Source organism: Bombina bombina, chromosome 1 (assembly GCF_027579735.1).
Source record: "Bombina bombina isolate aBomBom1 chromosome 1, aBomBom1.pri, whole genome shotgun sequence".
NCBI lineage: Eukaryota > Metazoa > Chordata > Amphibia > Anura > Bombinatoridae > Bombina > Bombina bombina.
Window position 1 is genome coordinate 575,214,308 of NC_069499.1, and position 288,358 is coordinate 575,502,665.

General features: G+C 38.4%; 1 protein-coding gene across 1 annotated transcript; it reads left to right on the forward strand.

The window, feature by feature from the left end:
• Window positions 1-10,749: 10,749 nt before the first annotated feature.
• On the forward strand, window positions 10,750-208,969 carry VWC2L (von Willebrand factor C domain containing 2 like). The gene is made up of 3 exons (XM_053690976.1): window positions 10,750-11,139; window positions 65,451-65,580; window positions 208,789-208,969. Exons 1-3 carry the CDS (start codon window positions 10,750-10,752, stop codon window positions 208,935-208,937), a joined length of 669 nt encoding a protein of 222 aa, XP_053546951.1. The 3' UTR covers window positions 208,938-208,969.
• Window positions 208,970-288,358: the final 79,389 nt, after the last annotated feature.

Consider the following 288,358-nt stretch of genomic DNA (forward strand, 5'->3'; position numbering starts at 1 on the left):
ACATGCACACACACACATACACATGCATAGATACATACACACATGCATGCATAGATACATACATACACACACATGCATACATACACACACATGCATAGATACACACACACACATACACATGCATATATACACACATGCATAGATACATACATACAGACACATGCATACACACATACATACACACACATGCATAGATACACACACACACATACACATGCATATATACACACATGCATACATACACACACACACACATGCATAGATACACACACACATGCATACATACACACATATACACACATTGCATAGATACATACACACACACACACATGCATACATACACACATATACACACATGCATAGATACTTATACACACATGCATACATACACACATGCATAGATACATACACATACACACACACATGCATAGATACATACATACACACACATGCATACACACATGCATAGATACACACACATACACATGCATATATACACACATGCATAGATACATACATACACACACATGCATACACACATACATATACACACACATGCATAGATACACACACATGCATACATACACACATATACACACATGCATAGATACATACACAAACATGCATATACACACATACAAGCACACACACACATACACATGCATACATACACACATGCATAGATACATACATACACACACATGCATAGATACATACATACACACACATGCATAGATACATGCATACACACACATACACACACATGCATAGATACACATACACATGCTTACATACACACATGCATAGATACATATACACACACATGCATAGATACATACACAAACATGCATACACACACATACATGCACACACACACATACACATGCATACATACACACATGCATAGATACATATACACACACATGCATAGATACATACACAAACATGCATACACACACATACATGCACACACACACATACACATGCATAGATACATACACAAACATGCATATACACACATACATGCATTGGATCTAAAAGATTGCATTTTAAATCGAATTGTTTTTTCTTTTTCTTTTCCTGAAACAGATGTTTTCATGCTTGTGAGGTGTATCACTGTGAATCAATAAAGCAGATGGAGTTGTGCATATTGGCCAGTGAATAATCAGTCCTTATGGGACATGAAAGTTACAATTTAACTTTCATCGTTCAGATGGAGCATTTCCTTTTTTAAAAGACTTTTACATTTACTTCTCTTATAAAATGTACTTAATCCTTTTGGTATTTTTTGTTGAAAAGCATGGCTAGGTAAACTGAGGAGCAGCTATACACTACTGGGAGCTAGCTGCTGATTGGTGGCTATGTATCGATACTTCTTGTCATTGTCTGACCAATGCATTCAGCTAGCTCCCAGTACTGCATTGCTGCTCTGGAGCTGACTTATCTATGTGTTTAACCCATTTGCAGGGGTTTAATAAATAGTAATATGCAAGCAATAGTGCAAGAATACAATTATTGTAACATATTAGTGCATTTTGTCATCTTCTCCTGTCATCTTCAAAATTAAAATAAACAGCTTTACTATAACTTTTATCATGCAAAAATAAAATAAAGCTTAAACTGTGCTCTTTCATATGCACAATATACATTACTGTCCCTTTAAAACAAAGTTTCCATTGCAGCAATGACATTGCTAAGCCTTTTACTGTGTTGCAAAGTCAAACTAAGCTAGAAGCCATGACGCCACCCCTCATAAGATGTGAAATACTAGCAACTTACAGTAAAAGAAATAAAACCACTTCTGGTCACAAAAACATATTTGTCACTATTTGTATTTTATTTAAGCTCTGCTGGCACTGTGGTAGTACAGCTTCTGTTCTTCATTCTTTAAATAAAAATAAACATCTTCTAATAATAATCGCTTAACAAGCAAATGTCTTTTATTTACAGGGAACTGCAGTAAACATTCCCATACCATACTGCATCATTTTTTTGGCCACTTTAGTCTTGTAGTATTCTTTGTATGTTTCTCACTTTACTCCATATTTGTCCTGTTGTTAACCAAAGGCCTAGTAGTGAGTGTCCCAACACTGGAGGGGACGTTTATTTCATCCTGCGACTGTTTTATCTCAGCTAAGTCACAACAAAATTAAAAAATCCTGTGTTTTAATGCACCTAAAGGTCTATTGAGTTAAGACTAAAAAGCACAGGCCTGTGCAAGCAAAAAACTAAAAACTCAAAGCATAAGGATAACTTGGTAAATTTCTAATCAGATCAGATTTAATTGGATTCTCCTTAACCATAGCAAAGGTTTATACATTGCCAACATCCTCCAGAAATGTCCATGAAGTTATAAACTGTTTAATACATGTAATATATGACAGTAATTCCAGATAGCTGTATATTATTTGGTAAGATAAACCCTAAAAGCACTTTTACAGACAATTTGCTAACCGTAGTGTATATGGTGCCCCTCAGTGTGTCTTTATATACTTGTGGCTGAGACTAGGTTGTGTTGCCTAAACTTTAGTAGAGTTCATCAAGATTTATCTCAGATATTGTGTGTGTGTGTATGATTTATGGCCACTACAAGCTTGTGTTTAACTGCATATATGTTTGCTAAAATGAAGTAACCTTTAACCTGATAAATGCTGGACATTTCTGTACAGCCTTATATTCAAACGCATACCTTATGGCTGTACTTGCGATCTCACTCTTTATATTAATGTATTAATGATTGAAGTGACTTCTAATTTAAAAAAGAGGATAAATATCATTTTAGTGGACAAAGCAAGCATGCGTGTTGTCACCTTTAGTGCAAGTCTCATCTCTCTCCTCTTTTCTGCAGGTCAGCTTGTGGCCCTGGCCAGTAATGATGGGACAGTTAAGCTCCTGACTTTACAGAATGGGCAATTGACCAGCTTGGAAAAACATGAAGATGGTGTTCAGTGTGTGCTATTTGGCCACAATGAAGGTTTCCTGGTCTCCGGAGGCTCAGATGGAAATGTTAAACTTTGGATTTAAAGAAGAGCATTGGATTCCCTCCCACCCCCATGTATGAAGTGTTTTGAATTAAATTATTTGATGTGTATACTTAATAAAATATATTCATTTTGAAATCATCATGCGTGCTGTTACCTTTTTGCAACCAAGAAGCAAGTAATAGATGATAGTTCTTCCACTAATATCTGTGTTTAGCTCTTTTTATACAAAACTTGTCAGTAAAGACACTAAAAGTGTTTGGTACTAGACGAAAACAATGTTTCTCGTGACAACATATTTACTTGCTGATCTACCCCAAAACTAATGTGTAACCCAGCCCTTATCTTCTATACATTCTCAGTGTGAGAGTAGCTGTGCTAATTCTTATGTGTGTGATACCAACATATGTTTGTGAGTTGTTGAGATCTGCATGGCTGTGTATCTTAGGATACAATCTTTTAGCGCTACCCTTTCAGAGGAACCGTAGTTCTTTGTGTGAAATTCCTCTCTCTCTGTATGTTATGATGATGAGCGATTGTCTGCCATGTGTTTCATGCTGTTCATCTATATGCCTGTGTGACTCTGCAGAATCCGCAGTGTAAGTCACAGTGTGCTGAACCGATTGCAGCTGTCAGACTTGTATGTGTCACTGTGCTTAGCCGTATCCCTGCTGTGTGTGTCACTGTGCTTAGCCGTATCCCTGCTGTGTGTGTCACTGTGCTTAGCCGTATCCCTGCTGTGTGTGTCACTGTGCTTAGCCGTATCCCTGCTGTGTGTGTCACTGTGCTTAGCCGTATCCCTGCTGTGTGTGTCACTGTGCTTAGCCGTATCTCTGCTGTATGTGTCACTGTGCTTAGCCGTATCTCTGCTGTATGTGTCACTGTGCTTAGCCGTATCCCTGCTGTGTGTGTCACTGTGCTTAGCCGTATCTCTGCTGTATGTGTCACTGTGCTTAGCCGTATCTCTGCTGTGTGTGTGTCACTGTGCTTAGCCTTATCTCTGCTGTGTGTGTCACTGTGCTTAGCCGTATCCCTGCTGTGTGTGTCACTGTGCTTAGCCGTATCTCTGCTGTGTGTGTCACTGTGCTTAGCCTTATCTCTGCTGTGTGTGTCACTGTGCTTAGCCGTATCTCTGCTGTGTGTGTCACTGTGCTTAGCCGTATCCCTGCTGTGTGTGTCACTGTGCTTAGCCGTATCCCTGCTGTGTGTGTCACTGTGCTTAGCCGTATCTCTGCTGTATGTGTCACTGTGCTTAGCCGTATCTCTGCTGTATGTGTCACTGTGCTTAGCCGTATCCCTGCTGTGTGTGTCACTGTGCTTAGCCGTATCTCTGCTGTATGTGTCACTGTGCTTAGCCGTATCTCTGCTGTGTGTGTGTCACTGTGCTTAGCCTTATCTCTGCTGTGTGTGTCACTGTGCTTAGCCGTATCCCTGCTGTGTGTGTCACTGTGCTTAGCCGTATCTCTGCTGTGTGTGTCACTGTGCTTAGCCTTATCTCTGCTGTGTGTGTCACTGTGCTTAGCCGTATCTCTGCTGTGTGTGTCACTGTGCTTAGCCGTATCTCTGCTGTGTGTGTCACTGTGCTTAGCCTTATCTCTGCTGTATGTGTCACTGTGCTTAGCCGTATCCCTGCTGTGTGTGTCACTGTGCTTAGCCTTATCTCTGCTGTGTGTGTCACTGTGCTTAGCCGTATCTCTGCTGTGTGTGTCACTTTGCTTAGCCCTATCCCTGCTGTGTGTGTCACTGTGCTTAGTCGTATCCCTGCTGTGTGTGTCACTGTGCTTAGCCCTATCCCTGCTGTGTGTGTCACTGTGCTTAGCCGTATCTCTGCTGTGTGTGTCACTGTGCTTAGCCCTATCCCTGCTGTGTGTGTCACTGTGCTTAGTCGTATCCCTGCTGTGTGTCACTGTGCTTAGCCCTATTCCTGCTGTGTGTGTCACTGTGCTTAGCCGTATCCCTGCAGTGTGTCACTGTGCTTAGCTGTATCCCTGTTGTGTGTGTCACTGTGCTTAGCCGTATCTCTGCTGTGTGTGTCACTGTGCTTAGCCGTATCCTTGCTGTGTGTTACTGTGCTTAGCCGTATCCCTGCTGTGTGTGTCACTGTGCTTAGCCTTATCCCTGCTGTGTGTGTCACTGTGCTTAGCCCTATTCCTGCTGTGTGTGTCACTGTGCTTAGCCGTATCCCTGCAGTGTGTCACTGTGCTTAGCTGTATCCCTGTTGTGTGTGTCACTGTGCTTAGCCGTATCTCTGCTGTGTGTGTCACTGTGCTTAGCCGTATCCCTGCTGTGTGTGTCACTGTGCTTAGCCCTATCCCTGCTGTGTGTGTCACTGTGCTTAGCCGTATCCCTGCAGTGTGTCACTGTGCTTAGCTTTATCCCTGCTGTGTCTGTCACTGTGCTTAGCCGTATCCCTGCTGTGTGTGTCACTGTGCTTAGCCTTATCCCTGCTGTTTTTGTCAATGTGCTTAGCCTTATCCCTGCTGTGTGTCACTGTGCTTAGCCGTATCCCCAGGGTCGGTTCCAAGGGGGGGCATTGGGGGGAAATGCCCACTCAAATGGAATGCTGTTCCCCCTCAAAAAATATTGATATGATCATACTTTAAAAATAAATAAAATAATGAATTGTTATGTAATGCTGCTTGTTGGGGGCGGAGTTATCTGCCCAACTGTGAGTTCGCATCACGCATCTGCAAGGAGCTCCGTGTTTTAACCTCTTATTTGGAATTGAAAGTTAGAGACTTTTTGGACTTGTCTTTAACCCTATTAATTTTACCTATCGTGAGTTACTCATTTTCTTAAACAATAGACCATGATAAGAATATGATTGTATTATATAAATATAAGTTATTTAATGGTGTGATGTACAAAACGCCTAAAAAGGGCTAAGGTGACTGGGGTGATGTGAGTTCCTAAACTGGATATAGTGGTCCTTGGAACTAATAAGATGTGGAAATGGATTTAATACAATACAAGTTCACAGTAAATACAATAAAACAATCAAATGATGCAGTTAAAACAATCCAATGGAAAATCAAATCGGCAAAATAGAAAAAATATCTTATATGGATCCATAATGTATAAAACAAAACATGGGTTAACATAGATAAATGTTTGCAATGAGAAATGAGTAGCTAGGATCAAATAGTGTCCAAAGGAAATTCAATATTAGTGTCCAAAATATAAAAAAAGGGGGGGGGGTCCAAAGTGAGTTGCAATAAATGTATCCAAATGTCAAATAAATCAGTCAATCAATCCAAACAGTAGTGGTAGTGTAGAATTTTTTTTAAGTGAAAACATATGAAAAAGTGAAAAAAATGAATGTCTGTGTATTAACACAAAAAATATATTGCAGTGCTTCTCCAATAGGGTCCTAATAGTGTGTGTCCTCCTGTATAATTCTGAGAGTCCTATAAAAGATTAAAAGTCATGGTGTAGATAGTACATAAAAAAGTAAGGGGTATTGAAAATATGCTTACCAGCTATGTTGACGCATTTCGGCCCATATAAGGCCTTTTTCAAGACATATACGTCTATAAATGGCTACCGGCTTATATCGACGCCTCAAAAGTGCACTGTGATCTTAGGCCAGGTTTTGGATCATGGTGATTAAGGGATGAATTGTTTGTTTTTAAGGAGCTATTGCACTGGGTTTAATGGTTCTGTTTTAGTGCACTGCATACGATTTAGACGTCCACCTTTTACCTAGTGATTTAGCACATATTCTCCAAATGTTAATAGTGTGGGATAAGCCAGCCAGAAGCTTACACTTTCCTGCAGAATATGTAGGTCTGCTCTTATTTTGACTCTCATACATGCTTTGTAAATGCTTCCCTCCTCTGAAAAAATGCCCCCATTTCATTCGTTCTGGAGCCGACCCTGCGTATCCCTGCTGTGTGTGTCACTGTGCTAAGCGTATGCCTGCTGTGTTTGTCCCTGTGCTTAGCCGTATCCCTGGTGTGTGTCACTGTGCTGATCACTGGCGTGCAGTTTGTGCCACTCTGCTGAGCTCGCCTTGCGGTGTATCACTGCGCTGCATTACGTTTTGTAGTAGGTGTGTTTGTCACTGTATACTTAACTGAGCTCTACTCTGCTCATGGTTCTGATTACTTCTCTGCATCGCATTCTGTGTTGTGTTTTTGCTTCTTTTTTTCTTCGCCCTCTGCTCTGCAACATCATCTCTGTCTATGGTGCGGAGATGTACAGAATGCTGAACTGGCCGTGGTGCTGCTGACTTAACCTCTTTGAACTGTCCTCGGTGCTGAACTGCAAGGAACCCTGAGCTGTCCATGGTGCTGGTCGATCCCAATGTGTATTGTCCCGACTGTTCTGGAGTGTTTTTCTTTCCAAGGTGCAGCTTAAATGTCCATCTGTTGTACTGCTGACCTATATGTGATTTAACTGTGTATGGTGCTGCCATAAGTGATGAACTGGTGGAGGCTGCTGGTGCTGGGCAGTTCCTCCTCCTGTTGGAAGTAGGTACAGGTTGGTAAGATCTTCGTGCAGTGATAAAGTTATGCGTTTTTGTTCCTTGCCGTGGATGGGCTGTAGGCGGCTGCTGAAGCAACATATTGCCATGGTGCGGGAGGTGTTCCAGCCTGGGCTTGAGACGATTTCCATGCTGTTGATGTTGGTGCTGCTGAAATCCTAACAAACACACACAGACGCCTCTACTGCTGCTACTGGCTGAGGGGAGTAGAGTAACAAGGACTAAAAGGGCACCATGAGCCCGCTGATGGATGGGCTATGCATTTCACAAAGATGTATATTTGAATAGCACAGCTTGGACCTCTCAGGGGATTTTGGCCACATCTCTGTTCTTCAGCAAGGGATTTTGCTATGTACTATGGAAGGGAAGCAGAAAGGGATTTTCACTTTTTCTTCTTAAAATGGGTCCTTCAGGCATTAAGGATGGGCTAGCTGCAGACCAATGACCTGCTTGTGAACTTGTCCTGTAAATCCTAAAATGATTTCCTCTGGTAAGGTAAGAGATATACAGCTAATGAATAGATTCATGTTTGAAGATAGTTAGATAATAGACAGATAGAAATAGTTTAATATTATGCCCCCCCCCCTCTCCCATAAGTAAAGCAGATAACCTGTAGAACTTAAGGGTTTATTAAGAGCTTGTACAACAGGTCTTCCTATTTTTCCCCAGTCTGGAAATGTATTTTTGACTTGATTAGAGAATATTTACCTCTGTGCCACGTTACTGCAGGAGAAGACAACAAATCGTTTAAGAAAATATTTTAATGTCAAACAAACAAGCAGCTGTAATAGCCACAGTCTCTCTCTCCTGTCTGGAGGTTCAGAGAAAACTGCAGTGTCAATGTGCGTCTTCTGCACTGAGTCACGGAGAGGCTGCTCCTCTCTAGCTGCATAACATTACACATAATGTGTGTGCCGGATTATTCTTAAGAAATGATTCAAGGTATAACTTTTTTACTTTAAACCTAGCAGTTTTACAAAATAAATATGCGTTTTACAAACAGCTATTCTTGTAGATTGCACTAGAAGAATAAAGATATTTGCCTAGTGCCAGTGACACAATGACGCATCTCCCATTGCTAAATGAGCTAAGTATATCTCTGCTTTTATAATTGCGCATATACCTGTGGCATTTAAATGTATAACTGTAATTTGTAGATTGTCATTAAGATTGAAAGGTAATAAAAAATCCACAAATCTACATTCGATGCTGTCTACCGATAGAAGAACACTCACAAACCTTTCTCAGTGTTTTAGCCAAATTACTTCATTTATACAAATTGTCAATCTGCGCAAAAAATGCTAGCAGATTGTGTTGCCTTTCAAGACAAAAACTATACACACAGCTTCTCTCAAACCTCTATTAACCCCACTATAAAGTGTAAGTATATACAGGAATTTAGCATTTCTTAGTCGTTAGAGCGCACCAATATAGTTAAAGTTTAATTAATATTTACATCTTAGTGTCGTTTTGAATGATGTAAATATTATTAAATACATTTGCTTACGCTTAAAGCGGACATGCCCAGCATAATCTAATGAAATGGATATGATCCGATTCCTTCAGTATTTTCTGGCAATATCTATCTGCAGTTAACAACACAAATGACATTACTCTGAGACCAAACAAATAATGCCACATTTCACTATAAACTGAGTGCTGCTGTTACAGCTATAGATCATGGTTATGCATATCTAGGGGGAGCTTCTATAGTTTTCCCAGGAGGAGGAAGATGGAGGCTTAAGTCCCAGTCCAGGTCAGTTGCAAAATACAGCCTTTGTAGTTTCAGTGTGTCTTAAAAAGTCATTAAGATGCTCAGTAGCAACGCTATTTAGCCCTTGAAATATACTCTGCAAGCACCCTGGGGTATCATGATTCTACTAACGAATTAATAAAAAAAGAATTCTCCCTTCTTACACCATTCACTCATTCATTATTTTTTATAAATATACCAAAACACTATTATTCCCTCTCTCTCTCCACTCTCTATATTTCATCTTTGTTTCCTTCCTTCCTTCCCTTTCATCTCCATTTCGTTCTCTTTTCTTTTCATTCCCCTCTTTCCCTCTCTCTCTTTGCTCTTTTCCTTTATTCCCTCTATTTCTCTCTTGTTCTTTTTTTCAATCCTTGCTTTTTATGTTTCTCCTCTCTCTCCCTCCCTCTATCTGTGTATTTTCTCTTACTCCCTCTTCTTTTCTCTTTCTCTCCTTTTTCCATCCTTGCTTTTTTATATTTCTCCTTTCTCTCTTTCTTTCTCTCTCTCTCTTTCTCTCTCTCGATCTCTGTTTCTTTTCCCTCTTCTTTTCTCTTTTTCTCCACTTTCTTTCTTTCTTTCTTTCTTTCTTTCTTTCTTTCTTTCTTTCTTTCTTTCTTTCTTCTTTCGTTCCTTCCTCCCTTCCCCAGTGCTTCCTTTTCTCTCTTTCTTTCTTCCATCATTTTTCTTTCTTTTTCTCTCATTTCTTTAATTCATTAGTTATTTTTCTGTTTTTCCCTTTTATTCCTTTCTTCTTATTTTTCTTTCTCCCCCAGAGTGTATGCTAAATAAGTATTGTTTAATATTTTTAATTGCAGAGTATTACTGTTCAGATCCCCCCCCCAAAAAAAAAAAAATATATATATATATATTGTATTGTATTGTAAAATCATCTGGGTAAGCTTTAGTTCTGCATAAAGTAAATTAATTCACTCAGGTTTAACCCATTGGCTGTCAACAAAAGCTGCAATGGATCTTAACCCTCTTTTTTCAATCAGGAGATTCTATTTCAAGGGATATTATGGTCACAATTTAAAATTCCCTTTAGTAGAAAATAAACTGACTGAAGTAGAAAGACTCACCTGAGGTCATACAGAGCTGACTCCCTTGTTACACTTAAGGATCAAGTTAACTACTGATCATATTACCCACTTATCTAACAAATAATTACACTTCTTAAATATTTTTTTATAACTAATAAAAAAACAGTGAGTGTGTAGATATCATCTGAGCTCACTGTAGATATTTCCATTCAATTTTATACTATACATTCACTGTGATGGCCCCAGTGATACAAATCCCTTTAGTTATTTTATGAAGTTTGTAAGGCATACATTTGTTAGCAGTATTACTAATAAGTCAGGAGCTATTTAGCATTGTATAATATTATGACATATTTATATTGAAATATCTCTTATTATCTTGCATGGTCTGTTGTAGTAAACCTACACTGTATACCCCATCTCCAGCTCACATGGCAGTAGCTGGACAGAGTTCCTAGAGGTGCACACAAGGCCTGGGTAACTGGGATGGCTCCACATATCTCTGCAGCCTCCATGATTCTTTTGGCCATTGCAGCATCAGCATCCTCTGCGTCTATCAACCAGGAAGACTACCCAGCAGATGAAGGCGAGCAGGCCTCTAGCAATGATAGCCTGATCTTTGATGACTATCGGGGAAAGGGCTGTGTGGATGACAGTGGTTTTGTATACAAGCTTGGGGAGAGATTTTTCCCTGGACACTCTAACTGTCCATGCGTATGTACTGAGGATGGACCTGTGTGTAACCAACCTGAGTGCCCTAAAATTCACCCAAAATGCACTAAAGTGGAACATAATGGATGCTGTCCGGAATGCAAAGAGGTGAAAAACTTTTGTGAATATCATGGAAAGAACTACAAAATCTTGGAAGAGTTTAAGGTAAGCATCTGGTCTTGTTACACTTTTTAATATAAAACAATCAGAGATATGGTCATGTATTAAAAAAATATTTTTTGCCGAAACTGGAGCTTTAATAAATCCTTTATTTCAGGATTTTAAAAGCTGTCTGTAAAAATGTATTATTACAACACAGGCTTTCATGCGCATTCTGTCATCTTGTACAGGAAATAGTGGTGGTAAAGATATTTAAATCTACCTGTGCCCACTAATGAAGTGGCTGTGACTCTAAAGTTTAATGCTGTTTTGTCCTTACATCTGCTTGAAAGGGTAGGGGGCGAAGGACTGAAGATTGATATATCAGGAGGAAGATGATGAATGAAAGAAAATTGTCTCCTACATCTTTCATTTTGTTACTATCTCAATTATATTCTTCTATGCCCTCCCTTTTACCCTCTGTCAATCTTCTCCCCTACCATTCATCTCTCCCACTTTTATGTTTCTGGTACCCACTCAGTTTTCTTCTACCTTTTCTTGTGCTTATTCGCATTTTCCTCTTACCTTCCCGCTCCTCCCTCTCTTATTTCTATTTTTTTTACTTCTCTCTAATCGACTGTGCCTCTTAACTCACTGTCTCTATCCATCCTGTCTCTTTCTCACTCCCATACTGTGAGAATTTCAATAGAAACAATTTTGCTACATATTTAGAGCGGTTTATCTTCCTTCATTATTGTTCCAGTAGGTTACTTATATAAGGGTACTCCTTATTACTGTGGTGATTATGACCAGATTCTTTTATTATGTGGCACACACATAGTGCACTTTAAAGATACAAGTAGACAGCAAACCTCTGATTCAAGAGTATTTCATAACTGATGAAAAACACACACAAATCATTGCACTTACAGCATTGCTAAAAACTGCAGCACAGTCACTTGGTGTCTACACTTAATTCCACAGAAGTACCCTGGCACTGGGCCCCAGGTTCCATCTGTATATGGTCCTTAGAGTTTCAAAAAGACACAGGTCCCTCATATGTCTCTCCAGCAATCTCCTATATATGTAGTCCCTCTAGTAACTAAAAACCTCTAATAATTGTGTTTTATTCAGTAAATACTCTTTAATCAGAGGTGTGCCGCCTCCTTGTATCTTTAGATTTAACTGTAAACTTTTGAACAGGACAAAGCGGATTTGTCTGGATTAAAGCAGCGATTTGAATTAAGAAAAAAAAAATTCTCACTCTTTAGTTATATCTTATTTGACACAGAAAAATACCTAATTGAATATAGGTTCTTTTATTTTACATAATATAGAGCGCCTACCAAGGTTTTTATTTATAGCACACTGGGCACTGCCGCTAAAAACAGCGATGGACCGTGATTCAGGAGCTAAAACTAGCTCAATTGATCAGCTGATCAGTCTGATTAATCTGCTGACTTTCTAACTCAATATCTACTTTTGGGGTAAACTCCTGACACAAAGAAGTCACTTCTTAACTCTGAACATGCCCTACTAGCACTGATCTCCTAAGTAAAGTGACCTTTCCTATCATGCTCAAAATCTCCTGGGTGAGATAAACTCATCTTTAAGGGACAATGTACCCTATATTTAATTTGTTGACAGTGATCAATTTTCCTGTTGTAGTACATTAAACTATTTACAATTAGATAATTTACCTTTATATCAACATTTGAGATATACACTTTTGCCTGTGGTATCCCTACCTATATTGAAAGTTTCTATACTTAAGTGTAAACTAAAGAAAAGCTGTGTAAACATTTCCAGCAGAAAAAAATACACTCCCAGTGGGAGGTATGGGAGATTAGTAATAAAATGTTAATTTAAAAATTTTCTCTGTAAGTATTTGACTTTGGTATACAGACTGAGATAATATAAAAAAGCATGTGTGTATAAAGAAAGGGATAAAATAATATCTGATTTCCCTGCAAACTTATTTTAATGGGTTGTGGTTTCAAAGAACAAACCCAGCAATTTTATATAAAATAAATGAACTTAAATAATCAATTTATCATACATTTTATACACTGCAGCTGGTATAACAAGTTATTGAAAACACATTAACCCTTTTTGCTGATAAGCCTTTTTATACCCCAGTGCTGAGCCAATTTTGAGCTTTTTTTTGCTATCTACATTTAAACTCTATTGTAAGCCAAATTTCAGTAAGCGACCCACACAAATTATATATTGTTTTTATTGCTTAGATTTTAGAATACTGTGATCACCTTACTAAATTGTCATTAAGGGTAGCCACATGTGAAATAGGGGCTCATGCGGCTTTTGGGGGTTTATTTTGCATATAATGTAACATCCCCAAGCAAATCCCCATGTTTTTTTTTACTTTAATTTTAAAACATCTGCTATCTAGTATTGCTCCAAGACTACCAGTGATTTTCTTTCAAATGAGGGGTCTTAGAGTTTTGCAGCTGATTAGGCAGCTGAGATTGAGGGGTTTGAAAAATCTCCCCCCATCCAGCTCCCTTGCAGCTACAGGTGCATTGTGGTACGTGGTGACATCACCAACACTCTCTCCAAAAACAGCTTTTGATCTGTGATCCCCCTGCATGACGATAAGGGTTTATCAAGCGCCTACAGGCCGCGATGTACATGATGTACATAGCATATAAAAACTATTTTACTTTACAGGATTTAAGCCTATCCATCAGGAAGGTTGTCTACTAGCTGAGGATATCATCTGTATCAAGGATTTCTGGTGCTTATCCCCAAGAACAAAAGATATACTAGCTTTCCAGGGCATCCATGTGAGAGAAAACTTGTGTCTAATCTACTAATTGACTCACTTTTCACCACACAGGCATCTTTATGCAGAGTCAATATGTTCTTAGTCAAAGGTGTAGATTTATTAATAGTTGAGTGGACATGATTCTCTATAGTGCATCTTGTCTGCTCGACCTCACTAAATGCCGACAGCATATGCTGTAGGCATTAAACAATCACAAGCATTTCTAGTGAAATGCTTGTGCAATGCCGCCCCCTGCTCACTGGCAGCCAATCTGCAACTAGCAGGGACTGTCAATCATTCCAATCAGTTTGGGATGATTTCAATCCGTCACCTAAAAGGTGGTGGACAAATTAAGGAGCAGCGGTCTTACGATGGGGCTCCGAAGCCGCATTCACTGCGTAATAAATGGAGCCCAAAGATTCTAAGCCACCTCTGTAAATATATGTGTGAGTTGCAGCATTTTATAATTAGAATACTAGAGTCAGGGGTTGATTTACACCATGGCCTCACACATTGGACACTACCTCCATTTTCAACCCATTTGGTGATGTTACAACTATCATATACAATTTTGCAGGCCTCTGACATAAATCTGCTTGGAAAATTGCTTATACCTTTCTCATATGACAAAAAGTTTACTGTAACACTAAAGCAGCTATACAATATGTAGCACAAACTATATATTGAGTATTAGAAGCGCACCCTGGTTATGAACAACGCTATTATTTATGAGCCATTTATATTTGAACCACAGATATAGTATATAACTTAATAAGATAGAACAGATTTGTTGGTATGCTATGAGTTTGGCATTTCAAAAAGAGTATATTAGCGCTGCGGAATCTGTTGGCGCTGTACAAATAACTGATAATAATAATAATATGACATCATTTTCATATACTAAGGACTCTATAGAATAAAGAGTAATAAAGTATTTACAGCTATTAGTTTTTAATCTTGATGCAGTTACACTTCAAATATATAGCAGCCAGCTATGAATTTGCCTTTTTGAGGAAAAACTATTTCACTAGGCAGTTGCCTGTTTTACCTAATGAGGAACCTGGTACTGAATTTCCTTAAATGTTCCTTAAACAACACAATCACTCAGATATACACAATAACTGTCACTATCCATTCCATGCAAACAAAAACGGGGATAAATGCAAGCAACAGTTGTGTCTGGCAATCCCTGTTTTGTGTTGTTGTTTTTTTTTGCACTGTCATTTATACCATCTGATTCATTTTGAGCAATTGAAGTTGGCATTAAATGTACCATCACCGAGTATTTTTACTGCTTTCCCTACTAACTGCTCTCACATAAAACCCTCCATTGGGAAATGTATTCACATCACTCATACTAAACTTGCTAACAGGAGGTCGCAGTCAATTTTACAATCCCTAGCAAATTAGGTGAGGAATGTAAATGAGCCCTGGAAATAGCTATCGTCTCATTAGTGGTGATCGCAAAAATGGATTATGTCAGTGTATAGATTATTTGTACATAACTTTTTTTATCTGAGGTGTGTTGTGCAAGTGAATTACTATTAGCTATAGTAAAACTTCACTGCATATTACACCAGTCTAAAAAAAAAAACTAATTTAAAAAGTGCTGTTTTGCTGCCCATGGAAAATTAAAACAAAACCTTAATCTTAAAAAATAAAAAAACACCCCCCCATAAAAACTGTACACAACCCCGAAGATGGTATTCACCAAAGATGAATCCGGGCGGCAGCGCTCCATCTTCATCTGTCTGATCTTCTTATTCTCATCCCGGCAGTGGTCAATTTTGATTCCAGCGGTCTTCATCCAGCTTCAGATCATCAACACAAAAAATCCTCTTCATGCGGTCACCAGCCGCACACTGAATTTTGAATGCAAAGTACCCCTTTTATATATACGGGTACCCTTGCATTCCTATTGGCTTATTTTGATTGTCAAATTCCAATCAGCCAATAGAAAAAAAACTTTCATTCTATTGGCTGATTTGAACATGAAAATCAGTCAATAGGAATTCAAGGGTACCCATATATAAAAGGGGTACCTTGCATTCAAAATTCAGTGTGCGGCTGGTGACCACATGAAGAGGATGTCGGTGTTGAAGATCTGAAGATGGATGAAGACCGCTGTCGTGATCAAGATAAGAAGATGGAGCGCCGTTGGAAGTACCTTCTTCAGGGTTTAGTGTTAGGGTTTTTTTTCGGGTGGATTTTTTTAGGGCAATTTTTAGAGTAGTTTTTTTGGATAGATCTTTTTTTGGGGGGTAATGTTAGAAGATTGTTTTTTACAAAAAGAGCTGATTCACTTTAGAGCAATGCCCTACAAAAGGCCCTTTTGTAGTTTAGTGCTAGAATAGTTTTTTATTTATTTAGGGGTGGGTGTTTTTTTTAAGTGGGGTTTGAGAATAGACATAACTCTTTTTTTAGTTTTGGTAATTTGTTATTTTTTTGTAACAGTAGTTTTTTTTTATGTTTGCAATGTGGTGGATTTAATAGTGTAAGTTACTTTGCGATGTGGGGGACTTTGCGGTGGGCTATGTGATGGTTTAGGGTTTATTAGATTTGGGATCTTATGGTGATTCAGGTTAGAGCGCAAGTATGGGTGTTAGGTTTTTAATTCCGTTTTTTTATTTTTCTCCATTAACTTCTATGGGGAATATGTTATCACGCGAGCAATATTATAATTGCACTAGAAGTAAGCTGTTTGCCCGTGTTGGGCTAGCGTGCGAGCGATAGCTTTTTTCTTTTAACTTGTAATACACGTGCTAACTGACAAGCACAGTTTACTTTTAGCACAATTAGCGCTCTAGCAAAAGCATTATCTGGCCCAGTGTGAATAATGAATGTGTCAAAATTAAACATTCATTATTCAGATAGAGTTTGCAGTTAAAAAAAAAACAATTTACTTCTGTTATCAAATTTGCTTAGTTCTTTTGGTATCATTTGTTGAAGAGCATATCAAGATTGCATGGGCCTTGTGCACTATATGCCAGTGCTAATGTATTGATAAATTATAGCACAATGGAACATTCTAACTACTTCTTTTTTACTAGATTAGAAGAAACGCAGCTACAAGCCTAGTGGGCTAAGCCTGTAAATAACACAGCCATTGTTTGTATCATATATTATATTGTATGAAAGAAATGGCAGTAACGTGGTCAGATTGCATCTATAAAAAAAAGTAATAGGAACGTCAAATCAGTACTTGATATCTTGAGGCTGATGCTGCCAAAAATAAGACAGCAAATAACAAACATCCCTTTGTAAGGATAAAATGTATATATCCAAGCACAGAGAATGATGCATGCTGGGCAATTATCAGTTAAGGTTTACAAGTAAAATATACACATAAGTCATAAGCAGTAGAGTCCACTCTGTGAGACTTTTTATGCACATAACCCTGTTTTTGTAGTTTTATCTATGAAATTTGTCACCTGGTTGTCACAGACAGAAACATATCATACTCTCTAGTTTCTCCCACGATTCCCTGTTGCATTCAGGTTAACATTGAAGAGTGTAGCTTAATTAGGCGTTATACATTTACTGTGTCACAATGAGCCTGGCTGATGTCAGCCAATGTCCTTGACAAAGTTGTGTTTAAAATAATTGAGACAATTGAAGAGACGGTTCAGATAATCCGTCAAACTGTACTTAGATTATTTTAACTCAATTTTAAAGGTAAAGCGCTTTGCACAACATGGAAATAGCTTAATCTATAAATGTTTATTTCTGGTAAATTCTAATGCCTAGATTTAGAGTTCTGCGTTAGCCGTCCAAACCAGCGTTAAGGGGTCCTAACGCTGGTTTTGGCCGCCCGCTGGTATTTAGAGTCAGTCAGGAAAGGGTCTAACGCTCACTTTCCAGCCGCGACTTTTCCATACCGCAGATCCCCTTACGTCAATTGCGTATCCTATCTTTTCAATGGGATCTTTCTAACGCTGGTATTTAGAGTCTTGGCTGAAGTGAGCGTTAGAACTCTAACGACAAGACTCCAGCCGCAGAAAAAAGTCAGGAGTTAAGAGCTTTATGGGCTAACGCCGGTTCACAGAGCTCTTAACTACTGTGCTCTAACGTACACTAACACCCATAAACTACCTATGTACCCCTAAACTGAGGTCCCCCCACATCGCCGCCACTCTAATAAAAATTTTTAACCCCTAATCTGCCGACCGCACACCGCCGCAACCTACATTATCCCTATGTACCCCTAATCTGCTGCCCCTAACATCGCCGACACCTACATAATATTGATTAACCCCTAATCTGCCCCCCCAACGTCGCCGCTACCTAACTACACTTATTAACACCTAATCTGCCGACCGGACCTCGCCGCCACTATAATAAATGTATTAACCCCTAAACCACCTCACTCCCGCCTCAAAAACCCTATAATAAATAGTATTAACCCCTAATCTGCCCTCCCTAACATCGCCGACATCTAACTTCAAGTATTAACCCCTAATCTGCCGACCGGACCTCGCCGCTACTCTAATAAATGTATTAACCCCTAAAGCTAAGTCTAACCCTAACACTAACACCCCCCTAAATTAAATATAATTTAAATCTAACAAAATAAAATAAATCTTATTAAATAAATTAATCCTATTTAAAGCTAAATACTTACCTGTAAAATAAACCCTAATATAGCTACAATATAACGAATAATAACTATTTAATAGCTACCTAGTTAAAATAAGTACAAAATTACATGTAAAATAAATCCTAACCTAAGTTACAATTAAACCTAACACTACACTATCAATAAATTAATTAAATAAACTATCTACAATTATCTACAATTAAATCAACTAAACTAAATTACAAAAAAAACCAAACACTAAATTACAAAAAATAAAAAAAAGATTACAAGAATTTTAAACTATTTACACCTACTCTAAGCCCCCTAACAAAATAACAAAGCCCCCCAAAATAAAAAAATGCCCTACCCTATTCTAAAATAAAAAGTTAACAGCTCTTTTACCTTACCAGCCCTTAAAAGGGCCTTTTGCGGGGCATGCCCCAAAGAAAACAGCTCTTTTGAATTAAAAAAAACCATACAATACCCCCCCAACATTACAACCCACCACCCACATACCCCTAATCTAACCCAAACACCCCTTAAAAAAACCTAACGCTAAGCCCCTGAAGATCTCCCTACCTTATCTTCACCACGCCGGGTATCACCGATCCGTCCAGAAGAGGGTCCGAAGTCTTCATCCTATCCGGCAAGAAGAGGACATCGGGACCGGTAGACATGTTCATCCAGGCGGCGTCTTCTATCTTCATCCATCCGGCGCGGAGCGGGACCAATCAGATTGAGCTCGCATTCTATTGGCTGTTCTGATCAGCCAATAGAATGCGAGCTCAATCTGATTGGCTGATCCAATCAGCCAATCGGATTGAACTTGAATCTGATTGGCTGATTCAATCAGCCAATCAGATTTTTCCTACCTTAATTCCGATTGGCTGATAGAATCCTATCAGCCAATCGGAATTCTAGGGACGCCATCTTGGATGACGTCACTTAAAGGAACCTTCATTCGTCGGGAGTCGCCGGAAGAAGAGGATGGATCCGCGTCTGCTGCTTCAAGATGGTCCCGCTCCGCGCCGGATGGATGAAGATAGAAGACGCCGCCTGGATGAACATATCTACCGGTCCAGATGTCCTCTTCTTGCCGGATAGAATGAAGACTATTTTACAGGTATTTAGCTTTAAATAGGATTAATTTATTTAATAAGATTTATTTTATTTCGTTAGATTTAAATTATATTTAACTTAGGGGGGTGTTAGTGTTAGGGTTAGACTTAGCTTTAGGGGTTAATACATTTATTAGAGTAGCGACAAGGTCCGGTCGGCAGATTAGGGGTTAATACTTGAAGTTAGGTGTCGGCGATGTTAGGGAGGGCAGATTGGGGTTAATACTATTTATTATAGCGTTTTTGAGGCGGGAGTGAGGCGGTTTAGGGGTTAATACATTTATTATAGTGGCGGCGAGGTCCGGTCGGCAGATTAGGGGTTAATAAGTGTAGTTAGGTAGCGGCGATGTTGGGGGGGGCAGATTAGGGGTTAATAAATATAATATAGGTGTTGGCGATGTTAGGGGCAGCAGATTAGGGGTACATGGCTATAATGTAGGTTGCGGCAGTGTACAGAGCGGCAGATTAGGGGTTAATAATAAAATGCAGGGGTCAGCGATAGCGGGGGCGGCAGATTAGGGGTTAATAAGTGTAAGGTTAGGGGTGTTTAGACTCGGGGTACATGTTAGGGTGTTAGGTGCAGACTTAGGAAGTGTTTCCCCATAGGAAACAATGGGGCTGCGTTAGGAGCTGAACGCTGCTTTTTTGCAGGTGTTAGATTTTTTTTCAGCTCAAACTGCCCCATTGTTTCCTATGGGGATATCGTGCACGTAAGCAACGCTGGTATTTAGAGTTGAAGTGCCGGTAAATTAGGCTCTACGCTCCCTTTTTGGAGCCTAACGCAGCCCTTCAGAGAACTCTAAATACCAGCGTTTTTAAAAGGTGCGAGGGGAAAAAAACATGCGTAGCTATCTTACCCCTTCTAACGCAAAACTCTAAATCTAGGTGTAAGTGAGTTATTTAGGTAAATTGACAGTTTTTACTAATAACACAATGTATCAGCTTGTTTTAGCCTTCATTTACTAGAACAGATGTTTAAAGGTTCAAATGATAAATATTTAAACACTATAGTGACAAAATTAGTACCAGAGTTCAAAAAAGAGGGAAACTTCTGGTTTCACCTGTTTTTTAATGTTAATTAAAACTATTTGTTCCTATACAATATGCTACATAGCAACTAGATAAACGAGTTTACCCACAAGGTTTTTTGGTGGGCGCTTATACTTGAAATAATTTCCCACAAATTTATAAAATGTGTAATTTATGCCCATACCAAAAATGTGTCATTTATGCCCATACCAAAAACGTGTCATTTATTCCCATACCAAAAATGTGTCGTTTATGCCCATACCTAAAATGTGTCATTCATGCCCATAACTAAAATGTGTCATTCATGCCCATACCTAAAATGTGTCATTTATGCCCATAACTAAATTGTGTCATTTATGCCCATAACTAAAATGTGTCATTAATGCCCATACCTAAAATGTGTCATTTATGCCCATACCAAAAATGTGTCATTTATGCCCATAACTAAATTGTATCATTTATGCCCATAACTAAAATGTGTCATTAATGCCCATACCTAAAATGTGTCATTTATGCCCATACCTAAATTGTGTCATTTATGCCCATAACTAAAATGTGTCATTAATACCCATACCTAAAATGTGACATTTATGCCCATAACTAAAATGTGTCATTCATGCCCATACCTAAAATGTGTCATTTATGCCCATACCTAAAATGTGTCATTCATGCCCATACCTAAAATGTGTCATTCATGCCCATACCTAAAATGTGAAGAGATGTTTTTCAGCTTTACATCTCTTTGATTTTCTTTGCTCATCACTCCACCCCTTTCAGTTTTACTCACACTGTTTGCTACTCTCTTGTCAGACATATTCGACATTGCAAAAAGGGGATTGAGCCTCAGAATGTAATATGTGCCTGTATGTGCTGCAGCAGTTAACAAGTGGTGTCTGGTGCAGCTGCATCATCTGCCCAGGAGTGGAATGGTGGAATTTAATGAGCTCTACTACTGTACAAGTGAACCTGTTCAAAACCTTTATCTAGATACCCTAGAGCAGTGCTTTCCAAACTTTGTGTCGGGACACACTAGTGTGTCGGCAGCAGTGTGTAGGTGTGTCCCTGCTTCAGCACAATTTTTTTTTTCATTTTTTTTTTTGGTTTCTGACTTTCCGCCTGCCTGCTACGCATATCACATGGTTGACACGTGATTGAAACCTAGTGGGTCACAGATCATCTTAACCAATTGGCACAGCTCAGTGGGAACTGAAACTGTTCCCATTGGCGGCACATTGGCTCCTGACTGCACGTGTAGTCTCCTTAATTGGCTCGTGACTGCATGTGTAGTCAGGGAGTGGGACAGCAGTGTGTTTACAGCACGGGCAGTAGTCAATCAGACTCACCGAGCTCTGAGGGCGGCAGCTTAAATGCTGAGCTGAAGTCAGTGGGGTTTTTTTGCAACTAGCTCCCAGGAGTAGTGCATTGCTGCTCTTGATATATGGATAGGAAGTGGAAGCTTCATGCTTGATGATGAAATGCGAGTGTCTTTATCTAATATTCCACCAAATATTCAGAAACTGTGTTCATCCTACCAACCTCATACATCCCATTAAAATAGCAAGTAGATATTGATTATATTAAACTTTTTTTTATTCTTGCACATACTTACTGTTACTTGTAAATACATTTAATTATTTTATCATTTATGTATGTGTCCGTATCTCTTAAAATAAGTTAGTTTAATCTACTTTTTGCTAGTACAACTGAATTACTGTGTCGCGAAATTGTGTAGGTCTAAAAAGTGTGTCACTAACATGAAAAGATTGGAAAGCTCTGCCCTAGAGAATTAGCCCCTCTTTATGGAGCAGACAGTGAGTGATTGAGCTATTTGAACTCTGTAGTAGCCTTTGAAATTAACTTCATCTATAGTCATTCTGGAATTCTTTTACTATCATCTCTCTACAGTCAACAACAACTTGCCTGAAAAAAACTTGGTAAACTTGCAAAGATTACATGTAGATTATTTAAAGGCATGTTCCAGTTTAACAATAAAACTAATTATTTTATTATAAGTATCTGTCCAGTGAGGAGCAGGCATATTGACATATGCAACCACTGGCTGTAGTGTAATCTGGTAGAGCGATGTAGACTAGATGTTGAACACCTTTGCAGGAGCTAAAGATAAAGCAAAAAAATTAGCCTGTTTAAAAAGATAGTTTCAATATCTCATTTTGTTTCAGAGAAACAGAAGTATCCCAGTGGTCCAGCCCTGAAATCCCGGGAATACTCCTCTGAACGAGGAACATGGCAACCCCAGATAATCGTTTTGGCGGTCTTTGGGCCTTGTCAGTGAGGTGCAACAATATCCCACTAGGCACATTGGGCAAGGTTCTGGTTCTCCCCATAACCCTTAGGGAGACTTTCCCCAGGGTCATAATACAAATATACAAATAGAAAGTGCTCAACTAGACTCTAGAGAAGAGCAGCAGAAAAGGAATCACTGTTTCCTGAGGTAGATTGAGGGTCCCTCTGTGTTTTTATTTTTTATTTACATTTGCTTTAATATTTTCTCAAACCTCCTCTTTACATATTTTGGTTTGTCTTATACGTACATACATCTTACATGCTGAAAAATGCCCTACTTATACTGATCTTTATAATGGTGACAAATACTGCACCGTTTAAATCAACACATTTAACTATTCTATCAATATTAAACTCAAACTCTCCCATAATATGTTAAATTAAGTCTATTTTAAAAACCAAAATGCTATGCAATGCACAGTCATTTATTTTGCTCACTTTCCTGCAATCTGTCTCCTAAAATTGTGCTTTTCCCACCCCCTTAAAGGGGATAAAGTGCATACAGTTTACATAAATATGCTGATGTTAACCTGACCCTGCTGCATGCTTCAAAGTGATTTATTGCTCAGCTCAAGCTTATTAAACACCTGTACCTAACTGGTCACATTATATATAGTCAGGGATTTTGTAGGCATAGTCAGGCGCATGATTAAACAATCATACAAGAATGCTAATTATAGGAGCGCCAAAGGCTAGAGTATTACTTAGGTCAACTATATAAATAGCTAAATCAACTAGTCAACAAATCCCCAAAAGTAAATTTTTTTGAGTCTTGAGAAAGGCTCTTTTTATAGGGCTGAAACGCGTAGACGTGTTCAAAGTTGACTTTGAGAGGCTGTAGATTCATCTAGGATTGCACATTTGGGTGAGTTGATTACCGATAGCCCCCATTTTGCAAACACACTTGGTAGAGTGTTATTTCTCTTTTTTCCTATAGGTAAATATCCGGATTTTTAGTGCTTTCTACTTCATCCAACAAGGAATAACGGTCACATTGGGATTCAATTATCTTTAACTGGAACATTTATTGGGACTTTTTGGGACATCACTGATGTCAAATTACATTTTCATTAGAACGTTAGTGTGCCGGCACATATAAAATAACATTTTAGTTAGTCACTATATTATATGACAATTTTATGATTTTTAGATATTCTTATATATCCTTAATATTGTTATTTGTTCATATTTTGATACCTGTCACAATTTATTCCCCATTTTTATAATACGGTTAATAACATATGGTGATATTTATATAAGGGTATAACATATGGTGAACACTGTTTTATTGTTATACATTTGTTTACATCCCATTTGTGGTTTTTAGGTGAAGATAATTTATCCATTATATGATATTATTATTTTTTATTTTTCACTTGTTCCTCAATCATTTAGACCACTGAGGTCTTCTTTTTTCCTTGTGTATATATTTTGTTTATATTTGGCATATTAGCATATGTCCCATTAGGAATCTGTTCCTTATTTGGAGAACATCCAATCCTACACCTTAGTTCTATAACTTATTTTTTAATTTACTTAGGGACTATTTGTCAAAAATTTGTATCCTCTTATTTTTATTTTTATTTATTATACTTTGAATTAAATACATTTTATAAATGTACTTTTGGTGATTTGTTGACTAGTTGATTTAGTTATTTATATAGTTGACCTAAGTAATACTCTAGCCTTTGGCGCTCCTATAATTATCATTCTTGTAATTCCTTTAATAGACTTTGTTAGGAAGTCTCTTATAGTGAGCTTGTATTTACCCTAGGCGCTGGCAACTATACCTTTTTAAACAGTCATACAAAACAAGTGCTAAAGATTACCAAATGAATATGTACTGTAGGTTGAAACACAGACAGTAACTGAAACAGAAACAGCTGTGTCAGAGGAATAAAACTGGGTTGGAAACGACCAAACTCGGCTATCAAGATGAAGCTGCTGAAGACAGTTTAATTTCAAGTTCTACACCATGGCAAGACTGTTCACAGCAACAAGACACAAGGTAGTTATACAGCATCAACAAGATCCCTCCCAGGGAGAAATTTCAAGGCAGACAGGGGTTTCCAAATGTGCTGTCCAAGCTTTTCTGAAGAAGCACAATGAAATGGGCAACACTGAGGACCGTAGACACAGTGGTCAGCCAAGGAAACTAAGTGCAGCAGACAAAAGACACATTATTCTTACTTCCCTTCACAATCCAGCAAAGCCATCAGATGGCAGAAACCAGTGACCCTGGTACACCCATCTACTGTCTGGAGAAGTCTGGTCAGAAGTAGTTTTCATGGAAACTTGCGGTCAAAAAAACATTCCCCCAACATGGAGAAAAGGCCAAGAGACTCAACAATGCAGGAATAAACACGGAAACTGGGGTGCAAAAAATAGCTTCAAAGTAAAGTGTATCAAGCACTTGTGTATCCAGTGGGTGCACAAGCCATTCAGAACTTCCCAAAAAAGTCCAAGCAGATAATCCAAAACAAAAGAAGAATGGCAGCGCTACAGTATCTCAAAAGTTATTTAAATAGCAGAAGGCAGTTTGTTCACCAAAGGGCTGGAGTGCAGTACAAGAATAGGTGTCTGCTGGCAACAGTGAAGCATGGCGGAGGTTCCTTGCAAGTTTTGGGCTGCATTTCTGCAAATTAATTTGGGGATTTGTTCAGAATTAATGATCAAATCAATGCTGAAAAGTACAGGCAGGTACTCATCCATCATGCAGTACCATCAGGAAGCCATCAGTTTGGTCCCACATTTACTCTGCAGTACGATAACAACCCCTAACGTACAGCCAAAGTCATTAAGAACTATTGTCAGCCTAAAGAAGAACAAGAAGTACTGGGAGACCCCTGGGAGCCAAATTATTAAGCTCGCTGGAAACATAAGTTAAGAAGCAGCAGTCTTAAGACTGCTGCTCCTTAACTTATCTGCCACCTCTAAAGGCAGACAGCAATTATCCTGATAAGATATGATCAGGATGATTGACACCCCTGCTAGCGGCCGCAAATATGCAGGGGGTGGCATTGCACAAGCATTTTACTAGAAATGCTTGTGCAATGTTGAATGCTGACAGCGTATGCTGTCGGCATTTAGCAATGTCGGGCGGACAAGATCCGATTCAGAGGGTCATGTCCACCCACATCTTAGTAAATCAGCCCCCTGATCTCAACATCTTCGAGTCTGTCAGGGATTAAAAGAAACAGAAGCAACTGAGGCTGCAGAAATCCCCAAGATGTTTGCAACAATTTATATGCCAAGTTCCTTAAAACATGGCGTGCAAAGGTACCTCAAAGAATTGATGCTGTTTTAAGACTAAGGATGGTCACATTGATTTTGAATTTTCTTCTGTTTGTTCACTTTGTATTTTGTTAATTAAAAAAATATATATAGCATTCTTACGTTACAGTATTTTTTTCCACACATGCTTAAAACGTTTGCAAAGTACTATATGTGAGTGTTTGGTCAACACTGGGAACAAACAAGGATGAGGTGAGTAAACTTCCCATACCACTGGATAATACATATACTCTGAATGCTCACCAGCACAGATAGACATCTCATTGAATTGGGCACTTAACTCTATACAAGCATGGTTGGAAAGCCCAATAGGAAAAATTGTATAAAATTATAAAACACAATACACAGAATAGCCATCACTCAGATGCACACAGCTAGGCTAAAAGAATACAATTAATTGTTATAGCATTTGGACAAACAGTGATTGGCTAAAGGAACTGCATCTATCTTCTTACATGGGTTCCTAACCCACACACACATATACAGTATATACCTGTGTATATATTTCTTCTCATGATGATGAGGATATGTGGGCTAAACATTAACTTGTTATCTTACAAAATTACGCTGGAAATCTATACTATAAAATATGTGCAAAACATGGCTGGGATGTTTTGTATCTATATATTGATATTACTCATTGTATCATAGTCACCATCAGTAGTGCATGCTGGAGTAAAAGAAAAATATTAATAATTGTTATATCTGGGAGCAGAAATTCAATCCTATGCTGTAAACATATAAATCAAGCACACTGCTACTGTGTGAATTCATAGGCAGTGTTAATAAAGGGCTTTACATCTTTCTCACTCACCTGTACACAAAGGGTGATAATATATTCATGGAGTCAATAAAGATTGTTTTCTTTACCAGTCATTAAATCCTCTGCAAACATATACTGACCTCCATATGTACAGACAGCTGCTCAACCAAGCACAAAGTCACGTGCCTCTAGTCACTGACTCACTCAAGTACACACAACTGCTGATGCACTTACTAAATACTGTTGTATTGGTTCTTGCTTTCTGGGATCCCAATGGAGCCTGCATGTTTGCGTCTGCCTGACAGTTTCCATAAGATGGGCATCATGAGACCTGAATGTTCACAATTAACAAGTACTGTTGAGGGCCCATGGTCATAAAGCTTCACATTACAGAATGAACACAATTAACCAGGGTTAAAACAAATAAAGCATGCCCTACCTTTGCTAAAAAAAAATCAACCACTATAAAGTCCCTACCATTAAAAAAATTGGTTATGGGCGAGAATTTAATTTTTTTTCTTTCTCACTTTTGTTGTTTTTACTTAAAGGGATAGTAAACCCACAATTTTTTTTAGCATTTTTTAAAACTTCATATTTAGTTATTAAAATCCGCAAATAATACCTATTAGCCATTTTTTAGCATTTACATCCAATTTGCTAAATGAAATTTAAATGCTGCCAAACCCTTCTTTTGCATCATTATGCAGCCGAATTGCCGATTTCTACCTAGGTAGAACTGATATGGAGTCACGCATGCGCATTTGAAGTAACTTCTTGCAACGCATGCGCACTAGTATGTTACTTGTCTTCTAGTTCTGCAGCTTCAGCCGCACTGGTCATCAACACTTCGCCAGATGCGTGACGTAGGAGTGGGCGTGGCGCATCAGAGTGATGAAGATGGAGAGATGCTGTGGCAGCAGTTCACATCGTAGGAGTGCACAGAGCAGAATGACAACTGGAAATAAACATTATTGACCCAAAACGTCAGCTCAGTTATTACATAATATATGCGCTTGCGATATTGTAGGTATGCAGATTCCCTGTGCATTGCACATGCGACCACTCACACAAGTTACAATGCCGAAATTGAGGACCGTAGCTCATTGAAATATTCAAATTTCATGATCAGTGCTGCAGAGCTATTGGAGGAATAGCTGGCACAGATTATCTGCAACTCCAGCCTACATTTATGGGCGGTCGTTACTGCTGTTTACACGGGCAAATAAAATATAATTTTATTTACACATTAAAGCTTTGTTTAAGTTAAAGTGAATGTAAATTTTGATGTTTAAGTGCCCGGTTTTTAAAACTTTGATTAACAACAGGGGCACTTTAATTCATCAAAATTTACATTTCACTCCTGTTGTGACAAAAAACTTACCTTTTAAACTTCACAGCAGCTGCTGCTTCCTCCGGTCTCACAAGCCATTTCTGATGTCAGAAATGATTGATAGGTCATCCTCCAATCACAGATTCCCCCCCGGGGGATTCAGTGTCTGATTCACTGCTGTGATTGGAGGAAGCCAGATACCTCATTTTAGACCCAGGAAGAGGCTTTAAAACAGGTGGAGGAAGCTGGCGCTGCTGTGAAGATTTAAAAGTAAGTTTATTTTCACAACAGGAGTGAAATGAAAATATTGATGAATTAAAGTGCCCCTGTTTTTAATCAAAGTTTTAAAAACCGGGCACTTTAGCATCAAAATTTACATTCACTTTAAGAATCAGTAGTTTTTAATCTAGGCCACCATAACTAAGTGATTATGTATTCTGTATTACATTCCAAAAGTAAATATTTCTAACCCTTTAAATGAACATAAAAGTAAAAATGTAACTTTTGCGATTCAGGTACAACATGCAATTAAAAAAAAATTCAATTTCCTCTATTAAAAATGTATCTCTTTCTCTTGGTATCTTTTATTGAAATTTAGCTCCTTTCAATTTATAGTTAGGCTCTGCAGTTGTATGCATGATACAAGCCTATGAGCCTACCTAGGTTTAGCTTTCAACAAAGACTTCCAAGAGAAATAAGCAAATTTGATGATACAATTAAACTGGAAAGTTGTTTAAAATGACATGCCCTATCTGAATCATGAAAGTTTCATTTTGACTTTAATGTCCCTTTAAATTTCAGGAAAAATGAATAATAGAAGTATATTTCAAGGCTATTTCCCCTCACCCCTAAACATTTTAAATTAATCTTTCAAAATGTTTTTTGTCCAATTATGATAGACAAAATAAACATTTAAAAACAATTTTTTTTTTTGATGATTGTAATTTAACTTTTATCATTTTAACATTTAACTTTTTTGTTAAACTTAAAACTTTTGTGTTTATTAACATGTAAACTGAGCATAACTAAAAATGTTATCACAGAAAAAGAATCCTTGCAAGATGTGTGTGACGCTCAAAACGCGCGAGTAGGGTTTTTGAGAGGAGAAATATTCACAATTTTAAAACTCCCAAAAGCTTGCTAGTGCTATTCAAATTAATTTGTAATATGACAACTTGTCCTATACCCTGCATGTTGACACTGGAATCAATCAATTAGAAACCACCTAGAAGCAGCCTCTTTTAGCCCAGTTCTGCTTTTCACAAAGTATGAAGTATATCAGTCTGATTCCGCCAAGTAAGGTCAGTCCAGCCCTGAAATACCAGGCAATTCTCCTTTGAACAAGGTAAATGACAACAGCAGAAGATCGTTTTGGTCTCCTATGGGCCTTGTTAGTGAGTTATAGACATATTCCTCTAAGCTCCACTAGGCAAGGAGTCCACAACTGGTTTACCCTATCACCCTTAAAGGGACACTGAACCCAAATTTTTTCTTTTGGGATTCAGATAGAGCATGCAATTTTAAGCAACTTTCTAATTGACTCCTATTATCAATTTGTCTTCATTCTCTTGGTATCTTTATTTGAAATGCAAGAATGTAAGTTTAGATGCCGGCCCATTTTTGGTGAACAAACTAGATTGTTCTTGGATAAATTCACCCACCAATAAACAAGTGCTTTCCATGGTTCTGAACCAAAAAAATAGCTTAGATGCCCTTTTTTTCAAATAAAGAAAGCAAGAGAACGAAGAAAAATTGATAATAGGTGTAAATTAGAAAGTTGCTTATAATTGCATGCTCTATCTGAATCACAAAATAAAAAAATGAGTTCTGTGTCCCTTTAAGGAGACCTCCCCAGGGTCATTATTCAAATGCATACAGAGAGAAGTGTTCTACCAGGAATGAACAACAACTCAAAAGCTTGTTCTATGGCGAGTCACCACCTAGGAACAGCCTCTTTTAGCCTGCTGTTCATTCCTGGTAGAGCGTTTCTCTCTCTGTATACATTTTTATTATGACCATGGGGAGGTCTCTCTAAGGATGATGGGGGAAACCAGACATGGACTCCTTGCCCAGTGTGCTTAGAAGAATGGGGCTGCAACTCACTGACAAGGCCCATAGGATCATCTGGGGTTGTCATGTTCCTTGTTCAGAGGAGAATTGCCTGGTATTTAGGGGCTTGATTGACCATGTTTGGCGGGATCAGACTGATATACTTCAGGAAAGCCTTCTTCTGTGAAAAGCACACTGGTCAAATAGAGGTTGCTCCTGGGTGGTAAATCACCATAGAACTTGCTGATGAGCTGTTGTTCGTTCCTCTTCTCTCTGTATAAAAATATCTAAGAAGCCAATACAAGTCCTAAGACTTCCGGTGGGATTGGTCAGTGAAGATCACACAGCCTGTAACTAAACAGAGATTCAAGGGTTCCGGTTCCTGTGGGAGGAGCTAGTGCTGCACGAGGAAGCCTGAGTGTTGGTGCTGAGAGCTTGATTCAAACAACCCTCTGCATTTTGCCCGCTGCTGAAGGCCGTATACCTTCCTAGGGCACTTGCACCTACCTTAAGGTGTGTAGCTGGGAGCTGTGGAACAAGCTGTTGTGGCTCGGTCGCTGAAGCCAGACCCATAATTTATGTGACCAGAACTGCGCTGGAGCCCTGCATGTGGAGCCTTACCTGGAAGTGTGCTCCATGAGGTTGCTAAATTATATCACAGTAGATGCGACGGAAGACAACCTGACGACCAGTGGCAGTGCTGCTGTGGTGGAGTACCTCTTCAGGAGGATAAGTCTATTTGCAGGCCATAGGTAGATGTGTTGCTGGTGCCCCTAACAACACGTCCAGGACCACGGCGCTGACTGGTGGAACATACTCCCTGGAGGAGTCGACCATTTCCCTGACAGTGAGGAGCTGCAGTGAACGTGAACCTGCTAAAAAGCGCAAGTACTGCCTAAATAACTTTAAGTATAAAGCATTGTCCCAGTTCACTGACTTTTTGTCAGCCGTTTAGGAATCAGTCCAGGGTTTAACCCAACTGCTAGCGTGAAAAGTAAAACATGCTAGCACACTGAGAAATAACCAGGACGTGACTCACTCAGGAAACAAATAAGGTAGGATACAAAAATAATAAATGTTCTTTTAAGCAGGATAGCAACAAAAGAGTTAGCCTCCCTTTAAGTAGATTTGAATCCAACAGACAACTAAGTTCCTTTAAGCAGGTTTGAAGTAAATGAAAAGAAATGTCCCTTTAAGCAGATTTTCAACAAACAAATGATAAATGTTTTCTTTAGAAACTTGTAAAAGTAAATGTCCCTTTAAGCCGGTTTGCAACAAACAAATGATAAAGTTCTCTTTAGCAGCTTGTAAAAGTAAATGTCCCTTTAAGCAGGTTTGCAACAAACAAATGATAATGTTCTCTTTAGCAGCTTGTAAAAGTAAATGTCCCTTTAAGCAGGTTTGCAACAAACAAATGATAATGTTCTCTTTAGCAGCTTGTAAAAGTAAATGTCCCTTTAAGCAGGTTTGCAACAAACAAATGATTAATGCTCACTATAGGCAGGACTGTAGCAAGATTTAAGACTGTAGCAGATTCAGACAGGCAAAGGAAAATATATCCAGGAATAAGTTTGAGGGTCAAGGCATAAGCAAGGTCAGGCAGGCAATAGTCATTATCCAGTAGACAGTTTGAGGGTCTAGGCATAAGCAAGGTCAGGCAGGCAATAGTCGGTATCCAGGAGTCAGTATAGGGATCAAGGAAAGCAAAGTCAGGCAGGTTCAGATTGAATACTCACAACACCGGAGTGAATCCAACAAACGGGCCCCGAGTAAGAGCTCCCGCCGTGGTTTAAAGGCAGGAGCGGCGACGTCATCAGAGGGAGTGTCAGAGGACACGTCACGTTGCTAGGCAACGTGACGTAATTCACACAGAGAAGATCCGGGAGCCACGGCGATGAATGGAAGGATCATGACACTTTTTACTTCTGCTTCAGTTTGTTTGCCTGAATAGTGGACAGCATTTAAGTCTATTCCTACAAGCTTTAAAAGGGCAAACAAAGAGAAGGAGAGGTGCAAAGTAAAGGAAATAATACAAGGTGTTATAATCATTCTTTGGTACATTTTCCTCAAGGAGCTATAGAACTTTTTCTTCCCCAGAGGCTAACATTGGATATCAGGCCTGAGGTTGATGTGCTATAGGCATTATTACTGTTGATAACATTTGGATATATGCTATAAGGCCTCTATAAGCTATTTCAGACTACATAGACTTTAAAGTTGATGGACAATGTAATGTGCTTTAGAGTCTAATGGTTTCACTTCTTTCTTTCCTTGCCCTAAATTCAGAAAAGTATGTGCTTTGTATACTCCTATGTATGTATAAAAGATTTGTGGTATAATAGCAGGTGAGAGCATAAAGGAGTTGGGGTGATAACATATCTTGAAGAAATTTATTTTAAAGCTACTAGGTGCTATAAATGGTAATTATTGAGTAACTAAGGGTGCTTTGAGAAATCTAAATAGATTGAATAGTTTCTCTGATAATATCACAGTAGTTAAAAATAGCTTTAGTACTTTCTTTTAATAATTTAGGCCAACAAACAGATTATGATATACACATGGATCTAAAACGGTCATCCTTGTTTTTCCCCCCTCCTATTTTCTAAGGTTGATAAGAAAGAGAATAACTCTATTTTTCATGGCAGATTATTTATATTTTTACACTTGAAAGGTTGTATAAGGATTGCATAGGCACTACGAGGTTGTTTAACAGTGCATCCTAGTAGTGTGTCAAAATGCATGTCCTTTTATTTTTTGTCTGTTTTGAAGTTTCCTCTTGATCCTTTGCTCTAGTGTTACAGAGGTAGCTCTTGCTCTTTTCTACACTGCTCAAAAAAATAAAGGGAACACTTAAACAACACAATGTAACTCCAAGTCAATCACACTTCTGTGAAATCAAACTGTCCACTTAGGAAGCAACACTGAGTGACAATCAATGTCACATGCTGTTGTGCAAATGGGATAGACAACAGGTGGAAATTATAGGCAATTAGCAAGACACCCCCAATAAAGGAGTAGTTCTGCAGGTGGTGACCACAGACCACTTCTCAGTTCCTATGCTTTCTGGCTGATGTTTTGGTCACTTATGAATGCTGGCTGTGCTTTCACTCTAGTGGTAGCATGAGACGGAGTCTACAACCCACACAAGTGGCTCAGGTAGTGCAGCTCATCCAGGATGGCACATTAATACGAGCTGTGGCAAGAAGGATTGCTGTGTCTGTCAGCGTAGTGTCCAGAGCATAGAGGCGCTACCAGGAGACAGGCCAGTACATCAGGAGACGTGGAGGAGGCCATAGGAGGGCAACAACCCAGCAGCAGGACCGCTACCTCCGCCTTTGTGCAAGGAGGAACAGAAGGAGCACTGCCAGAGGCCTGCAAAATGACCTCAAGCAGGCCACAAATGTGCATGTGTCTGCTCAAACAGTCAGAAACAGACTCCATGAGGGGGGTATGAGGGCTCGACGTCCACAGGTGGGGGTTGTGCTTACAGCCCAACACCGTGCAAGACGTTTGGCATTTGCCAGAGAACACCAAGATTGGCAAATTCGCCACTGGCGCCCTGTGCTCTTCACAGATGAAAGCAGGTGCACACTGAGCACATTTGACAGACGTGACAGTCTGGAGATGCCGTGGAAAACGTTCTGCTGCCTGCAACATCCTCCAGCATGGCCGGTTTGGCAGTAGGTCAGTAATGGTGTGGGGTAGCATTTCTTTGAGGGGCCGAACAGCCCTCCATGTGCTCTCCAGAGGTAGCCTGACTGCCATTAGGTATCGAGATAAGATCCTCAGACCCCTTGTGAGACCATATGCTGGTGCAGTTGGCCCTGGGTTCCTCCTAATGCAAGACAATGCTAGACCTCATGTGGCTGGAGTGTGTCAGCAGTTCCTGCAAGACGAAGGCATTGATGCTATGGACTTGCCCACCCGTTCCCCAGACCTGAATCCAATTGAGCACATCTGGGACATCATGTCTCGCTCCATCCACCAACTTCACGTTGCACCACAGACTGTCCAGGAGTTGGTGGATGCTTTAGTCCAGGTCTGGGAGGAGATCCCTCAGGAGACCATCCGCCACCTCATCAGGAGCATGCACAGGCGTTGTAGGGAGGTCATACAGGCACGTGGAGGCCACACACACTACTGAGCCTCATTTTGACTTGTTTTAAGGACATTACATCAAAGTTGGATCCGCCTGTAGTGTGTTTTTCCACTTTAATTTTGAGTGTGACTCCAAATCCAGACCTCCATGGGTTAAAAAATTTGATTTCCATTTTTTAATTTTTGTGTGATTTTGTTGTCAGCACATTCAACTATGTAAAGAACAAAGTATTTAATTAGAATATTTAATTCATTCAGATCTAGGATGTGTTATTTTAGTGTTCCCTTTATTTTTTTGAGCAGTGTATAAAAAAGGCTAGATTACGAGTTTTGCGTTATGAGGGGTGCGGTACTATCTTGCACGTTTTTGTCACCGCTCACCTACAGCGCTGGTATTACAGGTTTTCCTACACCCGGCGTTATTAGGCAAGAAGTGAGCGTAGAGCAAAATTGAAATTAAAGGTGAAAATTACCTATTGGCTGATGCAATCAGCCAATAGGATTGAGCTTCAATCCTATTGGCTGATCCAATAAGCCAATAGGATTGAGCTCACATTCTATTGGCTGTTCCAATCAGCCAATAGAATGCAAGCTCAATCCTATTGGCTGATTGCATCAGCCAATATGATTTTTTCACCTTTATTCCGATTCGCTGATAGAATGCAGCCAATCGAAATTCAAGGGACGCCATCTTGGATGACTTCATTTAAAGGAACCTTCATTCTTCGTTAGGAATTATTTAGGTAATGATATAAATTTGTATTTAGATTTATTTTAATTATATTTAAGTTAGGGGGTGTTATGGTTAGAATTAGGTTTAGGGGTTAATAAATTTAGTATAGTGGCGGCGAAGTTGGAGGCGGAAGATTAGGGGTTAATAACTGTAATGTAGGTTGCAGCGATGTTAGGGACGTTAATAATATTTAACTAGTGTTTGTGAGGTGGGAGTGCAGCGGTTTAGGGGTTAATATGTTTATTCTAGTGGCGGCGATGTCCGGAGCGGCAGATTAGGGGTTTATGCTACAGCTTTGTAGCGTAAAACTCATAACTACTGACTTTAGAATGCGTTACGAATCTTGCGGGATAGGCTGTACCGCTCACTTTTTGGCCTTCAAAAAAAGCTTGTAATACCGGCACTATGGAAGTCCCATTGAAAAAAGACTCTACGCAAATTGCGTAAGTTAATTTGCGGTACGGCCAAAAAAGTGTGCGGGACAGCTGTACCTACAAGACTCGTAATAGCAGCGGTAGTGAAAAAGCAGCGTTATGAGCCTTAACGCTGCTTTTTTACTCATAACGCAAAACTCGTAATCTAGCCGATAATTAGTAAACAATAATGAGAGACATGGTCGGTTAGGAACCCTCACTAGATTGGGTTTTGGTGTTTTATCTAAAAAAAAAAAGGAGAAAAAAACCCAAAACACAATATGAATTAAGTAAAAGCGGAATCAAAGTGGAAAGTACACAAGCACATCCACATATATTAAGCGAAGTAGGAGCTTAAGGGGTCAGCCCCGCCCCCCCGTATTCAAATAGCTCTCTTTTATATTATATACTATCAACACCGGGACACACGTATTTAGAATAAGATAATATTTTAGTGTTTCTTCACTATCCATAGGTTTATAAATAAAAAACAAAAACATGATAAGTGCACATGGATAAATATATCACAAATATTAAAGTTAACTCTCCGGCCATGCCTGCTAAGCAAAAAGGAAAAAAAAAACCTCTGACATACACTTAGATAATTCAAACGAGACAAAGTTACAAAAAAATGATATACAGACAATAGTAACCCAGATATCTGACATTTTCCTACAACAATTTGAGTTGTTAAAAACTCAAATGACAAGTTTAATGGCAGAACTAAGACAATTTTCTAATCGGCTTACTGAAGTCAAGAATAGAGTGTCAGGAAATGAGGACGTATTAAATAAACAAGAACAAAATATAGATGACCATAGTGAAACTTTGAAAATGCTGCAAGAAAAAGTATATGAGCTAGAAGATCGCTAGCGGCGAAATAACCTTAAAATCATAGGCCTTCCAGATAATGGAGATTACCCAGATTTGATCTCTTTCTCTAGTACAATACTTCCCCTAGCTGTTGGTATTTTGCAAAAAGACCTGCCAATACTAGTTGAAAGGGCCCATAGACTGGAACCAATTAGGGATAATACAAGAAACAGGAATTATAATAGACGAGTTATGGTCAAGTACTTAAAGGGACATAATACTCATATGCTAAATCACTTGAAACTGATGCAGTATAACTGTAAAAAGCTGACAGGAAAATATCACCTGAGCATCTCTATGTAAAAAAGGAAGATATTTTACCTCACAATGTCCTTAGCTCACCAGAGTAAGTTCTGTGTAAAAAGTTATACTTCACCTGCTCCCAGCTGCAGGTAAAAATAAAAAAAATGAAGAAATGAACAGCAGCCAATCAGCATCAGCAGTGCTCAGTTAATAAACTCTTACTGTGATCTCATGAGATTTGACTTAACTCTCATGAGATTTCATAGTAAGCTTCCTTTACCTGATTGGTGAAATAATATGAGAGTTCACGAGGCTCATCCCCTAAGCTGTCCTAGGACAGACATACTAATATGCTGCTTAGAAATCCTTTACAATGGGAGGTGGCTACTGAGGAACTTTTGAGGTAAAATATCTTTCTTTTTTACATAGAGATGTTCAGGAGATATTTTCTAGTCAGTTTTTTACAGCTATGCTGCATCACTTTCAAGTGTTTAAACATTTGGGTATTATGGCCCTTTAAATTACCAAGATAAAATTAATATTTTAAGGCTCTATAGAAAGATGGATAACCTGTATATAGATCAATACAAAATATTAATGTTTCAAGACTACTCCAGTGAAACTACATTCAAAAGGAAAGAGTTAGCTCCCTATTGTATTAAACTGATTAAGGCAGGGTTCAAGGCCAGACTTTTATACCCTGCCAAAGTGATAATCGAGGAACAAGATGTTAATAGTACTCTTAACAATGTGATAAGAAGCCATGGAATTTATTAAAAATAAGAATGTACTCTTCTGACAGAAATGCAGGTCTCTTTTCTTTTTTTGGGTTTCTCTTTCCTTATGTATTAATCTTTTCCCTGATTTGGGAGAAGACACAAGCTATATGCTAGCTCCAAGTATAGGAGTATTATGGGTTTTTTATGTTTTAATTTAGTTTTTAGGCAAATGTAAAACTATATTACTAGCTTTACATGAATTTCAAAAGTTAAACCAACTTAGTAATAAGATTTTGAAATATATAAAGGTTAAAACTGTGTATGTTTTTTATGGTGTTCATTCTACAAATGCTGTGGTTAGATCAATTTTATATATGAGGGAGACCTTCCCCCCCCCTCTTTCGCACACCTTTTGCCTATCCCCGCCTCTTCTCTATGGCTTTTTAAAAATTAATATTCTTATATGAGGAAGGATAGGATTAATTGTCTTTCGTGGATTATAGGCGGGGTAATGTCACCTATTAAAAGAAAATGAATAATTAAACAACTTGCTAAATATAAACCTGATGTTGCTTTGCTACAGGAGACATACTTAAAAAAGGAAGAGGTAGAGAAATTCAAATGTAAATGGGTAGGCCAGGTTATTGCTTCAGATTGCTCCAAGAGGAAGAGAGGGGTCGCTTTTTTATTTAATAAAGATTTAAGCTATAACATTTAGAATATACAAACGAACCCACTTGATAGATGGATAATTTTGCATGTCAAGATCTTTGGTGTTAATTATATATTATGTAATATATACGGCCCTAATAGTTTAGATCAGGCTTTCTGGGATGCTATTATTGTTAAACTCTCTCCAAATCTAGATCAGAACATAATTCTCGCAGGAGATTTCAATTTAACTCCTATACTTTCGCTTGATCAATTTTCACCCAACCAGAGATTGCTGGCTCCTCAAAAATCAAATCTTTTTTTTCAAATATGTAAAAATGAAAAATTGCATGATATATGGCGCATTCAGCACCCAGATACCAAATCTTTTACATGCGAATCTAGGTCCCATAGATCCTTTTCTCGGATCAATTTCTTTTTAGTTTCTAGCCCTCTTCTCAAAGTTGGAATTAGGGCTCAGATACATTATATTGTATTAACTGACCATGCTATAATTTCGTTGGAGATTGAACCTCAACCTGCTCCAGTGGAAACAATAAGCAATTTTTATTTTCCAAAACACTTAATAAATAATATACCATTTCAAAATTGGTTACAACATAAGTGGCAGGAATATAGTGCGGATAACTATCTATATTTAGATAAACCAGAAGTTTTTTGGGAAGCCGCGAAGGCGTATTTTAGAGGCGAGATAAAAGCCTATATGATTATTGCCAAAAAGAAACTTAGAGCACGCAAACTACAGCTGGCAAATACGGTCACCAATACCTATAGAAAATATATAAATACGGCGCTTAATTTTTTTTGGGACAAATACAAAACAACCAGACAGGATAGGGATCTCTTCTTAAATTCTAAAATGACGAGTGAAGAGATCAGAATGAATACTCTGTACGCCGGTCGCTATTATAAATCTGCCAAATATTTAGCCAGACTTGATAAGGTTAGGAAAAAGAGCAATACGATTGAACATATTGTTGTTTGCGATAAGAATTACACAGAACTTACTGACCTAAAGAGTACTTTTCTTAACTACTATCAAAATATATATGCATCCAAAGTAATTGACCTAGAGAGTAATACAGCTTTCTGGAATAAGATCACCTGTCCTGCAGTTCCACCGGAGCAGGTCGAGCTAATAAACTTACCTATAACGCCAGAGGAAGTTTTGAAGGCTATAGAAGAAGCTAAACTTGGGAAGGCCCCAGGTCCGGACCAACTCTCTTTTGAGCTTTATAGATTACTTAATTCAGCGATTGTCAATACGCTTACTAATTTATTTAATGAGTATTATATTAAAAAAAAACAATGTCTCTATTCTTCTTAGCGTCAATTATTACTCTTATCCGTAAAAAAAATAAACATCCGTCAGATCCTGGGTCATACAGACCAATCTCTTTATTAAATACAGATTATAAATTACTTACTTCCATTGTTGCCAACAGATTAAGAAATCCATTACTGGAAGTTATACATTTAGATCAGTTGGGCTTTATAACAGGTAGATCTCCTACAGAAAATATACATAGGACATATATGATTCTTGAGCATCTCTGGAACAAGTTGCACAAGGATAAAATATAATTTAAACAGGATTTTGTTATGGTTCTAATTGATGCTGAGAAAGCTTTCAATTCTATAACTTGGGAGCATCTTTATAATGCCCTGTCAAACTTTGGCTTTTTTCGAAACTTAATAAATTTCATTAAAGCCATATACAATTTCCTATCTCTGCTATTCTGGTCAATGGCAGTCAAACATCTTTTTAAGTTAAACAAAGGGACTCAACAAGGCTGCCCTCTTTCCCCTCTTCTCTTTAACATCGCTATAGAGCCCTTGGCAGTATATCTCAGACAAGAACTGTTGGGAATAAGTTTGGGGACCCAAGTATGTGTCCTCTCACTTTATGCTGATGACCTATTACTTTATTTCAAAAACACTAAAAAAATATTCCAATAGCCCTAAAGATATTCGATCTTTTTAGTGCAATTTCTGGATATAAAGTAAATGCTGTAAAATCAGAAATTCTATGGATATACAAAAATAAGGATAGTTTTACACAACATAACTTTAGAGAAGTAGATAGCTTCAGATATCTTTGGATCAATCTACATAAAGATCCTAATATGTGGTATAAACTTAATTATACATCTTTCTTCTAAAATATAATATCCAAATTGCATCGCTGGAGATGAGATCGATCCACTCCGGAGCACCCTCGGACCCATGCCTGCATCACATTTTCAACAAAGCGGGTGACACCATCGCCCCCGAGCTCTGCAGCACCATCAACTGCTCCATCGAAACCGGCACCTTCACGGACGATTGGAAGCACGCAGAATTAAAATCCCTACTGAAAAAACCCACGACTGATCCCAATGATCCGAAGAACTACTGCCCAATCTCTCTGCTCCCCTTTGCGGCCAAAGTCATCGAGAAGTCCATCAACGCGCAACTTGACTATATCGAAGCCAACCACACCCTGGACCCCATCCAATCCGGTTTCAGGAGCAACCACAGCACCGAGACCGCCCTCCTCGCCGCCACACATGACATCCTCGCCCCAATACTCAACCGAGGAGAGACCGCCGCCCTCATTCTCCCAGACCTCTCAGAAGCATTCAACACTGTCTCCCACCTCACCCTCCGCAACCGACTACACAATGCCGGCATACGCGACAAAGTCCTGGAATGGCTCACCTCCTTCCTCAGTGGCAGAACCCAGAAAGTTAGACTCCCACCCTACAGCTGCGGTGTACCCCAAGGCTCTTCGCTGAGCCCCACCCTATTCAACATCTACTTGGCCCCTCTCGCCACCATCACCCGATGACATGACCTCAACATCGTCTCCTACGCTGACGACACCCAGCTAATCATCTCACTCACCAGTGACCCCACCACTGCCAAGAGAAACGTCCATGAAGGGCTGACAGCAGTCGCCACCTGGATGAGCTACAACTGTCTAAAGCTGAACGCAGACAAGACAGAAGTTCTCCTCCTCGGCCCCACCACATCTGCTTGGAATAACTCCTGGTGGCCCACTGCCCTCGGACACCCTCCAACCCCCACCGACAATGCACGAAATCTAGGCATCATCCTGGACTCATCGCTCTCCATGGACCGTCAAATCAACACCGTCTCTTCTGCATGCTTCCACACACTTCCCCTGCTGCAAAAAATCTTCAAATGGATCCCATCCGAGACCAGGAAGACTGTCACTCACGCTCTCGTCAGCAGCCAACTGAACTATGGTAACACACTCTACGCCGGCACCACCATTAAGCTCCAAAAGAGACTACAATCCATCCAGAAAGCTTCGGCCAGAATAATCCTCGACATCCCTCGTCAATGCCACATCACCAAACACCTGCGGGACCTGCACTGGCTCCCCATCAACAAAAGAATAACCTTCAAGCTTCTCACCCACGCATTCAAGGCCCTCCACAACATTGGTCCCGAATACTTGAAACACTGCGTTACCTTCTACACCCCTGCCAGACAACTTCGATCGGCTGACCAAGCCCTCGCAGTCATCCCCCGCATCAGGAAAACCACAGCGGGAGGCAGATCCTTCTCTCACCTAGCAGCCAATACTTGGAACACCCTTCCGCTGCACATCAGACAAGCTACTGCCCTAACTAAGTTCAGAAAGGACCTCAAGACCTGGCTCTTCGACTGAACTGCAACCCTCAGCACCTTGAGACCCTTACGGGTGAATAGCCACGCTTTACAAGAACCCAATAGATGGATAGATAGATAGTACAATTCCTTGATGAGGGGCTTGGTATGCAAACTTTTGAGAGCATTGCCACTGAGTATAATTTGTCTAATAAGTGTTTCTACGCATACCTTCAACTCCGACATTTTATTCATAAGAAAATGCAGTTGGAGCCTTTGTCGGAACAATTTGAAAGAGTAGGTGATTTCATTAACCTATCTAGACAGGGGAATAACTCAATTTCATTATTATATAAAATTCTACTAGCAAAACAAGGCTAACTAAATCTGGAGCAGTTTTTACTACACTGGACTAAGTACTTTGAGAGATTGATAATGATATAATCAGTAAAGGTATTAAGTGGGTAAGTGGTGCTCCCCTTTCTTCCTCATGGAAGGAATCTCACCTGAAACTTCTTAATAATGCGTATATCTCACCGAAAAGATTAGCTTGATGATCACAAGAACAACAGGGTTACTGTTATAAATGCCATTCCCCTGCAGCGGATTTACTCCACTGCTTTTGGTATTGCCCAAAAATAAGACAGTTATGGCAGAAAGTAAATTTTTGGTTAAATAAAAATACAATAGATCATTATCTTTTTGAGCCAAGATCTATTTTTTTCTTGATCTCTGATTCACAGTGTTATAATTTGATTAATACTGTTATTCTAATTGTTCGAAATTTGATTTTGAAAAACTAGAAAACAGAAATCCCCCCCATCCTTTAGATCGTTTCTTGAGGCAATTAAAACATAGATTATGTTTGAACAGCATAACATATCCAGTATACATAATAAACAAATACAACGTTTCTTCAATAAATGGTTGGAAATTATACAGACCTATCCTATACTGACACAATACATACTTACAAAATTATTTCATAGGTCTGAGTATTTTGAAAACTTAATCTGTACACTGTTGGCATTTAACATTGCACAAGCAGTTCTAGTGAACTGCTTGTGCAATGCAACCCCCTGCAGATTCGTGGCAGGGGGTGTCAATCAGCCCGATCGTATAGGATCAAGCAGATTGATGAGCTCAGCCTCCGAGGCAGCGGACCAGTTAAGGAGCAGCGGGCTCCATAACTGCTGTTTCTGGCAAACTCGAAGGCGCAAGCGGAAACAGGGGCATCAGGGGCTATTCAGCCCTTGATAAATCGGCCCTTGGTGTCTTAAAAGTGTGCAGTTGTGCTTTTTTAATGTGCCATAATTGGACTTAATAATACTAGTTACCATTTAAATTACCAACTAACAGCAGTTTACTTCAAAATAGGCATTTTTGCTATTTGTCTCAGAAAGAGCTGCATCAAGGTTCTGTCTATTCAAAAGTACTGAATTTATCTGATATCAATGCAATTCTAAAGCATATTCTGAGATTAATTTATAAAGCGCATATTAACATAATAAAATCAAACGCATGTTTATTTCACTTTAGGTGTAAATGCTGTCAGTGTTATTTAATAATGCACTACTGGCATAGAATGACCTGATATACAATCTGCATGTTGCCAAGTTCCAGCAGCTGTATTATAAAACACTGGGAAAATATATATTTATTGTAAGGGTTTCTGTAGAATTATGAGCACAATACACAGAGAGATCTGTTTGTATTATGAATGCATCTTTCAGCAGTCTTGGGCCAGTGCTGACCTTGGATGTGTGACCTCCTTGTCTCTATGCTGCTGGATGTGTCACTAAGTCAAAAAGCCCCAGGGGCTGGAAACTGCAACTTATATTGTATTGCGCCACTTGTACGTTTGACATTTACAAGCTCACTATGGTAACTTAATCCCCCCCGGCTAGAAGCATGGCCATTCAATTTGAATCAACCAACTTATTTTACATTTCTATTTCTCTGCTCATTTCTTTAGCTACAGACATTATTCATAATAGACACTAGAATACTTTGTTGGTATTTTTTTTTATTACATCAGGAATATATAATTTGTATTTTTTTTCCTGAATGTATTCAGACACATATACCATCGACCCTCACACACAACCGTACACACACTACCTTACTACCAGACACCACACACAACTGTACACACACACTACCTTACTACCAGGCACCACACACAACTGTACACACACACTACCTTACTACCAGACACCGCACACAATCGTACACACACACTACCTTACTACCAGATACCACACACAACTGTACACACACACTACCTTACTACCAGATACCACACACAACCGTACACACACACTACCTTACTACCAGACACCGCACACAATCGTACACACACACTACCTTACTACCAGACACCACACACAACTGTACACACACACTACCTTACTACCAGATATCACACACAACTGTACACACACACTACCTTACTACCAGGCACCACACACAACTGTACACACACACTACCTTACTACCAGACACCGCACACAATCGTACACACACACTACCTTACTACCAGACACCACACACAACTGTACACACACACTACCTTACTACCAGACACCACACACAACCGTACACACACACACTACCTTACTACCAGATACCACACACAACCGTACACAGTCACACTACCTTACTACCAGACACCGCACACAACCGTACACACACACTACCTTACTACCAGACCCTAACACACAACCTTTCACACACACTACCTTACTACCAGACACAACACACAACCGTACACACACACACTACCTTACTACCAGACACCGCACACAACTGTACACACACACTACCTTACTACCAGACACCACACATAACCGTACACAGTCACACTACCTTACTACCAGACACCGCACACAACCGTACACACACACTACCTTACTATCAGACCCGCACACACAACCTTTCACACACACTACCTTACTACCAGACACCGCACACAACCGTACACACACACTACCTTACTACCAGACACCACACACAACCGTACACAGTCACACTACCTTACTACCAGACACCGCACACAACCGTACACACACACTACCTTACAACCAGACCCTCACACACAACCTTTCACACACACTACCTTACTACCAGACACTCACACACAACCTTTCACACACACTACCTTACTACCAGACACAACACACAACCGTAGACACACACACTACCTTACTACCAGACACCGCACACAACTGTACACACACACTATCTTACTACCAGACACCACACACAACCGTACACACACACACACTACCTTACTACCAGACACCACACACAACCATACACAATCACACTACCTTACTACCAGACACCACACACAACCGTTCACACTCACACACTACCTTACTACCAGACACCACACACAACCGTACACAGTCACACTACCTTACTACCAGACACCACACACAACCATACACACACACTACCCTACTACCAGACCCTCACACACAACCTTTCACACATACACTACCTTACTACCAGACACCACACACAACCGTACACACACACACACACACACTACCTTACTACCAGACACCACACACAACCATACACACACACACTACCTTACTACCAGACACCACACACAACTGTACACAGTCACACTACCTTACTAACAGACACCGCACACAACCGTACACACACACTACCTTACTACCAGACCCTCACACACAACCTTTCACACACACTACCTTACTACCAGAAACCACACACAACCGTACACACACACACACACACTACCTTACTACCAGACACCACACACAACCGTACACACACACACTACCTTACTACCAGACACCACACACAAGCGTACACAGTCACACTACCTTACTACCAGACACCGCACACAACCGTACACACACACTACCTTACTACCAGACCCTCACACACAACCTTTCACACACACTACCTTACTACCAGACACCACACACAACCGTACACACACACTACCTTACTACCAGACACCGCACACAACTTACACACACACTACCTTACTACCAGACACCACACACAACCGTACACAGTCACACTACCTTACTACCAGACACCGCACACAACCGTACACACACACTACCTTACTACCAGACACCGCACACAACCGTACACACACACTACCTTACTACCAGATACCGCACACAACCGTACACACACACTACCTTACTACCAGACACCGCATACAACCGTACACACACACTACCTTACTACCAGACACCGCACACAACCGTACACACACACTACCTTACTACCAGACACCACACACAACCGTACACACACACTACCTTACTACCAGACACCGCACACAACTGTACACACTCACTACCTTACTACCAGACACCACACACAACCGTACACACACACTACCTTACTACTAGACACCACACACAACCGTACACACACACTACCTTACTACCAGACACCACACACAACCGTACACACACACTACCTTACTACCAGACACCGCACACAACCGTACACACTCACTACCTTACTACCAGACACCACACACAACCGTACACACACACTACCTTACTACCAGACACCACACACAACCGTACACACGCACATACCTTACTACCAGACACTGCACACAACCGTACACACACATTACCTTACTACCAGACACCACACACAACCGTGCACACACACTACCTTACTAAAAGACACCACACACAGAAACCCAGGGCCCTAACAAATGTCACCAGTGGAAAAACTGCTCCAATAAAACCGTACACACTCACTACCTTACTACCAGACACCACACACAACCGTACACACACACTACCTTACTACCAGACACCACACACAACCGTACACACGCACATACCTTACTACCAGACACTGCACACAACCGTACACACACACTACCTTACTACCAGACACCACACACAACCGTACACACACACTACCTTACTACCAGACACCGCACACAACCGTACACACTCACTACCTTACTACCAGACACCACACACAACCGTACACACACACTACCTTACTACCAGACACCACACACAACCGTACACACGCACATACCTTACTACCAGACACTGCACACAACCGTACACACACATTACCTTACTACCAGACACCACACACAACCGTGCACACACACTACCTTACTACCAGACACCGCACACAACTGTACACACTCACTACCTTACTACCAGACACCACACACAACCGTACACACACACTACCTTACTACCAGACACCGCACACAACCGTACACACACACTACCTTACTACCAGACACCACACACAACCGTACACACACACTACCTTACTACCAGACACCGCACACAACCGTACACACTCACTACCTTACTACCAGACACCACACACAACCGTACACACACACTACCTTACTACCAGACACCACACACAACCGTACACACGCACATACCTTACTACCAGACACTGCACACAACCGTACACACACACTACCTTACTACCAGACACCACACACAACCGTACACACACACTACCTTACTACCAGACACCGCACACAACTTACACACACACTACCTTACTACCAGACACCACACACAACCGTACACAGTCACACTACCTTACTACCAGACACCGCACACAACCGTACACACACACTACCTTACTACCAGACACCGCACACAACCGTACACACACACTACCTTACTACCAGACACCGCACACAACCGTACACACACACTACCTTACTACCAGACACCACACACAACCGTACACACACACTACCTTACTACCAGACACCACACACAACCGTACACACACACTACCTTACTACCAGACACCACACACAACCGTACACACACACTACCTTACTACCAGACACCACACACAACCGTACACACACACTACCTTACTACCAGACACCACACACAAGCGTACACACACACTACTTTACTTCCAGACACCACACACAACCGTACACACGCACACTACCTTACTTCCAGACACCACACATAACTGTACACACACACTACCTTACTACCAGATACCGCACACAACCGTACACACACACTACCTTACTACCAGACACCGCATACAACCGTACACACACACTACCTTACTACCAGACACCGCACACAACCGTACACACACACTACCTTACTACCAGACACCACACACAACCGTACACACACACTACCTTACTACCAGACACCGCACACAACTGTACACACTCACTACCTTACTACCAGACACCACACACAACCGTACACACACACTACCTTACTACCAGACACCACACACAACCGTACACACACACTACCTTACTACCAGACACCACACACAACCGTACACACACACTACCTTACTACCAGACACCGCACACAACCGTACACACTCACTACCTTACTACCAGACACCACACACAACCGTACACACACACTACCTTACTACCAGACACCACACACAACCGTACACACGCACATACCTTACTACCAGACACTGCACACAACCGTACACACACACTACCTTACTACCAGACACCACACACAACCGTACACACACACTACCTTACTACCAGACACCGCACACAACCGTACACACTCACTACCTTACTACCAGACACCACACACAACCGTACACACACACTACCTTACTACCAGACACCACACACAACCGTACACACGCACATACCTTACTACCAGACACTGCACACAACCGTACACACACACTACCTTACTACCAGACACCACACACAACCGTACACACACATTACCTTACTACCAGACACCACACACAACCGTGCACACACACTACCTTACTAAAAGACACCACACACAGAAACCCAGGGCCCTAACAAATGTCACCAGTGGAAAAACTGCTCCAATAAAACTTCATTAGTTTCTGAAAGTGATAAGATGAACAATAGATAGTTATTAGGAAGATATTATACACAGGTAATTAATAGATCTTATTATGGAGTAAGGTAAATTGAGAGACGGAATCTGTTATCACAATCCTAATAAGGTTCAACTCTAAAATGAGTTTGGAGGGGCAACTTTTGTTTGCTTGATGTTACTGTACATGGGGAGGCTCTGTACTCACCTGTGTCTTTTGTCTCTGTGCGGATTGTTCTGTCCACTACCTGGGTGATAGTCTCTGCTCCTGGCCATATCCTGACCTGTTATTTTGTGCTTATTCCTGCTGCAGTGTGCTGGGTGTCTTTAACTGCCATTGACCATTACCAGCTGCTATTGTTCCTACCATTAGTATATTGCTAACTAACGCCTAGATTTAGAGTTTTGCGGCCAAAGGGGTGCGTTAGCTACGCGTGCTTTTTTCTGGCCGCACCTTTTAAATACCGCTGGTATTTAGAGTTCACAGAAGGGCTGCGTTAGGCTCTAAAAAAGGAGCGTATAGCATATTTACCGCAACTTCAAATCTCGATACCAGCGGTGCTTACGGACGCGGCCAGCTTCAAAAACGTGCTCGTGCACGATTCCCCCATAGAAAACAATGGGGCTGTTTGAGCTGAAAAAAAAACCTAACACCTGCAAAAAAGCCGCGGTCAGCTCCTAACGCAGCCCCATTGTTTCCTATGGGGAAACACTTCCTACGTCTGCACCTAACACCCTAACATGAACCCCGAGTTTAAACACCCCTAACCTTACACTTATTGACCCCTAATCTGCCGCCCCCACTATCGCTGACCCGTGCATATTATTTTTAACCCCTAATCTGCCGCTCCGTACACCCCCGCCACCTACATTATCCCTATGTACCCCTAATCTGCTGCCCTAACATTGCCGACCCCTATATTATATTTATTAACCCCTAATCTGTTGCCCCCAACGTCGCCTCCACCTAACTTCACTTATTAACCCCTAATCTGCCGACCGGACCTGAGCGCTACTATAATAAATGTATTAACCCCTAATCCGCCTCACTCCCGCCTTAATAACCCTATAATAAATAGTATTAACCCCTAATCTGCCCTCCCTAACATTGCCGACACCTAACTTCAAGTTTTAACCCCTAATCTGCCGACAGGAGCTCACCGCTATTCTAATAAATTTATTAACCCCTAAAGCTAAGTCTAACTTTAACCCTAACACCCCCCTAAGTTAAATATAATTTTATTCTAACGAAATAAATTAACTCTTATTAAATAAATTATTCCTATTTAAAGCTAAATACTTACCTGTAAAATAAATCCTAATATAGCTACAATATAAATTATAATTTTATTGTAGCTATTTTAGGATTAATATTTATTTTACAGGTAACTTTGTAATTATTTTAACCAGGTACAATAGCTATTAAATAGTTAAGAACTATTTAATAGTTACCTAGTTAAAATAATTACAAAATTACCTGTAAAATAAATCCTAACCTAAGTTACAATTAAACCTAACACTACACAATCAATAAATAAATTAAATAAACTACCTACAATTATCTACAATTAAACCTAACACTACACTATCAATAAATAAATGAAATACAATTCCTACAAATAAATACAATTAAATAAACTAACTAAAGTACAAAAAATAAAAAAGAACTAAGTTACAAAAAATAAAAAAATATTTACAAACATTAGAAAAAAATTACAACAATTTTAAACTAATTACACCTACTCTAAGCCCCCTAATAAAATAACAAAAAAATGCCCTACCCTATTCTAAATTACAAAAGTTCAAAGCTCTTTTACCTTACCAGCCCTTAAAAGGACCTTTTGTGGGGCATGCCCCAAAGAATTCAGCTCTTTTGCCTGTAAAAAAATACATACAATACCCCCCGCAACATTACAACCCACTACCCACATACCCCTAATCCCCCTTAAATAAACCTAACACTAAGCCCCTGAAGATCTTTTTTTGTTATTTTATTAGGGGGCTTAGAGTAGGTGTAATTAGTTTAAAATTGTTGTAATTTTTTTCTAATGTTTGTAAATATTTTTTTATTTTTTGTAACTTAGTTCTTTTTTATTTTTTGTACTTTAGTTAGTTTATTTAATTGTATTTATTTGTAGGAATTGTATTTCATTTATTTATTGATAGTGTAGTGTTAGGTTTAATTGTAGATAATTGTAGGTAGTTTATTTAATTTATTTATTGATTGTGTAGTGTTAGGTTTAATTGTAACTTAGGTTAGGATTTATTTTACAGGTAATTTTGTAATTATTTTAACTAGGTAACTATTAAATAGTTCTTAACTATTTAATAGCTATTGTACCTGGTTAAAATAATTACAAAGTTACCTGTAAAATAAATATTAATCCTAAAATAGCTACAATAAAATTATAATTTATATTGTAGCTATATTAGGATTTATTTTACAGGTAAGTATTTAGCTTTAAATAGGAATAATTTATTTAATAAGAGTTAATTTATTTCGTTAGAATAAAATTATATTTAATTTAGGGGGGTGTTAGGGTTAGAATTAGCTTTAGGGGTTAAAAAATTTATTAGAATAGCGGTGAGCTCCGGTCGGTAAATTAGGGGTTAATGTTTGAAGTTAGGTGTCGGCGATGTTAGGGAGGGCAGATTAGGGGTTAATACTATTTATTATAGGGTTATTGAGGCTGGAGTGAGGCGGATTAGGGGTTAATAACTTTATTATAGTAGCGGTGCGGTCCGCTCGGCAGATTAGGGGTCAATAAGTGTAGGTAGGTGGCGGCGACGTTGTGGGGGGCATATTAGGGGTTAATAAATATAATATAGGGGTCGGCGGTGTTAGGGGCAGCAGATTAGGGGTACATAAGGATAACGTAGGTGGCGGCGCTTTGCGGTCGGCAGATTAGGGGTTAATTATTGTAGGTAGCTGGCGGCGACGTTGTGGGGGGCAGATTAGAGGTTAATAAATATAATATAGGGGTCGGCGGTGTTAGGGGCAGCAGATTAGGGGTACATAAGTATAACGTAGGTGGTGGTCGGCAGATTAGGGGTTAAAAAAATTTAATTGAGTGGCGGCGATGTTGGGGGGCCTTGGTTTAGGGGTACATAGGTAGTTTATGGGTGTTAGTGTACTTTAGAGCACAGTAGTTAAGAGATTTATGAACCGGCGTTAGCCCAGAAAGCTCTTAACTACTGACTTTTTTTCTGCGGCTGGAGTTTGGTCGTTAGATTTCTAACGCTCACTTCAGCCACGACTCTAAATACCGGCGGTAGAAAGATCCCATTGAAAAGATAGGATACACAATTGACGTAAGGGGATCTGCGGTATGGAAAAGTCGCGGCTGGAAAGTGAGCGTTAGACCCTTTCCTGACTGACTCTAAATACCGGCGGTAGCCCAAAACCAGCGTTAGGAGCCTCTAACGCTGGTTTTCACGGCTACCGCCCAACTCTAAATTTAGGCCTAAGCCAGTTAGTATGCATACTGACCATTACCTGCTGCTATTAGTATATTCCTAGCTAAGCCAGTTAGTATGTACACTGACCATTATCTGCTGCTATTAGTATATTGCTAGCTAAGCCAGTTAGTATGCACACTGACCATTACCTGCTGCTATTAGTATATTGCTAGCTAAGCCAGTTATTATGCACACTGACCATTACCTGCTGCTATTAATATATTGCTAGCTAAGCCAGTTAGTATGTACACTGACCATTACCTGCTGCTATTAATATATTGTTATCTAAGCCAGTTAGTATGTACACTGACCATTACCTGCTGCTATTAGTATATTGCTAGCTAAGCCAGTTAGTATGCACACTGACCATTACCTGCTGCTATTAGTATATTGCTAGCGAAGCCAGTTATTATGTACACTGACCATTACCTGCTGCTATTATTATATCGCTAGCTAAGCCAGTTATTATGTGCACTGACCATTACCTGCTGCTATTAATATATTGCTAGCTAAGCCAGTTATTATGTACACTGACCATTACCTGCTGCTATTAATATATTGCTAGCTAAGCCAGTTAGTATGTACACTGACCATTACCTGCTGCTATTAATATATTGCTAGCTAAGCCAGTTAGTATGCACACTGACCATTACCTGATGCTATTTGTATAGTGCTAGCTAAGCCAGTTAGTATGCACACTGACCATTACCTGCTGCTATTAGTATATTGCTAGCTAAGCCAGTTAGTATGCACACTGACCATTACCTGCTACTATTAGTATATTGCGTAAGGGGATCTGCGGTATGGAAAAGTCGCGGCTGGAAAGTGAGCATTAGACCCTTTCCTGACTGACTCTAAATACCGGCGGTAGCCCAAAACCAGCGTTAGGAGCCTCTAACGCTGGTTTTCACGGCTACCGCCCAACTCTAAATCTAGGCCTAAGCCAGTTAGTATGCATACTGACCATTACCTGCTGCTATTAGTATATTGCTAGCTAAGCCAGTTAGTATGTACACTGACCATTATCTGCTGCTATTAGTATATTGCTAGCTAAGCCAGTTAGTATGCACACTGACCATTACCTGCTGCTATTAGTATATTGCTAGTTAAGCCAGTTATTATGCACACTGACCATTACCTGCTGCTATTAATATATTGCTAGCTAAGCCAGTTAGTATGTACACTGACCATTACCTGCTGCTATTAATATATTGTTATCTAAGCCAGTTAGTATGTACACTGACCATTACCTGCTGCTATTAGTATATTGCTAGCTAAGCCAGTTAGTATGTACACTGACCATTACCTGCTGCTATTAATATATTGCTAGCTAAGCCAGTTATTATGTACACTGACCATTACCTGCTGCTATTAATATATTGCTAGCTAAGCCAGTTAGTATGTACACTGACCATTACCTGCTGCTATTAATATATTGCTAGCTAAGCCAGTTAGTATGCACACTGACCATTACCTGATGCTATTTGTATAGTGCTAGCTAAGCCAGTTAGTATGCACACTGACCATTACCTGCTGCTATTAGTATATTGCTAGCTAAGCCAGTTAGTATGCACACTGACCATTACCTGCTACTATTAGTATATTGCGTAAGGGCATCTGCGGTATGGAAAAGTCGCGGCTGGAAAGTGAGCGTTAGACCCTTTCCTGACTGACTCTAAATACCGGCGGTAGCCCAAAACCAGCGTTAGGAGCCTCTAACGCTGGTTTTCACGGCTACCGCCCAACTCTAAATCTAGGCCTAAGCCAGTTAGTATGCATACTGACCATTACCTGCTGCTATTAGTATATTGCTAGCTAAGCCAGTTAGTATGTACACTGACCATTATCTGCTTCTATTAGTATATTGCTAGCTAAGCCAGTTAGTATGCACACTGACCATTACCTGCTGCTATTAGTATATTGCTAGCTAAGCCAGTTATTATGCACACTGACCATTACCTGCTGCTATTAATATATTGCTAGCTAAGCCAGTTAGTATGTACACTGACCATTACCTGCTGCTATTAATATATTGTTATCTAAGCCAGTTAGTATGTACACTGACCATTACCTGCTGCTATTAGTATATTGCTAGCTAAGCCAGTTAGTATGCACACTGACCATTACCTGCTGCTATTAGTATATTGCTAGCGAAGCCAGTTATTATGTACACTGACCATTACCTGCTGCTATTAACATATCGCTAGCTAAGCCAGTTATTATGTACACTGACCATTACCTGCTGCTATTAATATATTGCTAGCTAAGCCAGTTATTATGTACACTGACCATTACCTGCTGCTATTAATATATTGCTAGCTAAGCCAGTTAGTATGTACACTGACCATTACCTGCTGCTATTAATATATTGCTAGCTAAGCCAGTTAGTATGCACACTGACCATTACCTGATGCTATTTGTATAGTGCTAGCTATGCCAGTTAGTATGCACACTGACCATTACCTGCTGCTATTAGTATATTGCTATCTAAGCCAGTTAGTATGCACACTGACCATTACCTGCTACTATTAGTATATTGCTAGCTAATCCATTTAGTATGTACACTGACCATTACCTGCTGCTATATATATATTTCTAGCTAAGCCAGTTAGTATGCACACTGATCATTATCTGCTGCTATTAGTATATTGCTAGCTAAGCCAGTTAGTATGCACACTGACCATTACCTGCTGCTATTAGTATATTGTTAGCTAAGCCAGTTGTTATGTACACTGACCATTACCTGCTGCTATTAGTATATTGCTAGCTAAGCCAGTTAGTATGTACACTGACCATTACCTGCTGCTATTAGTATATTGCTAGCTAAGCCAGTTAGTATGTACACTGACCATTACCTGCTGCTATTAATATATTGCTAGCTAAGCCAGTTAGTATGTACACTGACCATTACCTGCTGCTATTAGTATATTGGTAGCTAAGCCAGTTAGTATGTACACTGACCATTACCTGCTGCTATTAGTATATTGCTAGCTAAGCCAGTTAGTATGTACACTGACCATTATCTGCTGCTATTAGTATATTGATAGCCAATGCCAGTTAGTATGTACACTGACCATTACCTGCTGCTATTCATATATTGCTAGCTAAGCCAGTTAGTATGTACACTGACCATTACCTGCTGCTATTAGTATATTGCTAGCTAAGCCAGTTAGTATGTACACTGACCATTACCTGCTGCTATTAATATATTGCTAGCTAAGCCAGTTAGTATGTACACTGACCATTACCTGCTGCTATTAGTATATTGCTAGCTAAGCCACTTAGTATGTACACTGACCATTGCCTGCTGCTATTAATATATTGCTAGTTAAGCCAGTTAGTATGTACACTGACCATTACCTGCTGCTATTAGTATATTGCTAGCTAAGCCAGTTAGTATGTACACTGACCATTACCTGCTGCTATTAGTATATTGCTAGCTAAGCCAGTTATTATGTACACTGACCATTACCTGCTGCTATTAGTAAATTGCTAGCTAAGCCAGTTAGTATGCACACTGGCCATTACCTGCAACTTTTAGTATATTGGTAGCTAAGCCAGTTAGTATGTACTCTGACCATTACCTGCTGCTATTAGTATATTGCTAGCTAAGCCAGTTAGTATGCACACTGACCATTACCTGCTGCTATTAGTATATTGTTAGCTAAGCCAGTTGTTATGTACACTGACCATTACCTGCTGCTATTAGTATATTGCTAGCTAAGCCAGTTAGTATGTACACTGACCATTACCTGCTGCCATTAGTATATTGCTAGCTAAGCCAGTTAGTATGTACACTGACCATTACCTGCTGCTATTAATATATTGCTAGCTAAGCCAGTTAGTATGTACACTGACCATTACCTGCTGCTATTAGTATATTGCTAGCTAAGCCAGTTAGTATGTACACTGACCATTACCTGCTGCTATTAGTATATTGCTAGCTAAGCCAGTTAGTATGTACACTGACCATTACCTGCTGCTATTAGTATATTGGTAGCCAATGCCAGCTAGTATGTACACTGACCATTACCTGCTGCTATTCATATATTGCTAGCTAAGCCAGTTAGTATGTACACTGACCATTACCTGCTGCTATTAGTATATTGCTAGCTAAGCCAGTTAGTATGTACACTGACCATTACCTGCTGCTATTAATATATTGCTAGCTAAGCCAGTTAGTATGTACACTGACCATTACCTGCTGCTATTAGTTTATTGCTAGCTAAGCCACTTAGTATGTACACTGACCATTGCCTGCTGCTATTAATATATTGCTAGCTAAGCCAGTTAGTATGTACACTGACCATTACCTGCTGCTATTAGTATATTGCTAGCTAATCCAGTTAGTATGTACACTGACTATTACCTGCTGCTATTAGTATATTGCTAGCAAGCCAGTTATTATGTACACTGACCATTACCTGCTGCTATTAGTAAATTGCTAGCTAAGCCAGTTAGTATGCACACTGACCATTACCTGCTGCTATTATTATATTGCTAGCTAAGCCAGTTAGTATGCACACTGGCCATTACCTGCAACTATTAGTATATTGGTAGCTAAGCCAGTTAGTATGTACACTGACCATTTCCTGCTGCTATTAGTATATTGTTAGCTAAGCCAGTTAGTATGTTCACTGACCATTACCTGCTGCTATTAATATATTGCTATCTAAGCCAGTTAGTATGCACACTGACCATTACCTGCTGCTATTATTATATTGCTAGCTAAGCCAGTTAGTATGCACACTGGCCATTACCTGCAACTATTAGTATATTGGTAGCTAAGCCAGTTAGTATGTACACTGACCATTTCCTGCTGCTATTAGTATATTGTTAGCTAAGCCAGTTAGTATGTTCACTGACCATTACCTGCTGCTATTAATATATTGCTATCTAAGCCAGTTAGTATGCACACTGACCATTACCTGCTGCTATTAGTATATTGCTAGCTAAGCCAGTTAGTATATACACTGACCATTACCTGCTGCTATTAATATATTGCTAGCTAAGCCAGTTAGTATGTACACTGACCATTATCTGCTGCTATTAGTATATTGCTAGCTAAGCCAGTTAGTATGCAAACTGACCATTACCTGCTGCTATTAGTATATTGCTACCTAAGCCAGTTAGTATGTACACTGATCATTACCTGCTGCTATTAATATATTGCTAGCTAAGCCAGTTAGTATGTACACTGACCATTACCTGCTGCTATTAGTATATTGCTAGCTAAGCCAGTTAGTATGTACACTGACCATTACCTGCTGCTATTAGTATATTGCTAGCTAAGCCAGTTAGTATGTACACTGACCATTACCTGCTGCTATTATTATATTGCTAGCTAAGCCAGTTAGTATGTACACTGACCATTACCTGCTGCTATTAGTATATTGCTAGCTAAGCCAGTTAGTATGTACACTGACCATTACCTGCTGCTATTAGTATATTGCTAGCTAAGCTAGTTAGTATGTACACTGACTATTACCTGCTGCTTGTAACCAGATGCACAAAGTCTGCTTTCATTACCGTCTTTCTGTACCTGCTGCCACAACTGCTGACCACTTGTATGGTGTTGATTAATAATTCATGCCATTGTTACCTATGCAATGGCAAAAAGACATACCAATTATTGCCAGAGATTAAGTTCCCAATCAAATGTAAAAAGCATGGAAATTCCAAAATTAAACTCCCCACCAAAGATGTATATAATAATATTATATTATTATATTCTGTGGTGGGGAATATTCATTTTGGAATTTTCATGCTTTTTAACATTTGATTGGCTCGAGAACTCGGCATTAGCACATGTTTGTTTTGATTTGTTTTGCCTAGTTTTCCAATGTTTCTAGATTTTTAATTCTATAAAATATATATTTATGTGCAATGGAGGTGTGTATGTGTATTCTGCCTTCCACCTGCATTCATACATGTTACAATTCACTATTGTTTAGTGTGTCTAGGTTTGTGTGCATTGTATTTGACTAGTGTGTGTGTACGTTTGGTTAATGTTTGTGTAGTGTTTCTAGTCTAGGTGCAGTGTGTTGTTTGTATAGTGTTTCTAGTCTTTTGTGCAGTGTGTTGTTTGTGTAGTGTTTCGTCTTTGTGCAGTCTGTTGTTTGTGTAGTGTTTCTAATTTTTGTGCAGTCTGTTGTTTGTGTAATTTTTCTAGTTTTTGTGCAGTGTGCTGTTTGTGTAGTGTTTCTAGTCTTTTGTGCAGTGTGTTGTTTGTGTAGTGTTTTGACTTTGTGCAGTCTGTTGTTTGTGTAGTGTTTCTAGTTTTTGTGCAGTCTGTTGGTTGTGTAATCTTTCTAGTGTTTGTGCAGTCTGTTGTTTGTGTAGTGTTTCTAGTTTTTGTGCAGTGTGTTGTTTGTGTAGTCTATAGTACTATACAGACCAACTTGCACAACTTTCTGCTGCCAATCACTACATTTATTTTTTCAGCTGTTTGCTTCTATTAAACATTTTCAGAATATAACAGCATAAGACAACTTTAATAAATGTTCACATCTCAACTACCACTGTGTATTTTTTCATTACACAAAAAAGTGGCAGCTAGAAAAATGTATCAGGATTCATAAATGTTGGTGTACAGTATTCTTGTTTTTGTCTTATCATTTCCCTATATTTTTACATATTTTTAGTATGTAATTGCTACAAAATAAAAAAATGTACTTCCAGATTTCTGAATTCCAGTCTGTGATGGGTCCCAAATTTTTTTCAAATTTAAAATAAATTAGTTTAATTCAAATATACAAGCACCATGGAAACAGGATCGGACATTCAACTGTACATTATAGCTGTTTATAAGTCAGGAAAGAAAAAGTTCCTAGTTCACTGTATATAAAATACTGTGAAGAAAAAACCCTAAAGTCTCTATTATGAGATGGATGGATGGATAGATAGATAGATAGATAGATAGATAGATAGACAGATCCAGCACTACTGTATGTGTGAGTGGATATTGACGATTTTCTGTCATGTTTGGTCATCTCATAAAGAACGTCTAGATTTTCCAATTATTTTCAAAGTGCAGTGGCAATTTGATGAAGTTTGTTTAATTATTAGATTTTTTTAGACCCCCTACTATTTTGTATATAGATGATACATTTAGCATGTGTTTTCTCATAGTAACATAGTAAATGAGGTTGAAAAATGACTGAAGTTTATCAAGTTCACCCTATACAAATCTAATATAATTATAAAAAAAGCTCCAATTGAGCTTCAATTAATCCCATTAATATCATATCCCTGAATTATGTTTCTTGACAGAAATGTATCCAAACCATTTTTAAATGTATCTAAGGTATTGGCATGTACTACCTCCTTTAGTAGTGAGTTGCACAATTTTTATGTTCTTACAGTGAAATTTTTTTTCCATTGCAGGAGATTAATTCTCCTTTCCTCCAGCCTTAAATTGTGACCTCTTGTCACAAACAATTTTCTTGAAATAAACCAAGCTTCCGCCATCTCTGTAATTGGGCCTTGAATATATTTATATAAAGTAATCATGATAAATGATGCGAGGATCTGCATGGGGGGAGGGAGAGGGGAAGATTCTGAGGGCGGTGACTGGAGGAGAGGCGGCCAAGGAGGTGAGGGCGAGAGAAAGGCGATGGTGAGACTCTGTGGTTAAGGAGACTGGAGGAAAAGAGGGGGGGGGGAAATAAAATAAAAAAAAGCCCAATGCGACTGAGGTGATGAAACATATGGATATACTGTATTCTAATGAAAATGCATGTAACTGTTTCAAATGGTTTTGTATTTATGGTTGAATTTTCACTGTAAGTTGCAATGGAATAAATAAAGTATTGAAAAAAAAAAAAAAGTAATCATGTCACCTCTTAAGTGCCTTTTTTTCTAGAGAAAACAGACCAGGTTTGACTAGCCTCTCGTCATAGCTTAAATTCTCCATTCCCTTTATTAACTCTTTCTAAGTCTGCAATGTCTTTTTTTGAGATCAGTCCCCAGACCTGCACTCCATTCTCAAGGTGAGGTCTTACCAGGGATTTATATAGTGACAGAATTATGCTTTCTTCACTTGCATCAATGTCTCTTTAAATACATGCTAGTGTCTTATTAGCCTTAGAAGCTGCTGCCCTGCATTGTGCACCCATCTTTAGCATGTTATTTATTACTACTCCCAAATTCATTTCCTCCTCTCTTTGGCTAAGTGTAGCCCATTTAAATAAGAGATTGCCTGCTTATTTTTACTTGCAAAATGTAGAACCTTGCATTTTCCCATCTTAAATCTCATATCTCTTCTAATTTGTGCAGATCCCCCTGTAAAGCAAGTTCGTCCTGCTCTGTCCTAATGACCTTTCATAACTTTGTATCATCTGCAAAAATAGAGATGTTGCTAATTTATCCTTGCTCCAAGTCATTATTAAAAATATTAAAAAGGGCCCAGTACTGATCCCTGGGGGACTCCACTGATTACCTTTGTCCAATCTGAGTATGATTCGTTTACTACTACTCGTTGCTCCCTGTCATTTATCCAGTTATTTATTCATGAGCTAACATTTTCGGCTATTCCCAGTCCCTTAATTTTGTACATGAATCTCTTATGTGGCACTGTATCAAACGCGTTTGAAAAATCCAAGTATAACCCCCTTTTTAATTGTACTATACTTTACTTTTCCTAGGAATGTTACCATAGGCAGTCAAGTGACACCAACCATAACAAAATACACTAGAGCTTGGTTATACTGTCATGGTCCCATTAGATGTGGCCAGTAGCGGACCTACTCGACAGAGGGACCTTGTGCAAAAAATATTTTGGGCCCACCAAAAGGTAACTCTGTATAATGATTTTGACGATATACACCTGCAACCTGTACTAATAAAAGGCTCACCTGTATTATGAGTGTACGCATTCTTCACAAGCCTATTAATAGACTGACTGCTTTGCCCCCCCCCCCCAGCCTTTGGGCCGCGGTACCACTGCACCTGCTACACCAATGGTAGTTTTGCCCCTGGATGTGGCAGCTCCAGGTGTAAACCATGCAATTATACACAGGCAGTGAAATCTTTTTATTCATTTGTAACAGGAGAAAATCTGTAAGACTGAGAGTTGCATCATTTTTTTTACTTATATCTTTATCTCATATTCTTGATATTGTGCTTTATATATACCAGGAAGGAGTTAAGAACACAAATCAGGGAACATTTTGGCTAAATTAGTACTTCATTGCCCCACTGTATCTTTGTATATAGTCAACTGGTAGGAACCCGGTCAGCAACTGAAGTAGTAGAAATGCCACCAAGAGCTAGAGACTTGTTTAGATATTTGAGTACATATGAAATATTTGGATGTTTAATTTGGGCACTAGTGTACTATTAGGTTTTAATATTTATTGTATAAAGAATTAAACTTTGTTAAAACATGCAATATAATTGGGATGCACCATGGGGGTATATGATTCAATAAAATGTTATCACAAAGACTACAAATACAACACAAGAGCAATAAATGACTGTCTCAATCTCTAATAGATACAGTTTATGGTTTAATTCACTTAATAGTATATAATGTTGATTTTTACTTTTATTTTTTCCCTTTAATATAGGGTTTGGAGCTGTAAGGAAATGTCTACTTAGGGATCAGATGTGCACGGAGGGATATGATTAGTGGAAAAACAGACATCACAATCAGTGTTTTACTTTGATATTTAGCAGCAGGTCAGGATAACACATGGAAATTCCATGTGATTGACTAAAAAAACCATTGTTGAGCTGCAGATATCAGGCGCATGCAAGGCCTAGATAAGTCCAAATTAGCCCCTCAATTACTTTGCCTTTAATATTTTAGTAATGTAAAGAACATAACGATCAGTAACTATACTGTAGCTGCCTACTGAAAACAAGGATTTTTGAGGAGAGAGAAAGAAAATAACTTTACAAGTACAACTAACTATCCTGAATAGTCCAGCACATGTTTCATGTTTCCTGCCATACTGGAAAGTCCGCTAATAAGACTAACGTTTGTGTCCTTTCATGCTTGTGATTTTGGAAGCAGTAATGTGCATTATTGTAGCCCAATAACCATTTGTAAGTTCAGTAGTAACACATATGCCACTTTACACAAACAAGTATTATCGCTTGATATGTTGTGTTGCTTTGTGCTGACATTCACAGTAATATTTTTTTATAAACAGAATAAGCTTAATAACCCAATCTTATAATGGCAACTTTTTCTAATGTAAATATAAAATCATGAACGCAGCTTTTAAAGCCTATTTATCTCAATTGCAAGAACTGTATTTACTGTTCTTTTCACCCACAAACCTTTGTCAGAAATTAATGAATTACTTTTCTCTCCATACAATTAGATATAACTGTTAGTGGGTTCAAGAGCTCAGATGTGTCTTGTATGATCAGAAAGAGAAACTCATCTGTTTGAGACTGGTTATTGTAAGTTGAGACAAAGTCTAATTATATTCTAAAATCTATTAGAGCTTGTCACATGACAACTTCGCTAATTTATCGTGCGCCCACAAATAGGTAAATTTGCCTGTTAGCGGGTGCGTGATAAATAACCAGCCATTACAAGTGTCTGGTTATTGCTACCGCAAGCTCACAGTAGCAATTAGAGCTCAGAGAATTAACCAGAGTTCAGATCTCTGGTTAATTTCTAAAAGTGCACCCAATAAAAAAATACTACACAGAGCTTTTTCTAGCGGGGGGGGGGGGGGTGTTAGAATAAAAACAGCACTCAAAAGTGTCTTTACATTACTGCCTAAGAGAGCTGTGTTACCGGTAAATATATATGTATATGCAAATATATATGTATATGCTTATACTATATACATATATATTTATGTGTTAATATGAGTATATACACATATTAACACATACATTTGTGCTGTATATATTCATATGCATATATAGATATATATATATATTTTCTATCCATCACTGCGTGATTTACAACCTTCAATGTGGTAGTTCTCATGCTATGTCTTAGCAATTAGCACTCTGAAAATTAACTAAAGGTCAGACCTCTGGTTAATTTTAAAAATGTGCCCCAATTGCCCCCAAACTTAAGTGTGAGCGTGTATAAAAATAAAATAAAAACTGTAGCATCTTTAATTAAAAAAAAAATGCACAAAGCAGTGTTTATGGGTGCACTCCACTTATAATCTGGCCCTAAATGAGTGAAACTGTCTTAATTATGAAATATCCAGAAAATGCGTATCCATTTGGATAGGGCTAATACATGAAAAACTACGAGAAATGTGCTTTTTCACAGACGTGGGTGGTTTCAACAAGGGTTTTGTAACTATAATTAATTGCTCCGCTTGTTTGCCCGTTTGTAGGCTTGCAATAAATAGCCAGCCATTATAAGTGGCTGGTAATTGCTACCGCAAGCTCACGGTAGCAATTAGAGACCAGAAAATTAATCAGAGATCAGAACTTAGGTTAATTTCTAAAAGTGCCCCAATTGGCCCCAAAATAAAAAATCTTTTTTTTTTTTTTTTTTTGAAAAACGAATTTTTTTTTATAAAAACACACTGCACGGACCAGTTTCTAGGGGTTAAAAGTGTCAGATGTGAGATGTTTTAAAAAAAATGCCACTGAAATGTGCATTTACATTGCCGTCTAAGGGAACTGTGTGTTCCCAGTAAAAATAAATGTATATGCTTATATACATATATATTTATGTGTTAATATGTGTATATAGAAGCATGTTCTCATGAGTGCAATGCTTTCATGCAATGCAAATACAAGGTGGCATTTGCATTGCACCTAACTCGTAATACCAGCACACATTAGCATGAGCTGATATTACTCTGTTGAGCGCAAATATCATTTTAGCGTAAGCGATATTTTGCATTCAACTCGTAATCTGGCCCAAAATAAGTGAGTGAATGTAAGTGAAATATTTTATTCAAAAGATTAACAAAATACAATAGACAGGGTCTAAACTACCCAATGATGCATTTTATACTTGCCCATTCATGGTTCCACAAGGCTTTGCAGAGATTTACACTGAAGCAAAATGTATTACGCCAATGCGATATTAAAACATGGTGACTACTCGAATTACTGTTGAAGAGGAAAGTGTAAAGTATATTAGAGGGACACTGAACCCAAATTTTTTCTTTTGTGATTTAGATAGAGCATGCACTTTTAAGCAACTTTCTAATTTACTCCTATTAGCAAATGTTCTTCATTCTCTTGGCATCTTTATTTGAAAAGCAAGAATGTAAGTTTAGAGATGACAACCCATTTTTGGTGAACAACCTGGGTTGTTCTTGATGATTGGTGGATAAATCATCCACCAATAAACAAGTGCTGTCCAGGGTCTGAACTTTCTTTTTCAAATAAAGATAGCAAGAGAAAGAAGAAAAAATGATAATAGGAGTAAATTAGAAAGTTGCTTAAAATTGAGTGCTCTATCTGAATCTCGAAAGAAAAAATTTAGGTTCAGTATCCCTTTAATGCAAGTTTTTATTTCACTTAAAGGGACATTAAACCCCAAATTATTCAAAAAGAGAATACAATTTTTAAAAAGTTTCCAATTTACTTCTATTATCAAAATTTAATTCTCATGTTATTCTTTGTTAAAGAGATACCTAGGTAGGTAGTGTGCACATGGCTGAAGCCCTACATGACAGGAAATAGTGCTGCTATCTAGTGCTCCTGTTAATGTATAACATTGTTGCAAAACTGCTGCTATATAGTGCTGCAGACACGTGCACACTCTTGAGCTTACATTTCTGCTTTTCAAATAAGGATAACAAGCAAACAAAGAAAATATGATAATAGAAGTAAATTAGAAAGTTGTTTAAAATTTTATGTTCTAACTAAATCATGAAAGAAAAAAAAATTGGGTTTTACATCCATTCAATGAATTACACCAATTCATGATTTATTTGAACACTTTCATGTAATTTTGCATAGTTGTATTAGTAACTTATTTTTTTTTTAGCATCCAAACACTTAAAAGGAATTATGGAAGAACATTCTGACAATGATATTGTTGTTGTGCATAAAGATTTGTATTTTAGATTTATTTCACGAGCAAACAGCTGTGTTTGTTAGCGTGGGTGAATCACATACACTCATGTAAAAAAAACACTACACACTGCTCTTCCAATTGATTGGAATAGACTTGATACATTCTTAATATATGTTTTCTGCTTTTAAAAAAAAGTTGTTTCTTTTTTATACTTTTTAGATCTTTTGTGCAATGAACTTTCTAACTGGAAAACGGGTTATTGATCTATTGGTCAGGAAAATATTTGTGAGGGTGACTGAGATACCCTTCAGTGGGTAATAAGGACTATTCACTCAGCTCTGATACTGGGCAGGGACACGCCCCCAGCTAACATGAAAATAAATAAGTAGTTTTATTTATCTGTAGAAGCAAGACATGAAATAATGCATTTATTGGAAGTTTCACTAACCATTCTCTCTTCTTCAGCCCTCTCCGTGTGAATGGTGCCGATGTGAACCCAGCAATGAAGTGCATTGCATAGTAGCAGACTGTGCCGTACCTGAGTGTGTGAATCCAGTCTATGAGCCGGAGCAATGCTGTCCAGTCTGCAAGAATGGTGAGTATTTCCTAACTGATTGAGCAATATACTGACTTTTAGTTCATATTTCTTACAGCCAAAGGGCAGGGCACATGGAGGGGTCACACACCATGGATAATTGATATGTAAGAGCATATGAGTGGGGAGGTATCACGCCATAGAATTTGATGCCCCCCTAAATCCTACTGTCAGACCTAATTAGCTAGGGAAAAACATGTCCTTTTGTTACACTGTTGAATTGTGATGTGGCTTTTATAATGATGAGCCATGGATAATCTTACCCCCATGGCTGTTGGTAATCTCTCTATACACTGTTGGTTACTACAAATGCCCAATGCAGGTTACACCACTGGCCCTCATGATTCTCAGTACTGTGAAAAAAACCCTGAAACTAATAATTTAACTCATGTATGGTGATATTATGGGCCTGATGGTCTAAAGCTGTCTGTTCTAGCGAGATGGTCTAATATGTCTTGTCAGTACTATAAGGTTCCTCAAAAAAATTAGAAAGGCAAATTTTATCCAGAGAGGTGTAGAGACACATACATTGTAGTATTATGCTCAAAAACAGCCCCCAAAGATTTTTTGTTATTTATCTCCATGCCGATGAGGTCTTGATTATCAGCCCCCTATGTCTTGAAGTTTAAATAGCTTTAAAATCTCCCTAGATTCTATAGTCAGAAGAGAATGATTCAATATTAGTTGAGTTTGCAAAGGATTGTGAATTAGCATTACAATTATTTGTCTACTGCTGTTGTAGGCTTAAGATAGATAGATAGATAGATAGATAGATAGTAGATAGATAGATAGATAGATAGATATAATATAAATATATGATGATTTTAAATCTGGATCATGGAATATAGAGAAATACTTTGGTAAAATATACTGTAAGTCAACAAGTGTAATTTCTTAGACCTTGAAGGCCGTCTCTTGTCTAAATGCATTTTGACAGTTTTTCACCACTAGAGGGGGTTAGTTCATGGGTGTCATATACTGTAGATCAGGGTTCTTCAAACTTTTTTCCCCAAGACCCAGTGTCATGATACCACATATCTTTGCGACCCTATTTTTATACTTTGTTTGAAAATATTAGTAACTAATATTCAACAAGATAGCTGCAATTTTTGCAAAATGACTAAATGTGTGTGTACTTTACTCCTGATTGTAGTCAAACATCAAAGTGTTGTAAAACGTAATAACACACACTCTCATGCCACAGCACAGACACACTACACACACTCTCATGCCACAGATACACCACACACACACACTCTCATACCACAGCCACAGACACACCACATACACTTTCATGCCACAGACACACCACACACACTCTCATGCCACAGACACACCACACTCACTCTCATGCCACAGACACACCACACACATTCTCATGCAACAGACACACCACACACATTCTCATGCAACAGACACACCACACACACTCTCATGTAACAGATACAAACACCACAAACATTTTCATACTACACACACACACACAACACACACATTCTCATACAACACACACACAAGCTGCGACCCAGTACACATGGTGTTGCGACCCAGCAATGGGTCCCGACCCGTGGTTTGAAGAACCCTGCTGTAGATAACATTGAGCTCATGCACGTGAAGTTACCTAGGAGCCAGCACTGACTGGCTAAAATGCAAGTCTGTCAAAAGAACCGAAGGGGGCAGTTTGCAACGGCATAGATAGAGGGTAATTATAGAGGTAAAACTTATTATAACTGTGTTGGTTATGCAAAACTGGAGAATGGGTAATAAAGTGATTATCTATCTTTTTAAACAGCAAAAATTCTGTGTTGACTGTCTCTTTAAGCAAAGCTTTTTAGGTAGAGGAAAATGAATAGGCCTGTTGTATACTATTTTCTTATACAGGCAGCAAACAATGTCTTAGCCTATTTGCATAGAAGTCCCCATATCCCTCCTGACTGCAGTGAAAGCAGCACTGTGCTGTGATTATGGCAAAACACAGTGTAGGAGATGTGTTGTAGTAATGTAATGTATCAGGGACGCAACCCATGAACTAGATATAGTTTTTGTTAGTAGCCTCCTTATATGGAACACTGTGAATTAGGTAGTAATGAAGCTGAAATTCTGCATTGGATATACTGGTGCATATCTGCATATACCAGCAAGACACTGTATAACATTGTATTACTGTGTTGTAACACACTGGTTTACAGTGATGGCTATAAGTCAGTGTGTTTAAACATTTTTATATGGAGAGTCAGTCACTCTCTATAACATATTACTGATGCATGTGTTCTGCTCAGTGGTGCTTAGAGCCTTACAAAACCATTGTCAGTCTAAAGAGAACTAGTGCTCTAAGCAAACACACTTCAGAGATCTTTACCAATGAAACTAAAATCCAGTAATTTAATGTTTTCTGTGCATGAACTGAAGTTGTACATAGTAAATATAATGATATATGCAGAATGGATAAAGATATGAAGAGCAACAGGTTTGACCTTTTCATGGCTGGTAGAGCAAATCCTTGTGGTATAATAAATTATCAGCGTTTATACAAAGGACAGACTTTGGACTGTCAAAAATAGTATTTTCATTTCCTTAAATCAAAGTAAACATGCAAAAACACAGACTATGTAAAAAAACAGCAAACAACTTACTTGTATTTTTGCAAAAGGAGTACTTTTAGAAATTCCCAGTGTAACTATTGCCCTCATGGAGTTGAGGAAGCAGGTATTCTGAGATCTTAAATTGTATTTTGCCTCTTTTGAGCATGGACAAGAAATTGCTTACTGTCTTAACAGTAAAACAGCTCATGTTGCTCTAGCAGATTATATATGGCTTCCTGTAGAGACCCAAGCCCCTTTGAGGAAGTAATGGACCCTTCAGAAATTAAGTTATAAAATAAATGAAAGACAAAATCCTTTTAAAATGATAATTAATACATATTGCAGTGTTTTATTTTTAAATGCAACCTACTGCTTAGTGTTTTTTCATTATTACTACAATGAAACTGACAGTTTTATATCACTTTAATGTAAATAGCCTATTAGTCTGTATATGAAAACTTTACAGAGACCGCTAGCAGTTTAGAAGACTTCAAGGTACAAATCTGAAGTGGATGAATATTCGTAAATTGTGCCAAAATCAATGAAACATGCTAACTCTGCACCAAAGACTAACTTTACCCAAGACAAGCTGAGCCTTCTCATATAGGCCCCTGAGAAACGGTCTTTCTGTCCTTGTCGGCCTTGAAGTCCGTTGGTCTATCAATATATTCTAAAAAAAAGGGGCAGACCTGCAAAGTGTCTCCCCTAGGATATAATGGGCAGCACTATGTTAACATGACCAACATTGCCACTTGTCGGTACTTTCAGCGGGTGGGGAGCGTAATGTAGGTGTTTTTTTTTTGCAAAAGAGCTTTGATCACTTTAGGTTAATGCCCTACAAAAGGTCCTTTACGGCTATTGTAATTTATTTTAGAGTTCAAATTTAGGGTTTTTTCTTATTTTTTTTATTTTTTTAATTTTATGTGGCATGTAGTTTGTTGTTAGATATAATTATTTTTTATTTTGAATAATGTATTTTTTTTGTAACTTAGTGGGTTTAGTTTAGAGGGGGGAGGTTAGTTTAGAGGGGGGTAGTTTAGAGGAGGGTTTAGGTGTTAGTGCAGTTCAAGTTTGCATTGGGAGGTGGCGGTTTAGGCTTTAATCGCCTAACCACCTCCTATACCTGTATGGGGGTTGATTGGGTGATTATTGTTAGTTATTATTTTGTAGGCTTTAATCTCCTAACCACCTTCCATACCTGTATAAAGGTTGTTTAGGTGATTAATGATGGTTACCATTTATTATCAACTAACCAAACCTCACACCTGTATAGGAGTTTATTAGGTGATTATTGATGGTTATTATTGATTAGGCCTTTATCAACTAACCACCCCTCATACCTGTATGGGGGTTGATTTGGTGATTAGGTTAGGGCAGCTTAGGGATTAATAGTGTATTTATCTACACTTTTTAAAATATTATGCATTGTTATGTATCATCATCATTACTTTTTAATTTATATGCAAATATTTAAACATTATGCATTGTACGTGACAATGCATTGTTTAAATATTGAATATTTATGTTTTGGGTCTTAACTTCAACAGTTAGTTTTAGGTTATTGCAGATTAATAAAATGTTTAAATAATATGCATAGTCATGTACAATGCATATTGTTTAAATTATTGTAGATATCTTTAAATAAATGTAATGGTTGCTTAATATTATTGTGTAATATGAAAGTTACTCAGCAATCCTATTTATTTATGATATACAAATATATCCAACCATTACTTTGTTACGGTATTTTAACTGGCAAAGTGTACACTTCCTTAGGTATGTATATATTGAAACATGCTGAGATCTGTTTCCTGTGTCATCAATTAAACACTGAACCACTACGTTGCATACTGGGATATTATAGTTTAGGAACCCTTTTACCTTGAGTCATTTTGAAGGATAAGCAGGGACTTGCCTCTGATACTTTCTCCGCAGCACTTCTTTAGTCAGTGTAACGCTCCTTGGTATTTTTGGCGTTCCTCCGTGTTCCTTTGATGCTTATAGTGACGTCACCAGCACATGACTCTTCATCCACCAATGCTAGTTAGGTATACCGGCTCACACCCACAGGAAATAGCCAATGAACTATCCAAAAAACACGCTGGAGTTATGCACAAAATTCAAAAGAAAAAACTGGATGGTCTTGTAATATTATTTTAAAAAGTTCAAATTTTATTCCATTCCAAGAATTTAAAAAAATGATATAAGGGGTACATCCAAACCATAGAGCAAAACATACAAACTGGTGCGCAGTCCTAGACTGGCTAGGACTGCGCACCAGTGTGTATGTTTTGCTCTATGGTTTGGATGTACCCGTTATTTCTTTTTTTTAATTTCTTGGAATGGAATAAAATTTGAACTTTTTAAATAATATTACAAGTCCATCCAGTTTTTTTCTTTTGAATTTTGTGCTTAATATTGATTTAACATAAAAATATTTTTTCAAATATATATTTATGTTTGAAACAATAGCAAGTAACTATTAAATCCCTTTTTTGAAGATATCTCCAATAGTTTAAATAATCTACGTTGTACATGGAGATGAGATAAACCTTGGAGGACCGGAAAAACCTCTCCGTCCTAGCCGTGCTTCTGGAACTCAGCGGCGGACTGCAATTGAGCCCTGGTCTGCCGCTACTTAAAAGGAGTGTCGATTGAGTAGGGTGCAAGGGATCAAGTCAGTTTTTTAGTATGTTGTCGGCAATTTAATGAAGCACCTAGGGATACCACTTGTTTGTGGATGCTACCTTCTGTGAGGAATGAGGTACCGAATTTGAAGTGTGATGCCGACAAGGCCATCAAAGCAGTTTCCCGATGGTCTGTCGATGGTTTGAACATCAGGGCCTAATAGAAAAGTTACATGGGCACTGGGCAGAAGTGTATATTATCTTATATGTTTCTAAAAGAGAAGCTACCTCTGACACTTAGGGAAGTCTCCCTAAGTGTGATGCGTGGAATCCAGACGTGGACCCGTTGCTCAGTGTGCCTAGAGGGATATGACTGACGAGGCCCACAATAGGCCGAAACGTACGTCTGGGGTTTTGCTGTTTTTCTTGTTCAGGGAGGGATTGCCTGGTATTTCGGGGCTGAACTGTACTGTGAAGTTAAGATCAGACTGATATGCTTCAGGAAAGTTCTTCTCTGTGAAAGCACATGTTGAGCAAAAAGAGACTGCTTCTTGGGTGGTAACTAGCCATAGAACAAGCTAATATGCTATTGTTCGTTCCCAGGTTGAGTGCTTCTCTGTTTTTATTTATGAAAATTATGACACTTAGGGAAGTCTCCCTAAGTGTGATGTGGGAATCCAGACGTGGACCCGTTGCTCAGTGTGCCTAGAGGGATATGGCTGCACCTCACTGACGAGGCCCAGAATAGGCTGAAACGTACGTCTGGGGTTTTGCTGTTTCTCTTGATCAGGGAGGGATTGCTTGGTATTTTGGGGCTGGACTGTACTGTGAAGTCAGGATCAGACTGATATGCTACAGGAAAGTTCTTCTCTGTGAAAGGCACATGTTGAGCAAAAAGAGGCTGCTTCTTGGGTGGCGACTAGCCATAGAACAAGCTATTATGCTATTGTTCGTTCCCAGGTTGAGCTCTTCTCTCTTTTTATTTATGCTGATGTTATATGTGTCTAACAGTGGAGCTACAAGATATTGTTTGTCATAAGTGATATTATTAATTTAAGATCTCAGTGATATAATTGATGATGCCATCTAAAATGCATATGGGATCACCATGGGTGTCATAGGCATTTTTCCAGGAAGAAGCTAAATAAAAAAAAATCTGAGTTATATTCAAGCGCCTGCTACTTTCTTGTGTTTGTTTGTTCTGCTAAAAATCTCTGTAATTGATATATGCAAGGTAGAGGTGAGCGCCAATAGAAGGCTGAGGGTAGGGTGGGGAACGCTAAAATAGGCTAAAATTAGCTGATAGAATGTAAAATTAAAAATTACAAATTTTTTTATTCCATACAATAATTATAATAATAAAAAAGAACAATATACACTGATAGTTGTTTATGGATCCATGTTACAAATGGTAGCAAATTACAGTGTTAGGTAAAATACAATACAATATAATAATAAAAACAATTGTAAATACTGATAAATTCAGTGGCTGATGATATAGCCTTTTATGCTGAGTATCTGTTAAATGATTAACACCTTGGTTGAGTCCAGTAAGTGTAAGATGCTCCTGGTAGATAGTGTAGGGTTAATTGTAATCCAATATTGTGCAGGAGAAAAAAGTAGCAAGATTTGGGTGTGATCAGTGTCCAATACAACAATTTAGAAAAAAGTGGTAGAAAAAATGTGTGTTCACTCTATGTGATGAAAAAATGATGATAAAAAATGATGAAATCCCTCCAAAAAAATGTTATAAAAAAATGAAAAAAGGTGAAAAAGGATAAAATAGGATAAAAAAATAGTGTCAATTTCGAAATCCGAAGTGATGTTGGTGATGTCAGTGCAAATCAATCAATCAGTGGTTCAGTATTGATGCAATGTTTTGAAAAAATAAGATTATGCAAAAAGAAAAAATCCTGAAAAAAAGAAAACAAACAATACTCTAATATATGCAATCTGTACAATAGATATATCAGTATTATGCTTACTCAGATCTGTCGACGCGTTTCGGCCATATACCTCTGGCCTTTATCAAGACTGATAAACTGAGTAAGCTCACAGTATTTATAAGAGTTATGGCTGATGTTTTGGCGCCAAACACTAATAGGCCACGCCCCCTTCCTGTTTGGTAGCATTATGGGTATGGGCGAAAGCATTGTGGGTATGGGCGAAGGCATTTATTTTGCTTGTGTTATTGAGGTCATTACTAAGTTTTTAAAGACATGTGTAGTTATAAATTGTCTTTCCATTGTATATGGCTAGTTTGTGTGTGTCCTAATATGGATTTGTTGTTCATACATATACTTCCGGTTTCGCTGGTGGATCTAGCCCTTACTTCCTGTTTAGCCCTTACTTCCTGTTTAGCTACCCTATGGGACGTTTTAGTCCTGGTTGTTCATATCAATTCTTATGCTAATGTGTGTGAGTAATTTTATTGCGACTTATCTTAGCGATCTGTTTATATGGGCTCTATTCTTTCTCTCTAATTTCTAAATCATGCATGTGTTGCTTTTGTTTACCATTTATTGTTTACGGTTACCATTTCCGGTTCCGGTTTGTATCAATGCATGTGTTGTTTTTGTTTACCATTTTCTTGCTTCCGGTTACCATTTCCGGTTCCGGTTTTTATTGCTCCTTAGTACTTAACATTTCTGACAGTAAAAGCCAACATTATATGATGACTATGCAAATGAGTTTATTTCAAACATGTGTGTTGAAGAGAAAAAAATCAAATGCAGTAGGAATCGAATGTGCGACTGTGCTATATAATAAGTCAAATCGTAATTCTGGATTGAATCTTCAAACAAAAAGATGAATTTGTGAGCAAATGTGATGGTGTACAGACACAATGAAAAGCTATGATCTAAATGCGTTAGACTATATAAAATCCATTTTGAGATATAATATGGAGAATACGTTGATTTTACAAGGATGATAAAACTAGTGGATATACACTAGAGGATAAATACTTATTAATAAAATCTACATATATAAAATCCCATATAAAATGCTAATGCTTATGAAAGGCTTAAAGCTTTAAAAGGTGTAAATACAATTTTGATAAAAAATATAAAATATATATAAAAAGTGTATAAAATGTGTATAAGAGGGGGGCAACACAGAGAGAGTACACTAAAAGTAGGGTGTCACCTATGGTGAGGAGATGACATAAGGAGGGTATAAAAGAGTATATAAAAATATATAAAAAAATATAAAAATATAAAAATATATATGCGGACCTCCTAAAATTGGGCACCAGATGTTGACATCTGTTAATCGGACCCAGATATTAATAAAATATGAATAAAACCAGACAAAATAAAACAGGATAATGAGAAACTTGTGGCTGCGATGGCTGATCTCTAAAAATGAATGAACTCATGTTTAGTGTCGTAGAGTCCTGACTAAGGAACTATATGTTTATATGTGGAACACTATAATGGATGAAGGACATCTGACTGAAATGGGGGGAGGGTAATATGATAGATCTTTGTGGCGGATAGTTGCTTAGAGTGCTATACTGATCAGTGCTTAGCTTTATTTCGTGAAACTGAACAGATGAGATAGGTCCTCCTTATTATTTAGGCCCTTAGGATATAGACAATTTAGGGAAAATATCCATTTGGACTCTTGTAGGAGTAGTTTCTGCTCATGGTTTCCTCCTCTCCAATTTTTTCTCACTATCTCTATTCCACAAAATTTAATTTCCCTAACATTTCCTCCATGTTTAGTTGTGAAATGTTTATATAGGGCTGTATCTGTCCTTTTATTCTCTATACATAGTATATGCTCCCTCATTCTGTCTTTCAGTTTTCGAGAGGTTTGTCCTACATAATGTAATTTGCATGGACATTCAATGAGGTATATGACATTCTGGTCACTACATCTTATCAGACTGTTAATCATAAATTTTTCTTTGGTATATGCTGATAAAAATGAAGTTGTTTTCCAACCATTTTTGCACGCTTTGCAATTCGGGCACGGGTAGAAGCCCTTTATCTTCTTATTACAATGGTCTACCACTGTGCCTATTTTGCCTATTTTTTGTTGTTTGGGTACAGTTGGAGCCAATCTGTTCTTTAGGTTGTTCGTCTTCCTATAAATAAATTTCGGATGTGGCGTTAGTAGTTCTCCCAGGATGTCATCATCCTTCAAAAGTGACCAGTGCTTCTTATAAATCTTTTCTATAATGTGTTTGTTCTCACAATATTCTGTAATAAAAGGGACATCTATAATGTCTTTCGAAGTCGTTCTATCTTCTCTGGTTTTATATTTTAGGAGGGTTTTTCTATCAACAGCTTTGACTTCTTTAATTTTTTCTTCCAATAGTGTTGCTTCGTATCCTCTCTCAATGAATCTCTTTTTTAGTACCTGAGTTTGTTCTTCCCATTTTTTCGGATCTGAACAATTCTTTTTAATCCTTAAGAGTTGCCCCTTCGGTATATTTTCTTTCCAAACTCTGTGGTGGCAGCTTTCATTGTGAATGTAATTGTTACAGTCGACCTCCTTAAAGAAGGTCGACGTGACAAATTCTCCATTTATTATGTCTATCTTGAGATCCAGGAAGTGTATAGATTGTTTATTACATTCATAAGTGAATCTCAAATTTCTCATATTTTTGTTCATAATTTGTATGGTGTAATGTAAATCTTCCATGGTTCCCTTCCAAATGAGAAAAATGTCATCAATGTACCTTACGTAGAGGACCAGGTCCGCGCTAGCTGGGCAGGATTCCCAAAAGATTTGCTCCCATTGGCCCATATACAAATTAGCATAGCTAGGCGCGAACCTGGTCCACATCGCTGTACCACACTGTTGATGATAAAATTTATTATCATGATTAAAATAATTGTGGGTTAAAATGTAATGAATGCTGTCTAAAACAAAAGTGCATTGTGCCTCAGGAATGCATGGGTCTTTAGAGAGAAAGAACTTGACAGCTTCAATGCCTCCTTCGTGCGGTATACTCGTGTATAATGAGACTACATCACACGTTGCCATAATAAATGACTCTTCCCATTTTAGATTATCCAATATTGTTAGAATCTGTGTGGAGTCTCTCAAATATGATGGAAGGTTGATGACTTGTTTCTGTAAGATTTTATCTACATATTCCGACATATTGCTTGATATCGACCCAATCCCCGATATAATCGGTCTCCCTGGAGGGTTAGTCACCGATTTGTATATCTTCGGGAGTTGGTAAAACACTGGGGTAATAGGGTATTTAACCATAATATAGTTGTATTCTCTCTGGTTGAGTATCCCCAGTGTTTTAGCTTTGGTGGTCAGAGCTTCCAAATCTCTTGTGAATTTTTCTATTGGGTCGCTCAGTAGTCTCTTGTATGTCTTGGAATCGCTCAAGATTCTATTGCACTCTTCCTCGTAATTGCACTTATCCATCACAACGATAGCTCCGCCTTTATCGGCAGGTTTAATTGTTAATTTGTGGTCTTTCTCTAGCTTTTTGATAGTGTCCATCTGGGATCTGGATAGGTTAGAGCGTACCTTATTCAGTCTGTTTTGACTCAATTTTCTAATGTCATTACAAACATTCGTTTCGAATGTTTCAATTGTACACCCTTTGCTTCCCACCGGGTAAAAAGAAGATTTCGGTCTTAGGCCTGTGTGTAGAAATTGCTCATTCTCGATTGGAGCTATGTAATTGCGTTCTATTGGAGATTTGAGGAAGTGGCGCTTAAGTGTTAACTTCCTCGCAAATTCTTTTGTACTAATGAACGCCTGAAATTTGTTTAGGCAGTTAGTGGGTGCAAAGCTGAGGCCATGGGATAATATTCCTTCTTCTTGTGTAGTTAGTTCTCTCGAACTTAAGTTATATATACCATTGGTCATCTTCCTTGTGACCAGGGGGGCAGTCTGCGATGTATGGGGGGTCTCTTCATGTATACGTACTTCTTCCTGTGGCCTTGTTGTATTTCTTTTTCTTAGTGCTGTGCCACTTCTCCTTCCTCTGTGGGTTTTCTTTTTAGTTTTGTGGTGATCTCCTGATCTTCCAAGTCTGTGTTTTTTCTCTTTCTCTGTATTTTTTCTTTCACTCTTGGTGGTAAGGGATTTCCCCCTAAAAAAGATGACTCCGAGGTAGAGGCTGGTATATCTACTGTTTTTTGTAATGTAGTACTTTTATTATGTTCTTCTTGTGGTCTTGCACCTTGCATCCTTGGTTCTCTTCTTGCTCTGTCTTGGTAGGGTTCCCTCTGATCAAAGCTCCCATGGTGTCCTTCATTTCTGTTCCTGCTATAGTCATTACTTCTATTCCGATAGTTATAGCGGAAATGTCCTCTGGGTTCTCTCTGGTCAGAGTCTCTTCTCCTATAGTCAAACACCTCGTCTCTATCTTCCTGGTGGGTAACTCTCCTATCCATTCCATATCCTGCTTGGAATCTAGGTCTATCGAATTCTCTCTCTTCATATTGATAGTGATTCGCATGGTATGGTGTGTGCGGATTTCTTCTGTAGTGATATGGACGATGGTATGAATTAGAGTGATAATTGAAATTACGTTTGTTATCATAATTTAAGTGATAGCCATTGTTGTTCCTCATCCGGTAATCCTGGTTACGGCTATAGGTATTCTGGTGGTGCCTGCGTTCATCTTGTTGCCATGCAGGTCTATCCCAAGTGTCGTAATTCCTTTCTTTGAATTGTACATTGGATGAGTCTTTCCTTGTGTTGTATCGGTTTGGTCCTTGGTGTTTTATATTCAGTTTGTTATTCGATTGTTTCCTGCCATATTTCACTACGTGCCATCCATCTTCTGTCTCTCTGTCCACCATGTTTCTAGCTTGGTGTGGGATAGTCTCTTTGCATGTTGTGTTCTGAGAGGGTGTGTTTGACTGTGCTTCAATGGGATCAGCTCTCTTAGTGTTGTCCAATTCTCTATTCAGCTTTTTCGTTTTTTTAGCGATAATGTCTTCTCTCACTTTGGTAACCTTTTTAAACATCGTGTTCTTTCTATTAGTGATTTCTTTTTCTTCCGCCTCTGTAACCTCAATGTTATTTAGCATTGTTTCGTCATCTTTAATATCTAGGTCTAACTGAGTCAAGAGGGAGCTTCTATATTCTATAATAAGGCTATATCATCAGCCACTGAATTTATCAGTATTTACAATTGTTTTTATTATTATATTGTATTGTATTTTACCTAACACTGTAATTTGCTACCATTTGTAACATGGATCCATAAACAACTATCAGTGTATATTGTTCTTTTTTATTATTATAATTATTGTATGGAATAAAAAAATTTGTAATTTTTAATTTTACATTCTATCAGCTAATTTTAGCCTATTTTAGCGTTCCCCACCCTACCCTCAGCCTTCTATTGGCGCTCACCTCTACCTTGCATATATCTTTTACACATTGGGCACGCTAGGGTACCCATCGAGGAGAGCTAGAGGCATCCCCCACCCCCCTTCCCCACCTGTTCTTTGCGCAGGATATACACCACCTTTATTCAAACTGTCATATTTACCTAGCCAGTATAACCAGCAGCAGAACAGATAATACCCCATATAGTTGCTAGTTTAAACATGGAAGATTTACATACACTAAGAAGAGAAATCAGCTTAGACATCAACAATGATATGGATAGCTCACCTGATATAGACCCAGACAGATATGACATTCCAACACTATTTAGAGATCTAGAAAAATCTCTGGTCACTGAAGTAAAATATAAAGCGGAAATCTCGTTTCTAAATAAATGTTTAGAATTAGACCTCATTCCTCGTGGTCTGAGTATACACAAGGACTGTGCCTTTCCAATATCAGATCCACTATATGCAGAAAAATGGATAAACATTCTCTTGGAGGCTTCTAGGAATCTAATAAAGCTTATTATAGAATATAGAAGCTCCCTCTTGACTCAGTTAGACCTAGATATTAAAGATGACGAAACAATGCTAAATAACATCGAGGTTACAGAGGCGGAAGAAAAAGAAATCACTAATAGAAAGAACACGATGTTTAAAAAGGTTACCAAAGTGAGAGAAGACATTATCGCTAAAAAAATGAAAAAGCTGAATAGGGAATTGGACAACACTAAGAGAGCTGATCCCATTGAAGCACAGTCAAACACACCCTCTCAGAACACAACATGCAAAGAGACTATCCCACACCAAGCTAGAAACATGGTGGACAGAGAGACAGAAGATGGATGGCACGTAGTGAAATATGGCAGGAAACAATCGAATAACAAACTGAATATAAAACACCAAGGACCAAACCGATACAACACAAGGAAAGACTCATCCAATGTACAATTCAAAGAAAGGAATTACGACACTTGGGATAGACCTGCATGGCAACAAGATGAACGCAGGCACCACCAGAATACCTATAGCCGTAACCAGGATTACCGGATGAGGAACAACAATGGCTATCACTTAAATTATGATAACAAACGTAATTTCAATTATCACTCTAATTCATACCATCGTCCATATCACTACAGAAGAAATCCGCACACACCATACCATGCGAATCACTATCAATATGAAGAGAGAGAATTCGATAGACCTAGATTCCAAGCAGGATATGGAATGGATAGGAGAGTTACCCACCAGGAAGATAGAGACGAGGTGTTTGACTATAGGAGAAGAGACTCTGACCAGAGAGAACCCAGAGGACATTTCCGCTATAACTATCGGAATAGAAGTAATGACTATAGCAGGAACAGAAATGAAGGACACCATGGGAGCTTTGATCAGAGGGAACCCTACCAAGACAGAGCAAGAAGAGAACCAAGGATGCAAGGTGCAAGACCACAAGAAGAACATAATAAAAGTACTACATTACAAAAAACAGTAGATATACCAGCCTCTACCTCGGAGTCATCTTTTTTAGGGGGAAATCCCTTACCACCAAGAGTGAAAGAAAAAATACAGAGAAAGAGAAAAAACACAGACTTGGAAGATCAGGAGATCACCACAAAACTAAAAAGAAAACCCACAGAGGAAGGAGAAGTGGCACAGCACTAAGAAAAAGAAATACAACAAGGCCACAGGAAGAAGTACGTATACATGAAGAGACCCCCCATACATCGCAGACTGCCACCCTGGTCACAAGGAAGATGACCAATGGTATATATAACTTAAGTTCGAGAGAACTAACTACACAAGAAGAAGGAATATTATCCCATGGCCTCAGCTTTGCACCCACTAACTGCCTAAACAAATTTCAGGCGTTCATTAGTACAAAAGAATTTGCGAGGAAGTTAACACTTAAGCGCCACTTCCTCAAATCTCCAATAGAACGCAATTACATAGCTCCAATCGAGAATGAGCAATTTCTACACACAGGCCTAAGACCGAAATCTTCTTTTTACCCGGTGGGAAGCAAAGGGTGTACAATTGAAACATTCAAAACGAATGTTTGTAATGACATTAGAAAATTGAGTCAAAACAGACTGAATAAGGTACGCTCTAACCTATCCAGATCCCAGATGGACACTATCAAAAAGCTAGAGAAAGACCACAAATTAACAATTAAACCTGCCGATAAAGGCGGAGCTATCGTTGTGATGGATAAGTGCAATTACGAGGAAGAGTGCAATAGAATCTTGAGCGATTCCAAGACATACAAGAGACTACTGAGCGACCCAATAGAAAAATTCACAAGAGATTTGGAAGCTCTGACCACCAAAGCTAAAACACTGGGGATACTCAACCAGAGAGAATACAACTATATTATGGTTAAATACCCTATTACCCCAGTGTTTTACCAACTCCCGAAGATACACAAATCGGTGACTAACCCTCCAGGGAGACCGATTATATCGGGGATTGGGTCGATATCAAGCAATATGTCGGAATATGTAGATAAAATCTTACAGAAACAAGTCATCAACCTTCCATCATATTTGAGAGACTCCACACAGATTCTAACAATATTGGATAATCTAAAATGGGAAGAGTCATTTATTATGGCAACGTGTGATGTAGTCTCATTATACACGAGTATACCGCACGAAGGAGGCATTGAAGCTGTCAAGTTCTTTCTCTCTAAAGACCCATGCATTCCTGAGGCACAATGCACTTTTGTTTTAGACAGCATTCATTACATTTTAACCCACAATTATTTTAATCATGATAATAAATTTTATCATCAACAGTGTGGTACAGCGATGGGGACCAGGTTCGCGCCTAGCTATGCTAATTTGTATATGGGCCAATGGGAGCAAATCTTTTGGGAATCCTGCCCAGCTAGCGCGGACCTGGTCCTCTACGTAAGGTACATTGATGACATTTTTCTCATTTGGAAGGGAACCATGGAAGATTTACATTACACCATACAAATTATGAACAAAAATATGAGAAATTTGAGATTCACTTATGAATGTAATAAACAATCTATACACTTCCTGGATCTCAAGATAGACATAATAAATGGAGAATTTGTCACGTCGACCTTCTTTAAGGAGGTCGACTGTAACAATTACATTCACAATGAAAGCTGCCACCACAGAGTTTGGAAAGAAAATATACCGAAGGGGCAACTCTTAAGGATTAAAAAGAATTGTTCAGATCCGAAAAAATGGGAAGAACAAACTCAGGTACTAAAAAAGAGATTCATTGAGAGAGGATACGAAGCAACACTATTGGAAGAAAAAATTAAAGAAGTCAAAGCTGTTGATAGAAAAACCCTCCTAAAATATAAAACCAGAGAAGATAGAACGACTTCGAAAGACATTATAGATGTCCCTTTTATTACAGAATATTGTGAGAACAAACACATTATAGAAAAGATTTATAAGAAGCACTGGTCACTTTTGAAGGATGATGACATCCTGGGAGAACTACTAACGCCACATCCGAAATTTATTTATAGGAAGACGAACAACCTAAAGAACAGATTGGCTCCAACTGTACCCAAACAACAAAAAATAGGCAAAATAGGCACAGTGGTAGACCATTGTAATAAGAAGATAAAGGGCTTCTACCCGTGCCCGAATTGCAAAGCGTGCAAAAATGGTTGGAAAACAACTTCATTTTTATCAGCATATACCAAAGAAAAATTTATGATTAACAGTCTGATAAGATGTAGTGACCAGAATGTCATATACCTCATTGAATGTCCATGCAAATTACATTATGTAGGACAAACCTCTCGAAAACTGAAAGACAGAATGAGGGAGCATATACTATGTATAGAGAATAAAAGGACAGATACAGCCCTATATAAACATTTCACAACTAAACATGGAGGAAATGTTAGGGAAATGAAATTTTGTGGAATAGAGATAGTGAGAAAAAATTGGAGAGGAGGAAACCATGAGCAGAAACTACTCCTACAAGAGTCCAAATGGATATTTTCCCTAAATTGTCTATATCCTAAGGGCCTAAATAATAAGGAGGACCTATCTCATCTGTTCAGTTTCACGAAATAAAGCTAAGCACTGATCAGTATAGCACTCTAAGCAACTATCCGCCACAAAGATCTATCATATTACCCTCCCCCCATTTCAGTCAGATGTCCTTCATCCATTATAGTGTTCCACATATAAACATATAGTTCCTTAGTCAGGACTCTACGACACTAAACATGAGTTCATTCATTTTTAGAGATCAGCCATCGCAGCCACAAGTTTCTCATTATCCTGTTTTATTTTGTCTGGTTTTATTCATATTTTATTAATATCTGGGTCCGATTAACAGATGTCAACATCTGGTGCCCAATTTTAGGAGGTCCGCATATATATTTTTATATTTTTATATTTTTTTATATATTTTTATATACTCTTTTATACCCTCCTTATGTCATCTCCTCACCATAGGTGACACCCTACTTTTAGTGTACTCTCTCTGTGTTGCCCCCCTCTTATACACATTTTATACACTTTTTATATATATTTTATATTTTTTATCAAAATTGTATTTACACCTTTTAAAGCTTTAAGCCTTTCATAAGCATTAGCATTTTATATGGGATTTTATATATGTAGATTTTATTAATAAGTATTTATCCTCTAGTGTATATCCACTAGTTTTATCATCCTTGTAAAATCAACGTATTTTCCATATTATATCTCAAAATGGATTTTATATAGTCTAACGCATTTAGATCATAGCTTTTCATTGTGTCTGTACACCATCACATTTGCTCACAAATTCATCTTTTTGTTTGAAGATTCAATCCAGAATTACGATTTGACTTATTATATAGCACAGTCGCACATTCGATTCCTACTGCATTTGATTTTTTTCTCTTCAACACACATGTTTGAAATAAACTCATTTGCATAGTCATCATATAATGTTGGCTTTTACTGTCAGAAATGTTAAGTACTAAGGAGCAATAAAAACCGGAACCGGAAATGGTAACCGGAAGCAAGAAAATGGTAAACAAAAACAACACATGCATTGATACAAACCGGAACCGGAAATGGTAACCGTAAACAATAAATGGTAAACAAAAGCAACACATGCATGATTTAGAAATTAGAGAGAAAGAATAGAGCCCATATAAACAGATCGCTAAGATAAGTCGCAATAAAATTACTCACACACATTAGCATAAGAATTGATATGAACAACCAGGACTAAAACGTCCCATAGGGTAGCTAAACAGGAAGTAAGGGCTAAACAGGAAGTAAGGGCTAGATCCACCAGCGAAACCGGAAGTATATGTATGAACAACAAATCCATATTAGGACACACACAAACTAGCCATATACAATGGAAAGACAATTTATAACTACACATGTCTTTAAAAACTTAGTAATGACCTCAATAACACAAGCAAAATAAATGCCTTCGCCCATACCCACAATGCTTTCGCCCATACCCATAATGCTACCAAACAGGAAGGGGGCGTGGCCTATTAGTGTTTGGCGCCAAAACATCAGCCATAACTCTTATAAATACTGTGAGCTTACTCAGTTTATCAGTCTTGATAAAGGCCAGAGGTATATGGCCGAAACGCGTCGACAGATCTGAGTAAGCATAATACTGATATATCTATTGTACAGATTGCATATATTAGAGTATTGTTTGTTTTCTTTTTTTCAGGATTTTTTCTTTTTGCATAATCTTATTTTTTCAAAACATTGCATCAATACTGAACCACTGATTGATTGATTTGCACTGACATCACCAACATCACTTCGGATTTCGAAATTGACACTATTTTTTTATCCTATTTTATCCTTTTTCACCTTTTTTCATTTTTTTATAACATTTTTTTGGAGGGATTTCATCATTTTTTATCATCATTTTTTCATCACATAGAGTGAACACACATTTTTTCTACCACTTTTTTCTAAATTGTTGTATTGGACACTGATCACACCCAAATCTTGCTACTTTTTTCTCCTGCACAATATTGGATTACAATTAACCCTACACTATCTACCAGGAGCATCTTACACTTACTGGACTCAACCAAGGTGTTAATCATTTAACAGATACTCAGCATAAAAGGCTATATCATCAGCCACTGAATTTATCAGTATTTACAATTGTTTTTATTATTATATTGTATTGTATTTTACCTAACACTGTAATTTGCTACCATTTGTAACATGGATCCATAAACAACTATCAGTGTATATTGTTCTTTTTTATTATTATAATTATTGTATGGAATAAAAAATTTTGTAATTTTTAATTTTACATTCTATCAGCTAATTTTAGCCTATTTTAGCATTCCCCACCCTACCCTCAGCCTTCTATTGGCGCTCACCTCTACCTTGCATATATCTTTTACACATTGGGCACGCTAGGGTACCCATCGAGGAGAGCTAGAGGCATCCCCCACCCCCCTTCCCCACCTGTTCTTTGCGCAGGATATACACCACCTTTATTCAAAAAATCTCTGTAATTAACAAGTTATGAGACTTTGTTCATTTTAACAAAAAACAAAACATTTATGTAGAAGAAGATGAAGTGCAGAGCTTACAAACCATAGCAATCCCACAAAATACTGTATGTGACGGTTCAGGGCTTTGTGCAATAGCTCTGGCCAGGCACAAGTGATCCTTCTTTGTACTGCTGATGATTTGGTTGGCAGGTCACAGAGCTCCAGAGAAAAACAATCCTCCCCCTTCTGTCTGTCCTTTGCTTTACCCCTTGACTTCCAAAGGAAACTAAAGTGCCAAATAAATAAAATAATTTAATTAACAATCCACAGTAAAATAATTTAAATAAAAATCCACAGTATGATCAACAATATATTTCACTTTAGAACACAAGCAGCAACCTATGCAGATATTATATTTATATATATATACACTCACATACATATGTGCTTTTATATTAAAAGTGGGATCTTAGCCAGTCACCATTTTATAAGATGTCCCAGTGTTTACTGGTCCTAACACTGCAATACTTTGCCTTTATATAGCAACATATTTTCAACAAATAAATACTCGTCCCAATTAATGCATGTTTATTGTTGGCCAAATTATACTCCTCATTACTAATTAATGCAGGACGTTCTTTGTCAGTGAATAGACACTTACCAGTATTATATAATTCAGGGTGTCTTTTATTAGTGTATATATTCATTGCATAATTACACAGCACAGCATGTTTTGTTCATTAGCAGCAGATACATGCTCATATTTAGTAAACAGTGCATTGTATTTATTATCAGGATATTGATACCCACCGAGAATAGTAATGCAACACATCATGCTATCAGTGTAAATATTTGTTGTAATTATACTAAGCAGCACATTGATTGTGCATATATACATGTGCATGTCCTTTAGTGTATAGATACTCTTCATCATTATACAGTTCAGAGTGTTCTTTATTAGTGAATAGACACCCTGCACCATTATTATAAGTGTCTGTATGCTCATCATCACTATAAAGTGCAGTTCTGTAGATAGTGCAGTATGGAGGGGGGGTAGGTAGCTGCAGCATAGGGGGGTAGGTTGCTGCAGTATAGGGGGGTAGGTTGCTGCAGTATGGGCCACACAGCTGTTCTGCCCCTGGCCAAAAGCTGCCAGTTCTCCCTGGTGAGTGATTTTAGCTTACAGACATAAATAACCTTACTGATTTGCCTCTTAGAATGGCTTCTGTAGTGTTTAATGGACAGAAAAAGCATAAAGCTGACCGTTCATATAAGTAAAAATGCTCCTTCATTGTACCTGAGATACTGAGAACTGCAAGTAGCATTCTGCCTGTACACTTCAGAACAATTAACCATTTATTCACCATTGCTTAATGCCAGAAAGGAACGTTTGACCCTTTTCACTTGAATATTTTTGCATTCTGCCAGCTGCTCTCATGGCCACAGCTCACATCCTCAGTTTCCTCTCTTTGTAAAGGAAACGGATGGGCTTTATGAACCCAAGGTCAACCTATGTAAGTCTGAGCCTGTTAATTGTGTTTCTGCCTTTTTCTCTGTGTAGTCTGTATCCATTTCTGTTTGTCTGGACTGCTACATGCTCATGCTTTTTTTCCAAATGTTTATGTGCCTGGCCGTTTTACTTTCAAAGCTCTGTAACAGTTTTTATCCCATGATCCTTTCTGTTGAATGACCTTATCTGTCTTCCTATGCCCTGTGTTGTAACCTGCATGTACCAGTGTCTGTATGTTTTTCTCTAGGATGAGCTGATCTGTTTTTCCTTTTTTCCTTTATTATTTTAAAACACACACACACAAACTTATATATTATATTCTACATATAAATATTTGTGAACAGTCTGGGGATGTTGGGCTGGCACCTTCAATCCTATTGGCTGATCCAATAGGAACAGCCAATAGAATGCAAGCTCAATCCTATTGGCTGATTGAATCAGCCAATAGGATTGAAGTTCAATCCTATGGCTGATTGCATCAGCCAATAGGATTTTGTTCAACCCTAATTCCGATTGACTGATAGAATTCTATCAGCCAATCGGAATCTAAGGGACGCAATCTTGGATGACGTCACTTAAAGGAACCTTCATTCGTCGGGGTAGTCGTCGGCAGAAGAGGATGCTTCGCGCCGGATGTCTTGAAGGTGGACCCGCTCTGCCGGATGAAGATAGAAGATGCCGTCTGGATGAAGACTTCTGCCCGTCTGGAGGACCACTTCTCCCGGCTTAGATGAAGACTTCTCCCGGCTTTGTTGAGGACTTCTTTCCGCTTTGATGAGGACTTCTCCCGGCTTCTTTGAGGATGGATGTTGGCTCTTCAAAACTGTAAGTGGATCTTCAGGGGTTAGTGTTAGGTTTTTTTAAGGGTTTATTGGGTGGGTTTTATTTTTAGGTTAGGGCTTTGGGCTGCAATAGAGCTAAATGCCCTTTTAAGGGCAATGCCCATCCAAATGCCCTTTTCAGGGCAATGGGGAGCTTAGGTTTTTTTAGCTCGGGTTTTATTTGGGGGGTTGGTTGTGTGGGGTTGGTTGTGTGGGGGGGGGTTGTATTTTTTTTACAGGTAAAAGAGCTGATTTCTTTGGGGCAATGCCCCGCAAAAGGCCCTTTTAAGGGCTATTGGTAGTTTAGTTTAGGCTAGGGGTTTTTTTTATTTTGGGGGGGGCTTTTTTATTTTGATAGGACTATTAGATTAGGTATAATTAGTTTAAATATCTTGTAATTTGTTTTTATTTTGTGTAATTTGGTGTTTATTTAATTGTAGTGTAGTGTTAGGTGTTAGTGTAACTTAGGTTAGGTTTTATTTTACAGGTAAATTTGTATTTATTTTAGCTAGGTAGTTAGTAATTAGTTAATAACTATTTAGTAACTATTCTACCAAGTTAAAATAAATACAAACTTGCCTGTAAAATAAAAATAAAACCTAAGCTAGCTACAATGTAACTATTAGTTATATTGTAGCTAGCTTAGGGTTTATTTTATAGGTAAGTATTTAGTTTTAAATAAGAATTATTTAGTTATTAATAGTAGGTTTTATTTAGAATTATTTTAATTATATTTAAGTTAGTGGGTGTTAGGGTTAGGGTTAGACTTAGGTTTAGGAGTTAATAAATATAGTATAGTGGCGGCAACGTTGGGGGCGGCAGATTAGGGGTTAATAATTGTAGGTAGGTGGCGGCGATGTTAGGGGTGACAGATTAGGGGTTAATAATATTTAACTAATGTTTGCGATGCAGGAGTGCGGCGGTTTTAGGGGTTAATATGTTTATTATAGTGGCGGCGATGTCCAGAGCGGCAGATTAGGGGTTAATAGGTATAATGTAGGTGTCGGCGATGTCGGGGGCGGCAGATTAGGTTTTACGCTGCTTTATTGCAGGTGTTAGACTTTTTCTCAGCCGGCTCTCCCCATTGATGTCTATGGGGAAATCGTGCACGAGCACGTACAACCAGCTCACTGCTGACTTAAGCAGCGCTGGTATTGGAGTGCGGTATGGAGCACAATTTTGCTCTACGCTCACTTCTTGCCTTTTAATGCCGGGTTTATAAAAACCTGTAATACCAGCACTGTAAGTAAGTGAGCGGTAACCAGGGCTGTCTTTAAAAACAGGGCAAAAGGGGCAGCTGCCCAGGGCCCAGTCTTTGTTGAGGAGCCCAAGAGTCCTACAAATTTAAAAAAATAAATAAAAAAAATTTGGTTCATGCTGGACTGCTGATGTCATGGGACACACACACAAACACACACACAGTCAGTCCTAATACTGTCACAGTTAAAAGTTCTCTGCTTATATTTATTTGTGAGAAACTGTGCCAGACCGTGCCGGTGTCATGTGACATGCCAAGCTAGTGCCATGTGCTGTTTTAGATGTGCACTATGCAGCACTGAATGCTAAGCCATAACTCGGCATCCAGCTGATCCCACTGCACCCGAAAAGGTCCTGCTGGGGTTACCACTGTTACCAGGTAACTGCTCTGGGGGTGGGGATTGTTTCTGGGTAGGGCTGACTATAGGCGCATGCAGCAGAAAGCTGGAGTGGCAGGCACGTGAGGATTTGAGCATCTGTGCAGTTGCACACACTGCTCTCTTAAGTCTTGAGGCTGTGTGACTCGTCTCACACTGTATTCATGCAGCCTTGGGCAGACAGCACCCAGTCTGCTGGTCCCCTTAGCCCTGATCTTTCTGCTGTGGCCCTAAGATCAACTAACTGAAGTTTGTTAGGGGAACAGTGCTTTGTAGAAAGGTGTCAGTGGGAAGAATAAGTGAGTGCTCACACGCTCCTCCCCCATGCAGCATTGTCTAGTGCAGAGTGAGAGGGAACTTGTTCCTAGAGTTTTTTCTCTCTGTCTCAGATTTTACAGCTTCCATAGTAGTCCTGCTGTTCTAGTCAGTAAACTTATATTTGTCTGCACCTCCATGCTTCCTCCTCAGTCTTTACCTTGCTTTGCTCCTGTTTGCTGCCCTTAATCTCTTTAACCAGCTAACCTCACACCAGAATCACATTCAAAAGCATATTAAATTAATTCACATTGGAGGAATTTATATATTTATTTACTTATTAGTACTGCTTAGGTCCAGTTTCACATATTGCAATTTATTAAATTTTTTTTAATGATTAGCCCAGCAGTAGATGATCCACTGCTGGGCTAATAATTAAAAAACAAAAAATAAAATAAATTGATTTAGTTGTTTTTTGGGGTGTTGCGGCGGAGAGCAAAATTGCATGGGGGGGGGGGCAAGAAAATGTTTGCTCAGGGTTCAGTCAATTTTTAAAGACGGCCCGGTCGGTGACAATAACGTGCACGTTAGTACCTCTCATAACGCAAAACTCGTAATCTGGCCGCTAGGTTGGTATCATGCACAAGTCTGGAGTGCTATATGTAAGGGAACACTGCAGCCAACTAGTGCTTTTGCAAATTTTTGTATTGCCAACATTTTTTTAAACTGCTGCCATATAGTACTCCTGACATGTGCACACCCTTGAGCCTACCTACCTGTTTGTTTGCTTTTTAATTTTACACGATTAATAGTGAAAGAATAATTTAAAGTGCCATGTCCTTTTAACAAAGTGACATAAACAAGTACAGGGGTACCAATGCTAATATTGGTAAAGTATATACTTGGATAGAACTCTACAACACTAGATGTAAGTAAAAGGTAGATAAACAAGTGGAGAAAAAAATCATTCTCTGGAAGAAGGTGCTAAAACTTAAATTCTAATACTATATAAATAATAAAAATTAAATGAAAATAAAAAATAAAAACACAGAGTGGTAATATCAGTGCAACAGGAATATAAGGTTCTATATCCCCTAGGTATAGGAATACCCCAATAAACCATCAATCAATGCATGGAGAGTGTTACAATGTAGCTATGAATGAACAGAATGCAATCGCAGCACCTAATTATAGTGGAAAGCAGGGTATAAGGTATAGTCAAATAGACAAGTTACCAAATATAAGAGGTGAATTTATTTTTTATTAATAACAAATATTCAACCCTGTTATATTAATCCACAAATATGGATGCTGGGGTAGATTTCAAATGTGATTGCAGCTGTAATATAGTGCTGGTGAGTAGCACACAAAGTAAGAGCATAAGGTAACAACTCTACATATAGTAGAGAACAGCTGATATGTTCTACAGGTAAATGAGGTACTAAAGTTTCTATTGGACACTTGCCCAACTACACAATGTGACTGGAATTGTGCAAGTTATATCGTGATAAGAATATCTAAACGACACTATTCGTCAGCCAATATTAATTGCCTAGGTCACAATGAGTCATATGTATAGTTGGATGCCCTGCTTAACCCCTTCTTCCGGAGAATGATTTTTTCCTCCACTTGTTTATCTACCTTTTACTTACATCTTGTGTTGTAGAGTGCTATCCAGGTACATACTTTCCCAATGTTAGCATTGGTACCCCTGTACAATTTACCTCTCCTCCATAATATATCACTAGAAGAGTATATTTTATAATCCCTTTAATATAAAAGGCCAAGTGTGTTTGTCCGAAGCTGTCATGCGCAGTAGAGACAGCACGAGGACAAACACACCTGGCCTTACCTGACATGCTGTTTGCAGCAAAAGTGGGCGTGGTCAATGGGAGTGTGGGCGTGGTCTGGTGGGAACATGGGCATGTCCGATGGGACAGGGCATGACAGGGGGCGTGGTCGGGCATGGCGGGTTGCGGTCGGTGCGAGAGAGAGGGGAGAGAAATAGAAAGAGAAGGGGAGAGACAAAAAGAGATAGGAAAGAGCTAAAGAGAAGGGGAAGAGCAGAAGAGAGGGGAAAGTGCAGAAGAGAGGGCAAAGAGCAAAAGAGAGGGGAAAGAGCAAAAGAGAGGGGAAAGAGCAAAATAGAGGAAAGAGAGAGAAAAAGAGAGGGGGGAGAGAGAGAAAAAGAGAGGAGGGAGAGAGAGAAAAAGAGAGGGGGAGAGAGAGAAAAAGAGAGGGGGAGAGAGAGCAATAGAGAGGGGGAGAGAGAGAGCAAAAGAGAGGGGAGAGAGACAGAGCAAAAGAGAGGGGGGAGAGAGAGAGCAAAAGAGAGGGATGGAGAGAGAGAGCAAAAGAGAGAGATGGAGAGAGAGAGCAAAGAGAGGGATTGAGAGAAAGAGCAAAGAGAGGGGAGAGAGAGAGAGTGCAAAAGAGAGGGGGAATAGAGAGCGCAAAAGAGAGGGGGGAGGGAGAGAGCGCAAAAGAAAAAGGGGGAGAGAGAGCGCAAAATAGGGGGAGAGAGAGCGCAAAAGAGAGGGGGAGAGAGAGAGCGCAAAAGAGAGGGGGAGAGAGAGAGCGCAAAAGAGGAGGGGGAGAGAGAGCGCGCAAAAGAGGGGGGGGGAGAGAGAGTGCAAAAGAGAGGGGGGAGAGAGAGCCCAAAAGAGAGGGGGAGAGAGAGCAAAAGAGAGGGGGGAGAAAGAGAGCGCAAAAGAGAGGGGAGAGAGCGCAAAAGAGAGGGGGAGAAAGCACAAAAGAGAGGGGGAGAAAGAGCAAAAGAGAGGGGGGGAGAGAGAGAGCAAAAGAGAGGGGGAGAGAGAGAGCAAAGGAGAGGGGGGAGAGAGCAAAATACAGGGGGGGGGGAGAGAGAGCAAAAGAGAGGTGGAGCAAGAGAGAGCGCAAAAGAGAGGGGGAGAGAGCGCAAAAGAGAGGGGGAGAGAGCACAAAAGAGAGGGAGAGAGAGCACAAAAGAGAGGGAGAGAGAGAGAGCAAGGGGTGGGACCACTGTACTGCAAAAAATGGCCCGTGTGAACGGGCTTTAGGACTAGTATATTATAAAACACTCTAGATATATTGATATAGGATACAACACATGTAGTGCCATTGTTTTTTCCTTTTCTTTCCCAAGAACATAAACAAGTAGTTAGGACTGGATTTTCCAATAGGAGCCCTCTGCCTACGTCATATCTGTTCTCTGGAAAACAGCTATTGCTAACATACACCTAGATTTAGAGTTTGGCGTTAGCCGTCAAAAGCAGCGTTAAGGGGTCCTAACGCTGCTTTTGGCCGCCCGCTGGTATTTAGAGTCAGGCAGGAAAGGGTCTAACGCTCACTTCCCTACCGCGATTCCAGGCTACCGCAGATCCCCTTACGCCAATTGCGTATCCTATCTTTTCAATGGGATCTGTCTAACGTCGGTATTTGGAGTCTTGGGAAAAGTGAGCGGTAGACCCTCTACCGACAAGACTCCTACCGCCAAAAAAAGTCAGTAGTTAAGAGCTTTATGGGCTAACGCCAGAATATAAAGCTCTTAACTACTGTGCTACAAAGTACACTAACACCCATAAACTATCTATGTATCCCTAAACCGAGCCACCCCCACATCGCCGCCACTATAATAAAAAATTTTAACCCCTAATCTGCTGACCGGACACCGCCGCCACCTACATTATACCTATGAACCCCTAATCTGCTGCCCCTAACATCGCCGACCCCTATATTATATTTATTAACCCCTAATCTGCCCCCCCCCCAACGTCGCCGCTACCTTACCTACACTTATCCCTAATCTGCCGACCGGACCTCGCCGCCACTATAATAAATGTATTAACCCCTAAACCGCCACACTCCCGCCTCGCAAACACTAGAATAAATTGTATTAACCCCTAATCTGCCCTCCCTAACATCGCCGCCACCTAACTACAATTATTAACCCCTAATCTCCCGCCCGCAACATCGCCGCTACTATAATAAATTTATTAACCCCTAAACCTAAGTCTAACCCTAACCCTAACACCCCCCCTAACATAGATATAATTTAAATGAAACTAAATAATATTCCTAAAAATAACTAAATTAATCCTATTTAAAACTAAATACTTACCTATAAAATAAACCCTAATATAGCTACAATATAACTAATAATTACATTGTAGCTATTTTAGGATTTATTTTTATTTTACAGGCAACTTTGTATTTATTTTAACTAGGTACAATAGCTATTAAATAATAATATATGTGTGTGTGTGTGTGTGTGTTTATGTATACTTTGTATATACTGTATATATATATATACTGTGTGTATATACTGTGTGTGTATATATATATATATATATATATATAAACAAATTAATTAGAAAAGAGCTCTAACATATCAAAAGAGCTAAAGCGGATACCTGGCCGCACCAACACACCCCTACAGTATACTAAGGAATGACATCCTAAACAGGTATGCTGAACATATGCTTTTAATAAAAACAAAGCCAAAAAAGATACATGCTGAGAAAAATGGCAACAACAAGATACAGCACACAAACATATCCCAAGCGTAGTGCACTACTGTCAACTGTGAGCTAGCATTTGCATAGTATAGTTAACTCATGAGAAAGTCCGTTCTTGATGCCGGGCACTTAAGTGTTAAGAACACGCTCCGGTTTAAAGATTCAGACAGATTACCGTCCTTGATATCTCATTATGTGTGTTTGTTCCGGTACCGGATTAAGGATATAATGTGAGAGTCCACAGGATGGTACTAGTACTGTTGCAAACTTAATCCCATGTGCTAATGACAGCTCCGACTTTAAACTTTCAGTGTGCAAGACTTAATACTGCATGGCTTACCTCCGCTATCTTCACACACTCTACGGTATTACCTGGTAGGATCTCATCCGTGGTGTGACTTACAGCGATGTATTCCGCCTATGCAGCTCTTCACTTGCTTGGTTGTGTTGTGTTCACTTGATATCGTCAGATTCACAGCATATCCACCATGCTGGCGTTCTCCACACTGTGTCTTGTTCTACACATTACGCGTTTCGCCCCTCCCCCTTTCCGGGCTGAACTCAGGGCTTCATCAGATGTGTCTAATTAGACACCACAGCAGACTTTATAACACTTGTGCAGATACAAAGTTACACCTCCTTCCTGTATGTTAAAGGGAAGTGTATAGTGCATGTACATTTCAATGGCTACAATTAGGTTACACTACACATTTAATATACAACTAATCTATACAAATATGGCATTTTGCAATTCACACACTTTTGAAAACTGCTTATAATATACTGATAAAATACAGCATTAGATTTAAATGTACACTGAGAATCACTTATGTGAACATGTCTTCATGCCCATTACTAAGCTGCCGTGTATTAATTCATACACATTTTCTAACAGTGTTAATAAATAAGGAATACTTATAGAAAACAGGAAAATTCGATTTTTTCATTTAAACCAAAGGGAGAGAGGGTGTTGAGTCTGTACATCCAGCGTGACTCATGCTGGAGCAGTAATTGGTCAATATTACCTCCTCTCCTCCTTGGTTTGATGTGTTCAATACCCAATACTCTTAGGAGAGAGAAATCAGAGTCATGCATTTTTTGGAAGTGTCTGGCCACTGGACTGTCTGACTCCTTATCTTTAATGCTATCTCTGTGTTCCCTCACCCTTTCTTTTAATTCGCGTGTCGTTTTCCCAATGTAAAATTTGGGACACGAACAGTGTAACATATAAATGACATTTGAGGTATTGCAGACTATTCTTTCATTGATGTGGTAAGACCTATCTGAATATTCAGTGCAAAAATTTGAGGCTTTAACGATGTACTTGCAGTACACACATCTGCCACAAGGTTCGCAACCTTTTCTAGTCTGTGCCTGTGTTAGCCAATTTTTTGGGGTGTCTCTTTGGAACTCACTACGAACCAATTTATCCTTAATACTAGGAGCTCTTTTGGCTGTAAGCAGTGGGTACTCAGAAATGAATTTAGCAACTGAACTATCATTTAATAAAATGTGCCAGTGTTTATTAAGGATATTCCGCAATTTGTTCCAATGGGAATTATATTTTGTTATTAAACGAATACTATTCTCTTCCTTAGGCTTTTCAGTTGTTTTATATAATAATTCATTTCTGGGTTTTTGCCTAGCTCTAAGCCATCCTTTCTTAACTTGATTCTTAGAGTACCCTCTCTGAAGGAACCTCTGAGCCATCTCTCCGGCCTGCCTTTCAAAATCTTGTTCAGTGGAGCAGCACCTCTTGAGCCTCAAGAACTGCCCCACTGGAATGCCATTTTTTAAGGCTTCCGGGTGGTGGCTGGAACCATACAGCAGATTATTAGTTGCTGTTTCTTTTCGAAACACTTTGCTTTTTAATAATCCATCTTCAATGGTGAGTTTGAGATCCAAAAAAGTAGTTTCCTTATTACTAATCTGGTGAGTTAAGAACAAATTTCTGTTGTTATTGTTCAGAATCTCAACAAATTTATTGGCTGAAGTTTCATCCCCTTTCCACAAAACTAGGATGTCATCCACATAGCGCAGCCATAGGACGACGTGAGCCTCCACCCATATATCTAATTCCTGGAAGACATCAACTGCCTCCCAGACACCTAGATGGAGACAGGCATAGGTGGGGGCGCACGCCGAACCCATGGCTGTGCCCCTTAACTGTCTAAAAAATTTGCCATCAAACATAAATATGTTATTGGTTAACACAAATTCCAATAATTTGAGTACCAAGGTAGTGTTGTCACTGTACTCTTCTCCACGTAGCTTAAGGAAGTATTCTGCTGCTTCCAAACCTACTTTATGTGGAATAGAAGAGTACAGTGACTCCACATCAAGAGTGAGTAGAAGCATATCTGGTTCCATTTTAATTTTATCCAATTTTCTTAAAACGTCCCCCGTGTCTTGCACATAGGAGGACAGTTCAGTTAAGAAGGGACGTAGAAAAAAATCTACATATCTACTTGTCCCCTCTGTTGGTCCCCCAATCCCAGACACTATGGGACGTCCTGGTGGGTGTGTGATGCTTTTGTGCACCTTGGGAATGCAGTAGAACGTAGGGACTACTGGGTGAGTGGGACTCAGAAATTCAAATTATTTTTTAGTCAATAACCCTGATTCTTTTGCTTGTCTCAAAATGATGAATAAATCATCACAAGATTTTTCATAAGTATGTCTAGTGACAGCCTCATATTGTTCTTTTACACCCAGCTGTCTCAGGACTTCTTTCACATAGTCAGCCTGGTTAAGGATGACGATATTCCCACCCTTATCGGATGGTTTGATCTGAATTTCTTTTTTGCTCATCAAATCTTTAAGAGCTCTTCTCTCTTTTTTACTCAGATTGTCACTCACTATACCTGAAACTCCTATGTCACCTACTTCTCTTTCCACACATTTAACAAAAGTGTGGACACTGGGAGATAAGGATAGTTGGGGCATAAATTTAGACGTAGGTTTAAAATTTGATTTTTTGGGGTACATGATACCTGTATCGGTTTCCTCCTGTTCTTCTAATAAGGATACTAAGTTTGCAACTGCCTCTGTATCCTCACTCTCAACAGGGCCACAACTCTGGGATCTATTGCCCCAAAGTTTTTTCAATAATATTTTCCTTGCAAAAAGGTTTAGATCTTTTACAAATTCAAATTTATCTAAGCCATTAGAGGGACAGAATGATAATCCTTTCTTTAACAATTCAATGTGTACCATATTTAAACTAACTGAGGAGAGGTTGATTACTGACATTTCCTCTTCTATATTAGTTAGTTTGTGTTTTCCCAGAATTGACTCTCTTTCCTCTGATTCCTGGTTGTCATGCGATACTGGGGATTGCTCCTGTATCTCCCTCCTCTGCTCCTTTGTCTCTGTCTGCTGGAATAAGCTCGACCACCTCCCCCTCTTTCGTCTGCCTCCTCTCCGGGTCCTACCCCTAAAGGGATTCTCCCCTGTAGTGCAGTTCTTATGTTTTGGGGGGCATTCTCTAATTCATTCTCAGAGTTGTCTGTACCTGAGTCATATGCATATCTGGTACTGTTGTTATTTCTATATATGTAAATGGTACCTTTTTTAAAATCATCCTGATCCCTAACCATTTTTCGCCTTTTTCTAAATTTAATTTCACCTTGCAAACGTTCTAAGGTTTTTTGAGCTTCCTTATTAAGTTTATCAAAGGCTGGGTCATTGGCATAAAGATTCACCTGTTCATAGATTTTATTTGTCTCAATTTTACTTTCCTCCAATCTTTTTTCATCCTCATCAATCATTAATTGCATCAACTCTAAGGTACATCGTGTTAATATAGCATTCCACTTTTGAATAAATTCAGTGTTTGCTTCCACCCCTCTTAAATTTATTCCTGGGTCTAGTCTAATCCTCAGACCTCTGGGGATCAGTTCTTCTTTAACATACCTTTGTAGGCTAGCTAGCTCCCACTTGATTTTAAGTTCCTTAATTGCTTTTTTCTTATATTCCTTAAATGCTGAAAATACATCATTACTTTTTTCTTCAATATTGGTTTCGTCGATATTGATGGAGGGTTTAAACGCTTCATCAATATCACTAACCCATTTTTCTTCAGTTAGTTTAAATGCCATAATGATAGATTCAGTTGCTCAGTTATGTTCAAAAAACCCAGTTAAGAGACGTCAGAACACAAAAACTACTGTATAATAATAAAGTCTGATGCTCTCCTAAAGAAATAAGGTCTAATGCAACTTATATGTTACTAATTATGATACAAGAGATAGGGTGCACACAGATAGAACTAAAGGGTAAAGCGTATTGTGCTGGCAATCCTAAATGAATATAAACAAATTAATTAGAAAAGAGCTCTAACATATCAAAAGAGCTAAAGCGGATACCTGGCCGCACCAACACACCCCTACAGTATACTAAGGAATGACATCCTAAACAGGTATGCTGAACATATGCTTTTAATAAAAACAAAGCCAAAAAAGATACATGCTGAGAAAAATGGCAACAACAAGATACAGCACACAAACATATCCCAAGCGTAGTGCACTACTGTCAACTGTGAGCTAGCATTTGCATAGTATAGTTAACTCATGAGAAAGTCCGTTCTTGATGCCGGGCACTTAAGTGTTAAGAACACGCTCCGGTTTAAAGATTCAGACAGATTACCGTCTTTGATATCTCATTATGTGTGTTTGTTCCGGTACCGGATTAAGGATATAATGTGAGAGTCCACAGGATGGTACTAGTACTGTTGCAAACTTAATCCCATGTGCTAATGACAGCTCCAACTTTAAACTTTCAGTGTGCAAGACTTAATACTGCATGGCTTACCTCCGCTATCTTCACACACTCTACGGTATTACCTGGTAGGATCTCATCCGTGATGTGACTTACAGCGATGTATTCCGCCTATGCAGCTCTTCACTTGCTTGGTTGTGTTGTGTTCACTTGATATCGTCAGATTCACAGCATATCCACCATGCTGGCGTTCTCCACACTGTGTCTTGTTCTACACATTACGCGTTTCGCCCCTCCCCCTTTCCGGGCTGAACTCAGGGCTTCATCAGATGTGTCTAATTAGACACCACAGCAGACTTTATAACACTTGTGCAGATACAAAGTTACACCTCCTTCCTGTATGTTAAAGGGAAGTGTATAGTGCATGTACATTTCAATGGCTACAATTAGGTTACACTACACATTTAATATACAACTAATCTATACAAATATGGCATTTTGCAGTTCACACACTTTTGAAAACTGCTTATAATATACTGATAAAATACAGCATTAGATTTAAATGTACACTGAGAATCACTTATGTGAACATGTCTTCATGCCCATTACTAAGCTGCCGTGTATTAATTCATACACATTTTCTAACAGTGTTAATAAATAAGGAATACTTATAGAAAACAGGAAAATTCGATTTTTTCATTTAAACCAAAGGGAGAGAGGGTGTTGAGTCTGTACATCCAGCGTGACTCATGCTGGAGCAGTAATTGGTCAATATTACCTCCTCTCCTCCTTGGTTTGATGTGTTCAATACCCAATACTCTTAGGAGAGAGAAATCAGAGTCATGCATTTTTTGGAAGTGTCTGGCCACTGGACTGTCTGACTCCTTATCTTTAATGCTATCTCTGTGTTCCCTCACCCTTTCTTTTAATTCGCGTGTCGTTTTCCCAATGTAAAATTTGGGACACGAACAGTGTAACATATAAATGACATTTGAGGTATTGCAGACTATTCTTTCATTGATGTGGTAAGACCTATCTGAATATTCAGTGCAAAAATTTGAGGCTTTAACGATGTACTTGCAGTACACACATCTGCCACAAGGTTCGCAACCTTTTCTAGTCTGTGCCTGTGTTAGCCAATTTTTTGGGGTGTCTCTTTGGAACTCACTACGAACCAATTTATCCTTAATACTAGGAGCTCTTTTGGCTGTAAGCAGTGGGTACTCAGAAATGAATTTAGCAACTGAACTATCATTTAATAAAATGTGCCAGTGTTTATTAAGGATATTCCGCAATTTGTTCCAATGGGAATTATATTTTGTTATTAAACGAATACTATTCTCTTCCTTAGGCTTTTCAGTTGTTTTATATAATAATTCATTTCTGGGTTTTTGCCTAGCTCTAAGCCATCCTTTCTTAACTTGATTCTTAGAGTACCCTCTCTGAAGGAACCTCTGAGCCATCTCTCCGGCCTGCCTTTCAAAATCTTGTTCAGTGGAGCAGCACCTCTTGAGCCTCAAGAACTGCCCCACTGGAATGCCATTTTTTAAGGCTTCCGGGTGGTGGCTGGAACCATACAGCAGATTATTAGTTGCTGTTTCTTTTCGAAACACTTTGCTTTTTAATAATCCATCTTCAATGGTGAGTTTGAGATCCAAAAAACTAGTTTCCTTATTACTAATCTGGTGAGTTAAGAACAAATTTCTGTTGTTATTGTTCAGAATCTCAACAAATTTATTGGCTGAAGTTTCATCCCCTTTCCACAAAACTAGGATGTCATCCACATAGCGCAGCCATAGGACGACGTGAGCCTCCACCCATATATCTAATTCCTGGAAGACATCAACTGCCTCCCAGACACCTAGATGGAGACAGGCATAGGTGGGGGCGCACGCCGAACCCATGGCTGTGCCCCTTAACTGTCTAAAAAATTTGCCATCAAACATAAATATGTTATTGGTTAACACAAATTCCAATAATTTGAGTACCAAGGTAGTGTTGTCACTGTACTCTTCTCCACGTAGCTTAAGGAAGTATTCTGCTGCTTCCAAACCTACTTTATGTGGAATAGAAGAGTACTGGGTATTGAACACATCAAACCAAGGAGGAGAGGAGGTAATATTGACCAATTACTGCTCCAGCATGAGTCACGCTGGATGTACAGACTCAACACCCTCTCTCCCTTTGGTTTAAATGAAAAAATCGAATTTTCCTGTTTTCTATAAGTATTCCTTATTTATTAACACTGTTAGAAAATGTGTATGAATTAATACACGGCAGCTTAGTAATGGGCATGAAGACATGTTCACATAAGTGATTCTCAGTGTACATTTAAATCTAATGCTGTATTTTATCAGTATATTATAAGCAGTTTTCAAAAGTGTGTGAATTGCAAAATGCCATATTTGTATAGATTAGTTGTATATTAAATGTGTAGTGTAACCTAATTGTAGCCATTGAAATGTACATGCACTATACACTTCCCTTTAACATACAGGAAGGAGGTGTAACTTTGTATCTGCACAAGTGTTATAAAGTCTGCTGTGGTGTCTAATTAGACACATCTGATGAAGCCCTGAGTTCAGCCCGGAAAGGGGGAGGGGCGAAACGCGTAATGTGTAGAACAAGACACAGTGTGGAGAACGCCAGCATGGTGGATATGCTGTGAATCTGACGATATCAAGTGAACACAACACAACCAAGCAAGTGAAGAGCTGCATAGGCGGAATACATCGCTGTAAGTCACACCACGGATGAGATCCTACCAGGTAATACCGTAGAGTGTGTGAAGATAGCGGAGGTAAGCCATGCAGTATTAAGTCTTGCACACTGAAAGTTTAAAGTTGGAGCTGTCATTAGCACATGGGATTAAGTTTGCAACAGTACTAGTACCATCCTGTGGACTCTCACATTATATCCTTAATCCGGTACCGGAACAAACACACATAATGAGATATCAAGGACGGTAATCTGTCTGAATCTTTAAACCGGAGCGTGTTCTTAACACTTAAGTGCCCGGCATCAAGAACGGACTTTCTCATGAGTTAACTATACTATGCAAATGCTAGCTCACAGTTGACAGTAGTGCACTACGCTTGGGATATGTTTGTGTGCTGTATCTTGTTGTTGCCATTTTTCTCAGCATGTATCTTTTTTGGCTTTGTTTTTATTAAAAGCATATGTTCAGCATACCTGTTTAGGATGTCATTCCTTAGTATACTGTAGGGGTGTGTTGGTGCGGCCAGGTATCCGCTTTAGCTCTTTTGATATGTTAGAGCTCTTTTCTAATTAATTTGTTTATATTCATTTAGGATTGCCAGCACAATACGCTTTACCCTTTAGTTCTATCTGTGTGCACCCTATCTCTTGTATCATAATTAGTAACATATAAGTTGCATTAGACCTTATTTCTTTAGGAGAGCATCAGACTTTATTATTATACAGTAGTTTTTGTGTTCTGACGTCTCTTAACGGGGTTTTTTGAACATAACTGAGCAACTGAATCTATCATTATGGCATTTAAACTAACTGAAGAAAAATGGGTTAGTGATATTGATGAAGCGTTTAAACCCTCCATCAATATCGACGAAACCAATATTGAAGAAAAAAGTAATGATGTATTTTCAGCATTTAAGGAATATAAGAAAAAAGCAATTAAGGAACTTAAAATCAAGTGGGAGCTAGCTAGCCTACAAAGGTATGTTAAAGAAGAACTGATCCCCAGAGGTCTGAGGATTAGACTAGACCCAGGAATAAATTTAAGAGGGGTGGAAGCAAACACTGAATTTATTCAAAAGTGGAATGCTATATTAACACGATGTACCTTAGAGTTGATGCAATTAATGATTGATGAGGATGAAAAAAGATTGGAGGAAAGTAAAATTGAGACAAATAAAATCTATGAACAGGTGAATCTTTATGCCAATGACCCAGCCTTTGATAAACTTAATAAGGAAGCTCAAAAAACCTTAGAACGTTTGCAAGGTGAAATTAAATTTAGAAAAAGGCGAAAAATGGTTAGGGATCAGGATGATTTTAAAAAAGGTACCATTTACATATATAGAAATAACAACAGTACCAGATATGCATATGACTCAGGTACAGACAACTCTGAGAATGAATTAGAGAATGCCCCCCAAAACATAAGAACTGCACTACAGGGGATAATCCCTTTAGGGGTAGGACCCGGAGAGGAGGCAGACGAAAGAGGGGGAGGTGGTCGAGCTTATTCCAGCAGACAGAGACAAAGGAGCAGAGGAGGGAGATACAGGAGCAATCCCCAGTATCGCATGACAACCAGGAATCAGAGGAAAGAGAGTCAATTCTGGGAAAACACAAACTAACTAATATAGAAGAGGAAATGTCAGTAATCAACCTCTCCTCAGTTAGTTTAAATATGGTACACATTGAATTGTTAAAGAAAGGATTATCATTCTGTCCCTCTAATGGCTTAGATAAATTTGAATTTGTAAAAGATCTAAACCTTTTTGCAAGGAAAATATTATTGAAAAAACTTTGGGGCAATAGATCCCAGAGTTGTGGCCCTGTTGAGAGTGAGGATACAGAGGCAGTTGCAAACTTAGTATCCTTATTAGAAGAACAGGAGGAAACCGATACAGGTATCATGTACCCCAAAAAATCAAATTTTAAACCTACGTCTAAATTTATGCCCCAACTATCTTTATCTCCCAGTGTCCACACTTTTGTTAAATGTGTGGAAAGAGAAGTAGGTGACATAGGAGTTTCAGGTATAGTGAGTGACAATCTGAGTAAAAAAGAGAGAAGAGCTCTTAAAGATTTGATGAGCAAAAAAGAAATTCAGATCAAACCATCCGATAAGGGTGGGAATATCGTCATCCTTAACCAGGCTGACTATGTGAAAGAAGTCCTGAGACAGCTGGGTGTAAAAGAACAATATGAGGCTGTCACTAGACATACTTATGAAAAATCTTGTGATGATTTATTCATCATTTTGAGACAAGCAAAAGAATCAGGGTTATTGACTAAAAAAGAATTTGAATTTCTGAGTCCCACTCACCCAGTAGTCCCTACGTTCTACTGCATTCCCAAGGTGCACAAAAGCATCACACACCCACCAGGACGTCCCATAGTGTCTGGGATTGGGGGACCAACAGAGGGGACAAGTAGATATGTAGATTTTTTTCTACGTCCCTTCTTAACTGAACTGTCCTCCTATGTGCAAGACACGGGGGACGTTTTAAGAAAATTGGATAAAATTAAAATGGAACCAGATATGCTTCTACTCACTCTTGATGTGGAGTCACTGTACTCTTCTATTCCACATAAAGTAGGTTTGGAAGCAGCAGAATACTTCCTTAAGCTATGTGGAGAAGAGTACAGTGACAACACTACCTTGGTACTCAAATTATTGGAATTTGTGTTAACCAATAACATATTTATGTTTGATGGCAAATTTTTTAGACAGTTAAGGGGCACAGCCATGGGTTCGGCGTGCGCCCCCACCTATGCCTGTCTCCATCTAGGTGTCTGGGAGGCAGTTGATGTCTTCCAGGAATTAGATATATGGGTGGAGGCTCACGTCGTCCTATGGCTGCGCTATGTGGATGACATCCTAGTTTTGTGGAAAGGGGATGAAACTTCAGCCAATAAATTTGTTGAGATTCTGAACAATAACAACAGAAATTTGTTCTTAACTCACCAGATTAGTAATAAGGAAACTACTTTTTTGGATCTCAAACTCACCATTGAAGATGGATTATTAAAAAGCAAAGTGTTTCGAAAAGAAACAGCAACTAATAATCTGCTGTATGGTTCCAGCCACCACCCGGAAGCCTTAAAAAATGGCATTCCAGTGGGGCAGTTCTTGAGGCTCAAGAGGTGCTGCTCCACTGAACAAGATTTTGAAAGGCAGGCCGGAGAGATGGCTCAGAGGTTCCTTCAGAGAGGGTACTCTAAGAATCAAGTTAAGAAAGGATGGCTTAGAGCTAGGCAAAAACCCAGAAATGAATTATTATATAAAACAACTGAAAAGCCTAAGGAAGAGAATAGTATTCGTTTAATAACAAAATATAATTCCCATTGGAACAAATTGCGGAATATCCTTAATAAACACTGGCACATTTTATTAAATGATAGTTCAGTTGCTAAATTCATTTCTGAGTACCCACTGCTTACAGCCAAAAGAGCTCCTAGTATTAAGGATAAATTGGTTCGTAGTGAGTTCCAAAGAGACACCCCAAAAAATTGGCTAACACAGGCACAGACTAGAAAAGGTTGCGAACCTTGTGGCAGATGTGTGTACTGCAAGTACATCGTTAAAGCCTCAAATTTTTGCACTGAATATTCAGATAGGTCTTACCACATCAATGAAAGAATAGTCTGCAATACCTCAAATGTCATTTATATGTTACACTGTTCGTGTCCCAAATTTTACATTGGGAAAACGACACGCAAATTAAAAGAAAGGGTGAGGGAACACAGAGATAGCATTAAAGATAAGGAGTCAGACAGTCCAGTGGCCAGACACTTCCAAAAAATGCATGACTCTGATTTCTCTCTCCTAAGAGTATTGGGTATTGAACACATCAAACCAAGGAGGAGAGGAGGTAATATTGACCAATTACTGCTCCAGCATGAGTCACGCTGGATGTACAGACTCAACACCCTCTCTCCCTTTGGTTTAAATGAAAAAATCGAATTTTCCTGTTTTCTATAAGTATTCCTTATTTATTAACACTGTTAGAAAATGTGTATGAATTAATACACGGCAGCTTAGTAATGGGCATGAAGACATGTTCACATAAGTGATTCTCATTGTACATTTAAATCTAATGCTGTATTTTATCAGTATATTATAAGCAGTTTTCAAAAGTGTGTGAATTGCAAAATGCCATATTTGTATAGATTAGTTGTATATTAAATGTGTAGTGTAACCTAATTGTAGCCATTGAAATGTACATGCACTATACACTTCCCTTTAACATACAGGAAGGAGGTGTAACTTTGTATCTGCACAAGTGTTATAAAGTCTGCTGTGGTGTCTAATTAGACACATCTGATGAAGCCCTGAGTTCAGCCCGGAAAGGGGGAGGGGCGAAACGCGTAATGTGTAGAACAAGACACAGTGTGGAGAACGCCAGCATGGTGGATATGCTGTGAATCTGACGATATCAAGTGAACACAACACAACCAAGCAAGTGAAGAGCTGCATAGGTGGAATACATCGCTGTAAGTCACACCACGGATGAGATCCTACCAGGTAATACCGTAGAGTGTGTGAAGATAGCGGAGGTAAGCTATGCAGTATTAAGTTGGAGCTGTCATTAGCACATGGGATTAAGTTTGCAACAGTACTAGTACCATCCTGTGGACTCTCACATTATATCCTTAATCCGGTACCGGAACAAACACACATAATGAGATATCAAGGACGGTAATCTGTCTGAATCTTTAAACCGGAGCGTGTTCTTAACACTTAAGTGCCCGGCATCAAGAACGGACTTTCTCATGAGTTAACTATACTATGCAAATGCTAGCTCACAGTTGACAGTAGTGCACTACGCTTGGGATATGTTTGTGTGCTGTATCTTGTTGTTGCCATTTTTCTCAGCATGTATCTTTTTTGGCTTTGTTTTTATTAAAAGCATATGTTCAGCATACCTGTTTAGGATGTCATTCCTTAGTATACTGTAGGGGTGTGTTGGTGCGGCCAGGTATCCGCTTTAGCTCTTTTGATATGTTAGAGCTCTTTTCTAATTAATTTGTCTATATTCATTTAGGATTGCCAGCACAATACGCTTTACCCTTTAGTTCTATCTGTGTGCACCCTATCTCTTGTATCATATATATATATATATATATATATAGTACTCAACCCATGGCAAAACTTGCAGCTCTGGCTGCTCACTAGGCAGAAAGCTGATTTTTCATCTAGTGACTCACGCAGTTAACCCCAGGCAAGTCAGGGTGCAGAGTCCAATATGAAGAATCACATATAAATATTAAACACAGCACACGAAATAGCAAGCACTTGCGTAGGTGCACAGAAATAATGTTTGCCTAGAACTCAGCCCTACCAGATGCCGTTTTAATTTTCAAAAAAGCTCCACCTGTGTATGTGCCCTGTGTTTGTGCATGAGCAATGACTGACAGGTAGGCTCCATGTACAGAACATAGTTACCAATTTCTCTGTTAGAATACTTGAGCTCCAAGATGGCAGCTCCCAGTATGAAGAGGTGGAGCTATTAAAACAGAAAACCTGATTTGAAAAGAACTCCAGGAACAAGATGAAAAGCAATAGTATTGAGGGTTCGATTTAGCTATCATTTGGCAATGCTTCTTTCTGTTCTCCTATCAGTTCTCTGCAGCTCTCCTTTGGAGAGGCGCATCTGTGCGCCCGTATTTATCATAAAAAGGTTGTTTTTTCTTTCCGCTTCTCCATAGTAGATCTGAGGAGAATTAATAAAAAATTTCTCTAGTCGGATTAGTATCTGCGCCTTATTTATCTCTGAAAATAAGCAACTGTTTTCCATGTAAGTCATATTTAGTATAAGCTAATAGAAATATTTATACAGCCTTCCTAGTAGCTTTGTTAACGCCCCTCTGAAACAAACTTATGTAAGAAAATGGATCTACATTTTCATTGTTTTTGTGCTTCTATTTAAGCACTTCTTTTATATCTTATTTTTATGCCCCAATAGATATAATCTTTGTGCTCTGAAATATATTATTTTGGTGCTCCATTAAATATTTTTTTTAGCACCCCAAAATAAATTATTATTGTGCTTTGTTATAGATTATTTTTGCACATTTTAGAGCACTTTTTTTTGTAACATTGCTTCTACAACTAATAGAAAATAGATTTCTAATGCTCTTCTCCACAGTAGCCATAGAGAACTTTAATGCAGGAACTTGCAGGAGAACTTTCAGTCCTCTATATGAGAATATCAATGATAAATTTGTAACTAGGAGAATTAATGAGGAGAACTATATGAAATATGACTAAAAGGATCTAATTTAACCCTTTTTTTGGAGAACATGTTCTCCAAGTAAAATGGGAACAGAGTAGGAGAATTTTACAATCGAACTTGCCCAATTTTAGGCGTATTTTTGAATGATAAATAGGGAGAACTTTTAGGAGAAAATATAGGCGAATATGAATGATAAATTGAGCCCTGAGAGTCGTTACTATTCTTTTGTAGTTGTGCACAGCGTTTTAATGTCCCTTTAACTAGAGCACTGGAGAAATAATCAGCTGATCAGTAATTATGGTTACTAACCTGCTTTCATTCATCAGCTGATTTTATGAAAGTCTGACCTATTAGAGGTACTTGAGGACTGGAGCTGAGAAACACTGAATTAGATCCTCTGCTTTTAAAGGATGAGTCATATGACCCCGCCCCCAAGGTATTGCATTTTTTATGGAAATGATAAGTGTTACAAAACTGTGACTATATATTGAATTTGTCTGACTAAACTGGTATTAATATGGTTGGCCTATTTCTAGACTCTGTGGTTGTGAATTAGAAAATGTAATACTATATTAATTAAAGGGACATAATACTCATATGCTAAATCACTTGAAACTGATGCAGTATAACTGTAAAAAGCTGACAGGAAAATATCACCTTAGAATCTCTATGAAAAAAAGGAAGATATTCTATCTCACAACTTCCTCAGCTCAGCAGAGTAAGTTCTGTGTAAAAAGTTATACTCAGCTGCTGCCCAGCTGCTGCCCAGCTGCAGGTAAAAAAAAAAAAAAAAATGAAGAAATTAACTGCAACCATTCAGCATCAGCAGTGCTGAGGTCATGAACTCTTTTACTGTGATCTCATGAGATTTCACTTAACTCTCATGAGATTTCATAGTAGACTTCCTTAAACTGAATAGGGAAATAACATGAGAGTGCACGAGGCTCAATCCTTCGGCTGTCCCGGGACAGACATACTGATTTGCTGCTTAGAAGTCCTTTACAATGGGATGTGGCTACTGAGGAACTTTTGAGGTAAAATATCTTTCTTTTTTACATAGAGATGTTCAGGTGATATTTTCTAATCAGCTTTTTATAGCTATGCATCACTTTCAAGTGTTAAAACATTTGGGTATTATGGCCCTTTAATACTAATATACTTAAATGTTACAAAATATTTTTACATTCTAGTTAACCCCTGCAGGGATAGTAGTAATGTCAACCAATTGCTGACAATGTAATGTACAACGGGAAAACATAATGACTATATATAGCGGTAATATTGTGGTGCTCTATCTGCAGTATTCTTAATTTAATGCAGTTCATTAGCAACATCAGAGTTCACATTAACCCGATTAATGGCTTGTGATCAAATGGTGTCCTCTGCTGCAGGGACAAATCTCTCTGAGAATAAAGGGCAGGAGAGTAGTTCTGGCAACAAACTTATCTTTATTATTGATTGCTTGTGCTACTGTTTTAGTTCCTGGGGTAAAGATTTTCTTGCAGAGTTAGATATTCTACTTAGATTGTCTTAACTAGCTGTAAAAATGTGTGCCTGAGTCTGTCAAAGATATGTACATTGTACTCAGTGTGCTTAAAGGGACATGAAACTCAACATTTTTCTTTTACAATTCAGATAGAGAATACAATTTTAAAGAACATTCAAATTTACTTCTATTGTCTAATTTGCTTCATTCGTTAGGTATCATTTGTTAAAGAAATAGCAATGCACATGGGTGAGCCAATTACACAACGCATCTATGTGCAGCCACCAATCCGCAGTTACTGAGCCTATTTTGATATACTTTTCAACAAAGGATATCAAGAATGAAGCAAGTTAGATAATAGAAGTAAACTGTAAAGATGTTTAAAATCGCATGCTCTTTTTGAATCATGGAAGAAACTATTTGGGTTTCATGTCCCTTTAAGGTTATGTACAGGGTGCCAGATGTGCAATCACATAGTGTATTGGATCTGGCTATAAAGACTATGGGCAAGTTTCCATTGATCCTGTATACTGTATAAACTGGTGGTAAAAACAAGTATGTTTTGTGATACCATCAGTTTAAAACAACAATGGAAACCAGGCCTATGATTTCAGCAGGCTAGAAATATGTACAGTGTGCAAAAAGCTAGTGTAAGTTGTATTCTGGCAGTGAGCTGTAAATCTGTCTTACGTGGGGCTAGACAATGTGTCATGGGAGTTATACTCATATTGTTATATTAATTTAAAAATGCATCAAATAGCCATTGCTTGTAATTTACACGTATGGACATTTGTTGTACGGTATCTTTTTGTGGAAACCACATTAAAGTTTGTCATTTGTAATTTAATCAGGTTGTTTAGGGATAATAATTTTTCTTTCATTATATGGTTAGAGTCTTTGGCCCCTACTTATCAAGCCGTCGACTTTCTAGCATTCGCCGGCACCAATAAGCTCACCTAAGATCACCTAACATCGCTGCCGCGGACCTGAATACGTTCACCAAAATTATCAAGAAAGCTGTCAAAAAGCCACGCACCAAGTATGGTCTCGCTGCTCATCGGCTTATTCGCAGCTTTCTTGCTACCCTGTCACTAAGCACCAACACTATACTATACTGTTTTACCCCCTATACCGCCGCTCCCGGAGCCCACCGCAACAAAATAAAGTTATTAACCCCTAAACCGCTGCTCCCGGAGCCCGCCGCAACTAAATAAAATGTTTAACCCTTAAACCACCGCTCCCGGACCCGCCACCACCTACATTAAATTTATTAACCCCTAATCTGACCCCCCTACACCGCCGCCACCTACATTAAATTTATTAACCCCTAGTCTCCCGCCCCCAACGTCGCTGCCACTATATAAAATTTATTAACCCCTAAACCTAAGTCTAACCCTAACCCTAACACCCACTAACTTAAATATAATTTAAATTAATCTAAATAAATAATTCCTATTTAAAACTAAATACTTACCTATAAAATAAACCTTAAGATAGCTACAATATAACTAATAGTTACATTGCAGCTATTTTAGGATTTATTTTTATTTTACAGGCAACTTTGTATTTATTTTAACTAGGTACAATAGTTATTAAATAGTTATTAACTATTTAATAACTACCTAGTTAAAATAAATACAAAAGTACCTGTAAAATAAATCCTAACCTAAGTTACAATTAAACCTAACACTACACTAGCATTAAATTAATTACCTAAATTAAAATAAATAAATTACAATTAAATAAAATTAACTAAAGTACAAAAAACAAACAAACACTAAATTACAGAAAATAATAAAATAATTACAAGTTTTTTAAACTAATTACACCTAATCTAATCCCCCTAATAAAATAAAAAAGCCCGCCCCAAAATAATAAAAATCCCTACCCTATACTAAATTACAAATAGCCCTTAAAAGGGCCTTTTGCGGGGCATTGCCCCAAAGTAATCAGCTCCTTTACCTGTAAAAAAAATACAATACCCCCCAACATTACAACCCACCACCCACACACCCAACCCTGGAGCATCCATCCAGAAAGACGACTACCCGATGAATGAATATTCCTTTAAATGACGTCATCCAAGATGGCGCCCCTTGAATTATAATTGGCTGATAGAATTCTATCAGCCAATAGGAATTAAGATAGGAAAAATCCTATTGGCTGATGCAATCAGCCAATAGGATTGAACTTCAATCCTATTGGCTGATTGCATCAGCCAATAGGATTTTTCCTACCTTAATTCCAATTGGCTGATAAAAATCTATCAGCCAATCGGAATTCAAGGGACGCCATCTTGGATGACGTAATTTAAAGGAATATTCATTTGTCGGGTAGTCATTGGTCTGGATGGATGCTCCGCGTTGGATGTCTTCAAGATGGAGCCGCTCCTCGCCGGATGGATGAAGATAGACGATGCCGCCTGGATGAAGACTTCTGCCCGTCTGGAGGTCCTCTTCTGCCCGGATCGAATGAAGACTTCTGCCCCTCTGGAGGACCACTTGTGCCCGGGTGGGTGAAGACGTCTCAAGGTAGGGTGATCTTCAAGGGGGTAGTGTTAGGTTTTATTAAGGGGGGATTGGGTGGGTTTAAGAGTAGGGTTGGGTGTGTGTGTGGTGGGTTGTAATGTTGGGGGGGTATTGTATTTTTTTTTTACAGGTAAAAGAGCTGATTACTTTGGGGCAATGCCCTGCAAAAGGCCCTTTTAAGGGCTATTTGTAATTTAGTATAGGGTAGGGATTTTTATTATTTTGGGGGGCTTTTTTATTTTATTAGGGGGATTATATTAGGTGTAATTAGTTTAAAAAACTTGTAATTATTTTATTATTTTTTGTAATTAATTTTTTTTTGTACTTTAGTTAATTTTATTTAATTGTAATTAATTTATTTTAATTTAGCTAATTAATTTAATGATAGTGTAGTGTTAGGTTTAATTGTAACTTAGTTTAGGATTTATTTTACAGGTACTTTTGTATTTATTTTAACTAGGTAGTTATTAAATAGTTAATAACTATTTAATAACTATTGTACCTAGTTAAAATAAATACAAAGTTGCCTGTAAAATAAAAATAAATCCTAAAATAGCTGCAATGTAACTATTAGTTATATTGTAGCTATCTTAGGGTTTATTTTATAGGTAAGTTTTTAGTTTTAAATAGGAATAACTTATTTAATGCTAGGAATATTTATTTAGATTTATTTCAATTATCTTTAAGTTAGGGGGTGTTAGGTTTAGGTGTTAATAAATTTAATGTAGGTGGCGGCGGGGTCCGGGAGCGGTGGTTTAGGGGTTAATAAGTATAATGTAGGTGGCGGCGGTGTAGGGGGGCAGATTAGGGGTTAAACACTTTATTAGAGTTGCGGTGGGCTCCGGGAGCGGTGGTTTAGGGGTTAATACATTTATTAGAGTTGCGGCGGTATAGGGGGGGGGGCAGATTAGGGGTTAATAAGTATAATGTAGGTGACGGTGGGCTCCGGGAGCGGAGGTTTAGGGGTTTAAAACTTTATTTAGTTGCGGCGGTAAAGGGGGGGGCAAATTAGGGGTGTTTAGACTCGGGGTACATGTTAGGGTGTTAGGTGTAGAAACTACCATAGGAATCAATGGGATATCGGGCAGCAGCGAACATGAGCTTTTGCTGCTGTCAGACTCCCATTGATTCCTATGGCATCTGCCGCTTCCAGGGTGGCGGATTGAAAACCAGGTACGCTGGGCCGGAATAGTGGCGAGCGTACCTGCTAGTGTTTTGATAACTACCAAAAGTAGTCAAATTGTGCCGAACTTCGTTCAGAACATCTGTAGTGACATATGCATCGATCTGTGTCGGACTGAGTCCGCCGGATCGTATGTTACATCACTATATTCTACTTTTGCCGGTCTGTAGGGTTTGATAACTACGGCGAATCAAGCTCGCCACAAATACGCTGCGGAATTCCAGCGTATTTGCGGTTGACAGCTTGATATATAGAGGCCTTTGAGTTATTACGTGTGGGAATTCCACTCCTGACCATTAGGAGCAGTCAAAAGATACCCCAACACACCAGAGCTTTAAATCCCTCCCACTTCACATGATCCTCATTTTTAAAATAAGGGGTATATTCACGTTAACTTGAGCGCAATTTAATTAAACACTTGTTAGGATATTGTGACTTCAGAGCTCTGTTTAATTTTAGGATTCAAAAAAAATGCACAAAAAATACATTTAAAAGTAGAGTTACACTGTCTGCTAAAAAAAATGTTTTTAAAAAAAAATGCAAAAAAATGGCTTAGGTCTGGAAAAAAGGCATGCAAAGGGCTTTAACATAGAGATACATACATATACATACCAAAATATATATGTATATGTATATATGTTTATATGTGTGTACATTTGTATTTAAATGTGTGTATATGTATTTACATTGAAACATAAAAGAAAATACCCAGAAACTCAGGTGTGTCCGAAGTGTGTAGTATGTGTTACACAGTGCTATATGCACTAGATATCAATAATCATGAGCAGGCTTATGGTAGTAGGCAAAGATCACAGTTCATGCCTTTTCATAGTAATCCAGAGTGACTCAGAACATGGTCAAACTCCTATGCTGCAAACGAAGTAGAGACAACGTCTCTCTCACTTCCACATAATGCAGCTCACAGGACCTATCTGGTAGGCTCCACAGAATGCTTGCGTTACCTTTACTTCTCTTCCCAAGTGACCTCTCCTCCAGCCCTTGTATAGAATATTAATCCGCTCCTATCACTGCATCAGCCACAAGGTCGAATAAACTGGAACGTAGAAACTTGCAGAAGAAGGTTAAATCCGACACTCGTGATAACGTAAAATAAGTCCTTTATTGAATCATATAGGTAAAATAAGAACACAGCAACTTCTGAATTGGCTTTACGGGCGCAGCACTGACAGGCTTATGCATTTCGGATAAATATCCGTAGTCACAGCCTGCAGTGATGAACCCCACACCTGCTTAAAAAACACAAACAAATATGATAGGTAAAAAAATCTAAACCGCCTCCATGAATCTATCCAGTCAGACAGGGTTACAAATACCCACCCCCTAGAGGAGTGTACTACACGTCACTAGAACAAAAAAAAATGTGATCATACATAACATGAAATACAAAGATATGAACAGGGAATAGCTAAATCAAATATTTACAAATATTTACAAAATTAGAATACAAAATGTAGAGAATAACTATGATGTATTCACAAATCCTAGAATTGTCAAGGTGAATAAAGTTAATGTAACTTCAATAGTAATACACTAGTAAATACAAATTGTGGTCAGCCAATATGAACCTACATAAATAGTCCACATATCCTTTGCCCCAGACACAAAGGCCTGTGTGTTTAAAGGAATAAATAAGCATGTCTTAAGCCAAAAAAGTCTGGCGTGTAAAACAACAAAGAACAAAAGAGATACACTGCGATCCTTAAAAGAATTTCAGGCTTTTAATATCCAAAAAATGTGTGCAAAGTAAACATAACAGGCAACAGGGTTTTAAAAGCAAAGAGATAGACAGCTCATTTTCAGGAACCAGTATGTTCTACATGTTTCGGTCAATTCCTTAATCATGAACAACAACCAGACCATATGTGCTACAGCAAGCGATAGGGACATATTGTCATGAACCCTAACCTCCCTGACTCGGTGACATATTCACACCTGAAAATAATATTTGGAATGAAAAAAGGAAGAGGGGGGGGGAATAATATGATTCAGACCGAGTAAGATAATTAGTAACATAAAGCCTAAAGTCTAAAACTAGAGTTACATGTTTACTGTATCTTATGTAGAGCAAGTCCCGCAAAAACATATATTGAAGAAAAGAGGATTCTAAGCATAAAGCACATACTCAAATTCTAAACTCCTAAAGGATCTAGTGCGCTTACGGGAATCACAGCCAGCACATGATACAAAGAATATAGATACATGTATGAGACTATAGAAGTCAAATATAAGTACAAGTACAATACCCTACAACAACACAGTTTAACCATATAGAACAAGAAAGTCACAAGGAAAGACAACAAGAGAACAATTACTGCCAAATAAATAATTATAATCACTCCCAGTGATTCATGATCTCATACCTGGAATTTAATACCTTAGGTAGTCGTGAACCCAGGGTAATAATCCAGTAGGCTTCCCCATTCAAAAGTAAATTTGAGGCCAATATTGTTCTGGTTCAAATAATCAATAAAGAGGGGGATGCCATTCTCATCCCCTGTCCAAATAAACAACAAATCGTCAATGTACCTTTTAAACATAATTATATTTATTGATTATTTGAACCAGAACAACATTGGCCTCAAATTTACTTTTGAATGGAATCATCAGTCTATCAACTATTTGGACCTAACACTTGTGGGTACTGTGGAGGGAACTATTGAGTCTACAATCTACAGGAAACCTATTTCAGGTAACTCCCTATTATTAGGCACGAGCTGCCATCCAAGGCATGTACCATTTGCTATTACAAAAGGGGAATACACTAGACTTATAAGGAACTGTACAAATTCTTTTAACTTTTGTAACAGAATCACAGAATTTGGAAAAAAGACTTAGGGATAGGAAATATCCTATATCAATAGTCAGAAAAGCTAAGGCTGCAGTGAGTAAGATTAACAGGGATGACCTCCTGGACTCCAAGGCATCAGACAGAAAAGCATTTAAGGGTGTAACTTTTGTTACCACCCATAGTGCCCAGTATCCCCAGATATGCGCAATTGTGCGCAAACATTTTTTCTATTTTATTGGCGGGGGATAAATTGATTGATACCGTCAACAAGGATTTAAGATGCTCCTATAGGAAGAGTACTACCTTGGGTACTATCCTAGCCCCTACATTACTGAAATCTAAAAAGAATCCTAGTGGCTCGTGGCTTAAGCATACCGGTATGTACAAATGCGGGCACCGCAAGTGTAAACCCTGTGAATTTGTAAATGTTACCAAAAACTTTGTGAGTATGGTAACTAACAGGAGTTACAATATAGGTGCCTGCATGAATTGTACTACTGAGTATGCTGTATATTTTATAGAGTGTACACAGTGCCGAGTCTAATATGAAGGGCTAACCTCAAGGAACCTTAACACCAGGTTAAGGGAACACCTTTCCTCCTTTACCACTAAAAGGGCATTGACCCCCATAGTACAACACTTTGGGGTATTGCATAAAAATAATTTGAAAAGCTTTACTTGGTGTGCTATTGAAAAAATTAACAGACCTAAAAGAGGGGGTGATATTGATTTAATACTAGCCAGGAGGGAAGCCTACTGGATTTATACCCTGGGTTCACAACTACCTAAGGGATTAAATTCCAGGTATGATATCATGAATCACTGGGAGTGATTATAATTATTTCTTTGGCAGTTTTTGTTCTCTCCTTGTCTTTCCTTGTGACTTTCTTGTTCTATACGGTTGAACTGTGATGTTGTAGAGTATTGTACTTGTACTTATACAAGTTATCCGTGTGTGCAGGTACTGAGTGCTGACACAGAAAAGATAACTAAGCACAAATATTTCCTTACATGTTTGTTTTTTTATGTTTACTTCAGCTGAGCTGATCCAACAAAAGCTACAAGAATCTACAATATCCCAGGTTAGGTGGTAAATAGATATCTGAGCTAAATACGGGAAGTTTTCAATAAAAATATGCAACTGTGCAGTGATAGATTCAGAAGTAATGTGAGGAAGCCCTTTCTACAGAAAAATAGTAATGGGTTTATAGACTAGTTTTCCAACAATACTGAGAAGACATCCAATAAAGGAACTCCAGGGATGTTGGGGGTATACATAAGACGCTGCACACCTGCACATTGGATAGGAATATAATAAAGGGACGGGCATACTGGTCCTTATATTTCATCGAATGATCTTTCTCCAACATAGGTGTGTCCGGTCCACGGCGTCATCCTTACTTGTGGGATATTCTCTTCCCCAACAGGAAATGGCAAAGAGCCCAGCAAAGCTGGTCACATGATCCCTCCTAGGCTCCGCCTACCCCAGTCATTCTCTTTGCCGTTGTACAGGCAACATCTCCACGGAGATGGCTTAGAGTTTTTTAGTGTTTAACTGTAGTTTTTCATTATTCAATCAAGAGTTTGTTATTTTCAAATAGTGCTGGTACGTACTATTTACTCAGAAACAGAAAAGAGATGAAGAATTCTGTTTGTATGAGGAAAATGATTTTAGCAACCGTAACTAAAATCCATGGCTGTTCCACACAGGACTGTTGAGAGCAATTAACTTCAGTTGGGGGAACAGTTTGCAGTCTCTTGCTGCTTGAGGTATGACACATTCTAACAAGACGATGTAATGCTGGAAGCTGTCATTTTCCCTATGGGATCCGGTAAGCCATGTTTATTACGATTGTAAATAAGGGCTTCACAAGGGCTTATTTAAACTGTAGACTTTTTTTGGGCTAAATCGATTGATATTAACACTTATTTAGCCTTGAGGAATCATTTATTCTGGGTATTTTGATTTAATAATATCGGCAGGCACTGTTTTAGACACCTTATTCTTTAGGGGCTTTCCCAAAGCATAGGCAGAGTCTCATTTTCGCGCCGGTGTTGCGCACTTGTTTTTGAGAGGCATGGCATGCAGTCGCATGTGAGAGGAGCTCTGATACTTATAAAAGACTTCTGAAGGCGTCATTTGGTATCGTATTCCCCTTTGGGTTTGGTTGGGTCTCAGCAAAGCAGATACCAGGGACTGTAAAGGGGTTTAAAGCTTAAAACGGCTCCGGTTCTGTTATTTTAAGGGTTAAAGCTTCCAAAATTGGTGTGCAATATTTTCAAGGCTTTAAGACGCTGTGGTGAAAATTTGGTGAATTTTGAACAATTCCTTCATGTTTTTTCGCAATTGCAGTAATAAAGTGTGTTCAGTTTAAAATTTAAAGTGACAGTAACGGTTTTATTTTAAAACGTTTTTTGTACTTTCTGATCAAGTTTATGCCTGTTTAACATGTCTGAACTACCAGATAGACTGTGTTCTGAATGTGGGGAAGCCAGAATTCCTATTCATTTAAATAAATGTGATTTATGTGATAATGACAATGATGCCCAAGATGATTCCTCAAGTGAGGGGAGTAAGCATGGTACTGCATCATTCCCTCCTTCGTCTACACGAGTCTTGCCCACTCAGGAGGCCCCTAGTACATCTAGCGCGCCAATACTCCTTACTATGCAACAATTAACGGCTGTAATGGATAATTCTGTCAAAAACATTTTAGCCAAAATGAACCCTTGTCAGCGTAAGCGTGGCTGCTCTGTTTTAGTTACTGAAGAGCATGACGACGCTGATATTAATATCTCTGAAGGGCCCCTAACCCAATCTGAGGGGGCCAGGGAGGTTTTGTCTGAGGGAGAAATTACTGATTTAGGGAACATTTCTCAGCAGGCTGAATCTGATGTGATTACATTTAAATTTAAATTGGAACATCTCCGCATTTTGCTTAAGGAGGTATTATCCACTCTGGATGATTGGGAAAATTTAGTCATCCCAGAGAAACTATGTAAAATGGACAAGTTCCTAGAGGTGCCGGGGCTCCCAGAAGCTTTTCCTATACCCAAGCGGGTGGCGGACATTGTTAATAAAGAATGGGAAAGGCCCGGTATTCCTTTCGTCCCTCCCCCCATATTTAAAAAATTGTTTCCTATGGTCGACCCCAGAAAGGACTTATGGCAGTCAGTCCCCAAGGTCGAGGGAGCGGTTTCTACTTTAAACAAACGCACCACTATTCCCATAGAGGATAGTTGTGCTTTCAAAGATCCTATGGATAAAAAATTAGAAGGTTTGCTTAAAAAGATGTTTGTTCAGCAGGGTTACCTTCTACAACCCATTTCATGCATTGTCCCTGTCACTACAGCCGCATATTTCTGGTTTGATGAACTGCTTAAGGTGCTCGATAGTGACTCTCCTCCTTATGAGGAGATTATGGACAGAATCAATGCTCTCAAATTGGCTAATTCTTTCACTCTAGACGCCTCTTTGCAATTGGCTAAGTTAGCGGCTAAGAACTCTGGGTTTGCTATTGTGGCGCGCAGAGCGCTTTGGTTGAAATCTTGGTCGGCTGATGCGTCTTCCAAGAACAAGCTACTAAACATTCCTTTCAAGGGGAAAACGCTGTTTGGTCCTGACTTGAAAGAGATTATCTCTGATATCACTGGGGGTAAGGGCCACGCCCTTCCTCAGGATCGGCCCTTCAAGGCAAAAAATAGACCTAATTTTCGTCCCAAGGGGGAGCTTCCACAAGTCGCAGTTGTCTTCAGACCACATAAAAAGACAGGCGTTCTTACATTGTGTAGAAGACCTGTTAAAAATGGGAGTGATTCATCCTGTTCCATTAAGAGAACAAGGGATGGGGTTCTACTCCAATCTGTTCATAGTTCCCAAAAAAGAGGGAACGTTCAGACCAATCCTAGATCTCAAGATCTTAAACAAATTTCTCAAGGTCCCATCGTTCAAGATGGAAACCATTCGAACTATCCTTCCTTCCATCCAGGAAGGTCAATTTATGACCACGGTGGATTTAAAGGATGCGTATCTACATATTCCTATCCACAAGGAACATCATCGGTTCCTAAGGTTTGCATTCCTGGACAAACATTACCAGTTCGTGGCGCTTCCTTTCGGATTAGCCACTGCTCCAAGGATTTTCACAAAGGTACTAGGGTCCCTTCTAGCGGTGCTACGACCAAGGGGCATTGCAGTAGTACCTTACCTGGACGACATTCTGATTCAAGCGTCGTCCCTTCCTCAAGCAAAGGCTCACACGGACATTGTCCTGGCCTTTCTCAGATCTCACGGCTGGAAAGTGAACGTGGAAAAGAGTTCTCTATCCCCGTCAACAAGGGTTCCCTTCTTGGGAACAATTATAGACTCCTTAGAAATGAGGATCTTTCTAACAGAGGCCAGAAAAACAAAGCTTCTGGACTCTTGTCGGATACTTCATTCCGTTCCTCTTCCTTCCATAGCTCAGTGCATGGAAGTGATCGGGTTGATGGTGGCGGCGATGGACATAGTTCCTTTTGCGCGCATTCATCTAAGACCATTACAACTGTGCATGCTCAGTCAGTGGAATGGGGACTATACAGACTTGTCTCCGAAGATACAAGTAAATCAGAGGACCAGAGACTCACTCCGTTGGTGGCTGTCCCTGGACAATCTGTCTCAAGGGATGATGTTCCACAGACCAGAGTGGGTCATTGTCACGACCGACGCCAGTCTGATAGGCTGGGGCGCGGTCTGGGGATCCCTGAAAGCTCAGGGTCTTTGGTCTCGGGAAGAATCTCTTCTACCGATAAATATTCTGGAACTGAGAGCGATTTTCAATGCGCTCCAGGCCTGGCCCCAGCTTGCGAGGACCAGGTTCATACGGTTTCAATCAGACAACATGACGACTGTTGCGTACATCAACCATCAGGGGGGAACAAGGAGTTCCCTAGCGATGGAAGAGGTAACCAAAATTATTCTTTGGGCGGAGTCTCACTCCTGCCACCTGTCTGCTATCCACATCCCAGGAGTGGAAAATTGGGAAGCGGATTTTCTGAGTCGTCAGACATTGCATCCGGGGGAGTGGGAACTCCATCCGGAAATCTTTGCCCAAGTCACTCACCTGTGGGGCATTCCAGACATGGATCTGATGGCCTCTCGTCAGAACTTCAAAGTTCCTTGCTACGGGGCCAGATCCAGGGATCCCAAGGCGGCTCTAGTGGATGCACTAGTAGCACCTTGGACCTTCAAACTAGCTTATGTGTTCCCGCCATTTCCTCTCATCCCCAGGCTGATAGCCAGGATCAAGCAGGAGAGGGCGTCGGTGATCTTGATAGCTCCTGCGTGGCCACGCAGGACTTGGTATGCAGATCTGGTGAATATGTCATCGGCTCCACCTTGGAAGCTACCTTTGAGACGAGACCTTCTTGTTCAGGGTCCGTTCGAACATCCGAATCTGGTTTCACTCCAGCTGACTGCTTGGAGATTGAACGCTTGATTTTATCGAAGCGAGGATTCTCAGATTCTGTGATCGATACTCTTGTTCAGGCCAGAAAGCCTGTGACTAGAAAGATTTACCACAAAATTTGGAAAAAATATATCTGTTGGTGTGAATCTAAAGGATTCCCTTGGGACAAGGTTAAGATTCCTAGGATTCTATCCTTCCTTCAAGAAGGATTGGAAAAAGGATTATCTGCAAGTTCCCTGAAGGGACAGATTTCTGCCTTGTCGGTATTACTTCACAAAAAGCTGGCAGCTGTGCCAGATGTTCAAGCCTTTGTTCAGGCTCTGGTTAGAATCAAGCCTGTTTACAAACCTTTGACTCCTCCTTGGAGTCTCAATTTAGTTCTTTCAGTTCTTCAGGGGGTTCCGTTTGAACCCTTACATTCCGTTGATATTAAGTTATTATCTTGGAAAGTTTTGTTTTTAGTTGCGATTTCTTCTGCTAGAAGAGTCTCAGAATTATCTGCTCTGCAGTGTTCTCCTCCTTATCTGGTGTTCCATGCAGATAAGGTGGTTTTACGTACTAAACCTGGTTTTCTTCCAAAAGTTGTTTCTAACAAAAACATTAACCAGGAGATTATCGTACCTTCTCTGTGTCCAAAACCAGTTTCAAAGAAGGAACGTTTGTTGCACAATTTGGATGTTGTTCGCGCTCTAAAATTCTATTTAGATGCTACAAAGGATTTTAGACAAACATCTTCCTTGTTTGTTGTTTATTCAGGTAAAAGGAGAGGTCAAAAAGCAACTTCTACCTCTCTCTCTTTTTGGATTAAAAGCATCATCAGATTGGCTTACGAGACTGCCGGACGGCAGCCTCCCGAAAGAATCACAGCTCATTCCACTAGGGCTGTGGCTTCCACATGGGCCTTCAAGAAGAGGCTTCTGTTGATCAGATATGTAGGGCAGCGACTTGGTCTTCACTGCACACTTTTACCAAATTTTACAAGTTTGATACTTTTGCTTCTTCTGAGGCTATTTTTGGGAGAAAGGTTTTGCAAGCCGTGGTGCCTTCCATTTAGGTGACCTGATTTGCTCCCTCCCTTCATCCGTGTCCTAAAGCTTTGGTATTGGTTCCCACAAGTAAGGATGACGCCGTGGACCGGACACACCTATGTTGGAGAAAACAGAATTTATGTTTACCTGATAAATTTCTTTCTCCAACGGTGTGTCCGGTCCACGGCCCGCCCTGGTTTTTTTAATCAGGTCTGATATTTTATTTTCTTTAACTACAGTCACCACGGTACCATATGGTTTCTCCTATGCAAATATTCCTCCTTAACGTCGGTCGAATGACTGGGGTAGGCGGAGCCTAGGAGGGATCATGTGACCAGCTTTGCTGGGCTCTTTGCCATTTCCTGTTGGGGAAGAGAATATCCCACAAGTAAGGATGACGCCGTGGACCGGACACACCGTTGGAGAAAGAAATTTATCAGGTAAACATAAATTCTGTTTTTCTATTTCTCTCTCTAATTCTGCTTGCTTTGCAATGATAACGGGACAGTACAGACTTACATGGCAGAAGCAGCTTATTAAAACTTTTTTTTGGAAATGAATCAAATTAAAAAAGAGTTTTAAATCTGAAGCGAAAAAAGAAAATGATCTACCCTTAATCTACTATAACAACCAGGTAAAGGAATTGTTAGATAGAATCATAGTTTTAATATGTTGTATTTTTTTTTTTTATTGAGGTTGTTCAAAAATACAGCTTTATTGTTCAATAGCAGAAACAGTGAATACATCAAATTGTTTAGTTATGACATACAAGTGCAAGGCAATAGATTATAATGATATTTAGAATTCAAACCAATATCATCACTCATAAAACTACTGAACCCTAGTGATGGAACCTCATTTTTTGTATTTAGAGAATATATCTGCCTACAAAACTTCAAAGGGCCCCTCATGGACCCATATAAACGTAAGTAACTCAAAGGTGCAACTCTAATGATAGATGCGGTCACTTTTGGACCTTGGGACTTAGTGAAGAAATTATAGCAAGACTGGGAAAATTTAACAAGAAGAAGTGCTCTAATGTCTCCCGGACAAAATAACATGTTGAAGATGTATAATAGGGATGTTACTCATTTTTAATAGATATTTATGAATACATAAATGGTGAATAGATTTGCGCTGAGCAATGACAGCTTGGTAGATGGGGATTATCTCTTAACCAGGCCTATATCAGTGGAGAAGGGTGGATTTGAGCTAGACATGGGGAACCATTTAACACAATGAGATTATCAGGGTACTATAGGTGTTCAGGTGCTAGGTGAGACTTAAAATTGTTCTCAGGTGTGACCAAATAGGAAGTGACTGTTAATGCTCAACAACTAGTAAGAGGTTTTAAACATTAAATCATCAAGGGATAGTTATTCTACCTCAGAGTAAATCTCCTCATACCATAGATCGTAGAGACCGTAGACCGTAGAGATCTTGATTTCCGGAAATAAAAGCAGTAAATCCACTTTGGGAACATAATTTGCTAATTTGTATAGCCCCTTACTTATACTCAATATTACTCAGTTCTATTTGATTCTCTCAACGGCTACACTCAGTATATTGCGCTACCTCGGCTGCTGGCAGCGCAATAGGATTTTAGGTAATATTAGGGTGGTTATTGTCAGCCATGAGAACTAGTTAATCAGTGCAAGGAGAACTACTCCAGTGCAGAGCACTATAGTGTAAGAATACCCCTGTTTTTGGTATAGTAAAATTGATCTCCCTTAACTTATAGTTAAATCACTCTGAATCAAAATATGTTTGAATAGTAAACAGAATCAGCTATAGCATTAAAGACTAGTAAAACAGAATAAACCTCAAATTATACAGGGAGTGCAGAATTATTAGGCAAATTAGTATTTTGACCACATCATCCTCTTTATGCATGTTGTCTTACTCCAAGCTGTATAGGCTCGAAAGCCTACTACTAATTAAGCATATTAGGTGATGTGCATCTCTGTAATGAGAAGGGGTGTGGTCTAATGACATCAACACCCTATATCAGGTGTGCATAATTATTAGGCAACTTCCTTTCCTTTGGCAAAATGGGTCAAAAGAAGGACTTGACAGGCTCAGAAAAGTCAAAAATAGTGAGATATCTTGCAGAGGGATGCAGCACTCTTAAAATTGCAAAGCTTGTGAAGCGTGATCATCGAACAATCAAGCGTTTCATTCAAAATAATCAACAGGGTCGCAAGAAGCGTGTGGAAAAACCAAGGCGCAAAATAACTGCCCATGAACTGAGAAAAGTCAAGCGTGCAGCTGCCAAGATGCCACTTGCCACCAGTTTGGCCATATTTCAGAGCTGCAACATCACTGGAGTGCCCAAAAGCACAAGGTGTGCAATACTCAGAGACATGGCCAAGGTAAGAAAGGCTGAAAGACGACCACCACTGAACAAGACACACAAGCTGAAACGTCAAGACTGGGCCAAGAAATATCTCAAGACTGATTTTTCTAAGGTTTTATGGACTGATGAAATGAGAGTGAGTCTTGATGGGCCAGGTGGATGGGCCCGTGGCTGGATTGGTAAAGGGCAGAGAGCTCCAGTCCGACTCAGACACCAGCAAGGTGGAGGTGGAGTACTGGTTTGGGCTGGTATCATCAAAGATGAGCTTGTGGGGCCTTTTCGGGTTGAGGATGGAGTCAAGCTCAACTCCCAGTCCTACTGCCAGTTTCTGGAAGACACCTTCTTCAAGCAGTGGTACAGGAAGAAGTCTGCATCCTTCAAGAAAAACATGATTTTCATGCAGGACAATGCTCCATCACACGCGTCCAAGTACTCCACAGCGTGGCTGGCAAGAAAGGGTATAAAAGAAGAAAATCTAATGACATGGCCTCCTTGTTCACCTGATCTGAACCCCATTGAGAACCTGTGGTCCATCATCAAATGTGAGATTTACAAGGAGGGAAAACAGTATACCTCTCTGAACAGTGTCTGGGAGGCTGTGGTTGCTGCTGCACGCAATGTTGATGGTGAACAGATCAAAACACTGACAGAATCCATGGATGGCAGGCTTTTGAGTGTCCTTGCAAAGAAAGGTGGCTATATTGGTCACTGATTTGTTTTGTTTTGTTTTTGAATGTCAGAAATGTATATTTGTGAATGTTGAGATGTTATATTGGTTTCACTGGTAAAAGTAAATAATTGAAATGGGTATATATTTGTTTTTTGTTAAGTTGCCTAATAATTATGCACAGTAATAGTCACCTGCACACACAGATATCCCCCTAAAATAGCTATAACTAAAAACAAACTAAAAACTACTTCCAAAACTATTCAGCTTTGATATTAATGAGTTTTTTGGGTTCATTGAGAACATGGTTGTTGTTCAATAATAAAATCCTCAAAAATACAACTTGCCTAATAATTCTGCACTCCCTGTATATGTGAAGTTCTCCAATGCACAACGCCACAATAGAAAGATACCCCTGTCTTTGACAAAATGAAATTAATTTCTCTTAGTTTAGTCACTCTGAATCAGAATATATATATATATTAAATACTAAACAATATAAACTACAATATTAATAGCTATTTTGAGGAGATAGTTATATGTAACTGCAACTTAGCTATGGAAATATGCACATGTGAATGTTAGAGTGGCAAAAGTCATAAACTTTAACAAGTAGGATAATAGTCCTGCGTTATTTTTAGCTTCCAGTAAGTGTCCATCATGTTATCCTGTATCAAGCTGGGAAGGAAAAGAAGCATACCTCAGGTCAGGGTTTATCCGTTCCCTAATCTATTGTCTGCTGGTTTGGTGTTTATCTGTCGCAGCAAAAGGATTGTAGTTCCGAGAATATTTCTTTGTGTAGGGTCACTAACAGCATAGGAGAACTTCAAGGTAGTACTGTTCAGGTTCGTGGAAGCATTGAAAGGTCTTCCGATCTGCAGCGGTGGTGTAAGAACTGAGCTCTTAGATTGTGGGGCCTCGTAGTGAGCAGTCAGAATCATAGGCCAGATAGGTATAGCCTCACCCATTTTCTGAATGACTTAAATCTGTTCCTCTAGTGTGTCCATCAGCCCAGACATCCAGACCCCAGGATTAATAGAACCAGGAGATGGAAACTGCAATGCAGTTAAACTTGGGTTAGAGAGTTGTCAGGTGGTGTCAGACTCTGGCCCCATTGGCGGTTCTATATTATGATATTTGGCAGTTGAGAGCTGGGGTTGTTCCACATTCTTTACAGGGGAAGTGGTAGAGTGTGCCGTAATCATGAAAAGCATAGCCCTAATATAATTTTCAAGCTGTTGATAGTGCTGCAAGATTGCTTTCAGCATTGCGCGCTCCCATTGGCAAGTGCAGGAGAAAATAACCGGCAGATTATCAAGGTATTATGTAGAGTCACATATTTTGCGGCTTATCATGGTTGCGGCTGGACATGCCACCCCCCCCTCCCCATGTTGTATTTTTTAATGCTGCATTGTTGTTTGTAACCTATGATATTTAGAGGGAAATTAGTTATTGTGATATCGGAACAAAAGAGAACATTGCTTATAGTAATAACAGATGAACCAAAACCGTATAAGATACTGAGCAGGGACCTATGAGAGCTAAAAGCTGTTACCATCCGCAACATGCAGTGACTTTAGATGGATCCAAATAGGAAACCAAAATGTCCTTGAGTATACAATTTCAGCAGTACATGGGAGCCTATGTGGTATATAGTATATGCATCAGATGTATAGAGTTGCAATAGTATATTAATTATAAGAATTATCAACACTAGTAGTACTAGCCCTTTAGTAATTGAATAATACCACTCCTTAGCCCTTGTATAGCATATCTTCACTTTATATACAGGGCTAGTAAGCCTTAAGCAAAGTACTGCTCACAATGGTATACTGAGCGTTGCAGAGGCTATACCAATATATTACTGCACATGTGAACAATCCCTTTCCGGTATTCAAATTACTTACAGCGTAGCTGCAACGAGTGTCCGGGTAATCTGTTCACCTGCAAAGGACTGCTCACAGAGGTATACTGAGCACTACAGAGGCTATACCAATGGATACATGCTATGTAGTTCAGCGGAAAAATAACTGCATTCCATGCTTGGTAATGTCAGATGTTTTCATCTCCTAACACTGTTATATAATACTGCACAGGTAAACAACCCCCTCTGGTATTCAAGTTACTTACAGCGTAGCTACGAGTGTCCGGGTAATCTGTTCACCTGCACTGCGGTGCATCCGATCCAACCTCTGTGAGTGAACTTTGTGCAGCCCGGAGTAGGAAAGACTTGTTTTTCTCCCAGAAAAACTGCTTACAAATCTTGCTCTCGTGGTGATCCCAATAGCTGTGCTCTTGATAAGTGTCTCACGTCCTCCAAACACTGTGTAGTTTCGCTCTGCGTGAAAGCACCATAGGTCCCGTCTCCGAACTCCTCAGCTGTGGTATACGGCTCTCCCTCACTCTTGCTCGATGTAATAGAAGCAGATGTAAAAAAGAGGGATGGAGTCCCTGTACTCCACAGTAAACATAGAAAAAACTGTCCCACTCTGTTTCAAACATAGAGCACTGAAGAAAATAATAAATCCAGTGTGTCCCAATTAGGATAAAACATGAAAAAATGTATTGAATTGTATTAAAAAGTAGGCAGATTCCTCTCAAAATATAGTAGGTAAAGTGGGTGCACATTAATCAAAAATATTAATTTTGTGGGTCTGTGGATGGCACAAATAAACCAATCATCTTGAGATAAAGCTCCCAGCATGTTATTTCTGTGAATACGAGGATGCCAAGGACATATTTACTTCCTATTACTTAAATGGCACAGCACTTGACAAAACAGAGGTGGAAAATGATTCAGTGGTTCTTGTAAAAACAAAGTGAAAGTAGTGTTCAATGCCAGACAGCAACTTCTAAAGCAAATGAGATATTGACATATTTACACTACAGAGAGACATGGGGACAATAGAATAAAGCATCGTGTAATCCCCTGCAAGATCTCAACTTGAATATGGAGTATAGATCAGGAACCAATCATTAAAAAGGACATTACAAAACTTGAAAGGCTTCTGAGAAGGTCTATAAAATTAAATGGAACTTACATCAAAATGAAAACTTTCATGATTCAGATATCACATGCAATTTAACCCCTTAAGGACACAACTTCAGTTTGCTCATTGGTTCCTTGATGGAATAATTCTGTCATTGGTCATTAAGGGGTTAAAAAAAATGAAATTTTCTAATTTATTTATATTATCAAATTGCTCATTTGAAATTCAGAGTGAGTGCTTTAGCATTGTCTTTTTGTTATGCATTTGTTGACTGTGCAATTCTACTGTGTTTAAGGCTAACCAAGGGCTCGTTTCCCATGAGTCTGTAAAAATGAAGCCGTAAGCTACTGAAGCAGCCAACAGATAAAAGTAGTTTACGGCTCTATTTTAGTACAAGATTTTCATTGAAAAATATTGCGCGATGTGTGCAGTCGTTCTTTTAGTGTAGGTGTAAGGTAACGTTATGTTAAAACCTCCATCAGATGTCGGATTTCTCGAAAATTATGCCATAACAAGTTCATTTCTATGGTAACCTGACCTTACACTATATAATTTATGTTTAACAGCTGCACTCCTGTGATCACCTCTACAGAGGAACAAAAACAAAGATACATTGAATTCATTGATAAATTAAATGAAATAATAATAAAAAATAAATTAATGAATAAACACTTTTTTTTTTATTACATTTTTTTTTATATATATATATGTAATATTTAGTGCTGCCCTAGGCATAGGCTTAGTTTGAATTATGGAGATATGTGCTTGATTATATTTTTATATGTAAATACATACTGATATTTAAACAGGAACATAACTCCTGGGCCAGCAATAAATATTACAAATAACAATATTTAGAAAGTAAAACACTTGCATTGTTTGAAAATTTTAATATCTCAATGAAAAAGAGGCCTCAAAAAGCCTATTGTCATGAGATGCAGGACACAGCATAGAAGGTACAACATTATTTTATTGCAGAGCACAGAAGTATACAGCTTGCACAACACATCTAACTTGGTAACTGTGACATAGACAATCAATCCCCTAAACCACGCCCCCATCCGGTGACGTCACTTCCCGCTCTCATCGCATCTTCCCCCTTTTTCAAAGGACAAAGCATATTTTTTTTTTCTTTGAATACATCAAATAAAAAGGTATACAAGAAGCATACAGAAATAGTTTTGTTAAGTATACAACAAATAACAAGTAAAAAAGAATATATATAAACAACATGAATTACATCCTGACATGAACATCGGGGTAGACTACCCTAGTCCACAGTGACCATGGGATTACACTGACCATTCTTCTGGTCACTGCTCTAACTAGTGCTAATCCCAATATCGGGCTGGAAGTTTCACCACTTTTCCACTTGATGTCATTTTCATGAACTGTCCTCTGATACAGAAGAAGGTGATTGAGAGTCTGCTGGAAGCAAAGAAGTATCCCCGCTGGGATCTTGCTGAGGGGAAGGCACCCCTCTTAAAACAGGGGATCCCACCGGCAGGGGTACTGAGGCATCCAGTCCAAACTTTCAGGTACTGGCTGAAGATGTTTTCGATTTCGACGTGTGACTGTCCCTCCATCAGTAAGGACTACATAAGACCTTGGTTCTGGAGAGCGTCCAATTACCGTAGCAGGCGTCTTCCATTTCTTCTCATCATCCAGTTTAACTCTGACACTTTGCCCCACATTCAGCTCCTGCAAGGGCCTCACAGAGTGTTTCCTGTCGTAGAAGAATCGATAGCCCCTTTTAGCCTCTTTATGCCTCCTAAGGACCTCGTCCCGAGGAACAGAGCTAGATGGCTGGAAGATACCCACAGATGGTAAAGTGAGGCGAATATGACATCCTAGCATCAGCTGTGCAGTGCTAAAACCCGTGACTTGAATGGGAGTCGCCCTATAGGACAAAAGGGCTAGGTACGGCTCTGATTGCTTCAAAATGAACTTTGTTGTTTGAACTGCCCTTTCAGCCATTCCATTGGCCTGCGGGTAATGTGGACTCGACATAGAATGGATAAAATCATATTCACTGCTGAAAGAACTGAACTCTGTGAAAGCAAACTGCATTCCGTTATCACTTACTAACTCCATTGGTATGCCCCACCGGGTGAACAAGCTCTTGAGACAAGTGATAACGGCTTGACTTGTGATCTTATTCAAGGGTGCAATCTCCAAATATCTGGAATAGTAGTTAATCCCGACTAGGTACTTTTTCCTGTGCAGTTCGCACAAATCAGCAGCTATTTTCTGACACTGGCCTGCATGCAGCGGAGTAGAAATCAAGGGCTCCATTCTCTGAGTATGCCAGCATTCACAGCAAAAGGCCCATTTTGACACATGGCTTGCAATATCGGAAGTGATCCCAGGCCACCATACTGCCGTAGCTGCCCTTTCTCTGCACTTTGTAATGCCCAAGTGGCCATCATGAATCCTGCTTAACATCTCCTGCCGCATGCTAACAGGAATAACAATGCGGTCCTGGAACAGCACCAACCCATCCAGTTTCGTGAGCCGCAACCTTTCTGACTGGTAAGAACTTAAAAACATCCAGGCGGCCCGGCTCTCGGGCCAACCTTCTTTTATGTACTTAATAACTTCTTGAACGTCAGTATCTAAATATGTCTCCTTTCTTATTTGTTCTAGCTTCCCTGACAAAATGGATTTGGATGCCAGAACTGAATCTACATACACTTTCACATCTGATTCCGTTCCTACCAGTTGTTTCCCCGGCACATGCACTGCCTGAACGTTGAACCTGAGCAACCTCATCAGAAGTCTCTGGCATCTTAGGGGTGTTTTGTCATTATTATAGGAGTTGATTAGAGGGACTAGCGGTTTATGGTCAGTCTCCAGACTTAATTTCTCTAAACCCACTAGGTAATGCTGGAAGCTCTCACAAGCCCAAACTGCAGCCAGGCACTATTTCTCAGTTTGGGCGTATTTCGACTCAGCAGCCGTCCGTGTATGGGAACAGTAGGCGATGGGCTGTAGTTTGTTTTCATTCAACTGCAGGAGGGCGGCCCCTAACCCATAACTGCTCACATCAGCACTAACCACAGTCTTTTTGGAAGGGTCATAGAACCCCAACACTCAGGGCCGGCTCAAGACGTTGTGCTGCCTGGGTCCGAGAATGAAATGACGCCCTTCATAGTAAATTTACTAACATATCAACCCACTAGCATGGTCACCCCGTACTAAGCATCCCTGCATGCAACCCATGCTTATGCACTATTTTGCAATAGGTAGGAAGGAAATTAAAGTTATGGAAAATAGATTTCTATTATCACATGCTTCTCCATAATGAATCAAAGAGTGGTGACCGTATATAAAATACACAAACCGGGAAGCAGGATAATCTCTTTTCTTTTCACGATTATACCTAGACTCATACTAGCATGTCTGGCTAATAATGAGTTACTTTTATGGGCGGGGGGCAAAAAATGTTGAGTAGGTTGTTGAGTAGGTCCGCTACTGACCTAGTGCCTCAGGTACAATGCCAGTCCCTTTAACATAATGTTAAAAACAGGCCAAGTGAAAAAAATAGCAAATCATAAAGTAAGATTGTTTAATGAAAACTATAGTTAACAGTGACCTGTTATATAAGCAAATATGATTAACTAAAGTATCATTTTAAATCAAAATGAATTAGTTTCATTGTATTTCATAAGTATTGGAGATATTAAATAATGGGTTATTTTGTTAGCAGTTAGTAAATAAAGCATAAAATGCCCCAATCCTTATAAGGGTCTCAGGATGACATATGCCAGCTGTGCCTGTGTCTCTCTCACTCTCTTCCTAATTCAAGACTGCAGTGCTCTCACACGCCCCTCCTTCTCTACCCTCTGAGCAGTGACAGTTGTTGAAAGTTTGGGTTTGTGTGTGGGTTGGTTATGCTCCTATCATAATCTGTCCCTGCAAATTCTGTTTTTCTTATAAACCTGAGATCCAATAAAAACTGGCAGCCACAACTTTTAATAACAACATTCCCATAACATAAGCAACTTCCGACCAGGAGCAAAAGTGCATGACCTAAAAACATGAAACATGCTACAATTGGGAGGCCATTTTCTTCTTAAAGGGACATTAAAATAATTGTATGTGTGCATATATATGTTGTGGTATATATATATATATATATATATATATATATATATATATATATATATATATATATGAGAAAGCAAAATCAAAATGCAATACACTTACATTTTAAATACATTATGCTTCACACAAATACATTTTGCTTTACTATATAAAATCATGAGAGTGCTTTCTTCCTTTTTTAGCTATTTAAATTATTAATACATTTTCCTTTACTTTTATATGAATAAAAAGCTTAATTAACTATTAACTTACATGATCTCCTTAAATAGGCATCTTAAGGGTTAAGGATTTACGCAAGTCACTGTGCTTAACTTTACAGAACACAGCCGTAAATTGAGTTAATGTGGCAGTATGCTGTAAATCAATAAATAATACGGAGCAGGGACAGAGCAGGCACTGTCTGCAATAAACTAAAGCGGGGGATTTCTGTTCTTTTTCTGTGTGATTTTGGACACTACACAGGCTAACTCCACTCCCTGATGTGCAGCTGACAGCAACTTTAAAATGATAGGATTCCTGCCGTAACAGAAGGAAGTATGCTAATTATATTAGCTCCTTACCTTCTATAGGGGCCATGGATGGGGCACTATTTGAGTGGATTTTTTTTTATGCTAGATGACTCCTCACAGTAGAGCTGCCGCTTGGACTGTGTCAGATTTGGAAGTTCAGGACCCAGTCAGATCGCACCTGCTGGCCCCTCCCCCCCCCCCCCATATTTTTCTCTGCCACTGGAGAGGATAAAAAAATAAAATAAACATTTGTAAAAAATGTATACATTCTGCTGCAAATTTGAGCTCTATATAGGCAGGCAATAGAGCAGCTGTGATGTCGGCACTTCTCACTCTTATCAGTGCTATACCTTTGTCTGTTAAGTGCCGCCCCATGTCAAGTGCCGCCTGGGTCCATAGGACCCACTTGGTCCCATGGTTGAGCCGGCCCTGCCAACACTGCGGCAGACCCCAGCAGGGACTTGACCTGCACAAAAGATTCTTCCCTGTGAAGGTCCCCAGACCCAGACAACATATTTATTTAGCAACTCTGTGATAGGGTGTAGTATTGTGGATAGATCTGGAAGGAACCTGCCCACGTAATTTACAAGGCTCAATATTTGTCTCAGCTCATGTACATCAGAAGGACTTTTCATCTGTTCAATAGCACAGATTTTATCAGGGTCCAGCTTGATGACATCCCCATTGATAATATGCCCAAAGTAACATAACCCAGCTTTCCTAAAATGGCATTTCTCCTTATTTAATTTCAGCCCGGACTCTCTAATGGTCTGCAGCACACAGCTCAATCGCTGATCATGTTCTTCCAATGTAGACCCATACACCAAAATGTCATCCATGACGACTGCCGTAACCCTCGTGGTCCCTTAGGAGAGAACTCATCTGTCTTTGAAAGATTTCAGGAGCAGAGGATATCCTGAAGGGGAGTCTGCAGAAGCAAAACCGACCTTCCGGTGTAATGAAGGTAGTCAGTTTGCGGCACTTTGGATCTCGAGGTATCTGCCAGAAGCCGCTGGAAGCATCCAGTGTAGAGAAGAGCTTTGCCCCAGCCAATTTCGGAGCTATGTCTTCAAGTGTCGGCAGTACATATCTCTCTCTCTTCACCGCTTCATTCAGCCTTTTCAAGTCTACGCAGTTGCGTACCTTCCCGTTTTTCTTTGCAACAGGCACAATGGGGGCACACCAGTCAGTTGCTTCAACAACCTCTTCAATGACTCCCATATTCTTCATACGCAGAAGTTCCTTCTCCACTTGAGGCATGAGCGGGAACGACATTCTACGAGGAGTTGTAATGCTGTATGGGACTACGTCACCTTTAAGTGATATTCGGACTGGGTTGCAATTTAGTAGGCCCAATTCACCAAACATGTCTTCTGAAATCTCATTCACTCTGGCGACCAGGCCCAAACCACAGGCTGCTTTCCTGCTCAATAGGTTGTTAACACACTGACCTCTAATCACATGTACCTACATGGTGAATTTCTTCTGCTTGTACTCGCATCTGGCAAGAAATGTCCCCGCACAATTGATGCGGCCACCAGGACTATGAACTTTGTTGTAACTTTCGCCAGCTGAGACTGATAAGGCAGTTTCATGAATGCTGCAAGGGACATAACAGTGATATCTTCTTCTGTGTCAATCTTAAAGGCAACTTTGGATCCCATTACAGTAAGAGTAACCCGCCAATCTTCATCTGAACCACACCATTCAACAACAGGCCCAAGAAAGGACCCTCCTGGTCACTATCCACCTGCATCTCTTTAATGTATTCAGTTTTACACACCACTTCAAAATGGCCCATTCGGTTACATTTTCTACATCTTTTGTCTTTAGCAGGGCATATGACACTCTGATCATGGGTATGGTTACACTGCGTGCAGCGAGCATGCTGCGCCCATCCGTGTCTGGGCCTATCTGTTGCCCTTGGTCTACTGCTCACACTGTGCCTTTCACTAGCAGCTCTCCTGAACTACTGCACTTCATTCACAATACTCTCAGACCTCAGATCAGCACTTTGCTTTTTCACCAGTTCACTCTGGCGGGCCATCCTAATAGCCCCATCCAATGTTAAATCAGCCTCTAACTGTAGCTTCAGTGAGCCTTCAGCATCTGCAATTCCTATGACTATTCTGTCTCTGTTTTGCTCCTCTTTAGCAACACCAAACTCACAGAATTCAGCTAGTTCATACAGGCTGCGCACAAATGACTCCACAGATTCTCCCACACACTGAGCACGTTTGTGAAAACAAGCTCTCTCATGAATCACATTTCTATTGGGCACAAAGTGGGCACTGAGTTTATTCATAACTATTTCAAAGTCAAATTCTTCCCCTTCTTGGAAAGTAAAGGCATTGAACACTGGCTCCACATCTTTCCCCTTAGAGTATAAAAGAGAATTAATTTGTACTTCACCACTCTCCTTGTACAGCTTGGAAGCAATCCTGAAGCGTTGAAACCGCTGATACCATGTGGGCCAAGCTGCAGGCTGAGAGAAATCAAAAGGCTCAGGTGGGGTAAACTTTGACATCGTCATTAATCAGGAAACAGAAGCGCAGGCGAGTACTTCTGACACCATGTCATGAGATGCAGGACACAGCATAGAAGATGCAATGCTATTTTATTGCAGAGCATAGAAGTATACAGCTTGCACAACACATCTAACTTGGTAACTGCAACATAGACAATAATGGGCCTAAACCACGCCCCCATCTGGTGATGTCACTCTCATCACACCTATTTTTCCTCTTTTACACCTATTTGATTTGTAATGTTTGAGACCTTATCAACAGCTTCCAACAGTGTTTTAACTTTCAATGGAAAACTGGTGTAAATTTGCGCTTTTTGACTTCTATTATTTTATTTTTTGGCAGCCATGCTCCAGCTGCCGGTAATGTTGGAAAACACGCCATCGTAAACTGTTTATAAGAGTAATGGCTTCTGACAGCATTTTTTTCATTTTAAAACCTTGTGAAGACCCAATTGCGGCTCAGTGGAAACGAGCCCAAATTGGGTATGCTTACTATAGAAAATAGAGACATGAGAGGTAATATTTATACTTTATATAAAAATACTCATAACCCATATAGAGAGTTGGTAAAAGCACTGTTTATTCCAAGAAAATTATTTGTGCTAGATTACGAGTGGCATGCTAACTAATGCGTGTAAGCAATAAGGGGTTTATTGCAGCTCTTTGTACGTGTCGGAAGAAGCACACATATTACAACTCGTGTCAGGATAGCGCAAGTTCAGAGCTCTGGTTAACTGTTAGGCTCCACTAAAAAGTTGCACAAAACACATTCAATTACATTTAAAAGTATGGCTACACTCACAATACCACTATCAAATAAAAAATATTTTTAAAAACTTTGCAATAAAAAGTTATAAGGGCTCAAAGATATGAGATCTCAGTTGTCAGGAATACAAGCCACACAAAGGGCTTTAGGTTAGAGATACATATGTGTGTACATATGTACTTATGTATTTATATGTGTATATATGTATTCACAGACAAATATACACATATAAACACGTAAATACATATGTATGCATATTTATGTGTTCATTGGAGGCCTTTGCAATATTAATTTTTAATAAAGTGTTTAACTGTGTGTTTATAAATATTTCACATTCCAATGTTCTTCACATAAGGGAGAATATGCTCTATGTGTTTATAAATAGATATTCCTATATATATATCTATATAAACAATATGTATTTATGAATAACTAAAACATATTATGCTATGTGAAGAACAATCAAATGTAAAAAATGTATATTTCATGTCGAGTTAGCACACTTGGTTAACAGTTTGTGCGACTTGTTGGGGGAATATGTTAGCATGGTCACAATATTCTAATTTTGGCTTTTTGCATGTGTCAGGTTAGTGGGTGATCGAACACTTTTTTACTTTCAACTTGTAATATGCACGCAACCTGACGTGCCCAAAAAGTTTACGCAACCTGACATGCTAGTAGGAGCAATAAATAGCGCTCCACTAGTAATCCAGCCCTTTGAGAGTAAATGACATTTAATCTCCGGTAATGGAAAGGCTTTTTATTTGTTTAATCAATCAAACTGCCAAACTCTTTCCCTGAGGAGCTGGCGCCTGCCAAAACAATAGACAGCTTTAAAAGGGTTTAGATATATTTTTGGATAAAAAATCAAATCCAAGGTTATGACTGCTAGTATCTGTAAAGTGTGAAATCAATGGACTTTTTGTCTTCTTCAACGTCATCCACTAAGCTACTATTTTAAAGCCCTGCTGTTTATTTATTTGTATTATTCCTTATACAGGTAATCTATTATTTGTCCCTTACATAGAATGTGCTCACATCATTCCCCGAACTTTGAGATACAGTCTGTGGTGATCCTAATAAGAGACATCATTCTTTTTTTCATGGGAACTATACAGAGCCTGGGAAATCATCTTACAAGTGTAAGTCTTCCTAGAATTCTGCACAGAAATGCATTTACCTCACAGTCACTTCTTTTAGGTTAGGAAACCTCCAATGCTTTTACATTATTGGGCACGTGGGCTATTTTCAGGGATACTATTTACATTTCATTATTCTTCTAACTAGAAATATAAGTGCAGAGGGCCTCAATTAGGGCTAGGTGAGAGGAAGAACCCTTGTAGGAGTTGTAAGTGCTTCTAGTTAGTGTTCAAAAGTAAGACTGATGACCTGAGATCCCATTTTAAAATCAAGATTTTATATATTTATGTTGGTTAAAAACATAGATAAATCAAATACAATAGTGGTAAAGGTTAAAAGCATAAAGTACTAAAAAATTGTGGATCCACAATGTACAAATATACGAAATTAAAACAGTATCGGCTAGATTACGAGTTGTATGTTAGGGTAAAAAAGCAGCGTTAAGAGGTCCTAACGCTGCTTTTTTACGCCCGCTGGTATTACGAGTCTTGAATGTTTAGGTGTACCGCACACTTCTTTGGCCTTACCGCAAAACGACTTACGTATACTTCGTAAAGTCTTTTTTCTATGTGACTTCCATAGCGCTGATATTACGAGTCTGTCCTGGGAGGCCAAAAAGTGAGCGGTACACCCTACCCTGTCAAGAGTCCTAACGCATTTAAAAGTCAGTAGTTATGAGTTTTATGGTACAACACTAACATAAAACTCATAAATAAAGTGCTAAAAAGTACACTAACACCCATAAACTACCTATTAACCCCTAAACCGAGGCCCTCCCGCATCGCAAACACTAAAATAAAAATTTTAACCCCCGCTCTGGACACCGCCGCCACCTACATTATATTTATGAACCCCTAATTTGCTGCCCCCAACAACGCCGACACCTACATTATATTTATTAACCCCTAATCTGTCGCCCTCAATGTCGCCGCAGCCTACCTACACTTTTTAGCCCCTAATCTGCCGCCCCCAACGTCGCCGCCACTATAATAAACATATTAACCCCTAAACCACCGCACTCCCGCCTCGCAAACATTAGTTAAATATTATTAACCCCTAATCTGCCGTCCCTAACATCACCACCACTATAGTAAAGTTACTAACAACTAAACCTAAGTCTAACCCTAACCCTTACACCCCCTAACTTAAAAATAATTACAATAAATCGAAATAAATATTACCATCATTAACTAAATTATTGCTATTTAAAACTAAATACTTACCTATAAAATAAACCCTAAGCTAGCTACAATATAACTAATAGTTACATTGTAGCTAGCTTAGGGTTTATTTTTATTTTACAGGCAAGTTTGTATTTATTTTAACTAGGTAGAATAGTTATTAAATAGTTATTAACTATTTAATAACTACCTAGCTAAAATAAAGACAAATTTACCTGTAAAATAAAACCTAACCTAAGTTACACTAACACCTAACACTACACTATAATTAAATAAATTAACTAAATTAACAACAATTAAATACATTAAATTAAATTAGCTAAAGTACAAAGACAAACAAACACTAAATTACAGAAAATAATAAACAAATTACAGATATTTAAACTAATTACACCTAATCTAATAGCCCTATTAAAATAAAAAAGGCCCTCCCCCCAAAAAAAATAAAATAAAACCATAGCCCTTAAAAGGGCCTTTTGGGGGGCATTGCCCCAAAGTAATCAGCTCTTTTACCTGTAAAAAAAAATTTCAAGCAATCCCCCCAACAGTAAAACCCACCACCCACACAACTAACCCCCCACATAAAATTTACCTGTAAAATAAAACCTAACCTAAGTTACACTAACACCTAACACTACACTATAATTAAATAAATTAACTAAATTAACAACAATTAAATACATTAAATTACATTTTCTACCTTAATTCTGATTGGCTGATAGAATTCTATCAGCCAATCGGAATCTAAGGGACGCTATCTTGGATGACGTCACTTAAAGGAACCGTCATTCAGTAAGAAGACTTCGTTTGAAGAGGATGCTCCGCGTCAAATGTCTTGAAGATGGACCCGCTCCACGGGCCGGATGGATGAAGATAGAAGATGCCATCTGGATGAAGACTTCTGCCCGTCTGGAGGATCACTTCGCCTGGCTTGGATAAAGACTTCTCCCGGCTTCGTTGAGGACTTCGGCCCGGCTTGGATGAAGACGTCTCCCGGTAAGTCGATCTTCAGGGGGTTAGTGTTAGGTTTTTTAAAGGTGTATTGGGTGGGTTTTATTTTTAGGTTAGGGTTTGGGCGGCAAAAGAGCTAACTGCCCTTAGGTTAGGTTTTATTTTACAGGTAAATTTGTCTTTATTTTAGCTAGGTAGTTATTAAATAGATAGTTTATAACTATTAGTTATATTGTAGCTATCTTAGGGTTTATTTTATAGGTAAGTAATTAGTTTTAAAAAGGAATAATTTAGTTAATGATACTAATATTTATTTAGATTTATTGTAATTATATTTAAGTTAGGGGGTGTTAGGGTTAGGGTTAGACTTAGGTTTAGGGGTTAATAACTTTAATATAGTGGCGGCGACGTTGGGGGCGGCAGATTAAGGGTTAATAAATATAGGTAGGTGGCGGCGATGTTAGGGACGGCAGATTAGGGGTTAATAATATTTAACTAATGTTTGCGAGGCGGAAGTATGGTGGTTTAGGGGTTAATATGTTTATTATAGTGGTGGCGACATTGGGGGCGTGAGATTAGGGGTTAAAAAGTGTAGGTAGGTTGCGGCGACATTGGGGAAGGCAGATTAGGGGTTAATAAATATAATGTAGGTGTCGGCGATGTTGGGGGCAGCAGATTAGGGGTTTATAACTATAATGTAGGTGGCGGCGGTGTCCGGAGCGGCAGATTAGGGATTAATAATATAATGTAGGTGTCTGATGTCGGGGGCAGCAGATTAGGGGTTAATAAGTAAGATTAGGGGTGTTTAGACTTGGGGTTCATGTTAGGGTGTTAGGTGTAGACATAACTTTTATTTCCCCATAGGAATCAATGGGGCTGCGTTAAGGAGCTTTACGCTGCTTTTTTGCAGGTGTTAGACTTTTTTCAGCCGGCTCTCCCCGTTGATTTCTATGCACCAGCACGTACGACCAGCTCACCGCTGACTTAAGCAGCGCTGGTATTGGAGTGCGGTAATGAGCAAAATTTTGCTCAACGCTCACTTCTTGTCTTTTAACGACGGGTTTCTGAAAACTCGTAATACCAGCGCTGTAGGTAAGTGAGCGGTGAGGGAAAACTGCTCGTTAGCACCGCACAACCTCTAACGCAAAACTCCTAATCTAGGCCTATATTTTTTATTAAAACAATATGTTCATGGCAATCTGTTTGTCAGATAATGGGCTGTAAGAACTGTGTCCGTAGGTCGTGTAGAGTAGGGGACCTTGGTTTAGGGAATCAAATTTGGGTTGGATAATGTAGTGAGGGGTTACCCTCAGTGCTGGTTTAGATAATGTCGTGATATCAGTGGTGGTGTGAGTGTAGTCGTGATGTGAACCACAGTTGATTCCACAGTGGTTAATTATGGAGTGTTAGGCAAAAATAATAATATTGTGGCATACGATAATATATGAGGGTGATTCGCAAGCAATTAGCCAAAAATGGACAAAAAATTAACAAAAAATGGCACAAATTGGTATGTGACTCAAATATTTCCGTGAGATTAAGTTGAAAAATAAACCTAAAAAAGAAAAGAAAAAATGTGAAAAAAATGTAAAAAAAAATTGTTGTGTACACAAAAAGAGGTTGTAATCCAATAATTTGCTGTTGAAGTTTATGAAAATAAAGTTAGATAGAAATTACCTTGTTTCTTGATGGTGAGAATGCCGGGCAGATCCTGGTGGTGAGAACCGCCGTGTAGATTCCTAAGCCTCACCCAGAGGTGAATGTTAGACTTGGTGGTACGAATCCCTGTCCTTGGATCTAATAAGTCTCTCGGTTTTGTATCTCAAAGTCCGAAAAACATAAATTCTAATAGTGTCATTTGTATGAGAAAAGGTTTGGAGATTGAAAATATACTTACCAGCTCTTTGGTCAACGCGTTTCGGCCTTATCTAGGCCTTTTTCAATACTAAGTTTAGGATCTCAGATCATCAGTCTTACTATTTGAACACTAACTAGAAGCATGTACAACTCCTATAAGGGTTCTTCCTCTCACCTAGCCCTAATTTAGGCGCTCTGCACTTATATTTCTATTTATTCATACCTTTAGGCTGGGATCTGGGAAATAAAATAATGATAACACTTTTGGATGTGCGTCAGGATCTTGAGGATCTCTTGGTAATTTTTACGCAAGCTAAACCTAGGCAGGCTCAAACTGATCTCTAAACCGTTGTGGGAGAATTACAATGAAAAATAGAGCCCATACTGTAGACAACATTGTGCTTACTCTTTTGTATATCTTACAGATGTTACCACTAGTTATACACAAAGCAGACTTAAAATTCTGGAACTCACTAATATTTTCTTTTATTTGGACCAACAAAAAGCATAGAATTAGCTCAGATAGGATGAGGAGCTGTATAGACTCGGTTGGTATGGCAGTGCCGAATATTGAACTTTATAGTTGGGCAACACAGGCCAAATACGTGCTAGACTGGTTGACGGGGGAGGCCACTTCACTATACCCACCTTAGAACAACAACTAACCAAGCCATGGTCACTAGCTATGCTACCACACTTACAAGCAGCGAAAGCGGTCAAAATCCTGACACATTACCCACTAATACAACAGCCCCTATACGTGTGGAGAAAAATTTGCCGCAAATTGAAGTTAAACCATGAAATAACAAAATACATCCCTTTGCAGGGAAACTCCAATTTCAAGAAAGGAGGAAAATATTTCAATACAAAGATTGAAAAATGTACACTTATTAGCACTAACATCTAAAAGAAAGTGGCTTATAGATTAGAAGATGTGGTTCCAAAGGGATGGCAGTCTATGCCGTAAAAATTAAAATATAACCTTTATTAGGAATTTATTTAAAAATATGGTCCACAAACAAACACAAACATTTATTGGTAAAAACACAGAATGTTGATGAGGATACTGAGTACTAAGTATAGATACTAAATGTAGGCAATTGCACAGAGAATTAACTCTTAACCCAAGATGAGAGTATTCTTGGTCAAGAAGAAGTTCCCTATTATAGAGAATTTGGTGTATGGTATAGTACTTATAAGTATAAGTGTGAGTACTTATTTAACTTAGATATTCAGTTTATCGTGCTAGTGGTAATCATACTTCTAGTAAGATGGTGTACGTACTTCACATCTTATTATACTCTTAATTTTATTAGTGATCCAGTGTTGTGATCATTGAATTACTATTCCTATTGATACTGCTATTAGTGCTGGCAAAGGGTTGCTAGCTGAATTGTAAAAACTTTATTATAGCAGTTATTTTTGGAATATTATTAGCTCTGGTCACAATAGAATATAGAACAAAATTGCCACTTGCTTTGGCCCTTTAGGATATTTACATAATATATCTCCCCTTTAGGGTTAGATTGTATGGATACAAGATCTGGTGATAAATGATACACAATAGTGTTAATGCTTATGGACTGTTAAATATTGGGCATATAATTAGTATCATGTCCGGATGTCACCCTTAAATTATAATGACAAGTGTGGCTGTATTCTTATTTAGGTTATAACAATTTGTTTAGTTGCACATCAGTATGGTATACATATGTTGTGGTTGGTAGTATAGATTAACAAGAAAACCACAGCTTCTAACACATTAGTGTAACAATTCTAAGGGTGTATATACATTCATCCAATCAATACAAATGTTGCCGTTTAAATGTAACGGTTCTAAAAGTCCATATGGAGTGATTTTATACTTGAGTTGTATTTTCGTATTTCTAATGGTATTTTGCTCAGGTGCCTAAGGGCTTCACACATGCGGTAATGAGTAGTTAGATACTAATACCATTGCATACTATTATTATGCAATGCACTACAGTTTGTTATTCATATTGATGACCTATTAACTTAGTTGCAAGATAGTCCCACCATTCATTAATACAATTAGCTGTTAGCCATTCTATGTTATATCAACGTGGTTTTAATAACGCTACTAAGTACTGCTACAGTTAGCTAGATTGTTTATATTAATAGTCCATTGACTTAGTTGCAAGATAGTTCCACCATTCATTCATACACTTGGCTATTAGCCATTCTATGTTATATCAACGTGGTTTGGATAACGCTACTAAGTGCTGTATCAATTCACAACATTCGCTAGTTAAAAGTTTGGCTTAAAGCCTAACAACAATTTACAGCCCTAACATTTTTCGCCACCAGCGTGGCTTTCTCCAATTTCATTCCGGGGATCACCACACAAACATTCAAGACCTGGAAAACTCTAGGAATAGACACGGTGTCGAGGATACTGGAAGGGAATGGGGAAAAAACACACACGTTTGCACATCTACAGGCAACTTATGCCTTACCGCGAACCCATCACTTCGATTATTTACAGGTGAAACACTATGTAACTACGTTACTTAACTCTGGGGACTTCCCCAGTGGCGATAGCACTATTTATCGGATATGCAATCTATACACACAGGGATATAGATCCATATTCCCAATCTTCAAGGCACTAATAGCCTCAGACAATGAACGCACACAGCAACATATTACTGCAAGGCGGTCGGGGCTGTTGGAAGCAGAAGTTCCCACGGCACTGATTAAACAAAGCATTCAAAAAGTACACTGTGCCACGCTCTCCATGGATCTTAGGGAGTCCCACACCAAGCTTATTGAAATAGCATACATTACACCTAAATTGTATAAAAACTGGGAGGTGGGATCCACGGGGACTGTCCAAAGTGTTCACAACCTAAAGCAGACTTGCTCCATATGATATGGGCCTGTCCCAAACTGATCAAATTCTGGGGGATGATACATTATTGGATGAAGTCCCTTAACATTCCTATAGCTCCATTTACACCTCAAATGATTCTATTCCTCAACTGTCAAAACCTTAATAAAACTAACACGCTATTCACACACAATGTTATCCTACAAGCAAGAAAGACTATTTTTAAAAAGTGGCTGTTTAAGGATGCCCCAACTCTGACCCAGTTAAAAAGAGAAATACACCAACAGCTGCTATATGAGCAGGCGGATACTGTAATGGATTTATCAAGACGCACTAGACGCTTTATGAATAAGTGGGAGATTTATTTGCTCACATTAGAAAAAACTCAACAGACAAGAATACTATACTCCATTCGTAACACATACTACCTCTTAAATGCACAATTACGGGGGAATGGCAGCTCAACTTTAGAGAGTGAGCCCTTTCTTTAGGTCAGTACCGCAACCCACCTAGGATAGGGCTGAACAGAGACACCCTGGTGGGGGGAATGGGTTTTGAGAGGATGGTGGATTGAAAGGTAGAATAACACGAGACATGTATATTTCTTTATATTCAAGGTTCTATGTAATTTCTTTGTCATTTGAAGATGTTTGGTTTCATATCTCAGGAGGCACATGTTTGATGTATGTCCTTTGAATAAATAAATATATATTAAAAAAAACATTGTGCTTACTCTTATGGAGTTATTTTCTTGTGGAGTTATTTATGAGTCAGCATTGATTAGCTAAAATGCAAGTCTGCCAAAGAACTGAGATAAGGGGGCATTCTGCAGAGGCTTAGATACAAGGTAATCACAGAGGTAAAAAGTGTATTAATATAAGTGTTGGATATACAAAACTGGGGAATGGGTAATAAAGGGATTATCTATCTTTTTAAACAATAAACATTTTCAAGTAGACCATCCCTTTAAGATAGCTTCTATGCTAATTTGTTGTATGCTGAAGTTATTGTTACTGCTAAATTGCAAAGCCCAGTTCTCTGGGCATACAGCTTTGTACTAGGCATCTGTATTCAGCTTCTCAAATTAAAGATTTTTATGGTTAGTTTAGCTTGAAGGGTGTGGGATAATATGGTGTGTACTATGCCATTTTGCTGGAAAAACTATATACGGTATATAGCAGGCTAAGTGACCTGAGGTAGTAAGCTGTTTTATCAGCCCGTTTATGGTTTATACGTTCTATGGGACCTTATAAACTTCCTACATTTATTTATGTGAGTTTGAATAAAGTTCCAATAGGAAATATTGAATTTAAAGGTCTATTGTGATTAGATGAGATATCGGTGGACTTTTTTAAATATATATTTTTTCTACTTAATAAAAAATAATGTATTTTTATACTACCAACCTGTGAATTGCATTTGTTGTGTACATACATAATTTATTTGCAAGGTTGATATGATATGCATGTGATGCCTTCCCTCCTCTTTTCAGAGGTTGTCTTATAGTAGGTACAATGACTAGTACCATATAATATTTTTTCTAATTATAGATCCTTGATAGACCCACATCTTAGTAGTTGTATATAAATATATATATGTGTGTGAATATGTTTTGTTCTGAATACAAATTCGTTACAAAACACAGATATTTGTCTCAGCTTAATGAGACGAATATCTGAATGAATGCAGCATGAAATTTAAAGAAAATTAAGGAATAACGCCAAATTCAGCATTACTCATTAGTTTTCTTTAAATAGTTGAACATACTTACCCAAGCACGCCGGAGAGACGCGTTAACTTGCTTCTCTTTTTGACTGAACAGGAGGCTTAGCGCGGCGGCTCCCAGGGCCCTGCAATAAAGGAGAAGGTTCATTTAGTGTAGCTTACACTTAGCTCTCTGGTGCGCTTAGGTAAGTATGTTAGTCGCTACAGGTGAACGTTATCAAAATGAATGTAAATGTTTCACAAATGGTCAGTATTGGTTTTGTTTAAACGAGACGAATACCGAACAGCATGGGGAATAATTATATATAGTCAAATAGTAAATAGCACTCCAAAACGCAATGCTCATTATCCCAGGGTGCTACAGAGAACACATGAAATCCAAAAATGAAGAGAGCACTTACTGGGAATACTTTGCAAACTTGTCACCTTTATATACATACACAGTCATGGCCAGAAATATTGGCACCTCTGCATTTCTGTCAGATATTGCACCACCTCCCCCAGAAAATTGTGGCAATTACAAATGTTTAGGCATTCTCATGTTTATTTATTTTGTTTGTATTAGTATGACACAAAAAAGTGGAGGAGAAAAAAAAAGCCAAATCTGACACATTCCATGCAAAACTCCAAAAATGGACTGGACACAATTATTGGCACCTTCTTAAAATTGTAAGAAATAATTGCATTCCACGTTTGTGATGCTCCTGTAATTTGTAATTAAACTCACCTCTATCAATTAACAGGTGCTGACAATCACCTTTCTAACCAGTTAAAATGATGAAAAATTGACTCAACCTTTCTGTTGTGTTAGAGAAAGAGCTGAGCAGTCTGAGAATTTTAGAACAAAAATTGTGGAAAAATATGGACAATCTCAAGGTTACAAGTCCATCTCCAGAGATCTTAATGTTCCTGTGTCCACTGTGTGCAACATTGTCAAGAAGTTTACAGCCCATGGTACTGTAGCTAATCTCCCTGGACGTGGATGAGAAAAATTGATCAAAGATTGCAATTAAGGTTTGTTCCAATCGTAGATAAAGAACCTCAATCAACTTCCATACAAATTCAAGCTTAACTTCAGGCACAGGGTACAAATGTGTCAGCTCGCACTATACGCCGCCATCTGATAAAAAAGAGACGCTATGCTAGGAGACTCAGGAGGACCTGGTGAAACAGAAACATAAAAAAGCCAGATGGAAGTTTGCCAAAAGTTACCTGAGGAAGCCAAAAACCTTTTGGGAGAATGTGCTGTGGACAGACAAAACAAAATTAAAGCTTTTTCCCAGAAAAATAAATGAGGCTTTTAAAGACCCTACAGTCCCTACAGTCAAAAATGGTGGAGGTTCACTGATGTTTTGAGGTTGCTTTGCTGCTTCAGGCACTGGATGTCTTGACTGTGTGCATGGCATTATGAAATCTGAAGACTGCCAAAGAATTCTGTGGTGCAATGTAGGGCCCAGTGTCAGAAAGTTGGGTCTCCATCAGAGGTCATGGGCCTTACAGCAGGACAATGACCCAAAGCACACGTCAAAAAGCACCCATATATGGTTTAAGACAAAGCACTGGAGAGTACTGAACTGGCCAGCAATGAGTCTCGATCTCAATCTCATAGAGCACCTGTGGAGAGATCTCAAAACAGCAGTTGGGAAAAGGAACCCTCCAATCTGAGAGATCTGGAGATGTTAACAAAAGAAGAGTGGTCCACAATTCCAGTAGAGAGGTTTAAGAAACTCATTGATGTTTACAGGAAGCGATTGATTGCAGTTATTTTTTTCCAAGGGGTGTGCTACCAAATTTTAAATTAAGGGTGCCAATAATTTTGTCCAGTCCATCTTTGGAGTTTTGCGTGGAATGTGTCAGATTTGTCTTTTTTTCTCTCCACTTTTTTGTGTCATACCAATACAAACAAAAGAAAATAACATGAGAATGTCTAAACATTTGTACAGTAATTCCAACAATTTTCTGGGCGAAGTGGTGCATTATCTGTCAGAAATGCAGGGGTGCCGATATTTTTGGCCATGAATGTATATATATATATATATATATGTTTTTATATATATATATATATATATATATATTTATATTTATATATATGTGCCAGTAAATGCTTCTCTGAAATGAGTCAGGATAGTTTAGGTCTGTCCTGTATGAAACTGACAAACAGATTTATTGTCCTTTTTTATATTCTTGCTCTGTTCTTGGAACATTTAAGACCAATGAGTTATTCAACTAAATCACATAGCAATAAAATGGGTGCAATAAAAAGCCCTGGATTGCCCCATCCAAGACATTAATCAATAAACAAATAATCTTAGCTTCTTCGTCTTGCTGTATCAGCCGCTGCTACAATGCTGTACTCTGCTATCTTGTGCGCTATGATCTGTTCCTCATATGTAAACAAGAAGTTTGATGCTGAGCATGATAAATCTTTCCTTGGGCAAAGAACATCATACCATAATCTATCGGAATGGACTAAACCGACAATCATTTCTTGCAAATTATAGCTGTAAAACCTTTGGAGTGACTCTCGCCTGCACATCCAGCTGTGAATCTAAATCTTCCTTAGAAATCCTGAGATTGATTTTGTTTTTCTTAATGCGAATTTCTATGCTTACTGTCTCGCCCCTGGTAATGGACTTAATGCAGAGGTTCTGTGATTTACTGGTACATTCCTGTATTGTAAGATTCTGGATATGTACATTTGATGCAGCACAAGGAGACTGTAAAATGAAAAGTTTTTTTCGCTCTGTATTATTATGACGGTGACCACAATTCACTTTTGAAATTCGTGTTTCACTGAGCTCCCCAGCCTCTCCTGATGATTTCCTAAGGTATTTGTAAGTAGATGGTTCACTGAAAAGATGAGTGTGTTTTAATCAGTAAAATACATTTTGGGCTAGATTATAAGTAGAGCGCTAAATTATTCCCCGTTTGCGAGAATGCAATAATTAACCAGCCATTACAAGTGGCTGTTATTGCTACTGCGACATTGCGGATCTCTGGTTCATTTTCTAAAAGTGATTAGATCTCTGGTTAAAAGTTCACCAAATTCCCTCAAAACAGAGGGCATTGGAGTTTTCTTTTTTAATTTAAAAAATGTAATAAAAAAAAAACTGCACTAGGAAATTTTGGGGCTTTTAAGTTGGTGGGAGTGGAAAGTGCCTTTACATTGTGGTCTATGGGAATTGCAGGGGAGGTTTAGATAGCTGTTTTAGGGGGGAGCAGGGAGGTTTGAGGGTTAGAGCAATCCTACACTGCAGAAAAAAAAAGGTTTTATTTTTTTTTATTGGCAGACTGTCTGCCAGTACTTAAGATGGGGGTGACCAGTGGGTGGTGGGGGAGGGAAGAGAGCTGTTTGGGAGTGTCAGGTAAGAGGCTAATCTCTACACTAAAGCTAACATTAACCTTTTAAGATACCAAATTAACCCCATCACTGCCGGGAATAATAGAAGTGTTGTGCGCAGCTGCAATTATCAAAAAGCCATATATGTCTGCTATTTCTGAACAAAGGGAATCCCAGAGATGCTTTTAAAACCATTTGTGTCATGATTGCACAAGCAGTATGTAAATAATGTCAGTGAGAGACCCAAAGTTTGTGAAAAAAGTAACAATTTTTTTTTATTTGATCGCATTTGGCTGTGAAATGGTGGCATGAAATATACCAAAATGGGCCTAGATCACCACCTTGGGTTCTCTACTTAAAACATATATATATATATATAGTTTTGACAGGTAAATAAAAAAAAACAAGGCTTTACTTCTGTTTAAACAGAGTGATAGCGAAAATGCTGAAAATTCTTCGGGAATTTTGGGCAAGTTTTTCTCTGAAAGTCCCGGGGCCGGTAGTGAAGGGGTTAAGGGAAGAAATATGTTATCCACACATGGATCATACTCATTGAAACAGGCAGGGTATTAAATGTTTGGCTTAAGATAATAACTATTTTGCATCTTTATTGAGTTAACACATCTAAACATGTTAACATATTAGCCAAATAATTTATAGCAATTCATGTAGATATTTTGAAACAGAACATAATAATGTCTACCTTAAAATCAGTAATGTTCCAATGTAGGTATTTTTCTTGGGCCCTTAGGATGAACTCTTCCCTGTAAAAACAGATACTTATGCTTCAATTTGCTCACTATTTCCAGTGAAGTTGTTAAGTCCTCCGGCCATGTGAAGTCACACCCCATCTCAGCTTGTATATAGAGAGCCGCAGGCCATTATGCTCCTTGGAAGATATAGGAGGACAGATACCCTTCTGGGACATGCCATTTCAAGTTCCATGGAGCCTTTGCAAACAGATGTGTCAAGGGGTATTAGGAGTTTTTTTATCTCAGATCTGAAACTTGCCATAAGTTGTTAAAATCAAACTCAAAATGTTCTCTGTGAACTTTTACACTAGAAAAATTGGTGTTAAGACAAAAAAATATCCACTTACCCGATTAAAGCATGGTGTGAAGCAAATTTTACAAGCACCTGGACATGTCATCAGTTTTAGTCTATTGAAAGGGTAATCTTAGAAGTGTGTAAATGACATTGCAGTTTAAACAAATACAGAGAATTCTATAATATAAGGGAGACGCGCTTCTGTTTTTCATGTTTTCCGAAAGGAACTAATATGAATCTGATCATGTGTAAAGCAAAACATATTTACAATCTTCTTTCATAAAGAAATAGGAGTCTAAATATATATTCAAATAATTGTAGTCCCTAAAAGGGACATAAAACCCAATTTTTTTCTTTCACGATTAAGACAGAGCATGCAATTTTAAACAGCTTTCCAATTTACGTCTATTATCTAATTTGTTTTGTTCATTGGTATCCTTTGTTGAAAAGCATAGTAGGTAGGTAACAAATATGAACTTTATTGCTTCATGGAATTCTGTTCTTACTGAATGTTCACTACGTTTGATGACATTGATTATAATGTATAAAAAAAAAATAAGTTATTTAAGGAGGTTGGAGAATCCATATCCAAGGGGTTATTTAAAGTCTTGCTCTAGTTTTCAGCAGATAACAATTTCTGAAGTCAGCTGGTATTGTCAGTGTTTTTCCCCCCAGTGATCACAATCACAAAATGTTTCTTAGAAATGGTACAAATAATAGCTCTCAATCAAGAAATTGTTAACTCCTGAAAACAACACAAAATAATTATTTGTCTTATTAATCTTGTGATATATAAATGAGAATATAAAATGGACATGATTATAGCTAGGCAAACAAAATAAGGATTTTATGGGTTTATTGATTACATAACATATTGAAGAGCTTGTATATTGATTGATCCATTTTAATAATGAATAGGGATGTTAATAGGTGATGTGTGCATAACCTAGAGATATGTGTGTATGTCTGTCTATGGGATTTTTAACAGGAACCTTATTTGTATAATGATATAATAGATATGTGTTTGTTGCGTTATTGATTTCACAAATGTAACCCTTGTTATCAATTTTTTTTACTTTAATTGATCAACCAGGTAGCGTTTTATCTGCTTCATAAATTCATCCAATATGGCGGGAGTAATGTCAGTGTTTTTTCTGCATGAGCAAAACCAATATTATGTCCAAAAACATTATGGGGATAGACAGTAATAAGTGATCAAGGATTGCCTGGAGTTTATCAATTCATTTTAGCTGAGGATAAAGTAAAAAGTGAAAAATTATCTTGAAAATAGAGAATTTGGATTGTGTGATCAACCCCTAGCTACATATGATATACAGTGTCCTCTACTAATATTGGCACCCTTGGTAAATATGAGCAAAGAAGGCCGTGAAAAAAAACTGTCTTTATTGTATTACCTTTTGCTATTTTGTTCAAAAATACAAAAAATACTCTGCTCTCATGGATTTCAAACAATTGTAAACACAACACAGATTTATCCAAAAATAAATAAATAAATCTATGTGTGGCACAATTATTGGCGCCCCCATGAATTCATATGAGAAAAAATTATTTGAACTATATTCCCATTGATATTTAAAAAAAATTAGTACACCTGGGTGACTAGGAACAGGAAATTGTTCAACCATGACTGTTTCAAATGGGTATAAATATTAGTGAACGACATAAGCCAAATTCCCTTAGTCATTAATAACAATCTGTAATTACCAAGGAATACAGCTGTGATGTGCGGCAAAAGTTGTTGAGCTTCAGAAAATGGGAAGTGGATATAAGGAGAATGCAAGAGCACTGAAAATGCCAATTTCCATCAACAGGGCAATGGAAATGTTATGAATCAACCTAGAAGAGGACGTGTGGCTATATTGCCTCAACACACTATGAAGAGGATGGTTCGAGTGTCCAAAATATCTTCAAAGAAAATCTTTAAAACTACAATCGGACATCACCACAAGTTGGAAGCGTTTCAAGAAAAAAGCCTCTACCCTTATCAAAAAACAAACTCAAGCGTCTTCAGTTTGCCAGACACTACTGGAACTTCAGATGGGATCGGGTTCTATGTTCAGATGAAACCAACATAGAGCTTTTTAGCAATAAACACCAGAGGTCGGTTTGGCACACACAGAGAGGTAGCCATATCGAAAAGTACCTCATACCCACAGTTAAATAGTGTGGTGTCTCTTTAATGTTTTGTGGTTGTTTTTTTGTAAGAAGACCTGGACATTTTGTTAGGATACGTGGCATCATGGACTCAAATATCAACAAATATTAAATGAACAACTGACTACTTCTGTCAGAAAGTTTAAAATGTGCCATGGTTGGATCTTCCAGCAGGACAATGATCCAAAACATACATCAAAATAAACACAAAAATGGTTTACAGACCACAAAATCAAGGTCCTGCCATGGCCATGACTTGAACCCCATAGAAAACCTGTAGGGTAAACTGAAGAGGAGAGTTCACCAGCATCGTCCTCGAAATTTGAAGGATCTGGAGAAATTCTGTATGGAGGAATGGTCTTAGATCCCTTGACAGAAGACTCAGAGCTGCTATCTTGGCAAAGGGAAGGATTAACCGTGTTGTGTTTGCAATTGTTTGATATCCATGAGAACATAGTATTTTTGTGTATTTTGTGAACAAAAGATCAAAAGGTTAAACAAACACAAATTTTCACAGCCTTCTTTGCTCATATTTACCAAGGGTGCCAATATTAGTGGAGTGCTCTGTACAACCAGAATTTCAGCATCACTTACACTCAGATTAGGTGAACCCAATAAAAACTCTTAGAATTGTGTGGGGGGTTTTACATGGATTTTCTCAGATTTACACAGAGACAAAATATACACAACAGTTAATTGATTTATTCTAGGTTCTAAAATGTAAATGAAATCCAACATTTTTCTTTCATGATTCAGATAGGGCATACAATTTACAACAACTTTCAAATCTACTTCTATTACCAATTGTGCTTCATCCTCTTGGTAACTTTTATTAAATTAGCAGCATTGCACTACTGGGAGATATCTGATCACATTGGTACGCCAATGATAAAAGGCATATGTGTGAAGCCACCAATCAGGAGCTAACTCTCATCTCCTGGGCCTACCTAGGTATGCTTTTCAATAAAGGATACAAAAAGGAACAAACCAAATTAGATAATAGAAGTAAAATGGAACATTGTTTTAAATGCTTATGCTGTATCTGAATCATTAAGGGGTCATGTCCCTTTAAGGTATTTAAATGCATTTTTTAATTCAACCAATAATACCAGTCCATGATTTATACTGTCAACAGCAGCATTGTTTAAGTAGTTTTTTATTTTGAATGTGTTAAAAACTGAGTTATATTATCAACTATAAAGCAGAACATGTAACCAACTAAACAGTTGTGTTCAGTAAAATTTGATCTGTAAAAACAAAATAAATAGGAAAATCAAAAGACGCTGAACAAGACCAAAGGGTTCTCTAAGTTGTCAAAGTTGTTTAGATAAATCCAAAAATCATGAGAAAATTAGCATGAAATGTGTTTTCTAAACACCTTGGATGAGGGTTCTCTAAAGTATGTGACATATTGTGACCTAAAGTTTGCACTGTTCGCATATGCTATGGAGACTAAGGGGCATATTTATCAAAGTGCGAACGGACATGATACGATGTTGCATCAGCATTTATCATTGCACCAGAACTGCTTGTGCAATACCGTCCCCTGCAGAGCCGTTAGCAGGGGGTGTCAATCAACCCGATCGTATTTGATCAGGTTGATTTCTGTCCGCCACCTCAGAGCAGGCGGACAAGTTTTAGAGCAGCGGTCTTTAGACCGCTGCTTCATAACTTCTGTTTTCGGCGAGCCTGGAAACAAGGGGCATCAAGCACCGTTCGGAGCTTGATAATTCGGCCCCCAAATCTGAAAAGAAAAAAATGGACACTTCATTGATGACATGCAACATACTCAAAATGTAAAGAGAGAATTATTAGACTAGATTTTGGTTGTAGCATTTCAAACTATTTATTTTAAATTAAATAATGAATGAGAATGGTAGCTGCAACTCTTATTGTTATTAATGAACAACTTCACATGTAACAGTGCTGAAAACATACAGATAACATATAACAGCCATACTCAACTGTAATAACAACCCGTCGTACACACCCTAACACATTTAATAATATAAATATAATATTCCCAATAGATATCACTTTACAGTAAAATACAGTAGTAGTTATTCACCATAAACTCACAGAGCAATCTGCTGTTCAACCCTGTCTCGCTTTTTAACTCTCTTTAATGTTCAACTGCTTTCTCCCGCCTTTTTTTACATGTGTCCAGCAATGCAGGGAGCTGTAGTTCCTCAGTCGCAGAGCCGCTAACAGCTGCAAATGTTGCATGTGATAGCGCTGCGATAAACATAAAAAGTAATAACCGAATAAGCGTTGTGCATATATAATAAAAAAATTTTTATCAGTAAACAGTCATGATAAAAAAGAGACATCCATTCAAAAAGTACTGGGGACAAAAAGAAAGTGTGTTAAAAAAAGGGGCGCCTGGTTAAAAATGAGACGTCTGGTCACCCTAGTGATAATTATGATAATGTTTCATTAATAGAGCACAAATCAAGCAATGGTATGTAGGAGTTTAAGAGAACACAAAAATATAACAACATACTTGTACGTAGGGATATTATTTATGTATTGATTTATTTTTCTTGATATGAACAATAAACATTTATTTGTATCCATTTGTGATAATTACTAACCTACAGAATCATAATTTGACATGAGTGAGTGATATCTGATGACCCAGAGTTCCAGCTTAAGTGCAGTGTTTCTGTGAGATCTGGTACCTACCAGATAAGGGGTTAATAAGGTCATTAAATGTCAGTTCTGGTCACTTGTAGAACATGCTTTGACAGTTATTACCTTGTGATTTGTTACTATGTAGGTCAGTTCTTGACTTTTTTTAAAACTGTTGTTAATTTTTCATCATTTTTCACTTAATATAAATTGTACCTGGTTCTCATTATCATCCATCAGTGATATTTTTTTGATTATCATTACCATTCTTCTTAGTCACTGCATTTGCCCCCGGTTGAACCAGGCAATACCGCTTAGCATCTTAAGTGGTGCCGTAATAAAATAGCATTAGTCACCTTTGCAACATTTTCTCTGTCATTGAGGTACTGGGAAATTCATATTTCTGTAAAAGCATTTTCTAAAAATGATATTTATCTATGTAAAGATTATTTATGCATTGTATCTTGGCCTAATATTTATTGGATTTGTTCGTTATTGATAAAAACATTGTTCCTGTGCTAAAAAAATGTTTTTTATTGTTCAACTACTTATATTGCTGAGGGATTTATTACCTGCTAGTGCACAAATATTTTAGCAATAGTTTAAATAATGCATTTTCCTATGCATGATAGAAAATGTTTGCCTTTAATGTATCTTAAAGGTAGAGGAAAGTCAAAATTAAATGTGTATGATTCGGACAGAGCATGTCATTTTAAGATACTTTTAAATTCACTTCTATTTTCAAATGTACATTATTCTCTTGGTATCCTTTGTTGAAAAGTAATATTTACATATCTTATATTACTGAGAGCAAGTTGGTGATTGGTGGCTACACACATTTGTCTCTTCCAGTAGTGCATTATTGCTCCTTCAGCAAAGGAAACCAAAAGAATGAAGCTAATTTGATAATAGACGTAAATTTAAACGGACAGTCTAGTCAAAATTAAACTTTTGGGATTCAGATAGGGCACGCAATTTTAAACAACTTTCCAATTTACTTTTATCATCAAATTTGCTTTGTTCTCTCTGTATTCTTTGTTAAAAGCTAAACTTAGGTAGGCCCATATGCTAATTCCTAAGCCCTTGAAGGCTCTTATCTCAGTGCATTTTGACAGGTTTTTTTCCAGCTAGACAGCACTAGTTCATGTGTGCCATATAGATAACATTGTGCTCACTCCCTTGCAGATACCTAGGAGTCAGCACTGACTGGCTAAAATGCAAGTCTCTCAAAAGAACGGAAATAAGGGCAGTCTGCAGAGGTTTAGATACAAGGTAATCACAGTTGTGCAAATTTGGGAAATGGGTAATAAAGGGATTATCTATCTTTTTAAACAATACAAATTCTGGAGTAGACTGTCCCTTTAAGCTTTCCTACACATGACCTTTGTATTCTGTATTGTTGTCAAAGTATAAATACCTATTGTTATTGATTTGCCTTTCTGTTGCAGTTGATTGACACCAACGGGCATATACTCCTGAAAGATTATTATCTCACATGAGTCCAATTAGACAATTTCCCTACATTCTATAAAAGTCATGCGGGTGTTTGATCTAGTTGCACACTTATTGTTATTGCAGTCTATTGTTTTCTCTATGGATCAGCATTACAGGGAAAATAGTGCCGGGCGGCAACTTAACACAAAGGCAGGGTATATAATTAAAACTAAAGGTCAGATGAAATTTCATTTTTTATTACTTTTTTTTTTTAAAGAGCATGATTTAAACTTTGTTGAATATGTGCTCTGAAATTTAGATTACCTTCATTTATATTGCAATTTAATACATCACTAGATTACAATCTCTCAGCTTCATGTTGTTCAGCCAATCAGGAAGCTTCTAATAGAGCCCCTATTCCCTAAACATAGCATACACACACACACAATACTGCTCATATAAAAGTGGAGATTATCCTCTTTCAAATGTACCAGGGGGGTTGTAATATACATTCAAATCACTTATCTACTAACTGACTTTCAGGGCCCTCTGGGCTAAAGCTATGATGATTGTTAACCATAAAATATTTATGGCAGATTGGAGGGGGAGAGATGGGTATTGATAACTTCACTAAGTAACAAGTTGTAGTAGTTAAAGGTACAGTGTACTGTAAAACTGGTTTCCCCTTTATGTAATTTCAATGACTTGTTATACTAGCTGAAATGTATAAAATGTATGGGAAAGTGTTCATTTAGGTTTATTTTTGTATATGAACTAGCTATTTTTGCTCTAGAAATCATTAAAATGAGCGCTTTACTTGCAGGTATCCTCCTTACCATACCACTCTTTATATACACGCACAAAACTCCCTTATCATATTTCTCTATGGATACCTAAGGAGAACAATTGAACATGAACATTATAATACTTATCTCTCCTACCTCCCACTAAGAGTGTTATTGCTCCTCTCACTAAGAGTGTTATTGCTCCTCCTGGTCATGTTTACATAACCTTTTCAAATCTAATGCTTAAGTATTTAAATATGTAGTATAAGTAGAGATATAACAGGCAATATAAAATGACAACATAAAGCTCAATAAGCTATCTGTAATCTATTAATACACTCTAAAAGTAATATAGATAATTGGAAAAGCATTAAAAAATTAGAACGTTTTACAGTACACTGTACCTTTAAGTTCGTGTGAAATAGACATCTTGAGTTTGGTAATGCTCAGAACTGGCATTGCACTTCAATTCACTTCAACAAAAAGTTGAGACCTTCATTTGATTCTTATAGATCTTATTAAAAGATCATTTCGGCATGGTAGAATTTCCCTTCCATCAAATAACATATTATATTATACAATTCTATGGGTGGGTGACTTTAAAGGGACACTCAAGTTAAAATTAAACTTTCATTATTCAGATAGAGCAGCAATTTTAAACAGCTTTCAATTTACCAAAATGTACCCAGTTTTTATATTTAAATTTTTTGAGTCACCAGCTCCTACTGAGCATGTGCAAGAATTCACAGAATAAACGTGTATGCATTTGTGATTGGCTGATGGCTGTCACATGGTTCAGGGGGAGTGGAAATATACATAACTTTTAAAAGTGTCCGAAAAAAATTGTCTACTCATTTGAAGTTCCGACTAAGTGCTATTGCATTGTCTTGTTATCATGCATTTGTTGATTATGCAAATCTACTGTGTTTAGTGATCCTTTAAGTTTGGATTTTCCATGCTTTTAATATTAGATTGGGAACTTCAACTCATTAATTAAATTGAGGTTTCTGTATGTATGCATATATATATATATATATATATATATATATACACATACAGTATATATACACAAAACTGTCAAATTTTATGAAATTTGTTCACACAGTCGAAAGTTAAAAGCAACAGAATTCTAGCGATGAAGTGGTATTTGAAGGGGAAGCACCAACGTTCTATTATGCCAGAACTGATAGAGTCTTCATAAGGATCAAGAAACATGGGGGCTGGTGGTGAAATGTTTAATATATAATGCAAAATCAAGAGGTATGAGGCATGATGAAGAGGGATGGTCCCTAGCTTGTCAATGTCATAAATCTTGACATTTGACTAATTTCTAAAGAAAAATTGGCTTTATGTAAAGTTTGCTGTACTCAAAAAGGGGCAAATTTGCCCTAATCTGACACTGCGCTAAACACGAAGGTGCGTTAGGAGCACTCTGAATTTCTATGTTCTTCAAACAGAAGAAAATGTTCTTTTTCTATTTTTAAACAAAAACAAAGAAAATTTCTGCTTACCTGATAATTGTATTTCTTTCTTGACACGGTGAGTCCACGGATCATAATAATTACTGTTGGGAATATCACTCCTGACCAGCAGGAGGAGGCAAACAGCACCACAGTAAAGCTGTTAAATATCACTTCCCTACCCACAAACCCCAGTCATTTGACCAAAGGGAAAGGAGAAAGGAAGCAACATAAGGTGTAGAGGTGCCTGAGGTTTATAGGATATGAACTGTCTGAAAAATACAGGGTGGCCGTGGACTCACTGTGTCAAGAAATAAATAAAATTTATCAGGTAAGCATACATTTTCTTTTCTTTCTAATGACATGGAGAGTCAATGGATCATTATAAATACTGAGGGAGAGAATGCCCCTTTCCTCCTGTAATATCAGAAATAATCTCAGCCAAACCCGGCCCAAACAAGGTCTTACCCTTGTAAGGAATTGACAAAAGCTTAGATTTAGAGGACACATCCACAGACTAGGACTTCAACCATAAGGCTCTGCGCGCCAGTACAGCAAAGCCAGAAATCTTTGCTCCCAACTTGATGACCTGTAAGGAAGCATCCGTAATAAAGGAATTGGCCAATTTAAGAGCCTTAATCCTATCCTGGATCTCCTCAAGAGGAGTATCAGTCTGAATAGAATCAGACAACACATCAAACCAATATGCTGCCGCACAGGTGACGGTAGCAATACACACCGCAGGCCGCCATTGCAAACCCTGGTGAACATACACCTCTTAAGTAACGCTTCCAACTTCTTATCCATAGGATCATTAAAGGAACATCTATCCTCAATAGGAATAGTAGTTCTTTTAGCCAAAGTGGAAATTGCTCCTTCCACCTTGGGAACCGTCTGCCAAGACTCCTTGATAGAATCAGCAATCAGAAACATCTTCTTGAAAATTGGAGAAAGGGAAAAGGGAATCCCAGGCTTCTCCCACTCCCATGCAATAATCTCTGAAGCACGGTCTGGAACAGGAAAAACCTCCACCACGGAAGTACTTATTCAGCTTACTAGACTTCTGTCAGAGTCGTCCAAAGTAGCCAAAATCTCCTTAAAGGAACAGTAAGCACCAGAATTGTTGTTGTTTAAAATGGTAGATAATCCCTTTATTACCCATTCCCCGAATTTTGCATAACCAACACAGTTATAATAATATACTTTTTACCTCTGTGATTACCTTGTATCTATGCCTCTGCAAACTGCCCCCTTATTTCAGTTCTTTTGACAGACTTGCATTTTTAGCCAATCAGTGCTGACTCCTAGGAACTTCATGTGCTGGAGCTCAATGTAATCTATATGAAACACATGAACTAACGCCCGCTAGTGGTGAAAAACTGTCAAAATGCTTTCAGATTAGAGGCAGTCTTCAAGGTCTAAGAAATTAGCACATGAACCTCCTAGATTTAGCTTTCAACTAAGAATACCAAGAGAACAAAGCAAAATTGGTAATAAAAGTAAATTGGAAAGTTGTTTAAAATGACATGCCCTATTTAAATCATGAAAGTTTTTTTTTTTACTTTACTGTCCCTTTAAGCAACAAACAGAGTTACTCTAGCTTACACCTGAAGGATACAACTTCAGCATCAGTAGAAGGAATTACACTGTCAGAATCTGAGACTTCGCCCTCAGACGCTACAGAAGTATCTTCCTCTTCAGGCTTATGGGAAGAAACATTCGACAACTGAATCAGAAACCTAACTCACTGAATCCTTATATCTCTTACGATTCCCCTGCAGCCTAGGAAAAGCAGACAGAGCCTCAGAAACCGCCAAGGATATATGGGTAGCCATTTGTTGCAAGGTAACTCCAACCGGAGTGTGAGAGGAAACGCAGGGCACTGCATGTGTAGACGATAAGGTTTGGGAAGCTTGAGGAGAATGCTACGGCATAGCTTGAACAGGAGACCCCTGAACAGCATCCGCCTTAGACAATGATGGCTCAGATTCAAAAAGTCTATCCCTGTAATGCAATGTTCTCTCAATACATGAGGAACAAAAAGGGATTGGTGGGTCCACATTAGCATCAAAACACAAAGTACAAGTAACATCTTGCAGGGCCTCTTCGTCCATCTTTACCCAATAATCAACAAAAAATTAAATAAAATACCCTTATGAAACTTTTTTGTTACTTTAGAAATTAATGCGAAAAAACGTTACTGTCCCTTTAAAACTTAAAGTAACTTTTAAATATTTTTTGCAGAGCAACGTCTCTAAATAAAAAACTTAGGCAGCCTCTACACCTCAGCAAGCCTACCTGTCCTGCTGGATACCGGAGACAACACAGAGAAAGATCCGGACTTAACTCCCTCCGGATAGCCGACAACCGCTCTCACAGACGCAGAGCCTTACAAACCCTTCTGGCACTCAAGAAATGAACAGGGGGAAAAAGAGTGCAACTCTTTTGCCTCTTCAGACAAGCCCCGTCCATCATGGGCGTATCACACTGAACCTCCCGGACGGCATTACTCTTACTACGGATAAACAGCCTCCGAGAGTAAACCAAACATGTAATTAAAGGGACAGTCTACACCAGAATTTTTATTGTTTAAAAAGATAGATAATCCCTTTATTTCCCATTACCTAGTTTTGCACAACCAACACAGTTATATCAATTCAACTTTTACGTCTGTGATTACCTTGTATCTAAGCTTCTGCAAACTGCCCCTTATTTCAGTTCTTTTGACAGACATCAATTTTAGCCAATCAGAGCTGGCTCACCTGAACTCCAAGTGCGTGAGCACAGTGTTATCTATATGAAACACATGAACTAACACCCTCTAGTGGTGAAAGACTGTCAAAATGCCCTGAGAAAAGAGACGGCCTTCAAGGGCTTAGAAATTAGCATATGAACCTCCTAGGTTTAGTTTTCAACTAAGAATAACAAGAGAACAAAGCAAAATTGGTGATAAAAGTAAATTGGAAAATTGTTTAAAATTACATGCTCTATCTGAATCATGAAAGTTTATTTTGGACTAGACTGTCCCTTTAACAGTGCATAAACCCAAACCGGAACATACCACTACTGATCTTATCGTCCCAGTGCCCTGCAATATCCTGTTCACCTAACAGGAGAAATGTTTAAAAACGTCCCCTTGTAACAAAATTAATTGTTAAAGTGCCAAAAGTATTTTTCTTCCTCATAGAAAATAAAACTTAGCACTTACCTTAAAATAAAGCTGCCTGGCAGCAGGGCAGCTCACAAAGTTTGAGAGGCATCCTCCTCACATGGACCTGTGAAAAAAAAAGGAAATACTGAATAAGCCTACACAGGCTTGCACACATGCCCTTAGAGAGATACAACTGCACCTCACTGACGAGGCCCACAGAAGGCCGAAACGATTGTCTGGGGTTGTTGTTTCTCTTGTACAGAGAAGAATTGCCTAGTATTTTGGTGCTGAACTGTCATTGGGCAGGGTCAGACTGATATGCTATAGGATATTTTTTCTCTGTGAAGGGGCATAGAGTGCTTAAAGAGTATGCACCCTGAGTGGCACTGAAAATGAACAGGCATGGAAGTTATTCTAGCTTTTGTTCTGTCTCAGCTGAGTGTGTCTCTCTCTTTTCATTCATATATATATATGATAGAAAGGTTAGAGAGGCTAGAAGATGACTTTAGTGAATATTGCCAATTAATCTATGGTCGCCTGATATATTGCCTTATCTGTATTCACCAACAGACTCTTAATTATTAATCTCTTGGAACTTTCTGCCTGCAACAAGGTAATGTAGGCACTTAATTATTCAGACGATTCATGTTTTACATTCATGTCAACTACTCACAACAATCTCATTTAATTATTCATGTAACTCATGTTTTTTACATTCACATTCAATAGTCATGACAACCCCTCTTAATTCAATAAGCTTATGGTGGGTCCTGCAATTATTTTACCTCCTGTGCTGCAAACTATAACAGCACATTAAAAATAATGGATGCTTATAAGAATAATAATTTACATATTTCTGGGCACCATCGTTTTTAGCATCAGGCAGCAATATTCTGGCGTTTACTAACCAGTGAGGTTGTTTTGTTTTTATATCCTGTGAGATGGATCATGGGGAATCAGTTTGATGACACCATGTGTAAAAATTCCACAAAGCCTTGTTATAAGAAAAATACTGTTATCAGTTGAAGAAATGTGTTTTATTGATTAAAGAATAAATCTTTTTATATATCAGAATCTGAATGCGCCTTAAAGGGACATTATACACTCATTTTTTTCTTTGCATAAATGTTTTGTAGATGATCTATTTTTATAGCCCATTAAGTTGTTTTTTTTTTAAAAATGGATAGTTTTGCTTTTTTTAAGATAACATTGCTCTGATTTTCAGACTCCTAACCAAGCCCCAAAGTTTTATGTGAATACTGTCAGCTACCTTCTCCAGCTTACTGCTGTTTGTGTAAAGGGTCGTTTCACATGCAAAAGAAGGGGAAGGGGGGGGAGTTTCTTATTTGCCACTTGCAGTGGGCTTTCCAGCTACCTTTTCAACAGAGCCAAACTGACAGATTCTAAGTAAGTTTTTAAACAGTTTTATACTGGATTTTTATATCAGTATCTGTGCATCTTATTCTTTATAGTAGTGTCTATTACATGCAGTTATATGAAAATGAGTGTATACTGTCCCTTTAAGGTGGTTGCAGGAATGCCCATTTCCCTTCAGAAATTCTCTTCCTGTAATTCAAGTAAGTCATTATGTCCTGATCAACACACAGCACAGCTACTTTTTCAACCCTGCTGACAAATTGTGTAACACCTAAACCCTCCAGTATCTGAAAGAACATGGCAGTCACCGAGAAATATCCCTCATATACCTGTGATAGCTCATGATTTTAGAACTGCCAGAACTGCTTAAAATGATGGTAAATCTGAGCATTTAAAAAATGCTAGAATTTACCATCACTAATACTAAACTGGACGTTCGGTGATGAGTTTGTAAAAAAAAAAAAAAAAAAGGTGCTAAACTCACTCTTTCTGTGCTGTGGCTTCTCACTAAAGTCAGCGCCTCTGTTCTCAATAAGGTGACGTTTCCTAGCGACTTTCCTAAACCCTCCCGATTTTTTAAATACTTGGATTTACCATCACTTTATCTTGAGCTTGTTTTTGAAATGCATTCTCTCATCTCTCATTCAGTATATATATATATAATTCAATAAATGCAGGGCCGGCTCAACCATGGGACCAAGTGGGTCCAATGGTCCCAGGCAGCACCTAAAAAGGGGCAGCACTTCAGTGATTGATTCAGTCACTGTCAGAACCAGACAGTCACAGGTTCTCAGCATCAATCAAACCGGTCAGGGACGACATTCAATGGGGGGCAAGTTCATCTCTTCCCTAACTTCCTGCATGCCACATTTATTCATAAGCATTGGTTCCATGCAGGTAGATAGGCTTAGTAAGGTCAGAGGCCAGGCTTGTAGGTTGATATGTTAATAAGTAATGTTACTACGGGGGGGGGCGGGGGGGCGTCATTGCATTCTTGGACCCAGGCAGCACAATATCTTGAGCCGGCCCTGATGATAATGGTAAAGTCCAGAACAAAAAATCAGATGATGAACGTGTGGTGTTAAAAAGAGGTGTATTTCCAATAGTGGGAGTGAAGTGTCTGGGTGTTTCTTCAAGATATCCGGCAGGTACCTGTAAATAAACAACAAAAAGAAAAAGGTGCAAAATCTAAAAGGCAGTTGTGCCTAAAAAGGAAATGTGCTTACCAATGATTTAGAAACTCGGGCTCGTATGCCAAAGGGCCGATGCGTTTCGGACTTTAGTAAGGCCTTTTTCAAGACAACACCAGGTAATGGGAGTGATAAAGTATTTAAAGGCTACATAAGCCTATCAAGTTTAAGGGCTGTGTAGCGTAAAAATGTGCCACATTTAGTTGCAAGATTCTCGCGGTCACTGGCGTGCGTATTACTTCTGGTTAATGAACCTATTAGATATGAGAGGTGTGCGGCAAAGGGATGTGCCAAATTTGCTCGCGGTCATAAGAGAACTGTATCATTTCATGCAGTACAATATACAAGTGCCCCCAGTATAACCTAGTATAGAAGATAAATAATTGATTACATTATAAAAAAATATTTTGTGTAAAAAAACCCCAAAAAAAAACATTTTATTGTTTGTAAATGCACATGTAAAGAAAAGTAGGAGGAACATTTAAATTGTTGGCCAGATTACAAGTGGAGCGATAAATATCGCTTTTGCAAAAGCGATATTAGTGCTCCACTGAGTAATATAAAAGTTAACAGCAATGCAAATGCAAGCTTGTGTTGCTGGTAAACAATGTGCTCACGATAGTATGATTCCACGGCATCAGAACTAGAGCTACAAAGGGCAGCATATTATAAATATATACGTATATGATTACAGTATATACATAAATATTTATATGTTAATATGTGAATATACACATATTAACACAAATACACAATGTACACATATTAACACAAATATAAATATATATATATATATATATATATACACACACAGTATATATATATAAATATATATATATATATATATATATATATATATATATATATATATATATATATATGTGTGGTGTGTGTAAGAATTTTACATATATATTTACTGGGAACACACAATTTCCATACACCGAGAGTTTTGCGGTAACAGGGGTGCGTTGCTAACAAGCATTTTTTTTTCACCGCTCACTTAAGACAACGCTGGTATTACAGGTTTATTTAAACCCGGCGTTATCTGCAAAAAGGCGTTCACAAGTTTAAATAGCCACAGAGCTTCATTTTATCTCACCTGGTTCTACGGCGGCACAAACAGGTTCATTTCTAGCTCATACACATTACCTGAGCTGGATATATGAATAATTCCTGTGTGCCTGCAGGTTACCTCTGTTTTTAGCTACAACATCACTATCTACCTAAAGGACTGCTGAATAAAGAGCACCTTACAAGGAATTTCTATCAACTTGGAGTTCAGAAAGGAAAAGACGGACACTTGTCTCTATTTCATCTACATTGTTGCTTTTTAGAAATCAGCCGATTTGCTTTTCTCCCACGGGAGAGATTGGAGGACAGCGATCTGTTACTTGCAAATATCTTTTTATGCTGTTACGGAAAATATTTGACACTTTATCCTTTTCCCTTTTTTATACCGGTATACACAATTTTTCAAATATAACGCTACACTATAATCATTGGATACTATTGGATCAGTATGACTAGTCACATGACGTGACGTCATCATCCACGGATCACACGCTTCATAGCCTCTAACGGACACAAACATAAGCTGCTGGTTTGTTGTTATTCATCACAGATATATGTATTACTTTTCACTCTCAATAATTGCCCATAAGATTGGTCTGCCATATATTAGCAATTATTAGCACATTTATAGCATAATCAAGTCTTTTTATGTATTGTTGTTTTTAACTTAGCAACCGCTATTTTAAAATGTTATGAATTTCCTATAGGTCAATATTTTATTTCTTTGATGTCGGCATCTTAGATTTATATGAGTCTTCTGAAATATATTTTATCATATATTATATGTTTAATTTGCATACTTTGTTGACATTTATTTATTTTTATTAAATTGACATCTTTTCGTCACTATTGGTATCTTTTTTCACATATATATTCAACATCTTGATTATTTATTTATCAAATTTGTCACTATATTATCACATTCTACCCACTTTAGGTTTGCTCCTTCCAGAGCGCTTATCCTACTCCTTCCCACTTTCCTATCTTAGTAAGGTCAGAGGCCAGGCTTGTAGGTTGATATGTTAATAAGTAATGTTACTACGGGGGGGGGGGGGGCGTCATTGCATTCTTGGACCCAGGCAGCACAATATCTTGAGCCGGCCCTGAATAAATGCAATGGGTTTTTATACAGATATTTGAAAACAGGGTTCATTTACTCCCCAAAACAAATAAATGATATAGGGCCAGATTTCAAGTGGAACGCAAAATATTGCTTTCGCTAAACCGATATTTGCAATCCACTTTGTGCGCTGGTATTATGAGTGAGATGCAATGCGGAAGCATTGCGCTCACAGGAGAGTGCTTCCATAGGCTCCAATGGGAGCCTTGTTTTCATGCCGTGAGACACGGCATAAGAACTGTTGCAGCAAAAGGGGCAAGTCGTGCAGCAATGGGCAACAAATTTAAATGTATATGTATATGATTTTATATATATATATATATATATATATATATATATATATATATATATACGCATACATGTGTGAAATACATATTTATATAAGCATATACATAAATATTTATAGGGAACACAGAGATCCCATAGACTGCAATGTAAATACACTTTTCAGTGCCTTTTTTTTCTAACACCTCAGAGTCACCAACTTTAGCTCCTAAGATACTAGATCCTAGTGCAGTTATTTAAAAAAAATGTTATTATTATTTTTTTTTTTTTAAATAAACACTGCACACTGTATTTTGGGGCAACCGGGGCACATTAAAAAAATTAACCAGGTGTCTGCTTCATTTTTTGAACGCTAATTGCTACCGCAACCTCGCGGTAGCAATAACCAATCACTTGTAATAACTGCTTGTTTATTGTGCGCCCGCAAACAGGAGAATTTGTCCATTTGCGGGCACGCGATAATAATGCAAGAGAAATGGAGGTGAATCATCGATGGAGAGCAATCTATACTGCTTGCATTGCTGCGCTGGTATTTCAAGTCCATAGTTAATATTTACCATGCTTGTGAAACTGTTCATATCAGATAGCACAGGTGCGTAATTTCCCTCAGATTATAGATTCCTATTTTGGCCCACACTACAACTCATGCCGGATAAAGTTTGAGCACAAAGCTGATGGAGCTCAAACATTCATCTCAAATAAATATTTTTACCATAGACATTGGGGCCGAATTATCAATGTGCGAGCGGACTTTATTTTAGCGGATCATGTCCGTCGCACATCAATAAATGCAGACAGCGGCTGTCGGCATTTATCATTGCACAAGCATTTCACTAGAAATGCTTGTGCAATGCCGCCCCTACACATTTGCAGCCAATCAGGCACTAGCAGCAGGGGGTGTCAATCAACCCGATCGTATCCGATCGGACTGATTGCTGTCCGCTGCCTCAGAGGTTACAGACAAGTTAAAGGGACATAATACACTCATTTTTTCTTTGCATACATGTTTTGTAGATGATCTATTTATATAGCCCATAAAGTTGTTTTTTTTAAATAAATGTACAGTTTTGCTTATTTTTAAATAACATTGCTCTGATTTTCAGACTCCTAACCAAGCCCCAAAGTTTTATGTGAATACCGTCAGCTACCTTCTCCAGCTTGCTCCTGTTTGTGTAAAAGGTCTTTTCATATGCAAAAGAAGGGGGAGGGGGGGAGTGTCTTATTTCCCACTTGCAGTGGGTTTTCCAGCTACCTCTTCAACAGAGCTTCTAAGTAAGTTTTTAAACAGTTTTATACTGGATTTTTATATCAGTATCTGTGCATCTTATTCTTTATAGTAGTGCCTATTACATGCAGTTATATGAAAATGAGTGTATACTGTCCCTTTAAGGAGCAGCAGTCTTAAGACCGCTGCTTCTTAACTCCTGTTTCCAGCTGAAGGCTCGCATGAAAAGAGATGCATTCTGCTGCATTCAGGGTTTTTTAAATCAGCCCCATTGTATTTATTTTAATGCACAATAGCAAATGATAATGTTTAATGCTCTGTTTTTAAAATTGTTAAAAGAGATTTAGGTATTTTGGATTGCGAGTGAGCACAACACTTTACCGGTGACTTGTAATAAATGCACACTATCACCAATTCCCATTAATAGTATAGGGTGTTCTATGTACTGTAAGTATTGGGTGCAGTTTCAATGGTGTTGGTCTTTTAACCAACATTTTTAATAACCGATTGTGGGCTGGATTAAGTATTATTTTGCACTCCCGCTCATGCATCAACTTTGCTAGACGAAGGCTTTTTGAGCGTGTTGGGTTGTGCTCACATCTTGCACGTTGAATGCAAGCAAAAAGTTGAACGCCGAATATCGTGACCGCTTTAACTTATTCTACCATAGACTTCAATGGGGCCCGCAAACTGCAAAAAACATAACACCAATACTTATGTGCTAAGCCAACCAGGCTAATTCAAGCTCGCTAAACCTGACATGAAATATGAATATTTCACATTCCAATGTTCTTTACATAGAAGAATATGTTCTATTTATTTTTAAATAAATATATATGAAGATTTTTTTGGTAAAGTATATATATAGATAGATAGATGATTATATATAGGTAAAGATATATACAGATATTTATAGGAATATCTGATAAAAAATATTTTGAACACATTTTCCTATGTAAAGAACATTGGAATGTGAAATATTTACAGTAAATACATAGTTATATATAGATATACATACATATACATATTTAGATGTGTATGTATGCATATATGTGTTCAAGCCCTTTGCAGCCCTTTTTAAAAAAAAAAAAAAAAATTCTTAACAGACAGTGTTTATATGAGAATAAAAATATAAAGCTCAAGGGGGCTCTATAACAGAATATGGTACAAAGATATAGGATTAAAAATCTAGCAGATATGGATATCAAATTGTGATTTGTGTCATATATGGCAATACTAGGTGAGCAGAAAAAAGAATATATATGCATCAATCCATATCTAAGGGGTTTATTCATCTGTAGTAGAAATGCCAATTCGAACTGGCTTGTAGAATGTAGGCAGCTCCTCTCATAGAAAAACGAACACAATCCAGGTATCTGTGAAATAGATCACAAAAAAGAGGACGCCTCTTAGTGCAATATTGCGATAGTAATAACAGAAAACAAGTCTTGTAATGAAATAATAGTCACAAGGATGGCAGCACCATATGTGCTAAATGAGGCAGGCTGGGGACTCACAGTGGCCCAGCGACACTGATCTGGCAACCGGATAACAATCCAGGTAACTGTGAAAAAAAATCACAAACCAGGGGGCACCTCCTAATGCAATATTGCGATGGTAAAATAGGAAAGCAAATCTTGTAATGATATGATACTCACAAGGATGGCAGCACCATATGTGCTAAATGAAGCAGGCTGGGGACTCACAGTGGCCGAGCAACACTGATCCAGCAGCAAGATAGCAGGAATACAGGAACTCCAAGTGTGGGGATAAGCAAACCAGACTCAGGCTTCCATAAGGTACAACAATTATTTATTTAAAAGTAGTATAAAAACAAAGGGTATAACATACACCCAAAAAGCTTAAAAACAATTGAACTAACAGATTGCAACGCGTTCATCAGCTTGTGTAGCTGTTTCCTCAGGCATCTCCGTATAAATACATATGTACACACACACATATATATATATATATATAGATAGATATACATACATACACATATTAGACGTGTATGTATGCATATATGTGTTAAAGCCCTTTGCAGCCCTTTTTTTTTCTTTCTAATACCTTATACCATCTATCTTTGAGACACTTTTTTTTTTTTTTAACAGAGTGTTTATATGAGAGTAACTGTACTTTTACAATTATTTATGTTGCGTTTAATGCAAATTTTTTCTTCCCCTACCCTTTAAGGGAGCTCTCAAGTCACATTAACCATTAAACTTGATTGAACTCCAGCGAACGTATTTACTTTCAACTCGTAATATGTGCTCTATTTCCACCGTATGCAAAAAGCCCCAAAAAGCAGGTATTGCTTGCGTGATACATGACCCTTTGTGTTTAACCCCTTAATGACAACTGACGTACCAGGTACGTCATGCCTTAACAAGCAGTTAATGACAATAGACGTACCTGGTACGTCAGTTGTCTAACAGAGTGCTGGAAGCGATTGCGATCGCTTCCAGCAGCTCTGAGGGTATTGCAGTGATGCCTCGATATGGAGGCATCCTGCAATACCCCTTTACAAGCCTCTGATGCAGAGAGAGCCACTCTGTGGCCCTCTCTGCACCGGAGCGTCGTTGGTGGGTGGGAGCAAGGCAGGGATGTGGGTGGGCGGCCTGCTAAGGGCTTGTGATGTGGAGGGGGGCGGGATCGTAGGCCAGATCGGAGGCGGCAGTGTCCGGGGGCGCGCACGGATGCGCGCGTGCACGTGGGTGGCGGGCGGGCGCGTGCACGGGCGGGAGTGGGTGGGAACTGCTACACTACAGAAAAATGTATTTAAAAGTTGGGAGAAAAGGAGGGATTTAATAAACGATCGAAGGGTTCTGGGGGGTGGGGGTGTGGGGGAAGCTACACTACAGAAAATGGCAAAAAAGGCCAAAAAATAATAAAAGCATATTTCTTTTACTAAACTGGGTACTGGCAGACAGCTGCCAGTACCCAAGATGGTGCCCATTAAGTTAGAGGGGGAGGGTTAGATAACTGTTTTATGGGGGATCTGTGAGGTTGGGGGCTAAGGGGGGATTCTATACAGCAGCATATGTAAATATGCTATAAAAACACACAAAAAAAAACAAATATACCGTTTATTTTAGCACTGGCAGACTTTCTGCCAGTACTTAAGATGGCGGGAACAATTGTGGGGTGGGGGAGGGAAGAGAGCTGTTTGGGAGGAATCAGGGGGTCTGATGTGTCAGGTGGGAGGCTGATCTCTACACTAAAGCTAAAATTAACCCTGCAAGCTCCCTACAAGCTACCTAATTAACCCCTTTACTGCTAGCCATAATACCCGTGTGATGCGCAGTGGAATTTAGTGGCCTTCTAATTACCAAAAAGCAACGCCAGAGCCATATATGTCTGCTATTTCTGAACAAACGGGATCCCAGAGAAGCATTTACAACCATTTGTGCCATAATTGCATAAGCTGTTTGTAAAAAATTTCAGTAAGAAACCAAAAATTGAGAAAAATTTAATTTTTTTTTTATTTGAACGTATTTGGCGGTGAAATGGTGGCATGAAATATACCAAAATGTGCCTAGATCAATACTTTGGAATGTCTATTAAAAAAATATATACATGTCAAGGGATATTCAGGGATTCCTGAAAGATATCAGTGTTCTAATGTAACTAGCGCTAATTTTAAAAAAAGTGGTTTGGAAATAGCAAAGTGCTACTTGTATTTATTTCCCTATAACTTGCAAAAAAAGCAAAGAACATGTAAACATTGGGTATTTCTAAACTCAGGACAAAATTTAGAAACTATTTAGCATGGGTGTTTTTTGGTGGTTGTAGATGTGTAACAGATTTTGGGGCTAAAAGTTAAAAAAAAGTGTTTTTTTCAATTTTTTCCTCATATTTCATATTTTTTTTTATAGTAAATTAGAATATATGATGAAAATAATGGTATCTTTAGAAAGTCCATTTAATGGCGAGAAAAACGGTTTATAATATGTGTGGGTACAGTAAATGAGTAAGAGGAAAATTACAGCTAAACACAAACACCGCAAAAATGTAAAAATAGCCATTGTCATTAAAGGTAAGAAAATTGAAAAATGGTCCGGTCATTAACCCCTTAATGACCGGACCATTTTTCAATTTTCTTACCCTTAATGACAATGGCTATTTTTACATGTCTGCAGTGTTTGCGTTTAGCTGTAATTTTCCTCTTATTCGTTTACTGTACCCACACATATTATATACCGTTTTTCTTGCCATTAAATGGACTTTCTAAAGATACCATTATTTTCATCATATCTTATAATTTACTAAAAAAAATGATAAAATATGAGGAAAAAAATGGAAAAAAAACACACTTTTTCTAACTTTGACCCCCAAAATCTGTTACACATCTACAATCACCAAAAAACACTGATGCTAAATAGTTTATAAATTTTGTCCTGAGTTTAGAAATACCCAATGTTTGCACGTTCTTTGCTTTTTTTGCAATTTATGGGGCAATAAATACAAGTAGCACTTTACTATTTCCAAACCACTTTTTTTCAAAATTAGCGCTAGTTACTTTGGAACCCTGATATCTGTCAGGAATACCTGAATATCCCTTGACATGTATATATTTTGTTTTAGAAGACATCCCAAAGTATTGATCTAGGCCCATTTTGGTATATTTCATGCCACCATTTCACCGCCAAATGCGATAAAAAAAAAAAAAGTTCACTTTTTCACAAATTTTGTCACAAACTTTAGGTTTCCCACTGAAATTATTTATAAACAGCTTCTGCAATTATGGCACAAATGGTTGTAAATTCTTCTCTGGGATCCCCTTTTTCAGAAATAACAGACTTATATGGCTTTGTGGTTGCGTTTTGGTAATTAGAAGGCCGCTAAATGCCGCTGCGCACCACACGTGTTTTATGTCCAGGAGTGAAGGGGTTAATTAGGGAGCTTGTAGGGAGCTTGTAGTGTTAATTTTAGCTTTAGTGTAGTGTAGTAGACAACCCCAAGTATTGATCTAGGCCCATTTTGGTATATTTTATGCCACCATTTCACCGCCAAATGCGAGCAAATAAAAATAAACTTTACATTTTTCACAATTTTAGGTTTCTCACTGAAATTATTTACAAACAGCTTGTGTTATTATGGCAGAAATTGTTGTAAAAGCTTCTCTGGGATCCCCTTTGTTCAGAAATAGCAGACTTATATGGCTTTGGCGTTGCTTTTTGGTAATTAGAAGGCCGCTAAATGCTGCTGCGCACCACACGTGAATTATGCCCAGCAGTGAAGGGGTTAAATTAGGTAGCTTGTAAGGAGCTTGCAGGGTTAATTTTAGAGATCAGCCTCCCACCTGACACATCCCACCCCCTGATCCCTCCCAAACAGCTCTCTTCCCTCCCCCACCCCACAATTGTTCCCGCCATCTTAAGTACTGGCAGAAAGTCTGCCAGTACTAAATAAAAGAGGTTTTTTTTTTTTTAAATAAAAATAATAAAATATTTTAGTTGTGATGAACCCCTTCCTTAGCACCAACCTCCCTGATCCCCCCCTCCAGCTCTCTAACCCTCTCCCCTACCTAATTACCGCCATCTTGGGTACTGGCAGCTGTCTGCCAGTACCCAGTTTGGCCCCACAAACCAAAGTATTTTAATTTTATTTTTAACTTTTATTTTTATTTTTAATTATTTCTGTAGTGTAGCAGCCCCCCCACAATACCCCCAACCCCTCCCCCTCCCAGATCCTTTTATATGGAAAAAAAAAATTTTTTAACTTTTTTTCTCCCTTCCTAACTTCATTGGTGTCAGTGTGGCTAATGCGTGCACGCGCGTCCACGTGCGGGCCTTTGTGCACGTGCGCATCGTGCATGCGCGCACACGCTCCCTCCTCCCACCCGGTCAAACGGCACCATCGGCACCATCGCTACCAGTGCAGAGAGGGCCACAGAGTGGCTCTCTCTGCATCGGAAGCTTGTAAAGGGGTATTGCAGGATGCCTCCATATCGAGGCATCACTGCAATACCCTCAGAGCTGCTGGAAGTGGTTGTGATCACTTCCAGCACTCTGTTAGACAACTGACGTACCAGGTACGTCTATTGTCATTAACTGCTTGTTAATGCATGACGTACCTGGTACGTCAGTTGTCATTAAGGGGTTAAGGGGTTAATCCCCTGACAGAGGCTAAATTGTAAATACATTGGTAAAATGCCGATTGAGAGCTGCAAGCACTGCATCTAGGGTTGCCACCTCAGCCATGTTTTCCTGGACAGATATGAGTTACACATGCTGCAGGGTGTGCAGGGAGGAACATGCATAGTGCATCTGGACATTACATAATTAGTGCTGCTGGACAACACTATGCATATTTCTCCCTGCAGACCCTGCAATATGTGTAACTCATAACTGTCCAGGAAAAGATGGCCGAGGTGGCAACCCTAACTGCATCTTCTGAGCTGAACACAACCAATTATTGGCAAAGTCATACTAATTGGCTCACCAGCTGTTTCCTGCTCAGGACCAGCATTTCTCTGCAGTTTGCAAGACTTTATATCTGTGCGCAATTCCTTACCGGGGTTAAACAGATTGATTTCTAGATTGAGAAGTGCAAATGATATGAGCTTGCAATTTAGAGTATGCATGTCTAAGGTATAGGAGCATTTGATATTTGCATTAAAATGCCCCTTTAATAATACAGGATTCAAGGGCAGGTGGTAAGAGAAGTTTATTATAACTGTTAAAGCAGCTAGTACATGGGAACTGTTTTGTTTTTTGTTTTTTAAATAATGTCTTGCAAGGTCAAACTGTCATTTCAGAATGATAAAAATAAATGCCCTATAAATGATTTGATTGCATTCCAGCAAGAGCTATAGGCTACATGCACAATTCACATAGTAATGGAACAGATACATTTAAAAAAATATATATATATTTTTCTTACTTTTGTGTTGCCAACTTTTCCCCCCCACTTGCGACTGCACATCCATTACAAGCACAAAATATGCAGATTACATTAACCCACTGTAAGACAGTGTGATGCGTCCTGACACCAAATTAATTGATAATCTATTTATTGCTCACATCAGCAGGTTTAATGGTTGGAGCTCATTCCAAGGGTCTGTTGCTTTTTTGTTCATTCAGCAATGTTCTACATAATAAATAAGCTAAATAAGGAACGTGACCATAAGAAAGAGAAGCTACTTAAGGGAGAGATTTGTCAATGAATCTAGACTTCTAACACAGATTCTAAATGTACCGTATGCCATAAATACCTTCTCAAGGAGTTTATGCAAATTCCCATCACTTTTTTTTTCCGAGGAACACGCAATCACTGTCTGGAGATAATAAGCAAAGTCCTCAACACTGAACATATTACATTTCGAAGTCAGATTCAGTAAGTGTTATTCAGCTCTTTGCTGGAGAACATTGAAATTGTAAATTAAATCTGCATAATGAAAGGCGGTTTGTGAAGTCAGGACAGATGAATATCTTAACCAGGCGACCTTGTGACGGAGATTTTATTCGTATTGCTTCTACAGCTGAAGAGGTCAGCTTGGGATTCTGGGTTCTTAAGTGCTGCTCATAAGATCAACGTGTTGATGGTTACAATGAAAAACTCTTTATGAATAGAAAATAAGGGATAAAACAGATACTTTGCAGAATCAACCTGGTCATTTTCATATTTGATTGTTTATTCCTTTATTGTTTATTGTGGTGTTGCAAATTGATATTGTCATCCTAAAAATAACTCGGCAACATCTTCACAAAACATTTTAGCCTCAGGTCTCCAAAGTCAATGCACGCCCTCTTGTTATGGTAGCAGATATGTAGGCACCATTCTGTTGTGTAAAAGAAAAAGCCACCGTTAAATTAATTACAAAGCATTTTGCAAATGAGGATCTGTGCCCTAGATATATGCACTTTTTATTTTAAAGGGCTATTCTATTAGAAAAAAAATGCTTTCAGTAAAAGCTTTCACTGTTTCAGTGATTTTACTATGAATGGGACATACACTAATATTCAGGCATTGCTCCTGAGTGGTGATGTGTATATAATTGTGTATATATTGGAATGTGAGTGCACAGGGCATGAAAACATATTTACGATATCACTGAAAAATTTGCTACAATCATATTTGCTGATGCAAATATATTACAAAAATGCTTTTATTCAAAACCGAAAAGCACTCGTCCATTTAAAGCAACTGAACACAAAAAATAAGTCTCTCATAAATTGTTTAAATCTATACGTATATAAGTATATATGTATTAAAAAACAAACAAGCAAAAAAACATATGTGATGCATATCTAATATTTAAATTACATACATTTTGCTGTAATTTCCAATACTGTCTTAATTACTTTATTATTGCCACACCTCCCAGAGCAGAGATGGAGGGTTTTCACATACAGTAGCATGGGGCGGACCTAAATGCATTTTGCTGATTGGCTGAGACTGATTGTATATATAGTAGGTGGAAGCTACACAGTGGACAGTCCATGTTACAAACAGGTGTCTCCAGCCTTTATAGATTCACTTGTCTCAGTCACCAGCCTCTACAGCTTCTGCATTTTCTACATGATTCTGATTTACAAAAACTCACTTATGTCTCCATTGTTTAGTGACCCAATTTCATAGAATAATGTAAGAACTGGTGAAGCAATTAAACTTAAGGCATTTTGGCCACGAAGTCTGACATTCCATTTTGGTCTCAGATTAGCAATAGCAGAGAAAATTAGGAAGCGAGTGTATCCCCCAATGTCTCTGGCAGTCTGTGCTATAAAAATCCAATTTATGATTGCTTTGAAAACATTTCTGCTACATGCAAGAATTTGCATTGCTCTTTGTAGTGCCTCTGATATATGATAAGTGTGTCAAAATTACCAACAATGTTTCTTTGGTTTTGTGATGTTTATTTTTCTTTAAATGGCTGGGGTTGCTAAGTATTCACCCATCTAGTTCTCAGACAGACAGCCCAGGAAAACCTGCTCAAAAATACTGCACACTTAATTTCATTTTTTTGAGTGGCAGCCACATTTAAAAGGAATCCTATGCCTCTATGCACTACAGTTGCAGCTCAGAGAGAAATGGAACTGCACATGCACTACTCTGACTTACTAATACATAACATAATTATCTTATCTGTTTCTGGCAGTTACTGGAGTGTTAAAATTCCTCTATGTGACTGCTATGTGCAGCCACTGGGGCTAAATCTCTTCTCTGTGTTTATTACTGGCAACCATGGGGGTTTAAACACTGATCCGAGGATCCTACTGGTTTTCAAGGGATGTTAGAACACTGTTGAGTGCATTACTAGCAGCAAAAGAGGTAACATTATTGATTCCTATGTTACTGGCAGCCAGGTGGATAAAATAACTGTTCAGTTTAGAAAAATATACACAGAGGTCCAGTATATACAGGTCATCCAATATCTTTGTGGAAAAACAAATGGCAACCTTACCAATGATGACACAGAAGATGCCAACAAAAGTGGCAAATATAAGGGAAGATATATGTATTGGAGCACTGATTTGTTTGGGTATATGAATAATGTTATTTTCACATTATATACTTGTTGCTTCATTCATGGTATTTTACAGATGAAATAGTGCAATAGCCTTACTGAATTATTGGTTCCACACAAATACTTTTTCCATGAGTAAATTATTCTCTTGTTGAATGCAATGGTAAGGGACAGTCTTATACTAAGGCACACTTTAACAACAATTGTGTTGCTATTAGTGTTGCAATTGATTGAATTGTATATTATTCCTTTTTTTTAAGTATTATGTTTCAACTATAGATTAATTATTCTGCACAGATTACCAATGGAAGTTTAGTTTGTATTTAGTTTTGAGGTACAAGGGTTAATTTATGACCTTTGTCTTATTTTTAAAACGGTCCTCTATATACAACTACTAAGTGAAACCTTAACTTCAGAATTTTTCAACTAGGTATTCACTCAGTACACTTGACACATTGGGTCTAATTAGATGCATTTTAATGTCATATATAAATTAATTTGCACTATATGCTTATTTCACTGTATTCAGCCCCTATTGAATAATTTTTTTTTTTTAACATTGTTTGTTGCACGCTCACATATATTAGCTGCTAGTAGCGTCTAGGGACTACGTTGCTGTCCTCATAAATTGCAGTGTTAGTGTATCAGATAGCAGCCTTTACATTATAGTTCACATACAGGGAGTGCAGAATTATTAGGCAAATGAGTATTTTGACCACATCATCCTCTTTATGCATGTTGTCTTACTCCAAGCTGTATAGGCTCGAAAGCCTACTACCAATTAAGCATATTAGGTGATGTGCATCTCTGTAATGAGAAGGGGTGTAGTCTAATGACATCAACACCCTATATCAGGTGTGCATAATTATTAGGCAACTTCCTTTCTTTTGGCAAAATGGGTCAAAAGAAGGACTTGACAGGCTCAGAAAAGTCAAAAATAGTGAGATATCTTGCAGAGGGATGCAGCACTCTTAAAATTGCAAAGCTTCTGAAGCGTGATCATGGAACAATCAAGCGTTTCATTCAAAATAGTCAACAGGGTCGCAAGAAGCGTGTGGAAAAACCAAGGCGCAAAATAACTGCCCATGAACTGAGAAAAGTCAAGCGTGCAGCTGCCAAGATGCCACTTGCCACCAGTTTGGCCATATTTCAGAGCTGCAACATCACTGGAGTGCAATACTCAGAGACATGGCCAAGGTAAGAAAGGCTGAAAGACGACCACCACTGAACAAGACACACAAGCTGAAACGTCAAGACTGGGCCAAGAAATATCTCAAGACTGATTTTTCTAAGGTTTTATGGACTGATGAAATGAGAGTGAGTCTTGATGGGCCAGATGGATGGGCCCGTGGCTGGATTGGTAAAGGGCAGAGAGCTCCAGTCCGACTCAGACGCCAGCAAGGTGGAGGTGGAGTATTGGTTTGGGCTGGTATCATCAAAGATGAGCTTGTGGGGCCTTTTCGGGTTGAGGATGGAGTCAAGCTCAACTCCCAGTCCTACTGCCAGTTTCTGGAAGACACCTTCTTCAAGCAGTGGTACAGGAAGAAGTCTGCATCCTTCAAGAAAAACATGATTTTCATGCAGGACAATGCTCCATCACACGCGTCCAAGTACTCCACAGCGTGGCTGGCAAGAAAGGGTATAAAAGAAGAAAATCTAATGACATGGCCTCCTTGTTCACCTGATCTGAACCCCATTGAGAACCTGTGGTCCATCATCAAATGTGAGATTTACAAGGAGGGAAAACAGTACACCTCTCTGAACAGTGTCTGGGAGGCTGTGGTTGCTGCTGCACGCAATATTGATGGTGAACAGATCAAAACACTGACAGAATCCATGGATGGCAGGCTTTTGTGTGTCCTTGCAAAGAAAGGTGGCTATATTGGTCACTGGTTTGTTTTTGTTTTGTTTTTGAATGTCAGAAATGTATATTTGTGAATGTTGAGATGTTATATTGGTTTCACTGGTAAAAATAAATAATTGAAATGGGTATATATTTGTTTTTTGTTAAGTTGCCTAATAATTATGCTCAACACCTGTGTTTGCATCATAAGGTTGCCTCCGTGACGATATCTATTTAAGATGTATGGATGTGAAGTATCTTACTTAGTAGAGCGAATGGACAGATACTGACTTAATAGGTGCCATTTGGGAGACCAGCACACTGATTTATTACCACACATTAACCATTGATTTATAACCTCCCGGGTCTGATAGTATAGAAACCTTTGCTAGATTGTATAGTCTCGACTTTACTTTTTTATGCAGTCATTAATCTATATACACGATACTGTTCCACACCTATATTTACATCATGTAATTGATGCCTTAAAGGTATCAGTATTTAGAAATAGGTATCATTAGCATAGTTTAAGTTTATCACCCATATGATACTAAACGTGTTGCAATATATACTACTCATATTTGTAACCTCCTGGGTCTCACACTGTGATACCTACGCTAGGGTGTATGACAGCTTGTTTCTAATTATTATATGTAGTCATTTGTTTATGTGCACAATAGTGCTCATCACTTATGTTTGCATCTTTTAATAGGTGCCATAATAGCATCCGTTAACGATACATGGATGTGTTGCATCTTACTTAGTACAGCACATTTAACAGCCCTTAGTTACATTATATAAGTGAGCGTGAGTTGATGGACGCTTTGAATCATTTCCACACATTTATACCTTAATAGTGTGACTGGGTTGGTGCAACTTATTCTATACTTTGATCTACACGATAGGCAAGGAGAAGGTTCACCCTGTGCGGCAATTTTGCAGTTTGGTCTTGTATGGATTTCAGCCAAAACTGTCAGGAAAATTGTTCGGGATGCAAAGACAAACCCACAAATAACTTCAGGTGAAATACAGGACATGTGGTGTGGCTGTTTCAAGATGCACAATAAGGAGGCACTTGAAGAAAGATGGGCTGCATGGTCGAGTCGCCTGAAGAAAGTCATTACTAAACAAATGCCACAAAGTATCCCGCTTACAATACGCCAAACAGCACAGAGACAAGCCTCAAACCTTCTGGCACAAAGTCATTTGGAGTGATGAGACCAAAATTGAGCTTTTTAGACACAACCATAAACGCTACATTTGGAGAGGAGTCAACAAGGCCTATGATGAAAGGTACACCATTCTTACTGTGAAACATGGAGGTGAATAACTGATGTTTTGGGGGATGTGTGAGCTACAAAGGCACAGGAAATTTGGTCAGAATTGATGGCAAGATGAATGCAGTATGTTATCAAACAGAACGCCTAATTTTCCACTTCTTGATTAGAGTTTGAACACTGCTGATTTGCATTCTCAATTCCTTGGATATCTTTTTATATCCCTTTCCTGTTTTATACAGTTCAACTACCTTTTTCGCACAGATCCTTTGACAATTCTTTTGCTTTCCCCATGACTCAGAATCTAGAATCGTCAGTGCAGCACTGTATGAAAGATGCAAGGGTCTGTCAGGAGTCTAGAAACTCATTGACCTTTTATACACACACACTAATTACAAGCAAACTGATCACAGGTAAGGATGGTTACCTTTAATAGCTATTCAAACCCCTTTGTGTCAACTTGTGTGCATGTTATCTTGCCAAAATCACCAGGGTATGTAAACTTTTGATTAGGGTCATTTGGGTAGTTTCTGTTGTCATTATGATTTAAAAAGAGCAAACACAATTGATTGATAATAAATGGCTTCAGCCAAACACTAACAATGAGTGAAAGAAAAGTTTTTGTGTTATCATTCATATTCTCTGAAAAATGGCCAAGAAATCATAAATTCTGCCAGGGTATGTAAACTTATGAGCACAACTGTATGTGATATTATTTGTAGCTAAATGAGTGTATGTTCCGGTATGTCTATGTAAGTCAATGTAAAATGGTTTTGCGTGCTTTTTTTCCCAAACACCCAAGATTTTGTAACTTTGATCTGTTATATTTTAAGATTTTTTTTTTTTAATTGAAAATGAAATATTGTAGAGTGTTTGTATGAGTGTAGGTGTACTTTGTGTAATATTTTTTAAGCGATTTGTGGATGTTTTTGTTATCGGTATATCATTAACTACTGGGTCTGGGTGAGCGTTGGGTATTTGAGCATAGATGTTGATATTTGTGGCACTAAGGAAACTTGTAAAAGTAGCGTTAGGGAAAATGAAGCGTTATGGCCCATACCGATGCTATTTGAGTTATAACGCACAACTCGTAAACTAGCTGTGTGTTTCCAATGACTTACTTTACCAGCTGCAGAGTATAAAATGTGTGCAAATTTGCTCTTTAAATTTATTTTGCTGTATGAAATAGTTGATTGGGTGGGTAGACTGTGCACTGTTTTTCTATCAATATATGGGTGTTTGGAAACTAATAAAAACATTCTCTAAAACTATAGTCAAAAACTATAAGTTTAAACTTGTTCACGAGAGTACATATATTATTAAACTTGTCATCTGGAATGAGCATTCATGACTGAGTTTAATAATATATGCACGCTCGTGAATAAGTTTGGACTTACATGAAGGCTTTGACACCAAAATGAACCTTGAACAAACAGGAGAAATAAATATAGTTTATGAGAATGTTTGAAAAAAGTTTCTAAATGCCCATATAGCAATAGAAAAACTGTGCACAGTCTGACCATCCAGATAACAGATGCATTTAGATGGGTAAGCATTAGCAGTGGTACGGATGAAAACCGATTGTAATAATGAACTTTGAAATCTGCAATTATACGATCTACAGTGAAAACACCATTTTAATCATGTCTGTAAGGTGTGTAACAGTCATGACAGTGTGAGTGAGAAATACAATCATATATCAAATATTAAATCACACCATTTCTAGATGTAGGTGTCCTGAACTGAGATTCCCCTGTTCATGATGTCACGTAGTCTTTAAATCTACATATGTTTATGTGCTTATACATATGTAAATGTGTACCCTCTCTAATAGGGATGGAGTTTAATTAATTGATACCACATATGTTAACAAACCCCTAAAATGTCTCCAGTGGCCTTTTTTTTGAGTGTTTTACATAGGTGTAATGTAAAAGACTGGAGGATTTATCGTAGCTTAATAAACCAATAAAAATGAATGAAAAAAGAATAAATGTGTTGTGAGCACTGAGAAGTTTTCAGCCCCATAGTGTAGATAAGGCTTTTTTTGAGCACACAAAAAAAACATTTGCGAGTGTGACAAAGAGCCAAAATTGCGCTATTGTGATCACACCGGATCAAAAAGAAGCCTTTTCGGACTGAAAAACAGCTAAAAACGCAGCTCACGATAGATTGTGATCAAGACAATAAGTTATATGCAGGGTATTCATATACTATAATGTAATTCCTATATAGATGTATATATAGGGTGACCATATTGCCGCTTTAAAAGGGGACACATATGAAAAATACATATGTCAGGGCTGTTTTAGGGCTGTTGAAAGAAATGTTTTGTACAAGAACCCTGACATATGTATTTTTCATATTTGTCCCTTTTTATAGCGACAATATGGTCAGCCTATGTATATATGATAAAGTCAAAATATGGTGAATAATTTTGTATGAGTGTTCCTAGAATGTAAATTGCATGTTTATAGGGTTCTTGTTGGCAGTGCAGGCTTATAGTTCATATACCCAATGTAACCAGGTATTTATTCAAAGTTTCAATATATATGTTAGCTATTGTTAAACTATGTCTAACCAAAAACAGTCCTACTGCTTGAAATCTGTATAGTTCCTTATTCCTCACAGCTAGTGAAGCTTAAAAACTTGGCATATGGCGTTTATTTAAATTTCTTGTGTATAATAAATATTTATTTTAGGAAATGCTACATTGTGAATACCATATGGATCTGTTATAATTCCCTCAAGAGGCTGTGAAGTAACAATTATAGCTATGGGATTTTAAAGTTATGGTAAATTCAAATTTAGTATTTTTTCTGGAAAAAAACTCTAAAAGGGATGAGCATTGCTTTTTATACCAACACATATTTTTCTTTTAGAATTGGTTTAAAAAAAACAAAAAACTACCTCACACATTTTAATCAAACCTAGAAAATGAGGTTCTAAAAGAATCTATTTCCTTATTTACTATCTTTTTCTCGGTTTGTCGGTGGTAAGAGCCTGAATATCAGCATTAATAAAAACTCAACGGTATAATGACCTTTCATAGAGTTATATTTAATTAGCGATAATGAAAAGACATTTACACAAAGTACTGGGTTTTGAAAGCTTACTGCACTCTTATGTGACTAATATCTTTACTAATTGACAGAGGACAATTAAAAAAATACAATACCAGCCATTCATCAGGTTTAGTCAGTAGTTTCAAACAAAATGTGTGACAAAATTAGCTAACACTGCAAGTATTAATTTATGGAATAAAAAAGAAGTAGCGACTGGGGAAAAAAAAAGAGTTAATCAAATAAGCTTATGTTATTATTTAGACAGCAGGAAAAAGAAATAGAAAACAGCTAAAAGTAATACAACTAAAACAAGTTTTTTTTAAACAAGGCTAAAACAGCTTTTTAAGGTAAGTCACAATCCGCAACTGCCGGCGTCCTGCAGGAGCAACTGGTCGTAAAATGCTGACTTCATCAAGAACAGCCAGAAGGTAGCGTCCAAGTCAGACAGGGTGCTAGCCAAAGAGGCGGGAACCAAACCGACAATAAGGTAATCAGCAAAAACAATACAGCTGCACAACGGGTTTAAAAAAAAAAGGTTCAATGTTTATTGAAACACATACCTAGGCAGACATGGTGGAACACAAGGCAGTCTGACACGTTTTGCGTCCTCTCTATAATTAAGCGCCACTAGAGGGAGTGAAATGCGTCAGACTGCCTTGTGTTCCACCATGTCTGCCTAGGTATGTGTTTCAATAAACATTGAACCTTTTTTTGAGACCCGTTGTGCAGCCGTATTGTTTTTGCTAAAACAGCTTTTTGTCCGCTATATATCCGTTTATTGTCAGTATTATGCAAAATGGTTGGAATCAAAAGACTTCCTTATTTGTGACCTCTTATAGCCCTCTAATTCAAGTATCATTGTCATTAAACTGAACTTACTAAGTCTATTTGAGGACGGTTAGTTATCTACTGACTGCAAAGGTCTCTATTGCATGTATATATATATATATATATATATATATATATATATATATATATATACACACACACACCTATGTATGTATATATATATATATATATATATATATATATATATCTGTGTTTATATGTGTATATATGTCTGTAAATACATGTATACACACATAAATACATATGTACACACATATGAACATAAAAATACACACACACACACACACACACATATATATATATATATATATATTTAGACATGTAGATGAATGTATCTCTATGTTAGCCCTTTGCAATCCTTTTTTTTTTTTTCTAAAACCTGAGACCTCATATCTTTGAGCCCTTAACTTTTTTTATGCAATATTTAGAAAATTATTTTTAATTAGATAGTGTTATTATGATTGTAACTATACTTTAAAATGTATTCGTGTATGTGTTTTGTGACATTTTTATTTAAGCGTAACAGTTAACCAGAGCTCTAAAGTCATGCTATCCCGATGCACGTTAAATTCAATTGCGCTCAAGCAAATGCGTTTACTTTCAACTCGTAATACCACGCTACTTCTGACGCGTGCAAAGAGTCATGATAAACCCCTTTTCGCTTGCATGCACGAAACAGTTTGTGCGCCACTTGTAATCTAGCCCATAGTATTTTTATACCTTGTCAGTAATGTGGGACAGTATGCAGACTGTACCGTCAGCTTTTTGAAAGAAAGTTTAAGGGAACATTTGGCTGAGTCACACGTTCTAAACACTCTAGTAGTTAAGTATAATCTACATTAAAAGGTAATATACTTAAATGATAGATTAGTAAGAGGACTGGTAACTTTCAGTACTGCTGCACAATCTATGTTTACTTTATGTATGTGATGCACAAAATAAGCGCTTGAGAGTCAGGGCACCTTGCTCAGGTTAATTAGGCTTGTTTTTAGAGTTGCGCCATGAGAGGATTTAGTAGTTAACCCTTTATGTAGAGGACGGACAGGTGTAGTGAACAATCTCTAATGAACAAAGGGCTGTTATCTGATGTTGCCCAAAGAGCAGTATTTTATACATTTTTATTTTCTCTATTTTACAATATATTTAGTGAAAATAGTTGAATAAAAATATTTTTTTAACACAAAGGGCTCCATTTATTAAGCAGCGGATGCTGCTTTGGAGGCCCATCGTTTCCGGGTTGCCTGAAATGGAAGTTAAGAAGCAGCGGTCATAAGACCGTTGCTCCTTAACTTGTCCACCACCTTTTAGGTAGCAGATTGAAATCATCCAGTTCCAATACGATTGGGATGATTGACAGCCCCTGCTAGCGGCCAATTCACTAGAAACGCTTGTGCAAAGATAAATGTGGACAGTGTATGCTGTCTGCATTTAGCGATGTCAAGCTGACATGATTCGCTATAGCAAATCATGTCCCTTTAAGGTAGGACAAAAGTGAAGCAGCTATTACCTGGGTTGGTTGATTTGCTACTGTATCAATAGAGAGACCAAAAGGATATCTGTGGTAGGGGTTTGAAACTCTTTGACAGACCAGTCACTGTAACCAGGTGTAAGGAGCTACAGTTCACTATCATATATTCTGCCACTAAAAAGATATATTGTATTCTGATCCTGGCAGCTAAAAAAGGGAGTGGTTATTTAATCCCTTAACAACCACAACATACTCTGTATGTCGCTGGTCATTAAGGGTTTTCTTGGTTATAATAGCACAGTTCCTGTCACATGTGGCGGGATTGCGCTATTATACACTCCCTCACTCCTGCTGGCTGCCGGAAATAGCACGGTCTTGCCTCTGGCAGCAAGATCGCTCTATTAAACATGCAATCCCCATAGAAAGACCTGCGATGTACAGGGTACATTGCTGGTCCTTAAGGGGTTAATATAATGATAATAGTAATAATAACAGAATTTTTGCAGCTTAATGGGACATTCCAGTCAAAATTGGGATCCACATGGGTGCATTTCAGTTTTGAATAGAAGCATTTTTGTAATATAGATGTATTAGCTGAAATGCTTCTAATAAAAGCTATAGCTGTTTAAAATGTGTATTTAAATATGCACCGTGCACCAGCATTTTAAACACAGCACTCGCTCAGAGAGCCTAAGGTGCTTGTACCATAAGTTAATGACTCAATGTGTTAATTGCTGACTTGATACAAGCCCCACTAGCCCTCTGAGAAGCTGTAGTACTTAAAATGCTGGTGCACTGAGAATATCTAGCTGTGCTTCACATGCACGTGCAGAGAAAAATGTTAACACTAAAACACTGATAACTTTTACTAGAAGCATTTCTGCCAATTCATGTATATTACAAATATGTTTCTATTCAACATTTTAATTTATCTATGTGCATTTAAATTTTGACCGGAATATCCCTTTAAGATCTAGCCAATAGCGAGCTGGAGCCTTCTTGTAGTGTGAAAGCAATTTCTTGTCATCACTGATCACTGCTGATGTGTTTGTGTGACCTCCTTGTTATGCCCCTAAAGCAATGTGCAACATCTTAACATAAGTACGTCACAGAGGCACTCTCCATACTGGTAAAGTAGCGTGGAGCACTATTCCCTATCATGATCTGCACCAAAGCAGATAAAGAGACAGAGTCTGCATGAAGAAATGCCATACACTATATTTTATCACCTAAGCCTGCAGCTTTAAAAAGGAAACCACAGGAGTTAAACCAGTTAGTTTCAAATAACACAATCAGAAATAATGACTTTGTCAGTAAGTTTCACTTGTTTCTCACTAGATAAGCATCTGTTTTGTTACAAATAAAGGAAATAATTGTTTCACTTCCTAACAACACGGCAGCATTGTTTATCACATTTAGAAATGACACTGAAATAGACATTAAGTTACAAGATATTCATTTTCAGCTTTGTGCAATTATTGAAATGAATACCTGCAGAAAAGAGAATGAACCTAAGCAGCTTTGCTTTCAGAAGACAGTTTTCTGATGTACATTGATGATGGTACAGAATGAATATAACATTGCTGCACTGGGCCATGTTAGGAATTACCCTATAGGAGGAGGTCATAGGACAAGCAGGAATCAGAGGATGGTGTCTGTAAAATGTATGTTATATTATAGAACTTTATTTTCCTCAATAGTCCTATAGCAATGAAAAATTAAGGGCCAGATTACAAGTGGAGCACCCCAGTAAACGGGCAGTTGGCCGTTTGCGGGCGTGCAATAAATAACCAGCCATTACAAGATCAGATCTCTGGTAAATTTTCTAAAATGCCCTAAATGCCCTCAAAATAAAGTGTCATTTTGTTTTTAATGAAAAAAAGTAGCATTTCATTTTTCATTAAAAAAAAAAACTCCTGCACTAGGCAGTTGTTAGGAGTGGCGGCTGTGGGGTGTTAGAAAAAATAAGGGCACTAAAAAGTGCATTAACATTGCGGTCTAGGGGAACTGCGTCTTCCCTGTAAATATATATGTATATGCTTAGATAAATATATATATGTATATACACATAAAAACACATAAATATATATGTATATGCTTAGATAAATATATATATGTATATACACATAAAAACACATAAATATATATGTATATGCTTAGATAAATATATATATGTATATACACATAAAAACACATAAATATATATGTATATGCTTAGATAAATATATATATGTATATACACATAAAAACACATAAATATATATGTATATGCTTAGATAAATATATATATGTATATACACATAAAAACACATAAATATATATGTATATGCTTAGATAAATATATATATATATGTATATACACATAAAAACACATACATATACTGTATATGTATATAAGCATATACATAACATATATTTACATTTGCTGCCCATTGCTGCACGACTTACCCCCTTCACTGTGCTAGTTCTGATGTCTGATGGCATGAGAACGAGGCTCCTATTGGAGCCAATAAAAACGCGCTCTCGTAAGCGCAATAATTCGGTGCCATGCGAACGCTAGGTGCACTGGTATTACTAAGTTGAGGGCAAATATTACTTTTGCAGAAGCAATATTTTGTGCTAAACTTGTAATCTGGCCCTAAATTTGTTATCTGAAACACTGTCACAAGACAGATATGGCCTTTCATTTGCCTATGCCCACAAGTAAGAAGGGACCTTTCATTTGCCTATGCCCACAAGTAAGAAGGGACCTTTCATTTGCCTATGCCCACAAGTAAGAAGGGACCTTTCATTTGCCTATGCCCACAAGTAAGAAGGGACCTTTCATTTGCCTATGCCCACAAGTAAGAAGGGACCTTTCATTTGCCTATGCCCACAAGTAAGAAAGGGCCTTTCATTTACCTATGCCCACTAGTAAGAAGGGACCTTTCATTTGCCTATGCCCACAAGTAAGAAAGGACCTTTCATTTGCCTATGCCCACAAGTAAGGAGGGACCTTTCATTTGCCTATGCCCACTAGTAAGAAGGGGCCTTTCATTTGCCTATGCCCACTAGTAAGAAGGGGCCTTTCATTTGCCTATGCCCACTAGTAAGAAAGGACCTTTCATTTGCCTATGCTCACAAGTAAGAAGGGACCTTTCATTTGCCTATGCCCACAAGTAAGAAGGGACCTTTCATTTGCCTATGCCCACTAGTAAGAAGGGACCTTTCATTTGCCTATGCCCACAAGTAAGAAGGGACCTTTCATTTGCCTATGCCCACAAGTAAGAACGGACCTTTCATTTGCCTATGCCCACAAGTAAGTAGGGACCTTTCATTTGCCTATGCCCACTAGTAAGAAGGGGCCTTTCATTTGCCTATGCCCACTAGTAAGAAGGGACCTTTCATTTGCCTAGGCCCACAAGTAAGAAGGGACCTTTCATTTGCCTATGCCCACTAGTAAGAAAGGGCATGCTCAAACATACTCAGCAAATGCCAGTGATGCCCCTGATGTGAGCAAGTCACTAAAACACTTGGCGTAAGGAGTTGTACAAGGTTACTTTGGCCAGAAAAGTCCAGTTTTTAAACAATGTATATGAAAATATAGAGAATTTACAAAGCCTCTTGAGAAAAATCTATACTATAATTTACAAGTAAGTTTACATGTTAAGGGGGTATAGTAAAATATGCAGACAAGAACCTAATCAGCATTTAATCACCTAAATCTAAATGAAAAGATTAATTTAAAAAATATAAGCTTTGCACAATATGTATTGTCTGTTTCATTAGACGATTATATACATAAATATATATATATATATGTATATATATATATATATATATATATATATATATATACTGTATATACACACACACACACACACATACATACACTTATACACACACACACGAACATACATACACTTATATACACACACATACATACACTTATACACACACACATACATACACTTATACACACACATACATACACTTATACATACACACACACACACACACATACATACATACATACACTTATATACACACATACATACACTTATACATATACACACACACACACATACATACACTTATACACACACACATACATACACTTATACACACACACACACATACATACATACACTTATATACACACACACACACACACACATACATACACACACTTATACACACACACACACGCATACACTAATACACACACACACACACACATACACACATACATAAACTTATACACACACACATACACTTATATATACACACACACACACACATACATACACTTATATACACACACACACACACACATACACTTATACAGACACACACACATACATACACTTATATACACACACACACACACACACACACATACATACACTTATACACACACACACATACATACACTTATACACACACATACATACACTTACAGGGAGTGCAGAATTATTAGGCAAGTGGTATTTTTGAGGATTAATTTTATTATTGAACAACAACCATGTTCTCAATGAACCCAAAAAACTCATTAATATCAAAGCTGAATATTTTTGGAAGTAGTTTTTAGTTTGTTTTTAGTTTTAGCTATTTTAGGGGGATATCTGTGTGTGCAGGTGACTATTACTGTGCATAATTATTAGGCAACTTAACAAAAAACAAATATATACCCATTTCAATTATTTATTTTTACCAGTGAAACCAATATAACATCTCAACATTCACAAATATACATTTCTGACATTCAAAAACAAAACAAAAACAAATCAGTGACCAATATAGCCACCTTTCTTTGCAAGGACACTCAAAAGCCTGCCATCCATGGATTCTGTCAGTGTTTTGATCTGTTCACCATCAACATTGCGTGCAGCAGCAACCACAGCCTCCCAGACACTGTTCAGAGAGGTGTACTGTTTTCCCTCCTTGTAAATCTCACATTTGATGATGGACCACAGGTTCTCAATGGGGTTCAGATCAGGTGAACAAGGAGGCCATGTCATTAGATTTTCTTCTTTTATACCCTTTCTTGCCAGCCACGCTGTGGAGTACTTGGACGCGTGTGATGGAGCATTGTCCTGCATGAAAATCATGTTTTTCTTGAAGGATGCAGACTTCTTCCTGTACCACTGCTTGAAGAAGGTGTCTTCCAGAAACTGGCAGTAGGACTGGGAGTTGAGCTTGACTCCATCCTCAACCCGAAAAGGCCCCACAAGCTCATCTTTGATGATACCAGCCCAAACCAGTACTCCACCTCCACCTTGCTGGCGTCTGAGTTGGACTGGAGCTCTCTGCCCTTTACCAATCCAGCCACGGGACCATCCATCTGGCCCATCAAGACTCACTCTCATTTCATCAGTCCATAAAACCTTAGAAAAATCAGTCTTGAGATATTTCTTGGCCCAGTCTTGATGTTTCAGCTTGTGTGTCTTGTTCAGTGGTGGTCGTCTTTCAGCCTTTCTTACCTTGGCCATGTCTCTGAGTATTGCACACCTTGTGCTTTTGGGCACTCCAGTGATGTTGCAGCTCTGAAATATGGCCAAACTGGTGGCAAGTGGCATCTTGGCAGCTGCACGCTTGACTTTTCTCAGTTCATGGGCAGTTATTTTGCGCCTTGGTTTTTCCACACGCTTCTTGCGACCCTGTTGACTATTTTGAATGAAACGCTTGAGTGTTCGATGAGTGCTGCATCCCTCTGCAAGATATCTCACTATTTTTGACTTTTCTGAGCCTGTCAAGTCCTTCTTTTGACCCATTTTGCCAAAGGAAAGGAAGTTGCCTAATAATTATGCACACCTGATATAGGGTGTTGATGTCATTAGACCACACCCCTTCTCATTACAGAGATGCACATCACTTAATATGCTTAATTGGTAGTAGGCTTTCGAGCCTATACAGCTTGGAGTAAGACAACATGCATAAAGAGGATGATGTGGTCAAAATACTCATTTGCCTAATAATTCTGCACTCCCTGTATACACACACACACATAAACTTATACACACACACACATACACACATATACACACACACATACATACACTTATACACACACACATACACACTTATACACACACATACACTTATACACACACATACATACACACACACACACACACACACACATACACACACACACACACATACATACACACACACATACACTTATACACACACACACACATACATAAACTTATACACACACACACACACACACATACATACACTTATACACACACACACACACACACACACTAAATACAGTATATATATATTTATATATCATAAGCTGATTCTGCTATGCTTGATTCATTAAAACATAGTAGTTTGAGATGTTCTGTTCATCTCACAAGTATACTGAAATATTTCATATATAACACTTCTTGTTAAAGGGGCATGAAACCCTATTTTTTTCATTCATGATTAAGATAGATTATAACATTTTAACTAACTTTCCACTTTACTTCTAAAATTAAATTTGCTTCATTCTCTTGAAATCCATTATTGAACAAATAAAATGCTCTACTGGGAGCTAGCTGAACACATCTGGTTGGCCAATGATAAGGTATTTATGGGCAGATAGGTCCCAGTAGCTTAGGTTTGCTTTATTAACATAGGATACAAAGAAAACAAAGAAATGAAAAGATAGAAGCAAATTGTTTAGAATTGTATGCTCTAGGCAGAAGCATGAAAGTTGAATTTTTACTTTAGTGTCCCTTTAAAGGGACAGTATACACTAATTTTCATATAACTGCATGTAATAGACACTACTATAAAGAATAAGATGCACAGATACTGATATAAAAATCCAGTACAAAACTGTTTAAAAACTTACTTAGAAGCTGTCAGTTTGGCTCTGTTGAAAAGGTAGTTGGAAAGCCCACTGCAAGTGGGAAATAAGACACTCCCCCCTCCCCCTTCTTTTGCATATGAAAAGACCCTTTACACAAACAGGTGCAAGCTGGAGAAGGTAGCTGACGGTATTTACATAAAACTTTGGGGCTTGGTTAGGAGTCTGAAAATCAGAGCAATGTTATTTAAAAATAAGCAAAACTATACATTTATTTAAAAAAAAAACTTTATGGGCTATATAAATAGATCATCTACAAAACATTTATGCAAAGAAAAAATGAGTGTATAATGGCCCTTTAAGTTTAAGCATTTAGTCATTTTTAGATGTTTGAAATGTCAAAGGGACATAAATGTGCAAAAAGAAAGTGCTGCAAGAGTATTATATTATTGCATTGTTGCTTGCATGTAAATATGTATTTAATCACTGCAAAAAGGTTAAACACATAGTTAAAGCTAGCTCCAGAGCTGCAGTGCACTACTGGGACTGGGGTTGCCACCTAGGCCATGTTTTCCTGGACACTTATGAGTTACACATGTGCAGGGTTCAGGGAGAATATGAATACTGCTGTCCAGGATCACTATTTATGTGCTGTCCAGGGGTGCAATTCATGTTTACCTCTGCACACCCTGCAGCATGTATAACTTATAAGTTTCCGGGAAAACATGGCCGAGGTGGCAGCGCTAACTGGGACCTAGCTGAACACATCTGATGAGCCAGTGATATGAAGCATATGTGTGTAGTCACCAATCACAAGCTAGCTCCCAGAAGTGCTTTGCGGCTACCTAGGTATACTTTTCAGTATATATATACCAAAAGAACAAACTAAATTGGACAATATAACTAAATTGAAAAGTCTCTTAAAGCTTCATGCTCTTTTGGAAACATGAACTTTGTCACCTATTTTATCAAGTTGCTCATCCAAATCTTATAATCTTTTTATTTCCAGTGTATGTGCTTTTGCAGTATTTTAAGGACACATTCTGTTTTACATTATTAGTTTTAACTCAATGGGCTCCATGTACTAACAGGCGGGCGAACAGCTTCTCAACTTGCAAAGCTGTCCGCCCGCCCTTGCTTTATACGGGCAGCGGATCTATGTGTATAATTACACACTCATCGCAGTGTGTAATGCCGCCCCTTCATTTGCGCGACTGAATGGGCTGTCAATCACCAAGAGCGAGTGAGCTATCTCTCTGTGATTTTCCCTCGCCACTTCAGAGGTGGTGTAGGGTGCAAGAATCACCAGTCTAATGACCGCTGCTTCTTACATTGCGGGAAGCAAACTCGCATAAGGGCTCCAGAGCAGCGATCACTGCTTTGTACATAGAGTCCATTGGCTGCCAATCTACATCATATCTTAACAATATATATCCTATATGAACTCACGCACAACCCATAATTTTTTCTGTGATATATATTTCTCCTATATCCTGTAGGTTCCTTTTCATTGTATCTAGAGACAGAACACACAGGCTGAATGGGTTAATGATAGAGAGATCAGAGAGAAAAAGAAATAAACTTTCCCCCTCATTGACTTGTGAAATCTAATTTCACTTTAATGAAATGACATTTCTGCTCATCGTTAATTTTACAGCTATTGGTCTGAGCTTGAATTTTATCTAAATGTCTTTTCCCTGTGTCAGAAAAGAAACACAATTATTACATTTTTTTTTTTATAAGTGTTTTAGTTTTAGCAGGGGTCAAGTCGTGCGGGAACGCATGGGAATGGAGTTCCTGCACTATTTTTGGAGGTGGAACTAAGTTCCCCCTGGAAAGAGGAGAGAACCGCTTCAGTTGACGCTGCTACTGTTGGTGTGAGAAGCTGTAGCATAGTCTGGTTAGAGGGATAGTGAGATCCTCTAGTAATAGGCAGTAACACTTCCTACAATGCACCAAATGCAAGCCTGTCAGCAGTCCTGCAGTGTGATCACACTGCACTGTGTGGAACACATTGTGATTACATTTCTGCGTGGCTTGCTCTAGGGTTATTTAGCTCCCCTCAGCAGAAATAGGACTATTGCACCTTAAGTGGGTGAGACTCTGAGACAGAGGAGGAGTCTCAGGCCCATAGGCAATCATTCCATCCTTCATTGGTTTTAATTTGTTTTCACTAACTAGAGTGTAAAGAATATATACATATAAATACAATGTGTGTGTATGTTTAAAACAATATTAATTGTGAGGGGGGGGGGTGAAAGTCTTGGTGAGTTCCCACACTTTTTTTTGGAGGACTTGACCCCTGAGTTTTAGTGTAAAACGTTTACTTGTACTTGTTGCTGGTTCAGTGTGATATGTCAGTGGCAAATGACATTGTATCATAATGTGTGTGTGAGTTTGATTTCCTATAGAGTTTCCGTTTTAAGTCTAAGGTGTACAGATCATTCCAAACATTTCTCCATAACTTTCCAAACCTCTGTATAAGGTGTTTTATATGTACAGTTAGCTGTAGTTGTAATGTTTCTTCTTATTGAAGTCACCCCCTAAAGGTGGGGCATAAGGAGACAATGATTTTTCTTTTAAAATACATTAAATACTTCTTACTTTTGTGTAAAATTGAGCTTGTCCCATACTCCCTAGAAAGGCCAAAAAGCTTAATCTGTAACCTACAAAAGATGCCAATCAAATAGCTGGATTAAGCAATTTGCAGCATTTTGAAAAACTAGTTTACAGATTTTGCTTTCTGGCTTCTCTAGGGACAAAGCATGATTTTTACACAAAAACAAGAGGTGTTTAATGTTCCTTTAATTTGCCATTGGTACTGATCCGTAAACCACCAGAATCTTGCCTTCCAATTATAATTCAAAGCACATGCAAAGATGCCACTGTGCCTGTTGGCATATGTATATATGCTGCACATATCCAGTGCACTCACATTTAGACACAGTTCCTGCTCAGAGAGCCAGCAGTGGTGTGAACATGAAATACACTAATGCACATTACAATGTTGCCTACTATTTTCCTATAGATCAATTTATATCCTCAAGCCATACTGGGAGGCCCATTTATCAAGCTCCGTAAGGGGCTTGAGGGCTTGTGTTACTGGCGAGTCTTCAGACGCGCCCGCCTGCTCTAATGAGGCGGACAGGAATCTCCACAATACAACCCAATCGAGTACGATCAGGTTGATTGACACCCCCTGCTGGCGGCCCATTGGCCACGAGTCTGCAGAGGTCAGTGTTGCACCAGCAGCGCATTGCTCTCCGCATTCAGTGATGTCTGTTGGACCTGATCCGCACTGTCCGATCAGGTCCGACAGACATATGATAATTCGGCCTCTGGGACTTGATATACCAAATCTATTACAACACTACAGACCTCAAGTGTTTTTTATGCTGCACATAATACAGTTTCTGAATGTAATGTTTGAAAAAGTTTCACCTATTTAAATTCATGTTACATGAATTAGAGGCTGAATTTGATTCTATTGTGTTCTTGATGCAGTTATCCTATACAATGTCCCAGAACATGTAGTTCCATGGGCTTCCCAAGTTCTGGCCCAGAGTATGCAACCTCTGGAGCTTATAGTTTGTGTCGTGCCCTCTTCAACAGCACGTTGCAGCCAGAGCAATGGTTTAACAAGGCCATAAACCTGCAGATATTAAGTGCCCAGTAATTCTTTCACTGCTTCCCTCTCACTGCTGCCTGGGAAATCCATAGAACCAAATCCTCCTATAAAATATTTAGAGGGCAGCAGAGGGACTATTTCAGCATTGATTCTGAACCTCTCTCTCAGGAGTATTTGTACCCTGGCTCCATGATGGAATTATGTCAGATTTTATGGTTGGCTCTTATTGATCCTAGCAAATAGAGCTGTGGTTAGTGCACAGCTGCAGCACTGGGAGGAACGAGCTGAGAGGAACACAGTCTATGCAGTAGCAGCTGTCACTCACACATAGATGAATACAACACACACAAGCTGTGTGATTAATGCAATGATGTGTGATAAATGTTTTTTACAAACAAAATCTGACAAGTAAGCATGCACTTGAGCACTGCTGTATATAATGCAAATGCACACACACTGCTCTATACGCAATAGATACACATTCCTCAATGCTGAATACATATACAGTACATCCAACATTGGTCCAGATTGCGAGTGGAGTGCTACATGATTATATATAGTTATAGATATATACAGATATACAGGATATAGATAGGAATATCTATTTAAAAATACATAGAACATATTCTGCTGTGTGCAGAACATTGGAATGTGAAATATTTACAGTAAATACATAGTTAAAACCTTTAGTAAATATGATCATTGCATTAATATAATTTTACATGTTTTCATCTACTTAACTGGCTCCAATGAACTTCTATATATTTATACATACAGTATATATATATATATATATATATATGTATGTATGTCTATATCTGTAAATACATAAGTACATACATACACATATATAGACATTTATATATACATACATATCCGTCTTTAGACATGTATATGTATGTATCTCAATGTTAAATCCCTTTGCCTGCATTTCTTTTTTCACTTTTTTTTTTTTATGTATTAGATGACGATGTTATGAGTTTAACTGTACTTTGTAATGTATTTTTGATATGTTTTGTGACACTTTTATGTATCGCGAAGCAGTTAATCACAGCTCTGAAGTCACCGTAATCATTCTAGCATAGTTCACGATTGTGCTTACACGATCGCGTTTACTCTCAACTTGTAATACAAGCGTTATTTTACCTGTGCGCAAATGATCACGAAAACGTTAGCACAAATGTTTGCTCTCCACTTGTAATCTGGCCCATTGTGTACAATATAGAAACTTGATCCTCTGCATAATACAGCTATATACTCTGCTCTGTGTATAATATACACATGTGTATAGTCTGTTAGGCACATTATACTATTGTTCAGTTTAAAAAACACATACATACACTGGTCTGTGAATAGTGAAAATGCATGTGTTATTCTATGCAAAAACCAGATACATATTTTATTCTATATTGGATATCAATGTACTGCTAATAATGTATGTTTCTTTTTGTGTAAACAGATACACAAAGCTCACTATAAAGTACAGAAGCTGCAGTGTTAAATTACAGACACAATGATCACTGTAAAGTACAGAATCTGCACTATTAAATTACAGACACAATGATCACTGTAAAGTACAGAATCTGCACTATTAAATTACAGACACAATGACAACTGTAAAGTACAGACGCTGCACTATTAAATTACAGACACAATGATCACTGTAAAGTACAGACGCTGCACTATTAAATTACAGACACAATGACAACTGTAAAGTACAGACGCTGCACTATTAAATTACAGACACAATGATCACTGTAAAGTACAGACGCTGCAGTGTTAAATTATAGACACAATGATCACTGTAAATTACAGAAGCTGCACTATTAAATTACAGACACAATGATCACTGCAAAGTACAGATGCTGCAGTGTTAAATTATAGACACAATGATCACTGTAAATTACAGAAGCTGCACTATTAAATTACAGACACAATGCTCACTGTAAAGTACAGAAGCTGCACTATTAAATTACAGACACAATGATCACTGCAAAGTACAGATGCTGCAGTGTTAAATTATAGACAATGATCACTGTAAAGTACAGAAGCTGCAGGGTTAAATTACAGACACAAAGCTCACTATAAAGTACAGAATCTGCAGTGTTAAATTGCAGACACAATGATCACTGTAAAGCAAAGAAGCTGCACTGTTAAATTATAGACACAGTAATCTCTGAGATACAGAAGCTGCACTATTAAATTACAGACACAATGATCACTGCAAAGTACAGATGCTGCAGTGTTAAATTATAGACAATGATCACTGTAAAGTACAGAAGCTGCAGGGTTAAATTACAGACACAAAGCTCACTATAAAGTACAGAATCTGCAGTGTTAAATAAAAATTGCAGACACAATGATCACTGTAAAGCAAAGAAGCTGCACTGTTAAATTATAGACACAGTAATCTCTGAGATACAGAAGCTGAAGTGTTAAATTATAGACACAATGATCACTGTAAAGTACAGAAGCTGCACTATTAAATTACAGACACAATGATCACTGTAAAGTACAGAAGCTGCACTATTAAATTACAGACACAATGGTCACTGTAAAGTACAGAAGCTGCACTATTAAATTACAGACACAATGATCACTGTAAAGTACAGAAGCTGCACTATTAAATTACAGACACAATGATCACTGTAAAGTACAGAAGCTCACTATTAACCCCTTAAGGACCAGCGACGTACCCTGTATGTCGCTGGCCTTTTTTTGGGACTTGATTGTTTTATAGCACGGTCTTGCCACCAGCGTTGAGACTGCTCTATTCCACAAAGCCTGCTGGAGGGAGGGCATTAATAGCGTGTTCTTGCTAGACTTGTCCTATTATGTCCTGAAAAAACCCTTAACGACCAGTGACATACAGGGTACATTGTGGTCATTAAGGGGTTAAATTACAGACACAATGCTCACTGTAAAGTACAGACGCTGCACTATTAAATTACAGACACAATGCTCACTGTAAAGTACAGACGCTGCAGTGTTAAATTATAGACACAATGATCACTGTAAAGTACAGAAGCTGCAGTGTTAAATAATAGACACAATGATCACTGTAAAGTACAGAAGTAGCACTATTAAATTACAGACACAATGATCACTGTAAAGTACAGACGCTGCACTATTAAATTACAGACACAATGATCACTGTAAAGCACAGAAGCTGCCATGTTAAATTACAGACACAATGATCACTGTAAAGTACAGACGCTGCACTATTAAATTACAGACACAATGATCACTGTAAAGCACAGAAGCTGCCATGTTAAATTACAGACACAATGATCACTCTAAAGTACAAACGCTGCACTATTGAATTACAGACACAATGATCACTGTAAAGTACAGAAGCTGCCATGCTAAATTATAGACACAATGATCACTGTAAAGTACAGACGCTGCACTATTAAATTACAGACACAATGATCACTGTAAAGTACAGACGCTGCACTATTAAATTATAGACACAATGATCACTGTAAAGTACAGACTCTGCACTATTAAATTACATACACAATGATCACTGTAAAGCACAGAAGCTGCCATGTTAAATTACAGACACAATGATCACTGTAAAGTACAGACGCTGCACTATTAAATTACAGACACAATGATCACTGTAAAGTACAGACTCTGCACTATTAAATTACAGACACAATGATCACTGTAAAGTACAGACGCTGCACTATTAAATTACACCAAAGAACAAGAAAACGATCTGTTGGTGGTCATCAAATGGTGTAATTTATTTCACAAATGGTAAACAGCAACACATCATACGTGAGAGCAGGTCAGGTAAAAATCCTACGCGTTTCATGCCGACAGGCACTTCGTCAGGGATAGTGAATACACTCCTCATCCATTTTATACAATAGTGTGAATTCACAATCATATTCAGGTGCACAATTGATCATTTTTAAAGTGATCCATTTCTTCAAAACGTTGTGGGGAAGATAAGTATCGGACCGCAACATATTTCTTATTATAGGTGTCCTCATATCGAACAAATACAAACACAAATCTCTACAAGGCAAACAAAACCAAGTCACAGAGAATAATGTTAAAACAGTGATGGCAATGTTTTGCGGCACAAGGTATTAACCCCTAATGTTCAAAGTATATGAAAAAAAGCGTATAGTATAACGTGTCTATTTAGTAAACATATACATAGGGTTACCAAATCTCATTACCGAAATGCAAGAGTCAGCACCTACATTTGTTTATGTTCAAATGAAGAAACTGTAAAGTACAGACGCTGCACTATTAAATTACAGACACAATGGTCACTGTAAAGTACAGACGCTGCAGTGTTAAATTACAGCCACACTGATCACTGTAAAGTACAGAAGCTGCACTATTAAATTACAGACAGAATAATCACTCTAAGGTACAGAAACTGCAGTGTTAAATTACAGACAGAATAATCACTGTAAAGTACAGAAGCTGCAGTGTTAAATTACAGCCACAATAATCAATGTAAAGTACAGAAGCTGTACTATTAAATTACAGACACAATGATCACTGTAAAGTACAGAAGCTGCACTATTAAATTACAGACACAAAGCTCACTGTAAAGTACAGAAGCTGCAGTGTTAAATTACAGCCACACTGATCACTGTAAAGTACAGAAGCTGCACTATTAAATTACAGACAGAATAATCACTCTAAGGTACAGAAGCTGCAGTGTTAAATTACAGACAGAATAATCACTGTAAAGTACAGAATATGCAGTGTTAAATTAGAGACACAATGCTCACTGTAAAGTACAGAAGCTGCAGTGTTAAATTATAGACACAATGATCACTGTAACATACATAAGCTGCAGCCACAATGCTCACTGTAAGGTGCATAAGCTGCAGGCACAATGCTCACTGTAAGGTACATAAGATGCAGGAACAATGTTTACTGTAAAGTACATAAGCTGCAGACGCAATGCTTACTGTAAGCTACATAAGCTGCAGACACAATTCTCACTATAAGATACATAAACTGCAGACACAAGGCTCACTGAAAAGTACATAAGCTGCAGACACAATGCTCACTGAAAAGTACATAAGTTGCAGACACAATGCTCACTGTAAGGTACATAAGCTGCCGACACAATGCTCACTGAAAAGTACATAAGCTGCAGACACAATGCTCACTGAAAAGTACATAAGTTGCAGACACAATGCTCACTGTAAGGTACATAAGCTGCAGACACAATGCTCACTGTAAGGTACATAAGCTGCAGACACAATGATCACTGTAAGGTACATAAGCTGCAGACACAATGATCACTGTAAGGTGCATACGCTGCAGACACAATGCTCACTGTAATGTACATAAGCTGCAGACACATTGTTCACTGTATGGTACATAAACATACTACTTTGTGCATAATATATACTGTTCTGTGTACATTGGAGCCACATATTCCTCAATAGAGGCACAAACACTACTTTGTGTTACGCTCCTGATTTATAAACTCATCTGGGTGGATTTCTTCTCTTTATAATACAGTCGCACAGACTATTCACTAAATAATACATATATAAATATAATAGTGTGTGTGTGTTAACTCATTTTATATCAGTACTGGCAAATTCATGCCACCACCAGCACTCTGAGTAGGAGTTGTGTTAGAATAAGGGTGCACTAGGCCTATATACATATGCTCCTTTCACAGTAACAGCTATTCATGTAACAGTGATACATTTTACCCAAGAATTTTTGATAACACAAAAGTATTACAAAAATGCATCTTATAAGTAATTATTTTTATCCTAAATGATGTCATGCAAAGTGCTCTGTGTAGAATTCAGAAATGCTGTCTGCTCTGTATATAGTTGCACATCCTGCACTGTACGCACTCACTGCTGTATAAATAACAGAGAACAATGTGTGTCAATTCCAGACAAAGCAATGTGTGTATTCCTATAATACTGATATACACTGCATTGCATAACAGAGGGGATTAAAAAGTGTAAAATAATTCTGTTTCTAAAAAGTACAGGCTTAGTGTAAGGAACGTATGCAGACCTTCTGGTTGTATTTATATAAAATGAACATTTTCCATCTCTTTCATTTATCCTTCTTCAAACTCTCACTTTCCCCCTCCCTTTTAAATTTTTTTTTAAGAATAGAAACGATTGCTGTAAGAGTCAATTAGAAAATCATGCAATTATAGAAACAGTAACCCTTAAAGAGTCTATTAAGCGTGCCTTAAATTGCAGCGGAGCAATGTGCTAGCCGCATGAATACTAAACAGATTCATTTATGGCCATTCCTATTATCTGGGAATCCAAATTAATTTATAACAAGTGCCTGATCCTGCAGATCAGACCCTGAGGGAGGCGGACACATAAGAAATAGTGAAAGATAAGAAAAATTAAACTGCACCGCAATAAACTGCAAACCTGTAAAGACTGAACTTCACCCTGCTGACCCTTCACTACCACCAATAGCATAAGTAAGATACAAATTATGCATTTGGGCAAAGTATATAATAAATAGGAGTATGTTTTAATTAACATTTTAACGAACAGCCTGAACTGATCTACCGCTTCAACTTGTGTTTCAATAACTCAAATCGTTCGACATATGCTTAAAGGGACACTGTAGCCCAAAAAAATATTTTGTGATTCAGATAGAGCATGCAATTTTAAGTAACTTTCTAATTTACTCCTATTATCAAATTGTCTTCATTTTCTTGGTATGTTTATTTGAAAAGCAAGAATGTAAGTTTAGATGCCGGCCCATTTTAGGTGAACAACCTGGATTGGACAGCACCTTTAAACAACAAGTGCTGTCCATGGTTCTGAACCCACAATTTGCTAGCTCCTTAGCTGAGATGCCTTCTTTTCAAATAAAGATTGCAAGAGAATGAAGAAAAATTGATAATAGAAGTAAATTAGAAAGTTGCTTACAATTACATGCTCTATCTGAATCATGAAAGAAAAAATTTGGGTTCAGTGTCCCTTTAAATACAACATGTTGGAAGATCTTGTAAGACAGTTTAGAGTATTACAAAGGGTTAATTTTCTGCTTTTGCATTAAAATCCAGTGTTACCAAACGTTGTAAGTGCCTTTGTTATTCTGCGCCAATGATGCTAAAAACTGCAAGTAAACTTTTTCTAAATGATTAAAGGGACATTAAACACTAAAACAGCAAATAAAACAATAAATTATATAGTTTCAGATTCTTGAAAAATGTCCCAACCTCATCTGCTTAATAAGTAACAGAAGAACCATGTGGACCTTGAAATTTAAAATTTATGAGACATTATGGTGTAATCATTTTCTATATTGATATATTGGTTAAAGGGACAGTCTACTCCAGATTTTTTATTGTTTAAAAAGATAGATAATCCCTTTATTACCCATTCCCCAGTTTTGCACAACCAACACGGTTATATTAATACACTTTTATTTATACGTGTTTATACGTGGGGTTCATGTTAGGCTGTTAGGTTTAAACTGTATTTTTTTTCCCCAATAGACATCAATGGGGCTGAGTTACGGAGCTTTTCATTCCGGGATCGCAGGTGTTAGAGTCTTTTCTGACCCGCTCTCCCCATTGTTGTCTATGGGGAAAGCGTGCACGAGCACGTCAAAACAGCGCTTGAATTGTGTGCGGTATGGTGCTTAAAAACACCATATCACACACACAAGCCGGCTGTTTCAAAACTTGTAATGGCTGCGCTATAGAGGGTTAAATAATGCTTTTTTTGTTGCGTTCGTTAATTTCCCTATAGCGCATATAACTCGTAATCTAGGTGAATCTGCTTTATTTAAATAATGTCGGCGGTCGTTCACATACCTCCTAATGCTACTCCGGAATAGCGCAGGTCTATATCTGCATGCCTTGCAGAAGTGAGGCGTGCAGTACTAGCGCAGCTTCGCTTAATGACTTAATGACTGCGCATCAGGGTACACCGGTCATAAAGAAGTTAATGCTAATTAATCCTAATTAGAATATTATAGAAATAATCGAGGACTTAACTTTCTTTAAAATAATTTACTGCAATACATAATATAAACATGAAAACTAGTATGTACCTGTGTAAATAACAGCTGCATTGTGATACATAAAGCATCCACATTACGGATGAAGTGTTCAACACTATTGTAGGTATTTTTATACACAGCTTCATGTCTGAATTGTTGATTTCAATAAAATTTTTACACTGCATACAAAACATAGTCTGCCTGTCAGAAGTAAGGTGAGGGTTAGAGTGACCTTACAGAGCTCTATTGTGACTGCTACATTCTAGGTAAGTTTCTTCCAAGGCTTCAGAATCACAGACATTTGATGATAGTCACAGAGAACAACTTGCTAGTGTCAGGACTAGTGTCAGGACTGCAGCACAGCAGCTCAGCAAGCTCCCGCCCTGATAAATATAGATCTCTATGCTCTAACCATGACTTATATTATAGGCTCTCTAGGGAGCAGTGCCCTGTAGTGATTCTGTCCCTGTCTTGTCCTTATCATACCCAATAAACCGCGCTGCAGAATCTGCTGGCACATTACAAATAATTATCATAATCACAATAATAATATTGCATACTATTGTATTGACACAGTGTGCTCGCAAATACTCCAATATGCTGTCTTTTGCTGAAGGGTTAATGTTTAAAAGGAAAAAAGAAAATTCTCTGGGAAGAATAATGTGAAATAAAGAGTGTTTGTACAAACAGAAAGTCTATTAAAGGGATTTGGGAGTGAAATAAATGTTAATAATTTGGATAAAGTGTACAATTAAAAACAAAATAAGATTCCTTGTTCTTTTGGTTGCTTTTACTGAAGAAAAAAAAAAGAACAAAGTTTCAACAAACAATATCAAGGGAAAATGTTAAAACTGATCAATTAAGTAAATTATGTGCTCTATGTAAATCATAAATGTTTAACTCCTTGAGGGAGGACAACATATTGCTGCCTTTAGTTTTATTATGATCATTTATTTGTATAGCCCTGCACAAATCCGTAGTGCTGGCCATCTGCACTGAGCCCTGAAGGCAGCGGAGGATGACACAGTGTCTTCCTTTTGGGAGGTCCCCTTTCCATCTAGAATTCTGCAGCCGTCTCCTTCCCTATTGCTGGCTGAGGGCTGAACTCTGGGTAATATCACTAGGTGCGTTTATCACAGGGAACAAGGAAGTCCTTGCAGGTGCATCACTTTCCTTGTTAGTGAGGCTAATAATAAGCCCACCTCCAGACCACATACAGGGGCAGTAGAATCCTCATATGAACAACAGTTTATCCTTTCAAATGAGGGGTCACATGCCTTTAAGGTGCTGATGATTGCTATAAAAACAGCAATAACCTTCAGCAGCACTTATAAGGCACACTAAACATTACTGTCTGAAAATTATTAGAATAGATTAACATATCGTGTACTGCAATTGTTTTTAATAGTCATACTCCGCTCACTACTTTCACTAATTTGGAGAAGCTAATTTGCACTTGAGCCTGGAGAAGAAATGCTTGACACTGTCATGTGGTTAACACAATTTACATTGTTTGGCTTCAGCTGAAATTATTTGTTAGATGTCTTGGGGTCACACTTGACTTTTTTCACTCACTTTCCTTCACTCCTCACATTCAGTCCTTGGCTAAAGCCTGCCGCTTCCACCATAAAAACATCTCTAAAATTAGACATTTCCTTACACAAGATACAACTAAGATTTTAATCCACTCTCTCATCCTTTCCCGCCTCGACTACTACAACTCTGTCCTCTCTGGTCTACCTAGCTGCCGCATAGCTCCTTTACAATCCATTATGAATGCCTCTGCCAGGCTCATCTTCCTTACTCTTTGCTCTTCATCTGCTGCACCTCTCTTCCAATTCCTTCACTGGCTTCCTCTTGCCTCTAGGATTAAACACAAAATCCTCACACTGACATACAAAGCCCTCAACTGCACTGCTTCCCCCTACATTTCAGAAATTGTCTCCAGATACTCTCCCTCCCGTCCCCTTCGATCAGCTCAGGATCTCCTCCTCTCTTGTTACTTCCTCACATTCCCGTTTACAGGACTTCTCCAGACTGGCCCCCATCTTGTGGAACTCCCTGCCTTGCTCCACAAGACTCTCCCCTAGTTTTAACAGCTTCAAGCGCTCCCTAAAAACTCTACTATTCAGGGATGCATACAACCAACACTAACCTTTCCTAACTCCATTGCTTTCCCCTTGAACCCCTTAGAATGTAAGCCTATGAGCCCAGCTGTTTGCAGATCGCCTTCATAAGAGCTGACTACAACAATGAAACTCTCGGCAGGGCCCTCTACCCACTTGATCCCTACAAAAGCTTTCCTGTATACTGACTATGTTTACAGCGCTGCGGAATCTGTGCTCTACAAATACCTGATGATAATAATAATAATAATTTGTTAACAAACTGCAAATTAGGAACATTTATGTGGCAAGGATGAGTTTTTGAAGTTTTCAGGACTGGACAATCCACTATTTTCACACTTAAAAAGGATACTGAACCCAAAATATTTTCTTTAATGATTCAGTTAGAGCATGCAATTTTAAGCAACTTTCTAATTTACTCCTATTATCAATTTTTTTTGTTCTATTGCTATCTTTATTTGAAAAAGAAGGCTTCTAAGCGAAGGAGCCAGCCAATTTTTGGTTCAGTACACTGGACAGCACTTGTTTATCGGTGGGTGAATTTATCCACCAATCAGCAAGAACAACCCAAAATGGATCCCATTCTAAACTTACATTCTTGCTTTTCAAATAAAGATAGCAAGAGAACAAAGAACGATTGGTAATAGGAGTAAATTAGAAACTTGCTTAAAATTGCATGCTTTATTTAAATCCCAAAATAAAAAATTGGGTTCAGTGTCCCTTTAAATTAAAAGAAAAAGGGGTAAAATGCATAATGACATTATATTGCAAAGTTGTTTTACTTTACATAATTAATCATTTTATTTTGCAATAGCAAGATCTTTACTGTCCCCTTAAAATGATCTGATTGAACCTCTTTCCTTCTCCACATTTGTGTTAGAAAAATAAGTTACCCCTCATTCAACAAGACTCTTTCAAATGAGTCACTTGCTTCCTAGGATGCAGCTTAACACAAATAGAAATGGTGATAACATGTCTCACTAGAAACTCGGTTGTTTCTAGAGTTGCACTGGGGGCACTAAAAAGCCCTTACACAGCATTCTGATTTAATTAGAGGGGTATGAGATCCCCTCATGGGAAAGAGGGATCACATGCCCCTTTATTTTTCAGATGATAACCATGGTATTGGGTTCACCTGCCCCTAGTCCACACCTGTGCAATGCTTAATGAGGTGAAGGGGGCACAATGTGATGTCTGATACCCCTATCATTAGTAGGTGATTGATATAAAAATGAAAAGTAGAAGCGGTTCCCATCCCCTAAAGACAGCATACAAAACACACACACACACAATACCTTCACATGAAAGAGGGAATCATCCATTTTCAAATGAGGGGATGGGTCTCCTGCCCCTTTAGGTACCTGGTCATTGCCATATAAATTATAATCACCTGTATACTAGTTGCTTTTTATGGTGTTCTGGGCCTCAATTCCCTAAAATAAGCCCTACAATAGGGCAACTGACTGTTTTGAATGAGGAGAGGCTCTTCTGTCTAAGGAGGAGTCACATGCGCAAGTGGCATCCACTGATCACCATTATAGAACAATAGGAGTATTGAACAACATCTGAGGGTGGAGTATCCCCTATGTTTCTCCCTACAATACATAATGAAACTCAAGACCCATTGTTTGACAGCCGCAATCTTCATCTTTCAAATGAGTGGCCATGTCCTGCTGCCAGCTAGTTTTAATGACAATAACTCTCAGCACTGGTTCTATTTTGGCAGTTTTTTTAACAGGCTTTTTTTTAACCTTTTAACCAATTAAATATATCAGGAATTAAAAAAATAAAAATAATATTTTGCGAAATTCTATATAGCAATGCCTTTCTGCTTTTTTCTCTCGCAATTCTGGGTGATTTTGGATATCGATCATGCATATGTTGTCAAAATAGATTAAAATGGGTTGTGTAATACTAAAATTAATCTAATATTTGATAATCCCAAGCAGAGCTTTACATATGTGTTTAACCACTTTGCATGGGTTAATCAACACATAGGGGCCTATTTATGAAATGTCTGTCCGATATGATCCGATCAGCAGATCAATACGCTCTCCGCATTTAGCATTGCACCAGCAGCTCTTGTGAACTGCTGGTGCAACGCTGCCCACTGTAGATTCGTGGCCAGCAGCGGATGTTGATCAACCCGATCGTATTGGATCGGGTTGATTTTACGCAATCTCTGTCCGCCTCCTCAGAGCAGGCGGACAGGTTATGGAGGAGCGGTCTTTAGACCGCTGCTTCATAACTGGTGTTTCTGGCGAGGCTGAAACACGGACCTACGGAGCTTGGTAAATGGGCCCCATAGTAGTTGAGAGTCAGAAATGCAAAAATGTCATGCTATAATTAATCAGAGCATATTTTGTTTTGCATTCAAATGCCCCTTTAAATTACGTGTTTTTTTTTTTTTTAAATTTAAAAACATTTTATTTTTCCGAGACATGAAACCCAAATTTGATGATTTAGATAGAACATACAAATTTAAACAACTTTCCAATTCCAAAACTTATATTATCTCATTTGCTTCATTCTTTTGGCATACTTTGTGAAAGAAGCAGCAATGCACTACTGGGAGCTAGCTGAACGCACTGGGTGAGCCAATAACATTGGAAAGTTGTTTACAATCACATGCTCTATCTGAATCATAAAAGAGAAAAATTGGGTTTTATGTGATCTGTTAATAATTTGGACATCACTGGCGTCATCTCCATAAGGCTCTACAAAAAGCATTCTTGGTAGATTAGTAAACTGTAAAAGTGAAACCTAGAAACCTTTTAAATTCAATTTCAATGTGAGTGTCAGAAAAACAAGAGAGTGGTTGCACTGAAAAGCTCTGGGGGAAAATGTTTGTTTACTAGAGTTTGTACTGAATCTCATATTCTTTCTTCCTAGGTCCTAATTGCTTTGCGGGAACCACCATCATCCCAGCAGGCATCGAGGTCAAAGTGGATGACTGTAACATCTGCCACTGCCACAATGGGGACTGGTGGAAACCAGCACAATGCTCCAAAAGGGAGTGCCACGGAAAACAGAACTTATAGACTTACCGTGCCGCTGGATTGGAGATCGACCTGCTCTGCAATCTAAACTTTAGCAATGGAAAGAACATATACATGGGAGCCACCATAACTAGAAAATATGGGCAAAAGGTTCAAGACTAAGTAAGGTCCACGCCTCCTGATACCTTCTGGATTATACGCTCTGCTTAAAAACTGAGGTTTGCAGAAGTTGTGACTTAACTATTTAATAAGGACTCATTTTTTTCTGAGAAGATTTCAAACAGACATTAAACAAACACATGCAGAGTGACACTGTGAGGGAGCACTCGCTCAAATCATCACTTCTCACTGAGTTTTCTGGACAGTCTTTTGTCTCTGTATAACTTCATTTGATTTTGGTTTACACAAAATCTGTTGTGTTCAAATTGAGAAAATAAATATTTACACCACAAAAACAAAATAGAAAGAAACATAAAATAACGAATATTGTTTTTAGGTAGAAGGACCAAACTATTCTCATAAAATGCAGAGGTTAATCCAACTGATTAATAATATCTCATGTCAACTGCAGACAATTTGGACATATAGAAGATAGAACTGGCCAATCATCTTCCTTCATTTTCAACTTTCTTACTCTTGGAAACTGGAAGATTTTTTTTTTCTTCTTTCCATAATTATAGGAATAAAGCAGAACATTCATTCACACTGAACCCTTGAACATTTGTGGATTAAGAAAAAGTCATTCCATAACAGCAAAATGGCTTCCTCTTTTAATGCCAAGTTCCATATCATAGACAAAAATATTCACTTTAATAATGACATTAACAAGTATACATGCAATTATTGTTCCATAATGTTCTTTGTATAGAACATGCTCTCGTGTTCTGACATTTAATTAAGTATATTTTTCTATCTTTTTTTTTCTTGTCTGGCTTTTTCTGTTTTCTGCTCCTGTATCAAATGGTTTGTTCCACGTGTTTATCTCCTGTTAACTGTTTTAATTCTCAGAACAAGAGTGTGCCTAAAAACTCACGAGAAACTGCAATGTGTGCATAGAGCTGTGTATCATGTTCTTGCCAACAAAATATTTGATGCGTCAAAAAATATATTATTAAAAAAAATATTTTGTTAAATATGAAGTGTGTTATATTGCATTGTAAGAAATCCGCTTGAATCAGTCTCTTTGTATTTCATGCATCATATGCAGAGTATTTGTTCATAGTCATCAACTAGGCAAAAGATAAGAATTTTATGGGATGTTATTCCTGAAAACAAATTGTCAAAAAAAAAAAAAGTATTCAATGACATTGTATACTTCTATAGCTACTACACATAAAGGGCCAGATTACGAGTGGAGTGCTAATAGTTAAAGGCAAGTGAAAAGCGGTTTATTGCAGGTGTTTCGCTTGCATTACAAGTTGAAAGCAAATGCGATCGCTAGAGTGCAATTGAAGTTAACACTTGTCAGGTTAGCGCATCCTCAGAGCTCTGGTTAACTGTTTCGCTAAACAAAAAAAAGAGTTACAAAACAGATCAAAAATACATTACAAAGTGCAGTTACACTCATAATAAATAACACCATCTAATAACAATTATTAAAAAAATATTGCGCAAAAAGTTATAAGGGCTCAAAGATATGAGGTCTCGTGTTAGAGGGAAAAAAAAGTCTGCAAAGGGCTTTAACATAGAGATACATATATATGTCTAAAGATGTATAAATTTTGTTTTATTTATATATATATATATATATATATATATATATATATATATATATATATATATATATATATATATATATAAAAAACAAAATTTATGCTTACCTGATAAATTTCTTTCCGGATATGGAGAGTCCACAACGTCATTCAATTACTAGTGGGAATATCACTCCTGACCAGCAGGAGGAGGCAAAGAGCACCACAGTGTAACTCACCTACCCATAATCCCCAGTCATTCGACTGAAGGGAAATGGAAAAGGAATAACACAAAGGTGTAGAGGTGCCTGAGGTTTAGTAAAAAAATAACTGTCTTAATAAAGGGTGGGGTAGTAGATTCTCCATATCCCTAGAGAAAGAAATTTATCAGGTAAGCATAACTTTTGTTTTCTTTCCTAAGATATGGAGAGTCCACAACATCATTCAATTACTAGTGGAAACAAATACCCAAGCTAGAGGACACAGAATGAACAGGAAGGGAGAACAAGACAGGCAGACCTAAACAGAAGGCACCACTGCTTGAAGAACCTTTCTCCCAAAAGACGCCTCAGACGAGGCAAAAGTATCAAATTTGGAAAAAGTATGCAGAAAGGACGAAGTTGCAGCCTTGCAAATCTGATCCACAGAAGCTTCATTTTTGAAAGCCCAAGAAGAGGAGACAGCCCTAGTGGAATGAGCTGTAATTCTCTCAGGAGGCTCCTGTCCAGCAGTCTCATAAACAAAACAAATTATACTTCTCAACCAGAGGGAAAGAGAAGTAGCAGTAGCCTTTTGACCCTTACGCTTTCCTAAGAAACAAACAAACAGGGCAGAAGACTGGCAACAATCCTTAGTCGCCTGTAGGCAGAATTTTAGAGCAAGCACAACATCCAAGTTGTGAAACAGACGTTCTTTATAAGAAGGATTGGGACAGAGAGAAGGAACAACAATTTCCTGATTACTATTTCTATCCTGAAACCACTTTAGGAAGAAACCCCAATTTAGTACGAAGAACCGCCTTATCCACATGAAAGGTAAGGTAAGGTGAATCACACTGCAAAGCTGGGAGTTCCGAAACTCTCTGAGCAGAAGAGATAGCAATAGGAAACAAAACTTTCCAAGATAGTAACTTAATATTTATGGAATGCATTAGCTCAAACGGAGCCTGCTGCAAAACTTTAAGAACAAGATTAAGGGTCCAAAGAGGAGCAACAGGTTTAAATACAGGCCTGATTCTGACCAGGGCCTGCTAAAAAGATTGAACATCTGGCACATCCGCCAGACGCTTGTGTAACAAAATAGATAAATGCAGAAATCTGACCTTTCACAGAACTGACTGACAACCCTTTCTCCAGACCTTCCTGGAGAAAAGACAAAATTCTTGGAATCCTGACCCTACTCCAAGAGTAGCCCTTAGGTTCACACCAATAAAGGTATTTACGTCATACCTTATGATAAATGTTTCGTGTAACAGGCTTGCGAGCCTGGATCATGGTCTCAATGACCAACTCAGAAAATCCACAATTAGACAGAACTAAGCGTTCAATCTCCAAGCAGTCAGCTTCAGAGAAACGAGATTTGGATGGAGGAATGGACCCTGAGTTCACTAGGTCTGCATACCAGATCCTGCGAGGCCATGCAGGAGCTATTAGAATTACTGATGCTCTCTCCTGTTTGATATAAGCAATAACTTGTGGAAGGAGCGCAAATGGAGGAAACAGGTATGCTAGACCAAAATCCCAAGGAACCACCTGAGCATCTATCAGAGCAGCCTGAGGATCTCTTGACCTTGAACCGTACCTTGGAAGCTTGGCATTCTGCTGAGATGCCATCAGATCCAACTCCAGCACCCCCCGATTTGAGGGTTAACCTGGAGAACACCTTCGGTTGGAGAGCCCACTTCCCGGGATGAAATGTCTGCTCAGGAAATCCGCTTCCAAGTTGTCCACTCCAGGAATGTGGATGGCAGATAGACAACAATTGTGAGCTTCCGCCGATTGAATAATCCGTGCCACCTCCTTCATGGCTAAGGAACTCCGAGTTCGTCCCTGGTGGTTGATGTAAGCAACTGAGGTGACATTGTCCAACTGAACCCTGATAAACCGGGCTAAGGACAATTGAGGCCAAGCCATCAGAGCAATCTAAATCGCTCTCAATTTCAAGATGTTTATGGGGAGAGCATACTCCTCCCGAGTCCATAGTCCCTGCGCCTTTAATGAGTCCTAGACTGCTCCCCAGCTTAGCAGGCTGGCATCCATGGTCACAATCACCCAGGAAGGTCTCGGGAAGCATGTGCCCTGAGACAGATGGTCCTGAGAAAGCCACCACGGGAGAGAGTCTTGTCAACTAGTCTAGATCTATCCTCTGAGACAGATCCAAATGGTCTCCGTTCCATTGTCTGAGCATGCATGAAAAATGGGTCGAAAGGTTCCCTGTTCTTTGGGCACCACAAACAGATTTGAATAGAATCCTAGACCCTGTTACCTTACTGGAACTGGAACAATCACTCCCAGGGAGGAAAGGTCCTGAACGCAGTTCAAGAATGCCTCTCTTTTTACCTGGTCTGCAGATAATCCTTGAGGTGGAATCTGCCCCTGGGAGGGAAAGTTTTGAATTCTATTTTGTAACTCTGAGACACTATGTCCACAGACCAAGGATCTGGGACATCTTGTTTCCATGCTTGACAAAACAGGGAAAGTCTGCCCCCCACTTGATCCGATCCTGGAACCGGGGCCGACCCTTCATGCTGACTTAGACTCAGCTGAGGGTTTCTTTGATTGCTTCCCCTTATTCCAAGATGGATTGGGCTTCCAAGAAGACTTGGATCTTGATGAACATACATCTTCTTCAAATAAGCTTCCAGCATTTTGTCCATGGGATCCTTAAAGGAGCAGCTATCCTCTATAGGGATCGTAGTTCTCTTAGCCAGAGTAGAAATAGCCCCTTCTACTTTAGGCACCATGTGCCAAGAATCTTTAATGGAGTCAGCAACAGGAAACATCTTTTTAAAGACGGGAGACAGGGAGAGAGAAATCCCTGGTTTCTCCCATTCCTGTAAAAAAAGCTCCCGTCACACAGTCTGGAACAGGAAACACTTCCACAGAGGAAGGAACATCATAGTATTTATTAAGTTTACTAGACTTCTTTGGGTTGACAAGGACATAAGTATCGGAGTCGTCCAAAGTAGCCAATACCTCCTTTAACAGTACACGAAGGTGTTCAAGCATAAATCTGAAGTTTACTTCTTCAGTATCAGAGGAAGGAATAATACTGTCCGAATCTGAGATTTCACCCTCAAAGGCTATTGATGTATCCTCCTCATCAGACTTATGAGGGAGGGCAACCTGCGTAGCAGTAGGTGGAACAGAAACCTTACTATCTGAATATCTAATTTTACTCTTGCGTTTTCTCAGCATAGGAAAAGCAGATAATGCCACAGATAACTATGCAACAAAATCTGCAAGCAAATAAACTCCTCCAGGAGGCTGAGAGGAACAGCAGGGCACTGTATGTGATGCCATAGAGGCTTGGGAGGTTTGAGAAGAAAGCTGTGGCATTGCCTGAACAGCATCATCTTGAGAGACATTGGGCTCAGAGGGCAACAATTTATCTTTAAATTGAAGTGTTCTAGCTAAGCATGCAGCACAAAATTGCATAGGCAAAACAATTTGTGCCGCTAGGCATAACAAGCATTTGTCAAAAGACACAGTCTTCCATGTCCATAATACAAAATAAAAAATTACACAAATTGTAGAATTTTTTTAAATACACTGTCATTTTTAATACCACAGCCGCTTAATGTTATGCAAAAATTCTTTATAATAATAAACCAATCAGGCCCCCTACACCTCAGACAGGCTGATGTGCCTTACTGTAACACTTATACACAATGCCAGAAGTCTCTAAAACGATCGTATAGTAGATCGACACTGAAGAAAATTAAATTCAATTACTCCGCTCCGTGAATATCCGACAGCAGAGAGAAGTCACATGACCGGCAGAGAGAGGAAACTACGCAGCAAGTAAAAGGCGCGCGTTTCCCTCTGCCTACAACACCAGAGCTAAATTTACACAAACGCTCAAGCAGTCTGTCGGTTAGCCTGTTCTAGTTAAGCAAGCAAAGAAAACCAACTGCCAAATTTTAAGTTTATACATAAATCCCCACACACATACTAATAAAGAATTTCAATAGTATTAGCCCATAGAGGAAAAACGTCCCAATAAAGGGAAGATTAGCCCCTAGTCTCAACATACATAATGTGCCTGCCCACTGCCAAAGAGAATCCTCTATAAAGGATTTTAAAAATGTCCCATCTACTGCATATGAAATATTTTTTTGAAGTGCAAGTTTCCAAGACCTAGAAGACAAAAGCACTTACCTGCAGTCTAGCTGTCCGGCAGGAAGACAACTCACAAGGCGTGAAAGGACACATACTCCTTACAGAGACCTGTAGAAAAAGAAAGAACAGAGTAACCAACTCTGGCTTTCTTTACCATGGGCAGCAATGTGTTAGGAAGTTATGAGGTAGTCTTTGCTTTGTTTCCTAACTGCTTATAAGCCACCACTACTCTACTGAAGAGATTGACGTGGACTCAGCTAAACCCAAATCCTTGTTTGCAGGGAACAGTACCCGAAAAAGGAATTCATTTCTTCACACACCAAACTTCACCTTTTCCATTGACAGAGGCAAAGAGAATGACTGGGGATTATGGATAGGGGAGTGACACTTAACAGCTTTGCTGTTGTGCTTTTTCCTCCTCCTGCTGGTCAGGAATGATATTCCCACTAGTAATTGAATGATGTTGTGTACTCTCCATATCTCTCTCCATAGCTTAGGAAAGATATACAGTCTGGGGTTAACTGCTTGTGGCTCTGGGGACAGCACAGCTTCCTGTGAGTGCCAGTGGCACCCAGGGCTGAGCATGTTGCAGGGTCATGGTATGTGTACCCGGTCCGGTATGAGAGTGCAGTTCCCTTCCGTGTTTTATATATATATATATATATATATATATATATATATATATATATATGTGTGTGTGTGTGTGTGTGTGTGTGTGTGTGTGTGTGTGTACGCATTGGAGCCCTTTGCAGTTAAGTAGATGAAAACATTATATAAACATATTTATGCAATATTTCACATTCCAATGCTCTATTTATTTCTAAATAGATAGCAGAATATGTTCTATGTATTTCTAAGTAGATATTCCTATATATGATACGTCTGCATATACCTATACCGAGATATAAATATTTATATATTACCAAAATACTATTAGATATATGTAGAAATATGTATTTATGAATAGAAAATATTCTATGTGAAGAATATTGGAATGTGAATATTTTCATGTCGTGTTAGCGCACATGAGAATATGCTTTTGGGTTTGCGCGTGAGTAGGGTGTTTTCTTCCATTCAACTTTTTTGCTCTATTGACTTCTATGGGGGAATAAGTTTATTTTCAACTCATAATCTGGCCCAAAGTGTCTCAACATGAGAAATAGTCTGCTCAAGATAAAGGGGCCTTGCTATAGGAAGTAGAAATTAGGCTCAAAGGATGTTTAAAAAAAAAGTGTCATACTATTTTTGAGACACTCATCAGTACCCAGTACAAGTGAAAAATATATAGCGTTCAATAATGCTTTCTGCATCAGTTCAATATATATTTGCCCAACAATAACCCTCTAATAGGGGAACATAGTAGGGAAGTGTAAGCCAGGTTAGCTTCAAATATAGAGGTTGATGTTTTAGTTTAATGAGAGACATTTTTTGACGTATTTGAATTCTAGATAGGTGTATTTGTGGGTCGGTGCTTAAGTCCTATTCATATGGAAGCAAACTTTTGGATGTGGCATGTTTTGCATCGTATGTGTGCCCCAACACAAGATTAATGTAACTCTGGTGTCCATTAGGAGGGTGCAAGACCCATCTATACATCCCAAGAAAACCTAAAACATGCTCCTTCCACCCAGCAAATGCAACTATGTGCTGGTAAAGGATGGCACGTGTATTGCTAGCATTGTGAGTAATGTTAGCTAAGTTGTCATTTACTCATAGCCACCATAAAGGGTGCACACAGCAGCCTATTTGATGGTTCATGAGCACCAAGATCATCAGAGGAAAAACAGAGGGGTAAATATGTTCCTGGCAGAAAGAAAGAAGGTTAAATAATTTCTCTATGGAAATTGGCAGAAATTGTGAGAAATGCCTACACTGTGTGTTACTATCAGAAAAGCTATACAATCCCTTCTCTATTTATTACTAGAAGAAAAGTCTTTTAATCTGTGTGTTAAAGCAAAAATATAACCCCTGATTTAATGGGGCTAAATATTCTCTGTGTGTTACTGGCTGAAGGGGGGTAATCTCTGCTTGGCACACTACAGGTGGAAATTGGTTACTATCTGTTCAGTCATGAGAAATGAGGCAATGTTAATATAAAATCAACAGTGGGGGATGGCAGGATTTCTTTGTGCCTAAGTGTTCATGAATCTTTACACATCACCAAATTCATGTCTATGTCCAGTTGGAGTTGGTAGTTTACTTCTATTAATAGTGTTCAGCCAGAGGTCCTTAGATCCCTTGATGGCACTTAGCTGAATAGCAAATGCTAACATCAACACTTCCATCACAGATCAACTTCAATATCTGGACATCAATAAAATAATACAAGAAACTAAATCTAGATTTTAACATTTCATATATTTTTCTGCATACAAATTCTAAAAATAAATAAATAAATAATAATATATATATATTTTTTATGCAGAAATCCGGGTAATTCCAAAGGGTTTACAAACGTTTTCTTGCATTTTGCAATTGTAAACAAAGGTCAAATGATCCTTTATTTCCCTTGGTAAAAATTTGATAAATTATTTTCCAGGAGTCTTGGACTTTCTGACATACTAAGTTATCCTCTGTAAATATTTACACATTTGCTCTCTACACACATCTGACTAGTGTGTGCTATACAGGTAGAATACAGTAATTATCTTGCATATCTTTGTAAGTTTGCATAAAGATAGTGTGTTTCTCCTCAATCTACAACATTAAGCAAAAAAACAAACAAACAAAAAAAACCCCGTAAATTTGAAGTCCTCTTATTGAATCAACATACCAATAAGCTGCTGGGTAACATGAAATGTAACTCTAAATTAACTTACAGCGGATACCCTGCAGATGTAGGCACAGCAGGGTATAAATGGCTGCCGCAGGCACCGCAGAGTGCATGCTGGGGAGCAAGCTGCAGCCGATGGTTGGCTGCTATATAGGTATCTGCAGGTGGGGGTGGTACATAAGTGTATTTCTTTAGTTTTAAACATTTACATAATGTTAAAGGGATAATCAACACCAGAATTTTTGTTTTTTTAAAAGATAAATAATCCCTTTATTACCCATTCCCCAGTTTTACATAACCAACACAGTTATAATAATACACGTTTTACCTCTATGATTAACTTGTATCTAAGCATCTTCTGACAGACCCCTGATCACATGACATTTTATTTATTATCTATTGACTTTCATTTTAGCCAATTAGTGCAGTGTCTGCCACAATCCACGGGCGTGCTCACAATGTTATCTATAGGGTTTACCTGAACTAGCTCTCCCCTTCTGTGAAAAGCAAATACAAAAGCATGTGATTAGAGGCAGCCTTCAAGGGCTTAGAAATTATCATATGAGCCTTCCTAGGTCTAGCTTTCAACTAAGAATACCAAAAGAGCAAAGCAGAATTGATGATAAAAGTAAATTGGAAAGTTGTTTAAAATTACATGCTTTATTTGAAACTTGAAAGGTTTTTTTGGACTTAACTGTCCCTTTAAATGTAATTTGTGGAGGGGAGATGTTCAAGAGGAAGCAGTTTATGTTTTCTCTCTGGTTCTCAACTACTGTGAATACGCTAAAGGATAGATATATATTTTAGCTATATATGTTCTTTGAATATTAGTGAAGATCCTGAAGTTTAACATCATAGGTATTAGTAATGGGGTTCCAGATGTAAGCATAAACTGCTTGTAAAACATTGTCAGGTGAAACATAGCTTTATTTCATTCATGTTGGATGTAGACCCTGGGGCTTTATAGAAGAATTCACACAGCCTTTAAAATCTTCAGATTTTCCTTCCAATTAATCATAGCATCAGCACAGCAACATTTCAATGCCCTCCTCTTGGACATTTAGCTGCAGATCCAATTTAATTTGTTGAGCTGTATCGATTAATTGTCACTCTTTAATCTTACTGAAGGATCCGTCTTTTGCTTCCAGGAATTCCCAGGTTCTGCATATGCCCGGCCTATTAACACTTGCATCTCACAAAGAGGCAATTTGGCTGTTTACCTTCACTGGAATTCATCAGCCTTACAGGAAAAAAATAAAAATTAAATACTGCGCAAGCATTCAAGGGCTTGTTAGATGCTCGCAAACCATGCAGGATACTGTTGTTAATTAAAAGAGACACTGTTAGGTAAATTCAATAATGTTTAGGTAAGAACATCACAATTAAATATACATTTCATGATGCTCATAACAAAGAAACCATTTGCACAGTATGAGGGTTAACCTAAGCTATCAGTACACTCTTCCCTACAGTCTGAATTACAGCTAGAAACAGAGGCTCGTGAATGGAATACTATGCAATCTCTTAGTGCAGAGGAAGGGAAAAGAAAATCAATGGTCTCCTCTTATTTATATGCGTATAAAATTAGGCAGCATCCACAGGCAGTAAACAGCCAAAAACCTTGAATCTTACCGAAGTTATAGAAACTGCAAGTGCAAGGTTGAAAAAGAAAAGGGAAATTGGTCCCTTTGTGTAGCTTTGGGCATATTGTGTAATACTGAATCCACTCAATAAACTGCTCATGATTATCTTTAAGGCATGCGTGCTTAGTAGGGGTATATGTTACATGGTATAGCGTCAGCATTATACAAACTGCTATATAGTACTGAAGAAAAAAAAAATCAATCAACTAATAAGCTTAAGTAAACAGGATACCCTGCCCAGCAGAGATAACATTCTTGTTATAACTATATTTACCATTGTTTACTTACTGGCTAAGAGCTTTTGGTTATTTCAGCAACCTTGACTCAAATCTCAATCATGTCCCCTAACAGCCATACACCCAAACCCCCCAATGGAATTAACCCCTTTGTTTGCAATAGCAGTGAGGATACTAGGTTTTCAGGTACTGGTAATTTTGTAGATTAGATTTAGCTATACCTGTTTCACAATAACTAACGGATATCAGGCTACTTAATACAACCTATGTACTGTGAACTTATAAGAATATGATTGTATCATATAAATATAAGTCTATAAAGTGGCTACCGGCCTAAGATCACAGGGCATCGATAGAAGGCGGTAGCCATTTATAGACATTTTGTATATATATATGATACAATCATATTCTTATGATGGTCTATTGTTTAAGAAAATGAGTAACTCACGATAGTTAGGTAAAATTAATAGGGTTAAAGACAAGCCCAAAAAGTCTCTAACTTTCAAATAAGAGGTTAAGACATGGAGCTCCTTGGAGATGCGTAATGCGACCTCACAGTTTGGCGGCCAACTACGCCCCAGCATGCAGCATTATATAACAATTCATTATTTTATTTATTATTTTTAAAGCGTATGATTATATCAATATTTTGAGGGGGCACAGCATTCCACCCCCCAATGCCCCCCTCTTGGAGCCGTCCCTGTTCCCTCTACTGCCAGTCAGTAATCACAAATCATCACCTATGAGCAAGATCACATAGCACATTTGACCTCTCCACAGCTAAAACCAGCAGCTGAAGTTCTAAGCAACTGGAAAATGCCCTTTATCCTCCCCTTGTCAACAGCTTAGGGAGCCTGGCCCACCCCTCTGTTTGCTATGCTATCAAATTAGGCTTTGACAAGGGCAGGCTGAAACACCAGGTGCCAAGATCTTTTGTTCCTTTAACTTCTAAATCAAAATGAATGAGGTTACCTGGAGCACATCAGTTCTGCACAAGTGAAAAAAACAGGACCTTTTGAATACCAGACCAAAAAGTGTTCAGCACAATACATGCAAGACAAAAATAAACAACAGAAAGATAACAGAAAAAATAATAACGTGATAAAAAGTAAGCACTGAAGAACATTGAATTAGAGTATTGCAAATAATAATAAATAATAATAATGTCAAAGGTCACCAGGCAAAAAGCTAAAACTCATATCTTGCTAGCTTGCCCATTGACCTCTGCCCAACTGATACATTTTGCAATATGACATATCTAATCATAACAAAAAATCCTAACACAAAATCATATTTACCATTCAAATCAGATGTATCCCAAATAATATCTTTGTATCCTACTCGAGATCGAAAATTATTCCCACAGACTCTGAGAGCTACATTACAAAACAGCAATCCAAAGCAAAATCGCAAACACTGGCTTCTAAAGATGCTGCCTCTTCTCTAATGTACTGTCTTAGACACTGACAACATCCTTTTCACTCCCAACTTCTATTTTTTGTTTTAAACACTGTGCCAATGGATATATGCTGCTGCATCCAAGGCATTTGCATTGAATTACTCCACTGGCCAATTCTTGAAATGTAGATGGCAACATTAACATAACAGAAAGCCACAAAGCAAGTTGCCTTAAAGTTCATACCAGCTTCTACTGTGAACATATTTCATCTTAATACCATAAGGTCAGTCAGCCATGAGTAGAATGATCATTACAGATTGTGTAACGATAAACAGCTCAGAAAATGGTGCAAGTGCCTTTTCCCATATGATGATACACAAATTGCAAAAAGCAGATTGCCAAATACTTTCTGCAATATCATCATGTCACCTTGTTTTCCGCTACATCATATGAGAGAGACAGAGAGAGACAGAGACAGAGAGAGACAGACAGAGAGACAGAGACAGAGAGAGAGAGAGAGAATCAATATATTTATCTTTACAAATGTCTTATTTTATATAAATCAAAAAAATATTCTCTATAAATGAATTAATAAAAATTTGAAAAAGTTAGGGACATACAGTCAACTTCCGGAGTCCACTCAAAAAGTGATTATTGTATCCCCATAGCCACTAGACTAATCTCTTAGTTGCAGAACTGACAACCTTTAGAAAAGCAACAAAAATCATTAGGGTAAGCAAAAAAAAAATAAAAAAAAAATCAACTACATTTATGGTTGCACCACAGGAGCACCAGATGTTTTTAACACAGATAGTACAATCTGTGTATACTTTAAAGCTTAGTTTAATGTTTTGAGGATACCAACCTGCATAGTTTAGATATAGGTGCTCCATGCTGAATTAGGTGCTGTGATTGCCAGCTCCCTATTCAAGTTTTGTTAGTCATTGGAAGAAGAGCTTTATATAGATGAGAAGAATCCTGGTGTAGAGCCAAGAATCATTTTAATAAATAATGTACAATCATACAAATGAGAATGGCAGTGAAACCACATGAAAAACAATACATTATAATACTGAAGTTTATATGCACATAAGAGAAAATAATAATAATAATAATAATAATAATACCACAAAATGGATATGAATCATATTCAGACAAACACACAGGTGAAATGAGAAATAATTCTGAAACAGTACCGTGGTTTACAGAACTCTTCAACATTCCTTGATTACATTTGACATATTTGTCACATATTTTGTAAGTATTCAATGTAAAAATGTTCCGCCATTACTCAAACAGAAACTGCCCACAATACAGAATTCTACAATAAAAGAAAGAATAAAAAAGCCAAAAAACAAACCAGTTTTAGGAAAACACACAGACATTACCAGCAGGTGCAACCATATGGGTGCCAGATCACAAAAATCTTCAGTGTTGTCACACGAAAAGATATAATAAAATATTTACACACACACATAAACTAGTTTAAGTTGTTTATTTTTGCGCTCCACTTGCAATCTGGGCTTTGGTGTTTATTAATATGTGAACTGATCAGGCACAAAAAAATAACATTGAAGATAGAGGGTTGGAAGATAGTTACTACTGATTTCAGCTGTATACATGGCTATGGGTAAGCTCCTCCTCTCTATAACATATACTGCCTTCATATACCAGCAACATACTACACAAAGACCTTGCAACCAACAAATCACATGACTGGTATGCTTTCTGCCTAAAGCCTTGTTATCAGAGATTTGTTTAATAGTAGTATTTATGGTGGATCAATCTAATAAAATGGGATATAATTAGGGTTGCACCAATACCATTTTTTTAAGACCGAGTACAAGTACCGATACTTTTTTCAAAATACACTCCGATACCAATTATCGATACTTTTTTAATGTCATGTGACAGTGTCCCAAGCACAATACAGACTAATGATTTAAGATAGCTTCTTTATAATTATGAAGAACTGTAACTCAAAAGATATTATGAAATAATAAAACGTTTTTATTTGCTTGTTGTCACAAAGTTGTAAAGACTCGAAGAAATTTCACAGAACACGTTTATAAATAAAAATATTACATTAAAGGGACAGTCTAGGCCAAAATAAACTTTCATGATTCAGATAGAGCATGTAATTTTAAACAATTTTCCAATTTACTTTTATCACCAATTTTGCTTTGTTCTCTTGGTATTCTTAGTTGAAAGCTTAACCTAGGAGGTTCGTATGCTAATTTCTTAGACCTTGAAGCCCACCTCTTTCAGATTGCATTTTAACAGTTTTTCACCACTAGAGGGTGTTAGTTCACGTATTTCATATAGATAACACTGTGCTCGTGCACGAGAAGTTATCTGGGAGCAGGCACTGATTGGCTAGACTGCAAGTCTGTCAAAAGAACTGAAAAAAGGGGCAGTTTGCAGAGGCTTAGATACAAGATAATCACAAAGGTTAAAAGTATATTATTATAACTGTGTTAGTTATGCAAAACTGGGAAATGGGTAATAAAGGGATTATCTATCTTTTAAAACAATAAAAATTCTGGTGTAGACTGTCCCTTTAAAATATATTCATAATAACAACAATAAATAACAAATGTAATATCACAACCAACCAAAACTGCAATGCAGTAAAAAATATACCAGTGCACTGTTTAAACATGGGGAACAACACTACGGGCTAGATTACATTTGACTGGTAAGCTTTACCAATGCTTATTGCATGTGCAACTCCATTAAAGTCTATTGCGTTGTAATCTAAATCTAGTCCTATTATTGTAAGATGTGTGTTCATAGGATTTAACTTAATTTTTTCTATGAACACTCTTCCTGCAATTATATAAGCTAAGGATGTTCCTCAGAGTACAGTATGTTTTGAGCATAATTGTGCAAGAGAAGAACTAGCAGTATAACAGGCAATCTAGCAATTATAATAATTTTTGAAAAGTTAGTAGCAAGTTCTTTTTAAGGAACAGAAGCATCTCTGTATGTTCAGCTATATGTCTGTTTCTGCTATCAGTAATATTGTTTAATGCTAAGCTGAACAGTCTCACTTTCAGCAATACTGCATGGGGCAGAAAGATAATTTTGGGCCATTTTAACCAGAGCTGGAAATCTCAGTTTATTAACTACCCAGTACTTTAGGGGTTTGTCTGAACAAGGTACAGCGATCTCTCTTACAATAATACAATACAACAGCATTTTGTATTGGAAGAACAGAAGTGAACCATTTTTAGTTGAGTCTCCACTACAGCTTAAAATTAAATGGGAACATGCAGTTTGAAAAATCTCCACAAGATAGAGTATGGGTAGGAAGTGCAGGTATCGGTTTAAGTATCGGTGCATTTGCATGAGTACAAGTACTCATGCAAATACTTGGTATCGGCACCGATACCGATACTAGTATTGGTATCGGTGCTACCCTAGATATAATCAATTTGGGATATAAGTTAGTGGTTATCTAAGGAGATATAACATTTATGAAGAAAATTTACATTTCCATGTGGATAATTTATACATTTTGTATTTTAATTTGCTGAAGGGTATATATAAGAACATAATACAAAAAGTAAAATTAGTAACTTATATTTTGTTTTGGAAATTTGTTAACCTTTTAAAAATGAATTGCCATTCAAGGATACATATTTTTTATTTGATAATAATTTTATGCATTAAATTTATAAAGTGGTGTTTCTTTTTTAATTAAAAAAATAATAATAATGGCAATTAATGATAGATATAAATATCAATACCAATGTACAGTATATCAATTTTACAACAGTCAATATATTGTAGCTATGTTTTTTTTGGGGGGTTTTTATATTTAATTAATTATGATAATATATTTAAGATAATTTGATATTTGGCACGATTTAATAGTCATGAAAAATGCCCATCAACGTTTTTGGCAAAGACAGCATCATCTTGGTTTTCTGGTCTAAGCATTTGCAGATCTCTGGCTGATATCAGTTATATGAGTGTTATTGTTGGCCAATCTGTGGGTCCTGAGAATGTATCAAGTGCCTTTAGCTGTTAAATTCAATGGGTCTACATTGTTGTTAAAACTTTAGCAAATACCTGACCCCAACTTAATGACTAAGTTGATGCTGTCCATGTAATGTTTGGGTGACTTTTCAGATATCTAATCTGATATTTATGTAATATGTACCTTTTGCATTGTGATGTTGAGAAAAAAAAAAAAGTATTGGAAGCCAAAAACAGGCGATAAACACAATCAACTAAATTGGAATTGGCTGCATAATTGATAAAGTCCCAGACTATGTAAAACCCGAGTCTTTATGTTTTCTGTAGTGGTAAATAACAGGAACCAGTCATTAGACACTTAGAGCCCCATTTATAAAGGGTTTGGAGTGCCGTGGGCTGCAGGTTCACATAAGCGTATGTCTATCCCCCCATGGACTTTTCTGACTGAGGAGATTGACAGCCCTTGCTTGCGAGATTAGCTGTGCACAAGCAGGGGGGGGGGGGGCATTGCATACTAGCCATACTGTGCAATGAAATATGAAGCTAAGCCGGCTGGACAAGGGCGAAGATAAGATGTACACCCCTGTCTGCCTTTGCAAAACTAGGGAATGGGTAATAAAGGGATTATCTATCTTTTTAAACAATAAAAATCTGGATTAGACTGTCCCTTTAAAGTATAAACACCGTCTTTTACAGGTCAGACAGTGTTTGTCCATAAGAGTAGGAAAATTAGAGATACACATTCAGTCTTATTTATGTATGATATTTTGTGACACATAAGTGAGAGGCATACGCCAAAACACATTTGCAAAAGTTACTATAAAAGTATATTATGAGTAGCAGAAAAGGCCCAAGAATATAGGTTTCCTCCATTGTGATGTTTAAAAGTTTAAATCAGGGGTAATAGCCAAAATTTAAACACAAGGAATATTCACATTAGTATTAATTAAAAAAAACACAATTGTAGACTAGAAATACTATTTCAAATTTGAATGTCACATTCGAATTGAATGTCGCATTCGAATTTGAATATTACATTCAAATTCGAATGTCACATTCGAATATTACATTGAAAAAACACAGTATTAGACTAGAAATGCTATTTCGAATTTGAATGTTACATTCAAATTTGTATGTAACATTCGAATATTACATTTATTAAACACAGTTGTAAACTAGAAATACTATTTCAAATTCGAATGTCACATTTGAATATTACATTTAACATTTGAATGTAGCATTCAAATTCGAATATTACATTTATTAAATACAGTTGTAGACTAGAAATACTATTTTGAATGTCACATTCGAATATTACATTTCGAAATTGAATGAATACATAGCTAAACATTTTATTATTCGAACAAATAAATTTCTAATTTTATTGAAAAATTTGAAAACGAAAATAGAATGTTAGAATGTTATATAAACCTTCAAAATTCGATTCCAACGAATGTGTCAAAATTCGTTTTAAATTTCGAATTTTTAGAAACATTCGCCCATCCCTAAGAATGAGCAGATTAAAGGAACACTGAACCTAATTTTTTCTTTCGTGATTCAGAAAGAGCATGGCATTTTAAGCACCTTTCTAATTTACTCCTATTTTCAAATTATTATCAAATTTTCTTAATTCTCTTGGTATCTTTATTAGAAATGCAAGAATGTAAGTTTAGATACCGGCTCATTTTTGGTGAACAGCCTAGATTGTTCTTGCTGATTGGTGGATAAATTCACCCACCAATAAAAAAGTGCTGTCCAGAGTCTGAACCAAAAAAAAGCTTAGATGCATTCTTTTTCAAATAAAGATAGCAAGAGAACGAAGAAAAATTGATAATAGGAGTAAATTAGAAAGTTGCTTAAAATTGCATGCTCTATCTGAATCACAAAAGAAAAAAATTGGGTTTGGTGTCCCTTTAACCCCTTAATGACAACTGACGTACCAGGTACGTCATGCATTAACAACCAGTTAATGACAATAGACGTACCTGGTACGTCAGTTGTCTAAGAGAGTGCTGGAAGCGATCGCAATCGCTTCCAGCAGCTCTCAGGGTATTGCAGTGATGCCTCCATATGGAGGCATCCTGCAATACCTTTTCAGAAGACTCCGATGCAGAGAGAGCCACTCTGTGGCCCTCTCTGCACCGGTAGCGATGGTGCCGGTTCGTTGGTGGGTGGGAGCATAACAGGGAGGCGGGTGGGCGGCCCATCGCTACCCGGCATCCGGTTCCTGTAAGTGCAATGTGCACGCCGGGTGCCGGGAGCTCGCGGGGGCGCGCGTAATTAGCTGGCCACTGACACCAATGAGCAGGGAAGAGGGGGGAAAAAAGAATTAAAAAAAATAAATATATAAGGATCTGGGAGGGGGAGGGGGTTGGGGTATTGTGGGGGGCTGCTACACTACAGAAAACATTAAAAAATTGCAAAAAAGATAAAAAAAACCCACTTGTTTTTGGGGCAAATTGGGTACTGGCAGACAGCTGCCAGTACCCAAGATGGCGGCAATTAGGTAGGGGAGAGGGTTAGAGAGCTGGGGGGGGGGATCATGGAGGTTGGGGCTAAGGCAGGGGTCCATCACAGCTAAAACATTTTATTTTTTTTTATTAAAAAAAAGAAAAACTCCTTTTATTTAGTACTGGCAGACTTTCTGCCAGTACTTAAGATGGCGGGACAATTGTGGGGTGGGGGAGGGAAGAGAACTGTTTGGGAGGGATCAGGGGGTGGGATGTGTCAGGTGGGAGGCTGATCTCTACCCTAAAGCTAAAATTAACCCTGCAAGCTCCCTACAACCTACCTAATTAACCCCTTCACTGCTGGGCATAATTTACGTGTGGTGCGCAGCAGCATTTAGTGGCCTTCTAATTACCAAAAAGCAATGCCAAAGCCATATAAGTCTGCTATTTCTGAACAAAGGGGATCCCAAAGAAGCATTTACAACCATTTGTGCCTTAATTGCAGAAGCTGTTTGTAAATAATTTCAGTGGGAAACCTAAAGTTTGTGACAAAATTTGTGAAAAAGTGAACTTTTTTTTTTATTTGATGACATTTGGCGGTGAAATGGTGGCATGAAATATACCAAAATGGGCCTAGATCAATACTTTGGGTTGTCTTCTAAAAAAAAATATATACATGTCAAGGGATATTCAGGTATTCCTGACAGATATCAGGGTTCCAATGTAACTAGCGCTAATTTTGAAAAAAAGTTGTTTGGAAATAGCAAAGTGCTACTTGTATTTATGGCCCTATAACTTGCAAAAAAAGTAAAGAACATGTAAACATTGGGTATTTCTAAACTCAGGACAAAATTTAGAAACTATTTAGCATAGGTGTTTTTTAGTGATTGTAGATGTGTAACAGATTTTGGGGGTCAAAGTTAGAAAAAGTGTGTTTTTTTCAATTTTTTCCTCATATTTTATATTTTTTTTATAGGAAATTATAAGATATGATGAAAATAATGGTATCATTAGAAAGTCCATTTAATGGCGAGAAAAACGGTATATAATATGTGTGGGTACAGTAAATGAGTAAGAGGGAAATTACAGCTAAACACAAACACCGCAGAAATGTAAAAATAGCCATTGTCATTAAGGGTAAGAAAATTGAAAAATGGTCCGGTCATTAAGGGGTTAAACAATCCAAGCAGCCAGAGCATAGTAATATGAAGGAGTTTCCCACCAAAGCGTAACAGTGTAGCTTGCGCCACTTGGACTTTTGTATGTCAGCTTAGCACCCATCCTTATACTTCTGAGTCCAGGTGCAAATATCAATGCTACTGATGTTTGTACCTGGGCTCAGAACATGTTCTTTGGAGTTTTCCCCTGGTAACACTTGTAGTGTACATACAAATCAGTTTGTTTTCCTCTAACAGAAGAAAGAAAGCAGTGTCATATCATTGCAGTTTCTTCATTAGAAAAAACATAATTTATGTAAGAACTTACCTGATAAATTAATTTCTTTCATAATGGCAAGAGTCCATGAGCTAGTGACGTATGGGATATACAATCCTACCAGGAGGGGCAAAGTTTCCCAAACCTCAAAATGCCTATAAATACACCCCCCACCACACCCACAATTCAGTTTAACAAATAGCCAAGAAGTGGGGTGATAAAGAAAGGAGTAAAAAGCATCAACAAAATAATTTGAAATAATTGTGCTTTATACAAAAAAATCATAACCACCATAAAAAGGGTGGGCCTCATGGTCTCTTGCCAATATGAAAGAAATTAATTAAGTAAGTTCTTACATAAATTATGTTTTCTTTCATGTAATTAGCAAGAGTCCATGAGCTAGTGACGTATGGGATAGCAATACCCAAGATGTGGAACTCCACACAAGAGTCACTAGAGAGGGAGGGATGAAAATAAAAACAGCCATTTTTCGCTGAAAAAAAATAATCCACAGCCCAAAATATAAATTAATTCTCATTAAATGAAAAAACTTAAAACATAAGCATAAGAATAAAACAAACAGCTGCCTGAAGAACTTTTCTACCAAAAACTGCTTCTGATGAAGCGAATACATCAAAACGGTAGAATTTAGTAAATGTATGCAAAAAAGACCAAGTTTCTGCTTTGCAAATCTGATCAACTGAAGCCTCAATCTTAAAAGCCCATGAAGTGTAGACTGATCTAGTAGAATGAGCTGTAATTCTCTGAGGCGGGGCTTGACTCGACTCCAAAAAAGCTTGATGAATCAAAAGCTTTAACCAGGATGCCAAGGAAATGGCAGAAGCCTTCTGACCTTTCCTAGAACCAGAAAAGATAACAAATAGACTAGAAGTCTTCCTGAAATCTTTAGTAGCTTCCACATAATATTTCAAAGCTCTTACCACATTCAAAGAATGTAAGGATTTCTCCAAAGAATTCTTAGGACTAGGACACAAGGATGGGACAACGATTTCTCTATTAATGTTGTTAGAATTCACAACCTTAGGTAAGAATTTAAATGAAGTCTGCAAAACCACCTTATCCTGATGAAAAATCAGAAAAGGAGATTCACAAGAAAGAGCAGATAATTCAGAAACTCTTCTAGCAGAAGAGATGGCCAAAAGGAACAACACTTTCCAAGAAAGTAGTTTAATGTCCAAAGAATGCATAGGCTCAAATGGAGGAGCCGGTAAAGCCTTCAAAACCAAATTAAGACTCCAAGGAGGAGAGATTGATTTAATGACAGGCTTGATATGAACCAAAGCCTGTACAAAACAGTGAATATCAGGAAGCTTAGCAATCTTTCTGTGAAATAAGACAGAAAGAGCAGAGGTTTGTCCCTTCAAGGAACTTGCAGACAAACCCTTATCCAAACCATCCTGAAGAAACTGTAAAATTCTAGGAATTCTAAAAGTATGCCAAGAGAATTTATGAGAAGAACACCATGAAATATGTCTTCCAAACTCGATAATAAATCTTTCTAGAAACAGATTTATGAGCCTGTAACATAGTATTAATCACACATAGAGAAACCTCTATGACTAAGCACTAGGCTTTCAATTTCCATACCTTCAAATTTAATGATTTCAGATCCTGATGGAAAAACGGACCTTGAGACAGAAGGTCCGGCCTTAAAGGAAGAGGCCAAGATTGGCAACTGGACATCCGAACAAGATCCGCATACCAAAACCTGTGAGACCATGCTGGAGCTACCAGCAATACAAACGATTGTTCCATGATGATTTTGTAGATCACTCTTGGAAGAAGAACTAGAGGCAGGAAAATATAAGCAGTTTGGTAACACCAAGGAAGTGTCAACGCATCCACTGCTTCCGCCTAAAGATCCCTGGACCTGGACAGGTACCTGGGAAGTTTCTTGTTTAGATGAGAAGCCATCAGATCTATTTCTGGAAGACCCCACATTTGAACAATCTGAGAAAACACATCTGGATGGAGGGACCACTCCCCCGGATGTAAAGTCTGATGGCTGAGATAATCCCCTTCCCAATTGTCTACACCTGGGATATGTACTACAGAAATTAGACAAGAGCTGGATTCCGCCCAGGAAAGTATTCAAGATACTTCTTTCATAGCTAGGGGACTGTGAGTCCCACCCTGATGATTGACATATGCCACAGCTGTGATATTGTCTGTCTGAAAGCAAATGAACGGTTCTCTCTTCAACAGAGGCCAAACCTGAAGAGCCCTGAAAATTGAACGGAGTTCCAATATATTGATTGGTAATCTCGCCTCTTGAGATTTCCAAACCCCTTGTGCTGTCAGAGATCCCCAAACAGCCCAACCCAACCTGAAAGACTTGCATCTGTTGTAATCACAGTCCAGGTTGGATGAACCAAAGAGGCCCCTAGAACTATACGATGGTGATCTAACCACCAAGTCAGAGATAGTCGAACATTGGGATTTAAGGATATTAATTGTGATATCCTTGTATAATCCCTGCACCATTGATTCAGCATACAAATCTGGAGAGGTCTCATATGAAGACGAGCAAAGGGGATCGCGTCCGATGCTGCAGTCATGAGACCTAAAACTTCCATGCACATAGCTACTGAAGGGAATAATTGAGACTGAAAGTTCCGACAAGCTGAAACCAATTTTAATCGTCTCTTGTCTGTTAGAGACAGAGCCATGGACACTGAATCTGAATCTATCTGGAAACCTAAAAAGGTGACCCTTGTCTGAGGAATCAAGGAGCTTTTTGGTAAATTGATCCTCCAACCATGTCTTTGAAGAAACAACACTAGTTTATTTGTGTGAGATTCTGCAGAATGTAAAGACTGAGCTAGTACCAAGATATCATCCAAATAAGGAAACACCGCAATACCCGTTCTCTGATTACAGAGAGTAGGGCACTGAGAACCTTTGAAAAGATTCTTGGAGCTGTCGCTAGGCCAAAAGGAAGAGCGACAAATTGGTAATGCTTGTATAGAAAAGAGAATCTCAGAAACTGATAATGATCTGGATGAATCGGAATATGAAGATATGCATCCTGTAAGTCTATTGTAGACATATAACTCCCTTGCTGAACAAAAGGCAGAATAGTCCTTATAGTCACCATTTTGAAAGTTGGTACTCTTACATAACGATTCAAAATTTTCAGATCCAGAACTGCTCTGAATGAATTTTCTTTCTTTGGGACAATGAATAGATTTGAATAAAACCCCAGACCCTGTTCCTGAAACGGAACTGGCATGATTACCCCTGATAACTCACTTCAGGAAAGCCTGAGCCTTTACTGGGTTTGCTGGAATTTGTGATAGAAAAAATCTTCTCACAGGCGGTCTTACTCTGAATCCTATTCTGTACCCCTGAGAGACAATACTCCGAATCCATTGATTTTAAATGAATTGGTGCAAACATCTGTGAAAAATCTAAATCTGCCCCCTATCAGCTGAGCTGGAATGAGGGCTGCACCTTCATGTGGACTTGGGGGCTGGCTTTGATCTCTTAAATGGCTTGGATTTATTCAAATTTGAGGAAGGCTTCCAATCGGAAACAGATTCCTTGGGGGAAGGATTAGATTTCTGTTCCTTATTTTGTCGAAAGGAACGAAAACGGTTAGAAGCTTTAGATTTGCCCTTAGGTCTTTTATCCTGAGGCAAAAGAACTCCCTTCCCCCCAGTGACAGTTGAAATTATTGAATCCAACTGAGAACCAAATAACGTATTACCTTGAAAAGAAAGAGATAGCAATCTGGACTTAGAAGTCATATCAGCATTCCAAGATTTAAGCCACAAAGCTCTTCTAGCTAAAATAGCTAAAGACATAGATTTAACATAAATTTTGATGATATAAAAATGGCATCACAAATAAAATTATTAGCATGTTGAATCAAGTTAACAATGCTAGACAATTCAGGATCCAATACTTGTTGCGCTAAAGTCTCCAACCAAATAGATTAAGCAGCTGCAACATCAGCCAAAGAAATTTCAGGCCTGAATAGATGATCTGAATATAAATAGGCTTTCATTAGATTAGATTCAAGTTAACTATCTAAAGGATCTTTAAAAGAAGAACTATCTTCCGTAGCAAGAGTAGAGATAGCCCCATCAATTTTGGGAATCTTTTCCCAAAAACTCTAAAGTAAACTCTAAAGTTTAAACCTTTAAGATGGAATAAAAAAAGTACCAGGCCTATTCCATTCCTTAGAAATCATATCAGAAATAGCATCAGGAACTGGAAAAACCTCTGGAGTAACCACAGGAGGTTTATAAACAGAATTTAAACGTTTACTAGTTTTAAAATCAAGAGGACTAGTTTCCTCCATATCCAAAGTAATCAACACTTCTTTTAACAAAGAATGAATATACTCCATTTTAAATAAATAAGAAGATTGTCAGTGTCAATATCTGAGGTAGGATCTTCTGAACCAGATAGATCCTCATCAGAGCAGGATAATTCAGCATGTTGCCGGTCATTTGAAATTTCATCAACTTTATGAGACATTTTAAAAGACCTTTTACATTTATTAGAAGGCGGATGGCAGACAAAGCCTTCTGAATAGAATCAGAAATAAATTATTTTAAATTTACAGGTATATCTTGTGCATTAGATGTTGAGGGAACAGCAACAGGTAATGAACTACTACTGATGGATACATTCTCTGCATGTAAAAGTTTATCATGACAACTATTACAAACCACAGCTGGAGGTATAACCTCCACAAGTTTACAACAAATGCACTTAGCTTTGGTAGAACTGTTATCAGGCAGCAGGGTTCCAACAGTGATTTCTGAGACAGGATCAGATTGAGACATCTTGCAAATGTAAGAGAAAAAAACAACATATAAAGCAAAATTATCAATTTCCTTATATGGCAGTTTCAGGAATGGGAAAAAATGCAAACAGCATAGCCCTCTGATAGAGAAAAAAGGCAAGAGGCATATAGGAATGGGGTCTTAAATAATGAAAATATTTGGCGCCAAGTATGACGCACACAAACAGAAAAATATATATATATATTTTTTTGGCGCTAAAGGCTCAGAACTATAACCAGTAAGCTATTTTTGTGGAACAAAGATAAATACTTTTGGCTAAATTACAAGTGGAGCTCAATTGATATCACACAAAGAATAATGCACAGTCTGGTATTACAAGTACATAAAGTATGTATGTCAGAAGCAGTGTATGAAACTGCTATAGAAGGTAATGAACCAAAGCTTGCATTAAAACAAGTTCAGTTTATTAAAAGAAATATTAAAAACAATGGCAAGCAATGGTAAAATAATGCAACGTGTTTCTTAACCCAGCATGGGCTGTTTCATCAGGCAAAATGAACCTTCTAACTGACAATCCATTTAAACAAGGCTTAATCAAACTATCCATAATTATAATCCATATTATTCCACTGTCTGGCAAACTGATATGCACATGAAGCGCCCCTCTTGTTTTTCTATCTTTTAAAGTATGTATGTGTAAAGTGTTTTATTACATCTGTAAGTTTTATAGAAATAGTATAGGACAGAAATAAATGTGCTGCACTTTCCAGCAAGCAGATGTTATCAAGCACATGACTATTGCTCGAACTCTAAAAAGTAACATGCAATAGAAGTGAAAAAAAAAAAACCCCCACTATTGACTGCGCTCGATTGAAGTCAACTCATAACCGTAGTAACACTTTTGTGCTCCCCTTTATATCAACATAGGCTTAGATTACAAAGAAATTTGCTGTCACGCTATGTTTATCTAGCATCTGTTATGTTCAGTAACTAATACAGCTTTTCCATAAGATTCTCACCTAATATGGTTAAATTTTCAACCACAGAAACAAGTCAAGGAAAAAATGGTGTTCTGTTAATAACAACTCATCTGTACATAATCTTTTAAAGTCAGTCAATATGTCCCATCGTGCATTTTTAAATAGCTTTAGAGCAGGGACTTTTGAGGGATCAGATGCTGCGCTGGTGATGGATCAAATCTCTTTTATTGAGATGTAAATACACAGCTAGTGACCCCCCCAAAAAAGTCAAGTTCAAGAAAGTGGCTAATTCTTGCCTGTATGGGATTCCATGCAACCAGCCTGCACAACACTACACTAATAATCCTGCACACACAAATGCATTCAATATTTATCAAAATGTTGTGTTATAATAGCATTAAACATCCGACAGTAAATCGTCTGGTTCAGGGACAAACGTAAACTTGTTAAGGCGGTAAACTGGACTGTAAATCCTGAATTTCTGTAAATGCCTTTAGGTCCAAAAAGGCTTCAACAAAACACACATTTCCTAATTCCCCAGGGACACAAAGGAGTAGAAATTGCTCAGCTGCAGAGCTCTGCTTTTCTGTTTGAGCTATTGTCAGAAATACAGAGCCATACAGGAAAGCAATCAAACGCAAGAGACTTCTGTTATCATAACACAGCAAAATGTCCCATTATACATCAGCAAGCTACACGAGCAGATATCAGAGCTTTATTTCTCCCATAGCACTCCAATACTCAATTTGGGCTGTAAAATGACAGTGCTGGCTGTGTAAGTGTCCACAATAACTATCCAGCTAAATGCTTCAAACAGACAAAGGCTCGCTAAGGAATTTGTTACAGGATGTCAATACATGTAAGATTGTGCCCTATTATGTGTATACCAATAAAAGTTATCAAAGTCTGCAGAATTACTAAACATGTGTTAAAGTAGAAGTATATGATTTGTTTCAATATTTTTCAGAGAGATTAGCTCCTGGGCTCACCATCAATAAATGCTGCATGCATATGGGTTCTACTATCTTATACATGCAGGAGTCATTTACTAAATCCTAAGTTTTCAGGTGGAAAAAATATTTTCCAAATGTAGGAAAGTACAATATTAAAAGTACTGAAGCACGGGGTCGGAGTTGAACGCTGAAGGGATAGGTCGCACAGAGCAATAGCTCCTGCAAACATTTTCACATAAAAGAAGTATACTATTTTAAGTTTATAGTACATGTAAAGGAAGAAGCCGGACCATAACATGCTCTGACGAGTTTTAAAGCCTCAGCTAAGTACACAGCCATTACTTTTGCTCCTTTCTGAAGCCACAAGGCGGCTTAGCTAATAAACCTACATATCCATTGCAGAGCTTCTACTAAGGTTAACGGAACCTGAAGACCAGATTTGTCGTCATCTTTTTTTCTTCCGGTCTTCCAGCCACGGAGATTCACCAGCTCTCCTTTGATGGACTCCTGTTATCTGGCAGCCCCTGCCATCTTACCTCTTGAAATGAGGCCCCGGTCGAGATGCCTATGAGAGGAGGGGCCAGTGACCTCACTCTAGGCGTAGGGGCGTGACGGAGTGAGCCGTTGCTCACTTGTTTTCCCAGCAGCATCGGAAGAAGACCTGGAAAAGAAGCGTTCCTGTATACTTACGATGGCGGATTTTCAAGCGATCCTTGGCACCTTTCAGGAGCTGTTGAAGACGAAGGGCGTCGACTGGATCCAAAGGAGGCTGGTTGCTGAAAAGGACATCGGTTCCGGAGGTGCGGTGACGGCGGGCGGGGAAGCATCCAGGCCTGTTCGTAGGTCCCACCCGCCAGAGAGGCTCAGTCCATCTGGTGCAAGGAGGCAGGAGTCCAGCAGCAGGAGAAGAAGAGCGACGAAGACTTCAGCAGCAGGAGGTGGTTCCTTTCAACGGGCGGTGCAGGACGGCATCAAGTCCGGAGGTGTCGGAAGGCGTCGGACCGGGACCGGAGTCTGCAGCGGTCAGGAGGAGTTACGGTTGCTGGTGTCGGAGCCTGGGTCAGGTAATTTTGTTTCTATTGCAGGTGTCAGCGAGGCATCGGGTGTCCTTCAGGAAGGCTATGAAGCAGGCTATGAAGCAGCAATGGGGGCCGTAGAGGGGGATTCTGAGGAAGAGGCCTTTTTGAATTTGGCGCCAAAATCGGACCAGGTAACGGCTGTGGCAGGCCCGACTTGTGTAAATGTCCGGAGGGGTATTAGGGCCTGGGATAAACCAACCGCAGGAGATTACGGTCCTCAAAGAAGGTGCCATGAATATTTCTGAAGGGGAAATTATTAAAGGGATTGCAACGGTCACTAGGCCAGAGCCAAATGTTGTTGCTAGGCCTGTGAGTAGTAGCTTTAGGAGGGCCTCAGGTAACATTGACTCTGGTGCTAGGGGACCTGGTAGGAAATCTTTGGCTAAAACTAAGCATTGTGAGCCTGTATCTGGAGCCGGGTACACCAAGTCACAGGATGCTATTATAGATAAGGTAGATTGGGGGGAAAAAGTTATGGAGAATTATGGAATAGTTAAGGGAAGCAGTACAGGTAATCAGGGCATCAAGGATTACAGGGGGGCTGCCGTTAGGCAGGTTAATGTTTCTTTCCCTCCAGATGTTTTACAGGATAGGTGCTGCGCATCAGGACAGAGTGACGTCGCTTATCAGAGTGTGCACGAGGATGGCGACTCCTTATGGATTGAAGAACAATACAGCGATTTTGGAGAAGAGGAGGAGCAACAGGCGTCTTGTTCAGGACCAGTAACAACGGAACAGGTAGGGGGTATTGATGTTTTAACACAATTGATTAGGGCGTTAGTTCCTGAAGGGGGTAATTTTAAAGGTAATGTTGTTGATAGGAATTTGTCATTAGCTGAGAATAGAGAAGGTTATGTTAGGTCTAGCTTTGATAGGGGGTATAGGGATGATAATATAGCTGGCAGTGGTTGAAGTATAGCTAATAGGGACTATGCATCCTCTCGGTCACAGGAAATTTCAGGTGAAAGAAAAAGACAGGAAGGAAGATCCAGGATTCCAGTGGCACGGCGTCGGGTAAGATCCCTGTCGCCCATTAGTATCAGAAAGAGTCAGGATTCAGGAGAAACGTCTGTGTGGGGAACACTGGATAGACAGTCAAGGGAGAGAGAGTGAGATACAGGAGATCTAGAACTCCTGAAAAAAGGAGTCACAAAGAAAGAGTTTGTCCGAGGCAGGGAAGTGAGTCAATACGCCTGGACGCAAGGAAGGAAGCAATTACATCAAAAGACGCATCTAAAGTTTCGAATGATGCAGGTGAGAGTAGTAGCATTGTTCCTGTGCAGAATGTGAGTGTTTCTGATGATAGGTGTGAAGTGTTGCTGAAAGGTTTGAAGGATTTAGTTTCTCAAATGGAAAGTAGTTCTCAATCTAATGTTAGTGGCCCTTCGGGTCCTGTTGGTGTGTGGGTTGCGCAGAATGTGGCATCTGGGGTTGGTCTCCTGGACCAGGCTTGTTCTGTTGCATCCGGTAGTTCGTCGGTTTTTAGTCAGTTCAGAATATCTGATCAAGTCTTGAGGCGGCCATGTTTGTGTTCGGTGGGTCCTTTGGGCATTCACTTAACTAAAGATATTAAAGAGAAGATTTGGAGACGAGAGTTCGTTGAGATATTTTCTCTTCTTCCTGTGGATCAAAATTTTGACAGTAAGGATAATGCAAAGAGCGATTTGGGTAAGAAAGAGGATGATGAACGTAGAAGAAGGTTTAGGATGATTCCTAAAACCTTGTCTAATTGGTCAAAAGCTTTTTGCATTTTGGCTAGTGTGATTGGGGAGAAGAACCCAGAATTGTGTTCCTCTCTGTTTTGTTATCTGAATGAGATAGCAAGTGCTTGCCGCACTTATGGCGGTTTAGCCTGGTGGAAGTATGACGAGCAGTTCCGGCAGCGTTTGGCGGTTCGGCCCGAGATGAGATGACAGGGACATGGGCATATGGCTGGAGCTTATGACTCCTTTGAGGTCTGCGCAGTCCTTTCAGGGTTCTGGGGGAGTTATCAGCGCCCCGTCTTCTGCATCATCAGCAGTGGCCTTCAGGAAAGGGCTCTGTTTTCAGTTCAACGAAGGGGCTTGTAAATTTGGGTCAGCCTGTAAATACAAGCATGAATGTTCCTTTTGTGGAGGAATTCATTCCAGTGCCAAGTGTTTCAAGAGGGCTAAATCTTTCTCAAAGGTCGACAGTGTTGTTCAAGGCCAAGACGCCAGTGAAGGTAGAAAGGATGGTGCCTTGGTTAAGGTTGTACGGTAGGAGAAGGGGTATGGCTGCTGATGCGGAGATTTTGTCCAGTGGTTTCAGTGATGGCTTTTTTATTCCTTTTGTGGAAGGTATTGAGTCTGTTTTTGCTGGTAATCTTAAGTCTGCTAGGGATTTTCCTGGTGTGGTGGTGGAAAAAATTCAAAAAGAGGTCTCTTTAGGCAGAATGGTGGGCCCCTTTTCTGCTCCTCCTTTTGATAATCTAAGGGTGTCCCCCTTGGGTGTTGTTCCAAAGAAGGTTCCAAATCAATATAGATTAATCCACCATTTGTCTTTTCAGAAAGGCTTTTCGGTAAATGATGGGATGAACCAGAATTTTCTGTAGTAAGATATGCTTCTTTTGATAAGGCTTTGACCTTAGTTAGGGAAGCTGGTACTAACGCCTTGTTGGCGAAAGTGGATATTGAATCGGCTTTTAGGCTATTGCCTGTCCATCCTTCTTGCCATCATTTATTGGGCTGTTTTGTTGATGGTTCTTATTTTGTGGACTTATGTTTACCTATGGGCTGCTCCATTTCTTGGAATGGGTAGTAAAACAGATTTCGGGGCTGTCATCGGTTATCCATTATTTGGATGATTTTCTTTTTGTGGGCCCTTCTGGTCAGAATTCGTGTCAGGTTCTTATGGATGCCTTTGTTGTTATGGCTGGGGATTTTGGTATCCCAATAGCTTGTGAAAAAATGGAAGGCGCTTCCTCCGTGATTAGTTTCTTGGGCATTTGCATTGATACTGTGGTTATGGAATGCAGGCTTCCTGAGGACAAGGTTCAGGATTTGGTCATTTCGATTGATATGGCTCTCAGGAAAAAGAAGCTTTCTTTGAGGGAAATTCAATCGTTAGTTGGCAAGCTAAATTTTGCTTGTAAGATCATTCCTGTTGGCAGAATTTTCTGCAGAAGATTGTCTCTGGCAACGGTTGGAGTTAAGATTCTTCATTTTAGGATCCATTTGTCTGCTCAAGTTAAGGAGGACTTACGTGTTTGGAAGGCCTTTTTAAAGGATTTCAATGGTAACTCTTTGATTCAGTCTGCTGAAATTGTAAACAGTGAGCTGCATCTATTCACTGATGCTTCTGGAGCACATGGTTTTGGTGCTTTGTTTGGACGTAAATGATGTGCTGGTGCATGGCCTGAGGCTTGGGCGGTCGCTGGTTTAACCAAAAACCTTGTTTTTCTGGAGTTATTTCCGTTAGCGGGGGCTTTAAAGATTTGGGGTTGTGAGTTTGAAAACAAGAAAGTGGTCTTTCATTCTGATAATATGGGGGTTGTCTTTGCTATCAACCGTTTATCATCCAGTTCTAAGCCAGTAATTGGGTTGATCAGAATGTTTGTTTTTGAATGTCTGAAGCATAACGTGTATTTTAGAGCTGTTCATGTTCCTGGAAAGGAGAATGTAGGGGCTGATGCTCTTTCTTGTTTTCAGTGGCAGAGGTTCAGAGAGGCAGTTCCGGATGCAGACACGATGGGTGCTACTTGCCCGGAGGAAATGTGGTATCTGAATTTCCTAGAGTGTTGAGTTTGGTGAAGGGAGCCTTAGCTCCTAGTACGTGGAAAGCTTATGTGGCAGTGTGGGTTCAGTGGCTCAATAAACTCGTGGTGAAGAATATGAATGTTGAAGATGCGAGTTTACTTTTGGATTGGGTTGAAGAATGGAAAGAGAAAAAATTGTCTAAATCTTTGGTTAAACGGAACATGGCTGCGTTATCCTTTTTGTTTAAAATTTTGGGCTGGGTTGATTTGTCTAAGAATTTTTGCGTTTGTATGGCAGTGAGAAGTTTGTTAAGAGGAAGGGTTGTGGTAGATAAGAGGCGGCCTTTGGTTTTCTCTATTTTAGGGAAAATGGTCATGGTATTACCTATGGTTTGTTTTTCCAAATTTGAAGTGTTATTATTTAGGGTAGCATTTTTGTTGGCATTTTTTGGGGCTTTTAGAGTATCGGAATTGGTTTCTGCGAATCGTTGGAGCCAAGGTAGTTTAGATTTAAGGGATGTGGTTTTGAACTCACATGAGGTTATGTTATGGTTAAAGAAATCAAAAACAGATCAAGAAGGTAAAGGTTGTTGGATTCGTTTAAGAGAAATTGGGGGGTGTGCTGCCCGGTTACGGCAGTTAGGGAATTTTTACATTTTAGGAGTTGTATTGTCGGTAGAGCATTGTTGATTCATGAGGATGGGACTTCTTTATCTCGCTTTCAATTTTAATTTGTGATGAAGAAAGCTTTAGAGGCGATTGGTGTTGATGGTAGGGATTTTGGTTGCCATTCATTCAGAATTGGGGCAGCAACGGAAGCAAGCATCTTGGGTTTGAATGAAGGTGTGGTGAAGAAGATTGGGAGGTTGTAATCTGGATGTTTCAAGTTATATATTAGGCCAGAATTAGTGTGATAGTTTTTTGTTTCAGCAGGTCCCCCGCATTTTTGGATCGTGGGCCACTCCTATTAAAGCGGCTTCATGTAAAGATGCAGGGTCTCAGCTTAGTTGTTCGTCCGAGCAAGTGTTTATTAAATGGTTTGGCATTAGGGCCATAGTAATGTCGCGAATAGTTCGCAGGCGAATAGTTCCCGGCAAACATAGCATGTTCGCATATGCCGCGGCGGGCGAACATATGTGATGTTCGATCTGCCCCCTATTCTTCATCATTGAGTAAACTTTGACCCTTTACCTCACAGTCAGAAGACACATTACAGCCAATCAGCGGCAGACACTCCCTCCCACCTCCTGGACAGCATACATTTTAGATTCATTTGGAAGCTGCATTCTTAGTGAGAGGAGGGACAGTGTAGCTGCTGCTGATTTAATAGGGAAATTGATTGCTAGGCTAGTGTGTTCAGTGTCCACTACAGTGCTGAAGGACTCATCTGATCTCTGCTGTAAGGACAGCACCCCAAAAAGCACTTTTTAGGGCTAGAACATCAGTCTGCTTTTTTTTTCCCCCTGTGTAATCTAATTGCAGTTGCCTGCCTGCCAGCGTGTGTGTCAGGCTCACAGCGTATACTGTGCCCACTTGCCCAGTGCCACCACTCATATCTGGTGTAACAGTAGTGTAGATTTAAAAAAACAACACTTTTTGGATTGTGTTAAATAATAGCAGTCAGTTTCCTTCACACGTGTGCGTTTCAGGGCCTGCCTGCCAGGGCACAGTGTCACCCCAGTGCAACTCATATCTGGTGTAACAGTAGTGTAAATTTAAAAAAAAAACACTTTTTTGACTGTGTTAAATAATAGCAGTCTGTTTCCTTCACACGTGTGCATTTCAGGGCCTGCCTGCCAGGGCACAGTGTCACCCCAGTGCAACTCATATCTGGTGTAACAGTAGTGTAAATTTAAAAAAAAACAACACTTTTTTGACTGTGTTAAATAATAGCAGTCAGTTTCCTTCACATGTGTGCGTTTCAGTGCCTGCCAGGGCACAGTGTCACACCAGTGCAACTCATATCTGGTGTAACAGTAGTGTAAATTTAAAAAAAACAACACTTTTTTGACTGTGTTAAATAATAGCAGTCTGTTTCCTTCACACGTGTGCGTTTCAGGGCCTGCCTGCCAGGGCACAGTGTCACCCCAGTGCAACTCATATCTGGTGTAACAGTAGTGTAAATTTAAAAAAAAAAAAACTTTTTTGACTGTGTTAAATAATAGCAGTCTGTTTCCTTCACACGTGTGCATTTCAGGGCCTGCCTGCCAGGGCACAGTGTCACCCCAGTGCAACTCATATCTGGTGTAACAGTAGTGTAAATTTAAAAAAAACAACACTTTTTTGACTGTGTTAAATAATAGCAGTCAGTTTCCTTCACATGTGTGCGTTTCAGTGCCTGCCAGGGCACAGTGTCACACCAGTGCAACTCATATCTGGTGTAACAGTTGTGTACATTTAAAAAAAAAAATACAATTTTGACTGTAATAGATTGAATAGCAGTTAGTTGTCTGCAAGCGTGTGTGTCAGGCCTACAGCGTCTACTCTGCCAACTTCTGCCAGTGCACAGTGCTACTCATATCTGTTGTAACAGTAGCTTGCACGCATAGTACCACCAATCAGAAAAAAAAAATGACAGGCAGAGGCAGGCCACCCCGCAGGGGCCGTCGTGTTCATGGTGCTGTGATTCCCTTTGGCCCTAGAATAATGCCCAGTGTTCAGAGGCCACGTACCCCGAACTCGAACATTTCTGAGGACATAGTTGACTGGCTAACACAGGACACCCAATCTTCTAGAGCTTCCGCTCGGAACCTTGACGCACCATCCTCCTCCAGCTTAGCTTCGGGCACCTCTCAAGTTACCACTCGCCGCCTGCCACCACCCCAACACTAGCACCACAGCCGCTTCACTTGATCTGTCAGAGGAGTTATTTACACATCAGTTGGAAAAAATGATTGATGCGCAACCATTATTGCTAGAGGATGTAGATAACAGAGATATGTCTCAGTCAGGCAGCATTACACACATGGACGTATGGTGAAATGATGATGATGTTGTACCCGCTGCAGGAGTTTGGTCTGTCACTGTGAAGCGGGCGTAACCCTTACACTACCTGATTGATACAACATCATACCTGATGTTTTAAAGCACGTTATTCCAAACAATTTAGGAATTTTAGGTGATTTATGCCTTTTATGGCTTAAAACCAGACTCTGCATCAACTATGTAAATTTCCATGGGAGTTTTGCCATGGATCCCCCTCCGGCATGCCACAGTCCAGGTGTTAGTCCCCTTGAAACAACTTTCCCATCACTATTGTGGCCAGAAAGAGTCCCTGTGGGTTTTAAAGTTCGCCGGTTAGCAAACTTTTGGGGAAGTTCGCGTTCGCTGTTCGCGAACCCAAATTTTTAGGTTCGCGACATCACTAATTAGGGATATGAAGTGGGATCAGTTAGTAGGGCACGTTATTAGTTGGGCTAGGCTCTTTCATCTTCCAGATATTCTAATTATTCATGCGGGGGGCAATGACCTTGGTTTTATGGCTCAGAAGTCGTTGATCGACATGATTAGGTGGGATATTATTAGATTGAGGGAGTTATTTCCTCGAATCCCGATAGTATGGCCTGATATAGAATGCAGGCTTTGCTGGAGATCGGCATGGGATACTAGGAGATTGGATGGTTCAAGAAAGAAGGTCAATAGGACTATATCTAGTTTTGTGGCCAGATTGGGTGGTTGTGCAATTCGTCATGTAGAATTTGAAGGAGAAGCTGGCAGATGTTTCTTTTTAAAAGATGGTGTTCACCTTAACAAGATCGGGCTCCATCTATTTAATTTAAGTGAGGGGGTGAAAAAAGCCTTAGTCCTGTGGGTTGGTGCACAATTGTAATTCGTGCAATGGCGGGGTGCTAGCCTAAAAATTTAAATAATTATTGTGGGTACCTCCTCAGATATGGGGAGAGGTTATGGCTGGGGGCGTGCCTGGCAGAGAGCCAGCGGAAGGCACGTCATATGTTTTAGGGCAAGCACCTTTAAATGAAGTTTGTGTTGTATTGAGTTTAATAAAGTTTGATCTTCATTTAACTTAATAATAAGTGCGGGTTGCCTTTTTCACCCATTTATTCTGTGTCTGTGTCTTATTTCTTATGTAATAATTATATATTACAATGCCTAGATGTGTGGTCAACTGTGGCTGGCCTGGAGCCTGCTACTTCTTGCAGCACTGATGGGAGCCTATGACGGGAGAAGTCTTTTGAACCGGTGCGACAGCACGAAGTGGAAGCGGATTGTACACTGGATGGGATTCCTTTGAAGATGCATGTTAGTGGATTGATCGGTGTAAAATTTGGAGAACCGGGAAGGCAGCAATCGTTCATGGCTTATTTGTCTGTTTGTGCCGATGTACTTCTGACAGGCATTGGCTAGATTCATCTTAAGACTATGTCTTCCTTGACACTTGAGTGGCAAAATTGATGTTATGTGTTCTTTGCAGTTCTATAGTTAGTTGTTTTAAGCAATGCTCTAATGTTTTAAATAGATGCTGCTTGTTATAGATATATAGATAGGTAAAACCTTAAGTACCCTGTACTACCTTGACCCCATATTAAGAGCTCCCCTTTGGCTCTAGTTATATCTTATATTTCTTTATATATAACTCATTCAAGCAGCTTGCTGCCACGTAAGAGTAACTGTGCTCGTTTTCCCTCCAGCTTTCTACTCTTATGGTACCATGCTATATCTACTTTACAATAGCCTTCTGTTAATATATTTGCTTCTTATGGTATAAGGTTCAAGAGTACTCTCAAATATATATATTCTCCCCCTAGCCTTCAACACGCTTCTCACACTTCATGAACTGGTTGATGCTAAACCTATTTTAATGTGTGAAGTCACTTACACTAATAATATTTGTGACCTGTATGTTGGACTCAACGGCCACCACATAATAGTTAGTAGACCCAAGAACATAACATGGTCATTTTGAAAAGAGTCAATAATTTAGCTAAATGCTCACGCCTTGAGAGGATATAGATACCATGTTGGATTGTTTCATATTTTTGGCCTTTCATTGTTTGAGGAATGCCAATAGTTATACATTTATATTTGTGTATTATGTCTAAGACATCTCAGGTACTGGGTTAGTGCACAAAGCTCATATATTAAATGTTTTCCAGCATTGTTGTATGGTTACGTTAAGCATAACTTAATCTAAAGGTTAGCTCTAAAGATTGGTCATTTATCTTTCTCCTACACTTTTTTCTATGTATGCCCTACTTAATTTTTCTTCATAAACCTAGTTATATTATCATAAAGGATACTTACCTGCTAACAACAACACTACTTTAATACACCCATTTTCTCAAAATGTCAAAATATAGATGAAAGAAGTTTGATTGTGTACCCCAAGCAGTTAAATAAGTGTACCTTATTTATTTATATTCTTAGTTGGGTATTAAATCCCACAAAGCTTAATATATTATTCTCTCTTTAGTCATGGACACTTGTGTTTTTATATGGTTTATCTGTTGTTGGGTGTAGGGCCCACACCCAACCAATAAGATTTCTAATTTCTTATACCGATATATGTATGTTTACGCAGTACTAATGTAGTCCATGCTATACTTCGCCGTTACGGAAATAGGTGCACCATTACAACGGAGCAATTTTGATTTGGAATATGTCTCTCATCCTGTAATCTTTCATATCATATATCCTTTTCTTTACTGTATATTTTGACTCTTTAATTTATAATAGCATTAGGGTAAGTTGCCAGCTATTCGTAATACCAGCAGCAGTTGACCAGTTGATGGTTGAAATTTTACATAACTGATGATCCCTTGATACATTTCGATATGCTATAATGGGCTGAATAAGGTTCTTAATGTCACCAGAGAATTCAGGTGCATCCTTGTTATGCTATAAGATCAATCTCCGCCCCCCTTTCCTCCCCCATATACAACTCTGACACTAGGGGATGGTGTTTAGGGTCCTATAGCGCGGTTTCCCTCGAAACATACCGCTCATTGAAATAACCCCTCCAACCCAACTAGTTACCCAGATTTAGGTGACTCAGATGTGTTTTTGTTTACACTTTTCAGCTCTTTTTTCTTTCGAGCCACAGTATGTTGTATATATATTGTATCACCTTGGGTCTATATTATTCTTTGGTTAAAAAGTAGAAAATGCAAATTATTTCTATCATATGCTTAATATATATTACTATATGTCTATATTAATACAATATATATTGTTATGAGGTTAAAAAGCAAAAAATGTGAGGCTTATCTTCAACATGTTTAGTGTTTTTGTGATGAAACAGATTTAATTATATGATGCGGTTCCAGTGACGGATGTGCTCTTCTCTCTACATATCTATATGATTTTTGTAATATCATTTATTTGTTTTTGTGCATTTTCAACCTCAATAAAAATTATTTAAAAAAAAAAAAAAAGTACTGCAACACAAGCCATTGTTTATTGACTTTATAGCAGGCCTGGACTGGCCATAGGGCGTACAGGGCAAATGCCCAGTGGGTCGGGCTCATATGTGGGCCTTGCAGAAATATACTACCCTCTCCAGTCTCCTAATATGGGTAACAATAGGAAATCTGTTACAATCTGCCTATTTTGTAAAGCAGACAGTACCTTTTCTTTCTGGCTGTTAAGCATAGGTGCTGCAGGACGAGAGATCTGGTATATTATGGCTACCTAGCAGACACAGGTCTAACTGATGTGGGCTGCTCTGCCTGTAAATGCCTGGGCCTATTTTTGCATCCTGTCCTGCTTTATAGTAATTAGGAACACCAATAAATATCCTGTTAATGTATTGTAATCTAGGTGGTCTTTGTGTTTCATTCAGTCCATTTATAAAGTAACAAGGCAAATTTGTAAGTAAACAAGTCTGCATAAGCTTTAATATGCAATGTTAGCTTTAACAGTCACAGCTAGTAAATTATTTAAATTGCCATTTTTTAAATTAGAAAATAATAAACTGTTTAAAAAGGGAGGTGTTTATTAAATAAAACAGTTAAACATGGGCCTACCATAAAAGGACATGAAACCCAACATCTTTCTTGAATGATTTAGATGGAGCATACAAATTGTGCTACAAAACAATTGTACATTTTACTTCTATTATTACATTTGCTTCATTCTCTTAGCATCCTTTAAGGAGCAGCAGTGCACTACTGGGAGCTAGCTGAAGACATCTAATGAGCCAATGACAAGAGATATATGTGCAGTCACCAATCATCATATAGCTTCCAGTAGTGCATTGCTGCTGCTATGCATAGCTAGGTATACTTTTTCAATTAAGGATACAAAGATAACCAAGCAAATAAGATAACTGAAGTATATTGGAAATAGCATGCTTTATATGAATCAAACGTTTTATTTTGACTTTACGTTCTATAAAGTGTTTACTGGAGGGATAATATTACAGGATAAGCCATATAAAAATTGGAGTCATCTCAGTTCCTACCATTCTTATGCATCAGAAACACTTCACTGCCATTTCATAGTAGAAAGACAATTCAACACATGTACCATGTTGAAAACCTCGACAAGATAAGAAATGATGTAGGTATCAAAGATATGAAACTTTGTCTGTCAGAGCTTCAACTTGGAGATTGTGGTGAGGTTTTGCCCAGCACATCCACTTGCTTTGCAGTACATCTTAAAGGAGGAATGAAAGCCTCTCTCTCAGACCTTTGCAAGGATGTTTAGCTGTATACACTTTATTGCCTCACTCAGTTGTTTCTAGTCAGTGGAAGGTATTGTCAGCAATGTCTCTCTCAGCATATACGGTACTATTGACTCAGTCAGAGGTTAATTTCCTTTACCAAAACACAACACACTAGGTTGTCACAGTGGGAAAAGAGGATTTCATGCACAAGGAGGAAATGTTTTATGACATTGGGGACTATACGAACCACAAACTCTAATTCAGAGTGGAAGACATTTATGACAACAACATGCTCATACAAAAATGTCAAACTCTAAAATATGTTACATGTTTTTGAAAAATATTGCCATGCGATAGGCATTTCAGTTTGACTGCTGATAAAATGTAAATATATAATAATATTCACCAATAATTTTCTAATTTTATGAATGTATTGAATAAGCATAAATAGTATCCAAAATAATAATAAAAATCTTAAAAAATGCACACAAAGCATTCCATATGAAACATGCTATGCAGGTAATGTGAAGCATGAATATAGATATCTTGGCCTTCCTAGACAAATATACTTACCAAGTGAGATACCCCTCCCCTGAGGAAGCGTGGGAAGATTTCCACACTTATAAAATGATTACTTGATTACCTACCTATCCCCATTCCTAGTTCTGTCCACCACAGGATGGATAGAACTAATTTCCTTTCTAGATAATCATGTTTAGGGAGTTTTTTTTAATGGTTTTTATATCCCACCAGGTTCTACTAACATTACTTTCCTGGGTTACTGAAAGCTCCAGTGTCCAAGAGGCATATTAGTTATCACAGGTGCTCAGGCTAGCAGGCGGTAGCTTCCAGCTATGATGAGGATCTTTTCTTTAGGGTGCCGCCTCCCCCCCCCCCCCCAGTTTAGGACCCGCCGGTAAGGGTCAGGTGTGTGCATCAGCACATTTTCCATGTGGGGCTCAGTGAGTGGCATGCAGTGTCACAAGCACTTGTGCTGCAGTTTATGTTGCCTGGATTGGTGTAAGTCCTGAATAGTGTATGACTGCACCAGCAGTTCGCCTTTATTGTAAGGAATAAAAAATAGCAGAAGGGGTCTCTTGCCTTTTGACAGGATCACTGATGATTTTGGAAGCTAGCTTGTGCATTTTGATGCACCAACTGCAGATAGCATGGATTCTAAGGTATGATATTGAGCTATGCTCTTTGAATTTTTATTCTATATAAGTTTATACAAAGCTTTATTATTATAGACAAACTATAACTTTGTGACAATTTATTTTTTTAAAATATCCTTTTATTGAGGTTGTGCAAATACAGGAAGGAAAAACAAAAACGTTCAACGAATGCCATGTAACATCAATAACAGCCATACAGTTGAGTAAGAAATCATGATGAAAGAAAAATAAGGACAGCTGGCAAAAAGAGAAAAAAAGAGTGGGCTATTGAAACCCCTATTTTTTCATATTAATTGCATAATTGAGTGAATATTTAGCCGGCCACTTGTGGACCAAGCGATTAAGGAACAGGAATGGAGTAGGATAGTCACACTAAGGACCCAATTGAGGCTTAAAGACATTGCACAAATGTGAAAATATCAAGATACATACCAAAATAAAGCAAGATCATAGTTATAATGCTAAAATATAAACTTATGTTGGGTTCTAATTAGATTCTCAGCGGGTAAACACCGCTTAAGGTCTGTATTGGGGGGGGGGGGCAGGGTTGGCGTTATATAGTTTACGGTTGCTTTGAAACAGCAAGATTAAATGAAAATGCAAAACCTATGCAATTGTACAGTAATAGTGACAATAAAAATAACAGTCCCTTTATACATCTAATTCACTAGCAGTAATTCCCTTGCACTAAACTAAAGGCTACTTCTTGATCTTTAAAATTTGAGAGGATAAAATTTGAGAGGATGTAAAATAAACAGCTAGGTCTATATAAAGATCTGAGATTATTTTATGTGTAGTGTAGGAGATTATTTTATCTGCAACATTGTAAGAAAATATAACATTACTCAGAAATAATTGTTAAGTAAGTAACCACAAAGTAAAACAGCTTACGTTAGAGTCTGAAAGGTTATCTCCTTGCTACATTATCTTACATGTATGAGAATAATAGCAGAGCCAAATTCTATACTGCTGCTTTGCACCATTATCTGTAATGAGAGACTAGGGCAAACATATAAACACATTATGTATATATATATATATATATATATATATACACACACACATATACATACGTATATACGGGTTGTAATATTTAATGATGTATAGGGGTTAGTGGTGGTATTCAGTACTCGTGTGTGAGGGTTGGGATACATCTAGTAATAACAACTAAATAGGAGGTAAGATGCCTTTGGGAGAGCTAACAGTGACTAGTTGTACTCTGTAAATCTCCTAGAGCCTTTAAAATTTAAATTAACCAGCCAAAGCCTAAATACTTAAAAATATTAGGGAGCACAACGCTGATACCCTTTTTGTTGATGTGAGGGTGTGAGTTAATAGTGTCAGTATATGGCAGGGTTATAATACAATATATTTAATAATTATTCTTTAAAAAAAAAAAACAATAAGATGCATATACAAAACAATAAAATTAATGTAAATTCCTAAATTTAATTATATTTATAGAAAACCAGATATGAATCAAATTATACAGTGTTTAAACTGTTACAATATTCTTTATAAAGCAAACCAAATTGTAATTTTATAATTAACCTTATTCACAATTGAATTGCATTAAAATACCACAATGAGATACCAAGATATGAGCCACTAACATTCAGACAGTACAATCAGCTACTCAGCCACAATTTATCTTATATAACTCTAAATTAAAACATCAGGAATTATATATATTATTTGTGCAAACAACCAATTTCTATGCCAATTTATCTGAGCTGAAATAAGTTCTTAATTATCTAAAATTAAGTCAAATTCTAAAATAATTACTTAGCATTAATGATTAGTTTTAAAAATACGCAGGGCTATAAAACACAAGTTTAAAATACAAATTGCCCTTTTAAAATTACTAACTGCAATTTAGTTATAGTTACCAAATACCTTTGATTTAAATTTTATATATATATATATATATATATATATATATATATATATATATATATATATATATATATTTATCAATTGTGTATACTTCACAAAAATAACCAAATGGATAATTCAGTTTCCAGAATTTCTTGTTTCACCTCATATGAAATAAGGGTTTTGCAATATGGATAATAAAAGGTAGCCCAGTTTTGCTTAGAGTGACTGTGTCCCAATTTGGCAGCAAGTTATCAGTTCAGAGTTCAGCAAAAATGCAGCAGTTTTGCAAGTCAAAAATCTTGCAGCCAGGTCCCTTTTTTCTTTTTTCTTACTTGAGATTATATTTTGCAATATAGTCCCACCCCTTTTTATTCTTATCATCATGAAATTGGAAACACACAACGGAAGCTTGTCTTGTGATAGGCTCTTACGGAGCTGAGCATGGATTGGCCCTTCGAGTCGAAACATTTGATTGGCTACTTGGATTTGCATGTGTTTTAAACAATTTGTTTGGCTGTCATACCATTTTAATCCCCTAGGGGCAGCAAACAACCAGAAATGCAGTTTCATCAACAAAAGTTGCCACAGTTTAATATATCCTTATGAAGTGATTATTTAAACTACTTAACTTCCTTGTATTAATCATTTACAATTTTAATTATAGAGGGTATGATATGTCATATATATGATTATTTTAATATGAATCATCAGTATTATTTCTAACATCATATTATTATCTTAAAATCCATTTAAATTGGCATTTCATTATTTCCTTATATTCATATAAAAACACAGCATATTACACATACAGTACACCTCTTTTTGATTGCATAAAACATATTACACGATTTATGGGATGCCCACACGTGTATTTGTTAAATGCCTGAAAATATAAAGAAATAGGTTATTAAAATTGGCCATTTTAAATCCTTAAAACATTCTATGTTTAAAAAAAAAAATACATAGGTTAAGACATGCTGAAATTTGGACTTTGAGGCCCCCAGCCTCCAATATTACCCTTCTTAGGCTTAGACAATCTCCCAAATGTATGTGTTTATATTTAATATGTTGCTATTAGCCACTGCTTCTTAGGTCCACAAATACACATTTCTATACAGTATTTAAAATTATACAGACTGTATTTTAAAAATAAACCCTAGAGTTACAATGCAAAGCATGGGTTTTTGCTGAGCTAATCTTCCTCTTGACGTAACGTCTAGAATTTGTGGATTCAAAACAGGGATAATTTAACACATATGTGACACTTAGTCATTTCTTTAGCTAAAAATTTGGTCTACGAGTCTCATTAGGCCTTAAAGTAAAATCCCAGACACCACGTCTCTATTGACCCAGGGGTTCCTGTGATCTTAGGTAATGAGACAGATGCTCTATTTGAAATAACTTGCCTTTTCTCTAATTGAAACAGAGAGAGGGGGTTTGTTTACACAAAGTTTCACAAATAAAATGAGTTCTTGGTCTTATAAATCTATGTGTAGATAAATATACATACATATATATATTATTTCATGATACTCAGATATCCTGACAATTGTGACTATAGTCTATGCATCATCTAAATAAATAATAGGCTAGGAGTAGGTATCCATCTAGTTACACTGAAATAGACAGCATAAATGAAGTAAAATATCAAAAAATGCACAAAGATAAATAACAAGGTAACCTTCATACTGTCACAAGTGGTCCCCTATCTTCCTCGCCGGCAGAAGGAAAAAGAGGAGATATATTACCCATGTATAAACACACTATTATATATATAGAATATAAGGAAGAGTGCCAAATATGTGAACGTTTTCGGGGGATTAGCCCCTTCCTCAGACATACAAAATTACTATATGAGCAAACCCACACCAGACACCCTTACATAGGTAGGTAAGCCAATCATACGCTCTCCAGAGTAAGGTGCCACCCACAAGTGGAGACACCCCCCTGGCAACGAATGAGGCTGGCCCAAGCAAAAAATAAAATAAACAGCAGGACAAAATCAAACATACATATAGAAATAAAGGTAAATCAAACTAAATCAGTCAAATGGAGGCACCAGTACAATAAATCTAAGCACATGTCAGAAGATCACAAATCAAAACCAAAAAATAAAAAAAATCATGTTAGATATAGGCACATAATAAACACATAGGTAAAGTATATCCTAATTAGAGAAACAAAAGTGATCATAAAATCAGCCAACCTGCTCAAAGATGAGATGGCAAATGTATACTATCAATATGTGTATATATGTGTAAAGCAATGCGTCCACAGATATGTTATTAAATACAGGTTGAAACTATGTATCTGAAAAAACGTGTGTATAAGCCCTGAGGTAGTGATCAATAGTGTTTAACAGTAAATAAATGGGCCAAGCACAAGAGGCAGAATAAACAAGAAAACATACCGGTATCCAAACCAAGACCTAGCATTTGTGTAGAACCCGGTGGTAACAGTTACAGAAAAGACTGGGAACACTGCATTATTCAAAGGGAGCGCAACCGACCGGTTGCCATGGCAACATGGTAAACAAATATCCATATCAATGTTAAAAGGAGATACACATCGTTAGCAATCTAACACATCGTTACTAATATAACGTTACCAATATAACACATTTGACACATCATTATGATTACAGGGCAATTTAGAAACAAACTCATGTAGATACGAGAAGGGGAATATGATTATTGCGCCTGTGTGCTAGAGATCGTGAGTGCATGTCAGAAGTCACTATACACATCACATAGAAAGAATTACGTGTGGGCTAGATATATATACTTATTAAAACATATGGAATACTGGCCAATATAAGCTTGCAGAATGTTATTAAATGACACATAGGGCCAAAATGCCAGGAACAAGAATAGAATGTAGAGGGATAAATCATTTAGTAGAGCCCCAAATAAGAGAACAATAGTATATAGCAAAGCTAGCACCCCCCTATCGCACAGAGAGATCTAAAGGCCACAAATGTTAAGACACAAGTTACATATGCAAATATATGTGTAATAAACATTATAACAGTGTATGGTCATATGGAGATATAAAAAATGCAATCAGAGATCAAAAATGCAATCAGAGCAAAAATCTGAATACAGTGGACAGCTCTGGCTCAGGCTCAGATGGGTAACCATTAGCAGGCCCAAGGAGGGATACACTAGATGTACCAAATGGAGTACAGACACGGTCATAAAACGGGCTAGGCCGAGGGCCCATACAAGGCAGGGGGTACATACAGAAGACCCCCACGACAACGGAGGTATTAACTGAAGACTGACGGCTAGATTTAGAGTTTGGCGGCCAAAGGGGTGCGTTAGCTACGCGTGCTTTTTTTCTCCCGCACCTTTTAAATACCGCTGGTATTTAGAGTTCACAGAATGGCTGGGTTTTCAGTGCGTTAGGCTCCAAAAAGGGAGCGTAGAGCATAATTTAACACCACTGCAACTCTAGATACCAGCGGTGCTTACGGACGCGGCCAGCTTCAAAAACGTGCTCGTACACGATATCCCCATAGAAAACAATGGGGCAGTTTGAGCTGAAAAAAAACCTAACACCTGCAAAAAAGCAGCGTTCAGCTCTTAACGCAGCCCCATTGTTTTCTATGGGGAAACACTTCCTACGTCTGCACCTAACACTCTAACATGTACCCCGAGTCTAAACACCCCTAACCTTACACTTATTAACCCCTAATCTGCTGCCCCCGCTATCGCTGACACCTGCATATTATTATTAACCCCTAATCTGCCGCTCCCTACACCGCCGCAACATACATTATAGTTATGTACCCCTAATCTGCTGCCCCTAACACCGCCGACCCCTATATTATATTTATTAACCCCTAATCTGCCCTCCCACAACGTCGCCGCCAGCTACCTACAATAATTAACCCCTAATCTGCCGATCGGAGCTCACCGCTACTATAATAAATGTATTAACCCCTAAAGCTAAGTCTAACCCTAACACTAACACCCCCCTAAGTTAAATATAATTTTTATCTAACGAAATAAATTAACTCTTATTAAATAAATTATTCCTATTTAAATCTAAATACTTACCTGTAAAATAAACCCTAATATAGCTACAATATAAATTATAATTATATTGTAGCTATTTTAGGATTAATATTTATTTTACAGGCAACTTTGTATTTATTTTAACCAGGTACAAAAGCTCTTAAATAGTTAAGAACTATTTAATAGCTACCTAGTTAAAATAATTACAAAATTACCTGTAAAATAAATCCTAACCTAAGTTACAATTAAACCTAACACTACACTATCAATAAATACATTAAATAAACTACCTACAATTATCTACAATTAAACCTAACACTACACTATCAATAAATAAATTAAATACAATTCCTACAAATAAATACAATTAAATAAACTAACTAAAGTACAAAAAATAAAAAAGAACTAAGTTACAAAAAATAAAATAATATTTACAAACATTAGAAAAAAATTACAATTTTAAACCAATTACACCTACTCTAAGCCCCCTAATAAAATAACAAAGACCCCCAAAATAAAAAAATGCCCTACCCTATTCTAAATTACAAAAGTTCAAAGCTCTTTTACCTTACCAGCCCTTAAAAGGGCCCTTTGGGGGGCATGCCCCAAAGAATTCAGCTCTTTTGCCTGTAAAAAAAAAACATACAATACCCCCCCCCCCCAACATTACAACCCACCACCCACATACCCCTAATCTAACCCAAACCCCCCTTAAATAAACCTAACACTAAGCCCCTGAAGATCTTCCTACCTTGTCTTCACCATGCCAGGTATCACCGATCGTTCCAGGCTCCGAAATCTTCATCCAAGCCCAAGCGGGGGCTAGACATCCATCATCCGGCTGAAGTCTTCTATCAAGCGACGGCTGAAGAAGTCCAGAAGAGGCTCCAAAGTCTTCATCCTATCCGGGAAGAAGAGTAGATCTGGACCGGCAACCATCTTCTTCCAAGCGGCATCTTCTATCTTCATCCGATGACGACCGGCTCCATCTTGAAGACCTCCACCGCGGACCCATCTTCTTCTTCCGACGACTTCCAGACGAATGGCGGTTCCTTTAAGGGACATCATCCAAGATGTCGTCCCTCGAATTCCGATTGGCTGATAGGATTCTATCAGCCAATCGGAATTAAGGTAGGAAAATTCTGATTGGCTGATGGAATCAGCCAATCAGAATCAAGTTCAATCCGATTGGCTGATCCGATCAGCCAATCAGATTGAGCTTGCATTCTATTGGCTGATCGGAACAGCCAATAGAATGCGAGCTCAATCTGATTGGCTGATTGAATCAGCCAATCGGATTGAACTTGATTCTGATTGGCTGATTCCATCAGCCAATCAGAATTTTCCTACCTTAATTCCGATTGGCTGATAGAATCCTATCAGCCAATCGGAATTCGAGGGACGACATCTTGGATGACGTCCGTCAAAGGAACCGCCATTCGTCTGGAAGTCGTCGGAAGAAGAAGATGGGTCCGCGGTGGAGGTCTTCAAGATCGAGCCGGTCGTCATCGGATGAAGATAGAAGATGCCGCTTGGAAGAAGATGGTTGCCGGTCCGGATCTACTCTTCTTCCCGGATAGGATGAAGACTTTGGAGCCTCTTCTGGACTTCTTCAGCAGTCGCTTGATAGAAGACTTCAGCCGGATGATGGATGTCTAGCCCCCGCTTGGGCTTGGATGAAGATTTCGGAGCCTGGAACGATCGGTGATACCTGGCATGGTGAAGACAAGGTAGGAAGATCTTCAGGGGCTAAGTGTTAGGTTTATTTAAGGGGGGTTTGGGTTAGATTAGGGGTATGTGGGTGGTGGGTTGTAATGTTGGGGGGGGGGGTATTGTATGTTTTTTTTTACAGGCAAAAGAGCTGAATTCTTTGGGGCATGCCCCGCAAAGGGCCCTTTTAAGGGCTGGTAAGGTAAAAGAGCTTTGAACTTTTGTAATTTAGAATAGGGTAGGGCATTTTTTTATTTTGGGGGTCTTTGTTATTTTATTAGGGGGCTTAGAGTAGGTGTAATTATTTTAAAATTGTTGTAATTTTTTTCTAATGTTTGTAAATATTTTTTTTTTTTTTGTAACTTAGTTCTTTTTTATTTTTTTGTACTTTAGTTTGTTTATTTAATTGTATTTATTTGTAGGAATTGTATTTAATTTATTTATTGATAGTGTAGTGTTAGGTTTAATTGTAACTTAGGTTAGGATTTATTTTACAGGTAATTTTGTAATTATTTTAACTAGGTAGCTATTAAATAGTTCTTAACTATTTAAGAGCTTTTGTACCTGGTTAAAATAAATACAAAGTTGCCTGTAAAATAAATATTAATCCTAAAATAGCTACAATATAATTATAATTTATATTGTAGCTATATTAGGGTTTATTTTACAGGTAAGTATTTAGATTTAAATAGGAATAATTTATTTAATAAGAGTTAATTTATTTCGTTAGATAAAAATTATATTTAACTTAGGGGGGTGTTAGTGTTAGGGTTAGACTTAGCTTTAGGGGTTAATCCATTTATTAGAGTAGCGGTGAGCTCCGGTCAGCAGATTAGGGGTTAATACTTGAAGTTAGCTGTCGGCGATGTTAGGGAGGGCAGATTAGGGGTTAATACTATTTATTATAGGGTTATTGAGGCGGGAGTCAGGTGGATTAGGGGTTAATACATTTATTATACTAGCGGTGAGCTCCGGTCGGCAGATTAGGGGTTAATTATTGTAGGTAGCTGACGGCGACGTTGTGGGGGGCAGATTAGGGGTTAATAAATATAATATAGGGGTCGGCGGTGTTAGGGGCATCAGATTAGGGGTACATAGGGATAACGTAGTTGGCGGCAGTGTACGGAGCAGAAGATTAGGGGTTAAAAAATTTAAATATAGTGGCGGCGATGTGGGGGGACCTCGGTTTAGGGGTACATAGGTAGTTTATGGGTGTTAGTGTACTTTAGAGCACAGTAGTTAAGAGCTTTATAAACCGGCGTTAGCCCAGGAAGCTCTTAACTACTGACTTTTTTCTGCGGCTGGAGTTTTGTCGTTAGATTTCTAACGCTCACTTCAGCCACGACTCTAAATACCAGCGTTAGAAAGATCCCATTGAAAAGATAGGATACGCAATTGACGTAAGGGGATCTGCGGTATGGAAAAGTCGCGGCTGGAAAGTGAGCGTTAGACCCTTTAATGACTGGCTCCAAATACCAGAGGGCGGTAAAAACCAGCGTTAGGAGCCTCTAACGCTGGTTTTGACGGCTACCGCCCAACTCTAAATCTAGGCCATAGTGATTAACCTTAGCAACTGCATTCTAACCACAACAGAACATTGTGTACTTAATAAAGGACTCTCATTTATCCCGACCTGCCAATCTGACAGTTTTGACCTATTTGTGGATCAACAAAGGTTTCAGAGACAACTCCGCCTAAAAGAAAGATTCCAGGGACAAGAATCTGAAATAGAACCATTTCGCAAAAAATCAACCTATGATCCCGGCTCACAAAATGCAAGCATACAGACCTATGCACGCCTGGCATATTCCGGTATGGAAAAATCCATAGCTGAACACAAATACAGCACCTTCAACAACCTAAACAAGGAAGAAAGACTGGCCCTCAAACTCCTTGCTGAGGACGATTCTATCATCATTAGAGAGGCGGACAAGGGTGGTGCACTGGTACTTCTAAACTACAGTGACTACAGGACCGAAATCCTTGGCCAATTAAGTGACACATCTACATACTCCAGACTAAAGGGGGACCCCACTGACACCTATAAGGCAGAGATTGATTCCTACCTTTTGGAACTTTCAGGGCGCAATATCATCTCCCAGAACACTTTGGAGTTTCTACTAGTGAACCACCCCATCATTCCAATTCTCTATACTCTATCCAAGATCAATAAAAGCATGGTGTCCCCCCTGTTAGACCCATTGTCTCCGCTATGGGCTCTATTCTTCAACCCATCGCACGTTTCGTGGATTACTACTTGCAGCCTTGGTTAGGGACATGGAGAGTTTCCTACGGGATTCAACAATGCTCTTGGATTGCTTATCCACCATCTCTTGCACTGATAAAGACCTACTGGTGACCCTGGATGTCACCAGCCTTTATACTGTAATACCTCACCATGATGGCATGGAAGCTACAAGACAGCATCTCCTCCATTACCCCTATGTGGGGCCACCAGTGGAGGTACTAATCCAACTACTGGAATTCTGCTTAAAAACAAACTATTTTAAGTTTGAAAAGCATTTTTACCTACAAAAACAGGGGACGGCCATGGGGTCTAATGTGGCACCCTCTTACGCCAACCTTTACATGGCACATTTTGAAACAACTGACACGGACCTATTTAAGGACCAGCGGATTAAATTTTACAAACGTTACATTGATGATCTGCTGTTGGTGTGGAGTGGCTCAGAACAGGAACTACTACCTTGGTTCCAACAGCTCAACAGTGCATCTATGGCCTTGAAATTCAAAATGAATTACTCACTTGCTTCTATAGATTTCTTGGATGTACGCTTATTTAAAGACGGTGACAGATTACAGTCCACTCTTTTCAGAAAGGAAACCGATAGGAATTCCCTGTTGTCCTATACTTCCTGCTATCCCCCAGTGCTTAAAAGCGCCTTGCCCAAATTGCAATTACGAGTCATTAGAAATAACACTATGGACTCGCATAAAGACCTACAGTTGGTTGAAATGACCAATAGATTTACACAACGGGGTTATCCTCCAAAACTACTGGCACAACAAAAATTACAGCTATTGACTAAACAGGATACCAGTAGGGATGACAAAAATACCCCTAGGATGACATTCGTGACCACTTATACTTGGGACAAGCATAAGAATTAACAAACACTTACAGGATAACTGGCATGTCCTAAACACGGATCCTGCCCTACCGTTCCAACAGATGCCTCCATCCCGTATTGGCTTCAGGAGATCCAGATCCCTAAGGGACATATTGGTAAAAACAGACCCAGTTAAGAGTTACAGCAAAAGTACCTGGTTGAACTTAGAGAAGAAAGGCGTATTTAGGTGCATTGGGTGCACTACGTGCAGCGCCCTGACTACAGGCAACTACTTTACACATCCACATAAAAGGAAAAAGTACTACCACAAGTACAGATTGACTTGTACCACTACCCACATTATCAATCTGCTACATTGCATTTGTGGTCTTTTTTATGTGGGTAAAACGACGGATGACTTGCGCACAAGAATGGCCAACCACCGGTCTGCCATTAGAATGGCGATTAAAAATGGGACTTCTGAACAACCGGTGGCACGCCATTTTGCTAACTGCAATCATACGGTCAAAGACCTAAGGTACACCGTTATTGACCATGTTCCCCCTCTAAGTAGGGGAGGGGACCGAAATACCCTCCTGCTGAGGAAGGAAGCCCGTTGAACTTATGTCTTGGAGACCCTCATACCAAAAGGGCTAAATACACAACTAGATTGGCAGGTGTGTCTATGAAAATTGCCCAGTGACCCTTTTTGCTCTGATTGCATTTTTGATATCTCCATATGACCATACACTGTTATAATGTTTATTACACATATATTTGCATATGTTACTTGTGTCTTAACATTTGTGGCCTTTAGTTTTCTCTGTGCGATACGGGGGTGCTAGCACTCTTTGCTATATACTATTGTTCTCTTATTTGGGGCTCTACTAAATGATTTATCCCTCTACATTGTATTCTTGTTCCTGGCATTTTGGCCCTATGTGTCGTTTAATAACATTCTGCAAGCTTATATTGGCCAGTATTCCATATGTTTTAGTAAGTATATATATCTAGCCCACACGTAATTCTTTCTATGCAATGTGTATAGTGACTTCTGACAAGCACTCACGATCTCTAGCACACAGGCGCAATAATCATATTCCCCTTCTCGTATCTACATGAGTTTGTTTCTAAATTGCCCTGTAATCATAATGATGTGTCAAATGTGTTATATTGGTAACGTTATATTAGTAACGATGTGTTAGATTGCTAACGATGTGTATCTCCTTTTAACATTGATATGGATATTTGTTTACCATGTTGCCATGGCTCCCTTTGAATAATGCAGTGTTCCCAGTCTTTTCTGTAACTGTTACCCCCCGGGTTCTACACAAATGCTCCACCTACTGGCTATTTTAATAAATGCACTGCTTCTCAATGCTTTTCAATAGCAGTCACGTGACTGGAAAAAAAGGTTGTTTTTCTGAAACGGTGTAATTGAACCGCTGTAAAACGAGGGCCACCTGTATATATATATATATATATATATATATATATATATATATATATATATATATATATATATATATATATATACATATATATATATACATATATATATATACACACATACATACACACACACACACACACATACATACATACATATATATATGTGTGTGTGTGTGTGTGTGTGTATGCATATGTGTGGGTACGTGCGTGTATGTATGTGTATATATGTGTGTGTATATATATATAACGAATTTATCAGGTAAGTTCTTACATAAATTATATTTCTTTCATATTAGCAAGAGTCCATGAGCTAGTGACGTATGGGATATACACTCCTACCAGGAGGGGCAAAGTTTCCCAAACCTCAAAATGCCTATAAATACACCCCTCACCACACCCACAAATCAGTTTAACGAATAGCCAAGAAGTGGGGTGATAAGAAAAAAAGTGCGAAAGCATAAAAAAAATCATAACCACCACAAAAAGGGTGGGCCTCATGGACTCTTGCTAATATGAAAGAAATGAATTTATCAGGTAAGTTCTTACATAAATTATGTTTTCTTTCATGTAATTAGCAAGAGTCCATGAGCTAGTGACGTATGGGATAATAAATACCCAAGATGTGGAACTTCCACGCAAGAGTCACTAGAGAGGGAGGGATAAAATAAAGACAGCCAATTCCGCTGAAAAAATAATCCACACCCCAAAATAAAGTTTAAATCTTATAATGAAAAAAACTGAAATTATAAGCAGAAGAATCAAACTGAAACAGCTGCCTGAAGTACTTTTCTATCAAAAACTGCTTCAGAAGAAGAAAACACATCAAAATGGTAGAATTTAGTAAAAGTATGCAAAGAAGACCAAGTGGCTGCTTTGCAAATCTGATCAACCGAAGCTTCATTCCTAAACGCCCAGGAAGTAGAAACTGACCTAGTAGAATGACCTGTAATCCTTTGAGGCGGAGTTTTACCCGACTCGACATAAGCATGATGAATCAAAGATTTTAACCAAGATGCCAAAGAAATGGCAGAGGCCTTCTGACCTTTCCTGGAACCAGAAAAGATAACAAATAGACTAGAAGTCTTTCGGAAATCTTTAGTAGCTTCAACATAATATTTCAAATCTCTAACTACATCCAAAGAATGCAACGATCTTTCCTTAGAATTCTTAGGATTAGGACACAATGAAGGAACCACAATTTCTCTTCTAATGTTGTTAGAGTTCACAACTTTAGGTACAAATTTAAATGAAGTTCGCAACACCGCCTTATCCTGATGAAAAATCAGAAAAGGAGATTCACAAGAAAGAGCAGATAACTCTGAAACTCTTCTAGCAGAAGAGATGGCCAAAAGGAACAGAACTTTCCAAGAAAGTAATTTAATGTCCAGAGAATGCATAGGTTCAAACGGAGGAGCTTGTAAAGCCCCCAGAACCAAATTCAAACTCCAAGGAGGAGAGATTGACTTAATGACAGGTTTTATACGAACTAAAGCCTGTACAAAACAATGAATATCAGGAAGATTAGCAATCTTTCTGTGAAACAACACAAAAAGAGCAGAAATTTGTCCTTTCAAAGAACTTGCAGACAAACCTTTATCCAGACCATCCTGAAGAAATTGTAAAATTCTAGGAATTCTAAAAGAATGCCAGGAAAAATGATGAGAAGAGCACCAAGAAATGTAAGTCTTCCAGACTCGATAAAATATCTTCCTAGACACAGATTTACGAGCCTGTAACATAGTATTAATTACAGAGTCAGAGAAACCTCTATGACTGAGAATCAAGCGTTCAATCTCCATACCTTCAAATTTAATGATTTGAGATCCTGATGGAAAAAGGGCCTTGAGATAGAAGGTCTGGTCTTAACGGAAGAGTCCAAGGTTGGCAAGTAGCCATCCGAACAAGATCCGCATACCAAAACCTGTGAGGCCATGCTGGAGCCACCAGCAGAACAAACGAACGCTCTTTTAGAATCTTGGAGATCACTCTTGGAAGAAGAACCAGAGATGGAAAGATATAAGCAGGATGATACTTCCAAGGAAGTGACAACGCATCCACTGCCTCCGCCTGAGAATCCCTGGATCTGGACAGATCCCTGGGAAGTTTCTTGTTTAGATGAGAAGCCATCAGATTTATTTCTAGAAGACCCCAGATTTGAACAATCTGAAGAAACACCTCTGGGTGAAGAGACCATTCGCCCGGATGTAACGTCTGGCGACTGAGATAATCTGCTTCCCAATTGTCTACACCTGGGATGTGAACCGCAGAAATTAGACAGGAGCTGGATTCCACCCAAGCAAGTATCCGAGATACTTCTTTCATAGCCAGAGGACTGTGAGTCCCCCCTTGATGATTGACATATGCCACGGTTGTGACATTGTCCATCTGAAAACAAATGAACGATTCTCTCTTCAGAAGAGGCCACGACTGAAGAGCTCTGAAAATCGCACGGAGTTCCAAAATGTTGATGGTTAATCTCGCCTCCCGAGATTCCCAAACCCCCTGCGCTGTCAGAGACCCCCATACAGCTCCCCAACCTGTCAGACTCGCATCTGTTGAGATAACAGCCCAGGTTGGAAGAACAAAAGAAGCCCCTTGAACTAAATGATGGTGATCTGTCCACCACGTCAGAGAGTGTCGTACAATCGGTTTTAAAGATATTAACTGTGATATCTTTGTATAATCCCTGCACCACTGGTTCAGCATACAAAGCTGAAGAGGTTGCATGTGAAAACGAGCAAAGGGGATCGCGTCCGATGCAGCAGTCATAAGACCTAGAATTTCCATGCATAAGGCTACCGAAGGGAATGATTGAGACTGAAGGTTTCGACAAGCTAAAACCAATTTCAGACGTCTCTTGTCCGTCAGAGACAAAGTCATGGACACTGAATCTATTTGGAAACCTAAAAAGGTTACCCTTGTCTGAGGAATCAATGAACTCTTTGGTAAATTGATCCTCCAACCATGTTCTTGAAGAAATGACACAAGTCAATTCGTATGAAATTCTGCTAAATGTGAAGACTGAGCAAGTACCAAGATATCGTCCAAATAAGGAAATACCACAATACCCTGTTCTCTGATTACAGATAGCAGGGCACCGAGAACCTTTGAAAAAACCCTTGGGGCTGTTGCTAGGCCGAACGGCAGAGCCACAAATTGGTAATGCTTGTCTAGAAAAGAGAATCTCAGAAACTGATAATGATCTGGATGAATCGGAATATGCAGATATGCATCCTGTAAATCTATTGTGGACATATAATGCCCTTGCTGAACAAAAGGCAGAATAGTCCTTATAGTTACCATTTTGAATGTTGGTATCCTTACATAACGATTCAATATTTTTAAATCCAGAACTGGTCTGAAGGAATTCTCCTTCTTTGGTACAATGAATAGATTGGAGTAAAACCCCAGACCCTGTTCCAGAACTGGAACTGGCACAATTACTCCAGCCAACTCTAGATCTGAAACACATTTCAGAAATGCTTGAGCCTTCACTGGATTTATTGGAATGCGAGAAAGAAAAAATCTTTTTGCAGGAGGCCTTACCTTGAAACCTATTCTGTACCCTTGTGAAACAATGTTCTGAATCCAAAGACTGTAAATCGAATTGATCCAAATTTCTTTGAAAAATCGTAATCTGCCCCCTACCAGCTGTGCTGGAATGAGGGCCGCACCTTCATGTGGACTTGGGAGCTGGCTTTTGCTTTGTAAAAGGCTTGGATTTATTCCAGACTGGAGAAGGTTTCCAAACAGAAACTGTTCCTTTAGGGGAAGGATCAGGCTTCTGTTCCTTATTCTGACGAAAGGAACGAAAACGATTAGCAGCCCTATATTTACCTTTAGATTTTTTATCCTGAGGTAAAAAAGTTCCTTTCCCCCCAGTAACAGTTGAAATAATAGAATCCAACTGGGAACCAAACAATTTATTACCCTGAAAAGAAAGGGAAAGCAAAGTTGACTTAGAAGACATATCTGCATTCCAAGTTTTAAGCCATAAAGCTCTTCTAGCTAAAATAGCTAAAGACATATACCTGACATCAACTCTAATGATATCAAAGATGGCATCACAAATAAAGTTATTAGCATGTTGAAGAAGTTTAACAATGCTATGAGTATTATGATCTGACACTTGTTGTGACAAAGCCTCCAACCAAAAAGTGGAAGCTGCCGCAACATCCGCCAAAGATATAGCAGGCCTAAGAAGATTACCTGAACATAAATAAGCTTTCCTTAGAAAGGAATCAATTTTCCTATCTAAAGGATCCTTAAAGGAAGTACTATCTGCCGTAGGAATAGTAGTACGTTTAGCGAGAGTAGAGATAGCCCCATCAACTTTAGGGATTTTGTCACAAAACTCTAATCTGTCAGATGGCACAGGATACAATTTCTTAAACCTTTTAGAAGGAGTAAATGAATTACCCAGATTATTCCATTCCCTACAAATTACTTTAGAAATAGCATCAGGGACAGGAAAAACTTCCGGAATAACTGTAGGAGGTTTAAAAACCGAATTTAAACGCTTAGTAGATTTAGTATCAAGAGGACTAGATTCCTCCATCTCTAATGCAATTAAAACTTCTTTAAGTAAAGAACGAATAAATTCCATTTTAAATAAATGAAGATTTATCAGTGTCAATATCCGAGACAGAATCCTCTGAACCAGAAAAATCATCATCAGAAACAGACAAATCAGAATGATGATGTTCATTTAAAAATTCATCTGAAAAATGAGAAGTTTTAAAAGACCTTTTACGTTTACTGGAAGGAGGAATAACAGACATAGCCTTCCTAATAGATTTAGAAACAAAATCTCTTATATTAACAGGAACATCCTGAGTATTAGATGTTGATGGAACAGCAACAGGTAATGGTATATTAATAATGGAAATACTATCTGCATTAGCAAGCTTATCATGACATTCATCACAAACTACAGCCGGAGGGACAGATACCACAAGTTTACAGCAGATACACTTAACTTTGGTGGAACCAGCATCAGGCAGCGTTTTTCCAGAAGTAGCTTCTGATCCAGGGTCAATCTGAGACATCTTGCAATATGTAAGAGAAAAAACAACATATAAAGCAAAATCTATCAAATTCCTTAAAAGGCAGTTTCAGGAATGGGAAAAAATGCCAATGAACAAGCCTCTAGCAACCAGAAGCAAATAAAAAATGAGACTTAAATAATGTGAGAAAAAAGGTGGAGACATAAATGACGCCCACATTTTTTGGCGCCAAAAAAGCCGCCCACATTATTGGCGCCCAAATGCTTTTGGCGACAAGAATGACGCCACATCCGGTAACGCCGACATTTTTGGCGCAAAACGTCCAAAAAAATGACGCAAACACGAACAACTTCCGGCGACAAGCATGACGCCGGAAATGACAAGGAATTTTTTTTGCGCCAAAAAAGTCCGCGCCAAGAATGACGCAATAAAATGAAGCATTTTCAGCCCCCGCGAGCCTAACAGCCCACAGGGAAAAAAGTCAATTTTTAAGGTAAGAAAAAATGTTTTAATTCATATGCATTATCCCAAATAATGAAACTGACTGTCTGAAATAAGGAATATTGAACATCCTGAATCAAGGCAAATAAATGTTTAAACACATATATTTAGAACTTTATATAAAAGTGCCCAACCATAGCTTAGAGTGTCACAAAAAATAAGGCTTACTTACCCCAGGACACTCATCTACATGTAGTAGAAAGCCAAACCAGTACTGAAACGAGAATCAGTAGAGGTAATGGTATATAAGAGTATATCGTCGATCTGAAAAGGGAGGTAAGAGATGAATCTCTACGACCGATAACAGAGAACCTATGAAATAGATCCCGTAGAAGGAGACCATTGAATTCAAATAGGCAATACTCTCTTCACATCCCTCTGACATTCACTGCAACACTGAGAGGAAAACCGGGCTCCAGCCTGCTGCGAAGCGCATATCAACGTAGAATCTAGCACAAACTTACTTCACCACCTCCATGGGAGGCAAAGTTTGTAAAACTGATTTGTGGGTGTGGTGAGGGGTGTATTTATAGGCATTTTGAGGTTTGGGAAACTTTGCCCCGCTTGGTAGGAATGTATATCCCATACGTCACTAGCTCATGGACTCTTGCTAATTACATGAAAGAAATATATATATATACAGTATATATATATATATATATACATACACACACACAGTATACATATTATGTATGTCATACCATTAAGTCTATATTTAAAAAAAAACATAATTTATGCTTACCTGATAAATGTATTTCTCTTGTGGTGTATCCAGTCCACGGATCATCCATTACTTGTGGGATATTCTCCTTCCTTCCCAACAGGAAGTTGCAAGAGGATCACCCACAGCAGAGCTGCTATATAGTTCCTCCCCTAACTGCCATATCCAGTCATTCGACCGAAAACAAGCAGAGAAAGGAGAAACCATAGGGTGCAGTGGTGACTGTAGTTTAAAATTTAAAAAATACCTGCCTTAAAATGACAGGGTGGGCCGTGGACTGGATACACCACAAGAGAAATAAATTTATCAGGTAAACATAAATTATGTTTTCTCTTGTAAGGTGTATCCAGTCCACGGATCATCCATTACTTGTGGGATACCAATACCAAAGCTAAAGTACACGGATGAAGGGAGGGACAAGGCAGGTACTTAAACGGAAGGTACCACTGCCTGTAAAACCTTTCTCCCAAAAATAGCCTCCGAAGAAGCAAAAGTATCAAATTTATAGAATTTTGAAAAGGTATGTAGCGAAGACCAAGTCACCGCCTTGCAAATCTGTTCAACAGAAGCCTCATTTTTAAAGGCCCATGTGGAAGCCACAGCTCTAGTAGAATGAGCTGTAATCCTTTCAGGAGGCTGCTGGCCAGCAGTCTCATAAGCTAAGCGGATTATACTTCTTAGCCAAAACGAAAGAGAGGTTGCCGAAGCCTTTTGGCCTCTCCTCTGTCCAGAGTAGACAACAAACAAAGCAGATGTTTGACGAAAATCTTTAGCAGCTTGTAAATAATACTTTAAAGCACGAACCACGTCAAGATTGTGTAATAGACGTTCCTTCTTTGAAGAAGGATTAGGACACAATGATGGAACAACAATCTCCTGATTGATATTCTTATTAGATACCACCTTAGGTAAAAACCCAGGTTTGGTACGCAGAACTACCTAATCTGCATGGAAGATCAGATAAGGAGAATCACATTGTAAGGCAGATAACTCGGAAACTCTACGAGCCGAGGAAATAGCTACCAAAAAAAGAACTTTCCAAGATAAAAGTTTGATATCTATGGAATGAAGAGGTTCAAACGGAACCCCCTGAAGAACTTTAAGAACCAAATTTAAGCTCCAAGGTGGAGCAACAGGTTTAAACAAAGGCTTGATTCTAAAGCCTGACAAAATGCCTGAATGTCTGGAACATCCGCCAGATGCTTGTGCAAAAGAATAGATAGCCCAGAAATCTGTCCCTTTAAGGAACTAGCTGACAATCCTTTCTCCAATCCTTCTTGGAGAAAAGATAATATCCTGGGAATCCTGACCTTACTCCATGAGTAGCCCTTGGATTCACACCAATAAAGATATTTACACCATATCTTATGATAGATTTTCCTGGTGACAGGCTTTCGTGCCTGAATTAAGGTATCAATGACTGACTCGGAGAAACCACGCTTTGATAAAATCAAGCGTTCAATCTCCAGGCAGTCAGCCTCAGAGAAATTAGATTTGGATGGTTGAAAGGACCTTGAAGTAGAAGGTCCTGTCTCAGCGGCAGAGTCCATGGTGGAAAGGATGACATGTCCACCAGATCTGCATACCAAGTCCTGCGTGGCCACGCAGGCGCTATCAAGATCACTGATGCTCTCTCCTGCTTGATTTTGGCAATCAGACGAGGGAGCAGAGGAAACGGTGGAAACACATAAGCCAGGTTGAAGGACCAAGGCGCTGCTAGAGCATCTATCAGCGTTGCCTTGGGGTCCCTGGACCTGGATCCGTAACAAGGAAGCTTGGCGTTCTGGCGAGACGCCATGAGATCCAGTTCTGGTTTGCCCCAATGATGAATCAATTGTGCAAACACCTCCGGATGGAGTTCCCACTCCCCCGGATGAAAAGTCTGTCGACTTAGAAAATCCGCCTCCCAGTTCTCTACACCTGGGATATGGATAGCTGATAGGTGGCAAGAGTGAATCTCCGCCCAGCGAATTATCTTTGAGACTTCTAACATCGCTAGGGAACTCCTTGTTCCCCCTTGATGGTTGATGTAAGCCACAGTCGTGATGTTGTCCGACTGAAATCTGATGAACCTCATTGTCGCTAGCTGAGGCCAAGCCTGAAGAGCATTGAATATCGCTCTTAGTTCCAGAATGTTTATTGGAAGGAGTGTCTCCTCCTGAGTCCACGATCCCTGAGCCTTCAGGGAGTTCCAGACTGCCCCCCAGCCTAGAAGGCTGGCATCTGTCGTTACAATTGTCCAATCTGGGCTGCGAAAGGTCATTCCCTTGGACAGATGGACCCGAGATAGCCACCAGAGAAGAGAATCCCTGGTCTCTTGATCCAGATTTATTAGAGGGGACAAATCTGTGTAATCCCCATTCCACTTACTGAGCATGCATAGTTGCAGCGGTCTGAGATGTAGACGTGCAAACGGCACTATGTCCATTGCCGCTACCATTAAGCCGATTACTTCCATACACTGAGCCACCGAAGGGCGAGGAGTGGAATAAAGAACACGGCAGGAATTTAGAAGTTTTGATAACCTGGTCTCTGTCAGGTAAATCCTCATTTCTACAGAATCTATTAGAGTTCCCAGAAAGGATACTCTTGTGAGAGGGGATAGAGAACTCTTTTCTTCGTTCACTTTCCACCCATGCGACCTCAGAAATGCCAGAACTATGTCCGTATGAGACTTGGCAATTTTGAAATTTGACGCCTGTATCAGAATGTTGTCTAAATAAGGGGCTACTGCTATTCCCCGTGGCCTTAGGACCGCCAGAAGTGACCCTAGAACCTTCGTAAAGATTCTTGGGGCTGTAGCTAACCCAAATGGAAGAGCTACAAACTGGTAATGCCTGTCTAGGAAGCCAAACCTGAGAAACCGATGATGATCTTTGTGTATTGGAATGTGAAAATACACATCCTTTAAATCCACTGAAGTCATGTATTGACCCTCCTGGATCATAGGCAGGATGGTACGAATAGTCTCCATCTTGAATGATGAGACCCTGAGAAATTTGTTTAAGATCTTGAGATCTAAGATTGGTCTGAAGGTTCCCTCTTTTTTCGGAACCACAAACAGATTTGAATAGAATCCTTGTCCCTGTTCCTCCTTTGGAACTGGGTGGATCACTCCCATAACTAGGAGGTCTTGAACACAGTGTAAAAATGCCTCTCTCTTTATCTGGTTTGTAGATAATTGTGAAAGGTGAAATCTCCCTTTTGGAGGAGAAGCTTTAAAGTCCAGAAGATATCCCTGGGATACAATTTCCAACGCCCAGGGATCCTGGACATCTCTTGCCCAAGCCTGGGCGAAGAGCAAAAGTCTGCCCCCTATTAGATCCGTTACCGGATAGGGGGCTGATACTTCATGCTGTCTTAGGGGCAGCAGCAGGCTTTTTGGCCTGCTTCCCTTTGATCCAGGTCTGGTTAGGTCTCCAGACCGACTTGGACTGGGCAAAAGTTCCCTCTTGTTTTGCATTAGAGGAAGTTGATGCCGCACTCGCCTTGAAGTTTCGAAAGGCACGGAAATTAGACTGTTTGGCCCTTGATTTAGACCTATCCTGAGGAAGGGCATGACCTTTTCCTCCAGTGATATCAGAAATGATCTCCTTCAAACCAGGCCCGAATAGGGTTTGCCCCTTGAAGGGAATGTTAAGCAGCTTAGACTTTGAAGTAACGTCAGCTGACCATGATTTAAGCCATAGCGCCCTGCGCGCTTGAATAGCAAAACCAGAATTTTTAGCCGTTAGTTTAGTCAAATGAACAATGGCATCAGAAACAAAAGAATTGGCTAGCTTAAGTGCTCTAAGCTTGTCAAGTATGTCATCCAATGGGGTCTCTACCTGTAAAGCCTCTTCCAGAGACTAAAACCAGAAAGCCTCAGCAGCAGTGACTGGGGCAATGCATGCAAGGGGCTGTAGAATAAAACCTTGTTGAATAAACATTTTCTTAAGGTAACCCTCTAACTTTTTATCCATTGGATCTGAGAAAGCACAACTGTCCTCGACAGGGATAGTAGTACGCTTAGCTAGGGTAGAAACTGCTCCCTCCACCTTAGGGACTGTCTGCCATAAGTCCCGTGTGGTGGCATCTATTGGAAACATTTTCTTAAAAATAGGAGGGGGAGAAAACGGCACACCTGGTCTATCCCATTCCTTAGTAATAATTTCTGTAAACCTTTTAGGTATTGGAAAAACATCAGTGCACACCGGCACTGCATAGTATTTGTCCAATCTACACAATTTTTCTGGCACTGCAATTGTATCACAGTCATTCAGAGCAGCTAAAACCTCCCTGAGCAACACGCGGAGGTGTTCAAGCTTAAATTTAAATGTAGACATATCAGAATCAGGTTGAATCTTTTTCCCTGAGTCAGAAACATCACCCACAGTAAGAAGCTCTCCTTCCTCAGCTTCTGTATATTGTGAGGGAGTATCAGACATAGCTCTTAAAGCGTCAGTATGCTCTGTATTTCTTCTAACTCCAGAGCTATCTCGCTTTCTTCTAAAGCCAGGTAGTCTGGATAATACCACTGACAGTGTATTATCCATGACCGCCGCCATGTCTTGTAAAGTAAACGCTATGGGCGCACTAGATGTACTTGGCGCCATTAGAGCGTGAGTCCCTTGAGCGGGAGTCAAAGGATCTGACACGTGGGGCGAGTTAGTCGGCATAACTTCCCCCTCGTCAGATTCCTCTGGTGATAAATTTTTTAAAGACAGAATATGATCTTTATTACTTAAAGTGAAATCAGTACATTTGGTACACATTCTAAGAGGGGGTTCCACCATGGCTTCTAAACATAATGAACAAGGAGTTTCCTCTATGTCAGACATGTTCAAACAGACTAGCAATGAGACCAGCAAGCTTGGAAAACACTTTAAATCAAGTTAACAAGCAAAAAATAAAAACGGTACTGTGCCTTTAAGAAAAACAATTTTTGTCAGAATTTGAAAAACAGTGAAAAAAAGCAGTAAATCAAACAAAATTTTTACAGTGTGTATAATAAGCTAACAGAGCATTGCACCCACTTTCAAATGGATGATTAACCCCTTAGTTCAAAAAAACGAATCAAAAAAACGATATAGACGTTTTTTTTAACAGCATACCAAACTGCCACAGCCTTGCTGTGGGCCTACCTTCCCCAACAAACGATTTTGGAAAGCCTAAGAGCCCTTGAGAGAGGTCCTATAGCATTCAGGGGACTCCTGGAGGAAGCTGGATGTCTCAGTCTGTAAAAGTTACTGCGCAAAAAAGCGCTAAATTAGGCCCCTCCCACTCATAGTAACACAGTGGAAAGCCTCAGGAAACTGTTTCTAGGCAAATTTAAGCCAGCCATGTGGAAAAAAACTAGGCCCCAATAAAGTTTTATCACCAAAGTATATATAAAAACGTTTAAACATGCCAGCAAACGTTCTATATTGCAAATCTATAAGAGTATTACCTCAGAAAGTAAGCATGATACCAGTCGCTATTAAATCACTGTATTCAGGCTTACCTTACATAAATCTGGTATCAGCAGCATTTTCTAGCATTCACATCTTCTAGAAAAAATTTTAACTGCACATATCTCATAGCAGGATAACCTGCACGCCATTCCCCCGCTGAAGTTACCTCTCTCTTCAGTCATGTGTGAGAACAGCGATGGATCTTAGTTACAACCTGCTAAGATCATAGAAATCACAGGCAGATTCTTCTTCTATTTTCTGCCTGGGACAAAATAGTACAACTCCGGTACCATTTAAAATAACAAACCTTTGATTGAAGTAAAAAAAAACACTACGTTACACCACTTCTCTCTTACTACCTCCATGCTTGTTGAGAGTTGCAAGAGAATGACTGGATATGGCAGTTAGGGGAGGAGCTATATAGCAGCTCTGCTGTGGGTGATCCTCTTGCAACTTCCTGTTGGGAAGGAAGGAGAATATCCCACAAGTAATGGATGATCCGTGGACTGGATACACCTTACAAGAGAAATAATATTTATTAGATAGTGTTATGAGTGTAATTGTACTTTTAAATTAATTTTTTAGGTTTTGTGACATTTTATTTGATCGTAACAGTTAATCAGAGCTCTGAAGTTGCGATATCTTGACTCGTCAAATTCAATTGCGCTCAAGTGATCTTGTTTACTTTCAACTTGTAATACGAGTGTTACTTCCAATGTGTGCAAATAGCCGTGCTAAATCCGATGTTGCTCACACGCCACTCGTAATCTAGCCCAATATGAGCATATATAAGCTTTTGTTCCAGTATATGCAAGTTGTGCTCTTACAAGTTATTAAACGTCTATCTAAAACTACATTTTTATAAGTCATCTTATTGTATAAGCATATTCAACCTGTGTCCTCGCACATTTTTTTTTTTCCTCCAATCTATACCAGTGGAAATTATTTTACTGCATAGGCTTATAATTTTGCATGCTATATTATATAGCTTTGCTCTGACAAACTTTTATACTACATTACATATTAATATATTTATAAAAGTTTATCAGAGCACTTTTCCAGCTGTGGTTTAGAAATCTCTTCCTGCCTTTTCTATCCTTCAGTTAGTTTGGCATGATGGTTATTTGTGTTACTTCAGAGAGAATTCCAAAATTCTTGCTTTTACTTATCTTGCCTTTTAAGTGGGTTTTCTTACTTTCCTACCCTATGTTTTTTGCACTGCTTTGTATTCATCTCACTTAGTATTTGTCTAAGGGCAAGATAATAAGACGTTTTCATCATAAACATTTCTATAGCTTGGCCTGTATCCTAGACAATACTATCCAAGGTCCCATCCCTAATTCTTCCATCCTATGTTGGACAGATTAAGACTAGGGATTGGTAGTGGGGTGATCATTTTATAGGTGTGGAAATCTCACTTTGTAAGTATTGACTAGGATATAGCGGCCAAGATATAGAAATTACTTGCGTTTATGATAAAAATGTTTTACTTTATCACTGATTTTATATGACTTTTAAAATAAAGAAATCTGCATTAGTGTGAAATATTCTGCATTCATAAGTTAATTTTATAGATATTTAAAATTATCCTATCATATATTCAAGTGCAAAGCAACCAAATAAGCTATATTATTAATATAACATTCACAATAATAAAATAAATCATATTGTGGACTAATTTTTAGAAATCATTTTTTTATTTTTCCGAAGAAAAAGGGATGTATAAAGGAAATGGACAAGTCTTTGTTGCATTGGGAACGTGTGAGTGCATATACAGGATACCTATTTATCATTTGGCAATTATCTGTCACCTGCATTTATAATTGTTCTGCCGTTCTCCCTGATCATATGCAACCTTGCATTAGCTTAGAGCTTATCAATCATCTCAGACAACTGCTTCTTAATTTTCACAAGTGAGTCTGCATGGAGTTAAAGGCTTAAGAAATACAGCCCAGAAAACATTGTTACAACCAAGAGGAAATGGATAGTTTTTGCTTTTTTATTCTGTTTCCATAGGTTTTAGAAATATTGTGTGTATATATATATATATATATATATATACACACACACACACATACACAAATATACTGTACTTACACATATAGTTTAGCAGATGGAGAGCACTCTCACTTCAAAACCAACTTGCCAGGGTGCAAACAGGAGACAAATAACAAAAGACAATGGCTTGCACTCGCTGGTCTTTTAACCTTTTCACGCCGTTATATTCCGTCACAACGGCGCTGGGCTTTAAAGCCGTTATGATGGAATACAACATCATAGCCAATGGCTGTCCAGAAGCCTACTGCGTTTGCAGGATTTGATCGCAGTTTCGAGGGCGTTCCTAGCGTCAAAGGGACGCCCCCCAGACCCGATCCCATAATTGAAATCTCGCGATTGTTTGCACTTTATAATCCAATCACGAAAAGGCACGTTATTTTAAAAGACCAGCGAGTGCAAGCCATTGTCTTTTGTTATATATATATATATATATTTTTTTTTAACAGACTCAATCTGTTTTTCCCAAATAGAATGTGTATTAAACTTTTCTACATATTCATATGATTCTATGTTTTTTCCATGATTACATAGATATCGAATGTACCATCTGTTCTTTTAAAGTTCATAACTTTTCTTTTCCAGGGTTATTTCAATGGAAGACACTTCATCCAGAATGATGTTTATGCTTTCATAAGGCTCAAGAAAGAATTCTTCTGTTTTTAAGCATTTTATTCTATTTTTTTTGTATAATTCATAGCACTTTCCTCTTAAAACTATACATAAATTAATTTTTTCGGTTATTTTTTTTTTTTTTAAGGCTGATTTGTCTCTGGCCAGGAGGGTATCAGAACTAAAAATCCTCCACTATGTTACTTTTTTCTTTTATAGATCTGTGATGCATAAAAAAATATTTCCACTGAAGGTTATTAATTCCTAGATTGTTTTGCCATCATTTTATCTGAATCTTAAGAATCACAAGTAAGTCATTCTACCAGAGCTATGGGTTTATCATCCAGACATAATGATGCTTCAGAGGCAATTATGCAAAGCAACCAGGTCTGTTAACACATTGCTGTCTAATGTGTTATCACAAGAATATAAGAAAAGCTTTAAAGTTATGATATTGTAATACAAAAACAATCTGTGAAGGTCCACCCTGATACTATTGTTGTACATGTCTATTGTCATCTTTTCCCTTAGTCATTAAGGTTTTAAATTCTCATTAGATGTTCTACTCCAGCTGACATGCAGAAGGGCACCTAGCTGATGGAATGAACATATGACATGTGACTCATTTAAGATATTTTGTCATTTGAAGCAACATGTCCAAAATGGTAACAGGGTTAGACCTGTGCCTTAGTGGTGGTGGTAAAACCTAATCTGTTTTTATGCACTTTTGATATGCAGTAATGACTCTGAGCTTCAATTATTTTCAAAGTGAAATCCCTCAAGGGTTGGTGACGTTTTCAAGGTGTTATGTTATTGGTTGCTGTAAAGCCACAGAGAAGAGTTTAAAAAGTACCTGTCACTCTGCATATCACTGGTCATATAAAACCAAGCCCGGCAACGTTTGTCAATGACAGATTCTGTGTCCCTTGATAATGGTAACAACTGTATGAAGAAACTTCTTGTAGCACAGATTTTAAAAAGCTAGTGCTCCATTTAGCTTTGATATCCCCCCCCCCCTATATGTTGACTAACTAGTAGTTAATATCTGTCAGAACAGTGCATCTGTATGCAACAGTAAAGCTAAACTTCTCTGATGATTTGTCTTAAAGCGATAGTCTAGTCCACAATAAAACTTTCATGATTCAGAAAGTGCATGTAATTTTAAAGGGACACTAAACCCAATTTTTTTTCTTTCATGATTCAGATAGAGTATGCAATTTTAAGCGACTTTCTAATTTACTCCTATTATCAATTTTTCTTTGTTCTCTTGCTATATTTATTTGAAAAAGACGACATCTAAGCTAAGGAGCCAGACAATTTTTCGTTTAGAACCCTGGACAGCACTTGTTTATTGGTGCTGTCCAATCAGCAAGGATAACCCAGCTTGTGAACCAAAAATGGGCCGGCTTCTAAACTTACATTCTTGCTTTTCAAATAAAGATAGCAAGAGAATGAAGAACATTTGATAATAGGGTAAATTAGAAAGTTGCTTAAAGGGAAATTAAACCCCAAAAAATGTCTCTCATGATTCAGATAGAGAATACAATTTTGAAAAAGTTTTCAATTTACTTCTATTGTCAAAATGATTTCATTCTCATGTTATTATTTGTTGAAGAGATACCTAGGTAGCTAGTGTGCACATGCCTGAAGCCCTACATGACAGGAAATAGTGCTGCCATCTAGTGCTCCTGCTAATGTATAACATTGTTGCAAAACTGCTGCTATATAGTGCTGCAGACACGTGCACACTCGTGAGCTAAAATTTCTGCTTTTCAAATAAGGATAACAAGAAAACCAAGAAAATATTATAATAGAAGTAAATAAAAAAGTTGTTTAAAATTTGATGCTCTATCTGAATCATGAAAGAAAAAATTTGGGTTCACGGTCCCTTTAAAAATTCACTTTTATCACCAATTGCACTTTGTTCTCTTGGTAATTTTTAGTTGAAAGCTAAACCTAGGAGGTTCAAATGCTAATTACTTAGACCTTGAAGGCTGCCTCTCTTTTCTGAATGCATTTTGACAGTGTTTCACCACTAGAGGGTGTTATGTCATGTATGTCATATAGATTACACTGTGCTCACGCACGTGGCATTAAATAGGGGCCAGCAGAGATTTGCTAAAATGCAAGTCTGTCAAAATAACTGAAATAATTGAGCAGTTTGAAGAGGCATAGATACAAAGTAATCACAGAGATAAAAAAATGTATCATAACTGTGTTGGTTATGCAAAACTAGGGAATGGGTAATAAAGAAATGATCTATCTTTTTAAACAACAACAATTCTGATGTAGACTCTCCCTTTAAACTAGTAAACCATCCTTGGACTAGGGCTAATAGGATAACTTTATGACTGGTAACACAACTAGCATATTATAGCAATAGCTCCTAAATTTACCATTGCTACAAGGGAAACACTAAATACATTGTTATAAACATATAATGCTTTGCCTCTCTCTAGTCATGTTGAGATCTAGCTTACACTACGTTACAGCTCTATGTTTGCACATGTGCAGTTACTTCCCTTCAGACACCTGCAGTGTAACCTAGGTTTCAAAATGGTGACACCCATAATTAGAGGGCGGTGCATGAAATATATTTATGGTTTAAAATCCCTGAAGAAGACTGAGAATTAGTAAAATGAAAGTAGCACTGCGCAAGTTGTAAAGAATATCTCCATGTTGGCATGAGATATTCTAGTATGGAGTTATTTCTATGTGCACTCAAAATAAAATACAAGGCATATGTAAGACTTAATTTATGTAAAGCTAAATGTGAATTTCAGGAGCGCACAGAAACATATGAATTAAGGTCTCCTTTAACTGTAAGATAAAATTCCAAGGGTTCTCTGTCCATGTGGAAAGCAAAGTGATCTTATTACTGGGCAGGAAAATAAGTTTTGTATATTTAGAAATGAATCTATTGTTCTAAATATATTTCCATACTGTCTGTGGTAACAGTTGGAGCAGGTCACATCACATTTATTTTTATCATACTCCCACAGATAAAATGTGCACTGTACAGTTTCCAATGGCAATCAGTAGCATTATATTCATTTTATGGGCAATTGCTACTTTGTGTTTATGTTTGTATTTGAAAAGCTGGTTTTGTTAATTTAAATCACTACCCATTATTCCCAAGAACATGTTCATTCAAAAGTGCTAAGCCTGCTAGAACAGCAGATCCATTTATCTTGCCTCTCTGTATACATACACAAAGGCCAAAACTAATTTCCGGTACACACAGTAGTATACAATACCATCCAGCTGGTATAATATGCCATTGTGAAAACATTAAAAGGGACATCAAACACCTTCTGACTTTACCATAAACTAATTATGCATAGAACAACCTTGCAGTATACTTTATTACACCCCTCCTTTTTCCTGCAATTGAAGACTATTATTTTTTTAATAAGAAGAGCACAGGACGAGCTTCACAAGTATAAACTTGCCTCTTTTCTTGTTGTTAATTGGCTTCAGCAGAGATGATAAAATAAAAAGTATGTTTTGCTAACATAATGACTGTGGCTAACTGCAACTTCTAAAGAAGCTATTCCAGATTGTCTCCACTAAATATGTCAAGCGGTAGGTGGAGTTTGGCTATTGAGAAACAATAGCAACAAACAAGGGGTTAACGGATTAAATAAATATACAAATGCAGCTGAATTTCTTGCAAAACAGCAGAGAAATATTGTAATAAGATGTTTGCTGTGTCTTTAAAGGGGGGGGGGGGGTGCAGTACAATCTAGCCTCATACTGTCAGAGAATTAGTTAGGAGTTAAATTCATGTGCGCTTTAGCCTTCTTTATCTTACCAGTTTTTAGTTCCATAAAGCAGAAACAAGAGATAAATGAATAGCTCCAGGGTGCACAAACTTTGCTATTTTTCTACTTGCAGGAAGACATTGCACCCTCTACACACTGTAACCAGGATAGCTTCTCCCAACCTAATGCAGCGGCCCTAATATCCTTTTTTAAATAATTCAGTAGGCGTTTAGGAGAAAACAAAACCATTAGCATACTCATTACTCTGTACAGTGGCTCTGTGTCCCTCAGTAGCAGAATGGTGAGAGTGTGTGCACAATATATATATATATATATATATATATATATATATATATATATTGTGATACAGCAATCACAAGGGATACCTGTTTTCAAGCAAAACAACACAGTCCTCTAGGATATAAACATTTGCAGACAAGAGCAGTTTTTCCCAAAAATAAACACATGCCACACTTGGCTTTAACCTTTTAAAGCCGTTATGCCGTTCCATTCCGTCATAATTAGACTGGGCTTTAAAGCCGTTATGACGGAATGGAACGTCATAACTAACGGCTGTCCTGAAGCCTTCTGTGCTTCAGGGATTTAATCGCGGTCTGGAGGGCGTTCCTAGGATTGTAGGGACGCCCCCCAGATGCGATCCAATAATTGAAATCTCGCGATCGTATGCACGATCGCGTAGTTTCAATTTGTCTACATCGGAACAGTTGTTCCGATGTAGGCACTTTAACCCTGCCACGAAAGGGTTAAATCACATTCACAGGTGATTTCAGAAACAACTACAAACACAAGCCCAGCTCTTCAAGAGCACTAACTAAACATACAGTATAGCAATTGTAACTATCCCAGTTACTATAACCTAATAAACAATATAACAGTTTGTTTCACCAACCTTTCTGTTTAAATTTTGTTATTTCAGATACATTTTCACTGTTGTCCTTTTCTCATTTTTCTGTCTAGGAATGAGCAGCCTGAGATTTTAGCTGCTACTAATGAATTAATTAGGTAGAGGTGAATGGATAGAGACTATGAAGAATTGTGGGTCCTAAATAGTTTTTAGGACCCCTACATACAGACACAATATATAAATAAAATGTGTGTGTGTATATATATATACAGGTAGCTCTCAGTTTACGCCGGGGTTAGGTTCCAGAAGGAATGGTTGTAAATCAAAACCGTTGTAAATTGAAACCCAGTTTATAATGTAAGTCAATGGGAAGTGAGGGAGATAGGTTCAAGGCCCCTCTAAAGTAACACCTAATACATTATTTTTAAAGCTTTGAAATGAAGACTTTAAATGCTAGACAGCATTATAAACCTAATAAAATAATCACACAACACAGAATATATAATTAAACTAACTTAAATGAACAAAAACATTTGATAAAGAGCATTATAAACCTAATAAAATAATCACACAACACAGACTTCACTTGCATTTTTCTGCAAACAGTTATTTCTATGCATTTCAATCTGGACTGATTTATAGACAGGAAGATCTTGTTTCTTTGAAATCTGCTCGATTGCTCAGGTCTGGTTAAACTGATTAATTTCAGCTTGCTTGGCTTTGCTGCAACACAAGGGGACAGCTCCACCTACGGGCTATTTTTTTTTTTTTTTTTTTTATTTTAAATTTTTATTGAGGTTTTCAAAACATACATATAAAATACAGATTTTCTCAGGGAACATGTTACAATAAAAGATGAGACTATGTTTAGACAGACAGAACAGTATAATAAATAGTAATCTTCATAAAGACTGTGATATAGTTTAGCCCAAGATTGAAGATTGTACATGTCTCTGGTTCAGAAACCAAGCATTTCTAAATCTCTAACTTATAAACTTGTATCCATAATATTGCTTGTTCTAACACTCTGTCCCTGAAATTGAATTATAATAGTAAGACCTCATTTTTATTTATATATTCTACTACCTATTCCAATAAGAGCCAATAAGGACCAGTATGACCTCAGGCGTTCAACTGCAACAAAATAAAGGGAATAGTAGATAGACAAGGGAGGGGATTCTTAATAGCCGCTATATGGATGTAGCTAAATAGTGGGTATCTGGGAAGATTCAATAGAATCTGTGTTCTTATTGTTTAACCAGTAAACAAGTTTGGGGGGGGGGCGGAGTCACTATTCTAAAGATTATGGCCACATGACAAACTCTATAAATATATTCACGTAGCAAAGGTTTCCTAACACTAGCTTATAGGCAGTTTCGTACCCTAAGGTAACGCACATATAACGTGTAATGAAACGGGATAAAGTACCTGACTATAACTTGGGCACTAAACATCAATATTCTATAATATATGGGTGGTGGGTGTTTTTAAATAGTGTTTTGACCACATATGATAATGGCTATACAATAAACCAGCTCTAATGGTTCCTTTTTAGGAGACATGAATATTAACCTGACTGCCACACCAGTATTTACATATGAGGAAGTATATTTTAGGAACTAGCAGTTAAAACATCGCCTTATAGTGTCCAACAATAATCAACAGACATTACCACAGAAATACAAATATAATTTTGTCATCGAGTCTCGTCTGATAGTGTAAATTGAGCCAATATGTAGAGAAATAAAGGAAGAGCATATAGACCTATCCTACTGATAATATATGTATAATGGCAGTTATGTCTCTTTTTTAGTCTAGCATGGTCACAGGTTATATACAAGCCGCTACAGGCATATAGGAGTCCTTAAATCCAGGTATTGCATCACCCATGAGAGAAATATATTAATACCCATCAGCCTCACCGCCCCGGCCGCGAGCAGTGGACCCATGAGTATATTTATCAAGAAAATATATAATGGGTAAATAGGTTGACTCAGACTCTATAATTAATTATCACCTGACTGTCTCCTCTCAGTGTACAATAAGCCCATGTATTAAGCTAAAATGTGAGTAATAAAAACTGAGGTCAGCAGCTGTGATAGAGCATAATCTAAATTCTATTGGATATACCTGCATGTTCAACAGCAGCACTCACTACCTCTCAGCTCAGTACAACATATACATATATGTGACATTTTCTACACACCCCAGGCAAGGCAAAGAGTTATGTACACCAAACCACCAAAAAAGAAAAAAAAAAAACACATTTAGGAAACGAACAGTGCTAACATGATTAGAAAAACATTGGTGAGAGACAATTGCAAACATGCAATAATAACCGGACCGAAAGAAAAAAGAAAAAAAAAGAACCATTGCACAGCATTAACAGCGGGTATATATTTTGTTTTGTTAACTGCGTCATTGATCTAAATATCAGCATGGATGTATATCTAGAAGTCATCCTAAATGTCTCAGACCTCCCAGAGAGACATCCAGCCTAGAATAAGATATACCATCTCTGCCTTACGTGTCACAACTACTTGCTATTGAAATGAAGCTTACTGGCAGAATTTTCATAATCTATAACCAGCTTTCTGACCTATAAACAATAACTGTATTGCGCTGCAGGCTGTCAATTAAATATAGAATAACTGTTGCAAACATAACACTAAAACCAATATATTATATATATTAACTAATATGTCTCTCATATGAAACAGAGTCTTATGTAGCTCCAGCCTGCCCGTTGACTATCGTCTGCTAGTCTGCATTACCAGGCAGTAGCTGTGAGAGGGCTAGTTAGTTAACCAACTCCGGTTTTAAGGATAGCCACCATAGCAAATTGTTGGCATTCTCTATCAGACTTAGAAGCTAACTGCACAGTGGTAGCCTCCCAGCTAGGTGAATCGTCAGCAACAGTCCCAATCTGGTGACAGTGTCTCACATCTTTGGTCTTAAAGGATCGGTCTCTATCCACCTTTGTTTCCTGTGTTCTAAGCCGCTCGAACCTGTAGGTGTGGTAGGCTTCTGAGGCAGGGATCGGAGTCGAGGGAATAGTCTTAGGCAGCAAACCGGCCATGAAATATGTAAGAGCCATATGGTTTGGAAAGTTCAGTTCATCTTCCGTGTCATGTCCCTCATGCAACACTGTACTGGCCTTTAGTTTACTGAGCGCTACTGTCTGATGCGCTGCAGCATGGTCTAAGTTCTCTACATTCGCAAATACCTCATTGCAGACCTCAAGGAGCCGTATTTCGAATTTATTGAGTGCGTCTGTCAAAAGCTTCAGTATATCTTCTAGTACTGTGTCGGTGGTCTTCACAGTCTGACTACTTGATAGCTCACCCTGCAAGTAAATCTCCACCATGTTGTCTGTCAATGAGGCTGTAGGTACGATGTTATAATGCATAGACCTTCCACAATGGGCACTTAGTAGCTGCAGTTCTCAGGGTCTTCAGAGCAATGCGTTATGAGTCGCAATGGCGTCTACGCGGCTACTATGAAGATTCGATTAGGGATCAAATCTCAACCTTTTTTTTCCCTTTCTTTTTCTCCAAGCTTGAGTGTATGGAGTCCTGAGTTAGTTTCTCGCTTAGAATCACCATATTTGTTGAAGTTGGGAGAGATAAGCCACTAGAATTTAGGTCTATTAGAGGAGCTCCTGCCATACACGTCCTGTTTCCTCAGCAGCTAACCCCGCCCCCCCCCACGGGCTATTTTAATAAATGCACTGCTTCTCAATGCTTTTCAATAGCAGTCACATGACTGGAAAAAAAGGTTGTTATTCTGAAACGATGTAAATTGAACCGTTGTAAAACGAGGGCCACATATATATATATATATATATATATAAAATATGCCACAGTAAATTTCAGTTATTCATGTATTCTGTGTACTTTGATACTGAGCACTATATGGTGGGGTGTATACATAGTTGTTGTTTCTTTCCCATTATGTTTATGTTTGCTACTAGGCAACTATGGGGTTGCCATGACAATTTGTTTTGGCACAATTTTTTTAATTAATTGATGGGTAGGGCTTAGCCCATTTAAGTAACACTGTTTTCATTTACACTTTGTCTGGTCTGAGGAAGGAGTCTGCGAACCCCGAAATGTCACCATTTAATAAATATTCATTTATTTTCTAAATCCAGTGAGTGCAGTCCCTGCTTGAATATTCTACAAATAGTTTGACTTTGCACTCTGGTGGAAGACACTTTTGAACTGTGAGTGCAGATACACAGAGGAGGTATGAATATCTTATTTTATCTTGCACCCGGCACTTATTAATTGCATCAGTCCTCACACCATCAGTGGGCTCCACATTGCTGGAGTACTTTTTTTTTTCTTTTTAAAATTGTTTAGTCCTATTTCTTTATTCCTGTCCTTTGTTGAAGAATTGGATAAGGAACACAAGTATTCTTCCACTTAAGGTGATTCACTTTTATATCACACAATCTACTATTTATATCATACTGAATTAACATTTGAAATCCTTTTTAATATAATAAGAGGAGTGGTGCAGGACCCTGTAACTTCGGATATAACATTTGAACCTGACACCCATGAGGAGGGGATTACTACAAAGACTTTTGCCTATACAAGTGAGGATGCATTAAGGATCCTAGTAGATTCAGACACAACTGAAACTGAAGTTACCACTGAAACACCACAAACCATATACAATTCTCTTTTGAGACTGAAGAAAAGGTAGACTGATTTAGAGCTGCATACGATATACCTCTCAAGGTATTATAAGAAGAACCATATACCATATACATAAGAGGTTTCAGGATTAGCAATCAACCCACTATCGGTAGAAACAATAATAATTTTTGCCTGAAATGGTGTCAAATTCTGAATAAATTCTCCCTGGACCTCACATTGCTGGTTATAGAGGAATGCACTAACATTTTAACCACAGTAAAGGGAGGAGATACAAGAATTTAACATCACTAAAGTAAATACATTGAGGGAAGATCGTAGTGTGCCTTGGATGGATAAACTGACTAAGCAAGTTAACAAATACAAGAGGGAACTTGTAGTCTTTAAAAACCAGAAGATTATAACAGTGGAGAACGACTACAAGGACAAGAGAATCTACCAGTGGCTACAAGGGAACACTCAGAGAGGACCCCAACAACCAAGGAGACAAAGACACTATAGATCCAGATACCTGAACACTGTGGACAGCAGTTCCGGATTCGATAGTAAGGGTGGCTATTCACAACAGCACCTAGACCAGGGACAACTACAATCTAATGCCTCTTTTTTAGGGGTTACAACAAGATCGGGAAACAACACAGGAGGCCAAGGCCGCACTCATGGAGGGACAACTACTGCAGGAGGAAGACCATCCCTACCACCCAGGTAACATACCCGGATATCGTAATTAATATGAACAAAGGCCTCACATTTATACCTACATTTAGGAGTAATGACTTTGACACATATTTAGATGTACACAAATTCCAAAGGAACCTTAAGCTTAAGGAACATTTTGGTGATAGTAAAAATGAGACTGAAATCAAGAGATTTAAACCTAAAAGCAAGTTTGAACCAATCAACAGTGGAGCAAGCATTAAAACCTACACAAGGATGATCTTCAATGATATAAACAGAAGAGCCCTTGACACACATAGACCAAACTTATCTAAAGCTGATAGACAAGCACTAAAGTCATTATCCACGGACCCCAGTATTGTGATAAGGGCTGTGAACAAGGGAGGTGTAATTGTGATTATGGATTATGAGCAATACAGAAGTTTAATCCTCAGACAATAAAATGACACCCAAACCTACAGAAGCCTCACATGGAACTCAACCAAGGACTTTAAGAAAGAGATTGACTTGGCTCTAGAAGAGGGATTTCGCAATGCATGGATTGACAAAGATGAATATGAATTTTTGACTATACAACATCCGACACATCCCATCCTCTCCACATTACCTAAAATTCATAAGGACCAACAGAATCCACCAGGCAGACCCATTGTATCTGCATGGGGCTCTCTACTTCAACCCCTGGCGCGATATATCAATGCGTTATTACAACCACTTGTCTTATGGATGGACTCCTACCTGAGGGACTCAGGTGAACTGATTAAAATACTGAACTCACTGATTGGTTTAGAAGATGACGACCTCCTAGTCACGATGGATGTTAGGAGTCTATATACAGCTATACCACACACTGACGGATTGGATGCTATACGGATGGCATTGGCACACTACCCATATGTGGGACCACCTGCTCCCTTCATTCTGAAGTTACTGGAAATGTGTCTGAAACTGAACTACTTCAAATTTGAAAGAAAATTCTATCAACAACTGACGGGGGCGGCTCCGGCTTATGCCAAACTTTTCATGGAACAGTATGAAAAAGAAACAATGGGAGTATACAACCATGGGAATATCAAGAGTTACAGGAGATACATCGACAATGTATTTATAATTTTGCAAGGAGACTTGCACGCACTTGAATCATGGGTGACATCTCAATTACCTCAAATCACTGATTCAATTTGAAATGAAAGCGACCAGGAACACATAGATTTCTTGGATCTACATATCTATAAGAAACAGGGTAAACTATACACAACATTGTATACAAAACTGACAGACAGAAACTCTTTACTTGAGGCCACTAGCAACCACTCACCACACACCCAAAAAACGATTATTAAATCGCAAATGGTACATGTGATGAGAAACAACACGGAGAATGAAAATCATGACCAGCAACTTGAGATGATGACCTACAAGTTTTTACAACAGGGCTACAACGAAAATCTTATCAGGGATGCGATAAAAGAACTAACCATGTATAATGGTAATGCAAAACTAGGAACCAATGAAGATAATGCTAAAAACAGGATGATCTTTACCACCACATACAATCAGGATAAGAAAGAACTGACTGACACCATCCAAGAAAGATGGGAAATTCTCGAATCAGATACCACACTACCATTTGAAAACATGGATCCACCGATCATGGGCTACACCGACCTAAGGTTTATACTCATAGACCATGTCCCCCCTCTTAAACGAAGGGGTGATAGAGATAAAACTTTGTTACAACTCGAATCTGGTTGGATATACAGACTTGGCACCCTTCATCCCCATGGCTTAAACATGTCCAATGACTTGCATTGACTGAACCCCGTATCTCTAGGTAAGTATCCCCAAATTATCTTGATGATACGAAACTTCCTGTTGGGGTATCATGCCGTGTTTTATTCCATGTAATAGTGGGGCTAACCCTGACATGAACCTTATTCAAGTAAATGGCTTGTGTATGACTGACAGTACACAATATTATATTAGGCTTACTAGGCTGGATGTATGTATGAAGGATTTGCCAATGCGCTGATGATACCAACTTCAATTGTAACTTTAATATCTCTGTATCTGATAAATGGAGTGGATGACACACGACTCGGATACTGTGAACTATCTTGCAACATTGTAACATCCGAACTCGATTATTTATACAATCTATTAGTATATTTCTCTGATTGGCACTTGTCAATGAACAGTCCAATGATTGAGATATGAGGTCTGGTTCTACCTCCCGGTGAGGGTACGGCACAGTGAATTTGCCACCGGCTTTACTGTTGTTGCTAGTGATGTCGCAAACCTAAAATTTTGCGTTCGCAAATGGCGGACGCAAACTTCCACAACTGTTCGCGAGCAGGCGAACCGCCATAGACTTCAATAGGCAGGCGAATTTTAAAACCCACAGGGACTCTTTCTGGCCACAATAGTGATGGAAAAGTTGTTTCAAGGGTACTAACACCTGGACTGTGGCATGCCGGAGGGGGATCCATGGGAAAACTCCCATGGAAAATTACATAGTTGATGCAGTTTTAATCCATAAAGGGCATAAATCACCTAACATTCCTAAATTGTTTGGGATAACATGCTTTAAAACATCAGGTATGTACACTACTGTTACACCAGATATGATTTGCACTGGGGTGACACTGTGCCCTGGCAGGCAGGCACTTAAACGCACACGTGTGAAGGAAACTGACTGCTATTATTTAACACAGTCAAAAAAGTTTTTTTTTTTTTAAATCTACACTACTGTTACACCAGATATGAGTTGCACTGGGGTGA

Excerpts from the sequence above, each read along its gene's own strand:
- VWC2L (XM_053690976.1), top strand. The coding sequence starts at position 10,750 with ATGGCTCCACATATCTCTGCAGCCTCCATGATTCTTTTGGCCATTGCA. Across the intron at positions 11,140-65,450 it reads AAATCTTGGAAGAGTTTAAG|CCCTCTCCGTGTGAATGGTG; the intron begins GTAAGCATCTGG and ends TCTCTTCTTCAG. Across the intron at positions 65,581-208,788 it reads CTGTCCAGTCTGCAAGAATG|GTCCTAATTGCTTTGCGGGA; the intron begins GTGAGTATTTCC and ends CTTTCTTCCTAG.